At 42.1% G+C, this 255,712-nt stretch overlaps 4 protein-coding genes across 7 annotated transcripts in view; 2 read left to right on the forward strand and 2 right to left on the reverse strand.

Annotated features, from left to right (window-relative positions):
• The first annotated feature begins 50,688 nt into the window (after positions 1-50,688).
• On the forward strand, positions 50,689-51,441 carry RNF186 (ring finger protein 186). Its single transcript, XM_007491273.2, has one exon. The coding sequence runs from the start codon at positions 50,689-50,691 to the stop codon at positions 51,439-51,441; it is 753 nt and encodes a 250-aa protein (XP_007491335.2).
• Positions 51,442-87,750: 36,309 nt separating this feature from the next.
• TMCO4 (transmembrane and coiled-coil domains 4) lies at positions 87,751-230,184 on the forward strand. Of its 3 annotated transcripts, XM_056795681.1 has the most exons (15): positions 87,772-87,927; positions 94,692-94,779; positions 110,028-110,205; positions 112,373-112,547; positions 113,194-113,221; positions 128,020-128,152; positions 132,448-132,545; positions 136,847-136,990; positions 141,303-141,422; positions 145,064-145,228; positions 146,858-146,994; positions 156,967-157,051; positions 205,114-205,231; positions 210,797-210,914; positions 229,103-230,184. In XM_056795681.1, the coding sequence occupies exons 3-15, from the start codon at positions 110,036-110,038 to the stop codon at positions 229,526-229,528; spliced, it is 1,917 nt and encodes a 638-aa protein (XP_056651659.1). In that variant the 5' UTR covers positions 87,772-87,927; positions 94,692-94,779; positions 110,028-110,035; the 3' UTR covers positions 229,529-230,184. The 3 variants fall into 3 exon arrangements, with proteins under 3 accessions (XP_056651660.1, XP_056651659.1, XP_056651661.1); XM_056795682.1 differs by lacking the exon at positions 94,692-94,779 and having other exon boundaries at positions 87,751-87,927; XM_056795683.1 differs by lacking the exon at positions 210,797-210,914.
• A 3,347-nt stretch (positions 230,185-233,531) lies between these two features.
• On the reverse strand, positions 233,532-243,551 carry HTR6 (5-hydroxytryptamine receptor 6). The gene is made up of 3 exons (XM_056795684.1): positions 242,700-243,551; positions 238,197-238,358; positions 233,532-233,957 (listed from the first exon to the last, which is right to left on the reverse strand). The coding sequence occupies exons 1-3, from the start codon at positions 243,417-243,419 to the stop codon at positions 233,532-233,534; spliced, it is 1,308 nt and encodes a 435-aa protein (XP_056651662.1). The 5' UTR covers positions 243,420-243,551.
• Positions 243,552-249,244: 5,693 nt separating this feature from the next.
• Positions 249,245-255,712, reverse strand: part of NBL1 (NBL1, DAN family BMP antagonist) — a 22,303-nt gene continuing 15,835 nt past the window's right edge. For both annotated transcript variants that reach the window (XM_056795685.1, XM_056795686.1), the window contains exons 2-4: positions 253,318-253,506; positions 252,950-253,061; positions 249,245-250,886 (exon numbers count right to left, since the gene is read on the reverse strand). In XM_056795685.1, the coding sequence (XP_056651663.1) occupies positions 250,656-250,886; positions 252,950-253,061; positions 253,318-253,487 (513 nt within the window). In that variant the 5' untranslated portion in view covers positions 253,488-253,506 and the 3' untranslated portion in view covers positions 249,245-250,655. The remainder of the gene's footprint in view (positions 250,887-252,949; positions 253,062-253,317; positions 253,507-255,712) is intronic.

Here is a 255,712-nt window from a genome sequence, read left to right on the forward strand (position 1 = left end):
GGTGAAAATAATCCCTTCCCTCTCATACTTCTCATTGGATTTTTCCTGGACTCCTACTTGGTTTTAGCTCACACTCCCTTTGTATCATAGTAATCTGTGTACACATTTTTATCCTGCCTCTAGATTAAATTGAGAAATCCTTAAGAATATGGACTGTATTGTACCTATCTTTGAAAACCCCCAAATTAGCACAGGTCTTTGCACATAGTAATAATAATTGATATTTATTGCATCTTAAGGCTAACAAAAAAAAAACTTTCTCTCCTTTGATTTTCACAAATTACAATGTTATTTTCATTACCAATTTACAAATAGACAACTGAGTCTCAGAGGTTATGACTTAACCAAATCAATCATTATCAGTTTCTTTAACATAATTATTCAATGTAACTATGATTTGTTCTTTGACCCATTTATTACTTAGGATTCATTTTTAAGTCTTCCTTTAGGTCTGTGGCTTCTATTTGTGGTCCCTGAAGTTATTACTATTTTTATTTTGCAAAGAATGTATTTACTATTTCTACCTTTTTGCATTTATTTGCATATTTCTGTGCCTTGATCTATTGTGAATGTTTGCTTTTATTCTATCTGATATAAACTCCTTGCTTTTTGGGCCTCCCTGATGTAAATTGTATTCCAGTTCCTCAATTTTATTCTATGTACATCTTTGGTGTTTTTAGTATATTTCTTGTAAGCTACAAATTGTGGGATTTTGTTTTCTTACCTAAGAGAACCAAGCTTGCCCTTTATAAATATAAGTAATATTTTGTCACTTCAGGTTAGTATTTCTTCAAGAGGTCATTAGAAAAGTGGTAAGCAAGGTAAAGCAATAGGAACTAGGTGGGATTTAGTCCTAGGGTTAGGGATTTCCTCCAGAGAAGGAATAGTTAAAGGAATAGTTAAAACAGGAAGCTACCAAATGACCAGGTGGACCCTCTGTAAGGAGGGGCAGACTCAAGGTACCCCCTAGGTATCCATCCTCAGGAACTAGTGTCCTAGTAACTCCTTCTCTTCCCCCTAGGTAGTGCCCACTCCCTAACTCCACATTCCTTGCTACTTGTCCCACGTATGGTTTGTGGTGCTTGTTGATTCAGGTCAAAAAATTCAGTTGAGGCTTCAAGATAGAAATTCATTCTTTGAGTTGATGTCCCTACATTGTTAACAATGAAATCTGTTCAGCAAGATCTGATTTGATACAACTAACCTGTATTAATGCTATAGCTATATTAGGTGGCAAGGAAATGTTTTTCTAATAACATAACTCTTAAGCCCCCCAGAGTGAAGATTGGATTTGTCTCTCCCCTGATTGTAACAATGAAGGTACTTAGCTCTTCCTTTATTGTGAAGATTAAATTGTAATCCAGTCTATTTTTAGATCTTAATCCCCAAAGTGTTAACTCAGTATTTAAAGTAGATCTACCCATTTTAACTACAAAAAGGTGGTAACTAACCAAAAAAAGTGTTAACTAACTACAAAAAGGTGTTAACTAACTACAAAAGGTGTGAACACCCATTTCATACATTAAGTGGGCAGATCTGGAGAGGAGTGTCTGCTGTGATTGGTAGACGTAAAACTTTATGATAGGTGACACAAGAGAAAAAGGTCTTTAAATAGAGGAAACAGAGGCACTCGGATATAGATCTTCAGTCACTAGGAGTTGGACTGGAAATAAGACACTCGGACTTGGAGTGAAGAAGAGTCACTTGTAGGAGAGCCTGGAATCAGTCACTCAGAGCTGGAGGAAAGACAGACACTTGAGAAGAGACGGGAAGACAGACACTCAGACGTGGAGTAAAGACACTTGGCTGTAGAACTGGACCCTGGAAGAGCTCATGCAGGAGACCTCAGACTGTTTTCCTTTTAGATGGTCACCATAGTGAGTATAAAGGCTGACTTAGTTTCCTTGCCCTTTCTGGAGGTGTGAACCTCCAAGAAAGGCCCATCATCTTGACACTCTTTTCCCCTGGCTGGGGCTTAGATTTTCTACCTGGCTCTGAGGCAGCCAGAGCTCTCTCTCCCTCTCTCTCTCCCCTTTTATCTCTTCCTTAATATCTTTCCTCTATTGTAAATAAACTACCAATAATTCCATTTTACTTTAGTAATTCATTTTGGGATTTAGAAATTAAATCTCTAGTGACCACCAATTTTAATATTCAGTCCAACCACAATTAAATTTAAATTAAATTAAACTTCTATAATGTTCAGTGATATCAATTACTCAAGCAGAAGAATTTTTTTCTTTTCTAAAAGAAATTTTTAAAGAATTTAAAGAAAAAATAAAGATTTTTAAAGGAAGTTGTTATAAATTGAGCTTGCAGTCTATCAGCACAACATTGAGGAGTGACCACAGCCTAGCCCATCAGTGTTTTGACCCCAAAGCCAAGATTCTGAGTCTGATAAGGGGATCATCTGTTACATCATATTCAAAAGTGAATTAGTGGAGTGAAAGTGGCATGGGCATTGTACCCCCAAAACCCAGGCAAACTCTAAGCAGGGAAATTGCCCTGTTCCCTTCTGTCCTTGTGACTCCTAACCTAAGAATGTCTGATGACTTCTATAAGACCCTGGGATTATTATCATCTTTAGCTCATCCTTTAGATTTAAGATGGATATAGAGATGCATCTCTAGGCTATTCTGTGATACCATAAGGCTGTATCTCAGGCATCCATCTGTCCCCTAGACTATGAGGGTCTTCAGGCAGACCCTGATCAGATGACCAAACCCCCCTACCCACCAAATAGAGTATTTACCACTCTAGAATCATGTCCTCACCATGACACAGCATCATGTCTCCATTGTTGTAAAAAAGTATATAATCCCCAGAATTGATGGATTCTGGGAGCAGCCTTTTATCTGGCTGTTCCACCTATACTATCCTCCTGGCCAGATTCAACATTACCTTCCAAATTAATAAATTTCCCTTTTTAATTTTAAGCTAAGTCTTGGAGTCTTGCATTCTTGCAAAAGGTATCACCTCTAACAACCCACAACAAAAGTTTTGTAGAAACTGGTTTAAGTTTGGACCTATTCTCTTCAGAATATTCTCCCTGGTGTTGGGGGGTAGGAAACTTTGTTGTATCTTCTCTTCTTACTATATCTTCTCTGTAAATATCCCTTTGCAAAGGATAACGATGATGAAATTAGTTAGTTGATGAAATGAGACTTGGGTACAAAAGCCTGGTACTACCTGATATTGGAAAAAGCATATTGGAATAGGGGCTCCAATAAATAACATCAGAGAAATACCCCTACAACTGGGAGGGAGAGATGTTGTCTTGTTCCGGTATCTGACTCATCATTAGTGAGAGAGGGAATTGGGCTAGTCACCTTAGGGAATATGCTACACAGACATTATATAAACTTGTGTTACTTTGAACAAATGTCTTCATTTCTCAGGGACTTGATTTGTTCATTTATAAAATGAAATATTAGACAAAATAAGCTCAAAAGTCCCTTCCAGATCTAATAGTCAATGTCATTGAATCCTAGATTTAGAGATTGAAGAAATGCTACAGATCATCCCGTCTAAATATCATTTCACAGATAATTAGACTAGGGCCCAGAAAGGTTAAGTAATTTCCCCAAGGTCACACATATAGGAAGTAACAGAGCCTATACTCAGATCCAGGATCTTTGCCTACAAATTCTAAGATTTCTCCCAACTCTAAAGTTCATTATCTTAAGGTCAGTTAGTCAATCTGTCAGTAAACATTTATGAAGCACCTATTATGTGCCAATCACTGTGCTAAGAGTTGGGGGCACAGAAAAGGCAAAAAAGTCCCTTCTTTCAAGGAGCTCATAGTCTAATGAGGGAGAATGCAAATATGTGAACAGCTGTGCTTGACTATATAGGTGCCATGCAGCAGTAAATTTCTAGCTCTATGCCCCCTTACAGCTCTGACATTTTTTGCTCCAAAGGCCCTCCCAGTTCTAGCATTCTATGCTCTAAGACTATGCCCAGCTCCGACATTATATGTTCTAAGGGCCTTCCCAGTTCTGACATTTTGTGTCCTAGGAGTCCTCCCCAGCTCTGATATTCTCTGTTGTTCTAAAGGTCCTTCCAGCTCTCACATCCTATGTTTTAAGGCTCTCACATATGGCATTCTGGTACTGGAGGGAACTATGGGTGGGAAGAGGGAAGAAAAGAGCTATGAAAAAAGTTCCCACGCTACACTGGGGCTGGCACATGACCTTTCTAATCCTCTCCTTCCCAAGTTTACTTTTATAACTCCATGGTGATTTCCTTTGTTTATTTTACTAGTGCTAAAGATCTTAACCACTCCACAATTTACGTGCTTATTGTCATTCAGTATAAACTAATGGCCCCCTAATTGCACCATCTGCACTTATTTCCAGAGCTACACCCAACAGTTAATTCAAATGATTTGCTGATTTTGCACTGGACACCAGATGGCAGCAAAATGGCACGTTGGATGACTGGGTCGACAATCAACAAGACGCCATTGAAGCTGGCTGCTTTCTTTAAAGTGTAGGAGAACTGAAGGACAAAGAATGTCAAAAATGGGAGGGCCCATAGAGATTACATTGTCTCATAACAGCTCATATTATCTAGTGTTTCTTAAGGTTAGTGAGGAGGCATGGGTAATGCAGTGATTTCCCACACTCTCCCCCAAACCCTGCCTTGTCCCTTGGGGAGCAATGACCTTCACCTGGGTAGCAGTGGACTGATACCAAGGATCAACCAATTAGGAAGGGAGAAAGCGAGGTCACATCTCACCTTTGTATGATAGCCAAGCATAAGGCTTGTCTCCAAAAACAACCTCACTACTTTCATTGCCCAATATTCTCCCACTCTACTCTTTCCCTCTGATGTAAAAGCTCCAATCTTCCCCCTTCTAAGCTAGACTTGGACATCCAAGATTTCCTGAGATCCACAGTAACATCTAGGCAAGTGCTATGGGGAAAATTCTGCCTGTATGTTGTCCCTATTCCAGATCACCTTGTAGTTGCAGCAAGCAACCTGAGTTTTTATACTTCAAGGCAGTAATTATTGAATATGAGCACCCCTTTCTCTCCTTTTCATTTTTGGTGGGATGGAGGAAGTTAGACAGTATGAACAAGCAAGAATTGGTTAAGATTTGCCACATGGAAGATCTCATTAAATTAATTTTCTTCCCATCTTCCCACTTGTTTTCTAACTGTTGAAGGTACCACTATTCTTCCAGGCACTCCATTTCTCATGATCTTGGTGTGACACCTCACTTTCCTCAACATCTAATCAGTTGCCAAAGCATGCCACTTTCTAAGTCCACCACACATCTCTCATCCTTCCCCTTCTCTCCACTCATGAACCCATCACCCAAGTTCAGATCCTCCTCATTTCTCATCTAAACTATCACAATAGCATCTTAATTGATCTCCCTGTCTCAGCTCTCTCTTTACTCCATTCAATCTTCTATAGAACTGTCAATGTGATTTTGTTAAGGTACCACCACTACCACCACTACACAATAAACTTCCATTGTTCTAGGATTAAATTTATTTCATCTTTATCTCATCCTTTTTATTTCTATTTTTATGCATCTTTTATAATGTATCTATTAACAGTATACTTGTAGGGTAGGCAGCAAATTAATAGAACACTATGTAATGGACTTCTCTATTAGCAGCAGTGCAATGATCCAGGACAATTCTGAGGGACTTAGGAGAAAGAACACTATCCACATCCAGAGGAAGAACTGTGGGAGCAGAAACACAGAAGAAAAACAACTGCTTGATTACATGGTTCGATGGGGATATGACTGGGGATGTAGACTCTAAACGATCACTCTAGGGCAAATATCAATAATATGGAAATAGATCTTGATCAATTAATGACACATGTAAGACCCAGTAGAATTGCTCTTTGGCTAAGGGGGGGTGGGAAGAGGGGAGGGAAAGAATATGAATTATGTAACCATGGGAAATTTTTCTAAATTAATTAATTAATTAATTTTTTTAATTAAAAAAAAAACACTGGATTTGGACTCAGGAAGACCTGAGTTCAAATCCCGCCTAAGATATTTATTAGTTACATGACTACAGAAAAGTGATTTAACTACTCTCACCCTAAGTTTTCATATCTATAAAATGGGAGTGATAATAGTTCTTACTTTACATGGCTGTTATAAAGATCAAATGGCTCAGGGGACTTAAAGCCAGGCCTAGGGATGGGAGGTCTTAGTTCAAATCTGGCCTCAGACATTTCCTAGCTCTGTGACCCTGGGAAAATCACTTAGCCCCCATTGCCTAGCCTTATTGCTCTTCTGCCTTGCAACCAATACATATTGATTTTAAGATAGAAGGTAAGGTGTTTTTTTTAATATCAAATGAGATGATATATGAAAAGCAGTTCACAAACTTTAAAATGCTAGCAATTATCTTATGTGATATATAACTAAATAAATATATACATATTGAGGGTAAAAATTCAAAATTTTTTTCCTGATAGGGTATGTAGTCAAAAAGGTTTGGAAATAACTGTTGTAATATACAGGGTGCTAAGCTAGGAGCCAGTAAGATCTGGGTTCAAATCCAGTCACTGACAGTAGTTAGGTGGTTCTCAGGACATAGAGTATGTAGTTCAGGTACATATGATAGAAAAGTAGACCAATTACGCTTAGATGTTTCATGATCAGTCTGGTGAAGGAATACATCAAATTAAAAAGGTTTTGTACAAACAAAACCAATGTAACTAAAATCAGAAGGAAAGCAACAAATTGGGAAGCAATCTTCATAAAAACCTCTGACAAAGGTTTAATTACTCAAATTTACAAAGAGCTAAATCAATTGTACAAAAAATCAAGCCATTCTCCAATTGATAAATGGGCAAGGGACATGAATAGCCAGTTTTCAGTTAAAGAAATCAAAACTATTAATAAGAACATGAAAAGTGCTCTACATCTCTTATAATCAGAGAGATGCAAATCAAAACAACTCTGAGGTATCACCTCACACCTAGCAGATTAGCTAACATGACAGTTATGGGAAGTAATGAATGCTGGAGGGGATGCGGCAAAGTAGGGACATTAATGCATTGCTGGTGGAGTTGTGAATTGATCCAACCATTCTGGAGGGCAATTTGGAACTATGCTCAAAGGGCGATAAAAGACTGTCTGCCCTTTGATCCAGCCATAGCACTGCTGGGTTTGTACCCCAAAGAGATAATAAGAAAAAAGACTTGTACAAGAATATTCATAGCTGCGCTCTTTGTGGTGGCAAAAAAATTGGAAAATGAGGGGATGCCCTTCAATTGGGGAATGGCTGAACAAATTGTGGTTTATGTTGGTGATGGAATACTATTGTGCTCAAAGGAATAATAAAGTGGAGGAATTCCATGGAGACTGGAATGACCTCCAGGAAGTGATGCAGAGCGAAAGGAGCAGAACCAGGAAAACATTGTACACAGAGACTGATACATTGTGGTACAATCGAAGGTAATGGACTTCTCCATTAGTGTCAATGCAATGTCCCTGAACAATCTGCAGGGATCTAAAAAACACTATCCACAAGTAGAGGATAAACTGTGGGAGTAAAAACACCAATGAAAAGCAACTGCTTGACTACAGGGGTGGAGGGGATATTAACACTCTAATGCAAATACCAACAACACAGAAATGGGTTCGAATCAAGAACACATGTGATACCCAGTGGAATCATATGTCGGCTATGGGAGAGGTGGTGGGAGTGGGGAGGGGGGAGGAAAAGATAATGATCTTTGTTTCCAATGAATAATGTTTGGAAATGACCAAATAAAATAATGTTTAGAAAAAGAAAAAGAAAAGAATAGGTGAAGGAAGTTCCATCTCTACTATGATAAAATCTCAAATCCTTTGCATATGGTTAAGGTTTTTTAAATTGCTTTCTTACAGCAACCTTGAGGGGGCTCAATTAAAAAAAATATCATTACTTACCTTTTACAGGTGAAGGAACTAATTTTTAATTGATTTTTTTAATCAGAAAAATCTTTCATCTCTTCTTTCTGCCTTCCCCCATTGAAAAAGAAAAAGAATCATACTAAGATGTATAATCAAAACAAATTCCCACATTAACCATATCCCAAAAAATCATGTTTCATTTTGCACTCTGACTTCTCTATTAGGTAGCATGTTTCATCACTGCTCCTCTAGAATCATGGTTGGCCATTACACTGATCAAAATTCCTTAGTTTTTCAAAGTTATTTGATTATAAAATATTATTGTCTTTGTATAAATTGTTCTTCTAGTTTTGCTCACTTCACTCTGCATCAGCTTATACAAATCTTCTAAGGTTTCTCTGAAACCCTTCCTTTCATCTTTTCTTACAATATGATAGTATTCCATTATATTTAGATTCCATAACTTCTTCAATTGATGAGCAACCCTTTAGTTTCTAATTTATTGTCATTGCAAAAAGAATTACAGATATTTTTTATATCCTTAGTTATTCTTTTTTTTTTTGCTTAGGACTAATCCCTCCATTAATTTTTTTAAAACCCTTACCTTCTGTCTTAAAATAAATACTAAGTATCAGTTCCAAGGCAGAAGAATGGTAAGCACTAGACAGTTAGGGTTAAATGACTTATTCAGGGTCACACAGCTAGGAAGTGTCTGAGACCAATGAACATCAGTATTCCCAAATCCAGGCCTGGCTCTCTATCTACTGTGCTACCTAGCTGCTCCTCCTCCCTTAACCTCTAACTCTCCCATCTCTATTATCCCCCTTTCTTTCCTACTAGTTCACTGTGTGAAATGTGTTTCTGTATTGTATATGTGTATTCTCCCCTCCTTTGACCAATGCAGATAAGAGTGAGTCACAAGTGTCAGTTGATCACCTCACCCCTCCCTCCTTGTTTCTACAGATGTCTTGAATTCCCTGTGGAATAATTTTCCCCAATGTTCCCAATAATCCTTTTCCCCTTTCTTTCTATTCTTCATTCAAGATCATCACCACATAATAGAAACATTCCCAAGCCTTCTGATTGATCCTTAATGCATTATGACCCCCAGAGGAACACATGTATCATTTATATATCATCTCCCTATATTAGAATATCCTTTTATTTTTATTTGTTTTCCAAATTTTACAAAATAAAATAAAACAAGCATTTCCACAAAGAAATAAAAAGAAGACAGTACACAAATGAAACCACAAATCTCCTATATGTTTAATTTATTTTTCTTAATATCTAAATAAAATTCCATCCACAACTGCCTCATTTACTCCCAACCCTCTCCAAATCACAGAAGATATCCTTGGAGAGATTTTTAATGTTTTATTTTTCCATTTGCTTTCTGGAAGTAACATTCACAGTTCATTCATCAGCATTAATCCTGTGGCTATATAGACTATTCTCCTGGTTCTACTCATTTCACTGTTCATTATCTCACAGAGTTCTTTCCATATTTGTTTTTTTATCAGTCTGCTCATCATTTCTTATGGCACAGTATTCCATCACCATCATATACCACAATTTGTTCATCCATTCCCCAATTAGTGGACATCCCCTCAATTTCCAATTCTTTGCCACCACAAAAAGAATAGCTATAAATATTTTGGAGCATACAGGTTCTTTTCCTCTCTAACTGATCTCTGTAAGAAACAGATCTAGCTGAGACTAGGGGTATATATAGTTATATAACTCTCTGGGTGTAATCCCAAATTGCTCTCCAAAATGATTGGATCAGTTCACAGCTCTACCAACAGTGTATGGGTGTCCTCATTTTTCCACATCCCTTCCAATTATTTGTCACACTGCCTTTTTGTCATTTTAGTCAGTCTGATGGGTGTGAAGTGCTATCTTAGAGTTGTTCTGGTTTGCATATTTCTCTAATCAGTAGTGATTTAGATTACTTTTCATATACCTATACAGGTCTTTGATTTCTTCATCTGAAAGTTGTTCATCTCTTTTGCCCATTTATCAATTAGGGGATGGTTCTCATTCTAGAATATCATTGTTTATTCTTATTCAGTTCATTATAATTCATTCATGTTCACCTTATATTTTCTTGACTTGTGTTTGTAATTCAAATTTTCAACACAGCTCTGGTCTTTACATTAAAAGCCTTTTTTTTTTTAATAGGACAGCTAGGTAGCACAGTGGATAGAGAGTCCGGCCTGGAATCAGGATAACCTGGGTTCAAATGTGACCTCAGACACTTCCTAGTTGTATAATCCTGGGCAAGTCATTTAAACACAACTGCCTAATCCTTATCCCTCTTCTCCTTTAGAACTGATACTTAGCATCAATGCTAAGACAGAAGGAAAGGGTTTTTTTTTCCCCTTTAAGTCTATTTTTACCCAGTTTTTCTGGGTTAAGTTATTCTTGGCTGTAAGCCTATATCCTTTGCCTTCTGGAAAATTGTATTCCAAGTCCTCCACTCCTTTATAGAATAGCTGTTAAATTATGTGTGATTATGACTGTGGCTCCTTAGTATTTGAATTCCTTCTGTCTGGCTGCTTATATTTTTTTAGTTGACTTGAAAACTCTGGGTATTGACTCTACTATTCCTGGAAGACATCATTTAGGGACTCCTTTGAGGAAATGACCAATTGATTTTTTCTTTTTTTTTTTTAGTTTGTCTTATGATTGTAAGTGGTTAGGGAAATTTTCTTTTAAGATTTCTTGGAATATGTCTAGAATTTTTTTTGGAGAGTGGAATTTTTGACTTCCAAGTAATTTAATGATCTTTAAATTTCCTCTTCTACTTGTTTTCCAAGTCAGTTGTTTTTGCTATGAGGTTACTTAAATTTTCTAACATATTTTTGAGTCCTTCAATTTTGTTTTAATATTTCTTTTTGTCTCATGAATTCATTAGCTTCTACTTGGAACATCCTGATTTTCAAGGCGTTTGTGGTATGGGCAAGGTTTGGTATCTCTTGTACCAAGCTATTTCTCTTTCCAATTATTTCTTCCATAGTTTTCATTTGTTTTTCAATTTTTTCTCTAGTACTTCTATTTCATTTATAAAAACATTTTTAGACCTTTTAAAAAACAATTTCTTTAGCTATTGGGTTTCTACCTCTCACTGCCCTCCAGTATCAAATCCTGCTCTTTATCCATATTAAAATCCCTGATCCCTTGATTCCCTCATTTCTAATATTCCTTTGTTCCCAAGAGATCACCTCTGTGCCAACCACACTCCTCCTTTCCTCATCTTGGCCCCTTGATGAACCCATTCAAATCTTTGCTGTTATTACTATCCACTTAAGTTCCTTTGTCTTCTTATCATATCACAATTGTGCCCTGCCAAGCTTCAAGTCTTGCATCACTCCCACCATCCTGAGTTCATTCCTACTCATGTGCTATTTGAAGGGGGATGGAGAAAGTCACACAACCTTCTAGATGCTCTACAAATTTATGTTTCATAACCTCAACTGGGCCCTCACCACTGCTAGGCAATCCTTTTACATCTCCCTAATAATTTATTGGCTCTTCCAAACCTTTTTTATTGTCATGCAAAACATATTTCCATATTGGTCATTGTTGTAAAAGCAAACCCATATATAACCAGATCCTCAGAACAAAACCATAAATATACTGATGTAAAAGATGACTCCAACAGTTCTTTCTATGAAGGTGGATAACATCCCCCATCATAGTAGTAGTGGTAGTCTCTCGGTGATCGAGAATGACTATTGTCTTTGTGCAGTTTCATCTACTGATGTACCCTCATGTGGCTTTGGAGTCCAAAGACTGAGGCGCACAGTTTGTGGCACATGGGGTATGGGATGCCAGTTGTTACAGGAGATGCAGTTGTGACCTGGTGTCGGCGTTCACGCGCAGCGGCAAGACGTCGACGTCGCTCATCTTCAAAGGTGGTGGCGGCATGGTGAATGTGGGTTCAACAGCTGCTTCTGTCAGAGGCAGCAAGTTCTAGTTGCTTTGGTGTAATGCCAGCCCACTTCAAGTTGGACTTTAGCTGATCCTTGAATCTTTTCTTTGGTCGACCTTGTTTCCTGAGTCCAGCGGACAGTTCACCGTAGAATACCTGTCTTGGTATTCGCTGTGGGTCCATGCGGATGACGTTCCAGACCATCGTAGCTGGGTTTTGAGGATCATGACTTCGATGCTGGTGGAGTTGGCTCTGTCGAGGACTTCCTGATTGGTGATTCGGTCCTGCCATCGGATCCTCATGATTGACTGGAGGGAGCATTGGTGGAATTGCTCCAGCTGTTTCATGTGCTTCCGGTACAGTGTCCATGTCTCACAACCGTACAGGAGCGAGCTGAGGACCACTGAGTTGTACACTTGAGCTTCATCACAGTGCTTACACCTCTGTGTTGGAGGACTTTGCAGCGCAGCCGCCTGAGTGCCTGGCTGGCCTTTTGGATCCTGGCATTAATCTCGTGGTCTAGGGACCTGTCATTGGCGATGGTGCTGCCCAGGTACTTGAAAGTGTTGACGTTAGAAAGCTGCGTGCCGTCTATTGTAATGCACGGCTGGTTCGTTGGCCTCCCTGGTGCAGGTTGGAACAGCACCTCTGTTTTGCTGAGGCTGATAGTCAGGCCAAACAGTTTTGTTGCAGTGGAGAACCTGTCCACAATGGTTTGGAGATGATTTTCATGGTGGGCCATGAGAGCACAATCATCTGCAAAGAGAGCTTCCAGGATGAGTCTCTCTGTTGTCTTTGTTTTTGCAGTCAAGCGGCGAAGGTCAAATAGTGAGCCATCCAGTTGGTATTTGATGTAGATGCCCAGGTCTAGATCCATCACAGCATGTTATAATACTTGAGTGAAAAATAGGTTGAATAGTACTGGAGCAAGGACACAGCCTTGTTTCACGCCATTGGAGATGTTGAAGCGATCGGAATTCTCTCCACCAGATAGGACTTCCCCTGTCATGTTGACATGAAAGAGCTGGATCAGTTTGACTTTTGCTGGGCAACTGAGCTTGCTGAGGATCACCCACAATGCGTCCCTGTTCACTGTGTCGAACGCCTTTGTCAGGTCTATGAAGACAATGTAGAGACTCAGGTTCTGCTCAAGGCATTTTTCCTGCATTTGCCTCACCGTGAAGACCATGTCGATGGTGCTGCAATCTGGTTGGAAGCCACATTGTGATTCAGGCAGGTTCTGCTCTGAAACAGATGACAGGAGTCTGTTGAGTATAACACGGGCGAGGATCTTTCTGGCAATGGAGAGTAGTGAGATGCCTCTATAGTTGTCACAGGCTACTCGTGAGCCTTTGTTCTTGTATAGGGCTACGATGGAGGCATCTCTGAGTTCTGGGGGCATGTCTTCCTCTTCCCATATGCTGGTCAGCACTATGTGGAATGCCTGGAGCACCTTTCCATTTAAGGCCTTGTACACCTCGGTTGGGATCCCGTCTTTACCGGGTGCCTTGCCTGCACTCATTTGTTTAATGGCTTTTTGGACTTCCTCTATTGAAGGAGGGACGTCAAGTTGTTCAATGGAGCGGTTTTGGGGGATCTGGTCAAGGGAGCTTTGGTCGACTGAAGAGGGTCGGTTGAGAAGCTGACTGAAGTGTTCTTTCCACCTGTTGCTGATGCCTTTTTTATCTTTTATGAAAGTGTCACCTTCAGAGGATAGCAAGGGAGTGGTGGTGGGTTTTAATGGCCCATAGACAGTCTTGAGGGCACTGAAAAATTGTTTGTAGTTTTTCATATCAGCAAACCGCTGGATTTCTTCTGCTTTTTTTTCCCACAATCGGTCTTGCATCTTCCTGATCTCACGCTGTGCCGTGGCTTGGAGAGACTTGAATCTGTCCTTTTTAGGAGCAGAGTTTGGGTTATTTTGCCACTCCATAAAGGCTTTGTTCTTCTTGCTCAATAGGTCTTCAATAGCAGTGTTGTTCTCGTCAAACCAGTCCTGGTGGTGGTTGCGTTGTTTTGGGCCTAGGACTGCCTTTGATGTTTCCTTCACAGCGTCTCTGAACTGGTTCCATTTCTCGGTTGAGCTTCCAGTGAGTGGTCCCTTGGCAGACAGCTTGTTGTCCAGGCAGGACTGGAATGTTTGCAAATAAAATGGATCTCTAAGACAACTCATGTTGTAAAATGCGTGAACTGTCTGGGCGCATTTTTGATGGTGAGGCGCAATGCGCATTTGAAGAGTTGCTCTAACCAATCAGTGGTCTGTCCAGCATTCAGCTCCTCTCATGGCTCTGGTGATCTTTACATCCTGGATGTCTCACCGGCATACAATGATGTAGTCAATGAGATGCCACTGTTTTGATCTTGGGTACATCCACGTTGTTTTATATTTGTTCGCCATTCTGAACACAGTGTTCATGATGGTGAGTTCAAACTCTGAGCATTTGCTGAGTAGCAGTAGGCTGTTGTTGTTCATTTTGCCCACACCGTGTTTGCCGAGCACTCCTTTCCATCTTTCATGGTCCTGGCCAACGCGGGCGTTGAAGTCTCCCAGTAGTATCAACTTGTCATTTGTGGGCACTGAGTGCAGGATGGCACTCAGGTCAGAGTAGAACTGCTCAATGGTCTCCTCTGTGCTGGTCAGTGTAGGGGCATATGCGCTGATGATTGTGGCATACCGGTCTTTGCTGAGAAGCAAACGGATCTTCATGAGCCTCTCGCTGATGCCCACAGGCAAGTCTGGCAGCTGTTTGAGCAAACTGGTCTTGATGGCCAGGCCAACACCGTGGATTCTGTCTTCATTTGAGGCTCTACCTTTCCAGAAGAAGGTGTATCCAGTGGTGGGTTCACTGAGTGATCCCTCTTCTGGTAAGCGTGTTTCGCTTAAGGCTGCGATGTCGATGTTATATCGCGCCAGTTCTTTACCGATTAGAGCTGTTCTTCTCTCAGGTCTTGGGGTATTCTCTCTATCAAGTAATGTCTTGATGTTCCATGCTCCTAGTAGGAGTTTCTTTGTATTTTTTCTTTGATTTCGACCGCTTAAAGGGGATGACCCGCCAGCCACGGTGTGCTGACCAGGTGTTTGTAGGGCAGGCAATGTTTGGGACACCTTTTCTAGTCCCCTCCCTTGATTAGGGTGAGCAGTGCTGTCCTAGAGAGGGCTGCTCAGTCCCCCAGGATGCTGCCAAACGTCCCTGCTGCCCACAGGGCCGAGCGGCCACTGGTCCGTGGGCCGCCTACATGCAGGATCGTGACTACAACTGCCAGTGGTCACCTCCACCTGTTGCATCATCACTCCCCCATCGCCGCAGGTCTTGAAGAGGGTGGACGGGGTTAGGATAGATGAGTGTGCACAAAGACACTTGTGCGTGAAAGAGATTTAAGTGGAAAAGTCGATGCACAGAGACAGTCCCACTCTCTTGGTGTTGGAAGCCTGGGTCCAATGGCACAAAAAATTGTTACGTCTGGAGACTTCCTCAGCTGCATTGGATGGCTGTGTTGTCCTTTGTGCTCCAACACGCCCTAAGCACTCTCAGCCGTTGAACCTTCTTATTGGTTTCTTCCGTCTGTTCAGCCGAAGCAGTCTTCACATGCTGGGTGAGCAATGCCCTGGTTCACCAGGGGTTGACGGCCCGATGGTTACCCTCACAAGGTTTAGCCGGCCTGTGGAAGCCGTTGCCCAGGGTGTGGCCGCTGCCACATGCTAGCAGCTACTGGGAGCCACAAGTGAGAGCTGGGTGTCAGGTGGGGGTCAGAGGCTGGAGAGCTGCCCTAGGAGGGCACAACAAGCCCTCCATACCAGAGATTCTACCCCTCCCTGAGCACCCCATATACCCCATCCCCCCATAAGTCCTTCAATATTGTCCCATATCATTTCATTACTGAGGGAAGCCAAGTTTTCACCAATAATCATAATATAATATTCTGTTATTGTGTACAACTTTTTCCCATTTCTGTTTATTTCATTCTATATCAGTTCCTACAGATTTTCCTAGGTTTTTCTAAAATCACCTTGCTTATCATTTCTTATAGCATAATAGTATTCCATCATCAACAAGTACCACAGTTTTTCAGCCATTCCCCAACTGATATCCTCTCAATTTCCAAATCTTTGCCACTACAAAAAGAGTTGCTATAAATATTCTTATAAAGGTAGGACCTTTCCCCTTTTTTATTATCTCTTTGGGATACAGACACAGTAGTAGTATTACTGGATCAAAAGGAATGCACAGTTTCATAACTCTTTTGGTATAGTTCAAAATTGCCTTTCAGAATGGCTGGAATCTGTTCACAACTCCACCAACAATGCATTAGTGTCCCAATTTTGCCACATCCCCATAACATTGACCACTTTCCTTTACTGCCATATTGGCCAATCTGAGAGGCATGAGGTAGTACCTCAGCATTGTTTTAGTTTGCATTTCTCTAATCAAGAATGATTTAGAACTCACATGATTATTGATGGCTTTGTTTCTTCATTGGAAAATTACATGTTCATATCCTTTGACCATTTGTCAACTGGGGAATGGCTTGTAGTCTTATAAATTTGACATAGTTCTTTATAAATTTGAGAAATTAGACCTTTATTAGAGATATTCATTATAAAATCCTTTTCCCACTTTGCTGTTTCCCTTCTAATATTGGTTACATTCATTTTATTTATATAAATGCTTTTTAATTTAAAATAATCAAAAATTATTCATTTTATATCTTATAATACTCTCTGTCTCTTGCTTGGTCATAAATTCTTCCCTTCTCCAAATATCTACCAGGTAAGCTATTCTGTGTTACCCTACTTCAGTTATAGTATCACTTTATATATAAATAGACTGATCTGGGAGCATATAGGTAGCTCAGTGGATTGAGTGCCAGGCCAGCAGAAAGGAGGTCCTGGGTTCAAATTTGACCTCAAACACTTCATAGCTGTGTCACTCTGTGAAAGTCACTTAACCCCTTTGTCTAGCCTTTACTGCTCTTCTGCCTTGGAACCAACACATGTTAAGAAGGTAAAGGTTTTATTTTTTTAAAGGTTAAAGAAATAGTGTGCAAACTTGGAAGAAAAATATCACAATCACTGTCATCCAGTGGTAGAAGCCCTTGCCTAATGTTTCAGTGACTATTATTTATTCTTTCAGATATGTAGTTGTATTGGCTTTATATGAAATAATTCTTTTAAAAATAAAAGTTATGAAGCAGATTTGCTTTCTCAAAAATAAAAACAATTCTGTCTTAATGCATCTTTATGTCTCTGTAGCCTTCAACACTGTCCATCATCTTCTCTTTTATGCTCTCTTCTAGCTTTTTAGAACACCATTCTTTCCTGGTTCTCCTTATCAGACTGATCCTTCTCAGTTTCCCTTGCTAACTCTTTATCCAGGTTAACCAGGAGACCGTGACTGTCCCACAGAGCTCCCATAACTTCAATTATCTTTTCACTTCTAATGATTCCCAAATTGACTCATCCAGCATTTTACCTCTTCCCTGGCCTCTAGTTTCACACCTATTAGACATATGGAACTGGATACCCTGTAGACATCTAAAATTCAATAAGTCCAAAATCAAATTCATTGTCTTTCCCCCAAAATCCCTCCTTTCCAAATTTCCTTATTTGTTGTCATCTCCACCATCACCATTGGCGTTGTCATCAACATCGTTCAGGCAGTTCCTGATACTAGAGTAGTTTGCCATTTCCTCCTCCAGCTCATTTCACAAACTGAGGCCAACAGGGTTAAGTGACTTATCTAGAGTCACATAGCAAATAAGTTTCTGAGGCCAGATTTGAATTCAGGAAGAAGAGTCTCCCTCACTCCAGGCCCGGCATTCTATTCACTGCACCACCTAGCAGACCTAGAACTGGGTAGTAAACAACAAAACTGCCCATTGGCATCTGTTCCCACAACCTGCCCTAGTTTGAGGAATTTCTGGGACCCCTCACAGCCCAGGTGTCCCGTACCCCAGTACATAGACTCATTCCTTTTTCAAGTCCCTGAATTCACATGACCCTGGCTTCTTGACCAGATTCCATGCCCAGTGTCCATGAGTCTATCTGTCCATCTCCCTCTGCCAACAACGTGGGCAACTTGCTCTGCCTCTTCCTTGGATTTTTCTGTCAGGGTTCTGTCTGATGTGTTTTCTAGGTCCCTTTGGAGGGGTTTTGTAAGACAGGAGCTCTCTGTACTTTTTCCTGATACTTCCCATCTTGAGTGCACTAGAGAAAACTAATTTACAGAAGAAAAAAACATATTGCTCATGGCCTCCATCGGTCTAGCAGCTGGAACTGAACCCCAGATTCTCTGACTCCAGCTTAATTATACTTTCCATTATATCTCTGCTTTCTTCCCCTGTTCTTTAGATAAGAACACTGAAATTGAGGAAGTGCAGATAACTTGTCCAAGGTCATAACAAGGAAATAACAAAGCCCAAACTAGAATCCAGACTAAATGGGCTGTTTCAGTTAATTAAATTCACTTTCATTCATGTGGCACATATGTGTGCTGAGGAGGCAGGAAATGCTAATGAGGCACAATCTTGGCCCTCGTGGAGCTTACTGTCTAAATATACTAATATAAAAATGCTTACTTCCTCATATTTTGGCTTCTGTCATCACCATTCTATTAAATTTCCCTTTAAAATTTTTTTATCAAAACAAATTGAGAGACTTTTCGACTCCTCTGCAGCAAATTTCAGTTGACAACTCCTCTTTTTGAACCTTTCTCCTCCCTTGATTTCTATGGTATACACTGCACTGACTTGATTTCTCCCTCTCTTGGCCTTCCTTTTCTGGTTCCATCCCTGGCTGCTTTTCCACCTCCACCTTCCACTGCACTCAGTCCTCTGCTGTTCTTCTCTGCTTTCACTCCTTCCAATAAACAATTTCTTCTAACTTCTGTGTAAAGGGACCCCCGCCCCCCTTCCCCATCATCCGACCTGCATCCCTATGTCACATGACTGGATGTCATGTGAGAGAGTGCCCCAACCATAGGTCACAGGAGACATGTCTGGGCCAAAAGAAAGGATAAAAGAGGGGACAGAAGGGGGTGCGTTCTCTCTTCTATTTCCTTGGACGGCAGTATTGGAGGATGTGGGCTGGGAGCATGAGGCAGAGTACTAGGTGGCAGGATTCGAAATAAGATTAGAAATAGGCTTTAATCTCTATCTGTCTGCCTCTCTATTTCAAGGAAATCTTAAGAAACTCTATGGAAACTAAGAACCAGGAGTTTTTCATTTAACTGTAACACTTCATCCTACTGAGAGGCAACATGGTACAGTGAAGAGAGAACTAGGCAAGGTGTCAGAAAGACGTGTTCAAATTCTCCATCTTTGTGGCCAGGAGTAAAATACGTGATCTCTCCGTGCTAAAGACAGTTCTCGAAATTGATAAATTACGAACTGGCTTGCTGATTTGTGTGAATCAAGAATTCCCACCCTGACAAAGTTACAGAACTGGACACTGCCACAGCCCCCTTCCAAAACAAGGATAACCCCTAAATCCTACCCTAACCATGTTCCAAAGCTCATTCCATATTCACCCCTCTGTTAGAGGATGAAAGAAGTGGATGGAATAGTCTGTGGTATTTTTCCAGCTCTAATATTCTGTAGAAGTCTAGCATCTAGAATCAGGAAGGTGATATTTTTGCTGTCTTTAGCACTGGTCACATCATTTTTAAAGTGTTATGTTCTGGTCTGGATACAACATAGAAAGGACATCGATAAAGAGCAGCTAGGTGGCTCAATGGATAGAGAACCAGACTTGGAAACAAGAGGTTCTGGGTTCAAATATGACCTCAGATACTTCTTAGCTGTGTGACCCTGGGCAAGTCATTTAACTCCAATTGCCTAGCCTGTCCTGCTCTCTTCTGCCTTTAACCTAATACTTAGTATCCATTCTAAGGGAGAAGGTAAGGGATTTAGGAAGAAGTTTGAGGATACGAAGGAAGGAAGGCGTCCAAAAGATAATGATTAGGATAGGGATCACAAATTACTTGCCCTCTCTGAGTATCATAATTGCAAAGTCTCAGAAGAGACCTCAGAGACTATATAAGACATCTTATACTTGAAAAAGATCTCCTCTACAATATCCCCAATACATAGCCAGTCATTCTTTGTTTGAAGATGCCTAGTGAAGTGAGAATCTATAACCTACTTCTGAGCTCTAAATCTAAGTCCCTCTGATTTCCCGATCTACCTATACTATTATCTATCCCATATTTCTCCATATTTTTATGAGAATAAAATAAAACTTTTGAATGATTTCATAAAATCTAGGCAAGCTACACATATGATATTCCATTTAGTAATCCTATATAAAACAAGGAAATGGAGTTAAATAAATATGACTTGTTTTTGATGAAGCTATGCTGCCCCTTGTGATCACTGCTTCCTTTTCTAGTTGTTCCCTAACTTTCTCTTTAATAATGTTCCAGAAATTACTAGAATAATGTCACTAGAAATAGTCACACTCTCTGACCTATAGTTTACAGACACCATTCTCTCCTCCTTCTTCTCTTCCCGTCCTTCTCCCCCCCCCCCAACTCCTTCTTCTCATCCAAATGTCTGCCCTTCGGTCCAACAGCAGCTTTCACATTTTCCATAATTTTTTGAAGATCACTGGCAATGACTCAGCATTCACATCTGCCAATTCTTCCCATACCTGAGGATGTAGTTCATTTTGAGTCAGGGGACTTGAATTCATCAAAGGCAGTTGAGTGCTCTCTTTCTATCTCCTTATCTATCTTGGATAGCATTTCCCCATTAGAGCTATTTTTGCTCCATTCTTTCCGGTGGAAAGATCATTCCTCTTGGCAGAAAACAACAAAATAAGAGTCTTGAACAGCTCTGACTTCTCTCCATCATCAGTCATCATCAGCATCTATTTACTGAAGCAACAGTCTTTCTCTCTTCTTTGATCCTTTTCTGCTCCCCCAATATAGCTCAAAGATAAACTCAAACCAACCATTTTGTTACTGTAGTTTTTCTTGGATCATTTGGAACTTTAAAACTCCTGATGCCATTCTTTTTGTATTTGTCACCCACCCTTTCTTTCTTGCATACACATTCTTCCCATCCAAGTTGGATGATGAGGTCTCATTTTATAACTCCCCTTTTCCTTCTCATCAGAGCTGTTTCTTTTTGTCTTCAGAAGTCATTCTTCAAAGCACTGCATGCCTCCTGAGCTGACTTTCACTACAGAGTTTTGTCCATGGGATCCTATTCATTCTTTTTCTCAGTCCTCTAAAATCTCCCCAAATATAGACCCAGCTTTCCTTGCCTTCTCTATAACACATTCTAAGACAGAGTAGGTCATCTTTTCTGCCAAGATTCCCATTGCTTTGACACAATAACCAATCCTTCCCAGTTGGTCAGAATCAGATCCAGAATACAATTTCCCTTCTTCATTTGCTCTCCTTTTTGAACAATGAAATGATAATTAAGGTGAACTAATAAAGTATTAGTTATTCTGAGATTATCAACATTAAAATCCTCTACCATGTCTCCATACCAGGCTTTTCATTGATTGATTTTTCAATTTTCTCACTGACTCTTTCTTCCTTCCTTCCTTCCTTCCTTCCTTCCTTCCTTCCTTCCTTCCTTCCTTCCTTCCTTCCTTCCTTCCTTCCTTCCTTCCTTCCTTCCTTCCTTTCTTTCTTTCTTTCTTTCTTTCTTTCTTTCTTTCTTTCTTTCTTTCTTTCTTTCTTTCTTTCTTTCTTTCTTTTTCTTTCTTCCTTTCTTCCTTCCTTCCTTCCTTCCTTCCTTCCTTCCTTCCTTCCTTCCTTCCTTCCTTTCTTTCTTCCTTCCTTCCTTTCTTTCTTTCTTTCCAGGGAATCTGTATTATATTGTTATGACAATATCTGGTACTAAAGAGCATGCCATAGCCAATTCATCAGAAAGAGTTGGAAATGGTTTTCCTGAAGAAGGACATGATACAGCATATAAAGTTCTACTCCTTAGCCTGGCATTCAGTATCTTCTGAGCTCTTATTTTCTTTTTCCAGTTACACTTCACTGTTCCATGTTTACCATATGCTCCAGGCAACTTGAACTACTAATCATGTGCTTTCCTGTTGTCTAGAAGGTAGAAGAAGGATCATATTTAAGGTGTGTTTTTTGATGGCAAAGCCCAAAGATCATGACGTAGTGAGAAGGGGGCTGTATGGGAATTAAAGAAAAACCAAAGTTCAAATTTCACCTGACACTTGTTTGTCCTTCATTTTCGAAGAGGACCAATGGCATTATGGGGCAATGTCTTGACTTGTACATGAATTGAATTTAGTGAGTCAGAGTTGCACAAAGTCGTCAGACATACTCTGTCTTCCAGAATCATCCAAGTGCAAGACAAAAGTCAATATGATGGTTTGGGATGCAGTAGATGACCCTAGCTTCTTCAATGTCTAATCAAGTTTATGCTGTGACCTTAAGATAAAGGACACTGGAACTGAACAACAGAAACTAGAGATAACCTAATAGCTGGGTTTTTTGTTTTTGTTTTTTTTGCGGAGGGAGAGGAGGGTTTGTTGTTTTTTAGCTTAAAAAGAGAATGATTTCTTCTCTGGTCCTATTCCTCATGTAGAAAATCAAAAAAGTAGTTTGGGAAATGTAAACCTTAAAAATTCTTAGACTTATGAATGTTGGAAATTTCCCCATTGGGAAATTTCATACTGGAAAAAATTTTCTTCTGATAGTAAGAACTCTATTGGAATGTGAACCCCCTTGGCATGGGAGGATCCTTCTCCTCCCTACCTAAGACTACTTTAGGACAGAAACCTTTTGCTAAACAATGGAAAGGGCTTTGATCTATGCTTAAGCATAGAACAGGAAGTTCTTTGAGTCATGATTGATTTTAGAATTGATACAATAGAGATACTTGGAATGACAGAACCAGGTCTTGAAACTACAATCTCCACCCTACTCAGAGTAAAAGGATTTAGGAAGAGCTGCAGCAAGGATCAAGATTTAATTATTTGAGAATATGACCTTCAACAGACATGTGCAAAGGGGCAGACCTCTGGGCGGTCCTGCTTAAGCATAGATCAAAGCCCTTTCCATTGTTTAGCAAAAGGTTTCTGTCCTAAAGTAGTCTTAGGTAGGGAGGAGAAGGATCCTCCCATGCCAAGGGGGTTCACATTCCAATAGAGTTCTTACTATCAGTAGGAAATTTTTTCCAGTATGAAATTTCCCAATGGGGAAATTTCCAACATTCATAAGTCTAAGAATTTTTAAGGTTTACAGAAATTCAATTTAAGGATCATCCCACTTTGGGCATTCTCTGTTCTAAGGCCTCTTTCAAACACTGATGTTCTATGTTCTAAGGCCCTCATAGCTCTGACACTGGTTGTTCTAAGGGTCCTCCCAGATCAGATATGGCATGTTCTAAAGGCTTTCCTAACTCTGATATTTCATATTCTTAAAGTCTCTTCCAATTCTGACATCCTTTATTGTAAGGTCCCTCCCAGCTGTGATATTTTGGGTTCTAAGGTCCCTTCTAAGCTCCAGCATTGCATGAACTCTCTCAGGGTATAGGTAAGTAGTTTCAGAATACTTTCAGCTAAGAGAACTTTTTTTTTAATTAGCCACCAATTTAATATGCAAAGATGGAGCTGGGGAAACATAGATGCAAGTACTGGAGTGAAGACAGACTCTTCCTTTTCAGATGAAGAAAGAGACTTCCAAGACTTGACTCCAGGCCTACTCCAACCATCATATGAGTTGGCAGCCAATTTGTCAAGTCGGACTTCTGTGATTGACCTTGGTTGTGACCTGTGTGAGTCTACATCACTTTTGATATCTATCCAAGAGATATAACAGGTTATGGGCATTGTATGGCACCTGTCCAATCAGCATGAACTAAGACCATGAAGGAAATTTGGCTTGTGAGAAATAATCATTTTAAAGGCTTTTTAAGTGTGGTATTTCTTCAGACCAATCAAGCTCAGTTATCAGATTGGGTATCACTATGGCATTGTGAATGTGGGTAGGTCCTAACTGATGTAACAGGCTAGATTGTTTCAAATACAAACTAAAAAAGATTAGAGAAAAGCAATTGGTACCATATGTTCTGGACCCAAATCCTGTCCTTGAAATAGCTTATAATCAAAGGGAGATAGGATGGGCAAACACAGATTGTTCAATTTTGTTCCTGGTGCCATGGAAAGGACATTGATCTGAGTGTCAGCAGACTGGGGGTCTGTTGTTAATCAGCCAGGTGACCTTGAGATAGACATTTTCTATCTCTCTGTCTTCATTTCTTCATCTATAAAATAAGGGAGTTGAACTACCTTATCTCAAAGTCCCCTTCCAGCTCAGACATTCTGTGTTCGAATGGACCTCCAAGCCCTGGCATTTTGTGTTCTAAGGTCTCTCCTAGGTCTCCCATTCTGTGTTCTGTGTATACCCTTTCACCTAACAATAACACTATTAGGTCTATACCCCAAAGAGATCAAAGGAAAAGGAAATAATTTATAAATACAACAAATGTTTATAACAGCTCTTTTTGTGATGGCAAAGGATTGGAAGTTGAGGGGATGTCCAGCAAGTGGGGAATGGCTGAACGAATCATGGTAGATGATTGTGATATAATTCTATTGTTCTATGAGAAGTGCCTAGCAGGATGCTTTCAGAAAAACCTGGAAAGACTTATATAAACTGATGCAAAGTGAAGTGAGCAGAACCAGGAGGACATTGCACACAAACACAGCAATATTGTAACAATGATCAACTGTGAAAGTCTTACCTACTCTGATCAATACAACAATCTAAGACAATTCTAAAGGGATGCAGGATGAAAAATGTCATTCACCTCCAGATTGTTGTATTGATCAGAGTAGGTTTTTCTGAAAGCATCCTTTGCAATGTGGCTAATATTTGCATGATTTCACATGTATAATTGATCTATTTTGCTTGCCTTCTCAATGAGTGAGAGAGGGACCAAAGAAAGGGAGAGATTTAGAAACTCAATTTTTCAAAATGAATGATAAAAATAAATATATTTTTAGAAAGAAAGAAAGAGAGAAAGAAAGAAAAAGAGAGAGAAAGAGAGAGAGAGAGAAAGAGAGAGAGAGAGAGAGAGAGAGAAAGAGAGAAAAAGAGAAAAAGAGAAAAAGAAAGAAAGAAAGAAAGAAAGAAAGAAAGAAAGAAAGAAAGAAAGAAAGAAAGAAAGAAAGAAAGAAAGAAAGAAAGAAAGAAAGAAAGAAAGAAAGAAAGAAAGAAAGAAAGAAAGAAAGAAAGAAAGAAAGAAAGAAAGAAAGAAAGAAAGAAAGAAAGAAAGAAAGGAAGGAAGGAAGGAAGGAAGGAAGGAAGGAAGGAAGGAAGGAAGGAAGGAAGGAAGGAAGGAAGGAAGGAAGGAAGGAAGGAAGGAAGGAAGGAAGGAAGGAAGGGAGAAAGAAAGAGAGAAAGAAAGAGAGAAAGAAAGAAAGGTCTCATATAGGGAGTGGCATTTGGAGTTAGATTTAGAAGAAACTAGAAGATTTATGAGGGGCAGCTAGATGGCACAGTGGATAGAACACTGAACCTAGAGTCATGAAGAACTGAGTTCAAACCTGCCCCCAAACACTTATTAACTTGGTGACTCTGGGTTTGTCTCATTTTGTCTCATCTATATTTTTTTTTTGTTTGTCTCATTTTCCTCATCTATATTTTTCCTGGAGCTAGAGAAGGAAATGGCAAATCATTCCAGTATCTTTACCAAGAAAAGTCCAAAAAGGTCACAAAGAATCACATACAATTGAAAAATGACTAAACAATAGCAACAAAAGACCGTGTATGACATGGAAAGGAGAAAGCAGTGAATTCCCAGCTAAAGCAGGAAGTGCAAACGATGCAGTGATGGAAATAGAATGTTGTATGTGGGGAACAACAAGAAGGTCATTTTTACTCTACCATAAGGTCAATGAATGAAGGGGCTGCCATGTGTAATGGGCCTAGAAAGGTAGAACAGAGCCATGTTGTGAAGGATTTAAAATATATTTCACAGAATTATAGAATCTGAAAATAGGAAAAGACTTTTATGGCTGTCTAGTCCAATCCACATGTGAAAGGAATCACTGCTATCATCTATTCGACAAGTGGCTGTCCAAACTGTGTTCAAAGACTTCCAAGACTGGGGACCTCATTACCTCTCGAGGACATGAATCTCTTCTCCTTCAGGACAATTCTCCTTGTTAAGAAGTTTTTCCTTTTTTCCTGTCAGCAAGTCTAAATTAGCTTCTCTGCAAGTTCTCCTCTTTGCTTCTGATTCGGCCCTTTGAGGCCAAATAGAACAAGTCTAATCCCTCCTCCATGTGATGGAGATACTTGCAGACTTTCTGAGCCTTCTCTTCTCCATTTCTAAATTTTTTTACTAATTCAGATGTGACATGTGACATTCTCTAGACATTCTTCAACTTATCCTTCTTAAACTGGGTGTCCCAAAATTAATACAATCCTCCAAACGATGCCTGGTGAGGGCAGAGGACATTGGGTCTATGACCCACACCCATCCCTAGATGCTATACCCTGTTAATGCAACCCCAGACCTCATTTCCTTTTTAAGCTGCTTTATTCTCACCACTGGCTCATACTGAGTTTGTGGCCCACTAAAACCCTGAAGATCTTTTTCCAAACGATGGCTTTCTCTCCATGCCTCCCTGCTCTTATGTCTGTCCAGGGGATTCTTTTGTACCCAGGATGCAACATGCATACCGCTATGTACAAACAATGTGCAGAAAAAAAGATAATCAACAAAGGAAAGCACTAGAATTGAAGGACTAGAAAACGCTTCCATAGAAGGCTGGGGGGGAAACCAAGAAAGCCAGGAGGGAGAGATGAGGAGGGAAAGCATTCCAAGCATGGGCAATAGCCAGGGGAAAAAATGTCTAGAACTTGGGGGGGGGGGGGGGTTCCTGTGGGAAAAATAGCAAAGAGACTAGCTGGAAGAATATGTGGTGGAGGAAAAAGAGAAGAAAATATAAGGTTTAAGAAAACTAGAAATGTAATAGGGTAAGGGGACAAAGTTATAAAAAGCTGAAAAAAAAAAAAAGCAAAGGGGAGAAGCTCAGTAGACTGAGAGCCAGGCCTAGAGACAGGATCAAATGTGGCCTCAGACACTTTCTAGTTATGTGACCCTGGGCAAGTCAATAACTCCCATTGCCCTGCCCATACCACTCTTCTACATTAGAATTGAAACTAATGCCTATAGAAGGGAGGTCTTGGGTTCAAATCTGGCCTTGGACATTTCCTAGCTGTGTGACCCTGGGCAACTCACTTTACTCCCATTGCCTAGCCCTATTAATCTTCAACCTTGGAACCAATACATAGTCTTGATTCTAAGATGGAAGGTAAATGGATTTTTTTTAAACCAGAGGATTTTATATTTGATCCTATAAATGAGAAAAAAATCACTAAGGTTTATTGAGTAGCGTGGAGTGACATAGTAAGACCTGTGCTTTACAAAGATCATTTTGACAGTTGAGGGGAGGACAAACTAGAATGAGCAGAGATTTAAAGCAGGAATAGCCACCAGCAAGCTACTGCAATAGACCAAGCGTAAGAGGAAGGTCCTGCATTAGGTTGGTGTCACTGAAGGAGGAGAGAAAGGAACATATTCAAGATATGTTACACCTGGGTAGCTCAGTGGATAGAGAGTCAGGCAGTCTTGTGTTCAAACCTGACCTCAGATTATGCCTAGCTGTATGACCTTGGCCAAGTCACTTAACCCCAATTGCTTAGCCCTTGTTGCTCTTCTGCCTTGGAACTGAAAGTAAAAGTTGACAGAGACAGAGACAGAGAAAAAGAGAGACAGACAGAGATAGAGACAGAGAAACAGAAAGGCAGACAGACAGACAGAGACAGGGAGAGATAGAGAGATAGAAAGAGAGATGTTACAAAGGTAAAACAGTGGCTACATTTTGAATATGAGGTAGGGGTGAGAGACAGTGGGTAGTCAAGAATGACACCTAGGTTTTGAGCCTGAGTGACAGGAAGAATAATAAGGAAATTAAGAAAGGAGGAAGTTCCAGGCAGGGGAAGATAATGAGTTCAGTTTTGGACACATTGAGTTATAGTGGCTGAGGGACATCTAATTCAAGATGTCCAATAGACAGTGGAAATGTGAGACTGGAGGTCAGATTGTTAAAAAAAAAAATTCTCTTTTTCTTCCTTATTGAAACTGTGTCCCTTTGCGACTTCAGAATTTTCTCTGAAACATCTTCTCCATAGGATCCTGCTTATCTTTCCTCTTAACTTTTTCAAATCTGCTATCCCTAAATCTAAGGCACATCTCAGACGATGTCAATGTCTCCTTTCTTTCTCTATCACTAATAATACTAGTTGACGGACAGCCTGACAAATTCCAGAATGAAATGGTCACTTGTTTTTCGGTAAAATTAAGTTTTATTCTAAAATATATTCAAAATTCTAGGACATGGATACTATTAAACTAAGAATGAATACATTTACACAGAGCTTTGAAACATAAGGCAATTGTTCATAGAATTTTATGAGGTTCCATCAATAAATTTTATAATAGACATTCTGTTCTAAAGCAGAAATGGTCACTTCTCTCTGAGATTTTCATCATTATTAACCACAGAAATCATTTCCTTGTTAATGAGAATCAGATCCGGAATAGATCCTTCCCTTTGGTGGTTCCTTTACCACCAGAATCATGAAATTTTATCAATCCAGGAAGCCAAGTTGTTAGATCTTATGTCGCTTAATACATCCTGCTTCTGGACTAGACTTGTGATCTGTTCCCCAAACTCCTTATCTAATTGCTCTTTTTTTCTAGTTGTTTTGTAGTATATTAATAAGATAAAATCACTTCCCTGTCCCTCCTTTGACTTTTGACCTATCTCACAGGCCTGAGGATCAAATGAAATAATATTTGTAAAGTGCTAGCACAGTGCCTGGTTTGCCATTTCTTTCTCCAGCCTATTTTCCAGATGTAGAAACTGAGGCAAATAGGATTAAGTGACTTGCCCAGAGTCACATAGCTAATAAGTGTCTGAGACCAGATTTGAACTCAGGAAGATTAGTCTTCCTAATTCCAGTTCTGACACTATCCACTACTCCACCTAGCTGTCCTGCCTGACCCATAGTAGGCACTTAATAAATGTTTTATTTCTTTTCCTTGACTAGCTTCCCCTACAGAAGCTACTCAAACTCCCTCTCCCTCTCTCTCTCTCTCTCTCTCTCTCTCTCTCTCTCTCTCTCTCTCTCTGATTCACTATATAAATCCTGAATTTAATGTAGATCTCTGGTCAGGTTAGTCCATTGCAGATCAGAACTCCTGAGCCAAGGCAATCCTCTAGCCTCAGTCTACCCAGTACCTAGGATTACAGATGGGTGTGTTCTCCCACATCTGGTTTTTGTTGGTATTTTATAAAGTTGCTTAAGCTCTAATGTTCTTTATGATATTTGATTTCATAATTTAAGACCCAGATCTGACATTCTGTTTTTAGCAGAGTTCAGGCTGTTTAAGTAAGAAAATAGCAGCCAAATGAATATGAATGGATTCCATAACAGCCGGAGTAATGACCTGACAATGTCCCAGGACTCTCCGGGGTCCTTGGGGACACAAAGCTGAATTAATTCCACCAAGCTACCTCTATCTCCCTCTTCTCATATTCCCTGGGATTGTGTTGTATGAATTCAACAGTAGCATCATGTAAAAACTGGGTTGATAAGAAAGTTATTTTTGAAACATACTGAAAACTTTTATCATCTGTCCTCCGGGGACCTCTGGCTAAGGTGGTATAAGATTTCATAGTAATAATAAAGTGATTTCTTCTGAACCAGGACAAACCACCTCCTACTTCCTCCCAAGACTTTCAGACTAGCCAAAGGGCAAGCCCTGACTGGGCCAGGTGCCTCAGTTTCTTCATCTACAAAACAAGCTGGAGAAGGAAATAGCCAACCATTCCAGTATCTCTACCAAGAAAACCCCCAAAGGGGCCACAGAATATCAGACACAACTGAAAACAACTGAATAACAACAAATCTTCTAGGCTCTAAGCCCAGTACTCTATCCTCTGCATCAGATGAATTCTTCATACCTAACATTCTCCGAGACACTCTCTCCTCACACTTTACTATGGTTGACACATTGTTAAAGCTGAAAGTGATTTTAGAGATTGACTTCACTGGTCAAGTGAACAAGCATTTATTAAGCACTTGCTATGTACCAAGCACTATGCTAAGTGCTGGGGATACAAAGAGAAGCAAAAGCACAGACCCTGCCCTCAAGAAACTTGCAGTTTTAAGAGGGAGACAATGTGCAAAGAAACTATGCATGGACAAGATATTGACAGGTAAGAAGTGACTTAGTCATGATGAACCAGTGAGTTAGGGGCAGAATTAATTGAACTGATGTCTAGACCAGTCCTCCTTAAAACAAAACAACAACAACAAAAAGAACCCAGCCCTTACCTTCCATCTTATAATCACTTTATTTTTCCCATGGATGTGTAATATATGTATTCTTTCATAACCTGACATAAGAATATATGTATAGCATGATAGCACATGTATAATCTATATCAGATTCCTTGCCATCTCAGAGAGGGAGGGAGAGAATTTGGATCTTGAAATTTCAGAAAACAAATGTTAAAAATTGCCTCCATGTGTAATGGGACAGAGGGGAGTGTTCAATAAAATATAAGGTCTTTAATTTTAAAAAAGAAGAGGAAGCTAGGTGGATACTTCCTAGCTATATGACCCTGGATAAGTCACTTAACCCCAGTTGTTTAGTCCTTACCACTCTTCTGCCTTGGGACCAGTACTTAGTATTGATTCTAAGAGAGAATAAGGGCTTTTTATAAAGAAGGAAGAAGAGGAGCAGGAGGTAGAGGAGAAGAAGGAAAAGGAAGAGGAGGAGGAGGAGAATGAGGAGGAGAAAGAGGAGGAGAAGAAAGAAGGAGGAAGAAGGAAGAAGAAGAAGAAGAAGAAGAAGAAAGAAAGAAAGAAAGAAAGAAAGAAAAAAGAAAGAAAGAAAGAAAGAAAGAAAGAAAGAAAGAAAGAAAGAAAGAAAGAAAGAAAGAAAGAAAGAAAGAAAGAAAGAAAGAAAGAAAGAAGAAAGAAGAAAGAAGAAGAAGAACAACAACAAGAAGAAGAAGAAGAAGAAAGAAGGAAGAGGAGGAGGAGGAGGAAGAGCCAGAGAAGGTAAAACTAATATATACATATATATATATGTATATATATATATATATTTGCATCAAGTTTCTTTAATGGTATTGCTCTAGAGTTCTCTTTCCCTTATTTCCTGGTTTAATTCTTTTCTTATTTATCTATTGACCTATACTTGTCTCATAAAAAAAGATTTTGATAGTGTTTTATTCCTCCACTTTTAAAATTAAGTTGTGTAGCACAAGTATTCTTTACACTTTAAATGCTTTTTACCTTTCACTGACTCGCTCTCAAACTAGGTCACAGCATTTAGCCATCAGGAAGGAACCATAGAATCATAGATTTTGAGCCATAGAAGGAACTTCGGAAATAATCTAGTCCAACTCCCCCATTTTACAGGTGAAGAAACTGAGATCCAGAAAGGGAAAAGGACTTTCTCAAGGTCACATAAGTAGTCAGTAATGAAGTTGGATATCAGTCCCTGGCCCTGTGAGTATAAATCCAAGGCATATTTTCACTCTGTAATGAGATACTTCCTAAGCTTAGAAATGAAACTGTAGAAATCTAGATTTCATGAAAGACTTTTCCAAAGCAAATCTTCAGTCCTATAAATCATATCAACCACCTTTATATGGTTGATACCTTGTATGTAAACACAAAGGAGTTTACAGCACTAATTAATCTTCTCAACAGCCTCATCCATCGGGGAGTTGTCAGGGAGACTGCTCTGAGGAAAGGATTTTATTGACCCCATTTCACAGGTGGGGAAACCAGACCCAGAATCAGAGTGAGTCAGAGTCAGACCCCCACCCCTACCCCAGCCCTTCAGGGGGGACTTTACCCAACTGATCTGCTTCCTTCTTGTGTCAAGGGGAGGCTCCATAGAGACCTGATGTGTCCCCAGTAAGAGAAACGTGAAGTTTTGCAGACCTGCAGTGGGGCATAGGGAGTCACCCTCCATGGTAACTGGACCCAAGATCGAAGAACACTTGGAAAGCTGAAGATTTCCTTAGAAACAGTGAAGTGACACGAATTTCAACACAACAATCTGGACACACCTGGAAACATGTCTAGTTAATAGTATGTCCACAGAGTAAATAGAATTTATGCTGTGTGATCACATTTTTCTGAATATTCTTCTCCCCCTTCTGACTCAGAATCAAGGGATCTGGCCTTGTCCTGTGACCTTGTTAGCTTATACTGTCTAGCTCTGCGGCGGGAGGCAAATCTCTGAGCCTCGGTTTCCTCATTTGAATTCTTAGCAGGATTGTTGTGAGAAATACCCTGTGTAAACCTTGAAACACTATGAAAGTGTCAGTTATTAATAATAACATTATTATTACACCCTTCCTATCTGAGTTCGAAGGCCTGGGCTTTTATAGAGGCCGACACTAGACATGTATGTTCCCAATTATTTCTTACATCAGGGTTAGCATACATATGAGATGCTATTTAAATACCATCAATTTTAACTCTGGGGATAGGTCAGTGCTTATAAGGATCAGTGGCACATCTGGCAACATAGAGGAGGGGGAAGGAAAGGGGAGACACATTTATTTATTGCTTTCTATGTTGGCACTATGCTAGGCACTTTATAAGTATGATCTCATCTAACTTTGACAACAACCCTAGGAAGTAGGTGCTGTCATCCCATTTTATAAATGAGGAAACTGAGACAGCAGAAGTTAAGTGACTTGTCTAAGACCATACATCTCAGTATATGTCTGTGGCTGGATTTGAACTTGGAAAGAGGAATCTTCTTGTCTCCAGTTCTGGCACTCTTATCTACACCACCTAACTTCTCTATCTGGCACATAGTAAATGCTTAATAAATTATTATTGAGGGCCAGCTGAGTGGCTTAGTGAATTGAGAATCAGGCCCAGAGATGGGAGGTCTTGGGTTCAAATCAGGCTTCAGATACTTCCTAGCTGGGTGACCCTGGACAAGTCACTTCACCCCCATTGCCTAGCCCTTACCACTCTTCTGCCTTGGAATCAATACACAGTATTGATTCTAAGACAGAAGGTAAGGCTTTTAAAAAAAATTATTAATTAATGATCATTGATTGACTAATGAGTAGAATGTAAAAGACAGAAAGGGACTTGAAAAGAGAAAATGCCAAAGGCAAAAGAAATCTTGGACTAAATTGTTAGAAATGGAAGGGATCTTGAAATATTGAATATCAGAAGAAGAGACATTAGAGATTCTCTAAGCCAACTTCTAAATTTTATAGATAAGAAGAAAAAAGTCCAGAAATAAGTGACTCATCTGAGATCATGTAGTTAATTAGTGGTAGAAATGTAACTCATAGGCAGGTCTCCTGTCTCCTCATCCAGTGCTCTTCGCATCACGCCATCCTACCCTGATGACTTAGGCAACATAAAAGCCCTATCCTGCCCACCATCCCCTCCAAAAAGTTCTCCAAAGACCTGCTGCCATGCCTAAAAGTCCACTATTCAAGATTTGTCCCATGAAATGGATAATCAATCCTTAATGCAAATATATTAAAAAAAAAAAAGTTGGCTGACTCCTTCAAAATCTTGGCTGATAGCCTCTTTTTTTGAAAATGAGATTTGCAGACAATTTCTAGATAAAGAAATCAAAGTCATGTATAGGTATCAAAAAATGCTCTAAATCACTGCTGACTGCAAACCAAAACAATGCTAAGATACCATCTCACGTTCATTATACTAACTAAAATGACAAAAAGGCAGAGTGACAAATGCTAGAGGATGTGGAAAAATGGGGACACTGGGGGAATCTGGGTAACTCAATGGATTGAGAACTAGGTCTGGAGATGGGAGGTCCTGGGTTCAAATCTGGCCTCAGATACTTCCTAACTGTATGATCCTGGGCAAGTCACTTAACCCCCATTGCCTAGCTCTTACTGCGTTGGAACCAATACATAGTATTGATTCTAAGATGGAAGGTAAGGGTTTATCGAATAGTGGATTTTTGTCCCAAAAGCTGGGATCTTTGGGTTTATCGTATACTGTCTTGCTGAGGTCGCTTTCCCCCAGTCTATTCCACTGATCTTCCTTTCTGTCTCTTAGCCAGTACCAAATTGTTTTGATGACCGCTGCTTTGTAATATAGTTTAAGGTCTGGGACTGCAAGGCCCCCATCATATGTGTTTTTTTTTTCATTATTTCCCTGGATATCCTTGATCTTTTGTTATTCCAAATGAATTTTGTTATGGTTTTTTTCTAAATCAGTAAAGAAATATTTTGGGAGTTCAATGGGTATGGCACTAAATAGATAAATAAGTTTGGGTAGGATGGTCATTTTTATTATATTGGCTTGTCCTATCCATGAGCAGTTAATGCTTTTCCAATTGCTCAAGTCTAGTTTTAGTTGTGTGGCGAGTGTTTTGTAGTTGTGTTCATATAGATCCTGTGTTTGTCTTGGGAGGTAGATTCCTAGGTATTTTATTTTGTCTAAGGTGGTTTTGAATGGAATTTCTCTTTCTAGGTTTTGCTGCTGAGCTGTGTTGGAGATATATAGAAAAGCTGATGACTTATGTGGGTTTATTTTGTATCCTGCAACTTTGCTAAAGTTGTTGATTATTTCAATTAGCTTTTTGGTTGAATCTCTAGGATTCTTTAAGTAGACCATCATGTCATCTGCAAAGAGTGATAACTTGGTCTCCTCCTTGCCTATTTTGATGCCTTCAATTTCTTTTTCTTCTCTAATTGCTACTGCTAGTGTTTCTAGTACAATGTCAAATAATAGAGGTGATAATGGGCATCCTTGTTTCACTCCTGATCTTATTGGGAATGCATCTAGTTTATCCCCATTGCAGATGATATTAGCTGATGGTTTTAGATATATACTGTGTATTATTTTTAGGAACGACCCTTCTATTCCTATGCTTTCTAGTGTTTTTAATAGGAATGGGTGTTGTATTTTGTCAAAGGCTTTTTCTGCGTCTATTGAGATAATCATGTGATTCTTGTTGGTTTGTTTGTTGATGTGGTCAATTATGTGGATGGTTTTCCTAATATTGAACCAGCCCTGCATCCCTGGTATAAATCCTACTTGATCATGGTGGATGACCCTTCTGATCACTTGCTGGAGTCTTTTTGCTAGTATCCTATTTAAGATTTTTGCATCTATATTCATTAGGGAGATTGGTCTATAGTTTTCTTTCTCTGTTTTTGACCTGCCTGGTTTTGGAATCAGTACCATGTTTGTGTCATAAAAGGAGTTTGGTAGAACTCCCTCTTTGCTTATTATGTCAAATAGTTTGTATAGTATTGGGATTAACTGTTCTCTGAATGTTTGATAGAATTCACTGGTGAATCCATCAGGCCCTGGGGATTTTTTCTTAGGAAGTTCTTTGATAGCTTGTTGGATTTCATTTTCTGATATGGGATTATTTAAGAATTCTATTTCCTCTTCTGTTAGTCTAGGCAGTTTGTATTTTTGTATATATTCGTCCATATCACCTAAATTGGTGTATTTATTGCCATATAATTGGGCAAAGTAATTTCTAATGATTGCCTTAATTTCCTCTTCATCGGAGGTGCTGTCCCCCTTTTCATCTTTGATGCTATTAACTTGCTTTTCTTCCTTCCTTTTTTAAATTAGATTGACCAGTACTTTGTCTATTTTGTTTGTTTTTTCAAAGTACCAGCTTCTTGTCTTATTTATTAAATCAATAGTTCTATCACTTTCGATTTTATTAATTTCTCCCTTAATTTTTAGGATTTCTAGTTTGGTTTTCTGCTGGGGGGTTTTAATTTGATCGCTTTCGAGTTTCTTTATTTGCATTTCCAATTGATTGATCTCTCCTCTCCCTAGTTTGTTGATATATGCACTCAGGGATATGAATTTACCTCTGATTACTGCTTTGGCTGCATCCCAAAAGGTTTGAAAGGATGTCTCACCATTGTCATTTTCCTCGATAAAATTATTAATTGTTTCTATGATTTCTTCTCTAACTAAATGATTTTGGAGTATCATATTGTTTAATTTCCAATTAGTTTTTGATTTGGTTTTCCATGTACCTTTACTGATCATTATTTTTATTGCCTTGTGATCTGAGAAGGCTGCATTTATTATTTCTGCTTTTCTGTATTTGTGTGCTATGTTTCTGTGACCTAATGTATGGTCAATTTTTGTGAATGTGCCATGTGGTGCTGAGAAGAAGGTGTATTCCTTTTTATCCCTATTTATTTTTCTCTATGTCTATTAATTCTAATTTTTCTAAGATTTCATTCACTTCTTTTATCTTTTTCTTATTTATTTTTTTATTTGATTTATCTAAATTTGATAATGGTTGGTTTAAGTCTCCCACTAATATGGTTTTACTGTTTATTTCTTCCTTCAATTCTCCTAGTTTCTCCATTAGAAATTTGGGTGCTATATTATTTGGTGCATACATGTTGATTAGTGATATTTCCTCATTATCTAAAGTCCCTTTTAACCTTTTGATCAGGTCTATTTTTGCTTTGGCTTTATCAGATATCATGATTACCACTCCTGCCTTCTTTCTGTCAGTTGAGGCCCAGAAGGTCTTACTCCATCCTTTAATTCTGACCTTGTGGGTGTCAACCCACCTCATGTGTGTTTCTTGAAGACAACATATGGTAGGGTTTTGGATTCTAATCCATTCTGCTATTCGTCTACATTTTATGGGTGAGTTCATCCCATTCACATTCAAAGTTATGACTGTCATTTGTGGACTCCCTGGCATTTTGATATCCTTCCCTGGTTCTAACCTTTTCTTCTTTGGCTCTATGGAAGGTAAGGGTTTAACAAGAAAAAAAAAGTAAAGAAAAATGGGACCACTGATACACTGTTGGTAGAGCTTTGAATTTATCCAGCCTTTTGGGAGAGCAATTTGGAATTATAACCACAGAGTTATAAAAGTGTATACTATTGCTAGGTCTGTTTCCCAAGGAGATGAGGAAACGAGGAAAAGAACCCATATGTTCCAAAGTATCCATAGCAGCTCTCTTTGTATCACACCATCCTACCTTGATACTTTGTCAGGCAACATAAAAGCCCTATTCGGCCCACCATCTCCTCCAAAAGCTGGTGGCAAAGAATTGGAAATTGAGAGGGTGCCCATTGTTTGGGGAATGGCTGAATAAATTATGGCATATGATTGTGATGGATATATTAGGCCATGAGAAATGAACAGACTGATTTAAAAAGAAACAGAAAAAAACTATACAAAACAATTTCTCTTGAGAAGAGACACAAGAAGGATGCTTCTCTAGCCCCAAAGAGGGGAGCAGATGCTTTTAACTGGATCCCAGAGGGCCATGGCTGGCACCTAGAGAGATCAGAAGTTCCCTCAAACTGTTAGATTCTTGGCTTTAAAAGGGCAGAGGCTGAGTCCCACTTCCCACCTCATCCCGGCATGAAACTGTCCACCTACTGCAACACTTCCAATCACTAATGCATCAGTACAAGTTCTCCCTGGCCAGAGAAAGATCTCGATTCCCCTACAACTTAGTACATGATCATCCAGCATTGTTATATGAGAAGCATTCAAATCCTTGGAGCCAAACTGATGATGATACTCCTCTCAGGGCTTAGCTAGAGGCTAGGCTTACAACCAGAGACATACATTCCCTCATTGGTCCATATGGAATTGGGAATGGTAAATAAATGATTGGCAATTAAGCACCTAGCACAGGGTCTGGTATATGTTGCTGTTCAGTTATTTCGGTTGTGTCTGACTCTTTATGACCCCATTTGGGATTTTCTTGGCAAAGATATTGGAGTGGTTGGCCATTTCTTTCTCCAGCTCATTTTACAGATGAGGAAACTGAGGCAAATAGGGTTAAGTGACTTGCTCAGGATCACATAGCTAGTAAGTGTCTGAGTCAGGTCTTCCTTACTCCAGGCTCCACGCTCTCTCTGCTGTACCTCCTAGCTGCCCCTGGCACATAGTAGAAGCTTAATAAAAACGTGTCAATCGATTGATTCATATTCTTATCCTGTGAAACAAGGAGGCATAGGATTTAGAGCCAGAAAGGATACATCCATCCTCCACATGGCTACTGAAAGAGTCTTCTTGAAGTTTGGGTCTAGCCAGATTACTTCCCTGCTCCAGAGTCATCAATGGCTCCCTTTGCCACTGGGATAAAGTACAAACTCAGCAGCTTGTTATTTAAAGTCCAATCTAGTTTTCCAGACTCCAGAAGATTTTCCAGACTTCCACTATACCCCAATCACACAAGGCCACTTGCTATTCTCTAGACCTGGCATTCTATACCTGCTTCCTTGCCTTTTGCATAGGCAGTATCCCATGGAATACATTCCCTCCTCACATCATCATCATCATCATAACTAGCATTTCCATAGAATTTACTTTGTGCCAGGCATATGTGTGGTTTACAAAATTATTTCACTTGATTTTCACAACCTGCAAGGTAGGTGCTGCTATCCCTGTATTACAGTTGAGGAAACTGAGGTAAAGTGACTTGCCCAGGGTCACACAAGAAGTAAGTCTCTGAGGCTGAATTTGAACTCTCCTTCCTGACTCCAGGCTCAGCACTCTATCCACTGCCACCCAGCTGCCTCTTAGGATCCTCAGCATCCATCAAGGTTCAACAGTACCACCTCCCACTTCCTATTACCTCCAGTTGCTACCATGTTCTACCTCCTCGTGTGATTCTGCATGCATCTGTTTGCATGCTGTAATGCCCAGTAGAACTCAAATTCTTTGAGAGCTGGGATTCCTTTGGTTCTTGTTTGGGTAATCCCAGGGATGAGTGCCTTCCACAACATGGGGACTTCATAAATATTGTTAAGTTGTTCACTTATCTAGTCCAGTCCCCTCAGTTGTTGTCCAGTCATGTCTTCAGAGCCCCATTTGGGGTTTTCTTGGCAAAGATACTGGAGTGGTTTGCCATTTCCTACTCAGATGGAAACTGAGGCAAACAGGGTGAAGTGACTTGCTGAGGGTTACCTGGTTAGGGAATATCTGAGACCAGATTTGAACTTATAAAAATGAGTCTTCCTGACTCCAGGCCTGACACTCTGCCCATTTCACCACCTAAATGCTCCAAATTCTCAATTACCAGATGAGAAAACTTCATCTTGGACAGATGAATTAATTTGCTCAAGGTAACACAGGTAGGAAGTAACAGGGTCAGGACTCAAACTCGGGTCCCTTGACTACAAATTCAGTGCTCCTTTACCTCATCACACTGATGGAAGATGGGCAGATGGAGAATCAGACAGATAGACAAAGAATAAGTTTAATTCTCTCAAAGGTTATTACATAGTTTCAAAGGAGCTTGATATCCTTATAAAAGGGTTATACTCATGAGAAGAATCATTATTTTTTAAACCCTCACCTTCCATATTAGAATCAATACTGTGTATTGGTTCCAAGGCAGAAGAACAATATGGGCTAGGCAATGGAGGTGAAGTGACTTGCCCGGGGTCACACAGCTAGGAAGTGTCTGAGGTCAAATTCAAACTCAGGACCTCCTGTCTCTAGGCCTGTCTCCCAAAACCCTGATCCACCTAGCTACCCCTGAATTGTTATTTTTAAAACATTTCTTAGTGACTGCCTCCCACTGAGAGTACTTAAGGGAATGGAAAAGCTGTTTCTGATAGGTGTGGGAGGTGACAGAGTTCACTTGGGGCTCCTGGCAGCTGAAGGAAGCTTGGGTTGAATTCATAATCTAACCTAGAGTATTCCACTCATGGTCATCCAGTTGTCAAGACTGTGGGTTTGATCCCCATGGGCTTCTGTGAGATTTATACCACAACAAATTGTTTCCTAGTCCCCATTCACCAAAAAGAGCTGTGCAGGGGTGACAGTGTGTTGGGGAGAGAGGGAAGGAAGGATGGCAGGAAGAGAGAGAAGAAAGATGGAGGAAGGATGGAGAAAAAGTGAGACAAATAAAAATTAGCTTGGGAGAGAAACTGAAAAGGAGGGACAGAGACAGAGAAAATGGAGAGACCGAAGGAAGTAGAAGAGACAGAATCAGAGAAAGACCCAGAGTTAGATTAGACTTAGAGAGAAAGGAGATCTACAGAAGGAGAAAGGAAGAGAATGGGGAGACAGGGAGAAAGAGAGGAGGGAGAAAAAAAGAGAAGGCTAGAGAAAGAAGCAGAGAAAGAAAAACAGGAGAGGGAATGATGGAGAAACAAAGAAAGGCAAGAAGGGAAACAAAAAAAAGGCAGAAAGAAATGGAAAGATGGGAAGATCCAGAGAGAATGGCTCAACACATCACTGGGTATCTATCATCTTCTTAGTGAAATTCTATCAAATAATGGAAAAGACTCTAGACTTGAAATCTATAGCCCTGGAGATGAGTCCCACCCCCGCATGGCAGCTTCCTTGAGCTTTGGTTTATCCATCTGAAAATACCATCAATATTCCTCATCTTACCCCTTCCCAGAGGTACTATCCAAGGAAGCTAATTCTCAGCCTTGGGTTTTTTTTCCCTTTTTTCTCTCTTCCAACATTTCCTTTTACCTCTTGCCAGCATCAATTTAATAACATCCTATCAGCTTCGCCACCATTATTGAGCTCTGATTCATTCTCTTCTATCTAGTCCATTGGTTGCCCAGACTTTGCCCATGTATTACTTGCTTTCATCTTGAATCTATGGCTCACAGCAAAGGTTTAGTCATCTCCTTTTCTGGTAAATTCCTGTTGAATGTCTACTGGCTTCACTCTGGCTTCCTCTTGGCTAGGAGGCACAAAGGCAGAAGTCATCACGATTACCAGCATCATCACTCACATGTCTACAGCATTTTAAGATTTACAAAGAGCCTTCTTCACGGGCTGTGGGGTGATATTATTCCCGTTGTCTAAATGAGGAAACAGACTCAGAGACATGGGTTGGGATGATCGAAAGCCAATTGAATTTAGAATTAATAGATCAGAATTTGCATGATTCCCCTATATGTCTGCAGCTTCTAAAGTCTTAAATAATAACTAATAATAGCAAACACTTACATAACAGAGGACTTTAAAATTTGCAGTGTCTTAGAAATGTCTCTTTTTATCCTTGCAACAACCTGGGAGGAAGGTGCTCATCTATTCCCATTTTTATAGAAGGGGAAACTAAGGGAAACAAAGGTTAACTAACTTGCTCAGCTCTTATAGCTAATATTTGAGGCAAGATTTGAACTCAGGTCTTCCCAACTTAGTCATTCTAACACTTTATTTATTTATTTACTTATTTACTTATTTACTTATTTATTTATTTTTTTTTAAACCCTTACCTTCCATCTTAGAATCAATACTGGGTATTGATTCTAAGGCAAAGAGAGGTAAGAGCTAGGCCATGGGGGTTAAGTGACTTGCCCAGGGTCACCCAGCTAGGAAGTGTCTGAAGCCAAATCTGAACCCAGGACCTCCCATCTCTGGGCCTGGCTCTACATTGAGCCACCCAGCTGCCCCCTAATTCTAACACTTTAGCGACTGCACCAGTAGAAGACATTATCTTTCTCTCTCATACCCAGAGCCAGTCGGGAACACTGTAATTATTTGTCTTTCTGAATATCAGCCTTGAAGAACATCTGGAAGAAATTCCTACCCACATGGAGGCCAAAAACGTAGCCTCAGCATTTCCTCTACCAATTAGGAGTCTCCTTTTGCATAAACAATGGCAGGTAAAAATACCTCAGGATTGGCTGGGAATTTATATTACACTCTCTATTCTCAATTCTCTCATTCTTTCATATTATCATGAGCAGCTAGATGGCACAGTGGATAGAGCACTGGCCTGGAGTCAGGAAAACCCATCTTCCTGAGTTCAAATCTGGCCCTAGGCACTTAATAGCTGTGTGACTTTGGGCAATGTTTGCCTCAGTTTCCTTTTCTGTAAAATGAGCCAGAGAAGGAAATGGCCAATGATTCTAGTATCTTTGCCAAGAAAACTCCAAAATGGGGTCACCAAGAGTCAGATCGCACCAAAACAATCCAAGGGCAACAACAAAAATAGTTCTATCTTCTCTGACCACTTCCTGTTCTTCCTCTGCCATCACCGTAGGTCCTCCTCCCATTCTCCCTCTCTCTCCTTTTCCCTTCTCTAGGTCCCCCTCTCTAATCATCCATGGCTGTTCTAGACCAGCAGTTGGGAGAATAGGATGGGAAGAGAAGCACAGAACTGAAGGGTGCGTGTGTCCTGTCGAAATCATTCCCTACTGTACGTGGAAGAGAGTGCTTTCCTTCCTTGCCTCCTGCCCCCGTTTTCTGCAGATCAGAGAATCAGGGCTCCTTAATGTTCATCAAAGAAGACACTCTAGCTCCAGACATGGGCTGTCCCCATGCTCTTCCCTCCTCTTCTCTGCATTCCTGCTTACTCGGCTTCCAACAAGTGTCAGCCAAACTCCCACCGTCTACAAGAAAGCTTTCCCAATCCATCTTAGCCCTAACCCTAACCCTTCAGTTTCTCCTCTGTGTACCTTGTTTGAACAAAGCGGTTTGCATGTTGCCTCCCTCATTAGACTGGGAGGTCCTTGAGAGCAGGGACTGTCTTTTACTTTTGCTTCATATCCTTGGCCCATAGCATAATGTCTGTCTGGCCCGCAGTCATCAGAGCTGAATAAATGCTTGAGGATTTGACTGGTTTAAAACTATTCGTTTTAAAGGGAGCCTCTAATACTTTCTTCTCTCCCTACCCCCCCACCCATTTTCCAGATGAGAAAACTGAGACCAGAGAAAGGAAGTGACAATAGTAATTGCCAGAACCTAAGTCCTCTGTCTTTCCAACACAGTTTGTGTTGCATAAGGTATAAGAAGACTGAGAGGTTTGGAGAGAGTCAGGTTATGAGGCTTTTTCATTCCAAACAGAGAATTTTTCATTTGATCCTGGAGGTGATAGGGAGCCACCAGTTTCTTGCAGAGAAGGGTGATATAGCCAAACTTGTAGTTTATAGGAAGATTCCCTTTTTTTAAATCCTTACTTTCTACAAAAATGAATAATGGGGGGGTGGGGGGCAGCTGGGTAACTCAGTAGATTGAGAGCCAGACCCAGAGACAGGAGGTCCTGGGTTCAAATCTGACTTTAGACATCTCCCAGCTGTGTAACCCTGGGCAAGTCACTTGACCCCCATTGCCTAGCCCTTACCACTATGCTGCCTTGGGACCAATACACAGTATTGATTCCAAGACAGAAGGTAAGGGTTTTTTAAAAAGGCAGCTGGGTAGCTCAGTGGATTAAGAGTCAGAGCCAGGCCTAGAGATGGGAGGTCCTGGGTTCAAATCTGACCTCAGACACTTCCTAGTTGGGTGATCCTGGGTAAGTCACTTAACCCCCATTGCCTAGCCCTTACTACTTACTGTTCTGCTTTGTAACCAGTACATAGTATTGATTCTAAGATGGAAGGTGAGGGCTTAAAAAAATTTTTAATGAATAATATGGGAATAGGTATTGAGTGATAATACATGTATAACCCAGTGGAATTGCTTATCAGTTCTGGGAGAAGAAAGGAGAAAAGGGGAGGAAAAGAACATGAATCATGTTACCATGTAAAAATACTTAAATTTTTAAAATTGTTAAAATAAACCCTTACCTTCCATCTTGGAATCAATACTGTGCATTTTTAATCTACTGCTCCAAAGCAGAAGAGTGGTAAAGGCTAGACAACGGGGATGAGTGACTTGCCTAGGGTCACCCAACTAAGAAGTATATGAAGTTAGATTTGAACCCAGGACCTCCCATCTCTAGGCCTGACTCTCAATCCACTAAGCCTGGAAGATCCCTTTGATAATCTCCCCCCATACTCCTTAATCAATATTTTTGACTACTGATAACTAATATTTTATAGCACTTTCTACCTGGGGTATTCAGGGAGGACTGGCATCTCTGGTGTGTGGGTGTGCTGAATCCTTTTCAGGGATGCTGTGCTTCCTTTGGGGTCTTTCTGGCACTCAGTTCTCACCTGTGGTTCCCGGAGGCTAGAGCATGCCCAACGGCCACACCGCAGTAAACCATGTTGGCAAATGATCCTGGAACCCATCAGGGAGTCAGGGGAATGTCTGCCCGAAGCAGGTGGGACCTCCCCTAGTGGAATGGGGAGGCGAGAATAATTCGTTCCAATGGCCATGAAAGGGACAGAAGCAGGAGCCATGAAGCATGTAGAGCTTCATCCTCAGCCCTCATCAATCATCCTGACTTTCTGCCTCCAGACTCTGATGACCCAAGAAGAGTGAAGCCAATTTATTGTTTTGTGCAATTCTGCCTCATTTCTTTTGTTTGAGAGTTTTGGAATTTGGCAATTACATTCCTGGGAGTTGTCTTTTGGGGGTTTATGTAGAGGGTGTTCTGTGAGCTCTGTCAGTGGCTGTATTGCCCCCTTGTTCTAGAATCTCTGGGCAATTTTCTTTGATTATCTCTTGTATTACGATGTCGAGTTTGCTGTTTATTTCTGGCTTTTCTGGAAGTCCAATTATTCTTAAATTATCTCTTCTCCCTCTATTTTCCAAATCTGTCATTTTGTCAGTGAGATATTTTATGTTCTCTTCTAATTTCTTGGTCTTTTGGCTTTGCTTTATTAGTTCTTGCTTTAAAGCCTGGTTTTCCTTTTCACTTTGGTCAAACTGGTTTTGTAGATGCGTAAATTTCTTTTGCATTATTTCCCACTTTTCCTCCCAGAAGGCTTCCATCTTTTTGATCATTTCAGATTCAAATTCTTCATGGGTTTGTGGAGAGTTTCCATTTCCTTTGGAAGGTTTCGGAGCATTTGCTTGTGTTTCCTCTTCTATCTCCTCTGTATCTTGTATTTTTGCTCCATAAAATGTGTCTAAAGTCGCCCCCTTCTTCTTGTTTTTTTTTTAATTTTGGGACTTTTGTGCTTCTGTGGAGTTTGCCATCTCTATCTGAGTGGGGGGGGGGATTGGCTTTTCTTATCTCTGTCTGGTGTTCAGAGGTTTTAGCCCTAGGCAGATTGTCCATTCTATGCAGTTGTTGTTCTGTGTTCCCGGGAAGCCAGAAGTTGCTGGTGTGTCCCTGTTACTGCCCTCCTCTCCTCGGCACCCTCCTCATGCTTCTCCGTTGCCTTACTTCCACACTCTAAGCCTAGCTTGGCCCTTGTTCCTGTGCCTTAGCTGGCCAGCGCTTGCAATCTGTGGGGGGAGGGGCTGTGGCTTCCTGGAGCTCCGAGGGCTCCTAATGAGATTAGCTTTCCCTGGGTTGAATTTAGTATGCCTTGAGGCAGGGACTTTTTTTGTGAGACTCCAATGGAGGGATCCAGCCAGGGGGTTACAAGCTCCCCCTTCTCTCTCTCTGTTTCCCTGCTGTCTGGGTGCCCCCTCGACTGGGTTAGGTTGTTTTCAGGATGTGAAATATCCTGAATATTCAGAATAGCAGGCCGTGGGGCTCTGAGGTTGCCTCTGCTGCCTCGGACTCAGACTCAGCGCTCTAGGTTGGGGGGGATGGGTCCTAGGACCTTCCTTCTGCCTACCCCTTAGGTCCAAGTGGTCTCGGGTTCTGGCTTTTGGGGGGGGCCGTACCTTTTGATCCAGGTCCAGGAGGAGGACTCCCGGGGTCTATGCTGTTGATCGCTTTGAATTTCGGTGCCCTAGGAGCATTCGGTTTGAGATCGGTAAGGAAGGATTTCAGGAGATCTGAACTTTGGCTTTCTCTAAGCCGCCATCTTGACCAGAATTCTGCCTCATTTCAATCCAACTTGTTCCCAAGCCCTGTGATATCACCGGTCCTCTTCTAGGATGATGAACAAACAACAACAACTATGTTTCAGGCGCTGTGCTAAGTGCTCTACAATGATTATGCCATTTGAGACTCACAGCAACCCTGAGAAACAAGTGTGTTTTCTTTATCATCCCCATTTAACATTTGAGGGAAATGAGGCAAACAGAAGTGACTTCCCCAGGGTGACACAGATAAGAAATGTTGGGGGGGCACCCAGGTGGCTTAGTGGACAGGCCTGAAGATGGAAGGTCCTGGGTTCAATTTTGTTCTCAGATATTTCCTGCCTGTGTAACTCTGGGCAAGACACTTAACCCCCAATACTTAGCCCTTATTGCTTTTCTTCCCTTAGAAGCAATACATAATATTGATTCTAAGACAAAAGGTAAGGGTTTACCAGGGGAATTGCTTGTTGGCTCCAGAAGGGGGAAGGGAAAGAAAATAAATGATGGAAACATGGAAAAATATTTTTAGAAAAAGAAAAAGGTTTTTTAAAAAGGCATGGAGACTGGAACAACCTTCAGGAAGTGATGAGGAGTAAGAGGAGCAGAACCAGGAAAACATTGTACACAGAGACTGATACACTGTGGTACAATCAAATGTAATGGACTTCTCCATTAGGGTCAATGCAATGTCCCTGAACAATCTGCAGGGATCTAAAAAAACACTATCCACAAGCAGAGGACAAACTGTGGGAGTATGTAAAACACCGAGGAAAAGCAACTGCTAGACTACAGGGGTTGAGGGGATACGACTGAGGAGAGACTCTAAATGAACACTCTGGTGCAAACACCAACAACATGGAAATGGGTTCGAATCAAGAACACTTGTGATACCCAGTGGAATCGTGCATCGGCTATGGGATGGGCGGGGGGGGATGATCTTTGTCTCCAATGAATAATGTTTGGAAATGACCAAATAAAATAATGTTTAAAAAAAAAGGCTAGATTTGAACTCAGGTCTTTCTGACTCTGGGTTCTACCCACTGAGTCACCTAGCTGCCTATTGAATGAATCTCTCTTGTCCCATCTGTCTCATCAACAGTTTTGGGAAGAGTATTAGACTAAGTAAGAGTCAGAAGATCTGAGTTGTAGTCCTAATTCTGTCATTTGAGCACTCGAGTGGTCCTAGGCACACCATCCCTTTCCATCTTTACCAGACTGCCATTTTCTAATGGGTAAAATGCAGAGGCTGGACCGGACATCCTCTGAGATCTCTTCTAGCCCTAAACTCTGATTCCGTAACAGAGAGAAAGGAGAAGAGTGCAGACAGAACTGGGCTTTTGGGAAAGGGAACAAACAGTAAGTACTTTACTGCTTTCTGACTTCGCCTAGCCTTGAGCAAAGTGTCCCAGGCCAGGAGCCCAGAGACCTCCACTCAGGGCTCAGGAGCCGAGGTTATCCATTTACCAAGCAGGCAGCTTAGAGAGACCAACTTTTCCCAAGTGACTGCCAGCCAGCTTGCTCCTGAAGATTTGCTTCCAAGGTGCTGCTTAGAAATTGAGGGCTTATTTGTCCAAAGGCGATTTCCAGGTCAGCCCCAAAGCCCAGGACCACTGTAGGGACATAGCAGAGCACCACCCGCCCTCATTTCAGGATGGGAAAAGGAGATTAGAATTCAACCAAGGTTCCAGCAAGAGTGAAACTCCCATTTTATGGCACTTTAAGGTTCACAAAGAATTCTCTTTGTGGAACCTCTCTGAAGCAGCATTGAGGTATGATGGTACAGGATGGGACCTGGAGGCAGGAGAATCTGAATTCAAATCTAGCCTCAGACACTTACTAGTTGTGTGACCCTAGACAAGTCACTTTTAATCCTGTTTGCCGTGGTTTCCTCATCTGTAAAATGAACTGGGGAAGGAAATAGCAAACCGCTCCAATGTCTTTGTCAAGAAAACCCCAAATGGAGTCACAAAGAGTCAGATTAATTGACTAAACAACAACAAATGAGGGAATATAAATCTTACTTTGGTCTCTCCCTTCCATCTCACTACAAATCATGCCCTTACAGTCCAAACAAGCCTTGGCTATTTGGCTTCATTTAGGTACTTGTCCTCATGTTGCAGATGGGAAAACTGAGGTTCAGAGAGGTAAAGAGAGCTAGCCTCATATCGCACAGCCAGTGGCAGAGCTGGGAACTCATGCCCTCTGACTGCACAGCCAAGTTCCCTTTTCCCAACACCCTGCTGTTTATTGGCTCCTATCTCTGAGATTACTCGACTGATGGTTTATTAAGAAATCTGGTTGCTCCCTAGTAATACATTGTATTGTGGTCAGTTTTTTTATTTGTTTATTTTGGGAGGCCTACCCATTTCCTATATTGGAGTGGCTCTGAAGATACCTATCTGCCTGTGGGTGCTGAGGGAAGTGAGTGGTAATTGTTGTTATTCAGTTGTGTCCCATTCTTTGTGATTCCATTTGGGGTTTTCTTGGCAAAAAAAAAATACTGGAGTGGTTTGCCATTTCCTTTTACAGTTCATTTTATGGATGGGGAAACTGAGGCAAATAGGGGTAAGTGACTTGTCCGGGGTTACCCATCTAGTAAGTATCTGAGGTCAGATTTTAACTCAAAAAATTAAGTCTTCCTCACTCCAGGGTGGAAACTATATCCAATATGGCGCCACCTAACTTCTCTTAAGTGTTGATTGGCAAATGTCTTTGCCCTGTGGATACAAACGTCCATCAAAGAGCATCTTCTCACTGTTTCTCTATTCCTTATGATGACAGCTGTTTCCTCTCAGAGACACAGCATGGCATAACTAGTGGGGTACTGGACCTCCAAGTAGTTGGATGATTAGTAAGCCCTTAAAAAAAAAGCAAAACCTTACTTTCTGCCTTAGAATTGACATCAAGTGTCAGTTCCAAGTCAGAAAAGCAGTAAAGGCTAGGTAATTGGGGTTAAGTGACTTGCCCAGGGTCACTAGCTAAAAAGTGTCTAATACCAGATTTGAACCCAGGTCCTCCCAACTCCAGGTCTGGCGCTCTATCCACTGTGCTATCTAGCTGCCCCTTATTTAGTGTTTTAAATATTGTACAACATTTCATAAATAGTATCCCATTTTGTCCTTACAACAACCTAGGGAAATAGGTACTATTATTATTGGAAAGCCCTGGGTTCAAATCCTTCCTTCCAATACACACAAGTTTTGATAAAATCATTTCTAAGATCCTTAGTTTCCTCATTTGGAAAATGGTCATAATAATATCTGTAGTACCTACCTCAAAGAATTGTTGTGAAGATCAAATGAAATAATATATGTAAAGAATTTTGCAAGTATTAAAATTCTATATAAATGAAAAGTGGTTTACATGATGGCACATGTAAAATCTGTATGAGATTGCTTACCATCTCAGCAAGGGGCAAGGGGGAAGGGAAGGAGAGAGGAGGAGAATTTGGTACTCAACAAAAATATGTTTAATGTTAAAAATTGTTTTTACATGTAATTGGATAAAAAAACAACTTTTAAATATTATTTGAAAACAGTTATTATGAATCTTCTCTCCAAAATGTTATTAGAGAAAGGGATGATAGATTTAGACTTGAAAGGAACCTTAGAGGTCTTTTAGCCTAACCCTCTTATTTTACACATGAGGAAATTAAACCTGAGAAAGGGAACCAGGGAAGAAGAAAGGAGGAAGAAGAAGAAGAAGAAGAAGAAGAAGAAGAAGAAGAAGAAGAAGAAGAAGAAGAAGAAGAAGAAGAAGAAGAAGAAGAAGAAGAAGAAGAAGAAGAAGAAGAAGAAGAAGAAGAAGAAGAAGAAGAAGAAGAAGAAGAAGAAGAAGAAGAAGAAGAAGAAGAAGAAGAAGAAGAAGAAGGAGAAGGAGAAGGAGAAGAAGAAGAAGAAGAAGAAGAAGAAGAAGAAGAAGAAGAAGAAGAAGAAGAAGAAGAAGAAGAAGAAGAAGAAGAAAGAAAGAAAGAAAGAAAGAAAGAAAGAAAGAAAGAAAGAAAGAAAGAAAGAAAGAAAGAAAGAAAGAAAGAAAGAAAGAAAGAAAGAAAGAAAGAAAGAAAGAAAGAAAGAAAGAAAGAAAGAAAGAAAGAAAGAAAGAAAGAAAGAAAGAAAGAAAGAAAGAAAGGAAGGAAGGAAGGAAGGAAGGAAGAAAGAAAGAAAGAAAGAAAGAAAGAAAGAAAGAAAGAAAGAAAGAAAGAAAGAAAGAAAGAAAGAAAGAAAGAAAGAAAGAAAGAAAGAAAGAAAGAAAGAAAGAAAGAAAGAAAGAAAGAAAGAAAGAAAAGGAGGAGGAGGAAGAGGAGGAGGAAGAAGGAAGAGGAGGAGGAGGAAGGAGAAGGAGAAGAAGAAAGAGTGGTAGGTAGATGACTCAATGGATAGTAGGAAGCCAGTCCAGAGACGGGAGCTCCTGGATTCACATCTGACCTCAGACACTTCCTTGTTGTGTAACCCTGGGCAAGTCACTTAACCCCCATTGCCTAGCTCTTACCTCTCTTCTGCCTTGGAACCAGTTCAGTATGGAATCTGAGATGGAAGGTAAGGATTTTTAAGAAAACAAAACAAAAGAAGAGAAAAGAAAAGAAAACAAGGAATGGGGGCAGCTAGGTGGTTCAATGGATAGGGAGCAGTTATGGAAAGTCCTGGGTTCAAATTTGATCTTAGATACTTCCTAGCTAAGTAGCCCTGGGCAAGTCACTTAACCCCCATTGCCCAGCCCTTTCTGTTCTTCTACCTAGGTAAGGGTTGTTGTTGTTGTTGTTTTAAGAAGAAAAAGAACCAATAACTAACCCTGCTGGTCAAAACTAGAGCAAGATGAATTCCAAGAGCACCCTATCCCCTCTCACAGATGCCACGCCTGATGCCCGCAGGACCCAGAATACCAGAACCTAAATTCTTCAAATGGGGCCTGATGCTCCCCAGAAGAGAATTGACCCCCCTGCATGTAAGATCTGATTCTCTTTCAGCTGGGGGCCTCAGCCCTTTGAGCATGACAAAGTCTCCTGGCCTCTGAGTTACTGATTAATGATGAATTAAAGGGGAAAAAAAAAAGCATACACACGTACCAGGGACAGCACACCAGGGGTTGGAGCCAAAAGGCAGCTGCCACTAATGACTCAGGCACGTGATGAGGGAAAAGCAGCAGATAAAAAGCCTTGCCTAACTTTATCCAAGCCCCATCAGACCAAGTTGCAGCCAGGAGTATGTCCCGAATGGAGGGGACCCAGGGCAGACTTTCAGAGGGACCAGGGACAGATTTACCAGACTCGGAAACTTTCCCAGTAGTCTGTGTCCATGCTCCAGAGCAGGCAGAAATGGCCCAGCCTAAATCCCTGGACGCATCCATTGCTGAAATGGAGTTTCTGGGACCCCCCAAATCTGCTGAGGGAGACTTGGAGTGCCTGGTGTGCTGCAACCGCTACACCTATAACCGGCTGCCTAAAATGCTAACCTGCCAGCACACCTTCTGTGCTGTATGCCTGAAGCTCCTGCTGACCATCCAGGGGGACTCATGGACCATTATTTGCCCCCTGTGCCGAAAGGCTACATCTGTGCCCGGGGGCCTAATCTGCAGCCTTCGGGACCAGGCTGAAGTGGTGGGGAAGCTGGGGAGAAATGGCCCGGAGGTTCAGCTCTCTCCCCAGCAGTTGGCTCAGCCCATAGGAGGAGAGATGCCCATCATAGTGGAGGAGGAGAGCGAGGCTTCCACAAATGCCAATCGAGTGGCTGCCCGGAGACTGACTATCCACTTGCTGCTGCTGGTGCTTCTTATCTTCCTCATCCTCCCCTTCATCTACCCTGGCGTGATCCGGTGGGTCTTGGTCTTCATCGTGTGCCTGGCTCTGCTGCTCTCTTCCATATTCTGTTGCCCACCAGGCAGCAGAGGCTGCTGTAGTCCTGCCCAAAGCCCCCTGCCCAGACAACAGAAACACAGTCACGTGGCCTCTATTGCCTGACAGGTCTCTCCTAGGACATCCTCAGCCACCTAGAGAAAGGGCCAGTTAAGACTCCCAAGAAGGGAAGGCTCCTTCCAGCCAGAGACTTCTGGATTTCACAAGGAACATGAAGCTATGAGGGCCCTCTCTGCTACAATGGACCAGCTGTTTGTCTTCTTCCTGAATGGAATATTCTCTGCCTCATTGGAGTCAAATATTGAAAGGGTGGCTGGTTACAGAGTTTTGAAGGTGAGGATCCTAAAAGGACCCCATTAGGCACAGCTCCTGCAAAGCCTTATTTTTGCTTACCACTACAGGGTAGCCTCCAGTCTAATATCTAGGCTTTAGATAAGACCTATTTGGAGTGGAGATAGAAGCAAATAGATGAAGAAGGAGAGGACCTTCGGGGTATTGCTGTATTTACTTTTTACTTTGAACTGGAACAATGATTACTAGGTGGGTCTCACCTTCTACCTCTTGAAAATGAAGAGACTGGACTAAATAGTCTGCCAGTTCTGGTGGTCTTTGCTCATATTTTTTTATTCTAAGGCCTCTTTCAACTCTAACATTTTATGTTTCAAGCCTCCTAGCTCTAGTGCTCCCTGTTCTAAGACTCTTCCCAGTTCTGACGCTCTCTGGTCTAAGGTTCCCTCTAGCTTTACAATGTATATTCTAAGAGATAAAAGATCCCTAATAGTTCTGACATCCTTTCAATCTGTGGTTCCTATCCAAGGAAGAATTGATTCATGTGCTTCCTGGCATTTGAATCCCCATTTGAGCTTTGTCATAAAGATAAGAAGAGCCATAAATACAACGGTCCTTTCTACCAACCTCCACCCCTTTCCAATGACTGTTTATCTGAAATTTTCATTTAATGTGTCACATCTTGGGTGAAGACCAGGGTCAGATGAAAGTCCTTCTAGGCCTTAGACCCCTCTGTTCTACAAACCCTTTAATGAATGCCTTTTTTAAAATGTATTGATTGGGGCAGATGGGGAGCTTGATGGACAGAGAGCCAGGTCTGAAGTCCTGAGGCCCAGAGTTTTAAATCTGGCCTCAGATAGTTCCTAGCTGTGTGACCCTGGGCAGGTCACTTGACCCCATTTGCCTAGTCCTTACCACTCTTCAGTCTTACAAGTGATACTAAGACAGAGGGTAAGGGTTTTATTTTTTTAAATATATTGATTTCCGTGGGTAGATGGTCAAAACTACCTTATGTGTCTATATTCAAGAAGAGATTTTTATTACAATTTTGATATTGTCAAGGTCCCTGGGTGCCTAGCCAAGGGAAGATGGAGAATGGAGAAAATAAGATTTTTGACATTTAACCAATAATTCCTCTTGGGAAGAAATGAAAAAAATGCCCCTGGGGCCAGATAAGTCTCCTGTCTGTTCCTAGGATGACTGTATAAAAATGAAAGGCTTGGATCAGATGAATTATAAGGACCTTCCCAGCTCTGACATTCTCTGTTCTAAGGTCTCTCCCAGCTCTGCCATTATCTGTTATAAGCTCTCTCCCAACTCTGACATCCTCTGTTCTAAGGTCTCTCCCAGCTCTGACATTCTGTGTTCTAAGGTCTCTCCCAGCTCTCACAGTCTGTGTTCTAAGGTCTCTCCCAGCTCTCACAGTCTGTGTTCTAAGGTCTCTCCCAGCTCTGACATTCTCTGTTCTAAGGTCTCTCCCAGCTCTGACATTCTCTGTTCTAAGCTCTCTCCCAGCTCTGCCATTATCTGTTCTAAGGTCTCTCCCAGCTCTCACAGTCTGTGTTCTAAGGTCTCTCCCAGCTCTCACAGTCTGTGTTCTAAGGTCTCTCCCAGCTCTGCCATTCTCTGTTCTAAGGTCTCTCCCAGCTCTGACATTCTGTGTTCTAAGGTCTCTCCCAGCTCTGACATTCTCTGTTCTAAGGTCTCTCCCAGCTCTGACATTCTCTGTTCTAAGGTCTCTCCCAGCTCTGACATTCTCTGTTCTAAGGTCTCTCCCAGCTCTGACATTCTCTGTTCTAAGCTCTCTCCCAGCTCTGCCATTATCTGTTCTAAGGTCTCTCCCAGCTCTGACATTCCCTGTTCTAAGGTCTCTCCCAGCTCTGACATTTGGGTTCTAAGCTCTCTCCCAGCTCTGACATTCTCTGTTCTAAGGTCTCTCCCAGCTCTGACATTCCCTGTTCTAAGGTCTCTCCCAGCCCTGACATTCTCTGTTCTAAGGTCTCTCCCAGCTCTGACATTCCCTGTTCTAAGGTCTCTCCCAGCTCTGACATTCCCTGTTCTAAGGTCTCTCCCAGCTCTGACATTCTCTGTTCTAAGCTCTCTCCCAGCTCTGCCATTATCTGTTCTGAGGTCTCTCCCAGCTCTGACATTCCCTGTTCTAAGGTCTCTCCCAGCTCTGACATTTGGGTTCTAAGCTCTCTCCCAGCTCTAACATTCTGTGTTCTAAGGTCCCTCCAGCTCTGATGTTCTATGTTCTAAGGGCCCTCCCGATATCCTGTGCTCTGTTTCTAGTTGGAACACAACTGTGTCTTTTAGAGAAATTCAGGACTTAGAGAAATAGAATGGTGCCCTTGGGTCTGCAAACAGTTGATTGTATCATAACTGGAAAAGGTCCATGAATCTGGGGTTCCCTGTGCCTCAATAATCACCATCCTTTCCACTATCAGTGAACATTTGTTGGTTAATGGCCTATGGGGGCTTAACACGGCTTAACACTGGGCTAGGCAAACACTCCAGTCTCTGGGTGCTTTCCCATCTTTGATGGGAAAAACCATGTCTCACTCAGGAAACAAACGAACAAAGCAATTTCCTCTGAATGCATAGAATTTGGTATTTTCTTTTTTTAAATGTGCTTCACCTTCCTAAAAATTATGTGTAATGTATATAATTTTATATATGAAATATATATATTTATAAATAAATTCTATCTGTATGTATGTGCATGAGTTTCCAGTTATTTTTTTCTCTGCTCCCCAGCACTGAAGTTTGGGGGTTAGAGGGCTCTGGGACAACTTACACATTGGACTTTCCAATCACTTGGGATAATCATCATCATTATTAATGCCTTTGGAATAAAGACATATGGAAGAAGAAGGGAGGAAAGGGGTGATATAGAAGAAAGAGTACTAGAGTATCAGTCCCAAGACCTGGGTTTGAGTTCCATCTCTGCCACAAACTTATCATTTGAGCTTGGGCTGGTCACATCCTTCTCTTAGTTATTTCATCTGTAAAGTTGTTGGGAGGAAAAGAAAGGAAATGAGACTAGACTCAATAGATAAATGGTCTCTGAGGCTTCATTTAGGCAGCTCAGTAGTGTAGTACATAGAACACTGAGCCTAGAGTCAGCATAACCTGAGTTCAAATCTGCCTACTAGATATCTGACCATGGATTGGTCACAATCTCCATTTGCCTCAGTTTCCTCACCCATAAAATGGGAATTATAGCAACACCTATCTCACAGGTTATTGTGAGGATCAAATAAAATAATAATTGTAAAAACACTTAAGACAGTGCTTGGTATATAGCAGGTGTTTAATAAATGTTCATTCCTTCCCCTTATTAATAGTATGCTGAATAAATGCTTGTTCCCTTTCCCTTCATTCGACATTGAGTCACGTATATTTAACTGCCATATGAATCCTAGGATGCTGCTTCTTTAAAATGGATATTTCATGTTTGTTTCTGTGAGCCTATGTTATACACCATTGCCAGCTTATTAGCATCTTGTACTTTTCATACGTGATCAGGAGAAGACTAGCCCTCATGCAGTATCACTCATAAAATTCAGACAATCATTTTGGACTTTTTTTAGCATTACTTTCCTTCTTAGAATCAATACTATGTATTGGTTATCCAAGGCAGAAGGACTAGGCAATAGGGGTAAAATGACTTGCCCAGAGTCACATAGCCAGGAAGTATTTGAGGCCAAATTTGAACCTAGGACCTCTGGTCTTTGGTCCTGGCTCTCAATCCACTGAGCTACTCAGCTGCCCCCTATTTTGGACTTTAAGATTTAAATTAGTTGAATAATGTTTCTGATTGTGTGACTCCCTTGTTCTTATCCTCCCAGCTAGGCCCTTCCATCACCCCTACCCTGACCCAACTTTTAGTCTTTAGTTCTTCTTACCAAGTGGAAAGACGCAGATTTTAGGTATGGGAAATTCACCCCACTAGTTTTGAGTCTATTCTGCCATTAATTCACTTTGTGATCTCAGGTTAATTCTAACCCTCTTCGGGCCTCAGTTTTGCAGTCTGTGAAAGGAAGAGAGTCAACTAAGTGGTCTCTAAGGTGCATTTATAATGATATAAAGCCTCCCTAGCAAGCCCAAACACCCTCAAGTACCCTAGAGTACCTCAGCACACCATTGGAGAATCACTGGAAGAGAGACCAAGGGACACAGAATGGTACATATGAAAAATAGAGCCCCAGAGGGAGGCCTGTGTGTTCACATCCAACATGATTTGAAGTTATAATTATGTACAATATGATTAGGCCAATGCAAATATGGAGTGCAAATATGGCTCTAATATAAAGTATACACGGCCTGGAGTCTCAGGACCTGGGTTTTAATCCTAGCTCCCTCTGACTGATGACTAAGCAATCATTGCTCCTCTCCACATTTTATATTCCTCTACTATACAGTGTTGGGGCTGGACTAGATGGTCTTTTAAGCTCTGACATTCTGTTCTAAAGGTACCCCCCAGTTCTGACATCCTCTGTTCTAAGATCCCTCCCAGCTCTGACATTCTCTGTTCTAAGGTCTCTCCCAGCTCTGACATTCTCTGTTCTAAGGTCTCTCCCAGCTCTGACATTCTCTGTTCTAAGCTCTCTCCCAGCTCTGACATTCTCTGTTCTAAGCTCTCTCCCAGCTCTGACAGTCTCTGTTCTAAGGTCTCTCCCAGCTCTGACATTCTCTGTTCTAAGCTCTCTCCCAGCTCTGACATTCTCTGTTCTAAGCTCTCTCCCAGCCCTGGCATTCTCTGTTCTAAGGTCTCTCCCAGCCCTGACATTCTCTGTTCTAAGCTCTCTCCCAGCCCTGGCATTCTCTGTTCTAAGGTCTCTCCCAGCTCTGACAGTCTCTGTTCTAAGGTCTCTCCCAGCTCTGACATATTCTCTGTTCTAAGGTCTCTCCCAGCTCTGACATATTCTCTGTTCTAAGGTCTCTCCCAGCTCTGACATTCTCTGTTCTAAGCTCTCTCCCAGCTCTGACAGTCTCTGTTCTAAGCTCTCTCCCAGCTCTGACATTCTGTGTTCTAAGCTCTCTCCCAGCTCTGACATTCTCTGTTCTAAGCTCTCTCCCAGCTCTGACAGTCTCTGTTCTAAGGTCCCTCCCAGCTCTGACATTCTGTGTTCTAAGCTCTCTCCCAGCTCTGACATATTCTCTGTTCTAAGGTCTCTCCCAGCTCTGACATTCTCTGTTCTAAGGTCTCTCCCAGCTCTGACATTCTCTGTTCTAAGCTCTCTCCCAGCTTTGACATTCTCTGTTCTAAGCTCTCTCCCAGCTCTGACAGTCTCTGTTCTAAGGTCTCTCCCAGCTCTGACATTCTGTGTTCTAAGCTCTCTCCCAGCTCTGACATATTCTCTGTTCTAAGGTCTCTCCCAGCTCTGACATTCTCTGTTCTAAGGTCTCTCCCAGCTCTGACATTCTCTGATCTGATGGTCCTCCTAGTTCTGAGAACATTCATTGTTCCAAGATCCTCCCAGCTCTAAATCCCATGGTCTGTAAAGTCCAACATATTTTGAACCCAGAGACCTGGAGTAAAAGAAGGAAGGAGCATAACACTTGGGATCGATGTATGCTTGCTTGTACCTCTAATTCCTTCTCCCTTTGATTCTAAGAGCAGTATGTCATGGTAGCAAACAGTGGTATAAGTCATGGGATCTAGTCCCAAGGCTGTGTGACCTCAGATAAATCATTAAACTTCTCAGTTCCCACCTGTAAAATGGATATAATTCTCCCTGCCCTGCCATCCTCACCAAGCGATAGCATAGATCAAATGAGATCCTTTAGTGAAATTGCTTTGAAGTCAAGAGCACTATATGTATATATATTTTTTAAAGTCTTTGCTCCCTCCCTAACTAGCACCACCCACCCATATTCCCTCACTCCATCTCCTGTTGACTTGCTTGGGTGGGGGCTCAGATACTTCCTATGGCCACCCCCACTGTGGCCCTGCCAGCCCTGAGCAGTCTCCAGTCACTGGTGCCACAGAGGCCACCTGTCCCTTAGATTGCTCCTCCCCAGGACAGAGGGCATCAACAGCAGCTGTTTCCCTTGGAGGTAAATAAGGAGACAGACAGCATAAGGAAAAGTAAATGTGGGCAAATAAAGCATTTAGCCAGAGAACTGAGCTCTTGTTTGGGGAGGAGCCCCTGGTGGGTGGAAACACTGTTCAGCACTGACCCATGATTCCTCAGTGTACCCTTTGACTGGACTGGCTGGGCATCTGGGGATCATGGCCTTGGGGAGAAAAGGCGGCTGTCACCAGATATTATTTAAAAGGTTCTAGAAAGTTCTCCACTCAGAAAATAGCTTCTCCCATGTCCTGCCTCTGCTGCCTGAAACCCCACCATTAGAGTTTTGTTCCTTGCTTCTTGGGGACTTGGGGCACTATTTTGAGTTGAATTCAAGAGCAAACACCAGCTGAAAAGAGATTTAATGAGAGGATGGCGGGTACATTCATTAATCAAACCGATTAAAGAATTATGAACAGAACTCTGGGCTAGAGAACTCCTCTGAGACAGGTTCCCTCCCCTCCTAGAGCATAGCATATTGGAGAATTGAGACACCGACACAGAGGACTAGAATACAGACTATTCAATGACAAGCTATTAGAGAGGGGCATTACCAATTGATGGGACCTCTGTTTAACCGCCTGGATATGAGGGGGGGGGCTGGACTAGGTGGTCTCTAAGGTCCCATCAGCTCTTTCAAGAGGCACAGATGAGGGCAAAGGTAGAGGCAGAGCATTCCACCAGGCAAAATGAGCACAGGGGAGGGGTGAGAGATGCTCAAGGGACAGTGAGTGGCCAATCCAGGAGCAGGGCAGGGTACACACCATTGTGAGGCCAAGAAAGCAGTAGGTCATTAGGTACTTTGAGAAGTGAACGATAGGGAGATTAATAATAACAGATATAAATTGGACATATAAGTGGAGATGGATATAAAAGGAAACGGAAACTGCAAAAGGAAATTAATGGAATACTAATTAATAGGGGATTCCCTAGGCTATAAATTGGGAATCACTGGATTCTGGGCATATCTCTACCATTAACTAGTTAGTGGTCTTGGTCAAGTTATATTAACTCTAGGTTCCATGTTTTAGGTCTCTCTCTCTAGCTATAATATGATGTAGTCTAATGTCTATATGTAGTGCTAACATTCCAGTTTAGAACATTCTAGCTTCTAAGTACCTTCCAGTTCAGATCATCTAAGTTCTAAGGTCCTTTCAAGAACTAAAGTTTTGTGTTCTAAGGACCTTCCCAGCTCTAACATCCTGTATTCAAAGAACCTTCCCAGCTCTGATATTCTATGTTTTAAGTTCCATCGTGGCTCTAACATTATCTGTTCTAAGGGCCCTCCCAGTTCTGACATTCTGTATTCCAAAGGCCCTTTCAACTCTGATATTTTCTGTTCTATGCTTTCAGGGTTAACATTCTCTATTCTAAAGTCATTCCTAGCTCTGACACAGCCTATGTTCTAAGCTCCCTTCCAGATCTGCCATTCTGTCCTGAGGTGTTTTCCAGCTCCGATACTCTGATTCTGTATGAATTTGATGGTCTAAGAATTCCTTCCAGCTTTAGACAGATAAGATTCTGTACTTGATCATGTTGAAGTCTCAGCCTTCCTAGGGTTATTCTAACAAGGATCAGCTTAGGAAGGTTCCCTCCTTTCTCCCACAATAGGAGCCTATCATATGCTATGTGCATCAGACCCCAGACTCCAATCTCCAAATCAGAATGAAATGACCTTGCCCCAGGTAAACACAAGGTACAATATCAAACGTATATGAATAATATCTTTTCAAATGCTTTGAAACAGTTTTGTTCCTCAAAGCAAATTAACTTCCTCCATGCCCATCATCTACCTTGTTAACTTTATGAATTGGTTGAGTAAATTCTTCATTGTACACAGAAAAACTTCAGCTCTAGAGCCTTCAATCTGAGTCCTAGTCAGAGAGCTAAAATAGCTTCAGAGGCTAGTTATCAAGTCCAATTCCCTCATATTGCAGATTAGACAATGGAGTCCTAGGGAAGTCAAGTGACTGGTCTGAGATTCCACAAGTCTTAAGTGGCAGAGCTTGAATCAACATACTCTGACTCCAGAATCCATGTTCCTTTTACTGGACCACAAAGAATTAAGATTGAATACTGGTTATGCTTTTAGTTTGTTGTTTTTTCAGTTGTGTCTGACTTTTTTGCGATCCCATTTGGAATTTTCTTGGCAAAGATACTAGACTGGTTTATCATTTCCTTCTCCAGCTCATTTTACAGATGAGGAAATTGAGGCAAACAAGGTTAAGTGACTTGCATAGGATTACATAGCTAGTAAGAGCCTGAGGCCAGATTTGAACTTCTTTGAATCTTCCTGACTCCAGGTCTGGTGCTTTGTGCTATATCCACTGAACCACCTAGCAGCCCCCTGCCTCTGCCAACTCTGAATCCCTCCATCCCTCAGAGGCTCATTTTCCATATGAGCAAAATGAAGAGGGTTGATGAGACCTTTAAGATCTCTTCCAGACCTCAATCCTTTGATCACCAATTCTGAATAAATGGCAGTGGTCCAGTGTAACCCCTCTGTATATCAGCAGGCATTAGGGCCAAGGGACTGATGGGTTCCAGCTATTGCCCCATGATATAGCCTGTGCCTACAGGTCAGGTAGGCTCCTTCTATAAAAGCCAGGGGGACTTTTTCAGACTGTGCCAGAAACATTTAATTCTCCCTTGGAGGTAAATCAGCAGCCTGGGGCAGTTCAGTGAACATCAAGAAACCAGAAAAATAGGTCAGGGCATCTTTATTTCATCTTCCTCATCACCTTGTTCCTGAAGTTAATTGAGTACCTTCTAAAGAAGAGTTCAAAGCACCATGACGTCAGAGATGCTCCTAACAGACCTGGAAGTAGAACAGGAATCATTCTCCCCATTTGGGAGGCAAGATAGGAAAGTCCAGAGAGATCCCTGGTTTCATTCAAGGTTAATCAATGGCTGAGCAGGAACCAGAAATCCCATCCTTGAATTCAGTAGCTGCTAGGAATGGGGGCTCTCTCTGAGGCAAACATGAAGGTTCTCCCATTACCCTTCTTCTCATACTCTCCATGTTGATAAAGCCAACCTGCTACCCCTTGTCTGAAAAGGACATTCTCTCTCCCAATTGCATGCTTTTAGCTAGTCCGTTCATCCCAGGTCTGGAATGCACTCCCTCCTCTGCCAAACCAGCTCAACAACTACTCTGCCTTGTGTAATCTTAGTGGCCTGGAAAACTGAGAGGTTCAGTGATTTACCCATAGACAAGAGTAAGGACGACTGGCAAAGGCCTGGGATACAGTGGATGATGTTGGCCTTTTCATTGTCTGACCAAGCCTTAAGAGATGTGCAGACCCTGCTTCCATCACCTTCATGGCCATTGTTCTCATCCATCCTTTCCACCAAGGAAACTCTTCACATGCCTGGGGTACACACCCTCCTAATTCACCAGTGGGATTGTGACCCATTGGTTTCCCCAACCTGGTTTAGCCTCAAGTTTATACCTGAGATGGTATTTCCCAGATATGGCCACACTATACATGCTACAGCTTCTTGCTACAAGTGAGAGTTGGGTGAAAGGTAGACATCAAAGGTGTCTTGTCCTGAAAAGGGCTCAGCAAGCCCTCACACCTGAGGTGCTGGTCCTCCCTGTACACCCATAAACCCCATCTTTATAATAACCCTGAGAGGTAGTAGTATTCTCTCGGTAACCAAGGATGACAATTGACTTTGTGTGTTTTTGTGCACAAAGACACCTGTACATGAAGATTTAAGTGGAAAAGTCGATGCACAGAGACAGTCCCACTCTCTCGGCGTTGGAAGCCTGGGTCCAGTGGCACGAAAAGTCGTTACACCTGGAGACTTCCTCAGCTGCATTGGATGGCCGTGTTGTCTTTTGTGCTCCAACATGCCCTAAGCACTCCACAGTGCTTTGCTGCGTCGCCATCTCAGCTGTTGAACCTTCTTATTGGTTTCTTCCATCTGTTCCGCCGAAGCAGTCTTCACATGCTGGGTGAGCAAAGCCCTCGTTCACCAGGGGTCGATGACCCAATGGCTACCCTCACAAGGTTTAGCCAGCCTGTCGAAGCCGTGGCCCGGGATGTGGCCGCTGCCACGTGCTAGCAGCTACTGGGAGCCACAAGTGAGAGCTGGGTGTCAGGTGGGGGTCAGAGGCTGGAGAGCTGCCCTAGAAGGGCACAACAAGCCCTCCATACCAGAGATACTACCCCTCCTTGAGCACCCCATACACCCCACCCTGAGAGGTAGGTGCTTTTATTATCCCCATTATAATTGAAGGAACTGAGGCAGACAGAGGTTAAGTAACTTGCTCAAGCTACTAAATATCTATGGCTGGATTGAACTCAGGACTTTCTTATACAATACTTGGCATTTACTTATCACTTTCCCCAGATAAAAAGGGGCATTTTGCTCTTGGGTATTGTGATTTTGATTTGAGATCATGTCATGGAACAACAATGGACATTCTTCATACTAGAAATATAAATAAAATATGATGATTATCTTTGACCTCACATTTTAAAAGTTATATTTTAAAGGAATATTGGACTTTAAACACTTTATCTACAATGATCATTTGTGTAATTTAAAAATATAGCAGTAAATCTAATTTATATTTCTAAAATAAGAGAGAGAAAAAGAGAGCAGGGATTTTTTCATTGTGGTTGTCTTTGTTTCATTTCCCCAACATTTCCAAACCAGATTGCCAAACACTGGAGATTTCTTCCTTCTTTTTTCTCTTTCTCTTCATCTTCCTTCTCCTCCTCCTTCTCCCTATCCTGCCATAACTCGGAGTCGGAGAAGTTGGGTTCTGATGGGCAAGCTTTCAACTTATTGTTCCTCTGACCCAGAGCTCTTAATAACTTCCCTGTTTGCTCATTCATTTGGTTAATCCCAATTCCCAGTTCTTATTTACATGTTTGCTGAACTAAAATTAATGACATAGTGGAATGAGCCAGGAAGCCTGAGTTTCTAGATGTGATTTTACCTTCAACTATGTGGTCTTGGACAAGTCATTTACCTTCTCTGAATTTGTATCATCAATTATAAAATGAAAAAGTTGGACTAGATTTCTAAAATCACTTTCAGCTCTAACATACCCTGTTCTAAGCTTCCTCCCTATTTTAATACGCTATGATTTCTGAACATGCTTGGTTTTAAATAAAACTGTAAAGTAGGTGATACTTTTCTCCCTTCTTAGAATCCCAACCCAGCAGGTACCCAGCCTGGGTGCTCGCTGGTCAAGCAAGAAGGTCATGTCTCTGCCATGTTCACTCCACTAAACCTTTCCTTGTACATACAGCTCATGGCTCAGCATATCCCAGGGATACCATGGGATTCAGTGGGCTAGAGCTTCAGCTCACCTCACCTCCTCCAGAGAGCCAGTACAACCTTGGAACAGATTGTTCAGGTCAGCTCTGCTCCTATCAGGTCAGGTAGGAAACTTCACCCCTCCTTTGGGTTCTTCCCAAAATACAAACTCCTAATTAATCGAGATCTTCACTATTAGGAATCATTCATATTGAGTCTGGGATATATATTTGTTATTAAGAAACTACTTGTGGGGGCATCTGGGTAGCTCAATGGATAGAGAACCAGGCCTAGAGACACGAGGTCCTGGGTTCAAATTTGACCTCAGACACTTCCAAGCTATGTGACCCTAGGCAAGTCACTTAACCTCCATTGCCCATCCCTTACCACTCTTCTGCCTTGGAACCAATACACGCTATTGATTCCAAGACAGAAGGGAAGGGTTTAAAAAAAAAAAGAAACTACTTGTTTCTACCTCCCTCATTACTGTCAAGGGCACCTCTATCCTTCTAGTCCTCCAAACTTGAAACCCAAGTATCATCCTCAACTCCGTATTCTTTCTTACCTCATCCCCATCCCCATAAGAGTTTATTTTTCCTATGTTGTATTAATTCTCATATATCAAGGAGAAATGCTGTGTATTCCTGTGTCTGGATCTGGGTCAGAGATACCATCTAATCTGCTGCTTTTTGCAGTTTTCTTTGTCCTTGGGAATTCCAATGAATGTCTTCCTTTTTAGCAGAATTTCATTAATAAATGAAGGGGACAAGGATTCTTTTCCTGCATGCGTGGAAACCTTCGCCTCTTAGTTTGAGAGCTGATGGTCTGATGGACTACTTCTTAGTTAGCTTTAACCATTTAAAGAGGTCTTGGGATGTTCAAAGGAGGGGCTGAATAATGAGCTCATAAAAATCTATTTATTGAAAGCAGCCAGGTGACTCAGTGGATTGAGAGCCAGGCCTAGGGATGGGAGGTCTTAGTTCAAATCTGTCCTCAGACACTTCCTAACTGTGTGACCCTGGACAAGTCACTTCACCCCCATTGCCTAGACCTTTCTGCTCTTCTGCCTTAAAACCAATACACAGTATGAGTCTGAGATGAAAGGTAAAGGTTTAAAAAAATCTATTTATTAAGTTGCCTGATCCGGCTCCAATCATCCTTGGTCATGATAGAACCATGGAGACCTATATCACTTTATTGGGTATGATGTTAGCCTAACCAATAAACCTGATATAATCAATAAGCTTGTATTCTTTCTCCAAAATCAGTCATTTGGAATCATTTTAATTGTAAAAACCCTCTATATCAATTTGTCACCAAGTCCTGCCAATTTCACTTGTATAACATACACGTCTTTTTCTCCTCTGCACTCTGATGCAGAAACTTATCATCTCAGGTCTGGACCACTACAATAATCTGCTGATGGGTCAGCCTGCCTCAAGTCTCTTCCAACTTAATCTGTCCTCCTTTCAGCCACTAGAGTGAGTCTTCCCAAAGCACAAGTCCAACCATGTCACCTCCTATTTAAGAGACTCCAAGGGCTCTCCATCACCTCCAGGATCAAATGGAAAAATTCTGTTACAGTTCAAAGCCCTTTATCCTCCCAGACATTTCTTTTAAAAAAAAAAAAAAAACCTCCTTACCTTCAGTCTTAGTATCAATTCTCAAGTATCAGATCAGAGACAGAAGAGCAGCAAGGGCTAGGAAATCAGGGTTAAGTGACTTTTCCAAGGTCACATAGCTAGAAAGTATCTGAGGTGAGGTCAGATTTGAAACCAGGTACTCCTGACTCCAGGCCTGGTGCTCTATCCATTGTGCTACCTAGCTATACCCTTCCCCCACCTTTCTAGTCTTCTTAGACCTTACACAACTGCATGCTGTATAAATTCAGTGACACTGGCATCCTTGCAGTTCCACCAAGAAGAAACTCCATTTCTCAGTTTCTAGAATTTTTTTTTGGCTGTCCTCCATGCCTGGGATGCTTTCTCTCCTCATCTGTCTCCTGGCTTCTCGGGCTTCCTTCAGGTTCCCCCTAAAATACCATCTTCTACGAGAAGCCTTTCCCACTCCATATCAGTTTTAGAGTCTTCCCTCTTCATTATTTCCTATTATCCTGTACATAACATAATATTCTCATTGTCTCCTCTGTTAGATTATGAACTCCTTTTTTATTAGTCAGTTGCTTTATTGATATCCTTCAAAAATTAAAGGAAGGGACAAGGAGAACTGTAATAACCTAAATTTTATCAATCAGTTGATGGAGAAGAAATTATAAGAATCTTGAAAGCAAGTGAACAATCCATCATATAATTTGGTATAAAGGAGAAGAAAATCATGCATTGTCTGATGTGAATACTAGATTTTCTGTGGTCAGATTTCAAAAATATTTGAAAAAAGATTGTGAACTTTTTAAAAAACCTTTACCTTCCGTCTTGGAATCAATATTGTGTATTGGTTCTAAGGCAGAAGAGTGGTAAGGGCTAGGCAATGGGGGTGAAGTGACTTGCCCAGGGTCACACAGCTAGGAAGTGTCTGAGGTCACATTTGAACCCAGGACTCGACCTGGCTCTCCATCCACTGAGCCACCAGCTGCCCCCAAAGATTGTGAGCTTCTTGAGAGCATGTACTCTTTTACCTCTTTTTTGTACCTCCTGTAGCACAGTGCCTGGAACATGTTAGGCACTTCATAAATTTTTATTGGCTGACTGACTGATTCTTCTCCTCTCCCTATTCCCTCCATCAACTATAGCATCTAGCAGAAGAGCTACTGGACCAGTAGGAGACACCCTATCTAACAGTTTAAGAGAATTCATAGTGGAGTTGCAAGAACAGACCCTCTCCAAATAGACATGGAATATACTAGTCTGTATTCTAAGTCAGAAACAAGTTCTGGCTGAGAATGCAACATGGCAGCAAAGAAGAGGGTCAACCATGTTTTAAGTGAAAGTTGGCAACTCAAAACTGAGCTGCAAAAAGGATTTCACTAGAAGCAGCAGAAAATCAACACCTTGTAGTATTAGAGTCTTCAGTTAATAGCTCGCTCTCATTGTACTCCAAGTTTGTGCCCACTGCTCCTACTGACACTGTATTGTAAAGATTAAAATTTAGGGGAGACTGAGGCAGGTAGAAATTAGTTTCTCTCTGCAAGGAGTATTACATTTTTATGAGGTTTATTAGAGATTAAGGATTAAAGAAAATACAGGATAAGAAAACATGTGTCTAGGCCTCTAGCCTAGACACCTCACCTACATTATGAAAAGAGCCACTTCTGCTCCAAAACGGAAGTCCAAAAGCCCACAAAAGCCTTTGCAATCAGGTTAAATCCCTTCTCAATCTCAGCCCACCTGAGAATTCAGTGAGATTACAAAGCATTTTGGGGAAGTGGAGCAAGGGCTTGTGGGGATTGAAGTCCAGAGTTCAAATCCATTTTTTACAGCATATATTTGTAAGAATGTGCCCCAGGTTTGGGGGGAGGGAGAATATTTTATAGATTCAGTTCTTACTATGCAATATGTCCAAATGCTGTTGCTATGAGCTACTTGTGTCTATAGTACATTGTTCAAGGAAAGCTCACTTGTATAGTGATCATGAGCAGACATATACTATACTAGAGCCAAGGAGAAGTAGCCCAGAGTTAGGGAAAAGAACTTTATAATAACTGGCACTGTCCAAAAACCCAAGGGATGGGGGTGGGGGACAAGTAATTATTTTCCAATTTGAAGATGAATTAGACAATGTAAGTGTTGATCCCACATTAACATCCTTTCCACTATGTTGACTCTTCCTCACGTAGAAGTTAGATGATCACTTGCTGAGTTTATTAGGAAACAGATTGGAGAGAGGATTGGACTAGTTGACCTCTTGGGGTCTCTTTGATAAGAGACCAACTTCCAAGACTCTATAATGGTTTTTCCATTCGAACTTTTCATGAATTCTATAACAGTCTTCACACAGGGCTTTTTAACACTCCATATTTCAACTGCAATAAGTAAGGGGCCTACTTGATTTCAAGGACTCTTACAGGGAAATAGAGATATTCATAGGTTATTGGAAAATGTAGGGAACGCTGCTTCCATGCTATTGTAGGAATTATAGCTGGAAAGGACTGCAGAGATGCTCAGTATAATCTTCGCATTTTACAGAGAGAAAATAGAGGTCTAAACCAGTGAAATCACTTGGTCATAATTCAAACAGATGCCCTTCAAAATAAAATTTTGATTGACTTTCCACTACATAGCTCTAGTGAAAAGTAAGCTCCTAATGCTTATTCATTCGTATGCTTCTCTTTCCCTTTAATTGGAGGGTGTAGGTAGGGGAAAGCCTCAACCATAGCTATAAAGTCACCCAGTGTGGCCTCTTTCTAATTTATAGTAGGTCTTTGAGGACCTTCTACTTGGCAATACTTTGGTTGTCTATTTCAAAATTATACAAGCCAGGACCAGGGAGTACAATTTATAACAAGCAAATGAATAAAAACAAATTAGAAATTTGAAGTTGTAGAGTTCATTCATTAAAACAAAGTCCCCATATACGCCAAATCTTTTTAGAAGCACTTTTGGTTGTAGCCAATAACTGGAAATGAAGTAGATGCTCACTGACTGGGAAATGACTAAACAAATTGCGGAATAGAAAAGTAATGGAATATTATTACTTTGCTATAAGAAATGGTGTGTGTGATGAATATCAAGAAGTATGAGAAGACTTCCTATATCAACTGATTCAGAGTGAAGAAAGAAGAGCCAAGAAAACAATATACACAATGATTTGTTCAGTCATCTCTGACTCTTCGTGATCCCATTTGGAATATTCTTGACAAAGATATTGGAGTGGTCTGCCATTTCCTTCTCCAGATTATTTTGCAGATGAGGAAAATGAGGCAAGCAGGATTAAGAGACTTGCTCAGAGTCACATAGCTAGTAAGTATCTAAAGGCACATTTGAACTCAGGTCTTCCTGACTTTAAGCCAGGTGTTCTATCTTTCATTCCACCTAGTTGACTACAAAATGACAACAGCAATATAAATGGATGGAGCCACTACAAAACAATAAAAAATGAAGTGGGGCTCAAATGAAGATATATGAAAAAATATTGGGAACCTACCCCTATTGTGGAGGTGGGAGGTTCCCAGGTATCACATATTGCATATGTTTTCAGACTTTTTCCATTTATTTTTTTCAACAGATTTATTTATTTAGAATATTTTTCCATGGTTACATGATTCATGTTGTCTTCCTCCCCTCCCCTCTTCCCTCCCCCAGAGCTGACAAGCAATTTCACTGAGTTATATATGTATCGTTGCTCAAAACCTATTTCCATACTCATATTTGTAATAGAGTGATCTTTTAAAACCAAAACCCCAATCATATGCCCATAGAACCATGTGATAAATCATCAGACTTTTTCAATTCAGTAATCAATTGTGCTGACTTTTTTCCTCTCCAAAAAAGTCTATTTGTCACATGCTCTTGGGTAGGAGGAGGGGGAGAAACGCATGGAAATATTACAGTGATATAAGAAACAGAAAAGATCAATAAACACTTCTTTAAAAAAAAAAGAAAATGAAGGATACAAAATGACAAAGAACAAAAATGTAAGAAGATATCTCCACCCCATCCACTACACCTTTGTAGAGGTAGGAGATGTATGGATGTGGAACAGTGCCTAGATTTTCAGATTTTTTTTCAATGTTTGTTGATTTTTCAGGGTTTTTTCCTCTTTTTCTTTTCTTTTTAAGTTTTGTTATATAGGATGACTCTCTGGGAGGGAAAAAGGAAAGGATACGATGGAAATGTAGATGATAAAAAACAAAATATCGCAATAAAATTTTTAAAAGAGAGAGAAATATATGATCACATGTTCTCTGCAGATAGGGCCCTTCAATGAGCGAGTAGGGGAACTGAGACCTACTTCTGCTCTGTCACTGCTCCTACACCCTCCCAGTGACTAAAGAAAAAAAACTATTTCACTGTTCTGTTTTGTTTGATGGGACTGCTATTTCTCTTTCTAATTACCATTCCATTCAATTTAGTGGTTTGTGTATGGCACTGAACAAATAAATTAATTTGAGTAGCATTGTCATTTTATTATATTAACTCATATTACTCTTTCTTCAATTATTTGTCTTTTTATTTGTATAAACAGAGGTTTGTAGTTGTATTTACACAGTTCTTGTGAGCATCTTGGTAGGTAAACTCCCAAAAGGGTCAGACAAGGAAGACAGGAAGACAAGGCTGAGGACATCCTAATGATGTGAGGCTCTTGACTACTGCAGAGACCTAGCACTATGCCTTTGCTCTGTGGGGAAGCCCTAGTTCCAGCATGGTCCGATGCTAGCTGTTATTAACTACCCAATAAATCTTTCCTCCCACATATACTGCTATGTGTCCTTGGGCAAGTTCCTGAACCTCTCTGATCTTCGTGTCATGAGAAGAAGTTAATGCTTTTAAATCGCCCACAGCTTCTCGGTGGAAAGTGGAAAACCAGTACCCCAAAATTCTTATCCCAGCAGGAAAGTCTATCTAGGGCATGGTGGCATCAGTTCCTGAAATCCTAATGGAGAATCAAACAAAGAAGGCAAGCAAGAGCTAGGAAAAGGAGAAAAAAAATATGTTCATCCTTCAAGGCAGAGGATTTTCTAATGGGCCTCCTGCCAATGCAATGCCAGAGGACAAAAGCTAAGTGTTCCATGAGCCCAGGGAAAGCTGAGCTGGGAGCCCAGGCAAAAGCTCTGCCTTCTGAGTAGGAGGTAAACATTCCCAGATAGAGAGCAAGAAGTTCTTTCTTCAGATGCAGGCACTGGACTGTTTGCTCCTTCCAAAGGAATAATTCTCTGGAAAAAAAAAAGATGCCTGCTCTTTCCTTTTAAAGCAAACACCCTGGGGAGCATCTAGGTGGCTCAGTGGATTGAGAACTAGGCCTAGAGATGAGAAGTCCTGGGTTCAAATGTGATCTCAGACACGTCCTAGCTGTGTGATCCTGGGAAAGTCACTTAACCCCCATTGCCTAGCCCTTACTGCTCTTCTGCCTTAGAATCAATATGCAGTAAGATAGAAGTAAAGATTTTTAAAATAATAAAATAAAATAAGGCAAACACCATAGGAGGAAATGGAGAAAGAGCATTAGCCTGAGAGCCAGGAAACCTAGGTTCTGAAATTCCTAACTCTGTCACTAGCTGGCATTGTGATTTCCTTAAATAATTTTGTTTTCTCAGCACCTAGCATAGTTCCTGGCTCAGAGAAGGCACTAAATAAGGACCATGTTCCAAAGCACTCATAATAATAATCAAAATAAACCTGAGGTTTTACCTTCTACCCAACAAATGGATAAAAATGACAAAAGCTAGTAACAGTCCATGGTGGAGGGGTTGCAGAAAGACAGACCCTAGTGCATTGTTGGTAGAGCTAAGTATAATTTTGGAAAGCAGTTTAGAATTATGCAAATAAAGGGGCAAAAATGTTCATTCCCTTTTGCCCCAGAGATTTTACTGCTAGACTCCAAGGAGGTCATTGACAAAAAAAAAAATGCTGCATGTAGACCAAAATATTGGTAGCAATACTTTTTATGGTAGCAAAGGACTGGAAAGTGGGTGCCATCAACCAAGGAATGGATAAAGAAATGGTGGTACATGAATACAATGAAATATTAGTACATTGTAAGAAATACACATAATAAATATAGAAAATTAAGGAAATATTTACAGCAACTGATGCAGAGTGAAGTTAGTAGATCCAAGAAAATAATACACAAAATTACTACAACAACCTAAATAGAAAGCACAACCAGCTTGAAACAGCAGAAAATGAATGTTGCGAAATTATAAAGAACAATCATGACCTAGCCATAGAAGGCATATGAGAAGTCTCCTCACCAGCTCCTTTGAAGAGATATTTACATGTATGGAACACTGAATATAATGTCATATTTTTTTCCAAGGTATTGATCAATTTTGCTGTTTCTTTTTTCTTCTTTGTCTTTTTTCTTTAAAAAAAAATTCCTTATTTGGAAGAACAAAAGCTCAAGAATATCAAGAGAACTAATGAAAAAAATGTGATGGATGGGAGCCTAGCATTACTGGATCTTAAACCGTACTATAAAGCAGTGCTTATCAAAACAATATGGTACTGGTTAAGAGGCAGAAGGGAGGATCAATGGAATAGACCTGGGGTAAATGACTTCAGCAAGATAGTGTACAATAAACCCAAAGATCCCAGCTTTGGGGATAAAACCCCACCATTTGACAAAAACTTCTGGAAAAATTGGAAAACAGTATGAAAGAGATTAGGTTTAGGTCAACATCTCACACCCTACACCAAGATAAATTCAGAATGGGTGAATGATTTGAATATAAAGAAGGAAACTAAGTAAATTAGGTGAACACAGAATAATATACATGTCAGATCTATGGGAAAGAAAAGATTTTAAGACTAAGCAAGAGAAAGAGAATATTACAAAATGTAAAATGAATAATTTTGATTACATAAAATTAAAAAGGTTTTGTACAAACAAAATCAATGCAACCAAAATTAGAAGGGAAGTAACAACTTGGGAAAATGTATTTATAACAAAAACCTCCGACAAAGGTCTAATTACTCAAATTTATAAGGAGCTAAATCAGTTGTACAAAAAAATCAAGCTATTCCCCAATTGAAAAATGGGCAAGGGACATGAATAGACAATTTTCAGATAAAGAAATCAAAACTATCAATAATCACATGAAAAGGGGGTTCTAAATCTCTTATAATTAGAGAAATGCAAATCAAAACAACTCTGAAGTACCAACTCACACCTAGCAGACTGGCTAACAAAGAAAGTAATACATGGTGGAGGGGTTGTGGCAAAATTGGGACACTAATGCATTTCTGGTGGAGTTGTGAATTGATCCAACCATTCTAAAAGGCAATTTGGAACTATGCCCAAAGGGCTTTAAATGAATGCCTGCCCTTTGATCAAGACATACCACTGCTGGTTTTGTACCCCAAAAAGATAACAAGGAAAAATATGTGTACAAAATATTAATAGTTGTGCTCTTTGTGGTAGCAAAAAAAAAATGGAAAATATGGGGCTGCCCTTCAATTGGGGAATGGCTGAACAAATTGTGGTATCTGTTGATGATAGAATACTACTGTGCTCAAAGGAATAATAAAGTGGAGGAATTCCATGGGAACTGGAACAACCTCCAGGAAGTGATGCAGAGTGAGAGGAGCAAAACCAGGAGAACATTGTACACAGAGACAGATACACTGTGGCACAACTGAATGTAATGGACTTCTCTACTAGCACCAGTGCAATGATCCAGGACAATTTTGAGGGACTTATGAGAAAGAACGCTATCCACATCCAGAGAAAGAACTGTGGGAGTAGAAACACAGAAGAAAAACAACTGCTTGATTACCTGGATTAATGGGGATATGATTGGGGATGTAAACTCTAAATGATTACTCTAATACAAATATTAATATATGGAACTAGGTCTTGATCAATGATACATGTAAAATCCAGTGGAATTACTTGTTGGCTACAGGAGGGGAGTGAGAGGAGGGGAGGGAAAGAACATGAATCATGTAACCATCGAAAAATAGTCTAAATTAATTAGATAAATAAACTTAAATTTAAAAAAATCTTTTAATTACTCAAGTCATAACTTAGCTAAAAATAATGAAACCTTAATTATTTGTCCAATCATGATAGTCACTCCCATGTACTTCAGACTATTCATTTCATAGGCACATTAGACAAAGCTCCAATACACTAAAGTGGCCTGGGTGATGCCCATCCCTCTCTCCTGAAATGTATTATTAAGTCCTCATTTTCTGTAGATATCTGGAAATTCCCAGTATTACATTTTACTTTTTTGATGTCTTTTCTGAGACTATAGTCTTATCAAGGCAGTGACTTTGTATAGTGATTTTTAAAAAATTAATTCCAGAGGAAACACAGTGGGAATAAAAACGCCAAAGAAAAACAACTGCTTGAATACATGGGTTGAAGGGATATGGTTGGGGATGTAGACTCTAAATGAACATCCTAGTGCAAACAACAACATGGAAATGGGTTCTGATCAAGGACACAAGTAATACCCAAAGAAATTGCAGGTTGGCTGCAGGAAGAGTGGATGTAGGGGAGGGAGAGAAATAATGTGATTATTGTAACCAAGAAATAATGTTCTAAATTGACTAAATAAACTTATTCAAATGGGAAAAAAATACATTAGTTAAAATTTTAAAAAAAATTATAGTCTTTTCACTCTCATTAAAAGTCCTATTCTTATAACTAACTAAATAAAATTTTTAAAATTCCTTATTTGTGATATATTTTCATTAAATATTTCCCAATTACATGTAAAACATTTTTAACAATTATTTTTAATTTTGAGTTCCAAATTCTCTCCCTTCCTAATACTTCCTCCCATACTCCTTAAGAAAGTAAGAAATACAGCCATAGCACTGCTGGGTCTGTACCCCAAAGAGATAATGGACACAAAGACTTGTACAAAAATATTCATAGCTGCGCTCTTTGTGGTGGCCCAAAACTGGAAAACGAGGGGATGCCCATCAATTGGGGAATGGCTGAACAAACTGTGGTATATGTTGGTGATGGAGTACTATTGTGCTAAAAGGAATAATAAAGTGGAGAAGTTCCATGGAGACTGGAACAACCTCCAGGAAGTGATGCAGAGCGAGAGGAGCAGAACCAGGAGAACATTGTACACAGAGACTAATACACTGTGGTATAATCGAACGTAATGGACTTCTCCATTAGTGGCGGTGTAATGTCCCTGAACTTGCAGGGATCCAGGAGAAAAAAACACCATTCATAAGCAAAGGATAAACTATGGGAGTAGAAACACTGAGGAAAAGCAACTGCCTGAATACAGAGGTTGAGGGGACATGACAGAGGATAGACTCTAAATGAACACTCTAATGCAAATACTATCAACAAAGCAATGGGTTCAAATCAAGAAAACATCTAATGCCCAGTGGACTTACGCGTCGGCTATGGGGGGTGGGGGGGAGGAAAAGAAAATGATCTATGTCTTTAACGAATAATGCTTGGAAATGATCAAATAAAATATATTAAAAAAATAAAAAAAATTAAAAAAAATAAAAAAAGAAAGTAAGAAATATATTCATTATACATGTGAAATCACATAAAACATAATTCCATTTTAACTATGTTGAAAAAGAAAGTACACATATTAAAAAATAAAGAAAACAGTATGCTTTAATCTACACTCAGAGGTCATCTATTCTCTCTGTGGAGGTGGAGAACACTTTTTGTCATGGAATTGCCTTGGGGTATCATCTTGATTAGAGTTGCTAAATCACAATTGATCATCCTTACAATATTGAGATTATGATGTACAATGTTCTTCTGGTTCTGCTCACTTTGCTTTGCATCAGTTCATATAAAACTTCTCAGGTTTTTCTGAGATCATCTTGCTCATTATTTCTTGTACCACAATAATATTCCATCACAATCATATACCACAATTTGTTCATCCATTCCCCAACTGATGGACATTCCTTCAATTTATAATTCATTGCCACCACACACACAAAAAAAGAGCTTCTATGGATATTATTGTACAAATGGGCCTTTTTTTCCAGTTTCTTTGATCTCTTTGGGATATAGACAATAGCAATGGTATTGCTAGGTCAAAAGTTATGCCTACTTTTTATAGCCTCTTGGATATAGTTCCAAATTGTTCTCCAGAATGGTTCTAGTCCACAAGTCCACCAACAATGCATTAATGTACTTATTTTGCTGATTATACCAATTCCTTAGAGTCAGGAAGACCTGGTTTCAAGTTCTGCCTCTAACAGTGCCGTGACAAGAAGGGGAGTAATAGAGTACTCCCATTACAAGAGAATAAAAGATTATGGGAGGAGGATAACTATAATGATGCTTGAAAGATATGATGGGGCCAAGTTTGAAGGGCTTTAAAAACCAAATGAACCAGTTTATAGCAGATCCTAGAAGAAATAAGAAGTTATTGTAGTTAATTGAATCAGATCTCCATTTGAGGAAAATCACCTTGGTAACTGCATGGAGCAAGGACTAGAGAGGGGAGAGACATTTCAGCTCTAAAGACAAAATTACTGGGGCTGCTAGGTGTCTGTCTCAGTGCATAGAAAGACAGTCCTGGATTCAAGTCTGGCCTCAGACACTTCCCAGCTATGTGTCCCTGGGTAAGTCACTTAACCCCAATTGTCTAGTCCTGACCACTCTTCTGCTTTGGAACCTACATACAGTATTGATTCTAAGATAGAAGGTAAAGGTTTTGGTTTTTTTGGATGGTTTCTTTTTTTTAAGATGAAATTGCTTTAAAAACAAAAGAAAACACCTGCAGGAAGTCCCTAGGAGAACCAGGAAAAAAGTAGAAGTTTCCTGCTTCCTGGTTCATCAAACAAGTGCTAAAATCTAAGCCCTTATCTTCTTACTGAGAAGGTATAAGATATTCCTTTCCTCTTGCCCTCACTTCTGCCCTGGATCCCTCCTTCCAACATAGATGATACTTTAATGAGATCCTACTTTAATGAGAAGCCTGAAGCCATTCAGTGAGTTTCCTCAGCCCCCTCCTCTATTCTCAAATGGTCATCATCCTTTTCTTCCCTCTGATTACCAAAGAGAAACAATCCCTACTGCTCAGGAAGGCTAATCTCTCTACCTGCACCTTTGACTTTTTCCTCCCTCCTCCTTCAGGGTCTTAGAGCAGTCATCACTCCTCATCCCCAGAAATCTCTTCCTCACCAAAGACTCATCTCCCCAATACTTAGTAAAAAAATCTTCCCTCCACCCTTCTACTGTCCTCTTCCTAATATCCACTCCTCCAGGCCATACCTGGAATGTTCTCCTTCCTCATCTCCCCCTTCTACCCTCCCTGGCTTCCTTCAAAGTCCAGTGAATGCCACCTTCTACAAGAAGACTTTCTTGATTTCCCTTAATTTGAATTTCTGTTGATTATTTATTATTTCAGAGTAGAGACTTGACATTGGTCTTTCTTTGTACCCCTAGTGCCTGGCTTACACTAGTTGCTTAATAAATGTTTATTGACTGACTCTCTTATCTCTCCCCTCATCTTCACTACTAAACTTCTTGTAAAAAGTTCTGAACTTCTCAGCTCACTCAGTCTCTTTGTCCTCTTGCTATCTGATTCCTGCTCCCACTAAACTATTCCTCAAAAGTCACCCAGGACCTCCTAAATGCTCAATCTGGGGCCTTTTTTCAGTCCTTGTTCTTCTGGACCTCTCTGGAACATGAGATGTTAACTACCATCCATCTCACTGGACATTCTATCCTCTCAGCTTCAGAGAAAACATACACTTCTGGCCCTCCTGCTGTAACAACTCTTTCTCTGACTTATATTCTTCCCAACTGTTCTAGGCTAGGTGGTCCAATGTCAGGCCCGGAATGCAATCAAACATTCCTGGGTCATAAAACATTTGACAGAGAAGTTTATCCAGTCATAAAGAGGATCAAGAAGACCCCAAACACTGATTCAGGAGGATACAGCTCCCTTCTGCCTCCCCATCTGCTGCCAAAGCTGTGGTACCCAATCAAAGAGGTAAGCCAACTCCCATGGCACCAAGAATTCTGTCAAGTCTGAGGAGGCCCAACCCCTCAGGCTGGACTATATTGGCTTTATACCTCAGGCAGCCAAGTACTCCCACCGATGATTTAAGCCCTAGTCCCCAGTGCCAACCAAATCCCAAGGATGAACTCACTGCCCTTTAATTGAGAAATCAATTCAGCCTACATAAGACAGATGCCACTCCTACCACACCCTCAAATGTGGTTATCTAATACTGGTAAAACCGTTAGCACAACACCTAGCATATAACAGGAGCTTAATAAATGCTTGTTGCCTCCTTTCCTTCCCCCTTCTTGGCTCTCTCCTCTCTTCTCTTTACATTTTCTATTGGGAATCTTCTCCATCCCAAGAGGTGACAACCACCATTATACAGGTGGCTCACAGTCACTGCGGCTATAGCTGGTGGCAAATGCTATTGGTTTGTTTTTGACCTTTCAGAGCTGAAAAAGATTCTTTCTCCAAACCTCCTCCACCTACAAACAGTAAAGAAGGAATGGGGAAGCCAAGCTAATGGCGCTCTCTTCTCTCTCTCTCTCTCTCTCTCTCTCTCTCCCCCCCCCCCTTCTCTCTCTCTCTGTCTGTCTCTCTCTGTCTCTCTCTTTCTCTCTCTCTCCCTCCTTCCTTGTCTCTCCCCCATCTCTCTCTCTCCCTTTTTCTCTCCTCTCCCCCTCCTCCTTCCTTTCTCTCTTTCCTCTCTCTCCTCCTTCCCCACTTCTCCCCTTCTCTCCTCTCCTTCTTCCCCTTCTCCTCTCCCCTGCCTCCCTCCTTCTCTCTCTCTCTCTCTTCTCTTTGTCTCTTCTCTCTGTGTCTCTGTCTCTCTTTCTGTCTCTGTCTCTGTATTGAATGCTTACAGCATTCCTTACCAAGAAAGAAAGAAAGAAAGAAAGAAAGAAAGAAAGAAAGAAAGAAAGAAAGAAAGAAAGAAAGAAAGAAAGAAAGAAAGAAAGAAAGAAAGAAAGAAAGAAAGAAAGAAAGAAAGAAAGAAAGAAAGAAAGAAAGAAAGAAAGAAAGAAAGAAAGAAAGAAAGAAAGAAAGAAAGAAAGAAAGAAAGAAAGAAGAAAGAATTGTTTGGCTGGTTAGAGACTTCTGTGTGTACACTCAGGGTCAGCCCAACACCCAGTCAAAAGGCTTTTCCTGACCACTCAGTAAGAAAAGAGAAAATGCCTATAAATGCTCCAAAGTGGAGACCCAGGCCCCTCCACTCCAAATCATCATGAGCCTTTGCATGTGGGTTCTCCAAATAGCATGTGGGCTGGCACTAGGCAGAGCCCCTTGCTCATGCTTCTAGGATTGGGCCTTCATTGGCCAATCCCCTTGTCTTCCTTGCTCCTAAGACATAAAGAAGAGGAAACAACCTTCAAAACCTTGGGATTTCCACAGAATCACACTAGTAATAAGAAAGTTCTCAACCTGCTTCTTCTCTTTCTCCCCATTTTTCTGCATAGTAATACTTTTGACTATGTCTTCCATGTCATTAATTATCTTTCACTCTACCTCCCTCCTCCCCTCTTATATTCAATCAATTAACAAGTCCTACTATTTCCATCTAGGCCACACTTTTGCCCCTCCTCTCTATTCTTAATGACCATACCCTAATGCCATCCCTCATGACCATGCCCTAGTAGTGGAAATGTCTCCAAACAGATACATTCTGGTACCAAGCCCCACTTGTGGCCTTTCCCTCTTGAGAGGATATATCTAGGCTCATGATCCATTCATGGAGCCTCTAAGAACTCAAGAGTCACCTTTTACACAGTGATGAGAAAAAAAATATGGAAATGGGCATTTATTATTTTTTAATAACCATTCCCTTCCATCTTGCAATCAATATTGTTCTAAGGCAGAAGAACAGTAAGGGTTAGGCAATGAGGGCTAAGTGACTTGCCCAAAGTCACACAGCTAGGAAGTGTCTGAGGCCAGATTTGAACCCAGGCCCATCTGTGGGCCTGGCTCTTAATCCACTGAACCTCTCAGCTGCCCCCCCCATGGGCATTTATTAAACATCTACTATGTGCAAGACACTTTACAGATATCTCATTTGTTCCTCACAACAATCCAGAAGATAAGGTCTATTATCCTCATTTTTCTTTTTTTTTTTTAATATATTTTATTTGATCATTTCCAAGCATTATTCGTTAAAGACATAGATCATTTTCTTTTCCTCCCCCCCACCCCCCATAGCCGACGCGTAAGTCCACTGGGCATTAGATGTTTTCTTGATTTGAACCCATTGCTTTGTTGATAGTATTTGCATTAGAGTGTTCATTTAAAGTCTATCCTCTGTCATGTCCCCTCAACCTCTGTATTCAGGCAGTTGCTTTTTCTCGGTGTTTCCACTCCCATAGTTTATCCTTTGCTTATGAATGGTGTTTTTTTTTCTCCTGGATCCCTGAAAGTTGTTCAGGGACATTACACCGCCACTAATGGAGAAGTCCATTACGTTCGATGATACCACAGTGTATTAGTCTCTGTGTACAATGTTCTCCTGGTTCTGCTCCTCTCGCTCTGCATCACTTCCTGGAGGTTGTTCCAGTCTCCATGGAACTTCTCCACTTCATTATTCCTTTGAGCACAATAGTATTCCATCACCAACATATACCACAGTTTGTTCAGCCATTCCCCAATTGATGGGCATCCCTTCGTTTTCCAGTTTTGGGCCACCACAAAGAGCGCAGCTATGAATATTTTTGTACAAGTCTTTGTGTCCATTATCTCTTTGGGGTACAGACCCAGCAGTGCTATGGCTGGGTCAAAGGGTAGATATTCTTTTGTCGCCCTTTGGGCATAGTTCCAAATTGCCCTCCAGAATGGTTGGATCAGTTCACAGCTCCACCAGCAATGAATTAATGTCCCTACTTTGCCACATCCCCTCCAGCATTCATTACTTTCCTTTGCTGTTATGTTAGCCAATCTGCTAGGTGTGAGGTGATACCTCAGAGTTGTTTTGATTTGCATCTCTCTGATTATAAGAGATGTAGAGCACTTCTTCATGTGCTTGTTAATAGTTTTGATTTCTTTATCTGAGAACTGCCTATCCATGTCCCTTGCCCATTTATCAATTGGAGAATGGCTTGATTTTTTGTACAATTGATTTAGCTCATTATAAATATGAGTAATTAAACCTTTGTCAGAGGTTTCTATGAAGATTTTTTCCCAATTTGTTGTTTCCCTTCTGATTTTAGTTATATTGGTTTTGTTTGTACAAAAGCTTTTTAGTTTGATGTAGTCAAAACTATCTATTTTACATTTTGTGATTCTTTCTATATCTTGCTTGGTTTTAAAGCCTTTCCCCTCCCAAAGGTCTGACATGTATACTATTCTGTGTTCACCCAATCTACTCACGGTTTCCTTCTTTATGTTTAAGTCACTCACCCATTTTGAATTTATCTTGGTGTAGGGTGTGAGGTGTTGATCTATTCCTAGTCTCTCCCACACTGTCTTCCAATTTTCCCAGCAGTTTTTATCGAATAGTGGATTTTTGTCCCAAAAGCTGGGATCCTTGGGTTTATCGTATACTGTCTTGCTGAGGTCGTTTTCCCCCAGTCTATTCCACTGATCCTCCCCTCTGCCTCTTAGCCAGTACCAAATTGTTTTGATGACTGCTGCTTTGTAATATAGTTTGAGGTCTGGGACTGCAAGGCCCCCATCATATGTGTTTTTTTTCATTATTTCCCTGGATATCCTCGATCTTTTGTTCTTCCAAATAAACTTTGCCATGGTTTTTTCTAAATCAGTGAAGAAGTATTTTGGTAGTTCAATGGGTATGGCACCAAATAGACAAATAAGTTTGGGTAGGATGGTCATCTCCATTATATTGGCTCGTCCTATCCATGAGCAGTTAATGTTTCTCCAATTGTTCAAGTCTAGTTTTAGTTGTGTGGCGAGTGCCCTGTAGCTGTGTTCATATAGTTCCCGTGTTTGTCTTGGGAGATAGATTCCTAGGTATTTTATTTTGTCTAAGGTGATTTTGAATGGGATTTCTCCTTCTAGTTCCTGCTGCTGAGCTGTGTTGGAGATACATAGAAAAGCTGATGATTTATGTGGGTTTATTTTGTATCCTGCAACTCTGCCAAAGTTGTTGATTATTTCAATTAGCTTTTTGGTTGAATCTCTAGGATTCTTTAAGTAACCCGCCTCATGTGTGTTTCTTGAAGACAACATATGGTAGGGTTTTGGATTCTAATCCATTCAGCTATTCGTCTACGTTTTATGGGTGAGTTCATCCCATTCACGTTCAAAGTTATGATTGTCATTTGTGGACTCCCTGGCATTTTGATTGCCTTCCCTAATTCTAACCTTTTCTTCTTCGGCTCTACCTTTTAGTCCAGTGATTTACTTTGAATCAGTCCCCCTTGTCCCCTCCCTTGATGTTTCCCTTTTTAGTCCCTCCCTTTTTGTTCCCTCCCCCTCCCCCCTCTCTTTCCCTCCCTTTTTGTTCTCCCTCTCCCCTTCCCCCCCTTGGTTTTCCCTTCTCCTTACCCTTGTTGGATAAGATAGAATTCAAGATCCCAATGGATCTGGATGTTTTTCCCTCTCAGAGTTGATTTCCCTGAGATTGAGGTTTAAGTAACCCCCCCCCCTCTCTTCCTCTCCTTCTTATAGGAGTTTTCTTCCCCTCCCCTTCCCCTGTGAATCTTTGTGTGAGAACCATTATTCTATTTGGTCTTTCTTTACCCCCTATTTATACATTACATTTTCCCCACATATTAGTATACATAGGTTGATATAAATGTAGTCCTTATAGAAGAGAGTTTGAGTAAAAGAAGATAACATTTTTCCCCTTTCCTTAATATTTACCTTTTCAGGTATTCCTTGCTCTTTGATTTTCGGTATCAAACTTTCCACAGAGCTCTGGTCTTTTCTTTGCAAAAAGTTGGAAGTCTTCTATTTTGTTGAATGCCCATACTTTCCCTTGGAAGTATATAGTCAGTTTTGCTGGGTAGCTGATTCTTGGTTGGAGACCCAGCTCTCTTGCCTTTCTGAAGATCATGTTCCATGCCTTACAATCATTCAGCGTAGAACTTGCAAGGTCTTGTGTGACCCTGATTGGCATTACTTTATATCTAAATTGTCTTTTTCTGGCTTCCTGTAGGATTTTTTCTTTTGTTTGATAGCTTTGGAATTTGGCAATTACATTCCTGGGAGTTGTCTTTTGGGGGTTTAGTGTAGAAGGTATATGTATATGTATATTCTGTGAGCTCTGTCAGTGGATGTATTGCCCCCTTGTTCTAGAATCTCTGGGCAATTTTCTTTGATTATATCTTGTATCACCATGTCCAGTTTGGTGTTTATTTCTGGCTTTTCTGGGAGTCCAATTATTCTTAAATTTTCTCTTCTCCCCCTGTTTTCCAGATCTATCACCTTGTCGGTGAGATATTTTATGTTCTCTTCTAATTTCTTGGTGTTTTGGCTTTGCTTTATTGGTTCTTGCTTTAAAGCCTGGTTTTCTTTTACAGTTTGGTCAAACTGGTTTTGTAGATGCGTGAATTTCTTTTGCATCATTTCCCACTTTTCCTCCCAGAGGGCTTCCATCTTTTTGGTCCTTTCTGATTCAAATTCTTCATGTGTTTGTGGAGAGTTTCTATTTCCTTTGGAAGATTTTGGAGAATTTTCTTGTATATCTTCTTCTATCTGCTCTGTATTTTGTATTTTGGCTCCATAGAATGTGTCCAGAGTCGCCCCTTTCTTCTTATTTTTCTTGGTATTTTGGGGCTTCTGTGCTTCTGTGGAGTTTGTCATCTCTGAACGTGGAGGATTGGCTTTTCTTGTCTTTGTCTGGTGATCAGAGGCTTTAGTCCTGGGCAGATGTTGGTTCTATGAGCGTTCCCTGGGTTAAACTGAATATGCCTCACTGGAACTGGAATGGAAGGGTCGGACCACGAGGCCACACTCTCCCCCTGGCTCGATTTCCGGAAGTTGCCTTCAGAATCCCTGGCCGTGAGGCTGTTTCGTGGGCCTGCAGGGGGATGGGCTGCCGCTTCCCCAAGCTCCGAGAGCACAGACTTTCACTGAGACTTGGATAGCAGGATCCAGCCCGTGAGGCTGTCTTGCCTGCCCTGAGGGTTGCTGTTGTTTTGACCAGCTCTCTGCAGCGGAGGCCCCAGGCAGTAACTTTCACCGGGACCAACCGGCTCTCTGCAGCGGAAGCCCCAGGCAGTAACTTTCACCCACTGGGACTTGGATAGAAGGCCCTGAGGGTTGTTGTTCCTCAGACCCTGCTCTCTGAGCCCAGCGCGGCTGCCGCTTCCGGGAGCCTTGGACTCTGCGCTCCTACCCCTGAGGTCCGAGGGATCTCGGGTTCTGGCTTTTAAGGGGAGCCGTACCTTTTGAACCAGGTCCAGGTCCAGGAGGAGGGTTCCCAGGGTCTGTGCTGTTGATCGTTTTGAATTTCGGCGCCTTAGGAGCTTCTAGTTTGAGATCGGTCGGGAAGGGTTTTCCGGAGATCTGAACTTCAGCTTTCTCTAAGCCGCCATCTTAACCGGAAGTATCCTCATTTTTCTGATGAGGAAACTGAGACTGACAGAGGCAAAGTGACTTGCCCAAGGTCACACAGTAAGTGTCTGAGATTTAATTTGAACTCTGATCTTCCTGACTCTAGAACCAGCACTCTCTACTGAGCTACCTAGTTGGTTATTTTGGAATTAATTATTTTGGAGAAGGATGCCAGTGAAATTTTCCAAAAATTTAAAGTTTTAGTATGTATCATCTACCTGGTTGATGAGTCTCTTAAGTCCATTGTTGGTAGAATCCATCAGACTGTGACCTCCTTGAGGGCAAATATTGCCTTTTGCCTCTTTTTCTTTTCTCAGAACTTACCATAGTTCCTGACACATAGTAGCCACTTAATAAATTCTTACTGAATGATTCTTGAGGAAGAAAGACATTTATTTGTTCAAAGTTTGATTGTTTCAGGACATTTGAAAAGGCTAACTCTAGTGTTACTGCAAGTAGGGAACAATGTTGTATTGATTTTCTTCATAAAACTGGAAATTGCAGACTTTAATTATATTTCTTCTATGCCTTTATATACTCAAAGAATTTTAGAGCTGAAGGGGTCCTTAGAACAGAGAATGTCAGAGCTGGGAGAGAGCTTAGAACAGAGAATGTCAGAGCTGGGAGAGACCTTAGAACAGAGAATGTCAGAGCTGGGAGGGTCCTTAGAACAGAGAATGTCAGAGCTGGGAGAGATCTTAGAACACAGAATGTCGGAGCTGGGAGAGATCTTAGAACAGAGAATGTCAGAGCTGGGAGGGCTCTTAGAATATAGGATATCAGGGGGGTAGCTGGGTAGCTCAGTGGATTAAGAGCCAGTCCTAGAGACGGGAGGTCCTAGGTTCAAATCTGGCCTCAGCCACTTCCTAGCTGTGTGACCCTGGGCAAGTCACTTGACCCCCATTGCCTAGCCCTTACCACTCTTCTGCCTTGGAGCCAATACACAGTATTGACTCCAAGACGGAAGGTAAGGGTTTAAAAAAAAAAAAAGAATATAGGATATCAGAACTGGGAGGGACCTTACCACATAGAGTGTCAGAGTTGGAAGGGACCTTAGAATATAGAATGTCAGACCTCAGAAAGGCATTAGAATATAGAATGTCACTGCTGGAAAGGGCTTTAAAATATAGAATGTCAGAGCTGGGAGAAGCCTTAAAATAGAGTATCAAAGCAGGAAAGAACCTTAAAATATAGAATGTCAGAACTGTGAGGGGCCTTGGAATTTAACAGTTTCTTAACCTCGGGCCTAGGAAGTTTTGATAAAATTTTCATTATAATTGGTTTCCTTTGTAATCCATCCTATATACTTATTTTATGCATTTTAAAACATTATACTGAGAAAAGTTCCTTGAGCTTCATCAGATTGCTTAAAGGATTTATTACTCAAAAAAAGTTAAGACACTCTGACCTATAATGTCCTGCCTGAAAGAAATCCTAGAACACAGACATAGAGCTAGAAGGGGATTTAGAACATAGAAGGTCAAAACTGGGAAGAATCTTAGGATGGATGAATAAAATGAATGAAAAAAACATTTGTTAAGCATTTACTTTGTAGTAAACTATGATAAAAATACAAAAATTATTCTGCCCTCAAAGAACTTATTCTAACAAAGACAGAATCTATAAAAGGGCACAGCTGTAAGCCAGATAGCAAGGCCTAGAGGTCCTTAGGAATGCAGTGGGAGGGCAGAGTATCTAGGAGGAAAGGTTGGTTAATAGTATTAAATGATGCAAAGAGGCCAAGAGAGAAGATTAGGAAAATGCCATGAGATGGATCAATCAAGAGGTCAACTAATGGGGGCAGCTGGGTGGCTCAGTGGATTGAGAGTCAGGCCAAGAAATGGGAGGTCCTAGGTTCAAATCTGGCCTCAGACACTTCCCAGCTGTGTGACCCTGGACAAGTCACTTGACCCTCATTGCCTAGCCCTTACCACTCTTCTGCCTTAGAACCAATACACAGTATTGATTCCAAGATGTAAGGTAAGGGTTTAAAAAAAGAGAGAGAAAGAGATCATTAATAACTTTGGAAAGGGCAGTTCTCAGTTTAGGGATGAAATCAGAAGCCAGATTACAGATTTAGAAGACAGTAAGAAGAAAGGTACAAGTGTAGTCAGTTGTTGTTTTTTTGTTTTTTTTTAGGAGTTTGGTTGAGGAGAAGAGACAGATGACTCCAAGAGGGATGGTGAGATCTAATCTTCAAGATGAGAAAGACTTAGGTGAATTTGTAGACAGCAGAGAAGAAATCATTAGGTAGCAAACGATTGAGAGTTAGAGAGTGAGGATGATGGTGAGTTATCTGCTCGAAAAAAAATGGAGGCAATTCTATTCAGCCTGGCCTTTCCAGGTTAGCTTTGGAGAGAAGGCACTTGCTTCTTTGTAAGAGACTAAAACAAAGAAGATACTGATGGATGATGGCAAGAGCTTGGGAGAATGGCAGTGGGAGAGATGAGAGAGCTCAGAGGGGAAGGTACTAGCAGCTAAAGAGGGGGATCAGGAAAAGCCTCCTGTAGAAGGTAGGATTTGAGCTGAGTCTTGAAGGAAGTCAGGGATGATAGTATAGGAAGAAGTGAAAAGAGAGGGCAATTCAGGCCTTGAGAAGAGCCAGTGAAAATGCCCCCAATCAGGAGATAGAATCTTTGAAGAACAGAGAGGTCCAGGAATTTAGCTTATGAAGTGTTTGGAGGAGAGTAAAGTATATTTTAGAAAGGAAGGAAGGAAGGAAGGAAGGAAGGAAGGAAGGAAGGAAGGAAGGAAGGAAGGAAGGAAGGAAGGAAGGAAGGAAGGAAGGAAGGAAGGAAGGAAGGAAGGAAGGAAGGAAGGAAGGAAGGAAGGAAGGAAGGAAGGAAGGAAGGAAGGAAGGAAGACTAGGGAGGTAGGAAGGGGCCAGAGTTTTAATTGCTTTAAATACCAAACTGGGAATTCTTATGTTTGAGCCTGGAAGTAATACTGGATAGAGAGTCTCCAGGCTGAGAGACCAAGCAGAAGAGACCTAGAAGTGAACTAGGAGGTGGAAATGTTTTGTGACTACAATTTTAAATTTGAATCTACACTCCCCAGGGACCAAGGTAAAACTGCAGAGGGGAGAAAGCTAGAAGGGTATAAGAGGTGGTTATGCTTTGGTGCTAGCTATATCTTTCCACTAAAAAGTCCCTTTGTATGATCCAGGACAATTCTGAAGGAGAGATGACAACGAATATTGCCCTCCAAAGAATTGTTGGAGTAAGAATGTAGATCAAAGCATACAATTTTTATTTTAGTTTATTTGGGTTTTTGTTTTGAGAGTTTAGTTTTATATGAATATTCTTACAAGACTGACCAGTAAGGAAATAATTTTTGCATGACAATACATGTATAACCCAGGAAAAATTTTAATGGTAAATAAATAAATGTTTGTTGAATGAATAAAAAATCCCTTTATAAAAGTGAATGGGGCAGGGAAGTTAGATGGTTCCTATGGATTGAGTTCTGGGTTCAAATATGCCTATTGACACTTCCTAGCTGGGTGACCCTGGGCAAGTCATTCAACCCCCATTGCCTAGCCCTTGCTGCTCTTCTGCCTTGAAACCAATACACAGTATTAACTGTAAGACAGAAGGTGTTTTGTTTTCTTTTTAATCAAACTGATGTCCATTGTTTATCAGTGATATTGAGGAAATACAAACAGGTAATTTATATTGGAGAATGACTAGGTGATATTGGGAGTTATTAAGTGGCCATTGATATTAGGTGGAATACCTAATGGGGTTTCCAGCTCAAAGCATTAGAAATACACCCATTGCAAATCAGGGGTAACCTAGGGACCAGATCTGCTTGTGGAAGTGGGTTTGGGAGAGTAAACTTCAATTTATAAGGACTAAGGCCCTTTGTAAGAGCTAATTGATGTTAATCGATAACCAATTCATATTGAAAAAAAGTCAGTAGATAATTGATATTTGAAGACTAATCAGATGGCTGCAGTGCATAGAACAACAGACCTAGATTTCAAAAAGATTGGAGTTCAGATTTGACCCCAGACTCTTTCTGGCTGTGAACCTTGCACAAGTCCCTTTACTTCTCCCCAGCTCAATTTCCTCATCTGTAAAATGGAGCTGATGATAACACCTAGCACTCAGGACTGTTTGTGAGAATAAAATGAGATATACTCGCAGAGTGCTTTGCAAAAAAGTTCTATAAACGGCTAGCTCTTCTTATTAGTCACTGGTTGGATATTAGCAGCATGCTAACCAGTGGATTGATCTTAGCGGACTCCAGTCCATCGCATTAGGCAGAGCCAATCAGAAGCAACCTGGGCCCAGAGCTTCCAAAGAAATTGATGGTTGGGAGCGCAATTCCCCTGAGCATTTATAATGGCTACGGTTAATAGTCTTTCTGTTCCTCTTAGGCTTTAAATCCCTTCTTTGCTTTCACAGACCTCCCAGCTGCTGGGGTGTCTCCCCATCCCTTCATATTTACTTATACCGTAAATGTCTCATCCCCATGTAGACGTTCAGCTCAAGGCAGGGGCTGTTTCCTTTTTGCTGCCGAGCAGCACACAGTAGGTGCTTAATAAATGCCCGGTGATGAATGGATGACAAAGCGATACTCGAACCCGGGTCCCCTATCCCAGGGGTGATAGAGGGTGGCCCCCCTTCCTCCCTCGGAGCATCTTTTGGGCATCCCTCTGCCTCCATGGCCAGGCGGGGCACCTCGAGACAAGCGGGTGCCAGCGGGGGCCGCGTCATCCGCCCGCCCCTGGGCGGGCTGGCTCTCGGCAACGGTTCTCGGGCTCTAAGGGGAGGAGGAAAAAGAGAAGGAGGGACCAGATTTGGCTGCCTGGGCGGAGTGGGGCGGGAAGGAGCCCAGGACGCGGCCCCGGCCAACGCACTGGTAAGGCTGAGCCCGGGGCGGGAGGGGGCTTTGGGGCTGCCCCCGTGGGGAGCCCAGCTTTAGAGTCAGACCCCAGGACCGCATGTCCACCCTCCCACCCCCTCCTGGGTCCCCTGGAGCTCAGGTTACCTTGTCCTTGAACTCTCCTCCCCTCTCCATAACTGAGTGCTTTCCTCCCTTCCCCCGGGCCCGGGATTGTGCCCCGCTCCCCGACCCCTTTATCTCTCCCCTCTCCGTCCTCAACCGGCATGCCCAAACACCCCGGCCCCCAGCCCTCCTGCCCCCTTACCTCGGGGACTCTTGTGGCGTTACCAAACTCCACCCCCATTCGCCGGCACAAACTTCCGCGGTCCGGATCCGCCTCCCACCACGCGAGCTTCCTTCTGCACTTGGGCTGGTCCTGGGAGGCTGCTCAAATCCTTGACCAGACCCCCCTTCGCAGGAGGACTCCTCCGTGGGGTGGAGGGCCCTCCCCCCCCTCCCCGCCCCCACCCCCACCCCGTCTTTGGCCCTCAGTCACCTCTCAATTTAATGAAGGCAACAAAGTTAGGCAGCCCTAGATCAGGAAGTGATGGCACCCAACCCTATTCCCCAGACCACTTGTTGGTAAAATTGCCCCAAAGTTAAAGCATGTTAGAGCTGACCTGAATGTCAGAGCGGGAGGGGGTGACCTTAGAACTCGGAATGTCAAAGCAGGAAAGCCTTTAGAACCTAGAATGTCAGAGCTGAAGGGGGGAGGGGGGGGCTTAGAACCCCGACTATCAGAACCAGAAGAGACCTTAGAACCCAGAATGTCAGAACCAGGAGAGACCTTAGAACAGAGAATGTCAGAGCTGGGAGAGACCTCAGAACCCAGAATGTCAGAACCAGGAGAGACCTTAGAACAGAGAATGTCAGAGCTGGGAGAGACCTTAGAACCCAGACTATCAGAACCAGAAGAGACCTTAGAACCCAGAATGTCAGAACCAGAAGAGACCTTAGAACAGAGAATGTCAGAGCTGGGAGAGACCTTAGAACCCAGACTATCAGAACCAGAAGAGACCTTAGAACCCAGAATGTCAGAACCAGGAGAGACCTTAGAACAGAGAATGTCAGAGCTGGGAGAGACCTTAGAAAAGAGACTGTCAGGGCTGGGAGAGACCTTAGAACAGAGAATGTCAGAGCTGGGAGAGACCTTAGAACAGAGAATGTCAGAGCTGAGAGAGACCTTAGAACCCAGACTATCAGAACCAGAAGAGACCTTAGAACCCAGAATGTCAGAACCAGGAGAGACCTTAGAACCCAGAATGTCAGAACCAGGAGAGACCTTAGAACCCAGAATGTCAGAACCAGGAGAGCCTTTAAAATCCAAAATGTCAGAAGTGGGAAGGAAGAATCTTAGAATCCAGAATGTCAGTTGAACAGGGGACTTAGCCCAGACTATCAGAACCAAAAGAGACCTTAGGACCCAGAATGTCAATGCTAAGAGGGACCTTAGAACCTAGAATGTCAGACCTAGAGAAAACCATAAAACTTAAAACAGAGAAAGAAGGGGCCTTCATAAGTAGTATATTAGAGCGCAAAGCAACCTTAGAACATTAGCATATCAGAGATGAAAGGAACATTATATATTCTAGATCAGCTTCTTACTTTGTAGATTAGGAAATGAGACCCACAGAGGAAGAATGACTTATCCAAGGTCGCCTACCAAGTTAGTAGCAGAACTAGTCAAACTGTCTTTTTTCACAGCAGCCAAGAAATCTGAGAAATACCCTTTAAAATATCAGATCCCAGATCTAGAGCTGAAAAGGACTTCAGAGGCCCTATGATCCATTCTTATTTTACAGAGGAAACTGAAATCCAGAGAAAGTAAGTGACTTGCCCAAAGTCACAGCAGAGGCAGGATTCAAACCCAGGTTCTCTGATTCTTAAGTGCTCATCCCACTGTACCACAGTACTGAGAGTATTTTTCTTTCTTTTTTAAAATTAGAATTCCTCATTCTTAAAAAAAAAAATAGAGAGGAGAAATAGAATTGACACAGACTATTCCTCAAATGTGGAAATATTATATTAAGAAACCAAGGCAGACAGGGGTTCAATGGCCTGCCCAGAGTCATGCAACTAATAAGGTCTGAGGCAGGATTTGAATTCAGGCCTTCCTGACTTTTAAGAGAGTACTCTGTCGCCTCTGACACCTATCTGCCTCTTCATATTAAAAGAAAAAAATTCAAGCCCAAACTGGCAAGTGTGACCATCCAGTAAAAGCCATTGGCTAAACCTGGTAGAGAAGGAGGCTTTATAAACAAAAATGTTGATAAAGAATTATTTAAAGGCTTCAATCATCCAATATTTCTAAACATTCCCAACTTAGGAGACTAAGTTGGAGAAGGAATGAAAAGGCAGTTCAGTCTGGCTGTGTGGGCTCAGGAACATAAAAGAGTGGGTAACATCCATTTTTCATAACCCACTCTATGGTGTCTCCTCATCTACTCCAGGTCATCTCAGTTTCCCTCTCTTCCTGTCTCTTCACTACTGTCAAATTTGTTCTCTGGAAAAAGATCTGATCAATTCATTTCCCTTTTCCTCAATACTTCAAGGATCTTTGTCAGCAAGGAGAGGAAAAAGATCTGATCAATTCATTTCCCTTTTCCTCAATATTTCAAGGATCTTTGTCAGCAAGGAGAGGAAAAAGATCTGATCAATTCATTTCCCTTTTCCTCAATATTTCAAGGATCTTTGTCAGCAAGGAGAGGAAAAAGATCTGATCAATTCATTTCCCTTTTCCTCAATATTTCAAGGATCTTTGTCAGCAAGGAGAGGAAAAAGATCTGATCAATTCATTTCCCTTTTCCTCAATATTTCAAGGATCTTTGTCAGCAAGGAGAGGAAAAAGATCTGATCAATTCATTTCCCTTTTCCTCAATACTTCAAGGATCTTTGTCAACAAGGGGAGAACCCTTCACCCACTCAGATGGTAGTGGCCTTCAAGAATTTCATCACCAGAAAATGTGTCCCACCCCTGTGGCCAGCCTAGGTGATGAGCCTCTTCAACTTGGCTAGACCGGTCCTTGGACAGCAAACAGTGTGCCATTTAGACCAATATTTAAAGGCTTTCCAGTGTCAGAACCTACCATGGTGAGGCATCAGAAAAAGAAGTAATTATGGGAATTTTTTTAAAAACCTAATATATTTCCCCTCCTATTGAGAGTTACATTTTTAGCAGAGATCAAGGGTTAAGGCACAGGAATGGAGCTCTGGCATTAACAAACAGATAGGGGAGATATTTGGGTGATAACTATCTATACCTACTTCTTACCCAAGAATCTTGTCTCAAACGTATTAAGAAAGGAGACACTGTCTGTCCGGGGCTGCCTCTTCTCTCTCAGTTCTATTACCTAGATAAACCTCAAAGGCATTGCAGGTTCTGTTCTCATTTGCTCCTGGCTCCGAAGAAGAGAGAACGCTTTTCCTCACCAAGAAGAAGCCTTCTTAGGGTCTTGATCCTTTCCTCTCTTGTCTCTTTCTGGAGCTTGTCCCTTTCATCGTCTCTACCACTCCTTCCCTCACCACTACCACTGTTCTCCAATTCAGTTTACTGGCTCCTTCCCTGCTTCCTCTAATCATACCCAAATCTTCTCTATCCTTTAAAAAACAAGAAGGAAAACAAAAAGCCACCTTCCCTTCGCTTTGGCAGTCATTCACACCTGATCCCTATACCTTTCTTCCCTTTCACAGCCAGGATCCTAGAAAAAAGCCATTTAGCTAACTGCTTTTTTCCTCTCCTCTAATTCAGTTCTCATCCCTTTGTAGTCTGGTTTCTGACCCCAAAACCTGACTGAAACTAGGCTCTAGGAATACTTACAGTCTCTTTAATTAAAGAATCCAGTGGCCTTCATCCTTCTTAATTGGTTCTCTAGCATTGCTGTGTTGAGGATAGAAGGAGGCTTTCTAAAAAGGAAGCAGCTGTCTTGGGAAGAGGATTGGATTTAATAAGGAGTCAGAAAATATAGTCCTCTTATTGCCTTGAAGAAATTACCATTCAATCTCTATTTGCCTCAGTTTCCTTATCAATAAAATGGGGGAAACAATAACTTACATTACCAACTACCACAGGAGAATGCTTAATAAACCTTGAAATGAGGGGAGCAGCTGGGTAGCTCAGTGGAATGAGAGCCAGCCTAGAGACAGGGTTCAAATGTGGCCTCAGATACTTCCTAGCTATGTGACCCTGGGCAAGTCACTTAACCCCCATTGCCTAGCCCTTACCACTTTTCTGCCTTGGTACTGATACTTAGTACTGATTCTAAGGCAGAAGGTAAGGGTTTTAAAAAATAAAATAACCTTGAAATATGGTGGAAATATAAATTGTAGTTACTTTTTAATTGAATGGAATCTTTTTTGTATTAGCCAAATTGGATACATGATTCAGAAATGAGAGGTGATACCATAAACAAATTAGGGGAGCATAAAGTTCTTTACTTGTGAGGGAAGATATGGATAAGGGAAGAATTTATGATCAAACCAGAAATAGAGAACATTGTGAAAAATGATTAATTTTATTACATTAAATTTAAAGGGTTTTATACAAATAAAATAAATTCTGATTAAAAGGGAAACAAGAAATATGAGAGAAAAAAAATTAGCCCCAGTGGTTTTTGTCAGAGGTGGAAGGGAAGCTCTCCTAGTAGAAGCAACATGTTATAGTACTTTCTAAAGTCAGAGGATCTGGGTTCAAATTCTGTCTCTTATGATTATTGCGCATCATCTTTGGTAGGGCAAGCCCCTCTGCCTCAGTTTCCTTTATAAATGAAGGGGTTGGATTCAATGGTCTCTTGAGGCCTTTTCCAACTCTAGATCTCTGATCCTTCCAATTTCTGTTAATTCCACAGTCTAACTAACTCTTCTCTAAGAATAAGATGGAGAGCATTTCCCCCCTCTGTACTGTGCCTAGTAAAAGAGAAACGAATGATTAAATGGAATGCTTGGGAAAGTGTGAAATAATAGGGGCAAGAAATGGGAGAGAATTGTGAGGGAGAAAAATGAAGCTACAATCACTGAATAATGGGTCTGGGTGGGAGCTTAGTGGTTACCCAATCCAAGCAGAATTTTTATGCACGTTGCTGCCCAGCCATTTGCCTTTTAGTCTCCAGGCCTGTGGGCCAGTTCAAATTTGCAGGTTTGTTTTAATCTGCTAGCACACTTTCAAGTGTGTTGGATAATTGAGTTTCTTAGTGTTCGGTCTGTCAACCAGCATTTATTAAGCACCTACTCTTTGCCAGGCACTGTGCTAAACACTGGGGATACAAAGGAAGACAAAAGACAAGCTCTGCCCTCAAGGAGCTCACAATCTAATGAGAGATAACATATGAACAAACAAATAAGATTTATATGAGATAAATTGGGTGTAACCTCAGAAGAAGGAGGGCTGGGAAAGTGAGTTATCTACTAGCCAAGAATCCCAGTTCTCAAAGTGGAGGAAAGGATCTCAGGGATGATCTAATTTCACCCATGCCTGAATCAGTCAATTGATCAATCAAGCATTTATTGAGGGCCTGTGATATTCTAGACAACACTGGGGATTTGTTGTTCAGTCGTGTCTGACTCTTTGTGATCCCGATTAGGGTTCTCTTGGCAAAGATACCAGAGTGGTTTGCCATTTTCTTCTCCAGATCATTTTACAGGTGAGGAAATTGAGGCAAACAGAAAATAAAGTTGTCTTGTCTAAGTTCACACAGCTAGTAAGTGTCTGAGGCCAGATTCGAACTCAGGAAGATGAGTCTTCCTGACTCCAGGCCTAGCACTGTATCCACTATACCACTTAGCTGCTCACATTCTGGGAATACAAAGGCAAAAACAAAGCTTTTTCCTGTCACCAAGGAGCTTACATCCTATCAAGAACCCAACAACTGTACAAATAAGTAGACCCAAAATACAAATAAGTAGATTCAAGGTCAGTTCTTCAGGGGAGGGAAGGAGAATAAGAGGCACCAATAGCTGGAGGGAGTTAGAAAAGGCCTCATGGAAGTGATGCTTCACCTAACCATGGAAAGAGACAGCATATTATTAAGAGGTAAAGAGGAAGAGGGAATGGATTCTAAGCTTGATGGACAACCTATACAAGGGCCTGGAGAAATGCTCCATGGAGAAAAGCTGGAATGTAGAGTGATAACTCTGACCCCATGGGAACTGATGAAATCACTATCCAAAAGAAGGTAGAGAGAAGAAGGGTCCAAGAGAATCTTGGAGAGGGACCAAGGAGGAGCAGTCCTATAGGAGGAGAGTATTCTCCACCCCTGCAAACCCCCCAAAAGGGCAGTGTTACAGAAACTCAGAAAGGAGAGCATATCTAGCAGGGAAGAGTGGTCAACAGGGCCATAGGCTCTAGAGAGGTCAGGAAGAATGAGGACCTAGTAAAGGTCATTAGATTTGGCAATAAAGAAGTCCCTGGTAACTTTGGAAAGGGTAGTTTTAAGTTTAGTAATTAAATCATACACTGGATTAACAGGGGTTGAAAAATGAGAGGAGAGGAAGGGGAAGTGACAGTACAGACAGGTAATTTTTAAAAATGGATTTATCTGAGGAATGGAAGGGAAACAGCTTGAAGGAAGGAATCTCTGAACTGGCATCCTCATCAGTTTCCAAGAAATGTCCATGTAGCCTTTGCTGAAAAGATCTCCATGGAGGGAGAACCCCAAAACCTCCCAAGGATGCCCATAGCTTTTGGGATAACTCCTGTAGTTCAGAAACTTCCTTTCACTGAACTGGGATATGCTTCTCTGCTTCAGATCCTGCCCTGGCTGAACAAGCCCAGCCATTCGTACACATCTTTTCAAATCCTTGAAGTCAGTCTTCATGTTCTCCAATAAGTCTGGGGTAAGATGAGCAGTTTTTTTCCCCTCTTTCCTTCAGATCCTACCCTCTCCTGTAACTGTACCAGTTTGGGGCAGACCCAAGATAAACTCATTCCAACATTTATACTTGTCTTTTTAAGGGACACGGGGAGGAATGAAGAGGAATACAAAGTTTAGATAGTCCATCTCAGCTCTTCCAAAGTAGACTGGCTGTCTCCTCAAGTCTTCAGAGAGCCACCATGTTTAAAATAAGGATGGAAGCACTTTCAGGGAATCTATACGGTTTTTCCCTCTAGTTCAGCAACTTAATTATCTAAAGACCTTTGAGTTTATCAATTGAACTATCACCATGGAAACACAGTAGCATGCCAGAAATAATTGACTGCATTTGAATTTTTGGCTTAATTTGTTAAGCTGGAGACCCAGTGATGAGATTCTGAAGTGGGATTCAGGGCTCTTTGAAGATACTAATGAAAAGAATGCAGATCCTTTGGGACTTAATTTATTTTATTTTATGTTTTTTGCTGGAAGTCGCAATCCTTAGAATCTCAGTCTTTAGTGAAAAATACATGGCTCATTGAATAAATGCCAAATTATAGGAGGAGGAGGAAATTAGGCTGCTTTTTGGTCTCATCCTCTGAACCCAGGTTGGAAAGGACTTCTAGAGTCTTATGAATGCTATTCCTGCAGAACCATAGGATATTAGAGTATTGTTAGAGTTGGAAGGGCTAGAAGAGTTTTAAGAACACAAAATATAGAATATATTAGAATATTAGAATATAAAATGTCAGAGCTGAAAGGGTCCTTAGAACATAGAATGTGAGATCTGGGAGAGACCTTAGAATAGAGAATGTCAGAGCTGGGAGAGACCTTAGAACAGAGAATGTCAGAGCTGGGAGAGAGCTTAGAACAGAGAATGTCAGAGCTGGGAGAGAGCTTAGAACAGAGAATGTCAGAGCTGGGAGAGAGCTTAGAACCCAGAATGTCAGAGCTGGGAGAGACCTTAGAACAGAGAATGTCAGAGCTGGGAGAGACCTTAGAACAGAGAATGTCAGAGCTGGGAGAGACCTTAGAACAGAGAATGTCAGAGCTGGGAGAGACCTCAGAACAGAGAATGTCAGAGCTGGGAGAGACCTTAGAACAGAGAATGTCAGAGCTGGGAGAGACCTCAGAACAGAGAATGTCAGAGCTGGGAGAGACCTTAGAACAGAGAATGTCAGAGCTGGGAGAGACCTTAGAACAGAGAATGTCAGAGCTGGGAGGGATCTTAGAACAGAGAATGTCAGAGCTGGGAGAGACCTTAGAACAGAGAATGGCAGAGCTGAGAGAGACCTTAGAACACAGAATGTCAGAGCTGGGGGAGACCTCAGAACAGAGAATGTCAGAGCTGGGAGAGACCTTAGAACAGAGAATGTCAGAGCTGGGAGAGACCTCAGAACAGAGAATGTCAGAGCTGGGAGAGACCTTAGAACAGAGAATGTCAGAGCTGGGAGAGACCTTAGAACAGAGAATGTCAGAGCTGGGAGAGATCTTAGAACAGAGAATGGCAGAGCTGGGAGAGACCTTAGAACAGAGAATGGCAGAGCTGAGAGAGACCTTAGAACACAGAATGTCAGAGCTGGGGGAGACCTTAGAACAGAGACTGTCAGAGCTGGGAGAGACCTTAGAACAGAGAATGTCAGAGCTGGGAGAGACCTTAGAACAGAGACTGTCAGAGCTGGGAGAGGCCTTAGAACAGAGACTGTCAGAGCTGGGAGAGACCTTAGAACAGAGAATGTCAGAGCTGGGAGAGACCTTAGAACAGAGAATGGCAGAGCTGGGAGGGATCTTAGAACAGGGAATGTCAGAGCTGGGAGAGACCTTAGAACAGAGACTGTCAGAGCTGGGAGAGACCTTAGAACAGAGAATGTCAGAGCTGGGAGGAACTCTAGAACCCAGAATGTCAGAGTTGGGAGGAACTTTAGAACCCAGAATGTCAGAGCTGGGAGAGACCTTAGAACAGAGACTGTCAGAGCTGGGAGAGACCTTAGAACAGAGAATGTCAGAGCTGGGAGAGACCTTAGAACAGAGAATGGCAGAGCTGGGAGGGATCTTAGAACAGGGAATGTCAGAGCTAGGAGGGATCTTAGAACAGGGAATGTCAGAGCTGGGAGAGACCTTTAGAACACAGGATATTAGAGTCATATAGAGCCTTAGAATATCAAATATTAGAACTGGAAAGGGTCTTAAAATCATAGGAAGTAGGATCTATAAAGTATCTTAAGGAAAAAGGCCTGGAGAAAAGAAGTAAGTGATAGAGAGGGGATTAGAACTCCGGAGAATCCCAATTGAGTGCTCTTTCAAGTCTGCAAAGTTCTTCCCCAAAAGGTTTTGGAAAAAACTAAAACAAAAATCCCAAACCCAGAAACAACATTACCATCCCATCACTATATCTCTGGGATGTGGTTTTCTCTGAAATCCCATCACAGTGAAACAGCCTAGCCTTGTGTGTGTGTGTGGTTTCATCCTTTTTTTTAAATTGGTCTTCATTATTTATGTTTTTTCTTAGTTCCTCTGAGACAAGAACTCTGCCTTCTATGTCTTTATCTCCCACACAGTGCCTAGCAGAGACTTCTCATTCCCATATTATGTGGCCTGATGAATTTATTCATTTATTCACCCAGTTCAAAAGTTGAAACACCCTTTCAACCAGAGCTTCTGCTATATCTGTGAAGATCATTGCTTTGTATGGAGTATAGACCCCAACCTTAGGGAGCTTACCTTGCCTATGGTGAAGTTAATGAATCTAATAAGCATTTATTGTTTATTTTTATTTATCATATCTATTCATTTATAGTTATAATTTATATTATATTAATTATATTATATTGATATTATATAATATTTATTATAATATATTTATTTATCTAGATTGTTAATTAAGCACCTACTATGTGCTAAGCAGGTTTTTAGGTGGCACTTTAGATAGAGTGCCAGCCTGGAGTCAGGAAGACCTCAGTTCAAATCAGCCTGAAGTACTTACTAGGTGTGTGAACCTGAGCAAATCACTTAACCCTGTTTACCTCTGGTGTCCTCATCTGGAAAATGAGCTGGAAAAGGAAATGGGAAACCACTCCAAGATCATTGCCAAGAAAACCCCCCAAAGGAGTCCCAACCGAAACAAGTCAACAACAAAAAAATGTGCTGAGCTCTGTGCTACCTGCTGTTATTTTATGTTTTTTACTGGAAAAGATAAAAAGATACTAAGATAAAAAGAAACTAGCCCCTGCCCTCAAGGAGCTTACATTCTAAGGACAGTTAGACAAAGAAGCATAATACAAATTAGAGCTCTGTTAAGTTCACGAGCTCAAAATAGACCTTAGACTTTTTTAAACCCTTACCTTCTGTCTTGATTTTTATTTATTTATTCATTTATTTTAAGCTATTTCTCCATGTTTACGTGATTTATTTTCTACCTTCTGCCTTGAAGAATGGTAAGGGCTAGGCAATGAGGATCAAGTGACTTGTCCAGAGTCACTTAGCTAAGAAGGTTCTGAGGCCAAATTTGAACCCAGGATCTCCCATCTCCAGGCCTGGCTCTCAATCCATTGAGCCACCTAGCTGACTCCTGTGATCTTGTTTTTATCAGGCAGTTGAAAGGGACCTTAGAAACCAATGAGTTTAATCTTTTAATTTTATAAGGAGAGAGGAAGCTCAGGCTCAGGAAGGAAGGTGACTTACTTAACGTTACATAGGTTTAGTAAATAGCCCAGCTGCGACTTGGTCTCTTTGACTCTAAACCCAGCATTCTTTTTTTTTTTAAACATTATTTTATTTGGTCATTTCCAAACATTATTCATTGGAGACAAAGATAATTTTCTTTTTCTCCCCCCCTCCCACCTCTCTCCTAGCCGGCGCACAATTCCACTGGGTTTCACATGTGTTCTTGGTTTGAACCCATTTCCATGTTGTTGGTGTTTGCACCAGAGTGTTCATTTAGAGTCTCTCTTCAGTCGTATCCCCTCCACCCCTGTAGTCAAGCAGTTCCTTTTCCTCGGTGTTTTTACTCCCACAGTTTGTCCTCTGCTTGTGGATAGTGTTTTTCTCCTAGATCCCTGCATATTGTTCAGGATCACTGCATTGCCACTAATGGAGAAGTCCATTACGTTCGATTGTACCACAGTGTATCAGTCTCTGTGTACAATGTTCTCCTGGTTCTGCTCCTCTCGCTCTGCATCACTTCCTGAAGGTTGTTCCAGTCTCCATGGAATTCCTCCACTTTATTATTCCTTTGAGCACAATAGTATTCCATCACCAACATATACCACAATTTGTTCAGTCATTCCCCAATTGAAGGACATCCCCTCATTTTCCAATTTTTGGCTACCACAAAGAGCACAGCTATGAATATTCTTGTACAAGTCTTTTTCCTTATTATCTTTTTGGAGTACAAACCCAGCAGTGCTATGGCTGGATCAAAGGGCAGACAGTCTTTTAGCACCCTTTGGGCATAGTTCCAAATTGCTCTCCAGAATGGTTGGATCAATTCACAACTCCACCAGCAATGAATTAATGTCCCTACTTTGCCACATCCCCTCCAGCGTTCATTACTTTCCATAGCTGTCATGTTAGCCAATCTGCTAGGTGTGAGGTGATACCTCAAAGTTGTTTTGATTTGCATCTCTCTGATTATAAGAGATGTAGAGCACTTTTTCATGTGCTTATTAATAGTTTTGATTTCTTTGACTGAAAACTGCCTAGTCATGTCCCTTGCCCATTTATCAATTGGAGAATGGCTTGATTTTTTGTACAATTGATGTAGCTCTTTCTAAATTTGAGTAATTAAACCTTTGTCAGAGGTTTTTATGAAGATTGTTTTCCAATTTGTTGCTTCCCTTCTGATTTTAGTTATATTGGTTTTGTTTGTACAAAACTTTTTTAATTTGATGTATTCCAGATTATTTATTTTGCATTTTGTGACTAAGTCTTGCTTGGTTTTAAAGCCTCTCCTTCCCAAAAGTCTGACATGTATACTATTCTGTGTTCACCTAATTTTCTTATAGTTTCCTTCTTTATGTTCAAGTCATTCACCCATTTTGAATTTATCTTGGTGTAGAGTGTGAGGTGTTGATCTAAACCTAATCTTTCCCACACTGTCCTCCAATTTTCCCAGCAGTTTTTATGAAATAGTGGATTTTTGACCCAAAAGCTGGGATCTTTGGGTTTGTCATATACTGTCTTACTGAGGTCACATACCCCAAGTCTATTCCACTGATCCTCCTTTCTGTCTCTTAGCCAATACCAAATTGTTTTGATGATCACTGCTTTATAATATAGTCTGAGATCTGGGACTGCAAGGCCCCCTTCCTTTGTATTTTTTTTTCATTATTTCCCTGAATATCCTTGATCCTTTGTTCTTCCAAATGAACTTTGTTATGGTTTTTTCTAAATCAGTAAAAAAATTTTTTGGAAGTTCAATGGGTATGGCACTAAATAGATAAATAAGTTTGGGTAGGATGGTCATTTTTATTATATTGGCTCGTCCTACCCATGAGCAGGTAATGTTTTTCCAATTGCTCAAGTCTAGTTTTAGTTGTGTGGAGAGTGTTTTGTAGTTGTGTTCATATAGTTCCTGTGTTTGTCTCGGGAGATAGATTCCTAAGTATTTTATTTTGTCTAAGGCGATTTTGAATGGGATTTCTCTTTCTAGTTCTTGCTGCTGAGCTGTGTTGAAAATATATAGAAATGCTGATGACTTATGCGGGTTTATTTTGTATCCTGCAACTTTGCTAAAGTTGTTGATTATTTCGATTAGCTTTTTGGTTGAATCTCTAGGACTCTTTAAGTAGACCATCATGTCATCTGCAAAGAGCGATAACCTGGTCTCCTCCTTACCTATTTTAATGCCTTCAATTTCTTTTTCTTCTCTAATTGTTACTGCTAGTGTTTCTAGTATAATGTCAAATAGTAGAGGTGATAATGGGCATCCTTGTTTCACTCCTGATCTTATTGGGAATGCATCTAGTATATCCCCATTGCAGATGATATTAGCTGATGGTTTTAGATATATACTGTTTATTATTTTTAGGAACGACCCCTCTATTCCTATGCTTTCTAGTGTTTTTAATAGGAATGGGTGTTGTATTTTGTCAAAGGCTTTTTCTGCGTCTGTTGAAATAATCATGTGATTTTTGTTGGTTTTCTTGTTGATATGGTCAATTATGTGGATGGTTTTCCTAATATTGAACCAGCCCTGCATCCCTGGTATAAATCCTATTTGATCATGGTGAATGACCCTTCTGATCACTTGCTGGAGTCTTTTTGCTAGTATCCTATTTAAAAATATCCTATTTTTGCATCTATATTCATTAGGGAGATTGGTCTATAATTTTCTTTCTCTGTTTTTGACCTGCCTGGCTTTGGAATCAGTACCATGTTTGTGTCATAAAAGGAATTGGTAGAACTCCCTCTTTGCTTATTATGTCAAATAGTTTGTATAGTATTGGGATTAGCTGTTCTTTGAATGTTTGATAGAATTCACTTGTGAATCCATCAGGCCCTGGGGATTTTTTCTTAGGGAGTTCTTTGATGGCCTGTTGGATTTCATTTTCTGTTATGGGATTATTTAAGTATTCTATTTCTTCTTCTGTTAGTCTAGGCAGTTTATATTTTTGTAAATATTCATCCATATCTCCTAGATTGGTATGTTTATTGCCATATAATTGGGCAAAGTAGTTTTTAATGATTGCCTTAATTTCCTCTTCATTGGAGGTGATGTCTCCCTTTTCATCTTTGATGCTATTAATTTGCTTTTCTTCTTTCCTTTTTTTAATTAGATTGACCAGTACTTTGTCTATTTTGTTTGTTTTTTCAAAGTGCCAGCTTCTAGTCTTATTTATTAATTCAATAGTTCTGTCACTTTCGATTTTATTAATTTCTCCATTAATTTTTAGGATCCCTAGTTGGTTTTCTATTGGGTGTTTTTAATTTGTTCTCTTTCAAATTTTTTATTTGCATTTCCAATTCATTGATCTCTGACCTCCCTAGTTTGTTAATATATGCACTCAGGGATATGAATTTTCCTCTGATTACTGCTTTGGCTGCATCTCATAAGGTTTGAAAGGATGTCTCACCATTGTCATTTTCCTCAATGAAATTATTAATTGTTTCTATGATTTGTTCTCTAACTAACCGATTTTGGAGTATCATATTATTTAATTTCCAATTAATTTTTTATTTGATTCTCCATGTACCCTTACTGCTCATTATTTTTATTGCCTTATGATCTGAAAAGGCTGCATTTATTATTTTTGCTTTTCTGCATTTGTATGCCATGTTTCTGTGACCTAGTGTATGGTCAATCTTTGTGAATGTGCCATGTGGTGCTGAGAAGAAGGTGTATTCCTTTTTGTCTCTATTTGTTTTTCTCCATATGTCTATTAACTCTATTTTTTCTAAGATTTCATTCACTTCTTTTACCTCTTCCTTATTTATTTTTTGATTTGATTTATCTAAATTTGATAATGGTTGGTTTAAGTCTCCCACTAATATGGTTTTACTTTCTATTTCCTCCTTCAATTCTCCTAGTTTCTCCATTAGAAATTTGGGTGCTATACTATTTGGTGCATACATGTTGATTAGTTATATTTCCTCATTATCTATAGTCCCTTTTAACAAAATATATTTACCTTCCCTATCCCTTTTAATCAGGTCTATTTTTGCTTTGGCTTTGTCAGATATCATGATTGCAACTCCTGCCTTCTTTCTATAAGTTAAGGCCCAGAAGGTCTTACTCCATCCTTTAGTTCTGACCTTGTGAGTGTCTACCCGCCTCATGTGTGTTTCTTGAAGACAACATATGGTAGGGTTTTGGATTCTAATCCATTCTGCTATTCGTCTACGTTTTATGGGTGAGTTCATCCCATTCACGTTCAAAGTTATGATTGTCACTTGTGGACTCCCTGGCATTTTGATATCCTCCCCTAATTCTGGCCTTTCTTCTTTAGCTATAACCTTTTAAGCCAGTGATTTACTTTAAATCAGTCCCCCTAGTCCCCTCCCTTGATATGTTTCCCTTTCTAGCCCCTCCCTTTTTGTTCCCTTCCCCTCCCCCCTCTCTTTCCCTCCCTTTTTGTGTTCCCTCCCGCCCCACCCCCCTTGGTTTTCTCTTCTCCCTTACCCTGTTGGATAAGACAAAATTCAAGATCCCAATGGATCTGGATGCTCTTCCCTCTCAGAGTTGATTTCACTGAGAGTAAGGTTTAAGTAAAAACTCTCTTCCTCTCCTTCTTATAGGAGAATTCTTCCCCTCCCCTTCCCATGTGTATCTTTGTGTGAGAAAGATTATTCTATTTAGTTTATTTTCTATTTCTTAGAGTATATCTTAGTACCATCAATGATTCCCCCCTTTCTTCTTTCTATCCCCCCATTTCTCCATATCATCTTGATGCCCCATACTTTCCCTGTGCGTGATTCTTCTTACTACTCTAATGATGCATACAATTTTTGAGAGTTACACATTACATTTTCCCCACATATTAATATATGTAATTTGATATAAATGTAGTCCTTATAGAAGAGAGTTTGAATAAAAGAAAAAGATAACATTTTTCTCCTTTTCCCTTTCCTTCATATTTACCTTTTCATGTTTCTCTTGCTCTTTGTGTCTGGATGTCAAACTTCCCACAGAGCTCTGGTCCAAAGTCACCCCCTTCTTCTTGCTTTTCTTGGTGTTTGCCCTTCTGTACTATACTGCTATCTCTATAGTTTTTCTTCCCCTTTCCAGTCAGAAATCTGAGTGAGGAGGAATAGCTCTTAGTGTATCTGTCTGATGGTACAAGGCTTTAGCCCCAGGCAAATTGTCCGTTCTTTGAAGCTGCTCTGTTTTCCTGGGGAAGCCCAGGGTCTGCCCTCCCCTGCCTGCCGGCGTTTTGGGTTTTCCTGCTCTCCGTTCCCTCCAGTTCCTTCTCTGCTGCCTTACTTCCATGCTCTGAGCCTGGCATAGCACTGTCCACAAGGTACCTCAGTGCCTTTCCCAGCCCTGAGGTTCCTGTCCTTTCAGAGGGTCCTGCACTCTAAGGGGGAGGGGTCCTGGCCTCCCTGGGCTCTGAGGACTCCTGATGGGATTAGGTTCAGCTGGGTTGGTCTGGATGTGCCCCAAGGCAAAAACCTCCAGTGAGACTCCAATGGAAGGACCCAGCCAGGGGGCTACAGGCTCCCCCTGCCTCTCTCAGGCTGCTTCCCTTTCGTCTGTCTCTCTCAGGCTGCTTCCCTGCCGTCTGTATTGGACGCCCTGAGATTGGCCCAGGTTGCTTTCAAGGTACGCCCTTCAGAACACCTTTGCTGGCCCTGAGGTTCCTGCTGCTTCTGCAGGCTCAGCGCTGTGGGTTGGGGAGGAGGGGTCCTGCGACCTTCCTTCTGCCTTCCCCTTAGACCCAAGTGATCTAGGATTCTGGATTGGGGGGGGGGGGCGTATCTTTTGATTTGAGTCCAGAAGAAGGGTTCCCCGGCTCTGTCCTGTTGTTAAGTTTGAATTTCAGTCCCCTAGGAGCATTCAGTTTGTGGGGTCTGAACTTTTGCTGCTTCTAAGCCACCATCTTGACCGGAAGTCCTTTAAACCCAGCATTCTTTCTCCTACAACGTGCAGTTTCCCGATGTTTGAGGTTTTTGGAGTTGATTTTGCCTTTCATCAGGATAAGGGCTGACTCACCTCCATAAAATACAGACATACATTTTCATGATGACCAATATGGAATTTGTTTTGCTGAATTATGTGTGTTTAGGATGAGTTTCCCCTTTCCTTTCCTTTTTGTTGTTCAGTAGTGAGGCAAGCAGTGGAAGGAACAGATGACAAATGTATATGAAACAAACACATTTTTTTAAAAAAATAAGCTATTGGGCTGCAAAAGTGACCTCCTCATCTAGTCCAATCTTCAAGTTTCACATGAGTGACCTGGGTCAGGGATCTGGTTTTTCTGGTTTCTCGTTTTTAAAACCTCCATTCATATTAACATACATTAGACAGGGGAGGGAGGGGCTCAGGAAGTTGGAAATTTTTAACTCCAAATTTAAACCCCAATTATATTTACATGCAATCTGGAAAAATATATAATAAAAACAAACTTATAAATAAACAAAAAACAACAAATCCAAAGAGATGGGTATGCAAGGATGTTGCTTAAAGTTTCTAATAAGGATAAGGCAGTGAGGTGCCTCAGACACTTCCTAACTGGGTGACCCTGGGCAAATCATTTAACTCCAGTTGCCTAGCCTTTACCCTTCTGTCTTAGAGTTGGTACTATGACAGAAACTAAGGGTTTACTTTTTTTTTCATAAGAATATTGGGAATGGAGGCAAATAATTTTGCTCACAGAAAGCCAAGGAAGCTTAACTTTTTTTTTAAATGTAGACAGCTTGATTCTGTGATAAGAACATCTGTTCTCATATCTTTGTGTAGCAAAAAAGACCTGCAGTCAGGAAGCCTGGGTTTGGATCCTGATTGATGACAAAGACTACCAGTTGTGTGATCCTGAGCAAATCATTTTATTTCACTGAGCCCCAACTTCCTCATCTCTGAAATAAAGCTGATGGTCTTTGTGCTACCTACCTACTAGGAGAGTTGAATGAATGGATTTTTAAGGACAAACCATGAAAAAGCATTTATTAAACACTTGTTGTATGCCAAGAATATAAACAGAAAGATCTAGACAGTCAGTCCAGTTGCTCTCAAGATGCTCACAGATTAGGAAAGACAGAAAATGCTGCAGGGACAATGAACCAACCCAAAAGGCCTAAAAGTGTTACAATAAGGCAGTTGGCAAGATCCCAGGAGTGGTTAGGTTACATATAGTAGACCAGATGACAGTATATGGAGTCTATAGGTTGTAGAATAGGAGAACATGGTAGTCCTCCATCTCATCAGAAGAAAGAAAATTGGTGATTCTGATCTCTCCAAACCTTGGGAACAGTGAAACAAACTGGATGTGTTTGGGTACGAAGGGAACTGGAAGAGAAAGGAAGGGAGAGTTGGACTTGGAAGCAGTACTTTGTAAACCTTACAATTATATAAAAATTGGTGGAATTACTGTTGTTATTATTATTACACTCGTGTCTCATAAAAGGATGCTTTGGGTTCTACTAGGAAAATGGGGCTATCATTCCCAAGCACTCAATAGCACCTGGAGTTGATTGATTGGGCTAGCCCAAGTATTTCTTTGGACTTGATTTTGCCTTTGGTTAGGCCGTCAAAGGGACCAGGAGGGCTAGGTCTCTAGTTCCCTTTATTTTAAGCTAAATGGTATGGGGGGCAGCTAGGTAGCACAGTGGAGAGAGCTCCAGGCCTGGAGTTGGGAGGATCTAGATTCAGATATGGCCATAGACATTTCCTAGCTATGTGACCCTAGGCAAGTCACTTAAGCCCAATTAGTTAGCTCTTGCGATTCTTCTGTCTTAGAATTGATGGATGGAAGGAAGGAAGGAAGGAAGGAAGGAAGGAAGGAAGGAAGGAAGGAAGGAAGGAAGGAAGGAAGGAAGGAAGGAAGGAAGGAAGGAAGGAAGGAAGGAAGGAAGAGAGGGAGGAAGAGAGGGAGGGAGGAAGAAAAGAAGGAAGGAAGGAAGGAAGGAAGGAAGGAAGGAAGGAAGGAAGGAAGGAAGGAAGGAAGGAAGGAAGGAAGGAAGGAAGGAAGGAAGGAAGGAAGGAAGGAAGGAAGGAAGGAAGGGAGGGAGGGAGGGAGGGAGGGAGGGAGGAAGGAAAAAGAGAATGGAATGTCAGCCCCTGACATAAATAGGGGATTCTTTAGTGCCCTGCTGTGCCCTGCTGACTATAAACAACTGTGTGGTAACTATGCCAGAAGCTCATCAATGAAAGGGAAGTCAAGGTGAAATCCCTCTGTCCCCACCCATGCATTCAACCTCATTTCTATGCTCAGTCGCAAAGCCCCAGTGACCAACTGTGATCCAGGCCTGGGATCTCTGTTAGATCCTGAGAGGTAGCCATGAATTAGTGGGAAGGAAACTTTTAGTCCTGACCCCAATACATTGGATAAGTGCCTTAAACCACCTCAATCAATTCACAAGCATTTATTGAGTACCTACAGTGTGCCATGCACTGGACTAGACATTCTAGAAGTGAATCACTCCAGCCTTAAAGAAACTGGCCTTAAGATTCTGTATATAAAATGAGAGGGTATTAGAGCTGGGAGGGCCCTTGGAACATAGTACTGGAGACAAGAAGGTCCTAGGAATATAGACTAGAAATGGAAAAGATCTTAGAACACAGACTTTCAGAACTGAGAGAGATTTTGGAGACCCTCCATTCTAAACTCATTTTTCAAATGAAAAAACTGAAGTCCAGAGAAATTTAGTAATAAAGGTTATTACATAGTAGGAGGCCACCACAGGGCACCTCCAGCACCTGCTGGGTGCACTCTGCACTAAGTGTGTGCTCACTCCATGTGTCAGATCCATTTGAGCTCTATCACTGAAGTCCATCACATTATTCATCTTATGAAATGACAATGGCTGGTGTGTCCTGTTGGTCAAGATTTTTAGATTTCTATTAAATCTTTCCTCCCTCCCCTCTCTCCCCATTCCAATCGTCTCTGTCTCCACCCAAATAATCGTTCTTACTTGGGGATTTGGTCATGTCTTTCTTCAAAAATTTGCAGTACCTAGATGACCCCCACTGTCCCTTACTTTGGCCCCATACAGTCTGGCATCCTTCCTTCCCAAATTCTGGTTCACACATCTCCCTTCCACATTTCTCTGCTCCAGCCAAACTGGAGAATCATTGCCCTTCCCCTCTCACCCAGTTTAGTCTCTCACCTTAACACCATGCTCACATGCTTGCCCTGTTTCTTCTCCTTGGGATTTCCTATCCATCCTTTTAAAAATAGCTCAAAGGTTACTTTCTACCTCCAGGAAATTCTGCCTAATCCTATTAGTATTAATAATTTTCCCTTGAGACATCACATAGCCTTGGTACCACTTTAATGCACTTGGCACATCTTCGATGATCTTATAATTCATATATTATAATACCCAGCTTGTCTTATGTATTATAGTTCATGTCACATATAAGGCCCAACCCTGATTTGCTCTTCTCTCTCCCATGTTTCTTCCTGACTCCAGGCCTGTCATTCTATCTACTGAGCCATAAAGGGTATATATTGAGCAACCAGATGACTTTGGTCAAGTCACTTCTCTCTGAAAAATGACAACAACACTTAGTCTACTCAGCTTACAGAGCTGTTGTCAGGAGAGTATTCTGTCAACCTAAAAGTGTGAATTGAACAAATAAAACACCTCCTCCACTCAGTTCCAGTGTGCACTTTATACACAGGATCATTGTAGATGTCTTGTATATACAGTTATTTGCATGTTGTCTCCCTTAGAATATGAGCCCCTAGAGGGCAGGTTTTGGGGCTTTGTATCCCCCATGTTTAGTAGTTTCAGGCACTTAGTAGTAACTGATTGTTCACTGATGGTGAAGAAAGTGCTTTTGCTCATGCTGCTCCCTTAACCTGAATCTTGTTACCTTGGAAAAGTCTTCTTAACAACCTTTCCCTGTGTCTCCTGATAACTTGGACAACTCATTTAACAATTCTGAGTCCATTTATTCTCGTGAAAAAGGGGACTCAGTTCTAGGATGACCTTCAAGGTCATCCAGTCCAACCTCTTCATTTTATAGGTGATATCAGAGGGGGCAGCTTGGTGGCTCAGTCAATTGAGAGCAAAGCCTAGAGACAGGTGGTCCTAGGTTCAGATCTGGCCTCAGACACTTCCTAGCTGTGTGGCCCTAGGCAAGTCACTTAACCCCCATTGCCTAGTCCTTACTTCTCTTCTGCCTTGGAACCAATATGCAGTATTGATTCTAAGACAGAAAGTAAGGAGTTAAAAATATATATCAAACAGCTAGTAATTCCTTTGATAGAGTGCTGGCCTTGAAGTCAGGAAGATATGAGTTCAAATCTAGATATAGACATTTACTTAGATATGTGTCCCTGAGCAGATTACTTAACCATTTTTTACCTTGGTTTTTTTATCTTCAAAATGGAGATAATAATAACACCTACCTCCCAGAGTTGTTGTAAAAATAAAATGAGATAATATTTGTAAAGCACTTTTCAACCCTTGAAATATCATATAAATGCTTATCATTATTACCAAATGACTTGCCCAAAGTCACATGGGTGACAGAGTTGAAATTTGAACTTAACAAATCTGACTCCAAATCCTGCCTCCTTAATATTAGTATGTCTCACCTCATAGAATTACTGTAACAAGAGTGTTTCATTTAATGGGCTATAGAAATGGGAACTCTACTATTAGGAGATAACAAGTAAATGTAAATTCTTTAAGGTAATGGACTATTTTTTTGTCACTTTCTCATTTTTATAAGTCCAATACCATATATTTCTAAAATATCTGTATTTGTGACTTCATCATTTTGAAGGAACTCTTAAGGTAGAAGTTCCCCTCAGGAATGAGAATTAGCTATCATCTTTTTTACTTCTAGTTTTAGAGAATTGCCTAGGAAGCAAAGAAGTTAAATGCCTTCTTAGGAGAGGCATCTTGACATAGTTGAAAAACTGTATTTGAAGTCAAAGGACCTGTCTTCAAATTCTAGTTTTATTACTTCTTATCTGTGTGACTTTAAGTTGCCTCATATATCTGGGTCTTCAATTTCTTTACTGACAAAATGAGCAAAAATGGACTAGGTAATCTCTAAGGTCTTTTACAATTCTAAAGATGTAATCCCGTGCTTATAGTCCCCAGGTAGTATGTATCAACTACTACCCCATGCTGCCTCCCATATACTAGGTATTTGATACATTTTTTTAAATTGAATATGTGTAAAAGACTATGACAGAGGCAGTTGGGTGGCACAACAAATAGAGAACAGATCGAGAACCTGCCTAGAGGCAGGAGGACCTGGTTCAAATCTGACCTCAGATACTTCCTAGCGTGGCCCTGGGCAAGACAGATACTTAATCCCAATTGCCTAGCCTTTTCCCTTCTGTCTTAGAGTTGTTACTAAAACAGAAAGTAAGGGTTAAAAAAAAGAGACTAGAAAGTACATATATATCTCTCCAAGGTCTCAGATCCCTTTTTTGTTTCTTTTTCATGAACATATCTATGAGCAAGGTAAACAGTTAAAGAGAAATGATGATAAAAATGTTCAAATCCATGTAGTAAGAACAGGAATCCAGGCCCTATGCTTTGGGCACTCAATGCAAAGGGGTTTCTTTGCCCTTTGGTAACATGTACTCTACTGATTTTCTTTTACTACAGATGTGGTGATGGCAACCCCAGAGAGGGACAGCCAAGAGGCCAGGGAGATCCCTGAGCCAGCCAGAGAAGCAAAGCCAACTCCACCCACAGGAAAGGAGCTAGAAGAAGCAAGCCGCTTTGCCTATACTGCTCTTTGTGGGATGTCCCTAGCTTGGTTATTTCCAGAGCCAGAACAAAGGTAACTGTTTTGACTTGGACTGATAGAATCCTAGAATCTGAATGCTAGGCAGGACCTCAGAATATAGAATGTCAGAGGTGAAAGAGGCCTTATAACAGATAATGTCAAAGCTTGGAGGACCCTTAAAACATAGAAGGTCAAAGATGGAAGAGACCTAGAAGTGAGAATGTCAGAACTGGGAAGGATCTTAGGACAGAATGTCAGAATTGAGAGGAGCCTTAAAACATAGACTGTCAGAACTGGGAGGGGCCTTAGAGCAAAGAATGTCAGAGATCATCCAGTCCAATTTCATTATTCAATGCATAAACCATCTCTATGATGGGCCCAGGTCAGGAATTAGAAAGAAAATTTCCTAATACAGAGAATATGGTATTTCATTAGGTTCTCCCTTTTCCACATGAAGACCCTCTCCCAACTGATCTGTCATCATACCTAACTATCCTAACTACCTAGTTACCTAACTAACAATATGCCAAGGTGCATATTGACTGATTTTTTTTTTTAGAATAGTTTTTGTGCTTTATTGACAGAATATTTTAGAGGACATAGTTGCTTGGATGCTAGTAAGGACATTTTATCTCGTTAATAAAGAATGAACTGTATAGCAAAGGATCAGATATCCTTTTAAATTCACCTTTTTTTTCCCAACACCCTTCTTTACCTGCCTTACCATTCTAAGGAGCCTCTCCAGATTTGTTGCTAATCCTCTTTGCTTTTAGGATATAAACCATCAGAGCTGGAAGAAACCTTAAAAGTTCACTTTCCTGGGAGTATTTGAGTTTTTCACTAGTGAAAAATATATGATTTGAAGTCTCTATTATGGGCTGCATGAATTTCACTCTATAATTAATGACACTGAGCTTTGAGTATGACCACAAGTCAAACTGAGCCTTCTAATCTACTATCTCGGGCAGAAATGGACTCATGCCTAGGTTCTTATGACCTATTGATTGGTGTATGCTAGCAACATTTTTTCTTTAATTGGGGGGGGGGGCAAAAAAATTGTAGATAATTCATATGTTGGATGTTCAGGACAGAGTCCAACATATAATCAGAAACCTGAGTTCAAATAGTAGTCATTATTAGTTTAATATCATCTTGGATGGAGTTTGTGGAAGGCCTAATGAAATAGCTGGAGTTGCCAGAAGCAGTTGTGGATGCCATTTTTTGGGGAAGGACATAGGTGGGTTGGAGGAAGGTGACCAAGACAATGAGATGCCTAAAGACCCCAGCATTGAAGAATCAAGTCCTGGGAGCATCAAGTATGAGAGGAAAAGACTTGAATTGAACAAGAAGTTGTCTTAAAATGGTTGAAAGGCTGCCATGTACAGAAGAAATTTCGACTTTTTCTCCTTGGCTCTTGAAGGGAAAATTATGAGCAATGGATGGCAGATTTGGGATTAATGTTATACAAGGTCTTTCCTGCCATCTGATGCTATCCATGAGTGAAGGGGATTGCCTCAGGGGGTGGTGGATTCTCCTTCCTGGAAATATCTGGCTGGATACTGGATCTCCACATGTTGGGGTTGCTAAAAAGAAGAATCTTGGTTGAATGTAAATTGGATTTGGTAGCTTCTGAGGTTTTATTATAGCTCTTAGATTCTTTGATTCCATATAACTATGGGCAAGTTATATGACCTCTGCCTCAGTTTCCTCATTTGTGAAATAGGAATAAAATCTTTTCACACCCATCTCATAGGGATCTTGTAAGCTTCTGAGGTAGCTAGGTAGTTCAGTGGTTTGAAAGGCAGGCTCAGAGACAGGAGATCTTGGGTTCAAATGTGACCTCATATTCTTCCTAGCTTTATGACCCTTGACAAATCATTTAACCACAATCCGTCTCTGTTTCCTCATATGTAAAATGGAGATAATTATAGCACCTACCCATTAGAAATATTATGAGCATCAAATGAGGTCATATTTGTAAAGCATTCTGCAATCCTTGAAAAGCTATATAAATGTTAGCTATTATTATTGCTGTTGGTAGGTTTTCATTATTAAGTTTGTGATTTGTTAGTCCTTTAGTAAAGTTTTTACTAAAATGATGTTTTCAAATTATCTGTGAATTTTATTTAACTCGGATCTTTCCAAGGTTAGATAATCAGGAGTTGGAATTAAGAGAGGAGAAAGCAGAAATCTTTGTGTCTGAAACAATTGTTTCTTTCAGCTCCTTCCGAATAGAATATGTGGAAGGCCTAGTGAAATGGCTGCAGTTACCAGAAAGTGTCCTCCCATCCATCGTAGCCTTTGCCAGTGGCCTGGGAGGAGAACAAGAAGAGGCATTTGCAGAAATCTTATTGAAGGATCCAGTCTTGAGAAATGATCCACTGGTGATTACTCAGGTATCCAGACCTCCTTGGGCAGGGGGCAGTCAAATGGAAAAAGAGAATTTTCTCAAAGCGAGACTGGAAATGGGTACTAGGACTAGGACTGGTACAGACTTTTCTATATAAAGCGTACCTCTAGTACCTCCCACCTCTGACATTCTCTTTTCTAAGCTCCCTCCCAGCTCTGGCATTCTGTGTTTTAAGGGCTCTCCCAGCTGTCACATTCTGTGTTTAAAGGACTCTTCCCAGCTCTGGCATTCTGTGCTCTATCATTTTTTCCTCATATTTATCCCTCCTTGTAAAGGGAAATTAATGGGCTAGACCTAAGGAACATAGATCTTTTTCAATGTGTTGATTACCCCTGAGCAAATTATCTAAACTTTTTGAGCTTTCTCCTAATCTGTAAAATGGGCAGGTACTCAAAGACAGGTAGGGCAATGCGAATGTGGATAAGAGAGTGATGGCTCAAGTTGATGTTTGCCCAAACAAATGGCAGCCAAGTTGGGTAACCCCTTGACTTCTCTGGGCCTCAGTTTCACCATCTGTTAAATGAAAGGGTTGGATTAGGGGATCTCTAAAATCCCTTCCAAGCAGGGTTAAATCATAATAGGATTTTAATCATTGATTTTGTATAAATCGCTAGTTTCCTTTTGTTTCCTAGGATCTTCTGGCCTTCTCTCTCAGGAATGGTAAGTCTGATTTTCTAAGTCTTATTTAGAAAATTAGGGCACCCTCTCAATTTTAGTCAATACTCATAAGATTTAGAAAATTAGAGGGTTGGGTTTTTTTCTTAATTTTATATCTTTAATAGTGAGACAGATTTCCTTATGAGGAAATGAGCCCCTAGTCACTGGAGATATTTCTGTATGGGCTGGATTGTTAATAGCCCAGAGATTCTGAAGAGGAATTAGAGCTTAAAGTCTAGGACCCTAAGCTTCCATCCAAATCTGTTTTTCTCCCCTCTTCTCCAACCCTTTTTAGTGTAATCAATAAGCATTTCCTGAGTGTCTACTGTGTGCCAGGTACTGTCTTAGGTGCTGGGGATGTAAATAAGAATTAAGTCCCTGCCCTCAATGAGCTTACATTCTAAAAGAAAACGTGATCCAGAATGACTGTTATCTACCTCTCTGGGTATTCTTCTTTCTTATTCTGAGATCTAGATCAGGCTCTTTATTCCATTTGGTAATTGACTTTACCTAGAGGTAGTATGGTGTCAGCTTGGGCAATATACTCCTTGTTTAGAACCTTGGGTGTTATTTCATCTTTCAAATGAAGGGATTAAAAGCATGTTCTTTTATTTAAGATCTTTTTCCTTGATCTGATTAGTAGAACATAAGCTTCCTGAAAGTAGGAAATGTTTGATTTTTATTTTGTTTTCTCACTGCTTGGAGAGGTGATGTGAAGTGATAAGAGCAACTCGGTGGTACAGTAGATAGAGCACCAACCAAGTCTGGAGTCATGAAGATCTGAGTTCAAATATGGCCTCAGATACTTCCTGACTCTGTGACTCAGGGAAAATCACCTATTTGCCTCAGTTTCCTCCTCTTTAAAATGAGATAGAGAAGGAAATGGCAAACCATTCTAATATCTTTGCCAAGAAAATCCCAAATGGGGTCATGAAGAATCAGATACAACTGAAAATGTCCAAACAATAACAACAGCTTCAATTGGGTATAAATTAGGTACAAAAATGGGAATAAAAGACCCAAAATATCACTTCCCCCAACAAAATCCATTTTATTTCCCTTCCTGGGAAGTTTAAGATGAGAAGTCATGATCATTTCAATAACATCTTGTTATTTCTCCAATCATTTAAATAAGATAAGCAACAATGTCAATAACAAGGAAGGGGATCCAGTAAGAAAATGTTCTTACTGTACCCATTTGCCTCGTGGTCTAATATCTTATACCTCTGGTGAAATTATAATCTAGTTATCCTTTAGTCTCACTGATTTCCCAGCGTGGGAAGTGAAGGACAATGCCACTACCCACAACCTGAAGTAGGGACAGAAACCGGGAGCCTGGTGGACTGGTACAATTCAGATAATCAGTGATCAGTAAGCTCTGATTTACACCTTTGTTATCACTTGGATTGGTTCCACTGGGGCTTGATCCTAGGACCGTCTACATGTAAAGGAGGCATGGCCATCACCAGTAGCCTTGACTTTTGTTCTGCCACTGAACTTCAATGACTCTGGAAGAGAGAGTGAGACTGAAGGCTTTGTGTGATTCTGCCTCACTTAAATTCAATTCATGCACAAGTCAAGTCATCCCTCCGTGATGTCATTGGTCCTCTTAGAAAACGAAGGATGAACAACAATCACTTGAGTACAATGTAAAGAAGGAACAATTTTGGGCAAGTTGCCTAAACCTCCCTGGGCCTCAGTTTCCTCATTCCTGTAAAATTAAGGGAATGATCTAGCTCTGAATATATATAAAATATATAAAAAAATACAAAACAATTTTTTTAAAAACCCTGAAATAATCGTTGCCCTCAGAGAACTGATGAGTAGTCTGAGGTCAGAGAAGTGACTTGTCTAAAATAGAACTGGTGTCAAGGCCATCATTTGAATCCAGATCTTCTGACTCCAAGGGGAGTGCTTTCTTCACTACACTACAACAGTGGCCTTCCCCTCTTTGTGTTTCCATGTGTTCTCCCAGTAGTCTTAGTGTGGCCATCACAATTGAAGAGAAGGACACATTAAATATATTGCAGGCCCAGAGGCTTCCTCTTCAAGTGTCCTATATATGTCTCCAAGTGCAAGTCATCATATTCTTGCATATCTAAAGAGTATTCAGTTCTGGTAACATCTGTGAAGTGTTACAGGCTAATTCGGTGGCCCTCAATCACTGCCCTATAATAATGAGGAGTTAAAGATTCAGAGCTTGAAATTATTAACTGCCACAAAGGAAACACGTTTTAGCCAGGCAGTCATTGACAGGAAGAAACATAGAACATCACAGCTGAGAGGGGTCCTAGAATAGAAAAAGTCAGAGCTAGAAGAAGCCTTAGAACAGAAGATATGAGAGGTGAGAGGGACCTTGTTAAGAGATAGAGTGTTGGAGCTGTTGTAAAAACTGAGTAGAATAGGTAAAATGGAATATCAGAGCTGGAATGGTCTTTAGAACAGAGAGTATCAGACCTAGAAGGGCCTCTCAAACAGATATTAGGTCTGGAAGGGCCCTTGGAACACAGAATGTCAGAGCTAGAAGAAACTTTAGCCCACAGAATGTCAGAGCTGGAAGGGCCCTTAGTACAGAAAACGTCAGACTTGGGAGAGCCCTTAGAACACAGGCTGAGAGGGCCCTTAAAACACAGAATTCCAGAACTTGGACAGCCCTTAGAATCCAGAATACCAATGCTAGAAGGTCCTAGAACCCAGAATGTCAGAGCTGGAAAGAGCCTTAGAACACAATGTCAGAGCTGGAAAAGGGCCTTAGAACCCAGAATATCAAAGCTAGAAGGACTCTTAGAACCTAGAATGTCAGAGCTGGGAAAGGGCCTTAGAACCCAGAATGTCAGAGCTGGGAGAGAGCCTAGAACCTCAAATCTAGGAAGAACCTTAGAACCCAGAATGTCAGAGCTAGAAAAGAGACTTAGAACACAGAATGTCGGAGTTGTAAAGACCCTTAGAACCCAGAATATCAAAGCTAGAAGAAACCTTAGAACACAGTGTCAGAGCTGGGAAAGGGCCTTGGAACATAGAATGTCAAATCTAGAAGGACAGCGCTGAAAAGATCCTTACAACCCCGAATACCAAAGCTAGAAAAGCCCTTAGAACACAATGCCAGAGCTGGAAAAGGGCCTTAGAACTCAGAATGTCAGAGCTAGAAGCATCTTTTGATCATAGTATGCCAGAACTAGAAGTGACTTTGCTCCTTGAGGAAGCTGAAGGCCAGGAAGGTAGTGTCAGCCGTGCAAGCAGAATCCTGGGCTCCCCTAACGCCATATAGTGTTCCCTTTCTGGGGGGGCCAGCATCCTGCTTTCATAGCTGTGCTTTTTAAGTGCTCTGACAGTGAATGTGGGCAGCCCTTCCTCCTTTTTTGATGCCGGGGCCTGGCTCATTGGAAATGACACCCTGTAGAACCTGTTCCCTGAAACTTACCAGGGCACTTTTAGGACTATAATCAGCAAGAAGGATAGAGTTCAACTGGTCAGGAGAAACTTCCTACTTTCTTGAGAGGATGAAATCCGTGACAAGGGAGCTTTGCTGAATTTTTAGGAGGAGGTTTTTAGGGTTAGCTCAAAACCACAGAAACTTGCCTTGTAAGAAACTCCTTCTCTATGTTTGGGGGCTTCCCATTGTATAATCTGGCCTTCTGTAGGTCCCGATTCTGCTCCTGGGGGCTGTCATTTGGGCAGCATTAACCAGCTAGGATGACCCAGCTTTGTGTTCCACAGTGTTTGACACCTGGGTTCCACAACAAGTCCCTGTGGAAACAGTGGACAGGCAATCTGTGTAAAAGAAGAGAAGAGGTAGCAGATGAGATTTGGTTTATTCCTCCTCTGACAGATGCAGCTGTACAGCTATGGGCATCTGCTTTTCTAAAAGATGTGTTTAACAAAAGCCTTTGGAATTTTACTTTATTTTATTTTTAAATTCTTACTTTCTGTCCTAGTAACAACTCCAAGGCAGAAGAGTAAAGACTAGGCATTCAGAGTTAAGTGACTTGCCTAGGGTCATCCCTCTAGAAAATGTTTGAAGCCAAATTTGAACCCAGGACCTCCTGTTTCTGGACATGTTTCTCTCTCCCATGTACCACCTATCTGTTTTTCCTCTGGAATTTTAACTGAAAATGTTTCAGAACCCCCTCTTCCCCTTAGATAAGAGATAGATAGCACTATAGTCAAAGGAGAGGGAAGAGAAGGAACAAACATTTAAGTGCCTACTATATATATGCCAGGCACCGAGCTAAGCACTTTACAGATAAGTTATCTCTTTTGATCCCAACAATAAGTCTTGGAGAGTAGGTGCTTTTATTATTCTCTTTATTCAGTGGGAGAAACTGAGGCAGGCCTCTAGGAGTAAAATTACTTGCCCAGGGTCACATAGATAGTAAGTGTCTGAGGCTGGATCTGAATTCAGGTCTTTCTGGATTCCAAGACTGGCACTCCATGCACAATTGGCACCACCTAGCTGCCTATTTGTTCTCTAGGTGTTTGCCCCTCCACACATTTCTTTTATTCCTCTAAATGTGCACTGATGGCATGTGTCTTCATGAATATTTCCCCCCAGATTGGAAGTGTTAGAGAGGTAAATGGAGAGGAGAATAGTTTATTACTAGTTTTGTTATTATGTCATTTATTAAATGCCTTTACTTTGAAAAGAACATTAAATTCAAGGGAAAGGATGCATTAGGAAGGCATCAAGATGGCACCACAGTGCATAGAGCTTTGGACCTGGAGTCAGGAAGACTCATCTTCATGAGTTCAAATCTGGCCTCAGACACTAGCTGTATGACTCTGGGCAAGTCTCTTTGCCCTGTTTGCCTCTGTTTCCTCATCTATAAAATGAGCTGGAGAAGCAAATGGCCAACCACTCTAGGATCTTTGCCAAGAAAACCCCAAATGGATTCATGAAGAGTCAGACACAACTGAAAACAACTGAATGACAACAACCTCCACTATTAGACTAAAGGCTCCTGGAGGAAAGGGACCATTTTTGCCTCTTTTTCTACCTCTAGCACTTGGCATAGTGCCTTACACATAGCAGATGCTTAATAAATGTTGTGTGAATTGAATTATTGAATGGCCTCTTGCCTGAACTGTTTCAATAGCCTCCTCCTAGGTCTCCTCGCCTCATGTCTCCCCTCTCCAGGTGATTTTTCCGAATTCCAGCTCTGAATTCCAGCAAGTCACCACTCCAGGGGCTCCCAGTTGCCAAATATAAACTGTTTGTCATTTAAATTTCTTTATAACCTGGCCCTTTCCTGGGTTTTTTCCAAATTTTTTAATTTGATTTGAAGGATGTGAACAGGTACTTTTCAGAGGAAGAAATCCAACCTATCAATATATATATAAAGAGATGCTGCTAATAACTAATAATTAGAGATATGTACACTTTACTTCCCCTTTACAAACTCTGTGATCCAGCTGCTCTGGTCAGCTTCATCTCCCATCTCCATGCATTTTCCTGGCACTAGAATGTTCAACCTCCTCACCTCCTCCTCTTAGTTTACTTCAAGAGTCAGCTCAAATCCTACCTTCTGGGGGAAGCCTTTCCTAGTCCCCTCATCTGCTAGAGCGAACTTCCTCTCATCATCCATCCTGCATTTATCTTACATGTACCTAATTATTTACATGTTTACTTCCCATTTTAGAATGTAAACTTCCCCTTAAAGGCAGGAATATTTCTTTGTAAACTCAATGTCTGGCACAAATAGGCACTTAATAAATATTTGTTAACTGGCTGCATCATTTAATGTAACTGAGTCTCAAATTTCTTCCCCATCTGTAAAATGGGGAGAATAATTGTATCTGGGGTGCCACAACTGTACTAGTGGGGGATCAGGAACCAAAGTTTGACAGGTAACTGAGAGGGAGGGAACAGATAAAGAGGAACAACACCTCCCTTCCAAGCAGAGCTGTCCCAGAGAAAATGGAATTGAATCTCTGACCAGAGCTGAAGGATAAGAGAAAATCCCCTTCAATCTCTCTTACTACTCTCTCTTAGCTGATTGTATCTATGATCCCCTTTAGTACATTGAAGAAGATAGCTGGTTCCTCAGTAAATTAAAAGATCTATTGATTAGAGGATGGGTTTGGTATAATGCATTAGGGAGGAGGGAACAGGAAGTCCCTGATCTATTTTCCACCTAGAGTTTCTTCAGGGGTTTGAAGCTCAGGTCTAGGGTTCAAGTCCCCAAAGACCTTAAGATCTTTGTGTATTCAAGATGATGTATTTTCTTGAGACAGATATATCTTTTGAAGGAAATCTTCTGATGGATAGGTTATTGCCTTCCCCAAAGGGAAAAAGTCTCTATCCAACAACTATACAGACAGATGGTTAGTTTTTATCTCTTCGGTTCAACGAGGGATTGGTAGCCAGATAAGCTCAGTGAGATGCTCCTTTCCTCCTCAGTTCAGAAGGGAAAAAGCCTGTATCCCCAACTACTCACCTCCTTTTCATAGCTGGAAATTCCATTCTTGTCCCCTGTTGACAGCCAGAGTTCTATCTCCTTTTTGCATGAGGAAACATTGCAAAATCCAGTCCTTGTATTTCCTTAAGTATCCCTCTCTCTTCCACATTCTCAGGGTTGTTGAGAAGCTCAAATGAAATATTATATGCAAAGTATTTTGCATTCTACAAAGTTTTGTGACTTTGATCTATTATTAGAAGGAATTATTTAGGTATTGGTTGAATTCAGGTAGTGACTTCTGAGGTCCTGTCTGGCTCTGGCCCTATGTAATTTTGTGATCTTCAAGGGGCATCTTAGGATCTAGAATGATCTAGATCTAGGATCTAGAATGGCCTAAAAAGCAGGAGAACTAAATTCTGCTCCTGGCTTTGTCATGAATCCTGTATGCGCTTGGGTATGGGCCTTATAGTCTCAGAGACACTTCCAACTATCAAATGAAGGAATAGGACTAGAGATCCTTAAAGGTCCCTCTGTGTTCCAAGGTCATAGCTGGAAATAAGAAGTAAGCTCCTCGAAGGGGGGAATTCTTTGGTCTTTGTAACCCTAGCATCTAGTATGGGATCATGTATGTCGTGGGCCCTTAATAAATACTTATCAAATCAGAAATGCCTCAGATTATCTACACCAGAGGTCTAAAGGTCTAAAGTCTTTTCTGTAGCTTCTATTTTTATAGTTGAAGAAATTGAAAGCCAAAGAGGTTAAGTGATTCTTCAAGGTCCCCCAGATAGTAAGGAGTTGTGAACCCGTGTCCTCTGATTGCAAATCTAGTGTTCAAAACCTCTGTACCATAATATCCTGTCTAGCTCTAACTTTCTATGTCTCTTATAGCTCTGACACGCTAACCTCAAAGATTTCTTCCAACTCCAACATTCTATATTCTATATTTCTTACTTTCTGTCCTAGTAACAACTCCAAGACAGAAGAGTAAGAACTAGGCAATTTAGGGTTAAGTGACTAGAAAATGTCTGGAGCCAAATTTGAACCCAGGACCTCCTGTTTCTGGACATCTCTCCCCTGTACCACCTAGCTGTTTTTCCACTCCCAGCCCTGACATTTTCTGTTCTAAGAATCCCCCCAACCCTGATATTCTATGTTACAAAATCCCTCCCAGTTCTGACATTCTGGGTTCCAAGGTTCTTCCTAGCTCTGACATTCTCTGTTCTAAGCTCTCTCCTAACTGACATTCTCTGTTCTAAACTCTCTCAGCTCTCACATTCTGAGTTCTAAGTCTTCTCCCAGCTTTGACAGTCTTTGTTCTAAGGTCTCTCCCAGCTCTGACATTCTCTGTTCTAAGGTCTCTCCCAGCTCTGACATTCTCTGTTCTAAGGTCTCTCCCAGCTCTGACATTCTCTGTTCTAGGGTCTCTCCCAGCTCTGACATTCTTTGTTCTAAGCTCTCTCCCAGCTCTGACATTCTCTGTTCTAAGGTTCCTCCCAGCTCTGACATTCCCTGTTCTAAGGTCTCTCCCAGCTCTGACAGTCTCTGTTCTAAGGTTCCTCCCAGCTCTGACATTCCCTGTTCTAAGGTCCCTCCCAGCTCTGATATTCTGGGTTCTAAGGGTCCTCCCAGCTCTGATATTCTGGGTTCTAGGATTCTTTCCATCTCTGACATCCCAAGATGACTTTGTTTAGAAATACTAATACAGCAGATCATCAGAAGTATATCATTTTTTAAAAATAAGGGACATTAAGAATTAACATTAATTTGCCTAAGTTCTTGCTTCCCCCTAGTGGCAGAGCAAAGTTCTCTCTGGTTCTGGGCATTTTTATAGCCTTTTCTGCCCTCGTGATATGGGTACTCAATTTTCATCTTGTCAGCCAAGGGTATAATGTCAGGGGATGGGACCAGATAACATTTTCTAGAAGGGTGATCTTAGAACTCTTCAACTTCTTATTTTACAAATGGGAAACAGACCTGGGGTGGGGGAGGTGATGTGATTGTGTAAGGAAATTCAGAATTTTAGCTATAAGGAGATTTTCTTATACATTTCATTTGATCCTGATAACACCCTATGAGGCGAGTGGCACAAATATCACTGTCCCTATTTTATAACTGAAGAAACTGAGTTTCAAGAGTGACTTGCCAATGGTTGCATGTGTGGGTTAATTAGTTATGGGGTCAGTTACAAAAAAGTTACATGGATGTGAAGTTCTCTACTCATTCTTAACCCTCCTGAGTGAACCACTTGAAAGGGTCCTGGAATTGAGGTCCAAAGACCTGGGACTATCGCATCTCCACCCCTTACAACATGTGAGGTCTTTTGTAAATCACTATACCTCTTAGGACACAGTTTTCCTGATCTGTAAAATCATCAATAAGTTCCCTTTTAATGCTGACATTCTCTGTTCCAAGATCCCTTCCAGCTCTGACATTCTGGGTTCTAAGGGTCCTTCCAGCTTTGACATTCTCTGTTCTAAGATCCCTTCCAGCTCTGATATTCTGGGTTCTAAGGGTTCTTCCAGCTCTGACATTCTGGGTTCTAAGATCCCTTTCAGCTCTGATATTCTGGGTTCTAAGGACCCTGTAAGCTCTTTAACATCACTCAGGTGGTAAACATACTTTCTTTCTAGTTCTTTTATAAACTCTCCCCAGGTCAAGGACTGGACTATCTTTCAAGATCCCTTTCAGCTCTAAGACTTGGAGGGAATCTTTTAGGAATTTACTTTCACTCTTTAAGCAAATGAAAGTCCCTGGAACTTGAACTGGTTTCCCAACAAGACTGTCCTTGCTGTTGGTGGACTTTCTTTGAGCTCTCTGGATGGTGGGACATCTTTCTCATTTAAGCCCTACTGAGTTAAAATGGGTTCTTGAAAAGGAGTGGGTTCTCTTTGGGCAATCATGGGAATGTGGCTAGGGGAGAGCATGACCTCTCTTTCATAGGGCACAATGCCCTTCCCTATTTGATAAATGGTCAAAGGATGTGAATGGGCAGTTTTCATTGGAAGAAATCTTAGCTATCAATAGATATAAAAAGATGCTCTAAATCCTAATAATTAGAGAAATGCAGATTAAGACAATTCAAGCACTTTTCAAATTGGTAAAGTTGGCAAAAAAGAAAAACAACCAATACTAGTGGGGACTATGAAAAAATCAGTACATGAATGCACTGTAAGTAGAACTGGGAACCAGTCCAGCCATTCTAGAAAAAACACTTTGGAGCTGGACCCCAAAAGTCATTAAATTATGCGTATCCTTTGACCCAGAAATACACAACTAGGTCCAAAGAGACAGAAAGAAAGAAAGAAAGAAAGAAAGAAAGAAAGAAAGAAAGAAAGAAAGAAAGAAAGAAAGAAAGAAAGAAAGAAAGAAAGAAAGAAAGAAAGAAAGAAAGAAAGAAAGAAAGAAAGAAAGAAAGAAAGAAAGAAAGAAAGAGAAGAAGAGAGAGAGAGAGAGAGAGAGAGAGAGAGAGAGAGAGAGAGAGAGAGAGAGAAAGAAAGAAAGAAAGAAAGAAAGAAAGAAAGAAAGAAAGAAAGAAAGAAAGAAAGAAAGAAAGAAAGAAAGAAAGAAAGAAAGAAAGAAAGAGAAATAAGAGGCAGGTAGATAGCACAGTGAATAGAGAGCCTGACCTGGAATTGGGACAACCTGGGTTCAACTATGGCCTCAGACAGTTCTTAGCTTTGTGACCCCATTTGCCTAGCCTTTGCTGTTCTTCTGTCTTAAAATTGATACTAAAGAAAGAAGTTAAGGGTTGAAAAAAAGAGAGAGAAAAAGGAAGGAAGGAAGGAAGGAAGGAAGGAAGGAAGGAAGGAAGGAAGGAAGGAAGGAAGGAAGGAAGGAAGGAAGGAAGGAAGGAAGGAAGGAAGGAAGGAAGGAAGGAAGGAAGGAAGGAAGGAATTGGAAACTGAGAGGGTACCCATCAGTGTGGGAATGGCTAAACCAGTGATATTATATGAATGTCATATAATACTAATATGCTAAAAGAAATTATCAAGGGGATCATTTAAGAAAAATCTGAAAAAAACTGTGTAAATTATTGCAAAGTAAAGTGAGTGGAACAATTTATACAATAACAATGATATTTTAAAGATAAATAACTTTGAAACAGACAGTAATTCTGATCCACACAATGGTCAATTATAATTCTAGAAAACTCATGACATTGCCCACCTACTGACAGAGAAGGGATAGATTCAGAGGGCAGATTTAGCCTTTTTTTTTTTAAGTCTATGCAGAAATTTATTTTGTAAAACTATACATTTTTTACTTTCTATCTTAGAAACAACCAACTCTAAGGCAGAGGAAAAAAATTAGGCAAATGGGATTCTGTAATGTGCCCAGGGTCACACAGCTAAAAAGTGTCTGAGGCCACATTTGAACCCAGGACTTCCTGACTCCAGGCCTGGCACTCTATCCACTGTGCCACCTAGATGCCCCAACTATACACATTTATAACAGGGGTTTTGGTTTTCTAGTTTTCTTAATGGGGTTAGAGGAGAGAAGGAAATAGGTAGAGAAGGCTGACTTTTCATTGATTGAAAAATAAATCAATTAATACATAAAACATAAAACCAAAGGAACACAAAAGAGAGGACCCTTTGGCTTGGAGTACGTGCTTAGCAGCCACAAGGGAGGTCACAGTTCTGATAGCAGAATGGGGTACCCATGTGTCATCCCATTCCTGGAAGGAAGTTTGCTCTTTTCAGAGAGATTCGTTAACCTAACACTTAACTTAATAACTGCTCCTATTTCTGTAGCCAGTTTATGAAGCTCTGAATGTTATTAGCCCCATTTAACTGATAAGGGAGCTGAAGTTCATAAAGCTAAGATGGTCTATCTGGGTTCATGCTCTTTCCATTCCATAACAAAGCCTCTCTAAGCTTTTAATTGCACAGGCTCAATTTCACCTGGATTTCCAAGTGGACTCTGGCTTGTCTGGAATTCCTAGGAACTCTTTTTCTGCACTCCATTAACCCTTTTGGTGTCCCAGATCCTTTTGGCAGTCTAGTGAAGCCTATGGACCTTCTTGGAATAATGTTAAATGCAGAATATAAAATCCAAAGGATGATAACAAAAACAAATTCCATTGAGATGCAGTTCTCAAAATATTTTTAAAACAAGTCCACAGAGGATCAGCAAGGTGGCAGGTGGCAGACCTGGAGTCCAGAGGACCTGGGTTCAAATATGACTTAAGATACTAGCTATGTGACTCTGAGCAAGTCACTCAACCTTGTTTCCCTGGCCCTTTGACCTTCTTTCTTAAAGTTATTAAGACAGAAAATAAGGGTGTTTTTTTTTAAACAAATTCATAAACTCCAGATTAAGAAATTAATCTTGATGGTATTGGGGCAGCTAGGTGGGTAGTGAGCCAGGCATGGAGACAGGTCTTGAGTTCAAATCTGACCTGAGATACCTCCTTGCTGTGTGACCCTGGATAAGTCACTTAACCCCGGTTACCTAATCCTTACTACTCTTCTGCCTTTGAAAGAGAGAGGGTAAAGGTTTGTTTGGTTTTTTAAATCTCTATGGTCTCTAAAATCTTTAGAATTAGCGCTTCAGGGTTGGAAGAGATGACAGAGGCCAGCTGGTCTCACCTCTACCCAGTCCCCAACATGCCATCCCAACAGACATATTTCATCTTCCACATCTGACAATCTTTCAAATACTTGAAGACACAACAGTATATCCATCCACCTGTCCAGGAAGCCTTCAGAAAGCACCTACTGGGTGCCAGGTGTTGCTCTCAGGGAAGGGAACACAAAGAGGATCATGAAGCCTCCAGGTGTGGCTCTTCTTCTCTCTGCTAAACATCCTCCATTCTTCAGGTGACTATAGGACCATTGACCCAGAGCATGGCCCAGCTAGTCCACCATTCCCATTTTACAGATGAACAATAGAGGTCCCCACAGATCAGATAACTAACTGGCCTAAGATCATACGGTGGAGTAGAATCCAGGCCCTCCCAATCTGGGTCCTCCCATGGCCTGATCTTGAGACCAGCAGTTTGGTCACATCACTGGCTCTTTCAGAGCCTCAGTTTCCTCATCTACAGCAGAAGGATCGGACCAGATGGCCTCTGACCTCCTTCCAGCACTAAATCTGAGATCTGTGGCCGATGGAAGAAATTAGGGTTGTTTAGACTCTTCTTGGGAACTTACATCCTGTCCACATTCTCCCTAAATTGTCATCGATACCCAGGACTGAGCACGACCCTCCAGCTGCTCTCAGTGCCTGGCACACAGTAGGCACTCCATAAATGATTATTGATTGTTTGATAGATTGGTCAGACCAAGGCAGGAGCATACACTGTTCCTCCAGACTTGTCTCCACTTGCCAGATCATTTACAGACCTCAGAGGCATTTGTTGTGACGTGAAACTTCCATGACTCCTTAAAATGTCCACTGCCTGCCTCAATTCCCTATTTTCTGTGCTTTCAGTAAGTCCCTGGTATTCTTAGTTCTCTCCCTCCTCGGATTGTCAATAAGAGAGCTATCCTATCAGACAGCTAGATGGTGCATTGGCTCGAGGGGGAGACCTGGAGTCAGGAAGAGCTGAGTTCCAACTTGATCTCAGGTACTCTTAAATTTGGATAAGTCACAACCTCTGAGTTCAAATCTAGTCTCAGACACTTGTGTAAGTTTGGATAAGTCACTCAACCGCTGTCTGCCTCAGTTTCCTCATCAGTAAAATTGGGAATAATAATGGTCCCTTTATCCAAGGGTTGTAGCAAGGATCAAATGAGATAATATTTAATTATCTAATTTATTTATATCTATTATATAGTATATAAATATCTATTATACATTATGTATGTAAATATGTTACATAATATATAAATATGTATTGTATGATACATAAATATATTATATAATGTATTATATGTATATAATGTATTATATAGTATATATGATATTTTGCTGTATATTATATGTGTCATCAATATATAATGTATTATATGATATCTAAATATACAGGGCATTATATATAAATGTATAAATATATTATATAATGTATTATATGCATTACATATAAAATGTTATTACATATTGTATATTGTATATTGTTATACTATATTATATATGATGTATAAATAAATGTATTATATATAACATATTATATGTAAATATAGTGTATTGTATAACAAAATATTGTATAATATATAAATATATTATATAATGTATTATATAACATATCACTATATAATATAATTATATAATAATTATATATCACTATAGGAAATATATTATTTATATTTATTCATTATATTTAAGTATAGTAAACATTTCATTACAAATATAATAATATTTACAAATTTCTTTGCAAAACTTAAAGTGCAACAACAATGCCAACGATTCTTTTCATATTAAGGACCCAACAGTGAGCCCTACTCACTTCCTCTTGGTCATAAGATATGAAAACGGGCTTCAAGTTGCCGTGACATTTTCCTTGAAAAGCAGATCTGAGGGGCAGCTAGTTAAGAGTGGATAGAGCGCCGGCCTGGAGCTGCCCCTTAGATAGTATTGCTGTCATCGTCGCCATGGCTTCCCAAGGCATTTCACAATTGGCTTTGCGGCTGATATCCCAAAGCTACACACCTCAAAGGCCCTCGGAAAATCTTCCTTAATGGTGTGCATCTTGGCCCGTATTCCAGAGGGCTTAGTCACCACAACCTTGATCAATGGCACCTACGTTAATGGCTTTTTATAATTCCCATCGACCAACAACAAGCCGCCGAAGGCTGTTTTAGTCCCATTAGCAGCTGCTTATCTGCCACTCCTGATACTGGCTGTTTCCTCCAAAGGAGCCGTCGAGGCTCACCTAGTAGGCAGCAGGCACGTGTGGTCTGACCCTCAGCACGTAGCCGCTGGGGATCGTGCCTGGGTGAGGGCATGGCCGGGCAGGGAGGGTGCCCAACTCTTCCAGCCTCTCTGTCTCACTAGGTTTTCCACCTGGCCCTCTTTATTTTTAATTAAAATTTTTAACCCTTTCCATCTGTTTTAATATTAATTCTAAGACAGAGGAGCTATGTATTGGGGTTAAGGGACTTGCCCAGGGTCATAGAGCTAGGAAAAATCTGAGTCTAGCTGTCCTTGGGTAATTATTAACATTCATGGTCTGGAAGTGTGTGGCCTGGAAACGGACCAAAGCAAAGGGCCTGGATTTGGCTCCTGGTTCTGATCTTTTCTAGTGCAATCTAGGTGAGTCTTCTCACCTCCTTGGACCTCAGTGTTCCTATCTGTAAAAAAGGGGTGACAAATTCATCACACTTCCTACCCCCCATGGTTGTAGTAAGGAACAAGCTTTACATAGTATCCCTTGAAGTGCTCTAGAATTGGGAGCTATTTGGATCCGTGATCATCTAATTAAAGCACTTTCTTCATCTCCTCATGTTTTTGTTCCCTCTAAAGGCTCTTATGATGCTCGAGCCAGGGTACTTGTCTGCCGTGTCACCCACCTGCTAAAAATACCTCCAACGGAGCTGGAGAACCTGGAAGAAATGTTGCTGGAAAGGCTGAAGGAAATACAAGAAGAAGAGACTGAGTAAGATGGCATTTGTCACTTTTCAGGAAAATCCAATCTCTGGGAATGAGCCCCAATTTTCTCATCTGTAAAATGGGCATAAAGGTCCCCATAGTACCTTCCTTCCAGGAATGTTATGCAATATTGAAGGGCTCTTCCAATTAAATATTACTAACCCTTTTAATCACCAAAACTTTTTTTTTTGCTTAATTTAACCATTTTAGCTAGAAACCATTTTTACAATTTTAAATTATTTAATTTTAATTTTAAAATAGATTGCATGGGACAGCAGTTACATGGGGCTCAGTGGTTAGAGCACCATGACTGGAGATGGGAGGTTCTGGGTTCAAAACTGGCCTTATATTTTAATTTATAATTGAATACTGGATAATCAAATGAGAGAGAACCCTCAGAGGCTTCCTAGCTATGTGACACTTAACCTTCCTTGTCCAGCCCTCACTGACCTTCTGCCTGTATTGGTTCTAAGACAGAAGGTAAGGGTTAAAAAAAAAATAGATCGCTCCTGTCCCTGACAGCTAATTAAGTGTCGGAGCTGGAATTTGAATCCAGGTCTAATTGCCTCCAAGTCTACCATTTTATTCCTCATATCACCTTGCCTTACCGATCCAGAACGCAGCTGCAAAAGAATTCAGAATTGCCATCATCTTCTTCAGTATTGCTGTTACTATGGCTGTTATACAGTCTATACACTCCATCATAGCTGTTGCTGGGTCGTTTTTGTTTATTTGTTTGTTTTCCCAAGTTTAACTAATTTTTGCCTTTTCTCTCATATAGAGGACAAACTTCCACCATTGGCTGTAATGCAGTCACACAACGAGGTGTACTTCACAGCCTTCTCTTCTCTAAGATAAACACCCTTTGAGGGTTTACTAGCTGATTGGAAAGCCTTTTCCCCATGGCTTGTCTCTTAAATTACATGGGAGAGGAGCTGGGACTGGAACCAAGTTTTCCTGCCTCCCTTCTGCGCAGCATAAGGCATAGATGCTAAGAAATCTGAGCTCATTTAGTACAATCTAATCCTTTTCCTGAGGCCCAAGCAGGGGATGGAGCCTGCCAGTGAGTCCTCCTACAATTCATTCATTCATGAATGAGATCTCTGCCAGGCCCAGTGCTGGGCGTTGTTTTCGTCAATGACACTTGATAAAGGCGTGGATGGACCACTTCTTGGGTTGGTGGATGGCACAAAGCTGGGAAGGATGGATGGCTAAACTTAGCATTGGACCACAGGGCCCATATCCAGTGAAATCTCAGCAGGCTAGGTCATTGGATTGACTATAATAAAACGTAATCTAATAGGAATCAACCTTAAGATCTTTCCCTTGAGTTCAAGAAATCATCTTTGCAAGTTGATATGTGGAGAGAGGGAATCTAGCCCAGTCTTGGGCAGCTAAGTATCTCAGAGAAGAGTGTGCCAAGCCTGAGGTCAGAAGACCTGAGTTCAAATGTGGCCTCAGATACTTACTAGCTGCAGAACCTTGAGCAAGTCACTAAACCCTGTTGGCCTCATTTTCCTCATCTCTCAAATGAGCTGGAAAAGGAATTGGCAAACCACTCCAGGGTCTTTACTAAGAAAACCCCAAATGGGATCATAAAGAGTCGGATGTGACTGAAATGACCAAACAGGAAATACTATGTTTCAGACTACAGATCTAATAAAAGCAATTAAAAAAAAAAACTAGTCCCTGCTCTGAAGGAGCTCTCACAGTCTAATAGAGATTCCAACACTTTCCATTATACCAAACTGCCCTTTCATAATGATATTAACTATATTGATAAGAATGATAATTCACATTTCTGAAACACATTAAGGTTTTACAAAATAATTTCCACCCATCAAACACCCAAGACAAGTACAAGTATTAAACTCATTTTGTAGATAAGGAAACTGAGGCTCAGAGAATTTAATGTCTTGCCCAAGGTCCCATGGCTAAGTAAATGTCAGAGCTGGGAATCAAATGCAGGTCACCCGACTGACTCCCAGCTCTGCTGATTAGAAGCTGAGCCACCCTGGGCCTCAGTGGGGACCTGGGAGTAAGTACTTTCTTATAGGATTCAGTATTGACTCCGTGGACCCATAAGCATTTTTATTAAGCACTAAGTGTGTGGCAGGCACTTGTGGATTGGTTGATTGATTGACTTTGGGCAAGTCACTTCCTCTCCATAGGCCTCAGTTTACCCATCTCTTACACAAAGGGGCTAATCTAAATGGCTGCTGAAGCCTGCCCAGCTCTGGATCTTTGATTCTGTGTTTCTCTGTAAAGATCTTTCTAAGGTATCTGAGGTTACTTCTACCATAGCTACTGCTATTACTATTGATGCCACTACTACTGCTACCACCATTACTACTACTACCATAACTATTACTACTACCACCATCACCATCATCACCACCACCACCATCACCACCACCACCACTACTCCTCTTCCCACTACTATAGCTACAGCTACTCCAGATTCAGTGACATCTATTTTGCCTGCTTCAAAGTTCCCTTGTAGAGCAGGTCAAACATTGACCCTACTTCCTGGGCAGTGAGGATCATGGGAAGTGAATGTAGGTCAATGACTTGATCAGAGCCCCACCTGTATCAGGAGTCAGACCTTCAATGCAGCTAATGAGTCGAACATAAAACTTTAGTCACCCTAGAAGACTAGGCCACAGGGCAGACTACTCGGTCTCTTCCCTCTGGCCTCACGTCTCTTCTTGTCATAAGTTTCTCTAGGTCAGCCTGCCCTCATTTGTCATCTGGAGAGCTGTGGCAAGGAAAGGTTTGGGGGTTGTCTCTGTGTCTGGGCTCAGAGCCATGGGCTTTGGATTTGACCTACCACACAGATGTGGCAAAGGGGAAGGAATTGTGTAGCCAAGGAAGGAGGTGACTTATAGTTTGATGAATGGTCAACAAACAGTGAGCTATAGCAGAAAAAACAGAGGACCTGGACAGGGGACATTAGTCTGAGTCTCAAGTCCTGAGCCTCATAACTTATTTTTAAGCCTCTTTTTCCCTATGTGTACGTGATAACACTTGTACTACCTACTTCCCAGGAAGGTCTTGAAGAAAGTGCTTTGTAAACTGTAAAATGCTATACAGATAATGTCAAAATAATAATCATAGTGTCACTTTAAGCACTTCATGTATGCTACTACCTAATCCTCAAAACAGCCCTAAGAGGGCTCATCCCTATTTTATAGATGGGCCAAGTAAGGATAAGTGTCCCTGGAAAGTCAATGTGAAGTAGATCGGGAATATTATCATGCCTATGTTATAGATGGGGAAACTGAGACTCAGGAAGGATCAAACTCAGCTCTGACATTAAGGCCCCTCCCAGCTCTGACATTCTGTGTTCTAAGGCTCCTCTCAGTTCTGACATTCTTTATTCTAAGGGCCCTCCTAATCCTGCTATTCAGGGATTCCTGAAACAACTTCTAAGAGCTGAGCATTGTGGTTGGAAAATCCAGATGGATGGTCTCTCTAACCCTATCAAACTTAAATATAATATAAATCTACACATTTCTATGTTATATGTTGAGAGAGACAGAGAGAGAGACAGAGACAGAGAGACAGAGAGAGGGAGAGAGAGAGACAGAGACAGACAGAGAGACAGACACAGAGAGAGACAGAGAGAGAGACAGAGAGAGAGAGACAGAGAGAGAGAGAGAGAGAGAGAGAAGAAGAAGAAAGAGAGAGACAGAGAGAGAGAGAGAGAGAGAGAGAGAGAGAGAGAGAGAGAGAGAGAGAGAGAGAGAGAGAGAGAGAGAGAGAGAGGAGAGAGAGAGAGAGAAAACATGTGTGCAACTCACTACCTTCTATGGCTTTGCCAGACTTCTCCAATTGGTATAGACTTTGCCTTCGTGTCAAAGATTGGGGCCCAGAGGCAAGAGTTTTGAGCACCTCTTTCACCCGTCTTCTGAACATTTCTGAAAGACTTTGGTTGGCATTAGCCTAGGGTGTGGGAAGAAGTGGGAGTGAGAGAACCCAGGGAAGAGAGCAGATTCTGTTTCACCGATGTTCCCAGTACATCTATTTTTAAAACCCTTTTGTGCTTTTTCTCATTATTAAAATGCAGTCCAGTTAGGATGGATCAAGAGGGTAAGTATAAGCACGTACTGAACTTTGTGTCCTGTTCAGCTTCTTGGCCCTTTAAAATCAGTGATGAATCCGTGTTGTTTCTTGTCATTAAGCCCTGCATGACGGAACACCTGTGATTGGCCCAGCACTGTGGGTGAATTGTGGCCCACGAGAGCTGCCCTTACTGATCTTTCTTCTTCCCCTTCTTCCTTCTTCCCCCAAATCCCCCAGAGCTGCTGAAGCTTTAAGAAAAAAGAAAGAAAATTGGAACAAATGGAAACGTTATCTCCTAATTGGCCTAGCCACAGTTGGAGGTGGGACAGCAATAGGTAAGAACTACTCAAAACTTTGGGGTATGGTTCAGAAATTCCCTAATTTAATCAGAGCTGCCAGGAAGAAGATTGCGTAGAGTCTAAAGTGAAAGTGCGTGTTAGAATTGGGAATTCCTTCTTTCCTCCTTTCCTTCCTTTTCTCCTCCCTTCCTTCTTCCTTTTTCTCTCTCCCTCTCCTTCTCCCCCTTCTTTTCTCTCCCCCTCCCCCCTCTCCTTTCTCTTTCCTCTCTCCCCTCCCTCCCTCCCTCTTCCCTCTCTCTCTATCTCTCTTTGTCTTTCTAAAACCCTTACCTTCTTTCTTATAATGGATTCTGAGTATCAATTCCAAAGCAGAAGAGAGGTAATGACTAGACAATTGGAGTTAAGTGACTTGCTGAGGGTCATAGAGCCAAGAAGTATCTGAGGCCCAATTTGAACCCAGAACTTTCTGTCTCTAGGCCTAGTACTCTATCCATTGAACCACCTCACTTTCCCTAGGCCTATTTTTCTTCTTCACATTCTTCCTTTCTTTTTTTTTAACTTTTATTTTCATTTTCAGTTTTAGATTTTATTTTATCTTCCAATTAATAACCATTTATATTCTGCCCCCAACCCTCCATTGAAAATAAAAAGAAAATAAAACCTTTGTAACAAATATGCATAGTCAAAACAAATTCCCAGATTGTCTGCATCCAAACACACATACACATATATATACATATATATAATTACCCCCCACCCCAATTCTAAACTCCTCATCCATCCCCTCTCTGTCAGAAAGTGGATGGTGTTTTTCATACTGGCTCTTCTGGGAATTGTGATTGATCATTGAATTGATCTGAGCAAGTCACTTAACCTTGATTTGCCTCACCTTCTTCATCTATAAAATGGGGATAATAATAGCCCCTACCACTGGGCTTGTGAAGATTAAAGATCATATTTGTAAAGCATCTAGCACAGTGCCTGGTACATAGTAGGGACTATATAAATACTAGCTATCATTATTATTATTATTATTAAATGCAAAATCATATAGTCTCTGGGATGATATTCTGATTTGGAAAGTGACTGAGAAAGTGGAAAAGCCATGATCAAAAAAATAACCTGGACACAGTATTTTAAGAAATTATCAGAGAGAACTACCCTGATGTTTTTGAATAAGAGGGGAAAATAGACATTGAAGGAATCTACCGATCGACTCCTGAAAAAGATTTCAAAGACTGTCATAGCCAAATTCCAGAACTTCCAAGCCCAGGAGAAAATACTGCAAACAGACAGGAAAAAAATAATTCAGATATTCTGGTGCCACAGTCAGAATCACATAGGCCCTAGCAGCTTCTACATCAAGGACCAAAGAATGTGGAATATAATATTCTACAAGGCAAAGGATCTAGGACTACAATCAAGAATCATCTATCCAGCAAAATTGAGCATCCAGGGGAAGAAATATATATTTGAATACATACATACATACATACATGAATTACATACATAAAGGACTTCCAGGCATTACTGTTGAAACAACCAAGCTGAAAAGAAAATTCAGTGATCAAATTCAATACTCAAGAGAAGCATAAAAATGTGAAAAGAAAAGATAAAACTCGAGGGACTCAATGGGTTTAAACTGATCATATTCCAATATAGGATTGTGTTAACTAGGATACTTTAAATTGCTGTGATATAAGATATACTTAATGTACTTAAGATAATCAAGGGAAACAATGGGGTTAAACTGATCGCATTATTACATATCCTTATAATTAAGATATTTAAGATATCTATGATTTTTGAAGTACCTAAAGTTCCTAAATCACTTAAAGCTACTTAAGGTATGGGAGGAATTTACTTTATCACTATTAGGGCAATAAATAGGAACATTTATAGACAGACAGTAAGGAGTAAGTTGAATGTGATGGAATGATACTATGAGAAGGGGATTTGTTTTTGATCAGTCAGGGACTTAGACTTGCCTTTCATTTGTTTTGAATTTGAGTCAATCAGCAACCCAGGAATTTATCCCATAGGCACTGCTCCTTGTAAAGGATAATTTTAGTGTTGTGACTTGAAAATTCTAAATTAATTTGGTCGCCAGGGAAAATTTCCAAATAATAAAATACCCAAGTCAGCTGGAAATTGTGGTGATTTAATTAATATAGAGAGAAGGAATTAAGGAAAAGAGAGAGAGAAAAAGAGTTAATTAATTTAAACTGCTCCGGCTCAGGCTGAGCCAGGCAGTAGTTAAAGGCCTTGGCCAAAGTGGCCTCCCTGAGCCCAAGGGAAAGGGAGTCAGTCTTATCACTCATCACGAGACCATTTCCAGGAAACTGTCTGAGGGAGATCTGTCCTGAACTGAACTCACTCTGAACTGAATTTAATTGCCTGAACTGACTTTTCTAGCCTCCTTTTAAAGAAATTTTCTCTTATGTCACCTCCCCTAAATTTTCATGTCTACCAATCGCAGTAGACACTTTTCTCCAGGACTGCCCATTCTTTAGTTCTCACCTTCTTTGATTAGATTTTCTCCAGGATTATCCACTCTTTAGTTCTCATCTTCTCTGGTTAGATTATATCTTCTGAGGTACTTCACACTTCTTTGTTAAGCTTACCTTTTGTTAGTTACTTGACCTTTTTGTGATTAATTTAACCTTTATAGGTACTTAACACATTTTTGTATTAAATCTAAAAATAGACAGCTTAAAGTTCTAGCTTCACTATAAGGTATGAGTTAAGTACCTTTATTGTTCAATCAGGAGTTTACAACTTTATCTTCCCCTAAAGTATGTCTAATTAGGGTGGGGTAATTTTAAAATTCACACCCTCTGGATGTTGCCAGGCTAATTGAGGAATTGTGATTGGTTCCTGGGGAGTGACATAAGAGAACTAGTGGGTGTTGTAAGGATTTATAAGATGAGACCCAGCAGGAAGCTGGGGGGGGGGGGGGTGTTACTTTCTGAGACTGAGATTCAGAGATAGACACTGAGTTGTTAGACTCTGGATTATTAGGCTAGGAAATTCTTCACCTCCTTTCTATATTTCTCTCTTATTTTCTTTTTCTTATTAATAAATCTAGCTATTAACAGTCTTATGATTTAAGGGTTAATTCCAATTTTTGGCAACCACCCATTCAAACCATTACAATACCCAAAGGGGGGAAAATCTGCAAAGCAAAATAAAATCAAGGGATAAGAAAGAGGAATATCCTGGGGAAAAAGAAAAGGAGAGAAAATTGAGGGTAAATTATTTCACATGAAAAGGCAGGTAAGAATCAATACAGTGGAGGGGAAGATGGAGGAGGGGTGGGCAATGTTTGAGACTTACTCTTATCTAAATTGGTGTTAAGTGTGAATAACATCCACATGGTTAGCTGTAGAAACCTATCTGACTCTATAAAGAAATAAGAAGAGGAAAGAGAATAAGAAAAGGGGAGATGGGAGAAAGGGAGGGTAAATTCAGGGAGGTGGCAGTCAGAAACAAAAATATTTGTGAATAGGAAAAAACTGAAAGGAGGGGAAGAAAAGGTTAAGTAGGAGAAAAACTAAGATGGAGGAAAACACATAGTAATCATAACTGTGAATGTGAACTGGATGAATTTGCCCATAAAATGGAAGAGAATAATAGAATGGATTAAAAGCCAGAATACTATAATATACTGTCTACAAGAAACATATTTAAAGCAGGGAGACACACACACAAAGCAAAGAGCTAAAAAAAAATCTACTGTGTTTTATCCAAAGTTAAAAAAGCAAAGCTAAACAGTTATGATTTCAGACTGCTTATAATGGAATACTATTGTACCATAAGAATAACAAACAAGATGAACACAGAAAAACCTGGAAAGACTATATGAAATGATACAAAGTGAAGTGAGCAGAACCAGGAGAATGTTGTACACAGTAAACAGCAAAAATGTATGAGGATTTGCTATGAATAACTTAACTATTATCAGCAAAACAAGGATCCTGAACAACTCCAAGGGACTATAGAAAGAAGGAACTGATAAAGTCTAAATGCAGACTGAAACATGCCATTCTTCACTATATTTCTTCTATGAATTTTTCTCTAGTGTAAGCAACATGTTTTTTTTCTTTTTTTTCACATGATGAACACGGAAATATGGATTGTATAATAACACATATACAATTTGTATCATATTACCTGCCATGTTGGGGAGGGGGAGGGAGAGAACATGGATCACAATTTTTAAAAAGCTATTATTGAAAATTATATCAGCATGTCATTTGGAGGAAAAAATTAATTTTTAAAAAGAAAGAAAGTAGATGGAGGCTCCATCTTGAATCCTTTTGGCATTTTCATTGTAGGTGTGACGGGTGGTCTGGCTGCCCCATTAGTGGCTGCAGGAGCAGCCACTATCATTGGTACCACAGGTGCAGCTGCTTTGGGCTCCATGGCAGGCATTGCAGTCATAACCTCTCTTTTTGGAGCTGCAGGAGCAGGTCTGACAGGTAAGACTGGAATACTGATTTCTCATCATAACTACAACTGGCATTTCTAAGAGTATATTTTATGATTACAAAGTATATCCCCACCCAAGAAACCCATTAAGTATATTAAGGAATGAGTCTAAAAGATCAGTGTCCCCATTTTGTAGATGAGGAAACTAAGCTTCCAAGAGAGGAAGGGACTTGCTCCAAGGTTTTAGAGATGTTAATGAGAAAAATAACTAGTTATCTGTGACCAGATTTGAACCTGACTCCATGCCTGGCACTCTATGCATTATGGTGCCACCTATATGTCGGTATAACCCTGAGCAAATTGCTTACCTCTGTGAACTTCAGTTTCATCATTTTTAACCATTAAACCCTTACTTTCCATCTTAGAATTAATATTGGGTATTGGTTCCAAGGCAGAAGAATGGTAAGGTCTAGGCAGTGGGGTAAAGTGACTTGTCCAGAGTCACCCAGCTTGGAAGTGTCTGAGGTCAAATTTGAACCCAGGACCTCCAGTTTCTAGTCCTAGCTATCAATCCACTGAGCCACCTAACTACCCCCCAGTTTCCTCATTTTTAAATTTGATGACCTTCAAGCTTTTAAACTATGAGAATATGACAGTGTAATTTTACAAGACTAAATACGACTCATGGCCAGTTGTTCTGGTTCCCTAAATGGAATCACTGTTAGAAAGCAGAAGACAGGGAAAAACCCTAGGAATCAGAATCTTCTACTGGATGTCTCTGCATGACTACCTCTGTGTCCTGCCATGATCCTCAAAAGCCCTGACTCAGATCCAGGCTCTAATATCCAACTTTAGGGGGTCCGAAGTAGGGGTATACTGGCAAATATTTAACAATATTTAATATTTAAATATTTTTCTGGGAGAGGAAAGTATACAGGACACACTTATAAATTTAATCTGCATTTATTTGAATTTTCTCCATCACTTTAAGTTAGACAATTTCAAAAATGATCAAGTCCTGCTTTTTTTCTGAGGCATAAACCCTCACAGTGACTATTTAATAATGATTGACTTTCCATTCTGGGAACTGGTTCCAACACACCCCTAGATGCCATATCAAGGCATAACCTCACTCTCCATCCCCATTCCTGAGTCTTAGCCGGGGACCCACACCCAAACACAGCCACACTGTTTTTTCCTGTTCCTGTTGTCCTGAGTCACATCTGTAAACACTCTGGACTCAGGTCCATCTGCACTCAGGACCATCCTAAATTAGTGGCTAAGTCACCCACATCTAAGCCAAAGATGCCCAGTCACCAGCATAAAAAAAAAAAATCTTGATACTGACTCAATAACCTAGAGGGTTATGGGACCACATGGCCCCACCATAGCACACGGAGTGCCTGGCATGGATTCAGGAAGATGTAAGTTCAGTTCTAGCCTCAGATACTTCTTGGCTGTGAGATCCAGGGCAAGTCACTTTACCCCATTAAGTGGTTCCAGGCACAGCTGTCTGTTTTCATCTTTTTATCATTAAGTCATTTTCAGTCGTGTCTGACTTTTCCTGATCCCATTTGGGGTTTTCTTGGCAGAGATATTGGAGTGGTTTGCCATTTCCTTCTCCAGCTCATTTGACAGATGAGAAAACTGAGGCAAACAGGATGAAGTGACTTTCCCAAAGTCACCCAGATAGTGTCTGAGGTTCTATATGAAATGAGATCTTCTTGACTCAGTGGCCAATACTCTATCCTCCGTGCCGCCTTTCTGGAGTACCGTGAGCCTCATTAATGTTCTTCAACAGTATTTAGACAGCTGAGTGGTACATTGGATGGAATATTGGATCTGGAGTCTGAAAGACTGAGTTCAAATCCCACTTCAGATACAAATCTTGTGTAAACCTGGGCAAGTCACTTAATTTCTGTCTGCCTCAGTTTCCCCAATATAAATGAGGATAATAAGAACAGCTCCCTCCCAAGTGTGGATCTAATGAAACAATACTCATAAAGTGCTTAGCACCCTGTGCCTAGTATAGAGCAGGTGCTACATAAAGATTTATTCCCTTTTATTCTTCCTATCCCCTCTACCCCAAGTAGATGCCCAGTTAGGAAATCTCTGAGCAGAGAGTGCAGATCAGGGTAGGAGAGATGAGATTTTAATTAGCCATAGAATGCTTTGTTGACCCAAAAATAACTTCATTCTTAAAATTAAAAAAAAAAAACCAACAACCTTACCTTCTATCTTAAAATCAATACTGTGTATTGGTTCTAAGGCAGAAGAGTGGTCAGGGCTAAGCCATGGGGGTAAGTGACTTGCCCAGGGTCACACAGCTGGGAAGTATCTTGGGCCAGATATGAACTCAAGACTTCTCATCTCCAGATCTGGTTCTCAATCCACTGAGCCACCATGCTGCCCCAAGAGCTTCATTCTTATTGACCAAAGGGAGTTCTAAAACCTTGTCCCCCATCCTCTGGACCTCCTTCAAAGCAAAGCTCTGGCATCATATCATACATGAGACCCTTCTTTCCGGACCCCCTCCCTTCACAGTTATTAGCACTCTCTTCTTCCCAGCCAGAGTGACTTTGTATCATGGACTATGTATGTTCCTCATCCCCAAGAAGAATGGAATCCTTTGGAGGGCAGGGATTTTTTCTGAAATCTTATCAGGGTGTGAAACCTTCCCCTGCTGCCCAAGAAATCAACTCCAAAGTGTCCCCCCTGCCTCCTCCATCCCATCAGAGCTGGGTCTATCTTCATTATCATTAGATAGATAGAAAAAACATTCATGAAGCATGTGTTGTGTACCTGCCACCATGCTGAGTGCTGGGAACACAGACTCAAGCTACCCAAACAGTCCCTGCCCTCACGAAGCTGACGTTCTCTTAAGAGGAGATGCCATATTGAAGGAAGCTGGGAAGGGAGGGAGGGATGTGGCTTAGATGTCCTGGAAGGTTAGAGTTGATTTGACATGGCAACAGGTTCATTAGCAAGAACAATATTTAATTAATGACCTCCTAGCCTCCAGGGAGATATGTTCACTTGACAACAGTCATTGCCTGGGTCAGCTAGAAAGCATAATGGATGGAGAGTCAGGAGATTCTGGGTTCAAATCTGGCCTCCAATACTTCCTAGCTGAGTGACCCTGGGCAAGTCACTTAACCCCCATTGCCTAGCCCTTACCACTCTTCAGTCTTCGAATTGATACTAAGACAGAAAGTAAGGGTTTACATTTTTTATCTTAAAAAGTCATTGACCTAAGTTCAAAAATGGCTTGTGACAATCACTCATAATAGCGAACTAAAGAAGGAAAGAGAGGAAAAATAAATTAATAAATAAAATAAAAAAACATTATATAGTATTTACAGCAAATGGAACTTGCCAACCAGGCATTTCTGTTCTATCAATAAACATTTGTTGAACTGAATTGAGTTGATCTGCTTTTATAGCAGTGGTGCAGTGAACAAGGCATTGGTTTGGGGGTTAGGAAGACCCGAGTTCAAATCCTGATGCTGACCCTTACCAGATGTATGATCCTAAAAAAATCAGTTCATTCTGCTCAGCCTCGGTTTCATCATCTGTAAAAGGAGAGGGTTGGTATAATTTCAGAGGACTGGTGGTGAAACATGCTACCTACCTTCTGATGAGAGATAAAAGAGGAAGAATACAGAATAAGATATGTATGTATATAGGTGTACATGTATGTTTATATATACACATATTTATAGGGTATATAATGAATAATATTGTATATAATGTATAATATTTGAATATATTGATCTGACACATTGTATGTAATGTATCATTATATATAATACATAACGTGTAATAAAACATGTAACATGTGTATACACATGCATATATAAGTATTGTATGCATGTACATATAAATTCACATATATATCTCTTTTGGTTGTGATCTCACACATACACACACACACACACACACACACACACACACACACACACACACACGTTTAAACCCTCACCTCCCATCTTAGAATCAGTACTGTGTATTGGTTCCAAGGCAGAAGAGTGGTAAGGGCTAGGCAATGGGGGTCACGTGACTTGTCCAGGGTCACACAGCTGGGAAGGGTCTGAGGCCAAATTTGAACCCAGGACCTCCCATCTCTAGGCCCGGCTCTCCATCCACCGAGCCACCCAGCTGCCCCCTTGACTGTATATTTCTAACATAAATCTTATTTGCCTTTCATGCTCAACTTGAAGAGGAGGGAGTGGGAGAGGGAAAAGGCAAATTTTTGTTGATCAAAAATATATGTATAATTTTTAAAAATTAAAATGAACCATTTGGAGTCAGTGGTTGCCGGGGCCCCTTCCGGCTCTAAATCGATGCTGCTCTGCCCTTTAGGCTACAAGATGAAGAAGCGAGTGGGCGCCATAGAAGAATTTGAGTTCTTACCGCTCACGGATGGCAAACAGCTCCATATAACCATCGCCGTCACTGGCTGGCTCTGCTCCGGTAAATACGGTAAGCACTGCGGCAGGCAAGAGAGGCGGCACCGAGTCGTCGCTCCTCCCCCCCCCCCCACCCCCGTCTGGACACCCCACGTGCCCGGCTCCTCCCTCCGGTCTGGGATTTAGTCTGTGCGACCCTTCCAGGCTCTCATCTCGTTCCGTCCTCCCCCATCACGTGCGTAGGATTCCCCGCTACAGGAGCGGATGGTAACAGTCTTTGCAAACTTGTTTTTAAAATGTTTTGCTAAGTCTATTTCAGTAGAATTCGCTTTCTGTATAACCCCATGTGCTTTATTGTGTGCATTTAAAAGCGTTATTCTGAGAAGGGGTCCGTGGGCTTCCGCAGACCAGCAGTGTGCCCAACACACGCACGCGCACACACATGCGCACGCACACGCACGCACACGCACACGCACGCAGAGGCAGCTCAGTAGAGACAGCACTGGCCCTGCTGGTTTGGGGCTCTCTCAGAGGCCGTGCTTGACCTGAACACGGACGGGGTCCCGGACGCCTCGGAAGCGGCAGGGACTTTAGACATCGTCTCCACCTCCTCCCTTGTGTAGACACGCTCTGGCATGGGGAATCCCCTCGACCAAAGCAGAGCGTCTCTTTTGGGGGCAACTTGTGCTCTGGGAAGGTCGCCTCCGGCGCTGAGAACTTAAGGGACCTGCTCAGGTCGTGGGACAGCCAGGAGGAGCCAAATGCCGGGCTGCTCTGGCTCCAGGGACAGCCTCGATCCGCTCCCTCACACTGTAGACACTCAATCCCAGAGAAGGGCTTCACGGAGGAGGGGTTTGACCCCGTGTCTTTTGGCCGCCCGTCCAGTGGGCTTCCCAGGCGGGACACCACCTTCAGAGAGGGATTTTGCAAAGGATTCTTTTTTTATTATTATTTTTTAAAACCCTCACCTTCCATCTTGGACTGTGTAGTGGCTCCAAGGCAGAAGAGTGGTAAGGGCTAGGCCATGAGGGTCAAGTGACTTGCCCAGGGTCACCCAGCTGGGAAGTGTCTGAGGCCAGACTTGAACCTGGGACCTCCCCTCTCTGGGCTTACCTCAATCCATGAAGCCACCCAGCTGCCCCCCCCCAAAGGATTCTTTCTGATCCATGCCAGCAGGCTCGTGTGATTCATGAAAAAGCCACTTTCTCCTTAGCAAGAGGAATTCCTGCGCCCACCATTCAAATCATCTCTGATGGAAGAAAACTGGGTGCGAGTCAGGCCAACGCAGCCTCCGCACACCCACAGGAATATTCCTGTGAAAAATCACATTATGAAATGGCATCTCCGTGTAAGACTGAGTGCCAAGAGGGGGCGGCGGCACCGGGGTGAGCCTGGGGCTGAGCACGTGGATGCGGAGCTGACGTCAGGGAAAGAAAAGGTTTGGGCGGAGCACGTTGATGCGCGTCATCTCATGTGGTCCCCATGGTCTACTCCTGTGGAGGAGGTAAGAAAGGACCGGTAGCCCTGGCCAGCCCCATGATTAGTCACGTGACCCTCAGTTTCGCTGAATCTATTCCCTTCTCCCATCCTCCCTCTCAGCGTCCTCCTCTGTAAATGGGAATAATCATTCCTAGAAGGGCTTGAAAAGACTTCAGAGATCATCTAGTCCAAGTCCCTTATTTCAGAGATGAAGAAACTGAGGCCCGGAGAAGTCGCCTAGGCAGCAAGTAGTCAGATCAGGATTAGAATTCCTATCCTCCGATTCCAAATCTCTTTAAAGGGTATTGACTTGGGGCAGCTGGGTGGTTCAGTGGACGGAGAGCCAGGCCTAGAGATGGGAGGTCCTGGGTTCACATCTGGCCTCAGACACTTCCCAGCTGTGTGACCCTGGGCAAGTCACTTGACCCCCATGGCCTAGCCCTTACCACTCTTCTGCCTTGGAGCCAATACCCAGTATTGATTATAAGATGGAAGGTAAGGGTTAAAAAAAAAAAGGTATTTACTGAGAAGGAATAGCAAAGACCAAGAGCATCCCCCATGAGGAGTACCTTCTCCTCCGCCACAGGCGGCTCCGGCTCTGCTGTGCTCTCCCTCCTCCTCCCTCTTGTCGAGGCTCTAATGTCACTTCCTACACATGGTCAGTCTGTTTAATAACAAATTACAATGCTAATAAACAAGCATTTCTTATAAACACACACCATGTGCTGAGCATTGTCCTAAGTGCTGGCGATAACAAAGAAAGAGAAACCATGGCCTCTGTCTTTGGGGAGCTTCCATTCTGCAGGGGAGACAGCGTGCAAACCACTATCGACGTATGTATGCAGAGAGACATGCCTATTTGTATGTAGACACACATACATGTTTGTCTAGACTCACATGTGTAGACACATGCATACTGGCTTAGGATGTCAGTCAGTTGTTTTTAGTCGTGTTTGACTCTTCACGACAATATTTGGGTTTTCCTTGCAAAGGTCCTGAGGCAGTGTGCCATTCCCTTTTCCAGTTCATTTTACAGGTGAGGAAACTGAGGCCAGCAGGGTGAAGTGACTTGCCCAAGGGCACACAGCTAGTGCTTGTCTGAAGCTAGATTAGAACTCAGGAAGATCAGTCTTTCTCACTTCCAGAACAGTGCTCTGTGTACTAGTCTGTGTTTGTATATAGACACACATTGATCCACGTGTATCTGTATAGAGACACACATCTAAACACAGGTACCTATATAGAGATACACATCTATACACGTGTGTTTGTATGTCGACATGTACATGTGTATTTGTATGTAGGTGTGCATTTATTCATGTATGTTTGTATGTAGGCACACCATTATACACATGTATTTGTATATTGATACATATTCATTCACTTGTATTTGTATGTAGACACACATTCATGTGTGTGTTTGTATGCAGACACACGTTATACATGTGTATTTGTATGTAGGCACCTGCTTTATATGTAGACACACATGTATGCCGATGTGTTTGTATGTAGGCACACATTTATACACATGTGTTTGTATGTACATGCACATAGAAACAAAGAAGCAAAAGTGACGAAGGAGAACCTTCCAGGCATTGAGGGAATCAGCTGGGGCAAAGGCACGGAGATGGTGGCCGGAACGGCAAGCAGAGTGCACAGAAAAGAGTAAAGGCCTAAGAAGGCTGAAAAGATAGGCTGGGACCAGATTATGAAGAGCTTTAAATGCCACGTGGAGGGTTTCTTAGTGGAGCCAGCATGGCCCGTTAGGCGAGACAGGTGGCACAGCCACACCTTTTCCGTTCTCCCAGGAGGCGCGTCCCCGCCTACATTTTTTAAAATTTTATACACATTTTGTATTTACTTAGCAGTGTGTTGTTCTCCCTGTCCCACCTCTACTCCCACAATAGAGCATGAGCTCCTTGAGGGCAGGAACTACCTGTTCTTAGTCCCCAGGGCCTTGCATGCTGCCTGGAAGAGAGCAGCTGCTTAATAAATGCACGTTGGAGTGGCAGGATCAGGACTAGAATGTAGGTTTCCAAGCTCTTCACTGCATCCTTTGCATCCCAACAGAAGCTGAGAGCTCAGGCATCTGGGAGCCACCCTGCCTAGGAGGGGGCTCCTCTCCAGGTGATGTCACTCCGTGGCTCCTCTGCTGCCCCCTTGCTTGTGTTTCTAGAGCCGCTGTGGCTCTCTCCACTCCCCATGTGAACCATTGTCCTTGTGGTTTTCCCCTAGGAATGTTCTCGACACCCTGGGCCAGCCTAGCCCGGAGCAGCGAGCAGTACTGCCTGGCCTGGGAATCTAAGTACCTGATGGAGCTGGGCAATGCCCTGGAGACCCTGCTCAATGGCCTTGTGAATATGATGACTCAAGAAGCCCTGAAATATACGATCCTGTCTGGTAAGACCCTCTGCAATTTGGCTCTTGCTCACCTCTCCAGCCAAATTCCAACTAGAAAAGACAGGGTGGCATGAAGAACTAGGAACTAAGAGATTAGAATTCATGACCTAAATGCTGGCTACAATGTTTGGGTCCTGGGATGAGCTACTGAACCCCTTGCGGGCTTCTTTTCATATTCTGGGTACTAAGGTTCCTCCCAACTCTGACACTCTGAGTTCTAAGATCTCTCCCAGTTCTGACATTCCCTGTTCTAAGCTCTCTCCCAGCTCTGACATTCTCTGTTCTAAGGTCTCCCCCAGCTCTGACATTCTGGGTTCTAAGGTCTCTCCCAGCTCTGACATTCTCTGTCTAAGGTCTCTCCCAGCTTTGACATTCTCTGTTCTAAGCTCTCTCCCAGCACTGACATTCTCAGTTCTAAGGTCTCTCCCAGCTCTGACATTCTGTGTTCTAAGGTCTCTCCCAGCTCTGACATTCTCTGTTCTAAGGTCTCTCCCAGCTCTGACATCCTCTGTTCTAAGGTCTCCCCCAGCTCTGACATTCTCTGCTCTAAGGTCTCTCCCAGCTCTTACATTCTCTGTTCTAAGGTCTCTCCCAGCTCTGACATTCCCTGTTCTAAGCTCTCTCCCAGCTCTGACATTCTCTGTTCTAAGGTCTCTCCCAGCTTTGACATTCTCTGTTCTAAGCTCTCTCCCAGCACTGACATTCTCAGTTCTAAGGTCTCTCCCAGCTCTGACATTCTGTGTTCTAAGGTCTCTCCCAGCTCTGACATTCCCTGTTCTAAGGTCTCTCCCAGCTCTGACATTCCCTGTTCTAAGGTCTCTCCCAGCTCTGACATTCTCTGTTCTAAGGTCTCTCCCAGCTCTGACAGTCTCTGTTCTAAGGTCTATCCCAGCTCTGACATTCTCTGTTCTAAGGTCTCTCCCAGCTCTGACATTCTCTGTTCTAAGGTCTCTCCCAGCTCTGACATTCTGTTCTAAGGACTCTCCCAGCTCTGACATTCTCTGTTCTAAGGTCTCTCCCAGCTCTGACATTCTCTGTTCTAGGTCTCTCCCAGCTCTGACATTCTGGATTCTAAACATGATGATTTTATGATCTGTCTAATCCTTTCCCATGATTTCTTTCCTGACCCCCTTTTTCCTATTCATGTTTGTTCCATCCTTAGAATGTAAGACTTTTAATGTCAGAGTAGCCTTTTTTTGTGAGACTGACTCCCCATCTCACCCAGGCTGCTGGCACAGTAGTGACTCACAGGTCCAATCCCATCACTGATGTCACAGAAGCTTTAACTTGCCCCATTTCTGACCTGAGTCATTTCTCCCTTCCTTTAGTAACCGGAGGGCACCCCACTTCTTGGCAGTCACCATATGAATCCCAAAATTAATGCAGACACCCATCTTGCCTATCTCCATGCAGCTCAGAGCTCCGGAGCTCAAGAGAAGTGGCAGTCTTAGACCCCAGGATCTGGGATGACGGATTCACCGGCCTGCCCTGGGCACACCAGACTTTAAACCATCCTTCTTCAGCAGGGCAAATCTCAGTGCAAATGCAGGGTGGAGCCTTCGACTTCCCAAGCTGACCCTTTCCCCCGGGACTGTTCCCTGGCCCTGATGCTTTCCCTGTTTCTTTCAGGTATCTTGACAGCGTTGACTTGGCCAGCTTCCCTCCTCACTGTAGCCAACATCATCGACAACCCTTGGGGGGTCTGCCTTCACAGGTCTGCCGAGGTCGGCAAACACCTGGCCCACGTGCTGCTCAGCCGACAGCAGGTAACTAGAAACCGATCACGAAGCGAGGGTGGCTCTTGTCTCTTTGTAGATAGAGATGTTAGACGGGGAGGCGGAAGGCCGTGCCAGTGGACACAGTTCTTTTAGGTGAGGCAAACAGAGTGGGAAGCAAGAGGGGACTCAAAGCCACACTGTGTCTTAGACTCAGAGCAGGAAACAACTAGCCTCCACCAATCTAGGGAGAAAGGAAGGAAATTAGCACTTATTAAGTAAATGCCCATTTTATGCCAGGCACTGTCTCATTTGATCCTCAAAACAACCGGGGTGGGTGGTGGCAGCTGGGTGGCTCAGTGGATGAGAACCAGGCCTAGAGACAGGAGGTCCTAGGTTCAAATCTGTCCTCAGACACTTCCTAGCTGTGTGACCCTGGGCAAGTCACTTCACCCCCATTGCCTAGCCCTTAGTGCTCTTCTGCCTTGGAACCCATACACAGCACTGATTCTAAGATGGAAGGTGAGGGTTAAAAAAAAAAAGCCAACCCTGGGAGGTAGGTACTATCATGATCTCCATTTTACAGGAAACTAAGGCAGAGGTTAAATGAATTGCCCAGAGTCACACACCTGGTAAATGTGTGAGGTTGCATTTGAACTCTGGTTCAAAACAACAAGCAGTTATTAAATGCCTACTGCACAGAAAACTCCATGTGCTGGCTATGAAAATGCGGAGACAAAAGCAGGAGCTCTTTTCTGCATGATAGTAAGGAAACAGTAGAAAGAGGACTGGATTTGGAATCAGAGGGGCAAGTTTTAATCCCCTACTGTGCTCCTTTCAGCTATGTGACTTTGGTCTAGTAAGAACTTCTCTGGGCTCTCACTTTTCTCATCCATAAAATAAGGATATGAGACTCCCTCCTAGCTAGCATTTAAATAGCAATTTAAGTCTTGCAAAGAGCTTTTATTCTGTTATTTCATTATCTACATATAGATAATTGTCTATAGAGAGGTGTGTGTGTATATAGATATATGAGGGGAAGAGGAGAGACAGAAACAGAGACAGAGACAGGGAAGGAGAGAGAGAGAGACAGAGAGAGGAAGAAAGAGGGAGGGAGAAAGAGAGAGAGAAGGAAAAAGAGGAGAAGAGAGGTAGGGAGAGAGAGAGAGGAAGGAGGGAGAGAATATGCATGTCTAGAGATCTTTTATACTGATAAAGAATTTGAGACAGAGAGGTTAAGAGAGTCACACAGCAAGTGAGTATACAAGGTTGGATTTGAACTCAGATCCTCCTGACTCCAAGCTCAGTATTCTATCTACTATGCTACCTAAAGAGGAGCCAATTGGATAGGATGAAAACAAAGAGAAAGCAAAATCAAGAAAACCCAGAAAAGGAAGGGGGGCCAACCGGGACAAATGTTTCAGAATGGCCAAGAAGGATGAAAACTGAGAAAGGGCCATCTGATTTGGAAATTGAGGGACAACTGGCCACTCTAGATTAAGCAACCTCAGTTGAATGATGAGGTCCAAAGCTTAGTTGTGAGGAATTGAGATGTGACAGGTCAGGCAAGAGATATAGACTTCTTTTTCTAGGAGGTTATTGATGATAGAGGGGGGGGGGGAGGGAGGAAGGGAGGGAGGCAGGGAGAAAGAGAGAGGAGGAGGAGGAGGGAGGCAGGGAGAGAGAGAGAGAGAGGAAGGAGGGAGAGAATATGCATGTCTGGAGATCTATCTAGGGCAGCTAGGTGGCACCAAAGTGCATAGAGTGCCAGCTGGAGTCAGGAAGACTCATCTTCCATGAGTTCAAATTTTTGACCAAGAGACCAAGTCTCTTGACCTTGTTTGCCTCAGTTTCCTCATCTGGAAAGTCATCTGGAAAAGAGAAATAGCAAACTACTGCAGAATCTTTGCCAAGAAAACCCCAAATGAAATGAAAACATAACATAGCAACAACAACAATATAGAGAGAGATGATATATATAATATATGATAATATTTTCTCATATATTTAATTATATTGTAATATCTCCTCTTATGCTCACAAGATCACTGGGAGGCAGTGCTCAATGACTTCCAATGCTAGCTCTAAATCTATGATCGTATGTCCCTCAAAGAAGTTACATTCTCTTGGGAGAGACAATGTATACAAATATAATTATGAATACCAAAAGACTAATAAAGAAACAGAAAACCAAAAGTAAAAAACTAGGAGGTATATCTGTGATGGAGGAAGGACTGACCTAATGAGAAATGAATTGGTAAATATAATGTTTCTTAAAATGGAAAAGATTGGCAGATGCCAACAAGATGTGAGAATCTGGAGAAAATGAAGATGAACAATGTCTTGATTCTAAAAAAAACTTGTTGAGGAAAAGATGTAAGGAATAGAAAATCTTTATCCAACAGTGAATTGAATTATAACCAGTCAAAGAAGAAACAGGAAGCCACTGATTAACCAAGAGAGTTGGCCCATAGTCTAGATGCAGAGAGAAGAATTGATGCTACAGACAAAAGCAGGAAAAATTGACTTTTCTCATGAAGCAGAAAAATTCCAGAGAAGCCAAATTAGTGCTGACAAAAGGATCAAACATGAAGAGTCCTCAGACATAGCTTTTTATAGAGTTGACCTGGCACTCTTGGCCATCCAGAAGCTGAAGCAAAATAGTGTCCATTGCTTTTACATACATAATATACACATATATGTGTGTGTTCACATACACATTCATATAGGTATGTGTATATAATTATATATACCTGTGTATAAACATGTACCTATATATGCATTTATGTATGTATGTATACAAATACATAAAAATGAAATCTGAATCTCACTTCCATTCTTTGATTTAATAATTGCGTGAGGAACCATCTATATTCTAAGGAGAGATGGGTTAAATGAGTTCATTAAGTTTTTGTTTTTGTTTGAGTTGGTTTGAAGTTTGGGGTTTGAGTTTGGGTTTTTTGCATCTGCAGCATTCATAGCTTTGAACACTCAACTACAAGCTTTCTTCTGACCGTGAACAAATCTAATACATTTTTTTGTTTTGTTTTTTCTCTTAACCATGAAACCATTCCTCTGTAACTAGAGAGAGCACCCCTGAATTCCACCTGCTCTTATACCCTGTAATCCTTGTGCTCTCCCTTATTGCAATTCTCTTTGGATTTCATTTCCCTTTTCTCCCCACCCCCCCAAAAATATATATGACAACAGAGTTAAGTTTATGATTATGAAATAAAAACTAAATTATAAAAAAAAACCTATTTATTACAGACTTTATTTATCACAAAAAAGAGCATTTGATACTAAGGAACTATTCACTTCCTCAACATTCAAGAAAAACTATTATAGCATATATTAACAAACAAGGGAGAGCAGAAATCAATCAATTGGAAATGGAAATAAAAAAACTCAAAAGCGATCAAATTAAAAATTTTTTTAAAAAAATAGACAAAGTACTGGTCAATCTAATTTAAAAAAGGAAAGAAGAAAAGCAAATTAACAGCATCAAAGATGAAAAGGGGGACATCACCTCCAATGAAGAGGAAATCGAGGCAATCATTAAAAATTACTTTGCCCAATTATATGGCAATAAATACAGCAATCTAGGTGATATGGATGAATACATACAAAAATACAAACTGCCTAGACTAACAGAAGAAGAAATCGAATTCTTAAATAATCCCATATCAGAAAATGAAATCCAACAGGCCATCAAAGAACTCCCTAAGAAACAATCCCCAGGGCCCGACAGATTCACAAGTGAATTCTATCAAACATTCAAAGAACAGCTAATCCCAATACTATACAAACTATTTGACATAATAAGCAAAGAGGGAATTCTACCAATTCCTTTTATGACACAAACATGGTACTGATTCCAAAACCAGGCAGATCAAAAACAGAGAAAGAAAATTATAGACCAATCTCCCTAATGAATATAGATGCAAAAATCTTAAATAGGATACTAGCAAAAAGACTCCAGCAAGTGATCAGAAGGGTCATCCACCATGATCAAGTAGGATTTATACCAGGGATGCAGGGCTGGTTCAATATTAGGAAAACTATCCACATAATCGACCATATCAACAAGCAAACCAACAAAAATCACATGATTATTTCAATAGACGCAGAAAAAGCCTTTGATAAAATACAACATCCATTCCTATTGAAAACACTAGAAAGCATAGGAATAGGAGGGTCGTTCCTAAAAATAATAAACAGTATATATCTAAAACCATCAGCCAATATCATCTGCAATGGGGATAAACTAAATGCATTCCCAATAAGATCAGGAGTGAAACAAGGATGCCCATTATCACCTTTACTATTTGACATTGTACTAGAAACACTAGCAGTAGCAATTAGAGAAGAAAAAGAAATTGAAGGCATCAAAATAGGCAAGGAGGAGACTAAGCTATCGCTCTTTGCAGATGACATGATGGTCTACTTAAAGAATCCTAGAGATTCAACCAAAAAGCTAATTGAAATAATCAACAACTTTAGCAAAGTTTCAGGATACAAAATAAACCCTCATAAGTCATCAGCATTTCTATATATCTCCAACATAGTTCTGCAGCAAAAACTAGAAAGAGAAATCCCATTCAAAATCACCTTAGACAAAATAAAATACCTAGGAATCTATCTCCCAAGACAAACACAGGAACTATATGAACACAACTACAAAACACTCTCCACACAACTAAAACTAGACTTGAGCAATTGGAAAAATATTAACTGCTCATGGGTAGGATGAGCCAATATAATAAAAATGACCATCCTACCCAAACTTATCTATTTAGTGCCATACCCATAGAACTTCCAAAAAATTTCTTTACTGATTTAGAAAAAACCATAACAAAGTTCATTTGGAATAACAAAGGATCAAGGATATCCAGGGAAATAATGGGGAAAAAAATACAAAGGAAGGAGGCCTTGCAGTCCCAGATCTCAAACTATATTACAAAGCAGCAGTCATCAAAACAATTTGGTACTGGCTAAGAGACAGAAAGGAAGATCAGTGGAATAGACTTGGGGCGAGTGACCTCAGCAAGACTATATATGATAAACCCAAAGATCCCAGCTTTTGGGTCAAAAATACACTATTCGATAAAAACTGCTGGGAAAACTGGAAGACAGTGTGGGAAAGATTAGTATTAGATCAACACCTCACACCCTACACCAAGATAAATTCAAAATGGGTGACTGACATGAACATAAAGAAGGAAACTATAAGTAAATTAGGTGAACACAGAATAGTATCCATGTCAGACCTTTGGGAAGGGAAAGACTTTAAAACTAAGCAAGACATAGAAAGAGTCACAAAATGTAAAATAAATAATTTTGACTACATCAAATTAAAAAGTTTTTGTACAAACAAAACCAATATAACTAAAATCAGAAGGAAAGCAACAAATTAGGAAGCAATCTTCATAAAAACCCCCGACAAAGGTTTAATTACTCAAATTTACAAAGAGCTAAATCAATTGTACAAAAAATCAAGCTATTCTCCAATTGATAAATGGGCAAGGGACATGAACAGGCAGTTCTCAGCCAAAGAAATCAAAACTATCAATAAGCACATGAAAAAGTGCTCTACATCGATTATAATCAGAGAGATGCAAATCAAAACAACTCTGAGGTATCACCTCACACCTAGCAGATTGGCTAACATGACAGCTATGGAAAGTAATGAATGCTGGAGGGGCTGCGGCAAAGTAGGGACATTAATTCATTGCTGGTGGAGTTGTGAACTGATCCAACCATTCTGGAGGGCAATTTGGAACTATGCCCAAAGGATGATAAAAGAATGTCTACCCTTTGATCCAGCCATAGCACTTCTGGGTCTGTACCCCAAAGAGATAATGGACAAAAAGACTTGTACAAAAATATTCATAGCTGCGCTCTTTGTGTGGCCAAAAATTGGAAAATGAGGGGATGCCCTTCAATTGGGGAATGGCTGAACAAATTGTGGTATATGTTGGTGATGGAATACTATTGTGCTAAAAAGGAATAATAAAGTGGAGGAATTCCATGGAGACTGGAACAACCTCCAGGAAGTGATGCAGAGCGAGAGGAGCAGAACCAGGAAAACACTGTACACAGAGACTGATACACTGTGGTACAATCAAAGGTAATGGACTCCTCCACTAGGGGCAATGCAATGTCCCTGAACAATCTGCAGGGATCTAAAAAACACTATCCACAAGCAGAGGATTAACTGTGGGAGTAAAAACACCGATGAAAAGCAACTGCTTGACTACAGGGGCTGAGAGGAAATGACTGAGGAGAGACTCTAATGAACACTCTAGTGCAAATACCAACAACATGGAAATGGATTCGAACCAAGAACACATGTGAAACCCAGTGGAATTGTGCGCCGGCTATGGGAGAAGTGGGGGGAGGGGGGTGGGGGGAGGAAAAGATAATGATCATTGTTTCCAATGAATAATGTTTGTAAATAACCAAATAATGTTATTTACCAAATAAACAAAAAATGTTTAAAGAAAAAGAAAAACAAGAAAAACTATTATAAATATTGATTGATAATATTCATGGTCAATATTTGAATTTTAATAAATGTTTAGCCTACATAGGTCCAGAGTTACCTGTCTGAGAGAACTGTGAATTTAAATAGAATTTTGACATTCTCTTGAAACTCAACTTGTTAATAAAAACTATATCTTATGATTAGTGATAAATCTACCTAAAGTTGCTTCTGGCAACTTGGACAACTAGGTAGCACACAAGATAGAACGCTGGAATCAGAAACACCGAAGTTAAAATTTAGCCTTAACTACTTCCTAGTTTTGTGACCCTGGACAAATCACACTGTCTGCCTCAGTTTCCTCATCTGTGAAATGGGGTAATAATAACACCTACTTCCCAGGGTTGTTGTGAGGATCAAATGATATGATATTTGTAAAATGCTTCACAAACCTCAAAGAGCCATATAAATTCTGGCTGTTATCATTGTCATTATTATTATGGTAGCCAAGTCTCATTATTACTTGGTTTACCAAAATCAAGGAATCAGGAAATCTAGGAATCAGTTCCTCCTAAGCCACAGTAAATTTTCTTCCTTCAAGTGTCTAAACACTAACCACCCAGGAACAGAACAGAAAGATTTTTAAGGCAATGTTAACTCTTGCTGGGCTATTGATGAAGAGCTATTCTGAGAATGTCCTCTATCTGTTCCCATGATTACCATGGGAGCATCTTCCCTGTGGACCCAGAGGGGGTCCTGCATTGACAAAGGGTGTGAAAATAACTTCAAATTTCTCTTAGAAGAATCTAAGGAAAATAGAAGACTTTCTCCCCAAATCCTCATTGATGGTAATTCAGATGGGCAGAGTTAGGGTAGAAAGCAAACCTTTTCTCTCAGTCATAGTAAAAATGTTTTTGCATAATCCCAGAATCCAAATTCTCATTTGCTGATGGTAACATTCTGAAAACTTTCATTCCTAATTTAGTAAAAGGGGTAATTGCTGCCAGATCTTGTTTGAATGTTTACCTAAAGCTTAAAAATAGAAAAAATTTTGCCTTGATTTTCAAAGAGAAAACTTAGACATTCTACTTTGAAAAGAAGAAATGTCCCATCTTAACCAAAAAGTCTTCTTTTAATCATGGAGTAACATCCCCATCTGCTGGAATCTTAATATTCTGACACTAAGGGTAGATATTTAGCAGTTACATTTTTATCACTGTGGTCATAAGTGAGCAAACAAACTTGCCAGTGTACTTTTGTAGTCTTCTGTACTAATGACATGAATGTATTTCCTTCCTTATTCCAACCCACTCATCCCTTAAATGCGTAGGGACAGCCTTTTTAGTATTTGAGTCCCTGGTCCCATAGGATTTTGGCAAAAACAACTTTTAGTTGTTGGAATGTTATACAACTATATTGCTTATGATATTGTAAATTATGGTGAACCAGTGGTCAATAGTTTTGTATTCTTCCTTTAAAAAATAGAAAGAAGCCAGAGAAAATGTCCCCATTTTCAGAAAGAAAGAAAGAAAGAAAGAAAGAAAGAAAGAAAGAAAGAAAGAAAGAAAGAAAGAAAGAAAGAAAGAAAGAAAGAAAGAAAGAAAGAAAGAGAGAAAGAGAGAAAGAGAGAAAGAGAGAAAGAGAGAAAGAGAGAAAGAGAGAAAGAGAGAAAGAGAGAGAGAAAGGAAGGAAGAAAGGAAGGAAGAAAAGGAGGGAGGAAGGAAGGAAGGAAGAACTGTGAACTAAAAGCTAGTGAGTTGGCTTTTATTGCTGGAAAAATTCTAGATTGGATCATTAAAAATATGGTTTAATAAACATCCAGAAAAGGAAGTAGTGATTACAATACAGCTTCAACAAGAATAAGATAAGCTACATTAACCTCATTTCCTTTTTTAACAGGGCTACTAAGATCAGGGGAAATAGTGTAGATATGAATTACATACATTTTAACAAAGCATTTGATAAAAGATCAATTCAGAACTGGTTAAATAGCCAAGCTCAAAAATAGTTAGGCATTATTGGTTCATTGCCAACTTCACATAGGAGGCCACCCCTGGAGAGCCTCAGGGATCTGTGCTTTACACTATGTTACTTAATATTTTTTATCAATAACTTGAATAAAGGCATAGATGTTGTTCAGTCATTTCAGTCGTGTCTAACTCTTCACGACATGATAATATTTAAGGTTATATTGGCAAAGATACTGAAGTGATTTGCCATTTTCTTCTCCAGCTCATTTTACAGATGAGAAAACTGACGGGAACATAGTTAAGTAACTTGCCCAAGGTCACACAGCTAGTAAGAATCTGAGGCCAGATTTGAACTCAGGAAGATGAATCTTCCTGATTCCAGGCCTGGCACTGTATCCACTGAGCCACCTAGCTGCCCCAAAAGACATAGTAACTTCATCAAATTTTCAGTTGATACAGAAGCAAGAGGGATAACTAACACAGAATGTGATAGAATGAGTATTGAAAAGTTCTTAGCATAGGGAAGCACTGGGCCAAATCTAGTAAGATGAAATTTAGTAGGGATAAATGTAAAATTTTATATTTGGATCCAAAAAATCAATAATAAAAGATCAAGTAGTTTGCCTGAAAATTTCAGTGGTGTGTAAGTTCAATATGAGTCAATAGCATGTTGTTGTAACCAGAAACATTCAGGCCACATTAAGTGCAGTAGAATTTCTAGAATAGGAAAGTAATCTAACAAAGACATTCTAAAATTGGAGAACATTCAGAAGAAGGCAATCAGTTGAAGAAATTTAGTCTGGAGACTAAATGTAGTCTGGAAAATTTAGTCTGGAGCAGAGGAGTCTCACTAGGGGAGGGAATAACTTCAAAACTGCAAAGGATTGTGAAGAAGAATTAGATTTGTTTGTTTTGATCCCAGAGAGCAACGCCGAGTAGCAGTGGGTGAAAGTGATCAAAAAGTGGGCACATTAGGAAAACTTCATACCAATGAGAACAATCCAAAGATGAAATGCATTTCCTGGAGAAGTGATGAGCTACTCCTCTTTGGAGGTCTTTAGGCAAAGGTTGGGTGACCGTTCATTAGATATGTTTATAGTATGATTCCTTTGGACAAGGTGAGTTAAGTTTCTCTTCCAGCTCTAAAATTCTGTAATTCATTTCATTCATTCATCAAACTTAAAAAAAAAAAAAAAAACCCTTAGCTTCCATTTTCAGGAGGGGGTGGCATTCACTTGTAGCACAAGTGATAAACAGAAGAATGCAGAGCATATTTAGGAGGTGAGGTAATTTGGTTGGAACATACCATAGTAGAGAATGGTGTGAGAATATGGTTTAAGACAGAATGGAGGCAATATTCTGTGATCTAAAGGCTCTTCCAGCTCAGACATTTTATCTTCTAAAGGTTCTTCCAGATCTAAAATTCTTCATTCTGATTGGTTCCTTCTAACTCTGATCTTCAGTATTCTAAAGTCTCTTCCATATTCAAAACCCTATGTTCTAAACTCCCTGTTAGATCTAACCCTTTGCTTCTGTTCTAATCCATGATCTTTGCCTGTTGTTTCCTAGGGTAGACGACCTGTCACTTTGATTGGCTTCAGCCTGGGAGCAAGAGTCATTTACTTCTGTTTGCAAGAGATGGCTCAGGAGGAAGGTGAGTCTCATCCAGCTGAATGCAAATGGATGATAACCAAAGCAGCCCCCAAAACAATACAGAAAGGGGCTCTCTTCTTTCCTGGCACAGCAGGACCCAAATAGCAAGAAAAAGGATACTGAAACTCATTTATTTGTATTACAGCAAGGCTGGCAGCCTTTCAGCATGCATTGCCACATCAATTTGAAATGGAATTTTGTTTATTTTCCTTCTTTTACATTTTTAAATTTTTTTCCATGGTTATATGATTCCTGTTTTCTGCCTCCCCTCATCCCTCCCCTTTCCTGGAGTTGACAAGCAATTCCACTGGGTTTTTAATATATATAATCACTTGAACCCATTTCCATAGTATCCATTTTCATAAAAGAGGAATCCTTTAAAACCAAAACCCCAAATCACATACCCATATAAATAAATGATAAATCACATGCTTTCTTCTGGATTTCTACTCCCACAGTTCTTTCAGTGTGGGTAGTGTTCTTTCTCATAAGTCCCACAGCATTATCCTCGATCATTGCTGTTAGTAGCAAAGTCAATTACCTTCGATTGTCCCACAATATTACAGTTTCTGGGTACATTGTCCTCCTGGTTCTGCTTAATTGTAGGTCCTTCCAGTTCTTATAAAAATCCATCAATTCATCATTTCTTATAGCACAATAGTATTCCATCACCATCATAGACCACAGTTTGTTTAGCCATTCCCCAGTCGAGAAGCATCCACGTATTTTCTGATGTTTTGCTATCGAGGTGGAACTTTGGAGTGGCATCTGAAGTTCTTGGAAGCTGGGGATTCAGAAGGAGAGGAATAAGAATATGATTCTCCTCAATAGTGTTGGAATTACCAATTCTCATTGACTAGAACTGAGACTGTATATATATAGAGAGAGAGGCTGCAAATTGTAACTTATGATATTAGAAACTGGAGTGAAGGAATACAATTGGAGCTGTAGATCAAAGATGAGCTTCAAAAATTGCATGTGTACCAGAGTCCCAGAAGAATAGGTCTTTAGATTATATTCGTCATGCAAGAAGTGCTAGTGTACAGTTGCCCAACGAGTCTTTTGTAAGATTAATAGTAAAATACAGGCTTCCCTTCCATGGTGGGGGTTAGGGACATGGCACCTCTGAGATCTGGAAAATCCATGCAAAAATTTTTAGCCCACCCTCATACTAGAGAAGAAGTCTGAATTTTTTCCTTTTTCTTTTATGGAATATATATTGTAAAATTTGGGTTAAGTACTTGGTCATAAGCTATATGTAGGTCAATGTTAAGATATCTCTACATTTCTAGCCTTGTGTGTTATCTGCTGGTTTTTGTGGAGATTTTTCTTTCATTAACTTTTTACTTAACTTTAAAAAAGAAATTGTATATATTTATGGTATTGAAAGATAGAATATGTTAATATTTTACAATATCATACATACATTTTATGCATTTCCAAGTTTCTAAACTTTCTCTATGTCATCTGTGGCTTACACAAAACTCCCAAAAAATTCCCATTTAATTTCTTACATCAACCCATGATATATCAAAACCACAATGGGGAAAGTCACGAATGGAAGGCATACCTGTATATGGAACAGTCTTGAAATAAATTATTGGCACAGCTTCAAGAACTTGCAGCATCCATTATGGTAGTTCAGTGTGATCTTTCCAATCTTTTTTGTTTGTTCAAGATGGCCCTGGCTACTTACCACCTCTTGGCTTGCCTCTGTTTCCCTCTGGTGTCTCCCCATAGTCTACTTTCAGTTACTTTGTTACTCTAGAACTGGGAGGAAGAGTATACCGAAGAAAGAATCTGAACCATAATGCCTTAGAGATTTAGACTGAGATTCATGTGGCTAAGCTCTGATGATTGAGCTCAAGCCCCTACCACCTGAAAAGATTGCCCAGTGATGAGCATCTAATACGGCACATGAATGGTGGAACAAATAAATAGTAGCACTCTCAGGTCTATATGGAGTGCAGATAGATCCAACTTTGGAATTTATGCTCTGATTCTTGGGGTGCCAAGCACCAGGGGAATGTAAGCATATGATGTCTTATGGCATGAAACTGATATTGAAAGACATGGATAACTTAGCTACCACCTGGGCTCAAATCTGACCTCAGATACTTCCTAGCTGTGTGACCCTGGGCAAGTCCCGTAACCCCCATTGCCTAGCTCTTGCCATTCTTTTACCTTGAAACCAATACATAGTATTGATTCTGAAGATGGAAGGTAAGGGTTAAAAAATAAAAACAGCCACCAGCAACTAATGCTACCATTTCATACCCTACCTAAAGCAATATTTTTTAATAATTATGAACTTAGCCATCACTCATCAACAGAAGCATTTCAATATATGAAGAAAAGCCAAAAAAGGGATTACATATAAAATATATAAAATTATAAGCATTGGTTACATGAGGGTTTTAAGGATATCTTACATTTAACATAATAACTTTCCTTATGCCCCCTTCAAAAATCTTATTTTCTTCTATGAGTGCCCCCTTTTGGGAGGCAGATCTGGGACCAGAGTTCCCAGGAAAGGTTGAGGAAAAATAATAAGAGGAAATTCAAAGGTTGAAGTTAGAGGGGCCTCACCTGTAGGTAAGGATGAGGGGAAAAGATAAGAATCAAAGACACAGATGCAGTGTTGGGTCAGAAGGACCTCATTGCTGGTGACAATGAGAGCAATTTAATGTAAAGTGGTTACATCTTTTAAAGGTACAAACCACAGAAAGCAAAAACAATCATCTGTGAGAAAAATCAATGGGAAAATGTAACAAGAATGTAGATACGGCACCTGAGGTAGGAGATATGACACTGAGCATCATCTGGGTTCATGGCATGGTCAAATCAACATGTATTGCCAGAAATAACATGTATTGTTATGATAAACCTAAAGAAGATGAAGGAGAGGGTACTTGGACCCATTCTCAGACATACTCTGAGTTATCAACCCCTTGAGGAGGGCACTCAGATCTTTGTCTTAGATGGATTCCAAGTTATCAACCTCTGACATTCTCCTGTGTATTTTTTTTTAATAAATCATTACCTTCCATCTTAGAATTGATACTGGGTATTGTTTTCAAGGCCAAAGAGTTGTAAGGACAAGGCAATGGGATTTACATGACTTGCCCAGGGTCACACAGCTAGAAAGTATTAGAGGCCACATTTGAACCTAGAACCTCCTGAATCTAGGCCTGGCTCTCTCCTTTCTCTGAGCCACCTAAATGCCCCTTCTGTGTGTTTAAAAATAGCTTATTGATGCCCTTTTCATCTTTTTTTTATTTCTTTTTTTTTTTCAAAATCCTTACCTTCCATCTTAGAATCAATACAATATATTGGTTCCAAGGCAGAAGAACTTTGTTTCTTTTTCACATCCCTCTAACTTATATTTCCACCCAAATAAAATAATAATAATAATTTTGTTGTTATTTATTTTTGTCAATTATAATAATAATTATTTGTCAAATGGTGTAATTATTAAATTAATATCAATAATCAAATAATAATTATTTGTTAAATAGCCCTTTACACATGTTGTTTCTTTATCTTTATAATAATCTTGGAAGGTAGGTGCTATTATTATCCTCATTTTACAAATGAGGAAACTAAGGCAAGCAAGATTAAGTGACTGACTTGCCCAGGTCACACACTAGTAAGTGTCGGAAGCAGAATTCAAACTCATTTCTTCCTGGTTCCAAGTCCAGTGTTGTATGTATTGTGCTACCTAGCTACCCTCTCTCATGACAAATAAGTACAATCACGCAAAGCAAACCTGCCCTTTTGGCCATGTATATCTAAAAATACATGTCTCATTCTTCATCTTTTAATCCATCACTTTCCTGTCAGTTTGTGGGCAGAATGTTTCATCATCAATCTTCTGAAGTCATGATGAATCACTGCCTTCCTCAAAGTTTTATTCTTGGTAATTTGGTGGTATTTGCATTATGGTACTCTTATAAATTGTTCTCCTAATTCTACTCATTTCACTCTTCATTCATTCATACTTCCTGGGTTTCTCCAAATCTACCATTTTTCCAGTTTTTGACAGCACAGTAACATTCCTTTCCATCTATATACCACTATGTTTTGGGCCGTTTCCCAACTTATGGGAACCTGCTTTGTTTCCAGTTCTTTTCTGGAAAAATGCTGCTATAAGGATTCAATAAATTTGGTCCTTTCCTCCTGTCTTGGGGAAAAGCAGCTATATACACACATTTGAGTGACTTTCTGGCTATCTAGTAGTCCAAATTGTTTCCCAAAATAGCCAGACCAATTCACAGCTCCACTAATAGTGTATGTGTATCTGTCCATCTCTTATTGTCCCTTCTAACAATTTTCATTTTTATCTTTGTCATCTTTGGCAGGCCCATGGGTGTTTGAGGTGAAGCTTCAGAGTTGTTTTAATTAATAATAAGAGTAGTGCCCTAATTCTTAGTGACTTAAAGCATTTTTCCCATATGGTTATTGATAGTTTTGATTTCTTCCTCTAAAAACTGCCTATTCCCCAACCTCTAACCATTATCAGGAAAAGGTTCTAATCATAAATATTTGTATCAATTTTCCCAATTATTATAAATGTCAGCTATTGATAGATCACATTTATTTATTTTTATTTTTTTTTAAACCCTTACCTTCCATCTTGGAATCAATACTGTGTATTGGTTCTAAGGCAAAAGAATGGTAAGGGTTAGGCAATGGGGGTTAAGTGACTTGCCCAGGGTCACACAGCTAGGAAGTGTCTGAGGTCAGATTTTAACCTAGGACCTCCCATTTCTAGGCCTGGCTCTCAATCCACTGAGCCATCCAGCTGCCCCCAATAATTCACATTTAAATAGCACTTTGAGCTTTATATATGAGCTTTATAAAATGCTTTACACACATTATATCATTTGATGTTTGATTTGTGTATGTTCAATTTGAGATTTGATGTGCCCTCAATGAGGGTTCCACATGTGCTAATACTGCTATTTTACAAATGAGTAAACTGAGGCTTGAGAACTAATAGCTAGCATTCATATAGTGCCTTAAGGTCTGCAAAATGCCTTACAAATGTCTAATTTGATCCTCACAATAACCTTGGGAGGCAGATGCTACTATTATCCCTATTTGTCAGCTGAGAAACTTATGCAGACAGAGATAAAGCTCAGAGTCACATAGCAAGTGTCCTGGATGGGATTTTAATCCAGATTTCCCTGACTCTGGAGCCAATAATCTTGTCATCACATGTGCCAATGATTAAACAAAAGGCAGGCAAGCATTACCTGTGGGGAAAGAGTATATGCCTCTAGTAGTATAGGTATTATCATTCCCATTTTACTGACTAAATAACCAACAAATTCAAAATGGAGCTCCTTATCTTTTTCCCCTGTTCCTAACTTCTGTCATAATCTCTCAAGGACACTATCGCTTCAGGAATTCAGGTTCACAATCTTAGAGTTACCAGCCTCTTCCCCCTTCTCTCATGACCCATACACCATCCAATCAATTGCCAAATCTGCTGATTCTGCTTTTAAAGCACCCCTACTCTTTTTTTTTCTCTTTACTGAGGTGGCAACAAAACACCTCACCTTGACTCCTACAATAGTTACCTAAATTAAGCTTCCTATTTCCAATATCTCCCCTCTTCAATAGCTCCTCCAAAAAGCTGCCAGGCAGATTTTTTTTTTAAACCCTTACCTTCTCAACAAAACCAAGGGGAAAGAGCCAATATGGAAGCTTAATAGAAGCAAAAGCTGAAACTGCTGTGACTATCCATCCAAAACAATCTTTAAAAAGAGCTTCAAAATGGCAGGAATCAGCAAGACAGCGTGAAGGGGCTCTCCCACTAAACATAACTTGAAAGGTGGGCAGAGAGAGTTGATTTTCACAGGATAAAGGGGAACCAGAAGCAAGATTGCACATAGATTCTGAACCCAGGCATAGGCCAACTTCAGGATCCTCTCACCCAGGTTACACCAACAAAAGGGCACCTCAGAGCCACCCACTTGAAGTCCCAGGCCCTGGAACCAGTTTAAAGTGAGGTCCAAAAGTCCATCACACCCATCAGACCAGGCCCTTTTAAGCTCCCACTGCTGGAGTGAAGACTTAGCCCCAGGACAAAATAGCTCACAGTGCCTAATCCTACAAACTAGCAGAGGAGACAGAATCAGCAAGCAGCTTTTAGAATTCCCAGGCCACAGGCAAAAAAAGACTAGGACAATGAGCAAACAGCAGGGAAAAAAACAACACTTAAAACTGTAAGGGGAAATGGGGTTAAATTTTTAAAGGGTTGGATTTTATATTTAAGAGTGTGGTCACCAGGAATTTAATTAATTCCAAAGAGATTTTATTTACAATTTATTTACAAAATGTAGAAAAAGTGAAGCAAGAAATCAGAGAGAGGATAAGGTAAGATATCTAGCCTGAGCACTAAGTAATTTACTACAGGCCCCTCTGGGTGGGGAGAATTAGTTTCTGCCAGCCTTGGCAAAGCTGAGGACCTGAGGAAGTGTTTCTCAAGAGCAGGTCTCTCCAGAGGATAGTTTTTTCAGAAAAATCCAGCAGTTAAGAGTCAGCCTTTCACTCACCATGTGTCAGTCTAGTCAGCAGATTCTTTATCATCCTCACCAGGAAAAAACAGTGTCTCAGGTCCAGTCAGCCAATCCTACTCCTCTTTACCAGCCTCAACTCGAAAGCATGAAGAATTCCTCCAGTCTCCACTTCCAAAAAATGAAGAACTGTCTCTCACAGGAAGTAATAGCTCCTTTTCAAGATGCTTCTTTTGCATCACTTCCTGTGTCTTCCCCTAATTTTATGTCTACCAATCACAATTGACGCTTTGTTTTAGGACTGCCCAGAAGGTAGTCACTCAGTTCTGATTCGTCATCCACTATCACACGCGTGGGTCACAGACCTTCCCCACTCAATATGTGAAATGGGGTGTTTGTACCTTTGGTGATTAAATCTAAAAATAGGTAGATCTCCATACTTAACTTTTAAGTACCATGTTCTAAAAATAGACAGGGGTTACAATTTAATCTTCACAATCAGGGGAGAGTTAAGTATTTTCATTATTATAATCAGGGGAATATTAAATTTAATCTTCACAAAGCTCAAAAATTTCTACAGGGCCAAAGAGCAAACAACAGAACCAAAAGGATATGATGAGATCCAAGCAACTACACATAAAACTTCCCAAAAAATAGGAATTGGTCTCAAACACTGGAAGAATTCAAAAAGGAATTCAAAAATAAAATAAGACAGGTGGAAGAAAAATGGGGAAAAGAAATTAAAATAATGCAAAAAGAGGATAACAGCTTAAAAGCATCACAAATTCACAATAGAACTCATCATCTTCACCCCCCCAACCTATTACTCTTCCAATCCTTCCTATCACTGTCAACAGCATCACCATTTTTCTCATCACCCAGTTTCATAACATCAATGCCACACTCAACTCCTCACTCTCACTCAGCCTAAATCAGGTCACTTACCCCTATTTACCTCAGTTTCCTCATCTGGAAAATGATCTGGAGAAGGAAATGGCAAACCACTCCAGTATCTTTGCCAAGAAAATCCCAAATGGGGTCACAAAGAGTTAGATGTGACTGAAATGACTGAACAGCAACAGCCAATACTCCATGGCATTCATGTACCACAATTTTTTTAGCCATTCCCCCATCAATGAACATCTTCTTTGTTTCCAGTTCTTGACTATTACCAAAATTACTGCTATAAATATTTTGCTATTTATAGGGACTTTCTTTTTATCAGTGGCCTCCTTGGGGCTAGAACCATTTTTTATCAGCTTACTAGCTGATTATTGAATTTTCAGTGTGAGCTTTTACATATTGGAAATCAGTAAATGCTATAGATCAGGACTTAATTTATTGTTTTGTTGGTTATCTAAACAAGAATATGACAGGAAAAATATTAACAATGCAAATTAAACTTTCATAAAGGTTATCATGACTTTTCAGAGAGCCAATTATAAGATGCTTCCCAGTACACCTTGGGAATCAACCTAAGTAATGTAATCTCCAGTTCATTTGGATATGGACATTTTAGTCACTTTATTTGCAGAATTCTAAATTGCTTTCCCAAATGGCTATAGTTATTCACAGTTCCACAAACAATGCACCAGTGTGTCTCTCTTCCAACAACTCCTTGAACATTGACTTTTTCCATCTTTTTTGTCATCTTTGTCAATTTTCTGGATGCTAGATAAAACCCCAGGGATATTTTAATTTGCATTTCTTTTATCATTAGTGATGTATAGCATTTTCCCATATCTTTGTTAATAGTTTGCCTTCCTTTTAAAAACACTCTGAAGTCACTCTACACAGTCCCAGAGGCCATCCTTTTAGAGGAGCTAGTAAGATAACTCCATGAAATACTATCTGTTGTTTTCATGGTCATTCAGTTCCTTCCCTCCCAGCCAATTTCTTTATGACCTTCTATGCTGTTGTTTTACTAAAAGAACCAATTTTTAATTTAGGTCATTACAAGTGATTAATATAAATTGCATGTTACTCATTGGACCATTATATTTCTGAAACCTTTGTTCCTCTTGAAGAAGTAATTCCAGGCAATCCATGCTTGCATTTACAGAATGTTAGTTGTGAATGACAAACTTTCCACAGACCAAAGCTGATGAGGTCACTGAGGGAGAGAGAAGAGGGTCCAGAATGGAGTTAGAGTGGCTATGTGTGAGGAGCAGAGAGAGAAGGCCAGCCTAACTTGACCTCTGAACAGGAAATGATATACAGAATGTTCCAGAAGTCTTAATGCCATTTTTTATTTTGTTTTTTAACCCTTACCTTCTGTCTTCAAATCAATACTGTGCATTAGTTCCAAGGCAGAAGAGCAATATAGGCTAGGCAATGGGGGGTTAAGTGACCTGCCGGGGGCCACACAATTAGGAAGTATCTGAAGCCAAATTTGAACCCTGGACCTCCCCATCTCTGGGCCTGGCTCTCTGTTCCTTAATGCAGTTTAAAGCTTAAGAGGGGCAGCTAGGAAGCACAATGGATAGAGCACCAGACCTAGAGATGGGAGGTCCTGGATTCAAATGTGACCACAGACACTTCCTAGCTGTGTGACCCTGGGCAAGTCACTTAACCTCCATTGCGTAGCCCTTCTTCTATCTTAGAAAGGATACTGAGACAGAACATAAGAGGTGTTTTGTTTTGTTTTTTAAGTCTTAATGAGTCTGGAAAGATAAGGGGTGGGGCAAGTAATGAAGGACTTTAGAACCTAAACAAAGAAGTTGATAATTTATCAGAGGCAACAGGGAGCCACCAGCATTTACTGAATAAAGGAATAACTTGGCTAAATATGTCCTTTAAGAAAACCACTTTGGCAGGTTTGTGGAAGATGGATTGTTTCCAAGGTTGGACTGCTTTTGTTGTTTATAAAGAAATATACTCTTTCATAGTTCACATTTCTGAAGTATTTAAGGTTTACTAAACTTTTTCCACATTGTCCTTGGGAAATTGGTGGTACAGGTTTTACTTATTCCCATTTTAGAGATTCAGAAACTGAGGTTCAAGCTTGCCCACAAACACACACACACCTAACCAGTGGGATAGCCAGAATTCAAAGCCAGATCTTCATCTACTCCATCAGACTCTACTGAACTGTGTCTCCGAAACAAGAGGCTTGTAATATATGTTAAGGGTTGAGGGTGAGTCATTTGACAACGTGGGGTCTGGAGCCATGGGCCGTGTCAGTCTTCTGCTGTGCTCTCCAGAATGGGGAAAACCCCAGGGCTACAATGATGTCTGAGCATCTCATCTAATGTCAGTCATCCAACCATCTTCCAGACTATAAATTCCAGGTGAAATGAACTGAGCCAGAGACTCCAGATTTCTTCCCTTTGACTCAGTTGCCTTTCCTCCCTCCTGACATAATGGCTTCCCCTTTCTAAAGGTGGGTGGTGAGCTATGTCTTCATTCTGCCTCCCCCGTCTTTGCCTTGATCTCAGAATCCTTTGAGGAAAGTTCCCTTCTGCTGAGATAGGGGTGCCTGGGGATTTCTATGCTTCCTCATTGATCAGAGCCAGCTGTAATCACATCTGGCCATGACTGTATCAGCGGGGATGTGAGCCCACCGCTTCCTCTCAGCATGGGTAAATAACATCCCTGATCCATTTGAAAGTGCATAATTTTAATTCAATCCTCCTGGTGGACTTCCTAAATGGCTCCAGGTGGGATCATAGATCTCTCTTCAAATAGTCACCCAAACCACTTTGCATTTCCGTTGTTCCATTTTTTTTTCTTGGGGAGTAATTGAGTGAAGCCCTGATGGCTGATGAAAATAGAAAAAAAAGCTGTCCTGCAGATGAGAGATTGGAAGATATTTGCTTTTTTGTAAAATGGGCCTCATTGACCTTCAGAATTGTGGCCACCTTCTGATAGGCTCCTATATAATTTTTTTAAGCCCTTACCTTCTGTCTTAGAATCAATATTATATATTGGTTCCAAGGCAGAAGAGTAATAAGAGCTAGACAATGGGGGTTGAGTGACTTGCCCAGGGTCACACAGCTGGGAAGTATCTGAAGCCAGATTTGAACCAAGGACCTTCTGTCTCTAGGCCTGGCTCACAATCCACTGAGCTACCCAGCTGCCCCTAGGCTCCTATATAATTTAGCAGAATCCTTCTCATCAAAGTGCATTTTTAGATAAGCATTGACAAATCAGAGATCAAACAAGATGCAGCAGATACTGGAAGCCTCCCATTCTGGGCTACACCTAACTAGGAAGTTTCTATTTGATATTGGAACAAAATGAGACCCTCACAGGTCTTTGAACAGATAGCAGGAGATTTACATAGCCATTACAGGAGAAGGATATGCATTGAGGATGCCCGAAGTTTCCCATTGTGGTCCATCAGCCAAACATCAGAGACTAGCTGTAGGAAGCATCTTTTTCCTGTTTTATACTCAGTCTACCAGGAAGTGATTTCAACAGCCTGAGCCTTTCAACCTCTGAACCAATTAAGACTCAAGAATGGTTTTCATACCTTTTATGGAAAATGGCAGAAATGATTACTTTAAAAGTTTTTACTTATCTGAAAGGCTGTCACGTGGAAAAGGGCTATTAGAATACTCCATAAGGGCACTGGATTAATGGCAATCAATAAATACACATTTATTAAGTACCTTCTATGTGCCAGGCATTGTGTTAAGAACTAAGAGATATAAAAAGAGGCAAAAGATAGACATTGCCCTCAAGGCGGCAAAGGAGGGGAAAGCTCAAAGAGTTTACAGTCTAATGGGGAGACAACATGCAGACAAATATAAATGATTAAAATTATCTCAAGAAATTGATTTTGGGGTAAGAATCTAGGTTTCTTGATTATATCGGGTATATTGGTTAAGCCAGCATCATAACCAATAAAGTGGCCTAGGTTTCCGTGGTTGTTTCTCAAAAACCAGGGACACCCCCCTCCCCCCAAGCTGGGTCAGGTAGTCTAATAAAGAACTGAGTGGATAGTGTTACTCTCTACAATAATAGGAAAAGGGATGAGGGAGATAATAAGTTCTGTTTGGGACATATTGAGTTTAAGATTTCCCATGGACATCTAGTTTGAGATATCTAAAAGGCAGTTGGAGATGTAAAATTAGAGGTCAGCAGAGAGTTTGGGGCAGGATAGTTTGGGACTGGATTTGAGAATCATCAACATAGAGATGGTGATTAAATTCATAAGAAGGGATAAGATCACCAGGTAAAGTAGAGTGAGACAAGAGGACCAAGGACAGAACCCTGAGGGCATGATTCAGAGAAGGAGCCAGCAAAAGAGACAGAGAAGGCACAGGTAGGTATGTAGGAGGAGAACCCATAGAAAATGGTGTCCTGAAAAGCTAGGGAGAAGAGAGTATCAAGGAGGAGAAAGTGATCAATGTTATCAAAGTTTGGGGAAAGGTCCAGGAGAATGAAGATTAAGACAAAGCCATTGATGGTAATCAAGAGTTCATTATATAAGGAGAATGTTAGAAATCAGGTCTTGTTATATTAGTTTAGAGATAAGAAATAGAGAAGTTGGCTTGAGAAAGAATTGGAGTTTCAAGCAGAGCTGAGACAGTGTCAATTTCAAATGTTGACAGTTGTAATGGTTTTTCTCTGGCAACTGGTCTCTGGCAGTTGGCAGAATCACACATAGAGACTCTGGCTCTGAGGGCTTTGAGAAGGTAACATCTTTGCCTCTTTTTCTCTCTCACTGACTGGGATAAAGACCTGAAGGAGTTAAGTGTTTTCTTTTTCCAACTTTGGAAACACTATTGACTATCTATTACTGACTTTATAGATTTTTTAACTCTGAGAAGACCAAAGAAAGATCTGGTTTTTGGTTTGTACTCTGAGTCTGCTAAGGCTCAGAGTCCTAACTTGATTCTTATTGAGACTCAACCAGCTAGCTGTAGTTATTTTTATAACTTGGAAGTGAATTAAAAATTATAAGGATAATTTATTGTAGAATAGGGAAAATTTGGGTTACTCAGATCAGGAAGGATTAGTGTAGCCCATGAAAAACAGGAGAAGCAGTTCCTTGCAGAACCAGGAAGTTTTGTTTGGGTAGAGTTAAAACCCCTTAGGGTTAGAAATCCTTTTAGGCTTATATATTTCAATAAATATCTTATTTTTTATAATCAGAGTCTCTTTAGCATCCTTGCACCTGGTCCTGAAGAGAAATTCTTTCATGAACTTTACTTCACTGATATAAACTGAGGATACTTTGTGAGTGCAGCAAGCAGAGCATATGAAATCAGTTTAAAATAAGTAATACAATCCATTGCCTATATTAGTTTTACAAACCCTCCTTTTATTTTTACAATTAATAACTTTGGAAAGAGTAATTTTGGTGAAATGACAGATCAGAAATGAGAATAAAAAGGGTTAAGAAGAGAGTGAGAGAAGAAAAAGTGGAGACACCAATTGTAAAAGGTCTTTTCTCGGAGTTTTAGCTAAAAAGGGCCATTGAGATAGGATGATAGTGAGGATGGAAGGATCAAATTAAGATTTTTCAGAAAGAGAGAGAAGGATCATATTTGTAAACAGTGGGTAATGAGCTAACTTCTTCTGCTTAGCCACAATGGTAGAATGAAGAGTCAAAGGATCAGTGAGAGAGATAACAGCTATGTAGAACAAGAACTTTCAACAGTCACCACATCATTCAATTCAATTCAAGAAATATTTATTAATTATCTACCATGTTCACTGTACAATGCTAGTCTCTGAGGATACAAAGATAGAAAATGAAACTGGCCAACCTACCCTCAAAGGGTTTACATTCTAACAAGGGGCACAACACATGTGCTCTCAAATACTTAGGGTCTCCAAGGGGTATGTGATCTCCTTGATCTGGATGTTCTCGCCAGTGCTACATATCTCAACTTATGCATGCCTGCTTTAAGAGTTAAAATTAAATCTCAATAATAAAATTATTATATTTTAGGAGATTTATTAATGATCATTAGAAATCAAGGTATAAAGAAGATACAAAATAAAAACCACATGCCCATGGCTGATTAGCCATTTCAAAATCCCCACTCACCACTGCCATGCTCACCAACAGGGCCAAAAAGAGAGCGGGACCCTCCACATCCCTGCCTAATGTCCCCTGTCTACAGGAAGTACATAAGGACAGGAAGTCAATGGGCTCCCAGGAAATGTAGTTCTTCTTTAGGGTAACAGATTTTCAATTATACTCTACCCATCCTATGCAAGACTCATTCATATCCTTTCAACATCCCTTCCTTGCTTTCTCCTGATATCTCAAAGGTACTAGTAAAGCATTCTGGTCACCACCTGGCATCCCTTACCACAAGAGTAGCCCATGTGTCATAAATTTCCCTAATGATATCCTTTATTCTTGCTCATCTTCCAAGTTTCTCATTGGTTCTGTGTTGGAGTCTACCATCTGTTGCCCAGATTAGGACATGTATTTGGATGGGACAACTGTACCACTTGTCCATTTGTGTGTATGTGTTGTAAGGGGTAAAAATTAGGGGTTGTTGACTGAATATATTATTTTAGTGGTTGCCAGGGATTCAAATTCAATCCCAATGAAATACTCATGTCAGTTTGGGATTTTTATGGTGGTTTAATTACAATAGAAGGAAGAAATTAAGAAGAGAGAGAGGAAAGGGAATTGGACTGCTCTGGCAAGCCAGATAGGAGTTGGAGGTCAAGGAAAGGAGGAAAGGAGGAATCAGTCACCTCACTGCCAAGCTGCAAATGCCAAGATGCCAAGAACGCCACCATGAACTCCCAACATGGAAAAAGCCCAATGTCTCTGAGAGAGAGACAGAGAGAGACAGAGAGAGAGAGAGAGAGAGAGAGAGAGAGAGAGAGAGAGAGAGAGAGAGAGAGAGAGAGAGAGAGAGGAAGTGATGCAAAATATATATACTGTTTTTACATCACTTCCTGTGTCTCACATGTACCAATGGTAGCTTAAGCTTGACTTAAAACAGCCCAGGTGGTCTTTCAGTTGTTTTCTGATTTGTCACTTGCTAGCACATGTCAGTCATAGGCCATCCTCCTCAACACTTAATCCTTAAGTAGGGGTGTATACATTCCTGGTTGCTAGAATTCTAAAGACTAAGCAGGGTCGAGTAAAACAAAAATTCACAGTGTGTGCCTGACTAGGAGAGCAGAAAGATAAGCTGGTCCCAGAGTTGAAAAGGCAAAAGTGAGCTAGCTGGGTTGACCTCAAGAAATTTCAAGAATCTCTTTAATTATCCCCACCCCACCCCATGATTCACCTGGAAATGAAGACCTATATTTTTAAAAATCAACATTCCACTGATATTAATACATAGCATTGCTATATTCCAAATACTATGGGTCTCTGTAGATTTGGAAATTAACATCACACAGAGGGCAATGGTGAGATACAGGATAGCCAAAAACATGCACACAAGTAATTAAATATCTAATCCATGCAAAGTATATATTACCAAGAGGGAGAGAATGATAATAATTGGGGGAAGAGAAGAGCAGGAAAGGTCTTGTGCAGGAGGCGGCATCTGAGATGTGTTTCAGGAAGAGTTAGGAATCCTCCAATATGGAAGACAGAAAGGAGCATATTCCAAGCATGGAAAGCATAAAGGGAAGAGATGGAATTTCTTTTTCAAATAACAGCAGGCCACTTTGCCTAGAATAGAGTGTATGCCATGAAGTAAGACTAGAAATGTAGGTGGGAGGTAGATTATGGAGGACTTCATTTATTTATTTATTTAATGTAGATGGGAGGCAGTAGGGAGCTGTGGGAGATTTTTGAGTAGGGAGGTGACATGGGGAATATCCATTTGGTAGCTTTCTGAAGAATGGATTGGAAGGGAAAGAGACTAGAGGCAGGGTCAATGACAAGGCTTTGCAGTAATCCAGGTGGGAGATGATGAGTAACCAGGCTAGTGTCTATATGAGTGGAGGGAAGAGGATGAATGTATGAGATATTGTGGAGATAGGGCTGATAATTCTGGGCTACTGTTGGCTATGGGGTATGAGAGAAAAGGAAGAATCAAATATGACTCCAAGATCTCAAATCTGGATATCTAGTCTCAATGATTGACTCTAATTAAATACTTCAGCTCAAAACCCTTAGGATGAAAGTTCATAGATATCTCTCAGTCCCCCATCATCTGCACATATTATGTGAGTATGGTACAGTCTATTTCCCTGTTATTATGCAAAGAGCCCTGGAATATTTTGGCCGAAAAGGACCTTGCAAGTTATCTGGTCACACTTCTCATGCAGACATCCCCTCTTTGTCATCCCCAACTGGTGGGCATCAGTCATCTCCATGAACATTTCAAGTGGTAAGGAGCTAATTACCTAACAAGTTACTCTTCCATCACTTGGGCCACTGCAATTATTAGTAAACTCTGACTTACATTGAGCCAAAAACTGCTTCTCTGTAACTTCCATTCATGAGCCCTCAGCAGCTACTCAGAATATCCATCCAATATCAAAAGACAGCAGTCATGTCTTCCTATCATCTTGTCTCCTTTGGGCCTTTCACCTGATCCTCACATAGCATGGCTTCCTTCTTAATCTCCCTCCTTTCAGCTTGATGTTGCTCATTCCTCTGCCTCTTAAACTATGGTGCCCAAAATGGACCACAGACCAGATGTGGTCTGGCCAAGGCAGAGGGCAGCATGCCTAGCCACTCTCTTGTTGAAAACATGTATCAGTTAATATACACCTATTATATATGTTCTATTAATATGTTATATGTGTTAATATACATGTTAATAAAGCCTAAGCTTATATTAACTTTTTCAGTTGCCAAATCTTACTGTAAATTCATAGGGAGCTAACCCTGAAGTCTTTTACACGTGAACTGATGCCTAGCCACACATTGCCTCTGTTGTACTTTTTGCTATTGACTTTTAAACCCAAGTTCAGGACTTCATATTTATGTCTATAAAGTTTCATCTTGTTAACAGTCAATTCATTGCTGCAGTCTATGAAGATCTTTTTGGAGTCTGATTCTGTTGCCCAAAATCTAGTAATAATCATATTTAGTTACTTTTAAATATTACTATTCCTTTTTTTATTTTGCCTAATAACCAACAACAACAAATTTAAATAAATGTATAAATAATTATGTACTATACAACAAATGCCACATTGTTTATAATTTGTTTTTAAATTATATAAATTATATGTGTGTGATAATATAAACATCCTCTGTTTTTGAGTTCCTTTTGGATTTGTTTTACTTTGATACTTTTTTCTCTTGATTTTGTGGCTATTTTAAAAATTTTAATCATAGTATGTATTATTCTTATTCTCTTCTTTCTTTTTTTAATATCTTCACATATTTCCTTTATTTTCTTTATACTTCCAATAATTGTCATTTCTAATACCATAATACAGACTATTACATTCAGATATCACAGCCTTTTCAGCCATTTCTCCCAATCATTGCATTTGTGTTATTTTTCTCATTACAAACAAAGCTTCCATAATATTTTCATACATTTCACAGCTTTTTATGTTATCAATAAAGCCCTTAGGGCATAATCCTAGTAATGGGATATCTAGGTCAATGATGAGCATGAAGAGTTTAATAGTTCTTAATATATATATTTCCATCTTGTTTGCTAAAAAAAAAAAGAAAACAATTCACAACTGCTCTGGCAAAGTAATATTAGACCTATTATTTTAGCCATCTTGCTCTCAGTTAACATGCTTTACAGTGGCTATATTAGGTAGATTGATACTTAGACAATAGATACAATCTGTTGCCAGGGCCATCATTTTTCCAAAATCAAGTCTTTTAAGCTTGGTCTTGCCTAATGTTCCAGGACCACAACCTCTCAGGAATGCAGAATTACCTCCATAGTATGATAAATGTTAAAATAAGACTTTTGCAGAATATATATGTTCTCCAAACTATAACTGTCCCTCCAGAAACTATGTTTGGATTGTGTGTATGCTCAGGCTTTTACTACTACCCTCATGCAGGTGTGTGGGGGGTTCTTCAGATATCCATCATATTTAACTTATATAAGATTCTATTGATTTCCTTAACTTCTTTCTTGTTTATTTTTTGGTTAGATTTTTCTAGTTCTGAGAGAGGATAATTAAAGTCCTCCACTATTATGATCTTGTTATCTATTTCCATCTGTGTCGTTTAGTTTTTCCTTTAAATATCTGGGCTGTAACTCTTAGGGCATATAGGTTCAATACTAGTAATACTTCATTATCTATAGTAACCCCCAACATAGTATAGTTACCCTATTCATCCCTTCCAATTTTATCCATTTTAGCATTAATTCTGTCAGAGATCATTACTGCTACCCTGTCTTCCCTGAGTCAGCAGAGGCATAGAATATTCTGTTCCAGTCCTTGATATCTTTATTCTATGTGTGTCTCTCATTTTCAATGTGTTTCTTATAAGCCACATATTGTCAGGTATTTTATCTTTTCTGTTATCCATTTTCTTCCCATAGGTGAATTTATCCCATTTACATTCAATGTCATAATTACTAGCTGTGCATCTCCATCTATTCTGCTCCTCCTCACTGTTTGCATCCCTCTACCTTTCTTTTCACCATATCCCTCGGAAAGCCAATTTTCCAAAATCCCTTCCTTATCTCTCCACCATACTCTCCTACTTCTTGAGTCCCTTATCACCTCTCTTTACCCTCTATCTCTTGATGTGCACTCATCTCTAGATATCCTTCCCTTTTCTTATCCCCTTGTCCTCCTTCCTCTTATCCCAAACCAGTCCCTTCCTTATCCCACCCCCCTTCCCTCCTGTTTCTCTGTACATTAAGAACATTTTTACTCTTCTAATTGTATTTTTTGTTCTCTCTTTATCTCAAGTCTGATGAGAGTAAGTTTCTGGTACTACCTGCTCTCCATCCTCTTTTCCCCTTCTCTGTGACAGTTCTTCCCCTCACTCTCCCTCCACATAAGATAGGCATTCCACCCTACCTCCTCCTGGTGTATTCTATTACCATTTCAGCTTATTCCACTTCATTCCTCTCAACCTTGAGTCTTCCTTCCATACATCCACTTTCAAAAAACCCAGGCAATTCCCTGGGGCCATAAATGACATTTTCCATACCGGAATAAAATAATTTGACCTTTTGAGTACCTCATGATCAATCTTTCATTACTTTTGTATGTTTCTTATAGATCAAATTTTCCACTGAGTTCTAGGTTTTCCCCAAAAAGTAATTGAAACTTTTTGAGTTCATTAAATATTCATTTTTTACCTTTTATAATTATGTTCATCTTTTCTGAACATGTTATTCTTGGGTTTAAGCTCAGTTCTTTTACTCTACAAAATGCTGTGTTCCATATCCTACATTCTTTTAATATGGTGGCTTCTAAGTGTTGTGTTATTCTAACTGTAGCTCCACAGCATTTAAATTGTATTTTTTTCTTGTTGTTTATAGTATTTTCTTACTTGGGATCTACAAAACTTAGCAACGATGTTCCTATGCATTTTCATCTTTGGGTCTCTTTGAGGTAGAGATGAGTGGATTCTTTCAATTTCTATTTTTATCCTCTAATACTAGAATTTCTGGGTAGTTTTCTTCAAAAAAAAATTTAGAGTATGGTGTCTAAACTCTTTTTTTTTTTGGTTGTAACTTTCCTGGAGCCCAACTATTTTTATATTGCCTCTCCTTGATCTGTTTTCCACATGACAACCTTAAGGTCCATGGAGATATCTTTTCATGAGTAGCATGGTACAATGGAAAGAGCACTGACTCTAAAGTCAGAAGACCTGGGTTTAAATCCCATCTCTGAGGCCTACTACCTGTGTTTGGGCAAATAACAATTTCCCTGTGCCTCAGTTTCCTCACCTATAAACCAGTAAGCAGCAGACATTTTTAAAGCACTTAGTATGTTTCACTCACTGTATTGGGCATTGATGGTACTGTAAAGATTAAAATTTAGGGGAGACTGGAGATATATGGAGACAGGGAGACTGAGGCATCTGAGGCAGGTAGAAATTAGTTTCTCTCTGCAAGGAGTATTTTATTTTTTTAGAGGTTTATTGAAGATTAAGGATTAAAGAAAATACAGGATAAAAAACACGTGTCTAGGCCATAGAGTGGCCTAGACACAACCTTACCTACATTATGAAAAAAGCCAGGCCTGCCCCAAAACGGAAGTCCAAGAGTCCGAGAGACCCCTCAAAAGCATTTGAATCAGTCTAAATACCTTCTCGATCTCGGCCCAGGTGAGATTACAAGGCATTCTGGGGAAGTGGAGCAAAGGCTCGTGGGGATTGTAGACCTGTATTCGAGTCTATTTTTTACAGTACAAAGAATAAGCAAAAACAGTCCTGCCCTCAAGGAGCTTACATTCTAACAAGGGCAATCAGAAATCTATAAAAAATAAAAATTTTAAAGAAGGGGTTGAACAATATGACCTCTGAGGACTCTGCTAACCACAGATTCATGCTTTCCTCCTCCTCCCACTTCCACCCCCAGCCCAGGATGACACTAACTTATGAAAACTAGCGATCAGTAGTGGCTCTGCCCAACTAAACATCCAGATGAAGGAACTATAATAACTGGAGACACAAAGGCACCCAAATTCTGAGCAATACAGTCTGTATTGATCCCTCCTGCTAAAAGCCAAGTTTGAGACAACCTAAATTCCTGCCAAATATTTGGACCCTTAAACAAACAAACAAACAAAAAAATGTCAGAGTAAGAATTTGAGGAAAGTGGAGTTCTAATGAGGAAGTCTTGGAGTCCTACCTGGAACCAAGGAAATGACAGAGCTTTCTCAAGACCTCTTACAAAAGTTTAATAGACAAAACACTGAAAATCTGGCCCTAGGCACTTCCTAGCTATGTAACCCTGGACAAGTCACTTAACCCCAATTACTTTATAATTGTAATATTTATATATATAGTAGTAGTCTCTTGGTAACCGAGGATGACGATTGTCTTTGTGCATTTTCATCTATGGTGTATAGATTAGTGTGCACAAAGACACTTGTGCGTGAAGGAGATTTAAGTGGAAAAGTCGATGCACAGAGACAGTCCCACTCTCTAGGCATTGGAAGCCTGGGTCCATTGGCATGAAAAGTCGTTACAGCTGGAGACTTTCTCAGCTGCATTGGATGGCTGTGTTGTCCTTTGTGCTCCAACACACCCTGAGCACTCCACAGTGCTTTGCTGCGTTGCCATCTCAGCCCGTTGAACCTTCTTATTGGTTTCTTCCATCTGTTCAGCCGAAGCAGGCTTCACATGCTGGGTGAGCAAAGCCCTGGTTCACCAGGGATCTACGACCCGATGGCTACCCTCACAAGGTTTAGCCGGCCTGTCGAAGCCGTTGCCCGGGGTGTGGCCGCTGCCACATGCTAGCAGCTACTGGGAGCCACAAGTGAGAGCTGGGTGTCAGGTGAGGGTCAGAGGCTGGAGAGCTGCCCTAGAAGGGCACGACAAGCCCTCCATACCAGAGATACTACCCCTCCCCGAGCACCCCATACATTATATTTATTATATAAATATTTATGTATATTTCTATATAATTATAAATATAATTATAATAACTAACCCTTACTGCTTTTTTGTTTTGAAATTAATACTTGGTATTGATTCAGAGTCAGGAAATAAGGATTTCTTTTCTTTTTTTTTTTAAACCCTTACCTTCCGTCTTGGAGTCAATACTGTGTATTGGCTCCAAGGCAGAAGAGTGGTAAGGGCTAGGCAATGGGGGTCAAATGACTTGCCCAGGGTCACACAGCTGGGAAGTGTCTGAGGCCAGATTTGAACCTAGGACTTCCCATCTCTAGGCCTGGCTCTCAATCCGCTGTGCTACCCAGCTGCCCCCGTCTTTTCTTTTTTTTTAAGAGAAAGTGAGCATCTAGGTGGCTCAGTGGATTGAGAATCAGATCTATAGATGAGTAGTCCTGGGTTCAGATTTGTTTCCTAGCTGTGTGACTCTAGGCAAGTCACTTAATCCCCATTGCCTAGCCCTTACTGCTCCTCTGCTTAAGAACAAATATACAATATTGATTTTAAGACAGAAGGTAAGGATTTTACAAAATAAGTATTATGGAGGAAAGGGAAGAGAGAGGAGAGGAGAGGAGAGGAGAGGAGAGGAGAGGAGAGGAGAGGAGAGGAGAGGAGAGGAAAGGAAAGGAAAGGACATTGAACTTGGAGTCAAGAGACTTGGTCTTGAATCTTGGCCCTCTCACTTACTAGCTATGTGAGTTAGGGCAAATTCTCTCTCCTCTCTGGGCTTCCATCTCATCAGTAAAAAGAGCAGGTTGGAGGAAATGATCTCCAGTTTCCCACTTTGGAATCCATAATCCAAAGTGTTTGCAGCCCATACCTGAGTCCCCTTCCCCAAGTCAGCTGCTGCACTGTGCTGGGTCTTGAGTGTTTACAGATGGCACAGGGGTTCTGAAACCGAAATTGCCTTTCCTCCCTCTATTCCAATCATTTGCATAGAAATGGCTTCATCATTTAGGAAGTCATCGGGCAGGGAGCTCATTTCAAGCTGTCATAAAAATAGACCTGGGCTGCATGCCTAATTCCAAAGAAGGTAGAGCAGGTGGCTTGATAAACTTCCTTGCTAACAGAGCAAAGAAATCCTCAGATCTCTGCTTAGAGCAGGCAAGCAGAGCTTGGATGTCATCTGGCTCAGCCTCCTGCTGCTCTGGGAGTCCACAGCATCCCTGGAAGGGATGACAGGACGGCACCCCCAGTTTTAGGGCTCATGGGATTATAGTTCTAGAAACAGAAAAATCCTCAGAGGTCATCTGTTCCAGGTTTAGAAGACCAAAGTCTGAAGGGCCCAAGTATGCAAAGCATTTGTAGATAGCACTTCATATAAAGCACAGCTGTTAGTATTACTAGTATTATTGTTATTATGAGCAAAGATACAGTGTCCGGATGTCCATTTACATGTAGCTCCTCCCTCCCCTATATTTGCTAATATTGGCTTACTTGGTCAGAAAGGTTTATTAACTCACATGGTGAAGGGAATTCAGTCAAGCCTGAGAAATATCAACTTATGAGCACCATTTTGTGATTTGGGGAACTGGAAAACTCAGTCAATGGCTCAAGCTTTAGCTCTCTGGACCAATAAGTCGTTTTCTTTTTTAAGCCCCTACCTTCCATCTTGGAATCAATACTGGGTATTGGTTCCAAGGAAGAAGAGTTGGTAAGGGCTAGGCAATAGGGTCACCTAGATAGGAAGTGTCTGAGGTAGAATTTGAACCCAAGACCTCCCATCTCTAGGCCTGACTCTCTATCCACTGAGCTACCTAACTGCTGCCAGGACCAATAAGTCTTGAAGATTATTTTCTGTCCCCTTTTGGAGAGAAACTAATCTATGTGTCAAAGCCTTTGTAATAAATGTTGCCCTTCCCCATCTAATAATCTACTAAAATCTACTAAATCTATACCCAAATCTACTAAACAATTAATAGACCACATAAAGCGAAGGCCTAACCTTTCAGAGCAGTACACAGCAGATGCTCAATAAATGTTGGTTGGAGCAATTTTGAAAGGCTTGGATGTTGTGCTCCACACAATACGCAAGCAGTTCCAGAAGACTCATGATGGACCAGGCTGCCCATCTCTAGACAGAGTGGGAAGGACTCAAAGGATAGCTGCCATTTTTTTTTTTAGCCAATATAGGAATTTGTTTTGTTTGACTGACTCTGGAAGAGATAATGAGGCTGATGACTTTGTATAACTCTACCTCACTTAAATCCCTTCACTCACAAGTCAAACCCCAAGACATCACTGGTCCTCTTCAAAAACAAAAGATGAACGACAAAAAATGTTTCTGGGCAGTGAGGTGGCTCAATGGAAAAGAGTTCTGGTCCTGGAGTCAGGAAGACTCATCTTCCTGAGTTGCAACCTCAGACTTTAAGTCTGAGGAAAGTGACTTAATTCCATTTGCCTCAGTTTCCTCATCTGGAAAATGAGCTGGAGAAAGAAATGGCAAACTAATCCACTATCTTTGCCAAGAAAACTCCAAATGGGACCGAGAAGAGTTGGACATGACTGGAAAATGATTAAACAACAACAAAAATACATGTTTCTAACAGGTTTTGCTTTTCTTCTCAGTAGAGGAGGAAGAGGAGGTGGGTGGGAGAGAATATAGACCTGAAAATAAAATAAAGTTGAATTTTTTAAATAAAAATAAATGTTTTCATGGTTTGATTCTGTTTATAGATGAGGTAGTTTAGGTTCAGGAAATGAGTCACTAGATTCCAATCTACTTAAAGCTATTATTTTCCCAACTCTTTTATCAATCAAGAATTCTGGTCACCAGAGGTCCATCAAACCTACCAAAGGCCCTGAAACCTTTCCAGTGGATTTATTCGAGAGACTCTCTCTCAACCTCAACCTCAAATAGCAATAACAGTACTTCAGTGCAGCAAGAAAGCCCTAAGGGGGGAGGACAATTGATTCATCTGCATATTTATGAATGAGCTGTTATTGTTCATTCTTTTCAGTTGCACCAACTCTTCCAGACCCCAGTTGGGGTTTTCTTGGCAAAGATGCTGGAGTGGTTGACCATGTCCTTCTCCAGCTCATTTTACAGATGAGGAAACTGAGGCAAACAGGGTTACGTGACTTGTCCAGGATCATACAACTAGTGAGTGTCTGAGGCCAGATTTTAACTCAGAAAGATGAGCTTCCTTATTCTAGGCCACAATTGTACTAGCCCTGGGCAACTTTGTACCCATCTCAAAGTTTTGATTAGGGCCAGTTTGTGAAGAGCTTTATAAGCTAAAAAAAGATTAAAAAAATATTTCATCCTACATGCAATAGGAAGCAACTAGAGTTGTTTGAGTAAAGGAGTAACATCGTCAGAACGGAATTTTGGGGAAATCATTTTAGCAGAATAAAATAATAGAGGTGCAGGGGACAGCTGGGTAGCTCAGTGGATGGAGAGCCAGGCTGGGTTCAAATCTGGCTTCCGATACTTCCTAGCTATGTGACTCTGGGCAAGTCACTTAACCTCTACAGTCTAGCCCTGACCACTCTTCTGTCTTAGAACCAATACACAATATTGATTCTAAGATGGAAGGTGAGGTTTAGAAATAAATAAATAAATAAATAAAATGTCAGAGGTGGGAGAAATCTTAGAGCACAGAGTGTCAGAGTTGGGAAGGAGCCTCGGAAGCCACCTAAGTCAAGCCATTCCTGAAGAGGATTTTCAGCTACGGTAGTTGCATAAAGACCTCGGCTTGTAGGAAACCCACAACCTCCGGAGGTAGCCTATTTTGGACAAATCTCATTCATCTCTCTACATGTCAGCCATCCTATTCTAGTATCTTACTTCCCTTCAATCTTCTCTTCTCCTGGTTAAACATTTCCAGTTCCTTTCATTGATTCTTATGGTACAATTTCCAATTCTTTCAGTTTTGTATCTACAAAACACTCACTTTTAATAAAGCAAACAAACCAAAAAACTAGGTAAGAGTTCTGAGAAGTGCTCATTGATAGGCCTTATTTGACCTCATTATCATCTAAATCCACCCCGTACAAAAAACACTGGACTGAAGAACCAGCCCCTGGTTTACCTTTTTAATTAATAATATTTTTAATTAATATACTCCCCCCCTTAATTTTATTCCTTCTGTTGATGATTCTCAATTTGCCCTGTCTTGTTTGGATATAATTGTTTGTGAGTTGTCCCCCCTATTAGATTGTGGGCTTCTTGAAGTCAGGGTCTATCTTTTGTCTAGTTTTGTATCCTCAGTACTTAGCACAGTGCCTGGCACATAGCAGGTTTGGTTTGGTTTTTTTTAAAACCCTCACCTTCCGCCTTAGAATCAGCACTGTGTATTGGTTCCAGAGCAGAAGAGGGGAAAGGGTTTAGGCAATGGGGGTCAAGTGACTCACCCAATGTCACACAGCTCAGAAGTGTCTGAGGACAGATTTGAACCCAGGACCTCCCATCTGTAGGCCTGGCTCTCAACCCATTGAGCCACCCAGCTGCCCCCACCAATACATGTTTATTGACTAACTGATTCCCAGGCTTGTGACTAACTCATTGGCTTTTTGGCCAAGTGACCTCCTTTCTGTGGGCCTCATTTTGTCCCATCTCAGAAGCAAGTTGGAATCTGCTAAATGATGCCTGTGGCCCCTTGGTCCATTGGTCTGTGGTTCATCCCCATGGGATGATGTCTGAAGAATAGTGAGTTCCTCAACTAGAGCGGAATTTCCTTTTAAACTTTTGCATTGCTACATTAGTAACAGGACTGTCCAGTGGAACCTTCTTCTCATCCTGAAGCGAGGGGGGCTCCAATGTGAATTTACATATAGAATGTCAGAGCTGGGGAGTGGGAAGCCTGAGAGCACACAGTGTTAGAGCTAGAAATGACTGTCTAGAACAATTCATGGATAGAACAACTTCATTTTAGTGGAGTTAGCATACCACCGTGACTCATTTGTCTATACAACAAAGGGGAAGTGAGCTACTCACAGGAAAAATGTGTATCAAAGCCAGGAACCGCAAAGTTAAGAAGGACTGGAATACCAATACATAATCACTCAGTCTATGACTAAGGCAACCGTTCCCAATTCTGAAAGAGCCCATAAAGAAGAAATTCTCCAAGGAACTATCCTTCAGCAATTGAATTCAGCATATTAAACAACCAACCAATATTTGTTGAGAATCCAACAGCTGCTATCATTAAACAGTCCACTATTCTATGTGCTTAGAGCTCTCCCAACTTTTATATTCTGTGATCTAAAGCCCTCCCAGCTCTGACATTCCCTGTTCTAAGCCCCCTCCCAGCTCTGACATTCCCTGTTCTAAGCTCACTCCCAGCTCTGACATTCTCTGTTCTAAGGTCTCTCCCAGCTCTGACATTCTCTGTTCTAAGCTCTCTCCCAGCTCTGACATTCCCTGTTCTAAGCCCCCTCCCAGCTCTGACATTCCCTGTTCTAAGCTCACTCCCAGCTCTGACATTCTCTGTTCTAAGGTCTCTCCCAGCTCTGACATTCCCTGTTCTAAGCTCTCTCCCAGCTCTGACATTCTCTGTTCTAAGGTCTCTCCCAGCTCTGACATTCTCTGTTCTAAGGTCTCTCTCCCAGCTCTGACATCCTCCGTTCTAAGGTCTCTCCCAGCTCTGACATTCCCTGTTCTAAGCCCCCTCCCAGCTCTGACATTCCCTGTTCTAAGCTCTCTCCCAGCTCTGACATCCTCCGTTCTAAGGTCTCTCCCAGCTCTGACATTCCCTGTTCTAAGCTCTCTCCCAGCTCTGACATTCTGGGTTCTAAGAACCCTCCCAGCTCTGACATTCCCTGTTCTAAGGTCTCTCTCCCAGCTCTGACATCCTCCGTTCTAAGGTCTCTCCCAGCTCTGACATTCCCTGTTCTAAGCCCCCTCCCAGCTCTGACATTCCCTGTTCTAAGCTCTCTCCCAGCTCTGACATCCTCCGTTCTAAGGTCTCTCCCAGCTCTGACAGTCTCTGTTCTAAGGTCTCTCCCAGCTCTGACAGTCTCTTTTCTAAGGTCTCTCTCAGCTCTGACATTCTCTGTTCTAAGGTCTCTCCCAGCCCTGACATTCCCTGTTCTAAGGTCTCTCCCAGCTCTGACATTCTCTGTTCTAAGGTCTCTCCCAGCTCTGACAGTCTCTGTTCTAAGGCCTCTCCCAGCTCTGACATTCTCTGTTCTAAGGTCTCTCCCAGCCCTGACATTCCCTGTTCTAAGGTCTCTCCCAGCTCTGACATTCTCTGTTCTAAGGTCTCTCCCAGCTCTGACAGTCTCTGTTCTAAGGCCTCTCCCAGCTCTGACATTCTCTGTTCTAAGGTCTCTCCCAGCTCTGCCATTCTCTGCTCTAAGGTCTCTCCCAGCTCTGACATTTTATATTCTAAGGGCTCCCCCTGCTCTCACATTCTGGGTTCTAAGGGCCCTCTCAGCCTTGACATTCTAGGGTGTTCAGCCCCTCTCAGAGACTCTAACATTCAATGATCCTATGATCATCAGTCTGCTTTTGTCCCTTTGTTACTGTAATTGTTATGGAAATGAAATGAGCCATCAGTTGAAAAGAAAGAGAGCAGCAACAGTGAAATTATATTCTGTACCTGGCCTCTTTTTCCATTAAATTAAATAAATTACAGAAAAAAGAATATGTACCTTCTTTGCAGGACTGGTATCCTCATGAGTTGATGAGCCCTGACATCCTATTCAGTGACAACAAGAGGAGGGAAGTGAGTTCAGACCTGAGGCTGGCCTCAGGCACCTCCCAGAGACCAGTTTCCTCCACCAAAGGGATGCCACAGAGAGGGGCACCTGCTTCCATCAGGATATCTGTTTAGTGTCCACCCCAAAGCCTGCAATTGCTGACAAAGACCCAGTTTTTCCAGGGAGGGCTGCCTGGCACTGGGATCAGCAGCTGGGCCTGAGCTCTGGTTCACTACCCATAAGCCAAGAAAGGGTTATCACATTCATTGAGGAACTGACCTTTCAAAATGGTACTTTTGAATCCGCAAGCATTAGGAGCTATGCAGTGCTGTCCTGGGAAGATTTTTTTCTCCACTGTCCTAAAGGCATGGGGGAGGGGGAGGAGAAGGATGTAACATATATGTAGAGAAGAATACAAGATAGAAGGTCCTGAAAGCAAAAAGGAAACACAGGGAGGGAGCTGGAACAGTGTTTGATCTGTGGCAGGGAAGAATCACAGGCTTGAAATCAGAGGATCTGAGTTCCCATTCCACTTTCCTTACATACTAGTTGTGTGGCCTTGGACAAGTCACTTACCCTTTCTCGGCCTCACTTTCCCCATATTTAAAATGTAGACATTGTCCTGGATGATCTCCAAGATCCAGCCCAGCCCTGATATCCCATGTTCCAAGATCTGTACCAGTTCTGACAGTCTGTGTCTTGTGGGCTTTCCAAGTCTGACATTTCTGTTTTAAGGCCCTTCCCAGTCCCAACATTGTATATACTAAGGGATTTTCTAGATCAGATATTCTATATTCTAAAACTGATTATTTTAAGGTCCCTTCCAGATCTGAAATTCTATGTTCTAAATTATTTCTAATATGAACCTTATTCCTGAAGAGGGAAAAATAGCAAAAGATCTCTCTCTCTCTCTCTCTCTCTGTCTGTCTGTCTGTCTCTCTCTCTCTCTCTCTCTCTCTGTCTGTCTGTCTCTCTCTCTCTCTCCACCCTGTCTCTCTGTGTGTCTCTCTCCCCCTCCCTCCCTCCCTCTCTCTCTCTCTCTCTCTGTCTCCCTCCCTCCCTTTCTCTCTCCTTTTCTCTCATTTCTCTCCCTCCCTCCCTTTCTCTCTCCTTTTCTCTCATTTCTCTCCCTCTCTCCCTTTCTTCTTCCCTCTCTTCCTCTCCCCCTCTCCTCTCTCTGTCTCTATTTCTCTCTTTCTGTCTCTATGTCTCTGTTTCTTGTCTCTGCCTGTCTCTCCCTCCTTCCCTTCCTCCCCCCCACCCTCTATCTCTATCTCTGTATCTCTTCCTCCCTCCCTTTCTCTCTCTCCTTTCCTCTCATTTCCCTCCCTCTCTCCCATTCTTCTCCCTTTCTCCCTCCCTTTCTCTCTCTCCTTTTCTCGCATTTCCCTCCCTCTCTCCCATTCTTCTCCCTTTCTCCCTCCCTTTCTCTCTCCTTTTCTCGCATTTCCCTCCCTCTCTCCCATTCTTCTCCCTTTCTCCCTCCCTTTCTCTCTCTCCTTTCCTCTCATTTCCCTCCCTCTCTCCCATTCTTCTCCCTTTCTTCCTCTCCCCCTCTCCTCTCTCTCTCTGTTTCTACCTCTATTTCTCTCTGTCACTGCCTGTCTCTCTCTGTCTCTTTCTCTCTTGTCTCTCTTCCCTCCCTCCCTCCCTCTCTCTCTATCCCTCTCTCCTCTCCATATCTGTCTCTCTGTCTCTATTTCTCTCTTTCTGTCTCTGTGTCTCTGTCTGTCTCTCCCTCCTTCCCTTCCTCCCCCCCCCCCCATCTCTGTCTGTCTCTGTCTCTCCCTCTCCCCCACCCCTTCTCTCATGACTTTGTACCTCTCAGTGGGTACTTTATGTTCCTTCCTTCAAGGTGTACCTCCTGGGCCTGCTGACAGGAGGCAATTACCTCGTTAGTTTCCCAGTCTTATCTCTCAGTGCAGACACCACCTCCTGCCAGCCAGAGAAAAATCCTTCTTTTCAGCTTATCCAAGTAGCTGCTTTGGTCTCTACAAACCAATAGACTGTCTGTTGGCAAATCAAGGAGCTTAAGGACGGGGGCCAGTTTAGAAGCCGCCGGAAACCTATTTCCAGGTTTGCCTCACTAGAAGGTGTTTAATAGGAAATATTTCATTATTAAGCCTATATCCTAGCAATCGTGTTAGAATGATTTATAATAATTCTGTTAAAATTGTGAACTCTTAATTATTGAGAATTAATTTTAAAAAGGTGTTCCGTATGAAAATGCAGACAGCCAAACGGATCGGTTTGGGCCTGAGAAGTTTACTTCTTATTCTTAGTCCTCTCCTTGGCATTTCAAGTCCCTGACAGCCTGGCCCCAACCTCCCTTTCTGTGCCGGCTCCCTACTGCCTCAAGGATCAAATATAAACTCTGTCATTTGCTTTTCAATAACCAGCCCCCTCTCCTTTACTCCCTTTCACATAGGGCAAAACTGACCTTCTTGTTCCACACCTAAAAATCCCATCTTTCATCTGTGCCTTTGGATCATCTGCTCCCCTGCCTAGCATGCAAACCCCCCCCAGAAACCCTTGTACCCTCCGAAGCTCGACTCATATGCAGCCTTCTGTGTGGCCCCATTCCTGCTTCTAATGGCTTCCTGAAATAGCCTTGTATTTACCTGATAGAAGGGTTGTTGTTATTCACTTGTTTCAGTCATATCTGACCCTTGGCTACCCCATTGGGAGTTTTCTTGGCAGAGATACTGGAGTGGTTTGCCATGACCTTCTGCAGCTCATTTGACAACTGGGGAAACTGAGGCAGATGGGGTTAAATGACTTGCCCAGGGCCACACAGCTGGGAAGTATCTGGAGTCATATTTGAACCCAGGACCTCCCATCTCTGGGCCTGGCTCTCCATCCACTGAGCTACCCAGCTGCCCCCTAGGAGGGGATTTTAGATGACAGTAAACTCATCGCCGGGGCACCTAAATAGTGCCCTGGACAAAGCTTGGAGTCAGGAGGATATGAGTTCAAATATGACCATAGACACTTACTAGTTGTGTGACCCAGGCCAAGTCACTTCACCCCTCTTTGCCTCGGTTCCTCATCTGTAAATGGGGGGGGGGGAGACAGCAGAGAAGGAAGTGCAAGCCACTCCTCAAACCCAGGATCACAAGTCGGCGGGGTCCCGTAGAGCTGGACCCAGCCGAAGGACAACAGTCAGTGCTTCGTGACGGAGGACCCATTCATTCTCTGGAAGAGAGAGGCAGGGGGCAGCGTCCTCACAGCATTCCTCAGTCACGCTCACTCTTTCCCAGAGGCAGCCTGCCAAGCACCATCCAGAAACAAGGCTGGAAACCTCACTGGTTGTTTCCCTGTAACGAAGGGGAGAGGAAATCCGGCTCCTCAGATTTCTTCCCTGGATGGCTCCACCAATGCCCCAAATCCTAAAACGTGGCCAGGAAGCCAAGCACTCCGGCCGGGGTCCTGGAAAGGATTCAGAGCCAGAAGGCCAAGGGAAGGGGAACTCAGCGTTGCTGTGATTGGGAATATTTTATAAGGTATTCTAAGAGGCAATATCAAGTCTGGGATAGAGCACCTAGTGGTAAGAAGACCTGGGTTCCAGTCCTCCCTCAGATACTTCCTGGCTGTGTGACCCTGGGCAAGCCACTTAAACTCTTTGGACCTCAGTTTCCCCATCTGTAAAATGGCAGGCGAAGGAGGTGGCTCAGTGGACTCTAAAACTTTTTCCAGCTCCAAAACTTTTTGACCTTAAAATGATCTTATAAACTTATTCTATAAAAAACAACTGCTTGATCACATGGGTCGATGGGGATGTGACTGGGGATGGAGACTCTAAAAGGTCACCCTCCTACAAATATCAATAATATGGAAATAGGTCTTGATCAATGACACGTGTAAAACCCAGTAGAATTGTGCGTCAGTTACAGGAGGGGGGTGGGAGGAGGGGAGGGAAAGAACCTGAATCTTGTAACCATGGGAAAATAGTCTAAAAAATTAATTAAATAAAATGTTTTAATTCAAAATAAATAACCTTATTCTATGATCTTATAAACTTATTCTCCATCTTAGAGCCTCAGTTTCCTTGTTTGTAAAATGAGGGAAAAGAAAAGTAAAAGCCAAGTAAAATGTAGTCTGAAGTGAGCCTAAGAATAATGGCTCACATCCTTACAGCACATTGCTGTTTAGAGAGCACTTGGGGTGCTCCTTTGGGGTGGGGAGAGATCTAGACCTGCGACTTCATTAGTGTGAGAAAGTCCAAGTGTGGAAATTGCCTTTAGTAATGCAACAATTTTATGGACTTAGAAAATGGCAGGCAGGGTATGTTATTGGGTCAAACCTCGCACCCAGGTCTTCCTTCCACTCGGACCTCGTATCCAGGCCAGTCTAGTCTCTCTTCCTATCTCAGTTATATACGGAATCTTATTCCTTTATAATGTGATTTTTTAATACATGTAATAAATGTAATAGTGTATATCATATATTTCTTGCTATATAATATTATTGTATATAACATTATGATTATATGTTAATAGTGAAAATATACTGGGGGGAAAAAACCCAAGAATGTCTCTTGTCTAGACCGTGGTGTGTCACACAGTTGAGAGGACAGCCTGGATCATTTATCCATCAGAACTGATTGCATAAGGGCAGCTAGGTGGCCCATGGAAAGAGCTTGGAGTTGGGAGGACCAGGGTACAAAGCTGGCCTCAGACATTTTCTAGCTGTGTGACCCTGGGCAAGTCACTTAACTCCCATTGACTAGCCCTTGCCCTCCTGTCTTAGAGTTCTGAGTAAGACAGAAAATAAGCGTTTAAGGGGGGGAAAGCTGATTGCATAGAAAATGAGTTGTGCCCAGAATGGAACAAATGAAAGCCAGATTGCCTTTAGGAAATTGCTGAGTGCTTTGAGTGACCCCAATTTTCTCCCACAAACAAAGGCCCATCTTTTCAAGACATTCAAGGTATGATTGTGTGACTGTGAGTCATAGAATGCTTCATTCTCCAAAGGACTGAAGCTGGGGGGGTGGGGGGGTGGAGTCACCCAAAGGACAATGGAGATGCTGGCAGTGTGTGTAGGCAGGCTGAAAAGTGATAAATTACCCAAGAAAAATGGTGGAAAAGATGGCATTCAAGAAGAGGACTGATGTATGTGGCAAGAAGCTGCTGGAAGGAGATACACATCCTGACATGCAGTCAGGGAGGCCCGAGTTCAATCCCACCTCCAACACTGATTCTGTGACTCTGAGAATGGCTCTTTGAATGTTTCTGCCTCAGTTTCCTCAGCTGTAAAATGAGAGGGTTATGCTTGATGTTTTTTAAGGTCCATTCCTTAGGAACCTCCAGGAACTGGAGTCAGGAAGACCTTGGTTCAAATCTAGGTTCAGACACTTACTTGGGCAAATCACTTATTATGGCTATCTGCCTCAGTTTCCCCAACCATAAAATGGAGATACTAACAGCACTTACCTCCCAGGGTAATTATCAGGATCAGATGAAATTTGTTTATAAAGCATTTAGCACAGGACCTGGCACATAGTAGGTTTTTAATAAATGCTTCAGGTTTTTTCCTTCTTTCTTTCCTTCTTCCTTCCTTCCATTCTTTCTTCTTTCCTTCCTTTCTTCTTTCTTTTCCTTCCTTCTTTTCCTTCCTTCTTTTCTTCCTTCCTTCCTTCCTTCCTTTCCTCCTTCCTTTCCTCCTTCCTTCCCTCCCTCCCTTCCTTCCTTCCTCCCTCCCTCCCTCCCTCCCTACCTCCCTCCCTCCCTCCCTCCCTCCCTCCCTTCCTTCCTTCCTTCCTTCCTTCCTTCCTTCCTTCCTTCCTTCCTTCCTTCCTTCCTTCCTTCCTTCCTTCCTTCCTTCCTTCCTTCCTTCCTTCCTTCCTTCCTTCCTTCCTTCCTTCCTTCCTTCCTTCCTTCCTTCCTTCCTTCCTTCCTTCCTTCCTTCCTTCCTTTCTTCCTTTCTTTCTTTCTTTCTTTCTTTCTTTCTTTCTTTCTTTCTTTCTTTCTTTCTTTCTTTCTTTCTTTCTTTCTTTCTTTCTTTCTTTCTTTCTTTCCTCTTACCTTCTATCTTAGAATTGATACCAAGTATTGATTCTAAGACAGAAGAGCCATAAGGGCTAGGCAATAGGGGTTAGGTGAATTGCCCAGGGTCATACAGCTAGCATTTGTCTGAGGCTGGATTTGAACTCATGAAAACAAATCTTCCTGGCATCTCCTGCACCATATATAGGCTTATACAAAATACATATAATGCAGATAGAAAGTACCTTTGGAAGGGAAGATACTAGCAGCTAGGGAAGCATTAAAGGCTTCTAGAAGATAGTGCTCAGAGTCATAAAGGAAACTGGGGATTCCATGTTTTAAAGAACCTTTTAGTTGTGACATTATTTATTCTCAGTAACCATGAACTCTGACATTCTATGTTCTAAGGTCCTATGAAAACTTTTCAAAGTCTTATAAAGGGGAAATGCTAGTTATTTATTTACTTTAAACCCTTACCTTCTTCCTTAGAATTGATACTAAGTATTCATTCCAGGGAAAAGAGCAGTAAGGGCTAAGCAATTGGGATTAAGTGACTTGCCCAGGGTCACACAGCTAGGAAATTCAAATTACAGATTTGAATCCAGGACCTCTCGTCTCTAGGCCTGGCTCTCCATCCATTGAGCCCTGTGCTAATTACCTAGCTACTCCAATGCTAACTATTTATTACTACAAATGTAAGTATGTGGACCTTAATGAGTCAGAAATCTCTGTATTTGTTGTGTCTTCCTTGTCATCTTTGGAGGGACAGTGTGCTTCAATGGCCAGAGTCTGTTGGTCAACCAGGAAGCATTTATTAAGCTTCTACTAACTAGTAAGTTCTATAAATAAGCAACAGCTCTAGAATTCCACCTAGGCAGCTAGATGACTCAGAGGATAGAATGCTAGACCTAAAGTCAAGAAGATTCATCTTCATTAGTTCAAATCCAGCCTCAGACACTTACTAGCTGTGTGACCCTGGGCAAGTCACATCATCCCATTTGCCTCAGTTTCTTCATCTTTAAAATGAGCTGAAGACAGAAATGGCAAACCACTCCAGCTATCTTTGCCAAGAAAGCCTCAAAGACAGAACAAGGACTAGAATCCCACTACACCCTGAATTGTGGAGCTTTGAACTTTCCTGACTGGGGATAGGAAAGCTTCTGTGCCTTTTGTTCCATAGCTGCTTCCCTATTAAACACTACATTCTGCTAAGAAATTCTGCATTATGTTTTCTTCCTCTGCCCAAAGCCCCAGCTTGGGGGGGGGGGGGGGGTCCTCTGGAAGCAGAGATGGGCAAGAGACATCGAGGGAGCGATGATTGCTTCCTGCCAGCAGCCCCGGTCTCTTGCCTCCTTTCCCCTTATTTTGGTACAGAGTCCTTTACAAAGCATCATTTCTGCTCTGAACCATCTCTTTGATCTCTTTGGACTCAGTTCCTGGGGCTTTCATAAAGGATCTGGTGCAAAATTAAATGGCTCTGGGGCCCAGAATGTCGGTGGAGGTTTGATGAGCAGCCAGGTGATGATTAGCCATTCTAATCCTATTTTCTAATGCCTCTGCCTCAAAATCCCCATGGCTGGTTCATCTGATCCTCTCAAGAGGGCAGGGTCCCAAGGAGCATCCACCTGCAACCCTCCCTCTTCCCCTGTGGAAATCCTAACCTGCCTGGCACACAGTAGATGTTTAATAAATGCTTGTTGATTGACATCTTTAATTTCATATCCTCCTTGACTCTGATCCCCCTGAGGCCAGGGATCCTTTCTTCTTTACCCATATAGTCGCCTCCATGTGGACAGTATTCTGTATCCTCTGTATACAGTAAGTGTTTAATGGTTGCTGGATTAACTAAATGGGCTCTAATGATAGCCTCTAGTTTTTCAGCTTCCCCCTCTATAACTTTTATCCTCCTAGGCTGTAAGCTCCAGGAGAGCAGGACATGCTTTTGATTTTGCATTTGTATTTCCAGTGTGTGGCACGGAACCTTCCATGGTTCCAGGCATTCTTTAATCAAGGCTCATTCCATTGGATTGGATTGGATTGGTTTTATAGATGGAAAACTGGATTAACCTGAGCTCTGAGATGCAAAAGCATGATGGGAAGAAGAAGGGTTGCCTCGGACTGGCCAAAGAGATTAGAATTTCTGAATGATGAGATCACAAGTCTTGGGATTTGGAGCTGGAAGGGATCTTCAAGTCCAACCCCGTGTTTTACAAATGAAGAAACTAAAACCTAGAGAGGGAACATGCCTTGTCTGTAGACTTGCATGGGTGGGATTTGAATCCAGATCTTTCTTGGAAGCATGGATGGCTAGATAGATAGTACACTCACTGTGTCCAGGCTAAGAGCTGAGTGCTAACTAGATGGATGACCTTGGACAAGTTACTTCCCTTTGGACCTCAGTTTCCCCATCTGGGACATGAGGATAATAATGAGAGTCCTATCTCCTTGACAGTATGGTTGTGACAAACACAATCCATAAGTCTCAAAGCAATATTGAAATGTGGATTACTATGATCTCCTCCAAGAGAAATGTTCAGACTACAGCGGCTTCCCTTGGTCCTACTGAAAAAGAAGCAGGATGAAGGATGGAGGGGGCGGATGCTGGGGATGATTCATGTTGCCCCCAGTTACCAGCAAACCACCCGGACCTCTTGTTCATTTCCAGAGTGCCATCCATAAGCTGGGGATGCCCAAAGGAGGACGGTGGCCTGGAGGTCATGCCATAGGGGAAGCGATTGAAGTGTAAGAGTTAGAATTTAGGAAACTGAGGCAGGTACAAATTAGTTTCTCTCTGCAATGAGTATTATATTTTTTAGAGGTTTATTGAAGATTAAAATATAAAGAAAAATACAAGTAAGAGAGGCACGTGCTAGGTGGGCCGTGAGGCCCACCCAAATTTCACTCACATCATGAGACACGTCTGTTTGCCAGCGGAGATAGGAAGAGAAGAGCCCCTGCCGTGGGCGGAGACCCTTTAAATAATTATTTACTCTCGGCCCAGGTCAGAGGCTAAAAAGGCTTGAAGAAACGCGGCTTAGAAAGCATTATCTAGGCTATCCTTCTTTTATCTCTTCGTGGTCGCCAACTGTAAGAGTTAAAATTTAAGAAACTGAGACAGGTAGAAATTAATTTCGCTCTGCAAGGAGTATTATATTTTTAGAGGTTTATTGAAGATTAAAATATAAAGAAAAATACAAGTAAGAGAGGCACGTGCTAGGTGGGCCATGAGGCCCACCCAAATTTCACTCACATCATGAGATGCATCTGTTTGCCAGCAGAGACAGGAAGAGAAGAGCCCCTGCCGTGGGCGGAGACCCTTTAAATAATTATTTGCTCTCAGCCCAGGTGAGAATTCAGTGAGATTACAAAGCATTTTGGGGAAGTGGAGCAAGGACTTCTGGAGATTGAAATCCTGGATTCAAGTCCATTTTTACAGAAGGAACTCTGGATGTTAAGGCTAGAGAAGAGAAGACTTCGGGGTGTCAGAGCGACATTCTTCAAGTCTTTTGAAGGGAGGACATGTAGAAGATGTTTGAGGCTTGCTGGCTGGCAAGGGCAGAATGAGGAACAGTGAGTGGGAGTTGCCAAAAGATTCATTTAGAGGAAGAACCACACCAAGAGGGAACTGGCTGCCTTGATAGGAATAGGGTCCTTCTCACTAGATTTTTTTTTAAACATTATTTTATTTGGTCGTTTTCATACATTATTCACTGGAAACAAAGATCATTTTCTTTTCCTCCCCACCCCCCCTCCCCAATCTTCCCCCCCCCCCCCGCCTTTCCCTCTCCCATAGCCGACACATGATTCCACTGGTTATCACATGTGTTCTTGACTCAAACCCATTTCCCTGTTGTTGGAATTTGCATTAGAATGTTCATTTAGAGTCTCTCCTCAGTCTTATCCCCTCCAACCCTGTAGTCAAGCAGTTTCTTTTCATTGGTGTTTTTACTCCCACAGTTAATCCTCTGCTTGTGGGTAGTATATATATTTTTTTTAGATCCCTGCAGATTGTTCAGTGAAATTGCATTGATACTAATGGAGAAGTCCATCACCTTCGATTGTACCACAATGTATCAGTCTCTGTGTATAATGTTTTCCTGGTTCTGCTCCTTTCACTCTGCATCACTTCCTGGAGGTTGTTCCAGTCTCCATGGAATTCCTCCACTTTATTATTCCTTTTAGCACAATAGTATTCCATCACCAACATATACCACAATTTGTTCAGCCATTCTCCAATTGAAGGGCATCCCCTCATTTTCCAATTTTTGGCCACCACAAAGAGCGCAGCTATGAATATTTTTGTACAAGTCTTTTTGTCCATTATCTCTTTGGGGTACAAGCCCAGCAGTGCTATGGCTGGATCAAAGGGTAGACATTCTTTTATCATCCTTTGGGCATAGTTCCAAATTGCCCTCCAGAATGGTTGGATCAATTCACAACTCCACCAGCAATGAATTAATGTCCCCACTTTGCCGCATCCCCTCCAGCATTCACTACTTTCCATAGCTGTCATGTTAGCCAATCTGCTAGGTGTGAGGTGATACCTCAGAGTTGTTTTGATTTGCATCTCTCTGATTATAAGAGATGTAGAGCACTTTTTCATGTGCTTATTAATAGTTTTGATTTCTTTGGATGAGAACTGTCTGTTCATGTCCCTTGCCCATTTGTCAATTGGAGAATGGCTTGATTTTTTGTACAATTGATTTAGTTCTTTATAAATTTGAGTAATTAAACCTTTGTCAGAGGTTTTTATGAAGATTGTTTCCCAATTTGTTGCTACCCTTCTGATTTTGGTTACATTGGTTTTGTTTGTACAAAAACTTTTTAATTTGATGTAATCCAGATTATTTATTTTGCATTTTGTAACTCTTTCTAATTCTTGCTTGGTTTTGAAGTATTTCCCTCCCAAAGGTCTGACATGTATACTATTCTGTGTTCGCCGAATTTTCTTATAGTTTCCTTCTTTATGTTCAAGTCATTCACCCATTTTGAATTTATCTTGGTGTAGGGTGTGAGGTGTTGATCTAAGCCTAATCTTTCCCACACTGTCCTCCAATTTTCCCAGCAGTTTTTATGAAATAGTGGATTTTTGTCCCAAAAGCTGGGATCTTTGGGTTTGTCATATACTGTCTTGCTGAGGTTGCTTGCCCCCAGTCTATTCCACTGATCCTCCTTTCTGTCTCTTAGCCAGTACCAAATTGTTTTGATGACCGCTGCTTTGTAATATAGTCTGAGATCTGGGACTGCAAGGCCCCCTTCCTTTGTATTTTTTTTTCATTATTTCCCTGGATATCCTTGATCTTTTGTTCTTCCAAATGAACTTTGTTATGGTTTTTTCTAAATCAGTAAAAAACATTTTTGGAAGTTCCATGGGTATGGCACTAAATAGATAGATGAGTTTGGGTAGGATGGTCATTTTTATTATATTGGCTCGTCCTACCCATGAGCAGTTAATGTTCTTCCAATTGTTCAAGTCTAGTTTTAGTTGTGTGGAAAGTGTTTTGTAGTTGTGTTCATATAGATCCTGTGTTTGCTTTGGGAGATAGATTCCTAAGTATTTTATTTTGTCTAGGGTAATTTTGAATGGGATTTCTCTTTCTAGTTCTTGCTGCTGAGCTGTGTTGGAATTATATAGAAATGCTGATGACTTATGTGGGTTTATTTTGTATCCTGCAACTTTGCTAAAGTTGTTGATTATTTCAATTAGCTTTTTGGTTGAATCTCTAGGATTCTTTAAGTAGACCATCATGTCATCTGCAAAGAGCGATAATTTGGTCTCCTCCTTGCCTATTTTAATGCCTTCAATTTCTTTTTCTTCTCTAATTGCTACTGCTAGTGTTTCTAATACAATGTCAAATAATAGAGGTGATAATGGGCATCCTTGTTTCACTCCTGATCTTAATGGGAATGGATTTAGTTTATCCCCATTGCAGATGATATTAGCTGATGGTATTAGATGTATACTGTTTATTATTTTTAGGAATGACCCTTCTATTCCTATGCTTTCCAGTGTTTTTAGTAGGAAGGGGTGTTGTATTTTATCAAAGGCTTTTTCTGCATCTATTGAGATAATCATGTGGTTCTTGTTGGTTTGCTTGTTGATGTGGTCAATTATGTGGATAGTTTTCCTAATGTTGAACCAGCCCTGCATCCCTGGTATAAATCCTACTTGATCATGATGGATGACCCTTCTGATCACTTGCTGGAGTCTTTTTGCTAGTATCCTATTTAAGATTTTTACATCTATATTCATTAGGGAGATTGGTCTATAATTTTCTTTCTCTGTTTTTGGCCTGCCTGGTTTTGGAATCAGTACCGTGCTTGTGTCATAAAAGGAGTTTGGTAGAACTCCCTCTTTGCTTATTATGTCAAATAGTTTGTATAGTATTGGGATTAACTGTTCTCTGAATGTTTGATAGAATTCACTGGTGAATCCATCAGGCCCTGGAGATTTTTTCTTAGGAAGTTCTTTGATGGCCTGTTGGATTTCTTTTTCTGATATGGGATTATTTAAGAAAACTATTTCTTCTTCTGTTAGTCTAGGCAATTTATATTTTTGTAAGTATTCATCCATATCACCTAGGTTGGTATATTTATTGCCATATAGTTGGGCAAAGTAGTTTTTAATGATTACCTTAATTTCCTCTTCATTGGAGGTGAGATCCCCCTTTTCATCCTTGATGCTGTTAATTTGCCTTTCTTCTTTCCTTTTTTTAATTAGATTAACCAGTACTTTGTCTATTTTGTCTGTTTTTTCAAAGTACCAGCTTCTAGTCTTGTTTATTAGCTTAATAGTTCTGTCACTTTCTATTTTATTAATTTCTCCCTTAATTTTTAGGATCTCTAGTATGGTTTTCTTCTGAGGGTTTTTAATTTGTTCATTCTCAAGTTTTTTGATTTGCATTTCCAATTCCTTGGTCTCTGTCCTCCATAATTTGTTAATATATGCACTCAGGGATATGAATTTTCCTCTAAGTACTGCCTTGGCTGCATCCCATAAGGTTTGAAAGGATGTTTCGCCGTTGTCATTTTCTTCAACGAAATTGTTAATTGTTTCTATGATTTCTTCTCTAACTATCCGATTTGGGAGTATCATGTTATTTAATTTCCAATTAATTTTTGATTTGGGTCTCCATGTACCCTTGCCGATCAATATTTTAATTGCCTTGTGATCTGAAAAGGCTGCAGTTATTATTTCTGCTTTTCTGCATTTGAGTGCCATGTTTCTATGACCTAGTGTATGATCTATTTTTGTGAATGTGCCATGTGGTGCTGAAAAGAAGGTGTATTCTTTTTTGTCCCTATTTATTTTTCTCCATATGTCTATTAACTCTAATTTTTCTAAGATTTCATTCAGCTCTTTTACCTCTTTCTTGTTTATTTTTTGGTTTGATTTATCTAAATTTGATAGTGGTTGGTTCAAGTCTCCCACTAATATGGTTTTACTGTCTATTTCCTCCTTCAATTCTCCTAGTTTCTCTATTAAAAATTTGGATGCTATACCATTTGGTGCATACATGTTGATTAGTGATATTTCCTCATTGTCTGTACTCCCTTTTAGCAGAATATATTTACCTTCCCTATCCCTTTTGATCAGGTCTATTTGTGCTTTGGCTTTGTCAGATATCATGATTGCAACTCCTGCCTTCTTTCTATCGGTTGAGGCCCAAAAGGTCTTACTCCAACCTTTAATTCTAACCTTGTGAGTGTCAACCCGTCTCATATGTGTTTCTTGAAGACAACATATGGTAGGATTTGGGGTTCTAATCCAATCTGCTATTTGTCTACGTTTTATGGGTGAGTTCATCCCATTCACGTTCAAAGTTATGATTGTCATTTGTGGATTCACTGGCATTTTGATATCTTCCCCTAGTTCTGAAATTCTTCTTTAGCTTTCTCCTTTTGAACCAGTGATTTACTTTAGGTCAGTCCCCCTAGTCCCCTCCCTTGAGATGCTTCCCTTTCTAGCCCCTCCCTTTTTATGCTCCCTTCCCCTCCCCCCTCTCCTTCCCTCCCTTTTTGTACTCCCTCCCCCCCACCCCCTCCTTAATTTTCCTTTCTTTCTTGCCCTAATGGATAAGATAGAATTCAGGATCCCACTGGATCTAGATGTTCTTTCCTCTCAGATTTGATTTCACTGAGAGTAAGGTTTTAGTAATTCCATTTCACGCTCTCTTCCTCTCCTTCTCATATGAGAGTTCTTCCCCTCCCCTTCCCATGTGTATCTTTATATGGGAAAGATTATTCTATTGATTCCCCCCCCTATTTCTTGAAGTTATTCTTAGTATTATCGACGGTTCCCCCTTCCCTTTTCCTTTTTTTGCCCCCACTTTCCCCAAATCTTCTTAATGCCCCAATCTTTCCCTATGCATGTTTCATCTAACTACTCTTATGATGATACAATTTATGAGAGTTACACAAAACATTTTCCCCACATATTAATATATATATAATTTGATGTAGATGTAGTCCTTATAAAAGAGAGTTTGACTTAAAGAAAAAGATAAGATTTATCTCCTTTTCCCTTTCTTTCATATTTACCTTTTCATGTTTCTCTTGCTTTCTGTGCTTGGATATCGAACTTTCCACAGAGCTCTGGTCTTTTCTTAGCAAATGCTTGGAAATCTTCTATTTTGTTGAATGCCCATGGAAGAATTTCCCCTGGAAGTATATAGTCAGTTTTGCTGGGTAGTTGATTCTTGGTTAGAGAACCAGCTCTCTTGCCTTTCTAAATATCGTGTTCCATGCTTTGCGGTCTCTTAGTGTGTTAGCCGCTAAGTCGTGTGTGATCCTTATGGGAGCCCCCTTATATCTGAAGCTCTTCTTCTTGGCTTCTTGTAGGATTTTCTCCTTAACTTGGAAGCTCTTGAATTTGGCTATTACATTCCTAGGGGTTGTCTTTTGGGGATTTAGTATAGAAGGTGTTCTATGAATCCTTTCTATTTCTATTTTGCCCCCTTGCTCCAGAACGTGAGGGCAATTTTCTTTTATAATCTCCTGTAGAATAATATCGAGTTTGTTGTTTATCTCTGGTTTTTCTGGGAGACCAATAATTCGGAGATTTTCTCGTCTCCCTCTGTTTTCCAGATCTGTGACCTTCTCAGTGAGATATTTTATGTTTTCTTCTAATTCATTAATTTTTGGGGTTTGCTTTATTGATTCTTGCTGTTTTATCATCTCACTTTCTTCGAGGTGCTTAATTCTGGTCGTTAGGGACTGGTTTTGCTTTTCAGCCTTGTCTGCCCTTCTATTGGATGCTTCAAGTTCTTTTTCCAATTGAACATTCTTATCTGTCAGACAGCTGATCTCTTTCTCCCATTTTTCTTTCCAGGTTTCCATCTTTTGGATAAGTTCCAGTTTGAGATCTTCCAGAGCTTGTTGATAGTTTCCATTTTGGGAGGCGTGTTCTAATTTTTTTTGGATTTCCTCCTCATTCTCCTCTTTTCCTTGGGTATTTCCACCATAAAAGTTTTCAATAGTCACTTTTTTCCCTTTCTTCCTGGAGGCTTGATTTTGGGCCATGTGAGCCATCCCTTTGGTGGTTTTATTCCCCTTTCCTTTTTGGTCTGGGATCTGGGTGATATGGGCGGTTTTTCTGTGAATTTAGGTTGCTTCAGACTAGTTCTTCCCAGCCTCCGAGGTTTCTTAGAGCTCTGGGTCCCTGATCACAGCCACACTGCCCTGGTGTTCAGCTCCGCCCAGATAATCAGCGTGTGGTCCGCCCCTGGTGTTTAGCTCCACGGAGATGTTCAGCGCAGCCCGCCCCAAATACAGCTCCGCTGAAGCGCTGGATTCTCCAGTGAAACCGCCCTGAGACGTTTTTTCCTGGCAGTTCCCAGATCCCAAGGACCCTGTAGTGCCCCCCCCAGACAGAGACATTCCCCACTCACTGGTTGTCCCGGTGAGCGCTCAGGTAGCTCACGCTGGTTTAGTGGGGGAGGTGGGGTGGGGGAAGGGCGGCTCAGTTCACTTTTCTGTGCAAGCTTTTCCTCCTTATAGTGTGGAAATGTTCAAATCCCACGTACCTTCGCCTCGGTGGGGTACTGGGGAGTCCTTCTGTTCCTCCAAAGGTGATTTTTATGCTCCTTTGATGTAGTCTATTTCGTTCGGTGCCGGGGAGAGGAAGCGTGTGGCGTCTAGATTGCAGCCATGATTACCCGGAAGACCTTTCTTCTCACTAGATTTTAAACAAAGGCAGGATGGTAACCGTGGGTAAGAGGCCTGCACTTGGACTCAAGAAGATTTGGACTTGAAGCCCCTGTCTCAGACACTACCTAGAAGCTGTGTGACTGTGGGCAAGACACTTAGTCTCTGGCTGCCTCAGTTTCCTCGTCTATAAAATGGGATAATAACGGCTCCCACCTTTCAGAGTGGTTGTGAAGCTCAAATGATATGCGGATGAAGTGCTCTACAAACCTTCATAAAGCTCTCTCAATATAACTTTGGCTAGGGGGCAGCTGGGTAGCTCAGTGGATTGAGAACCAGGTCTAGAGACGGGAGGTCCTAGGTTCAAATTTGGCCTCAGACACTTCCTAGCTGTGTGACCCTGGGCAAGTCACTTGACCCCCATGGCCTAGCCCTTACCACTCTTCTGCCTTGGAGCCAATACACAGTATTGACTCCAAGACGGAAGGTAAGGGTTTTTATAAATATATATATATATATATATATATATATATATTTATAAAATATATATATATATATATATATATATATATACATATATATATATCTTTGGCTATTTGGGAAATATGGAGAGGACTCTTCTTCAGAGCTGAGATGGATGTGGGGACCCCTGAGGCAGCTTCTAGCTCTGAGAATCTATAGTTTCTATCTCCTTTCTTGGTCACCATCTAATTTCTTTTTTTATTTTTTAAACTTTTACCTTCTTAGAATCAATATAGTGTATTGGTTCTAAGACAGAAGAGCAGTAAGGGCTAGATAATGGCGGTTAAGTGACTTGTCCAGGGTCACACAGCTCCACTATATCATTTCTTTTTTTTATTCTTTTTTTATTCAAAGATATTTTCTTTTCCCAATTACATACGTAATAAGAATTTGCAACAACTGTTTTCCAAAAATATGAGATCCAAATTGTTTTCCTTTCTCCCTTCCCTTCCTGCTTTTGGAGATGGTAAGCAATTTGATTTGGATTATATATGTATTATCATGCAAACCATACTTCCATATTATACCATATCATTTCTGAGGCAGCTGGATGGCACAGTGAATAGAGCACTGAGCCTGGAATCAGGAAGTCCTGAACTGAAATTAGACTTTGGATATTTATTAGGTGTGTGGGCCTGGGCAATTCACTGAACCTCTGCTTGCCTCAGTTTCCTTAACTGTAAAATGAGAATAATAACAGCACCTTACACACAAGGTTGTTGTAAGGATCAAGTGAGATAATACTTCTAAAGTACTTAGCACAATGTGTGACACACAGTAGGTGCTTAATAAATGCTGGTTCCCTTCTTCTCTTCCCTTGTCTTTATGCAGGAACTCAACTCCTGGGTGTTATGATTCTCTTTGGCAAACTATGGAGCCCTTTCTCAGAATGTTTTTAAGTGCATAAAATAAAACACACAGAATTGTAAAGGAAATCAATTAGAATGAAATGTCATTATTCAAAAATATTTGAGTATGTGGGCCCTAATGAGTTAAAAATCTCTGTATTTAGTGTGTCCTCTTCGAAGGGACAGTATGGTTCAGTGGCCAGAGTCAGTCAGTCAACCGGTAAGCATTTATTAAGTTTCTACTGTGTGCCAGACACTGAAGACTCAAGGAAGCCCAGGAGAGACCCTGCTCTCAAAGCACTCACAGCCTAATGGGGATAGAGGGCCAACCCTAGAACAGAAAGTATTGGGGCAGCCAGGTATCACAATGGATAGAGCACCAGACCTGGAGCTGGGAGAACCTGGGTTCAAATCTGGCCTCAGACATTTACTTTCTAGCTGGTGTGACCCTGGACAAGTCACTTAGCCCCAGTTGCTTAGCCCTACCTCCCTTCTATCTTGGAATTGTTGCTGACAAGATAAGGGTCTAAAAACAATAACAGCAGAAAATATCGCTTATTAAAAAAAATCTTAGAATATAGAAACCTTAGGACATTGCACCTAAAAGGTATACCTTAAGAGTCTAACAGCATAGTCTATATTGCTTCCTTCCTGAGTGGTGTGGGAGTGAAGGAGAGAATTTGGGACTTAAAAAAAAAGAGAATGTTAAAAATAGATAATAAATGGAAATTTTCTAAGATAAAAAAATATCCTTGTGTCATAGAATTTAGAGGGTTGGGATCTTGGAAGGGATCTTAGGCTGCTCAGCCAGACATTAAACATGTATTGAGTGCCTACAGTGTGCCAGGCACTGTGCTAAGCCCTGGGGATACAAAGAGAGACAAAAGAAAGTGCCTACCCTTTAAAGAGCTCACAGTCTAATCTAATAAGGGAAACATCATACAAACAGAAGTTCTATACAAGACAAATTGGAGAGGATCCATCCAGGGGAGGCACTAGAATGAAGATGAGTCAGGAAAGGCCTCCTGCAGAGGATGGGATTCTAACTGGGAAGTCAAGAAGCAGAGAAATGAGGAGGGAGAGCATCCCAGTAATGGGGAACAGCCAGAGAAAATGCTATGAGCCAAGAGATGGAATGTGTTGTTCAAGAAAGGACCTAAGGGAGGCAGCTGGGTGGTTCAGTTGATAGAAAGCCAAGCCTAGAGATGGGAGGTCCTGGGTTCTAATCTAGCCCTAGACATTTCCCAGCTGTGTGACCCTGGACAAGTCACTTATCCCCCATTGCCTAGTCCTTACTGCTCTTCTGCCTCAGAATCAACATGCAGTATTAATTCTATGTTGGAAGATGAAGGTGTTGTTTTTCTTTTTAAAAAGAAAGGACCTAAAATTCATCCCTAGGTTTGCATCTTTGCTCTACTTCTCATAAACTGTGTCTCCTTGGCCAAGAGCAATTTTTCCTGTCTAAGATTCTGTTTAAAAATAAATAAATAAAGGGAAACACAACTACAAAACACTCTCCACACAACTAAAACTAGAAAACAGTAACTGCTCATGGGTAGGATGAGCTAATATAATAAAAATGACCATCCTGCCCAAACTTATCTATTTAGTGCCATACCCATTGAACTTCCAAAAAACTTTTTTACTGAATTAGAAAAAACCATAACAAAGTTCATTTGGAAGAACAAAGGATCAAGGATATCCAGGGAAATCATGAAAAAAAAAATGCAAAGGAAGGTGGCCTTGCAGTACCAGATCTCAAACTATACTATAAAGCAGGGGTCATCAAAACAATATGGTACTACTGACTAAGAGACAGAAAGGAGGATCAGTGGAATAGACTTGGGAAAAGTGACCTCAGCAAGACAGTCTATGACAAACCCAAAGACCCCGGTTTTGGGGACAAAAATCCACTATTTGACAAAAACTGCTGGGAAAATTGGAAGACAGTGTGGGAGAGATTAGGTTTGGATCAACACCTCACACCCTACACCAAGATAAACTCAGAATGGGTGAATGACTTGAACATAGAGAAGGAAACTATAAGTAAATTAGGTGAACACAGACTAGTATACATGTCAGACCTTTGGGATGGGATAGATTTTAAAACCAAGCAAGACTTAGAAAGAGTCTCAAAATGTAAAATAAATAATTTTGACTACATCAAATTAAAAAGTTTTTGTACAAACAAAATCAATGTAACCAAAATCAGAAGGGAAGCAACAAATTGGAAAACAATCTTCATAACAAAAACCTCTGACAAAGTTCTAATTACTCAAATTTATAAAGAGTTAAACCAGTTGTACAAAAAATCAAGCCATTCTCCAATTGATAAATGGGCAAGGGACATGAATAGGCAGTTTTCAGTCAAAGAAATCAAGACTATTAATAAGCACATGAAAAAAGTGTTCTACATCTCTTATAATCAGAGAGATGCAAATCAAAACAACTCTGAGGTATCACCTCACACCTCAGGTGATACCCAGTGGAATCACGCTCAGCTATGGGAGGGGTGGCAGGGGGGTGGGGGAGGAAAAGAAAATGATCTTTGTTTCCAATTAATAATGTTTGGAAATGACCAAATAAAATAATGTTTAAAAGGAAAAATAAATAAATAAAGGGAGTCTAGGGAGACAACATGAATCATATAAACTTTAGAAAACTTATGTGTAAATTTGTTATTGGAATAAACTAAAGATAAAATAGAAAGAAAGGAAGGAAGGAAGGAAGGAAGGAAGGAAGGAAGGAAGGAAGGAAGGAAGGAAGGAAGGAAGGAAGGAAGGAAGGAAGGAAGGAAGGAAGGAAGGAAGGAAGGAAGGGAGAGGAAGAAAGAGGGAGGGAGGGAGATAGGAGGGGGGGGTAGACTAGATGGTCCATCTGTGACATAAATATTTCCTGCCCTTGAAGTCTGCCTGCTAATTGACCCTAATTGGCTCTCCCTCCCTCAGATTGCAAAGGGATCATCGAGGACATCATCCTGCTTGGAGCACCAGTGGAAGGAGAAGCCAAGTACTGGAAGCCTCTCCAGAAGGTGGTGTCTGGGAGAATCATCAATGGTTACTCCAGGTGAGTCTGTGGAATGAGCACCACCTGGCCTGGCTCAGTTCAGTGAGGTCTCCTGGGTCATCTTGGTGGGACAAAGTGGGAGTACTGTGACTAGATAGCAGGTCACCTGAAAAAGATCTGGGAGTCTGAATGGACTGCAAGCTCATTGGAGTCAGCAGAGTCATACAGCAGCCAGAAATGCTCTGGGACCACATTTAGAGACTTGGGTTCTAGACATCAGGAGGCAATAGTTCCTCTGTCCTCTGCCCCCAGCAGGCCACACAGGGAGCCTCATGGTTTGTTCTGGGTGCCATATTTGAAAGCGGACAGTGATACTCTAGAGCAACAGTTCTCAGACTGGGGGAGCTCAATGGGCTCATTTGCCCATACCCAGGAGATTGTCATTATTGTTCAGTTGTTTCAATTGTGTCAGACTCTTCATGACCCCACCACAGCCACAATGTGCCAGCACAGAGATTCAGGAAGGGACCTCATTAAGCCCCAGGTATGGGGAATGAATGAACTAGGGTGTCTCTCCCTTCCAGTAGCATTTCCACCTTGAAGCCGTGCTCCCTCGAAGGATTATTACACATATAACTTGGGTTTGGCTTGCCTTTTGTTTGTTTTTCACATTTTACAAACTCTAAAATAAAATAAATATAAGTAATTAAAATCACACATTCTGAAGGAAGGCATGCCTGGCTTTATTAAAAACATCTATTTTGTCAAGAGCAGGACTCGAGAAAGGTTGGTTTTCTTCTCGTTTATGACTCCAGGGTCTCTCATCACCCTGTTTATAAAACTGTTATTTAGCCTAAGCAAGAAATGGAAATAGAGCCTGAGGTCACACATACAAGTAGATATCGCTGAGAGGACCCCAAGAACCCAGAATGTCAGAGCTTTTCTGTAATGCTGTAAGACTGGGCTTTGGACATGCTCTCATGAGATTCTGACCTCACAGCAACTTGTGTGGTAAGTTCTATTATTATCCCCATTTTACAGATGGGGAAATTGAAGCTGAAAAAGTTTGTCCAGAGTCACACAGCTACTAAGTGTCTGATGAAGGGTTGGAATTCAAGGAGGTTTGATTCTAAGTCCAACATTCTTTCTCCTTTGTTATCTAACTGCTCCTCCCACCTCTGAAGTTCTGGGTTCTCAAGACTCTCTCAGATCTGACATTCTGGATTCTAAGGGCCCCCCCTAAGCTCTGACATTCTGGGTTCTAAAGTACCGCCAGCCCTGACATTCTGGGTTCTAAGAGCCCCCCTAAGCTCTGACATTCTGGGTCCTAAAGGACCCCCCAGCTCTGACATTCTGGGTTCTAAAGTCTCCTCCAGCCCTGATATTCTGGATTCTAAGGTCCCCCCAAGCCCTGACATTCTGGATTCTAAGGTCCTCCCCAGCCCTGACATTCTGGGTTCTAAGGGCCCCCCCAGCCTTGACATTCTTGGTTCTAAGGGGTCCCCCCCAGCCCTGACATTCTGGGTTCTAAAGTCTCCTCCAGCCCTGATATTCTGTGTTCTAAGGGCCCCCCAGTCCTGACATTCTGGGTTCTAAGGGGCACCCCCCAGCCCTGACATTCTGGGTTCTAAGGGCCCCCCAGTCCTGACATTCTGGGTTCTAAGAGCCCCCCTAAGCTCTGACATTCTGGGTTCTAAGGGGTGCCCCCAGCCCTAACATTCTGGGTTCTAAGGGCCCCCCAGCCTTGACATTCTGGGTTCTAAGGGGTGCCCCCAGCCCTGACATCCTGGGTTCTAAGGGCTCCCCAGTCCTGACATTCTGGGTTCTAAGAGCCCCTCAAGCTCTGACATTCTGGGTTCTAAGGGCCCCCCTAGCCTTGACATTCTGGGTTCTAAGGGGTGCCCCCAGCCCTGACATCCTGGGTTCTAAGAGTCCTCCTAAGCTCTGATATTCTGGGTCCTAGGGGGCCCCCCAGCTCTGACATTCCCTGTTCTAAGGCCTTTTTCATCTCTGCTGTTCTGCACTCTGAGGGTCCCTCCCTCTTTGACATTCTAAGTCCTATGTCCCAACGTTACCTCTTACACTATATTCCATGTTAAAAGTTCCCTTACAGACAAAGGACTCTGAGTCTCAGTACCACGTGGCCAGGCTCTCACCAGAACTAAAAAGAGGATGGAAATAATGTCAGTACTTTATCCTGCTGTGTAGACTGGGATCGAAGCATCCTTGGATACCCAATAGAGAGAAACAGCCGCTGGGATGGAAATTCAATTTTACTTTCAAGTCATTTGAATGAGCACCAGCAGGCTTTGCTGCAAGTGTAAGCCCAGCCTTTGTGGACTGTAATAGATGACAGAAAATGGAACAATTGCATACTTTTCTTTTGGATCCATTTACCAGGGAGCCAAAGCTGGCTTGCTATCTCCCCCCACTGCATCCCCCCCCAAAAAACACAAACAAACCCTGATTAGTCATTTCTGTGCATGACTGAATTGGTTTGAGAGATTGAGATTTATTGACGTGCAGAAAAGTAATTGTGCTTCCATTTAGCACCCTGAAGATATTGAATTTGGTGTCAAAGTCTTCTAAAAGTTTCCCAGCTTGACTATGCTGAAAACTACACAGCAAAGGCAGAGTCCAGGACCTCCCTGGCTTCTGGAAGAGAGAGACGAGACAGCCTGAGACACAGAGATACCAAAGAAATAGAGAGGTGCAGAGAGGGGAGAGACACAGCAAGGAGACAGAGTGGGGAAGGGGGAGAAAGGGAGAGGAAGAGAAAGAGACAGACAGACAGAGAGGGGAGAGACAGACAGACAGACAGACAGACAGACAGACAGACAGAGACAGAGAGACCGAGAGGGAGAGACAGAGAGAGGGAGAGAGGGAGGGGGAGGGAGGAAGAAGAAAGGAGGGAGAGAGAGAGAAGAGAGAGAGAGGGAGGGAGGGAGAGAGAGAGGGAAGGAGGGAGTGGGAAAGGGGGAGAAAGGGAGAGGAAGAGAGACAGACAGGAAGAGAAGAAAAGGAAAGATGAGAGAGAGAGAGAGAGAGAGAGAGAGAGAGAGAGAGAGAGAGAGAGAGAGAGAGAGAGAACAGAACAGAGGAGAGGAGAGGAGAGGGAGAGGGAAAGGGCAGAGGAAAGAAAAGAGGAGAGAGAAAGATCAGCGTACCCCCAATCATTTTCTTTCCCCAAAGATTAGAGATCTTTTTTCTTAAAACCTTTACCTTCTGTCTTAATATCAATTCTAAGACAGAAGAGCAGCAAGGATGAGGCAGTTGGGGTTAAGTGACTTACCCAGGGTCACACAGCTAGGAATTATCTAAGTGTGCAGGAACCAACTCAACAGGGCTTGATTTATTTTTCATTAATTATCTAGACTTCAGAAAATGATAGAGAAAATGTTAACACTTCAAATTAAACTTTTAAAGCTGCCCCTTTTCATTTTTTGGAGAGCAGGTTGTTAAACATTTAACAGCATGTTCCTGCTTTCTATAGCCAGGTTATTTGTGTGCATGCTATATTTCCCTCCAGCTACTTCTGCAACCATTAAGTACTTTCAGCATGGAAAACTTATACCAGTGTTTCCTCTTTGTGTCCCCTACACTAAGAACTAGACTTCAAACATAGCAGGCACTTAATTTTTAGGAAAAGACAATAATTTTTTTTGTTTGAAAATTTTTATTTATTTAATTAACTTAGAATATTTTTCCATAGTTACAAGAATCATGTTCTTTCCCTTCCCTACTTCCATCCTCCTCCCATAGCTAAGGAGCTATTCCACTGGGTTTTACATCTGTCATTGATCCAGACCTATTTCCATATTATTGATATTTGCAGTAGGGTGATCGTTTAGAGTCTACATCCCCAATCATAGCCCCATTGAATCATGTCATCGAGCAGTTGTTTTTCTTCTGTGTTTCTGCTCCCACAGTTCTTCCTCTGGATGTGGATAGCATTCTAGGAAAAGACAATGATGACAAAATTAAAAGGATATGCCCCACAATTGATAAGTGCTAAACAGTAATGAAGTTTAAATTTTCCTCCTCCTTCTTAGATTCAGATATCAAATATCAAAATACTTATTACCTCCATACCCAGGAGTATGTTGGAGCCAACTCATTAGAGCTGATGGTTAAATTTTCAATGGGAGCATTTATCACTAGGAAGTAGGTGAATGCATAAATCAGGGCTTGGTTTGTTATTTTGTTGATTGTCTAGACTTAAGAAAGTGATAGAGAAAATAAATATTCCATAATACCAAATAGACTTAAAAGTATGAGATGGGTACTTTTCCCCACCCTGGAGATGATTGTTAAATATTTACCAGCACAAATCTGTCCACACCCTTACGGAAAATATGAGCCAAGCTGAAGAAAACTTAAGAAGAAAATGAACAAACAAACAAACAAACAAAAAGGAGATAAGCTTAGGTTGGAATGATGTAGACATAAGAAAGGTGATGCTATTGATTCTATGAACTGAGGAGAGAAACAGAAGGTATAATGCTAGAAAGAGGAAAGGAAAAATCTCCTGCATTCATTTTGTATGATGGGAAATAAATTTCCAGTATGGTGACTATAGCTATATACAATTTTAATTTTTGAAAAAATATTCAAAAGGGAAAGAAGTTCTTTGGGACTCATTATTCTTTATTATCCACAGAATGTTAGAGTTTAGAATGTCAGAGCTAGGAAGAACCCTTAGAACCCAGAATGTCAGAGCTGGGAGAGACCTTAGAACAGAGAATGTCAGAGCTGGGAGAGACCTTAGAACAGAGAATGTCAGAGCTGGGAGAGACCTTAGAACAGAGAATGTCAGAGCTGGGAGAGACCTTAGAACAGAGAATGTCAGAGCTGGGAGAGACCTTAGAACAGAGAATGTCAGAGCTAGGAAGAACCCTTAGAACAGAGGATGTCAGAGCTGGGAGAGACCTTAGGACAGAGAATGTCAGAGCTGGGAGAGACCTTAGAACAGAGAATGTCAGAGCTGGGAGGAACCTTAGAACAGAGAATGTCAGAGCTGGGAGAGACCTCAGAACAGAGAATGTCAGAGCTGGGAGAGACCTTAGAACTGAGAATGTCAGAGCTGGGAGAGACCTTAGAACAGAGAATGTCAGAGCTGGGAGAGACCTTAGAACCCAGAATGTCAGAGCTGGGAGAGACCTTAGAACAGGGAATGTCAGAGCTGGGAGGGAGCTTAGAACAGAGAATGTCAGAGCTGGGAGAGACCTTAGAACAGAGAATGTCAGAATGGGGAGAAATCTTAGAACATAAAATGTCAGAGCTGGAAGGGATATTAGAATAAGGAAAGTCAGAGCTAGAAGGACCCTAGAATATGGTATATAATTAGACCTTTTTGATATATTGGTTACTTTTGCCAAACTTATTTTTTTCTTTCCCTTTTTAATTCTTTATTATAAAGAATGGATTTCTGGAAAGGGAGAGAAACATTTGGAAATACAAAGAATACAAAAACAGGAGATAGCAATAAAAATTTCAAAAATAAAATAAATGAATTTCCATAAAAAGCCCAAAAAACCCAAAACATTGTTGAATTAGATTGACAAGTTGAGTTGAGTTGGCTGGGGCCCCCGTTGGAGTGTGACCTGGTCTTTGTTCCCCTCCCAGGGGAGACTGGCTGCTGGGTTTTGTGTACCGGACGTCCTCCGTGCAGCTGAAAGTGGCCGGCCTCCAGCCCGTCACCCTGGATGACAGGAGAATGGTCAATGTGGACTTGTCATCCGTGGTAAGTGTGAGCTTGCCCTTTCTTGCTTAAGTAGGAAGGTATGGGAGCTCTCCTTGCCTTGAGCTGGTGTTCTCTTAGAGGCTTTGGCTGAAACAGGAGGTGCCATGATGGCGCCATGTCTCACATTGCCACCAAAGGCCAAGGGAGACCTGGAACGAGACAGAAGAGATTGCCAAACTCAGACTGGCAGCAGGGCCCCTACAAGGGGCGTCTAGCAGGACAGCCCTGTCCTTTCTCCAAATTCCCATTTGCCCCTTTGTAAGAGACTTTCTTTTCTATCCTTTATTAAGTGAGAAATGAGACCCCAGGATACCAAAAAAAAAAGGAAGCTGTCCCTGCCTTCAAGGAACTTCCTTCTCTTGGACAACATAAGCAAATGGCAGTCTAGAGAGAGTGGGGGCAGTTAGGTGGAGCAATGGATAAAGCACTGGGCTTGGAATCAGGAAGACTCATCTTCAGGAGTTCAAATCCGGCCTCAGACACTAGGTGACCCTGGGCAAGTCATTCTACCCTATTTGCCTCAGTTTCCTCATGTGTAAAATGAGCTGGAGAAGGAAATGGCAAACTGCTCCAGCATCCTTGCCAAGAAAACCCCAAACGGAGTCCTGAAGAGTCAGGCTGACTGAAAATAACAGAACAAGAGAAAGACTGGGCAAAGGAAAGAACACCTTCATCTGGGGGGATTAGGGAAGACTTTCTTTAGAAGTATCGGCTGAGCTAAAGAAGGAGAAAGGCTAAATGGAGGAGGGAACACAGTCTGACAGAAGCCTACATGAACAATTAGAGGCAGGGATACAATGTCAAATATGTGGGAAAATCTGCTAATAGAAGACATTTTTGTTTTTAAATATGGGGGGGGGGATTTTTAAGTAAAATAAAATGTTCTTGGGGCAGCTAGATGGCAAAATAGAGAGCCAGGCCTGGAGACAAGAGGTCCTGGGTTCAAATTTGACACTTCCTAGCTATGTGACCCTGGGCAAATTACTTAACCCCCATTGCCTAGCCCTTGCCTCTCTTCTACCTTATAACCAATACATAGTATCTAAGACAAAATAAGGTCTTAAAAAATAAAAATATCCTTATGAATTTAACAAACATGAACATTTCAACATACAAAGAATAGAAAAAAGGACTGTATATCACATGTTAAGCTTCTTTGATCTTTTTTTAAACCTTTAACTTCCATGTTTGAATCCATACTCCATATTGGTTAGAAGGTAGAAGAGTGGTAAGGGCTGGGCAGTGGGGGTTAAGTGACTTGCCCAGGATCACACAGCTAGGAAGTGTCTGGTTCTTGATTTGAACCCAGGACCTTCTGTCTCTAGGCCTGGCTCTCAATCCACTGAACTACCCAACTGCCCCCCAGCTTCTTCCATTTGTAATTGTATATTAAAGCTAATAAAATAGCAACAAAATTGCCCTGCTTTTAGGTGAATCCTTCTGAACTTCCATCTGCCCTCTTCTCCATCCAATCCTTAATTCCTCATTATTCTCTTTTCTTTTATTCTTTCCTTCTTTCTCTTTTCCCTTTCCTTTAAAAAAATGGCATTTTTAGTTTGACATCAGTACTCAACCAAGAAGGCCTTTTCCAAAGCTAGGTCCACAGTGATTGTTGGTTAGAGGGCATGAACCAATAGGCAGCAGAGTAATTAGACTGACTAAAAGATGTCCTGAATTACCTCAAGGAGCTTTATGTTTTAAATCAAAGGCCATACAGAGCCTCCTGCGCAAGAGAAAAGAGAAATGACTTAGTCTTATTTTACACATGAGGAAATTAAAGCTGAGAAAGGGAACCAGGGAAGAAGAAGAAGAAGAAGAAGAAGAAGAAGAAGAAGAAGAAGAAGAAGAAGAAGAAGAAGAAGAAGAAGAAGAAGGAGGAGGAGGAGGAGGAGGAGGAGGAGGAGGAGGAGGAGGAGGAGGAGGAGGAGGAGGAGGAGGAGGAGGAGGAGGAGGAGGAGGAGGAGGAGGAGGAGGAGAAGGAGAAGGAGAAGGAGAAGGAGAAGGAGAAGGAGAAGGAGAAGGAGAAGGAGAAGGAGAAGGAGGAAGAAAGAAGAAAGAAGGAAGAGGAGGAGGAAGAAGAAAGAAGGAAGAGGAGGAGGAGGAAGGAGAAGGAGGAGAAAAAGAACAACAACATCTTTGAAAAATTGTAGTACTAATTACTTCCTAAGATTTTCCATGTTCCTCCTTCCTAGAACTAGTTATGAAGTTCTCAGTAATAGCATCTTTGTTTTTCTTAGTATCATGCCTGAGGAGAAACCCTGTGGGGGTCACTTCATGCAATGATAGAGGTCCCTTCACAATGTCTGTGTTGGCACTCCTTTGGGTGAGAAGAAGTTGAGAACTCATCAGGGCCCGAGAGGAGAGTCCCTTCCATTCTGCCCCTGTGTGGTGTCTATAAATATACATGCATGTGTGCACTCACTTATGCACAGACATCTTTGTGTACCTATATACATGTATGTAGCATGTGTGGATAATTAAAACCAGACCCATCATTTCACCTGTGCTCTCAGTGAGCAATGGTATTTACCAACACATATTGATATGTGCTCTACAACGTATAGGCAGTTCCATGGCACAGTAGATAGAACACAGGACTTGGAATCAGGCAGACTCATGTTCAAATCCTGACTCAGCCACTAGCTCTGTGACCCTGGGCCAGTCACTTAAAGTCTCTGAGCCTCAGTTCCCTCCTCTGTAAAATGGAGATAACACTCTGCCTTGTGAGGATCCATGAGATAATCTGGAAAATGGTTTGCAAGCCTGGAGGAGCTATATTAATGCTGGATAGTATTATCATTATTTTAGAGAGTTATCTGGGACTCCTAAGAGGTTTAAAGACTTGACCAGGGTCACAGAGCTAGTTTGTGTCTGAGGCAGGACTTGAACTCTTTTCTTGGGTCTGTGACTGCCTCACTAGCCACCAGAATGCCACACATTCTTGTCCTCAGCTCTTATTCTTCTTCGTGTTTGTGTTATATCTTCCTTCTGTTCTGTCCTAGAAGTGCCTTGAGGGAGGCCAGTCTCTTGTCTTAACTTGGCCTCTCCCCACATTCAGAGCGCACAGCTCTGTGTTCTCTCTGTACATTGTAGGAACTTAATAAGTAACAGTTTAATTGATTGCGTTTGTTTTCTCTCTAGCCATACAGGAGAATGGAGCAGTCACGTATTTAGTGAATGCCCCATAAGAGAAAGATGCTAAGGGAGGAGGGGGGGTAGCATAGCCAGCTCCCAAAAGAATAGACTAGAATTGAAAATTTAGGCCCAGAAAAGGCTTTAGAACAAAGAACGCCTGAGTGTTTGGTTGTAGGTGTGATGGGTGTCTTCCGTCAGGGCAGGAGGAATATGGAAATGTGCTGCGGGAAAGCACCAGAATAACTGCTTCCCATTATTTCTCATCTGGGGGGATGGGGAGGGAGAGACTCTGAATAGCAAAATGTCAGGAAACAATTCTCAAAAATTATTTCTACGTGTAACTGGAGAAAATTAAAAAGAGAGAAGAACAGAATGCCAGGGCTCTTCGAACAGAGGATGTCCGAGCTGGGAGGGCCCGATGGACACAGAATGTCAGACCTGGGGTGGAGATTAAGGGGCATAAATGTTAGAACTTGCATTTCTAGAACTAAAAAGAACCTTAGAACAAAGTGGAAAAAATTCTTAGAACAAAGGCCTTCAAACTTTTTTATCTCATAATCCCTCGACTCTCTTGAAAATTATTGAGGACACTAAAGTCGTTTTGTTTATGTGTGTTTCTATCAATATTTGCTGCATCAAAATTCAATTGAAAAATTCAAACAGCATTTTAAAAGAGTTATTCATTCTAAAATAACAAGAATAAACTCATCACATGTTCGTATAAGCAAGGTTTTTTTTATGAAAATAAGCATATTTTCCAAACCGAATAAAATGAAGTGAAAAGAACGGCAATGTTTTCCCTATTTTTTCAGAACCCTTTAATGTCAGGCTCAGTAGAAGAGAGCTGGGTTCTCCCATCTGCTTCTGCATTCAGGCTACTGTGATCTATTGTCTTGGTGGAAGAGTACAGAGACAATTCGGCCTCACAACGATGTGTAGTAGAAGCAGATTTTAAAGGGCAAATAATTTCTTAGTTTTATTATGAAAATTATTCTGACCTCATGAATACCCTGAAAGGATCTTCAAGACCTCCGGGGGTCCCCAAACCACCCTTTGACAGTCTCTACTAATTGTCTAAAATAATCATAGTCTTTAACTGGAAGGGACCTTAGAGGTCATATTGTCCACCCTGCCCCCATTTGATGTATGAGGAAACTGAGGCCCAGAATGGGGCAATGACTTGCTTTAGGTCACCAGAAACTAAATGGTTTAATGGAAGAGAGGCTAGAATTTCTGACTCTAAGCCAAGGGAGCCTTCCATTACACTGGAATCTAATTAGGGAAAGAAGACATACAAATAAGATAATTAGAGAATAAGGCAGTATATAATCAGGGGCTAATTGTACAGTGGGGCCAATTAGAGAGTAAGACTGTGTAAAGGACTGGTTGTTGGATACAGACAATTAGGGCAAAAGTAGGTGACTAATGGAAGAACACTGCAGGTCCAAAGTATTGGAGAAACTCAAGGACTCCCTGATCCTAAGTCTCTTCTTGTTCAGTCATTTTAGGCACATCCAACTCTTCATGAGCCCTTGTGGGGTTTTCTTGGCAAAGATCCTAGAGTGGTTCACATTTCCATCTCCAGCTCATTTTACAGATGAGGGAACTGAGGCAAAGAGGGTTAAGTGCCTTACCCAGGGCCACACAGCTAGGAAGTGTCTGAGGCTAAATTTAAACTCAGGAAAGTGAATCTTCCTGGTTCTGGACCTGGCACTCTATCCACTACACCATCTACCTTCCCCTCCCTCCTCTTCATACTGATTCATAAAGATGTTCCTCTACTTGCTTCCTTTGTGACCTTGATGTCTTCTTTGGGGGACACCTTCTATCTATCACAGCTCTGAGGATTAGGTCCTTCTACATGCTTTCTAAAAATTTTACGAAGCATTTTCACCACATTCTTACTTTAAGAGGATGGTACTCTGAGTATATATTTCCCATTTTACAGATAAGGAAACTGAGGTACAGAGAGTAGTCAATTGCCCATGGCCAACAAAGAAGGAAATTCTAAAGCCAGAATTCAAACACAGGTCTTTTGACCTTCAATCATCCATCCAAGATGCCTCTTTCATTTTCTTTTGATTTGGTGGCTCTTATTTATCCAAATCTCAATGGAGAGCCCAAATCCTCCCACTCACCCACTGAAGTCTGTACGAAACCCTCTGTCCCTTTAAAGGCAGCGGAAGAACGCAGAGGCTGTGTAGAACAAAACTAGTAATCCAGCCTGAGTGAGTAATTCCCCTTCGAAATAGATGAGACTGAAATTAAGATCCTGAGCTTAAAGGATTCATTTCTGTATTAATGGCTCATCTGCCTTTGGAGACAGTATAGGTGGGAGCTATAAGAGGAGAGAGTTAAAGTCATTAGAGCTGATGGAGTTATTAAGTGGAATCAATAGGCCAAAGGTTGGCTCAGTGCAGAGTTAGGAAGAGGAAGTGGTGGAAACCATAGAAACACACTTGAGTTGTACCACTTGGAAATATGCTTTCATCTTGAGTCATGGCTTACACACTAGTCCACAAACCCTAGAACTGTAGAAAGTTCTATAGAGCCAGAAAGGCCCTTAGAACATAGTCTGTCAGGGCTGAAGATCTTAGAATAGAGAATGTAGAACCTCAGGACAGAAAGTGTTAGAACATAGAATGTCAGAGCTGAGAAGGATCTTAGAATATAGAATGTACGACCCAAAGACAGAAAATGTTAGAATATAGAATGTCAGAGCTGAGGACTTTAGAACACAGAACATTAGAGCTGAGAACAACCTTAGAATGCATAATGTTAGAATATAGAATGTTGGACCTGAGAATAGAGAATGTTAGAGCTGAGAAGAACTTTAGAACACAGAACGTTAGAGCTGAGAACAACCTTAGAACATGGAATGTTAGAATACAGAATGTTGGACCTGAGAATAGAGAATGTTAGAGCAGAGAATATCTGAGCTGAGAAGGACTTCAAAACACTGTTAGAATATAGAATGTCAGACTTTAGGACATAGAATGTTAGAATATAGAATATCAGAACTGAGAGTCCTTAAAACACAGAAATGTTCTAACTAGACAAGTCCTTAGAGCCCAGAATATCAGAGCTGGAAAAGACTTTAAGACACAGAATTTTGTTAGATTTAAAATAGTTTTGAGCGTTAAATAGTTGTAGATAAGAGAGTGGTCACCATAAACTGTGATAATTAAAATGTTTTGGGAGCAAGGGAAATATACAACAATTATGACCACTGAAATATGTTTTCTACTGTGTCTTGGGTTTATATAAATATAAGATGGTCGCCAGGGAATATATTCCCAATTTATGAATATGCCCAAGCCAACTGGGTTTTATAGAGAAATTTAATTTATAATACACTGGTTAATCAATAGAAAAAGAGAGAAAGTAAGAAAGGAATAAGAATGAATAAATCAGTCAGTTGGTTTTATCACTCACCCAAGATCTCTCTAGGTAAGGCTTCTCATGCCAACCTCAGGCTCCACCTTCAAGAGAGCCTCCTTTCAAGAAATGTTTCCAGAGCCTTCTCCTCCTGACTCCTCCTGAGTTCTCCTTCCACAGCCTCCTTCAAGACCTCTCCAGGAGCTCTCCCTCCAGGACCTCTCTCCTCTCAGCCTCCTTCAGAGCAAAACCTCCTCCTCTCAGAGAAAAAAAACTCTCCTCCTCTGTCCTCAGACCCCACTATCTTTAAGGAAACCATCTAAGTTCCCTCCCCTCAGTTCTCACATCTACCAATCACTGTCGATGTCTCCCCTGTGCCAATGGTGGCTCTAGTTTAACCCAGGACCACCCAGAGGTCTGTGGCTTTGCACATGTCTGTTGAAGGTCATATTCTCAAATAATTAAATCTTGATCTTTGCTGCAGCCCTTCCTAAATCCTGTTACTCTAAGTAGGGTGGAGATTGTATTTTCCAAGACCTGGTTCTGTCATTCCAAGTATCTCTATGGTATCAATTCTAAAATCAATCATGACTCAAAGAACTTCCTGTTCTATGCTTAAGCATAGGTCAAAACCCTTTCCATTGTTTAGCAAAAGGTTTCTGTCCTAAAGTAGTCTTAAGTAGGGAGGAGAAGGATCCTCCCATGCCAAGGGGTTTCACATTCCAATAGAGTTCTTACTATCAGTAGGAAATTTTTTCCAGTATGAGATTTCCCAATGGGGAAATTTCCAACATTCATAAGTCTAAGAAATTTTAAGGTTTACAATTTCACAGCAGGACAGATGCTTAGGAAAGAGAACATCAGAGCTAAAAGAGGCCTTAGAACATAAGAATGTCAGAATTAGGAAGGAGAGCTGGATGAAATCTTGGGAATCCTTCACTCCACCCTCCATTTTGCAGATGTATTTAACCAAACCTCCAAGCTTGAAATGACTTGCCAAAAACCCCAGTGATTGTCAGAACTAGAATTATGACCCCACCACAAATGGCTCAGCCTTCATCAATCACAAAAGTGTGCCAGGCACTGGGAGGACAGAGATCAGAGTGACATAGGCCATGCCCTCCTGAAGCTTCTAAGAAATGTGGGGAGAAGGACAGCACTCCCAACCAGGAAGGGGGGATGAAAAGACCTCAAGTAAGAAGTACCCCCTGAACCAAGCCTTGAAGAAAACTAGAGATTCCATGAAGCAAGTATGGGAAGGGAGATCATTGCAGATAGGGGAACAGCCTATGCAAAGGCAGTTTTGGAAGATTAAATACCATATACAAGGGCTGCTAGGCAACACCATAGTGCACAGAGTGCTGGGTCTGGAGCCTGGAAGACCTGAGTTCAAATTTAGTCTTGGACATTTACTAGCTGTGTGACGAGGGCAAATGATCATTATCAGCCACAATTTCTTCATCCACAAGATGAAAATAATAACAATACCAACCTCACAGGGTTGTTGTGAGAGCCAAATGACCTCATATTTGTAGAGCACTTAGCACAGAGGGCCAGGCACATTTTAGTTTGATAAATATGAATTATTTTTTTCTTTCATTCCTTTTTTCTCCCCCTCTTTCTTCTTCCCTTCCTCCCTCCAACCCTTCTTTTTTTCTCTCCCTCCCTTCCCTCCTTTCTTCTTTCCCTCCATCCCCTCCCCTCCTATTCCCTTCCTTCCTTTCTCCTTCACTTCCTTCTTCCCTTTCCCCTTTCTCCTTCCTTCCCTTCCTCTCTCTCCCACCCTTCCTTCCTTCCTCCTTCCCTACCTCTCCCCTTCCTTCCTTTTTCCTTCCTTCCTTCCTTCCTCCCTCCCTCCCTCCTTTCTTACCTTCCTCCATTCTTCCCTTCCTTCCCCCCTCCCTCTCTTCCTTCCTTCCTCCCTTTTTCCCTACTTCTCTCCTTTCCTTCCCTTTGTTCCTTCCTTCCTCCCTCCCTCCCTCCCTCCATTCCCTTCCTTCCCTCCTTCCTTCCTTTCTTCCTTCCTTCTTGTATGGCATCACAAATAGCCAGCTTGAGAGCTGGGTTCATGTCCCAGCTCTGGCATCTGCCACCTATGACCCTGGACAAATCCCTTAACCTCTCATTGCCTCAGGCAGTTCTTGAAGACTGTAAGCCACAAAGCAGGTACTGATTGATCTGCTGGTGGAAGGAGTCTCCTCCTTCCCTAAACCTATGAAATCACAAGTCTGGTCTCCTGCTCCACCCCTCCCCCAAAAAAGATTCTTGGGAAATGTCACGTACAGGGAATAGCAAGTGGGCCTCTTTGGCTGGAACATGGAGTACATCAATGGGAGGAATGTGCCAGTTGTCGTGTTTTGGCTGCATTCAGATCCCAGCCCCGATCCTTGCCATTTGTATGATTTTGTGGCATTGATCCTATTGCCCAGATGTCCTGTCATGGCCTGGCAGGACTCCCTGATCTCCTGGTTCAAATCCAGGCTCAGACACTTAGCAGCTGTGCAATCCTGGATTAGTCACTTCACCTCTGCCTGCCTCAGTTTCCTCAGCTATAAATTAAGGATCAGAAGAGCGGCTACCTCCCCCTTGCCTTCTCCTCATCCCTGACTTTCCCATTGTGAATGGAGTCCTAGTTCCAGCTTGCCTGTTTCAGTTCTCTTCCCCACTCCAATCCATCCTCCATTAAGCTACCAAAAGGAATTTCCTGAATGCAGCTCTAATTGTGTCACTTCCCTGCTCAAGAAGTGCCAGTGGCTCCCTTTCACATCCAGGATCCAATATAAAATGCTCTGTTTGGCCTTCGGAGCCCTTCAGAGCCTGATTCCCCCCCACCACCACCCTCCACCCTCCTAGACTTCTGGCACCTTATTCCCTGATGCCTCCCTGCATGCTCTGAGGTCTTCCTGGCTCCTCCAGGAACAAGATTCTCCATCTCTGAGCTCAGGGCATTTTTCTGGCTATGCCCAAGCCTCAGTTGTTCTTCCCACTGTCTCCCCATTTTTCCCTCAACTTCCCACTAAAATCTCATCTTCTACAGGAAGCTTTTTCCAAACCCTCAATTCTAATGTCTTTTCTTTCTTAATTATTTCCTATCTATCCTGTCTATTTGTTTGTACATTTTTTTTGCGTATTGTCTCCTCCATGAGATTGTAAATTCCTTGAGTGTTGCATGTCTTTTGCCTCTTTTTTGTACCCCAGAGGTTAGAACACTGCAAGGCACTCAATGGGTGCTTAAAAAATATTTATTGACTAGGGAGCAGACAGGTGACTCAGTGGATTGAGGGCCAGGCCCAGAGACGGGAGGTCCTAGGTTCAAATCTCACCTCAGACACTGTCTAGCTGTGTGATCCTGGGCAAGTCACTTAACCCCCATTGCCCAGCTCTTACCGATCTTCTGCTTTAGAACCCATTCATAATATTGATTCCAAGCCCTTACAGCTCTTCCAACTTAGAACCAATACACACTATTGATTCCAAGATGGAAGGTAAAGAGGTTTTGTTTTGTTTTGTTTTGTTTTAAACCCTTACTTTCCATCTTGGAATCAATACTGTGTATTGGTTCCAAGGCAGAAAAGCAGTAAAGGCTAGGTAATAAGGGTTAAGTGACTTACCCAGGGTCACACAGCTGGGAAGTGTCTGAGGCCACATTTGAACTCAGGACCTTCTGTCTCTGGGCCTGACCCTCAATCCACTGAGCTACCCAGCTGCCCCCAAAAGTTTGAGGGTTTTTAAAATGTTTATTAACTGACTGACAATTCTGACACAGCCCCCTCCTGACTATCTACTTCACTCTAGGCCCCCCCAAAGCTCAGGGGAACTCTGCAGTTTTTAGATAAGTCCCACCCCATGGGATTTAAGAGCTGGAAGGGACCTTAGAGACTAGTCCATACAAACCCATCTTTCTATGGATCAGGAAACTAGGGCCTGGAAAAGTGAAGAAGCATGCCCGAGGTCACCCAGGTAGGAAGTGAACAAGGCAGGACTTAAAGCCCAACTTGCTCAAACCCAAGGCCAGTGCTCCTTCCTTTCTTCCACACTGTCCTCTACCTTCACGCCATGTTTAACAGTTATTCATCTGAATATCGAACAACATTAAACACAACTAGTTATTCATATATTAAAGTGTAAAAAATAGGTGTTTTCTACCCTAAAAGTCCCTGCGGTTCTTTATCTGAGTAGGGACCAAATACCCTCAGTTCTCCCCTTCCTTGAAGACTCACAGTGGGGCAGGTTCCTTCTTGGATCAAGGACACAATGATGAGTCTCAGTTATTCCCCCTTACTAAGACATCTGGCCAGAGAAGCCTGGCTAAGTTCCTGATATTCTCCTTGAACCCTAGTACAAGTGTTTCAGTGATGGACTTTCAGAACTGGCGGACATCCAGTCCAGCTTCAATCTGAAGCGAGAGTCCCCCTTCCCATAGGGTCGGTATCCCTGACAAGAGGTCTTCCCTCACACCTAAAGACCATTAGTAATGGAGTATCTGCTACCTCCCGAGGCAGCCTGTCCCACTTACAGAATCCCCAGGAAGTCTTTCTAGATATTGAAGCAAGCAAACTCTGCTCCCCTGGAGCTTCCACGGAATTCGATGCTATCAGACATCTTTTGATTCTTTTCTGGGATAGATGAGACACTGGGGGGGGGGGGGAGGGAAGAGGCAGATAGGCAGTTGGTATTCTTCCCTGCAACACCTGCCAAACACGTACTCTGCCTTCCCAGCCAACAACAATTTCCAAAGGTTTCACAGACGCAGACATCAGCCACCCTTACCTGAAGTGGCCCTGGGAGCTGGCAGTGTGATGGAGAAGGAACAGATTGGGGGGCTCACCCAGCTGGAGGGAGAAAAGTCTCTGTTTGGCAAGCGGCAAACAAAGACTGAGTCTCCCCGCTTTTCAAAAAGGGGTGACTCAGACTCCCCTGCAGCAGCAAGCTTCCTCCTGCTCCTATGGGAATGAAAGAGATGAATCAAACCTACGGAGGTTTCAAGATATACCAGAGATATGTGACATTGAGCAAGGGCCTTTGTCTTCTTTGGGACACCTTCCTCATAATAGATGCCATTTCTATAAGGGATCTGAAGTCCCAGGTAGGGAGGGAATTATTCCTATTTTACAGATGAGATAAGAGGCTCAGAGAGCCCAGGATCACATACAGAGGGAGGAATCTAGTTGTTCTTGCTAGGATTCAAGCTCTGATCTCTTCTTTCTCCTCATCCATGATGTCAGAATAATCATACTGATGGTGGTGGTAATAATTACAAAAAACAGTCATTGTATCCAGCTGCATAATGGTCTGTTGGACATTAAAGATAAAATAATTAGAGTAGATAATGACTTGTCCCAGGACCATTTCTATCTAATCCATACAAAATGAAGATGAAGAAAGATGAGGAAAAGGATGAGGAAGAAAAAGAAGAGGAGGAGGAGGAGGAGGAAGAGGAAGAAGAAGAAGAAGAAGAAGAAGAAGAAGAAGAAGAAGAAGAAGAAGAAGAAGAAGAAGAAGAAGAAGAAGAAGAAGAAGAAGAAGAAGAAGAAGAAGAAGAAGAAGAAGAAGAAGAAGAAGAAGAAGAAGAAGAAGAAGAAGAAGGAAAGAAGAAGAAGAGGAGGAGGAGAAGAAAGATGATAATGATAATAATTGGATATGTCATAATATATTGTTCATATGGCCCTCACATGATACCCCATAGATATTGCCAGATGTCCAATCTTATATCCTATGTGACATTTCTTCTGTCTTACAACAAAGCGAAGGCTTAGGAATGGGGGGAAGGAACTATGGTTTCCAAGATGTCTGGCTGTTATTTTGTCCCTGTCTGGTTACCTCTGGGAATATGGCGTGGGGGAGAGGAATATGGTTTATATTCACAACAGCCCTTTGAAGTAAATAGTGCAAGGATTATTAGTTCCCTGTTACATATGAGGAAGCTGAGGCTCAGAGAGATGAAATGACTTGTCCAAATAAGCCACTAAGGGTCAGGATAGACCTCAAACTCAAGTCTTTTGACCCCTGGTTTTGTCTTTTTCCCTCATTCAAAGGAAGCATCAAAGCTTCCCCACAAAGGAAAGACCTAACTTTGGATGACAAGCATTGGATTTGCTTAGTTCACTGAGTAGAGACTTCTGTGTAGCATGGGATCATAGAATTCAGATCCGAGTTCTGCCATATCCTTCTTGCATGACCCTAGGCATGTTATTTCAGTTCAGTTTCCTCATCTTTAAAGTGGGACTAATAATCATTGGGCTACTCAACCTTCACAGGTTTAACGTGAGTGTCAAGTGAGCCTCCACTTAATTTTTTCCCTTGACTGAAGGGCATCACAAAATCCTCTCAAGTTCCACCTGGGATAATGAGGTGCAGGAACAGAATAGGACCTCAGATGGAGCTCTCATAACCCCATTCCTTCACCTGCCTTCTCTCCATGCTCCTGGATCTTCCCATCCCCCTTCCCCTCATGAAATGATGAAGCCTTGGCTATTATTCATTTCTGCCCAAACATTGACTAGGCTACCCAGCATTAGTGATTAGCACCCATATGGCTCTCAGATATGGAGTCATAGAATGGGAACAGAAAAAATGCATTTAGACCTGGTTTTTGGTGAATTCCATATAAAACTATCTTGAAAAGGATGTGTAGCTCTTTAGACCTGGCAGATATTTTATTACTTTGTGGCCTATAATTGTAATTGACCTAGGTGCATTTGTATTTGGTAAAGGAGGTTTTGTAAAATTATTATGTGCCTCATTGTTCATTCCCTCCAGATCTTAATCCTATCTTTGAGACTGGCACTTGCCCTAAAAGAGATGCCACAGGAACTGCTAGGCAGCTCAATGGATAGATAAAGCACTGAACTTGGAATTAAGAACATATAAATTCAAATCCTACCTTAGATACTTAACTTCTCACAGCCTCAGTTTCCTCATCTGTAAAACTGTCAGGGGTGGGAAGGTAGGAACTGGACCTGATGACCTTAAGGATCCCTTCTACCTCTAAATCTGTTATCCCGTGGAAAAACTGTATACATGTTATCCTTTTGTCTTTTGGGAATATTATCACTTCTTCCTTACAGGCACAACTGTCAAATGTATTTAATTCTAACTGTAACTTTTGGGCACTTGAATTCTTTGTTTTAGACTGCTTGCAGTATTTTTTTTTCTTTTACCTAAAAGCTCTGGATTTTGCTTATGATGTTTATAGGTTTTATTTTGTTTGGGGGCTGGGTTTGGGAGGAGATGGGGGAATTGACTGTTGCATTTCTATCTTCTGGTTCCAAAAAATCTGGACAGTTTTTTACTTAAGGTTTCTTGAAATATGGTAGCTTTGCTTTTGTGAGGGGGTCATGATATTCAGATCATCTGATCATTTTATTTGCATTTCTCTAATTAGGAGGGATTTAGAACATTTTTTCATATGATTATTGATAGCTTTGATTTCTTCCTCTGAGATCTACCTATTCATATCCCTTGACCATTTGTCAATTGGAGAATGGTTTTGTTTCTTATAAATTTGACTTAGTTCTTTATATATTTGAGAAACGAGACCTTTATCCATCTGATAATTTTTAAATAATTTCTAATTCCATTGTTTTTATAGTATATATTTTAAATTTCTTTCTGGGTTTCTTTTTTTCAGTCTTTTGATTTCATTTTAGTTTTCCTTTTGTCTCATGGGATTGTTGTTTTCTTTTTGACCCATTCTAATTTTCAGAAAGTTCAGTTTGGATACATGGTTTACCACAGTCTGCAATAAGCTATTGCTTCTTCTCGCCATTATTTCTTCTCTAGCTATCCTTTCCATTAGTATTGTTTTGTAGCTCTTGTTTCATTTCTTCCAAGTAGTCCTTGTGACCAAGACTTTTTTTCTCTTCTTTTGTTTTAGAATTACTTCCTTTTGCAGAGTTCACTCATAGGTGCCTCTCGGTTCCTATATTTCTTTATTGTATTTGGAAATTTTCTTCTGTTTCTAGATTGGAGCTTTGTGCTAGGGTTGTGATCTGCTGCCTATCGTGCTCATGAGTGGTACAAAAAGGTAGAAAGGCCTTGCCTGATCCTAGATTCAGGGACTGCGACCAGGCCCTACTCACACCAGACATTGCTGGGTTTTAGTCTCTTGAATGAAGGCTCAATTTGGCTTCTGGCTGTTGCTCTTTCTCTGTCTCCTTCTCTTGAATAGTTTGGAACCTGGAGTTCACTCCATCCTAATAGGCCCCATCTAGCTATTGTTGATTTTTCTGAAAGTAATTCTCCTTCAAGGCCCCCAAAGCTTTACATACCAGCTTCTGTTCTGGCCCTTTTTCTTTTCTTTTTCTTTTTCTAATTTATAAACCCTCACCTTCCACCTTAGAGTCAATACTATGTATTGATTCCAAGGCAGAAGAGCAGTAAAGGCTAGGCAATGGTGATTAAATGACTTGCCCAGGGTCACACAGCTAGGAAGGGTCTGAGGCCAGATTTGAACCCATGACCTCCCATTTCCAGGCCTGGCTCTCTATCCACTGAGCCACCCAGCTGTCTCTCTTTTCCTGACCAGGGATTCCTACTGGAATATTTTTTAGAGCATTATCAGGGCCCTTGTTCTAGGTCTTGGCTCTTCTGGGTCCTAACATACAGTCTTACCACAGTCCTCTGGAAGATCAGTCAGAAAGGAAGTCATGTAATATATGTAAAACCCAGTGAAGTTGCTTGTCAACTCTGGGAGCTGGGAGGGAAGAAGGGAGGGAGACCAGAATCCTGTAACCAGGGGGGAGGGGGATTAAAAAAGAAAAGAAAGGAAGCCACCTATAGTAGAATAGCAAGATTACTAGATTTAAGGGCAGAGAGTCTGGGTCAGTCAGTCAGTCAACAAGCATTTAGTAAGCCCCTGCTATGTGCCAGACACCGTGCTAAGATCTGGAGTTACAAAAAAGGCCAAAGTGAGTCCCCGATCACAGTCTGATAGGGAAGACAACAAGCAAACAATGATGCACCACTACAGACTGGACAGCCTGGAGATCGTGGGAGGAGGGAAGGCGCTAGCATTAAAGGGAATTGTCTCTGCTGCTTCCTATTTAATCACATGATCTTAGCCAGGTCATTTCCTTTCTCTGGACCTCAACTTCCTCCTTTAAAAACACAGGGAATGGGCCAAATGAAGACCCCATGATCCAGTCACCTGTCAAAGGGTTTTACATATATTACATGACTTCCTTTCTGACTGATCTTCCAGAGGACTGTGGTAAGACTGTATGTTAGGACCCAGAAGAGCCAAGACCTAGAACAAGGGCCCTGATAATGCTCTAAAAAATATTCCAGTAGGAACCCTTGGTCAGGAAAAGAGAGTCGGCTGGGTGGCTCCGTGGATAGAGAGCCAGGCCTGGAAATGGGAGGTCCTGGGTTCAAATCTGACCTCAGATACTTCCTAGCTATGTGACCCTGGGCAAGTCATTTAATCACCACCAAAGGGGCGGGGGGGGGGGGGGTTCCCCACCCTCACTCTCCCCCTGGCTGACTCCTTACATCTGAAGGGACAGGAGGCCTCACTCTCTCCCCCTTTCTTCCTTTCCATGTTTTAAAGCCCTTACTTTCTGATTTACAACTGATATGAAGTACTAGTTCCAAGACAGAAGAGCAGTAAGGTCAAGGCAATGGAGATTAAGTGACTTGCCCAGGGTCACCCAGCTAGGAAGTGTCTGAGGCCAGATTTGAACCCAGGTCTTCCCAACTCCTGGCCTGACACTCTATTCACTGCTATTTATCAGTACCAACCCAATTAACTCTTTAGATCCAAAGCAACAGAAGACCTCACACTCTCCCCACTGCTTTCATGCAGGTCAAAGCACTGTACACCAAATCCATAATAATAACAACAACAACATAACAGCTCACACATTTATTTAACACTTGAAGGTTTGCAAGGTGCTCTACAGATATTGTTTCATTTAATCCTCACAACAACCCTGTGAGGTAGGTGCTCTTATCGTCCCCATTTCAGAGGTGAACAAACCGATACCCAGAGAGGTTAGTAGCCTGGCCCAGGATCACACAGGAGTGTCAGAGGCAGGCTTCAAACCCAAATCTTGCTGACTCCACAACACCAGGATAGAAGAGGGGAAAGATTTGGCGGTTGGGAGGAAGGATGAGAAGGTTATTGAGTCTTGCTGGGGGGCTGGATCGGTTCATCTAATAGCATCATCCGAATAGTTAACATTTACCTCGAGTGTTAGACAGTGCCTTACATACATTTGAATAATAATCATGAGGCTTTTTTGGACTGGACCTGGGATCTTAATGGGGTGGGATGGGAATTCCCAGTGAGAAAGCTCTTCCTGCCACCTAAGAGGGGTACTTCCTTGGGAACTAATGTAGAGTCTAAGGATCAGTGATGACTGATGAATGCTCCCCACCACCCACAGCACAGAGGACCAGGCTCAGGAGGCAAAATGAAACACATTTTCAGACATGGGCGTTGTGGGGAATTTCTTTTGCTTGACTGTATGTATTGATGCCAAAGGTTTTTCTTTTTTCTTTTTCCAGTGGGAGGTGGTGAGGAGGGAAAATAAATGTTTGTTCATCAGAAAAAAAAAAAGATTTTTTAAAGTTATAGTTTTGGAATAGTTAGATGGCACATTTCCTAGCTGTGTGACCCTGGGCCAGTCACTTACCCTGATTGCCTAACCTCATCCTTCTGTCTTAGAGTTGTTACTAAGATAGAAAGTAAAGAGTTTTTTGTTTTGTTTTAAAAGAGAAAGAACTTTGCTTGGGGCACAGAGAGATTAAAGAACTTTCCCAGGTCACACACATGGTCATACAGCTAGTATGTCAGAGGTCAGAACTCAGTGTGTCTCTCTCTCTCTCTTTCCCTCTCTCCCTCCCTCTTTCTCTCTCTACTCTTTCTGTCTCTGTCTCTCTCTTCTCTCTCTTTTTCCCTCTCCCTCCCTCTCCCCCCTTCTTTCTATTTTTCTCTCTCCTCTTTCTCTCTCTCTTCTCTCTCTCCCTCTCTCTCTATTTCTCTCTCCTCTTTCTCCCTCTCTACTCTCTCCTCTTTCTCTCTCTCCCTTCCTCTCTCCCTCCCTCCCCCCTCTCTCTCCCTCCTCTCTCTCTCTCTCTCTCTCTCTCTCTCTCTCTCTCTCTCTCTCTCTCTCTCTCTCTCTCTCTCCTTTCTCTCTCTCTCTCTCTCTCCCTCTCCCTCTCTCTCTCTCTCTCTCTGTCTCTGTCTCTTTACCTCTCCCTCTCTCTGTCCCTGTCTGTCTCTCTCTTTCTCCCTTCCTCTGTCCATTACACCATGTAGTCTCTTCAAGGCTAGCAAAGTCCATAATGTACATTTTCTCACAACAGCCCTATGAGGTAGGTGTTATCCCCACTTCACAAAGAAGTCTAAGGCTCAGAGAAATTAATGGGGGGCACATAGCTAGTGCATATGAGGATCAGAGTTCAAATTCAGATCTTCCTGACTTCTCATCCATCTGTCTGTCCACTATAATATTTCTCATATTCGGCCCTCGTCATAATTGCATGAGGTAAGAAGAGATAGTATTATTATCTGTGTTTTACAGATGGGGAAACTGAGATTCAGGCAAGAAATGAAGTGAGCTGCCTGTGGTAACCTAGCTATTAAGGACTGGAGGCAGGCCAAAGCTTTCCTGACCCCAAGCCCAGAGCTATCGTTGTTTATCCCATTCTGCTCACTGTGTTCCTCGCAGGTCAGTGGCCATCTGGACTACATGAATAAAATGGACACCATCCTGAAGACTGTGGGGATTCGCACCAGAGAAGACAGCCTAGGAGACAAGATTTTCGCCATCGCTCCCAGTCTCCAGGGTAGAGAGGAGCTGCCATCAAAAACCTCAGAGCCTCCAAAAGAGGATGCAGCCATACACCCAAAGGACACCATCCACCCCAGCTACCAGAGCCAGGACCCTACCACGAGCTATTGGCCTATCCAGGACAGGAGAGTCACAGACCATTCCACGGTCTCTCCCGAGCCTGAGCCTGGTCAGTCCCAGAGCCCAGATGAGGCCTACCATTTAGACCACCCTCCCATCTGCAGTCACATCATGGGCCCAAACCCACTGGGATGCCCAGACTGTGCCAACAACACCAAGGTAGACAGCCCTGAGCTCAACTGAGTTGGGGGAAGTGGAAGATTTCCCCCTCCCTGGAATTCTCCTTCAAGGGTCTTTCTCCTACCGTCTGTCCCCTGGCAGAGCCAGGTAAGGGGGTGGCGCTTGCTCCTGGATATTGGGTATTCTGGAGCTAGAGAGAGTTTTGAAGGTCTTTGACTCTGGGAAAACAAGAGTAAGGAGTCAAGGAACTGGAGGTTGAGGGGCTCAAAGAAATGAGCGCCTTTTACAGGTCAATTCTTCAGTAAGTTTTAAAACTGTTAAGCCAATAAGACATTTTCTCATACTTCTTGCCAATATCATATGGAAAGGTCAGCTGAGGACAATGAAGATGGGCCTGGGGTCAGGGTGGGTATGGTGAGATGCTAGTATTGTACCTCTGTTGAGTTGTACTGGCTTTTCTTGTTTCATATCCATTGTTACAGGCTGATATTTGTACGTGGAAGCTCTTAGAAACCAGAGAGGTGATGTTTTGGGCCAGGGAACATCTAGAGAGGGAAAGGGCAATCACAGACATACCCTTCCTATTGCAGAGAGGACTAATGGCTATAGAGATTACCAACACTGTCTGACGACCAATCTGGTGATGAGATGAGTGACACCAGGCAAGGATTTCTTGGAGCTGGGAGAGGGGAAATAAAGTCTCTCATATTCAGAGGTCACTTTTCACTCTGCCAGTGCATTCGTGTCTCCTTTGTACCTCTTGACATCCTTGGGAGGGAAAGCGGGAGAGGACAGTCAGGGATGCCCTTCCAAACCATACCAGATGAGAAACTGAGGCCCAGAGAGTCAAGTGGTAATGAATTTATAAAGATGAAGTGAGAAGGATGAGAGGAGATGGGACCAAGATTAGTCTTTCTTTCTTTCTTGGGCACAACCTTGGATAGAAGACAAATGAGAAAAATGTTAGATTAACTGGCTAAAAAATTGAAGATATTCTATCGATACTAATTATTTACCTCCATGGGTCATCGAGACTTATAACAGATTGTATATTAGAGCTAAAGGAATACCTTAGAGCAGAGGATGTCAGAAATGGGAGGGAGGCTTAGAACACAGAATATCAGAGTTGGGAGAGACCTTAGAATAGAGAATGTCAGAGCTGGGAGAGACCTTAGAACAGGGAATGTCAGAGCTGGGAGAGACCTTAGAACAGAATGTCAGAGCTGGGAGAGAGCTTAGAACAGGGAATGTCAGAGCTGGGAGAGACCTTAGAACAGAATGTCAGAGCTGGGAGAGACCTTAGAACAGGGAATGTCAGAGCTGGGAGAGACCTTAGAACAGAGAATGTCAGAGCTGGGAGAGACCTTAGAACAGAGAATGTCAGAGCTGGGAGAGACCTTAGAACAGAGAATGTCAGAGCTGGGAGAGACCTTAGAACAGGGAATGTCAGAGCTGGGAGGGAGCTTAGAACAGAGAATGTCAGAGCTGGGAGAGACCTTAGAAAAGGGAATGTCAGAGCTGGGAGAGAGCTTAGAACAGAGAATGTCAGAGCTGGGAGAGATCTTAGAACCCAGAATGCCAGAGCTGAGAGAGACCTTAGAACAGGGAATGTCAGAGCTGGGAGGGAGCTTAGAACAGAGAATGTCAGAGCTGGGAGAGACCTTAGAAAAGGGAATGTCAGAGCTGGGAGAGAGCTTAGAACAGAGAATGTCAGAGCTGGGAGAGATCTTAGAACCCAGAATGCCAGAGCTGAGAGAGACCTTAGAACAGGGAATGTCAGAGCTGGGAGGGAGCTTAGAACAGAGAATGTCAGAGCTGGGAGAGACCTTAGAACAGGGAATGTCAGAGCTGGGAGGGAGCTTAGAACAGAGAATGTCAGAGCTGGGAGAGACCTTAGAAAAGGGAATGTCAGAGCTGGGAGAGACCTTAGAACAGAGAATGTCAGAGCTGGGAGAGACCTTAGAACAGAGAATGTCAGAGCTGGGAGAGACCTTAGAACAGAGAATGTCAGAGCTGGGAGAGATCTTAGAACCCAGAATGTCAGAGCTGAGAGAGACCTTAGAATAGAGAATGTCAGAGCTAGGAGAGATCTTAGAACAGAGAATGTCAGAGCTGGGAGAGACCTTAGAACCCAGAATGTCAGAGCTGAGAGAGAGCTTAGAACAGAGAATGTCAGAGCTGGGAGAGATCTTAGAACAGAGAATGTCAGAGCTGGGAGAGACCTTAGAACCCAGAATGTCAGAGCTGAGAGAGAGCTTAGAACAGAGAATGTCAGAGCTGGGAGAGATCTTAGAACAGAGAATGTCAGAGCTGGGAGAGACCTTAGAACCCAGAATGTGAGAGCTTAGAACAGAGAATGTCAGAGCCAGGAGAGACCTTAGAATAGAGAATGTCAGAGCTAGGAGAGATCTTAGAACAGAGAATGTCAGAGCTGGGAGAGACCTTAGAACCCAGAATGTCAGAGCTGAGAGAGAGCTTAGAACAGAGAATGTCAGAGCCAGGAGAGACCTTAGAATAGAGAATGTCAGAGCTAGGAGAGATCTTAGAACAGAGAATGTCAGAGCTGGGAGAGACCTTAGAACCCAGAATGTCAGAGCTGAGAGAGAGCTTAGAACAGAGAATGTCAGAGCTGGGAGAGACCTTAGAACAGAGAATGTCAGAGCTGGGAGAGACCTTAGAACAGAGAATGTCAGAGCTGGGAGAGACCTTAGAACAGAGAATGTCAGAGCCAGGAGAGACCTTAGAATAGAGAATGTCAGAGCTGGGAGAGACCTTAGAACAGAGAATGTCAGAGCTGGGAGAGACCTTAGAACAGAGAATGTCAGAGCTGGGAGAGAGCTTAGAACAGAGAATGTCAGAGCTGGGAGAGACCTTAGAACAGAGAATGTCAGAGCTGGGAGAGAATTTAAAACACGAGATGTCAGAGCTGGAAGGCCTTTTAAGATACAGAATGTGAAAGCTTAAAGGAGCCTTAGGACACAGAGTGGCTTCAAATCACAGAATATGAGAACTGGGAGAGACCTTAGAACATAGAATGTTGGAGCTGGAAGGAAATTCACACCACATCTTAGTAGTTCTACTTTTCATGGATCAAAAGGTATGAGATTCAAGGTGGTGGCACAGGGCAGGACCTGCTACCTAGAGGGCCTTGGCCAAGGTTGCCACACACACACATTTTCCTCCTTGTTCCTCATCCTCATTCAAGCCCACACCTGATCCAACCTCTTGGCTGAGCTCACACCTCTGAGAAACCAAGCTGACTCACCTTTATCTGATACGTTATAGTTTTTGTGAAGCCCAGGCCACACAATAGTCCTGTGAGGTAAGTAGAGCCAATAATGATTACTCCCATTTTACAGATGAAATAACTGAGGCTCAGAGAAAAGTGTCTTGGCCAGGGTCATGCAGCTCAGAGGTAGCAGTCCCTATATGGTACAGGATGCCTTGCTGCCCTCTCCTTGCCAAAGGTACTGAAGACCCACTTCCTCCAAAAACTCATTCCTGATTCACACCATTCCAGAAGAACTCCACTGACCTCAAGCACAGACGTGTGTGTGTGTGTGTGTGTGTGTGTGTGTGTGTGTGTGTGTGTGTGTGATTGTGTACAAACACCCAGAACTCTCCTGGAGCTTCAGAATGCCGTCTCCTCCTTAGGGAACTTCATGGCAGCCTCTGCCCCTTGGCTGGTTTCCAGAGGGTCCTCCCTTCTCCTGAATTCTGTATTGAGATGGGGAATGCTGAGGCGCCCCCCTTGCTCTGATTTGGGATTCTGCTTATGTTCTGTCTCCTCGCTTAGAGGGGGCTCTTCCCTGTCCAACTGTGGCAGGAACTGCCTGCCTCGAGGACTTTGGTTCCTCCTCCCACCCCCCCAAGCCATCCTCAATAGAAGTTCATGCAGAGAAAAGCCGTTCTCTGGCGAGACACTCCCAGATACATCTGGGTGAGAGGAGGCACACAGAGGACACGGAAGGGTAAGCTGCCTCCCTGCAGTGGGAAAGCGCCGATGCCGGAGATCTTAATTTCCCTGGACGGGCCCCACTCAGAGAAAGGGCTCTGACCTCAGGGCTCAGTCTGTGGGGGTATGGAGGGCACAGAGCTTGAGCTCGGGCTCCCCGGGGTCCATGTCAAAGAGGCTGACGGCATCGGTGCCGGCAGGTGGGGAATGGCCAGGCTGGGCCTCCCGGGGCTGCTCAATGACCTGCAGAGTGGAGGTGGCTGAGTCCACCTCTCCAGGGAGGGTCATCCTGGGCTGCAAAGGGAAGCCCACCTGGGGGATGAACTGGGGGGCCCCGCTGTGGGAATTGCGCATGGAGAGCGAGATGAGACTAGTCCTGCGATCCCAGGCCCACCGGGCACACGGCACGAACTTGGCCATGGCCCTCTTGAAATCCCTCATAAAGAGCGGGTAGATGATGGGGTTCATGGTGCTGTTGCAGTAACCCAGCCAGGTGAGGACGTCAAAGAAGACTTCCGGGATGCAGTCACACACGCTCTGCAGGGGACAAAAGAGAGGAGCAAGAGGACAAGGCAGCACACAGAGAGCCTTCAGGTGAGAGATCACAGGTGACTCTGAACGACAGCATTTGGGGGTTTGCAAAGTACTTGATGTACATTGTCTCAATTGATCCTTGTGAGAGCCCTGTAGGGTATGTGATGTACGACAGTTAGAATTTTGCTCATTTTACAGATAAGGAAACTGATGCTCTGAGACGAAGTAACTTCAAGCAATCAATATGCATTGAATTTCCTCATCTACAAAATGAGGGGCTTGGACTAGATGCTCAGGGACCTTTTAATTATGGTATTGTTCTAAAATTCTCTGTTCTAAGGTTCCTCCTAGCTCTGACATTCCCTGTTCTAAGGTCTCTCCCAGCTCTGACATTCTCTGTTCTAAGGTCTCTCCCAGCTCTGACATTCTCTGTTCTAAGGTCTCTCCCAGCTCTGACATTCCCTGTTCTAAGCTCTCTCCCAGCTCTGATATTCCCTGTTCTAAGCTCTCTCCCAGCTCTGACATTCCCTGTTCTAAGGTCTCTCCCAGCTCTGACCTTCTCTGTTCTAAGCTGTCTCCCAGCTCTGACATTCTCTGTTCTAAGGTCTCTCCCAGCTCTGACATTCTCTGTTCTAAGGTCTCTCCCAGCTCTGACATTCTCTGTTCTAAGCTCTCTCCCAGCTCTGACATTCTCTGCTCTAAGGTCTCTCCCAGCTCTGACATTCTCTGTTCTAAGGTCTCTCCCAGCTCTGACATTCCCTGTTCTAAGCTCTCTCCCAGCTCTGATATTCCCTGTTCTAAGGTCTCTCCCAGCTCTGCCATTCCCTGTTCTAAGGTCTCTCCCAGCTCTGCCATTCTCTGTTCTAAGCTCTCTCCCAGCTCTGCCATTCTCTGTTCTAAGGTCTCTCCCAGCTCTGACATTCTGGGTTCTAAGCTCTCTCCCAGCTCTGACATTCCCTGTTCTAAGGTCTCTCCCAGCTCTGACATTCTCTGTTCTAAGGTCTCTCCCAGCTCTGATATTCCCTGTTCTAAGCTCTCTCCCAGCTCTGACATTCTCTGCTCTAAGGTCTCTCCCAGCTCTGACATTCTCTGTTCTAAGGTCTCTCCCAGCTCTGACATTCTCTGTTCTAAGCTCTCTCCCAGCTCTGACCTTCTCTGTTCTAAGCTGTCTCCCAGCTCTGACATTCTCTGTTCTAAGGTCTCTCCCTGCTCTGACATTCTCTGTTCTAAGGTCTCTCCCAGCTCTGACATTCTCTGTTCTAAGGTCTCTCCCAGCTCTGACATTCTCTGTTCTAAGCTCTCTCCCAGCTCTGACATTCTCTGTTCTAAGGTCTCCCCCAGCTCTGACATTCTGGGTTCTAAGGTCTCTCCCAGCTCTGACAGTCTCTGTTCTAAGATCTCTCCCAGCTCTGACATTGTCTGTTCTAAGGTCTCTCCCAGCTCTGACATTCTCTGTTCTAAGGTCTCTCCCAGCTCTGACATTCTCTGTTCTAAGGTCTCTCCCAGCTCTGACAGTCTCTGTTCTAAGGTCTCTCCCAGCTCTGACATTCTCTGTTCTAAGGTCTCTCCCAGCTCTGACATTCTCTGTTCTAAGGTCTCTCCCAGCTCTGACATTCTCTGTTCTAAGGTCTCTCCCAGCTCTGACATTCTCTGTTCTAAGGTCTCTCCCAGCTCTGACATTCCCTGTTCTAAGGTCTCTCCCAGCTCTGACATTCTGGGTTCTAAGCTCTCTCCCAGCTCTGACATTCCCTGTTCTAAGGTCTCTCCCAGCTCTGACATTCTCTGTTCTAAGGTCTCCCCCAGCTCTGACATTCTGGGTTCTAAGGTCTCTCCCAGCTCTGACAGTCTCTGTTCTAAGATCTCTCCCAGCTCTGACATTGTCTGTTCTAAGGTCTCTCCCAGGTCTGACATTCTCTGTTCTAAGCTCCCTCCCAGCTCTGACAGTCTCTGTTCTAAGGTCTCTCCCAGCTCTGACATTCTCTGTTCTAAGGTCTCTCCCAGCTCTGACATTCTCTGTTCTAAGGCCTCCCCCAGCTCTGACATTCTGGGTTCTAAGGCCTCCCCCAGCTCTGACATTCTCTGTTCTAAGGTCTCTCCCAGCTCTGACATTCTCTGTTCTAAGGCCTCCCCCAGCTCTGACATTCTGTTCTAAGGTCTCCCCCAGCTCTGACATTCTGTTCTAAGGTCCCTCCCAGCTCTGACAGTCTCTGTTCTAAGGTCTCTCCCAGCTCTGACATTCTGGGTTCTAAGTTCTCTCCCAGCTCTGACATTCTCTGTTCTAAAGTCTCTCCCAGCTCTGACATTCCCTGTTCTAAGGTCTCTCCCAGCTCTGACATTCTCTGTTCTGAAGTCCTCCCTAGCGCTGACATTCTCTGTTCTAAGGTCTCTCCCAGCTCTGACATTCCCTGTTCTAAGGTCTCTCCCAGCTCTGACATTCTCTGTTCTAAGGTCTCTCCCAGCTCTGACATTCTCTGTTCTAAGGTTCTCCCAGCTATAGCCTTCCATATTCTAAAGTCCTCCCTAGATCTAATATTATATGCTTCTTATAAATGGCAGACTACAAATCTTAACTACAAATCTGGCATTCTTTGCACCTTAGATCTGGGCATCTTCCTCTCCCAGGATGCCATTTCTTTTCCTCATTCCCTGTTGCCTGAGGGTATCTCGGGCCTCCCCAGAAAAGGCTGTGTGAAGGATCAAACAGTTTTGAGTTTGACAAGGGAAGAGCAGCAGGAATGGAGAAACTGAATACCAATGTAAATGGCAATTAGATAGGAGAGTTCAGGAATATCCCTGGGCACGGTTCACCCCCAGAGTGATACTGTGTGACAGGCAACAAATTGGCATTTTGGGACCACCCCGTGGGCTCAATCTCTGTTGAAATCCCATCTAGAACAGTTCAGTATCTCCGCTATTACCAAGCCCTGACCCTCTAGACCGATTACCCCAGTGAGCGTGAAGGCTCCCCCTACTAACAGAGAGCCCCCGCCTGCCCCTAAGCCATGAAAGATGCCTGTTTGCCATAAGCTTGGTAGAAAGAGATTCCCTAATTTCCTCTCCTGGTTCTTTAAAGTTAGAGGAATTCACAGAGAATCAAAGACTCTCAGAGCTAGAAGCTGTCTCGGAGGCCATCTGGTCCAGGGATCCCCTCTCTTAGCACGCCTACTAGGTGGGCGTCCATCTTTCCACTCTCAAGCACCCCATTGATGAGAAAAGCCCACTCCTTCCTCCCAAGCATCCCGTCCATGTTTCGGACAGCACCAGCTGCTAGGAATCGCCTTCATCCTACCTTCCTCCTGTAGCCACCGGTTCTGCCTTCTCGGGGCAAAAAAACCAAACCGGATCCCACTTTCATGGAGTGGTTCTTATATTTAAAAAATAGTGATGCTGACCCTCCCCTCCAGTCCCTTGTGTCACCAACCCCTGTTCCCTCTCCCTGTCCTCAGCTAGCATATTCCTCAGCGCCCTCACCAGCCTGGACAGCCTCCTCCAGACACACTAGTGTTGGCGAGGTCCTCCCTAAAAGAGAATGCCATCCGCTGGGTTGATTTTGCTTTATTGCCTCTCGATCTATAAATAAACACTCTTGGTATTAAACTGCAATACAGATAGAAACGTAATGTCCTTTCTGTATACTATGTACTTGTTCATTTGATCAAAGGCCTTTCAGCCTTCATAAAAATGTGAAATTTATCTCGAACATTTCACCTACATTTTGATGTGAGCCACCTTTTGGTGATAAGATATAGCAGTCTTGAAATGTTCCTGATTATTTTTTTTCCATTTGTTCCACTCACCTACATTGTCATCTGGATCTCTCAAAAAATTTGTTTTATTTTTGTAATGATAAACAAATCAAATTGATGTGTTACAGTTTATAAAACTTACCAAAGAATACAACTAGGATCCTCTGTTTTAATTGTAAACATTATAGAGGATTTTCTTAAATTGTTACAAATTAATTTCTTAAAATTAAATTTAAAAAACTATGTCCTCTTGGGAAGTTAGTTGTAGCCGATATCTGACTTGAACTTGCCCTGCTACCATGGCTTTGATGGGCAGTTGCTCGGGTCCTCTCTATTAGTACTTCATCGTTCTGCCTACTCACTTTCTCCACTCCAGAATAGGGTTCCGGATTTCTGTTCTTGAAAGGAGCCCATGGGGTTGGTTCATGTCTGAGACTCTAAGCATTCCTGCTGTTTTCCTCCTCCAATCCAGCCCTGAGGAGTGTTCAAGCCTTACCTGGACCACGTTGGCTACAAAGAAGGGTAGCCAAGCCACAAAGAACATGCCCAAAAGGATGCCCAGTGTCAAGCTGGCCTTCAGAGCCTTCTTGCTGTGCTTGGCAGCAAACCGTCTGTTCTCACTTGAGGTTGACGCTGCGAAATTTGGGGTCCTTGGCACCTGTAGAGGACACATGCCTTTGAGGATCCTTAGGGGGGAGCCACAAGTTGACCCTTCACTTTGACCCCAGAGATGCTCCACTAGCACCATCCCAAAGCTGATTCCAGACTAACCCCTCATCTCATGCAGATTAACCCTTGGTCCCAGCCAGTCTTCTCCCCAATGGCCCTGGTCATGAATGGGGTCTGGGAACTGTGGGATGGCTCAGTGTGGCCCAGACCTACCACTGGGGGTAGAAACACTAGACAGAAATTGTTGGCTCTGCAGACAAGGCAAAGCCTCATTTCCATGTCTGAAGCACCTTCCAGTCTTTTCATTTGGGTCAAACTGAGTTTCGCTGAAGATGGCTTGAAATAAGAGGCTACTCTCATTGTGTTTGCTGTCATGGGATTTAGCTGTGTGCTTTGAGATATGTTCCTGGGGGCAAAAGGTGGTATAATTCCAATGTTTCTAATCTATTCATTCATACTGCTAGGTGGGTAGCACTGAGCCTGGAGCCAGGAAGACCCGAGTTCAAATATAGCCTCAGGAACTTATTAACTGGGTGACCCTGGGCAAGTCACTTAACTTCTGACTAGGTTTCCTTTTGTAAAATCAGTATCATAATATCACCTACCTCCAGAGTTGTTTTGAGGATCAATAATATATTGAACTATGCTTAGCACTGTGTCTGACACATGGTAGACATTTAATTTAAAATGATTCCTTTTCCTTTCCTTCCCATCTAGTCCAGCTATATACCTTTGCTCAACAATTAGACCCTGATGTTCCATTTGAAGACCTCTGATGAGGGGGAACCCACTTCTTCCCAAGACTTCTCATTCTGCTTTTAGAGACTGCAAATTATTTTGAAGTAGATCATGCCATGGTGCATAGAGTGCTGAGCCTAGATTTAAATTCATGAGTTCAAATCTGGCCACAGACACTTAATAAATGTGTGTCCCTGGGCAAGTCACTTCACCCTGTTTGCCTCAGTTTCCTCATCTGTAAAATGAGCTGGAGAAGGAAATGGCAAGCTACTCCAGTATCTCTGCCAAGAAAAACACCAAAAGGGGCCATGAAGAATTGGGCATGACTAAAGAACAACAAGATTTCCTTATATCAAGCTCATTCTGCTTCTCTAAAACTCTTTCCCATTCTTCCTTATTCTAAGATTAGGAACAAATTCAATCCCTTTTCCACACAGCTTTTTAAATACTCAAAGTTATAGATCATGCCCCATGCCCCAGAGTCTTTTCTAAGCTAAACATCCACAGTTCCTCCAAATATTAATCTTTACATTACTCAGACACTTCCCAGCTTATCAATATCTTTCTTCAGTTGTGTAGCCCCAAAGTGAACCCAATACCCTCACCCCTACACTGTACAGAAGAGAAAACCAAAGTGGACTTCATAGCTGAGGCTGGATCTTAAAAACCATCCACTTTCCTTTCTTCATATGTATGAGAAAGTTGAAGTCATCTAAGAAAGAGATTTTGCCAGAGTCACAGAATCACTCTTTCTCAAAGTCAGGATTCAAACCCAGGTCTTGTTTCCAAATCAAAACAGTAGAGGAAGCACTTTGTCAATTGTCTGTGCCCTATAAGTTGGAGCTATTGCTGGGTAAATGATTACAGCCTTATCGGTTGCTCTTTGTATGTTTACGGGCAATGTGTAAACTAGAAAAGAATTCCAGGCCAGTTGAGTGCCAGGGTGCCTAGGTTTGGGTGTCACTTATCAAGCTCATGGCCCTTTGAGCCACAGAGAGGAAGGGAGTCTTCTCTGCATTATTCTTAACAAACAGTCCTTTCATAAAACCAATCCAATCCTATGACTTCCAGCCCAATCCAAAACTTAACCTATACTACCCAGCCCAAACCAGTGTAGTCCAATCCAACCCAGTCAAGTCTAGTCTAATCCAAGCCAGTCCAATCCAATCCAATGCTATCCTGTCCTGTCTAGGCCAGTCCAATCCAAAGCTTAACCTATACTACCCAGCCCAAACCAGTGTAATCCAATCCAGCCCAGTCAGGTCTAGTCTAATCCAAGCCAGTCCAATCCAATCCAATGCTATCCTGTCCTGTCTAGGCCAGTCCAATCCAAAGCTTAACCTATACTACCCAGCCCAATCCAGTGTAGTCCTATCCAACCCAGTCAGGTCTAGTCTAATCCAAGCCAGTCCAATCCAATCCAATGCTATCCTGTCCTGTCTAGGCCAGTCCAATCCAAAGCTTAACCTATACTACCCAGCCCAAACCAGTGTAATCCAATCCAGCCCAGTCAGGTCTAGTCTAATCCAAGCCAGTCCAATCCAATCCAATGCTATCCTGTCCTTTCTAAACCAGTTCAATCCAAATCAATCCAATCAGAGATGAGAGGATCAGGAAGAGGCGACAGCCACCTGGGAGAACATGGGAAAGGGAGCCTCTAGAGACTGGAAGAAGGGGGTTATAGGCTGTGGACAGTAGAGAAGAAGCCATAGAACCCTTCTCATCCCAGACCGAGAAGTCATCCCCTCAAAGAACCACAATCTCAAAACTGGGAAGGAGTGTCATAAAAAATCTAGTCCGAACATATACTCGACCAAAAGTCTCCTCTGCATCATTCCCAACATCCAGCTCTTCCACAAATCCAGTCTAATCTTGTCCAACCTAGTCCAGTCCAATCCAGCCCAACCCATTCAGGGCATCTTCTTCTATCCTCCTCAGTCTGATTTAATCCAATACAGTTCATTCCAATCCATTTCAGTCCAGTCTAATCTAATTCAGTGCTATCCTGTTCAATCTAATCTAGTTCAGTATTAGCCAGTCCAGTTTAACCCAAGCACCCTGTTGTGTGGGGTCTACTTCTGCTTAATAATCCAGGATATTCTTCCTTCAGGCAGGGTGGAATGTGGCAGAGACAAATCCTTCCAATACAAGTTATCTCTAGTTAAAATGAGCCACCAGAACAGCCTGAAACATTCCTGACAGGTAAAGAAACTGAGACACAGATTGTAACTCAGCCAGGGCCACAGTACTATTGCATGTCATAGTATTCAAACTCAAATCAATCTTCCCCAAGTCCATCTCAGAGAGCACATCATCCATTTTGCTGCAGGATCCCAGGTGGGTCCTTTCTGCAGCTCATAATCTCATTACAAATCAATTCAGTTCAACAAGCATTTAAGTGAGTATGGTGTAGTGAAATTGGAACTCTTTTAAAAGAGTTTAAAAGACTAGTAGTGGCTTAGGGGATAGAGAGCCAGATCTAGAGATGGGAAGTTCTGGGTTCAAATTTGACCTCAGATACTTTTCCTAGCTGGGTGACCTTTGGCAAGTCACTTAACCCCCTTTGCCTAGCCTCTTCTGCCTTGGAACCAGTACACAGTATTGATTCTAAGACAGAAGGTGAGGGTTAAAAAAAGGAAGAAAATCAATTAGCCACTAAACTATATAAAAAGATTCTTGTGGGCTACATGTTGACCTCGAAAACTACACATTAACATTATCTGTATTTAATTGTATTTTTATTTATTTTGTTAAATGGTGCCTAATCCCAAACGGTTCTGGGATGGCTCAAAGGTATTGTGTTCCCCACGTGGCCTTCCCACTGAGTGCTTCACTTCTCTGGTGTAGTGGATAGAGCTAGGCTTGGCCTGCCTCAAACACCCACGAGCTGCACGACCCTAGATGCGATTTCACATTTCTATCCTGTGTTTTGGTTTACAAAATATTGTTCCCTAAAGCCCTGCGGGATAAGCTGCGCAGATACAGAATCTCTTTTATAGATGAGAAAACAAGATAATAAAAGCCCAGGATTTTGCTCATTTACTCAGCACCTCTTTAAACCCCTCCTTCTCTGGAACTGAGGAATCGCCCTGGTTAGACTGATCCTCCCACCTCTAAAAAGACAATTTCGGGAGACCCCATTTGAGGACAGCTAAGCCAGACACTGATTCTCCTCCCGCCACCAATACCAGCGGCAGCAGAAATAAATAGGAGGGCAGAAGCTTGTGACCTGAGGAAAAGGGATTAGAACTTCCTCAAAATTGAACAAAAGAAGGGACTGATCCCGCCCTTCTGGCTTGGAAGGCAAGGCTGGGTGCTCTGCTCTCGAATGGAAATCCCCATGAGTCTGCCCTGAGTTACCCAGGGGCCTCCTGGGTAACATGGAGCCTTTCTTTCTCTGTAAGAGCACCTCTGCCAGCTTAACGCACAGATTAATGTGAGCTGCCATCTCTGTTCTCAGATAGCTTCCCATTGCAACCCTGAGTCCGTAAATGCCCATCAGGGAGCCCCGAGGGTCCTGTGCCTCCTAGGGATGGAGAGGAAGGGATGAAAGGGGGAGGGGAGCCTGGCCTGTCCCTGGTCCTCTCCTTACCTGCAGGGCCTCCATGTTGGAGGCCAGGGAGGCCACCTGCACCGCCTGCTTTCGGGCTGTCACCAGGATCCGACAGTAAGTGAAGGAGATGGCCACAGAAGGGAGAAAGAAGGTGAGCCCCGAAGCCACCAGGACGAAGGGCAGGCTGGCCAGCAGGCGGCACTGCCCCCCAGGGGCCACCTCGGCCCAGGAGGCTTCGGCAGTGGCATTGGGGGGCGCTGGGCGGCCCTGCTGGTGCCAGCCCATGTGCGTGGGCAGGAAGGAGGCTAGGGCGGCCAGGCTCCAGGCGGCCAGGATGAGGGCCAGCGCCCGGCCCGGGGTCATGCGTCCCTTGTACCGCAGCGGGGACAGGATGAGCAGGTACCGGTCCAGGCTGATGAGGCACAGATTGAGGATGGAGGCACTACAGCACATGATGTCGAAGGCGGCCCAGAGTAGACAGAGGCCGCGGGCCAGCACCCAGCGCCCGTACAGCTCGTTGAGCATGGCGGGCGGCATCACCACCAGCCCCACCAGCAGGTCGGACGTGAAGAGCGACACGAGGAAGTAGTTCGAAGTGCTCCGCAGAGCCGGCTGCGTGCAAATGAGCAGGATGAGCAGCGAGTTGCCCCCCGCGGTCAGGGCGATGATGACGCACAGGACGGCGGCCACCCATCCGCTGCCCTCGGGAGTCCCCAGGCTCGGGCTGCTGCTGTTGGCCAGACCCAACTCCGGGGCCATGAGTGGGGTCGGCAGCGTGCCTGGCCCTGTCGGAGGGGACAAGGGGCCAAACCGGGTAGAAGAGGGCGGTATTGGGAGCCCCCCAGGGCCGCGGGAGGTGGCCGTCACGTGGGCTGGAGACAGGGTACACACCCGGGGTAATGAGGGGCCCGGGGAGACGGAGGCCCAGAAAGGGGAGAGCCAAAGGGAGCGCTAATGCGGTGCGACGTGGCTGGGAGGGAGATGTCCGAGCGAGCCAGGGGCCTGCTCCTGGCGAGCTCAGCTTTCTACGGCAAGCAGCGGCCCATTTTCTAGACGAGGGAATACCAGGGACTAGAGACGGCAGTGGCGGGGGATGCAACGAGGTCGAGAAAGAAGGTGAAGGTGAGGAGGTACACCGTAGGCTGCGGGATGGGCGCGGGGTGCGCGCGGCGCGCCGAGAGGCGACACCAGACAAACCGAATTTCGGAGCGGGACTGGGAGCTTGCCGGGGGAGGGAGGAGTGTGTGGGGGCATGCGGAACCTGGGACCGCACCGAGGGGAGCGCGCGGAGGTGGGGAGGGGTGCCGGGGGAGGACTTGGGAATGGAAACGGGTCGGGAAGGTGCGAACCAGGTAGAACAGGAAAGGGCGAGCAGGTCCAGAAGGGCTGGGCTGGCTCAGGCACTCAGGGATGCCCCCAGGGAGTGAAGGGGCGTGGCCTGCGGAGTGCGGGGGCGCGGGAGTCCTCTCCTGGGACCCGCCGAGAAGCCGCAGGCTGCTGGGCTGGCTGACGGGTTGGGGGACCGGGCAGTCTGCAGTGGGGCTGCAGGAAGGAGGAGTCGGGCGTTGGGACACCGCCGGGTGGAGCCGCTCGAGGACTGAATGCCCCAACCCTGATGCCTGGGGAGGGTTTTCTGAGCCTCGTCCCCGCACCCTACCCAGTCCCCTCCCGCTCGCGCGCGCCTCTCGGCTGCCGGCCCCTACCTGGGCTGAGCTCCAAGCCACTGCAACAGGCGCTGCCGCCACCCGGGGCGGGGGTGGGGGGAGGGGCGTGGATGGGGGGGGGGAGAGGGCGGCCCTGGAGCTGCCTCCCAGCTCCCCGCTCCCTGCCCTGGGGGATAAGGAGCTGGGATCCGGGGAGCCAAGGACCGCAAGGGCAAGGCCATGCACAGGTGCCTTCTCCCGCCCGGAGTGCGGGAGGGAGCTAGAGCTGGAGCCCTTGCGCTGTCCAGAGCGGAGACAGCCGGCAAAGCTGATGCCCTATGGGGGCTGTCAAAGCTCCCTCCCCTCGTGGGGGCGGCGCCACGGGGGACCCCAGGGGTGGGGGGAGAGAACGGAGGAGGGGAGCGGGAGCTCGGAGAGGGATGCCAGGAACGTACTCCAGGGCGGGACGAAGAGCCTATAATCATATTTCTCACCGCAGTCGCTGGTTGAAGCAGGAAGGGATCTTCAGGGAATCTAGTCCCTGAAGGACACTCGTGGGTCCTGTCCCGCTGCAGGGGGAAGAACCAGGACCAACAGACTGTTGAAAGATGATTAAGGTTCCTGGTGAAGAAAAACTTCCGAACAATGAGAGCCACTCAAAAGTGGGATGGGCCACCTGGGGATCTTACTGCCTGGGAAGGGGCTACAGATGCATAAACTGAGGCCCAACAAAATGACCTGACTTGCTGAAGGTCACCTCAAAAAAAATGAGTCAAGCTCCATAATAGAGATTCAGGAGTTCATTGTATAATTGTCTCATAGTCTTTCTACAAAGAAATGTTCACATTTATGCTATTTATAAAGTTTCTAATAAAAAATTAAATGGGTAGTTTAAAATAGCATGTAGGAAGTTCCACGTGTTTTCTCATTTTATCTTCTCACAACCCTGATAGGTAGCTCCTATCATTATCCCCATTTTACAGATGAAGAAATTGAAGATCGATTAAATTCCTTGGCAAGGAGTCACACAGTTACACAGTCACACAGTGGCTGAGACCAGATTTAACTAAAGTCTTCCTGACTCCAGATCCAGTGTTCTATCCATTTCACCACTGAGGTAGTGACTTGAAGGTCTTCAGATTGGTGACAGGCTGGGAATGCTGGGAGTGGTATGGGAACCATGCTCAAGTAGAGGTGTACCAAGGTAGGAAGGAACATGGATTCAAAGCTGAAAGGTATCCCTTGGGCCATATATGTCTCCTTTTGCAGACTGGGAAACTTATACTTCAGAAATGCCTTTCTAAAGAGCTGGCTCTTGCCTAGAGGGTCACAATGCCATAGGAATGGGAGAAAAGTCCTTTCCAATTCTGAGACTCAATAACACACCAAAAAGGAGACTCCATAGCTCTGCAATGTCCCCCACCCCATCCTGCTTGTATCTTTTTAATTGAAATTTTTTATTTAATTAATTTAGAATATTTTTACATGGTTACATGATTCATGTTCTTTCCCTCCCCTCCTCTCCACTCCCCAACCATAGCCAAAGAACAGTTCCACTGGGTTTTACATGTGTCCTTGATCAAGACCCATTTCCATATTATTGATATATGCACCAGGGTGATCATTTAGAGTCTACATCCCCAATTATATCCCCATCAACCCATGTGATCAAGCAGTTGTATTTCTGATGAGGTTTCTAAGACCTTTTCAATTTATTCTTTTTTTTAAACCCTTAGCTTCCATCTTAGAATCAGTATCGCGTATTGGTTCCAAGGCAGAAGAACAATAAAGGCTAGGCAATGGGGGTTAAATGATTTGCCCAGGGTCACACAGCTAGGAAGAGTCTGAGGTCAGATTTGAACCTGGGTCCTCTTGTCTCCAGGGTTGGTTTTCAATCCACTGAGCCACCCAGCTGCCCCCCTTTTCAATTTATTCTTGCTCAAAACTCTTGGGTGGCATTCTCATGTGTTTTGGGGGTCATAGAGGTTATATAGAACTTGACAGGACAGAATAGGTACCAGCCACAACAGTGCCAAAGGATACACTTGTACCCAACCTCTTCATCTCTCCTTATAGGCTTGTTCCTTTGTTAATTCTCTCTCTGGGTTCAAAAAAGATAGTCTGGAGTATTCTGGAGACTGTAAGTAAAATTGCAGATTCTTTCTTTGGCTTAACCCCCCCACCAAAGTAAAAATCTCTTCTCCCTTTGGGTTATCTTCCCCTGTCTCAATCCTAAACTTCACCCTTAAATCATACTGAAAGGTCATGTGTTTTAATAGCACTATTAACAGCATAAAAGCAGAAAGGCATTAAAGTACAGGGTGCAATAGGAACGGCAGCCAAGTGGTTAGATCCTTTCTTTGCTGCCCACTTTCTAGCAGTTGGAGGGGATGATGGGAAGAAAAGCCGCACAACTGGGGCGTTCTAAGACAATGCGCTGGGGTGTGGGGAGCAGAGGATGGAGAAATAAGTAGGATCACGTCTGAATTTCTGCTTCCAGGGGGCCGAAGGCACAGCACGCTTGTACCAAGATGCCCGCTAAGTTTGGCTAGAGAGGAGTGGATCTCACTATGGCTTTCCCCTGTATGAAATTTCTCCCAACTCAAAAAGGCGTGGAAACCTGCGGGACTCGAGCCTGCGTGCTTGCTTTGCGCCCCCTACCCCATGTCTACCTGGCCATGCCTCTGGGGAAGCAGCAGAATACTGAATGAACATTAACTCAGTAGACAGCCAATCCGTTCCGCCGCTGTCCCAGCCTCCTTATTCCTTCCTGTTCCTGTAAAAGAGCCCCATCTTATAGGTGAGGTAACTGAGAAGCATCAAGGTTGCCCCCTCTCCAGAAGATGCAGCATCCGCACTGGCTTGCTGTCTCCCAAGAACCAAGGACATCCCTAGAAAAATGCAGCCTCCCACTTCCCTGGGCATCCCTGGGGAAAAGCCCTGCGTGGCTCCCACAGCCTGGTGTAATAGCCGCACCATCCCTTCCTTCCCGACTCCCAGAGCGGTGACGCCACCTTCTGGGAACAAGGAGAAGGACAACTCCTTGGATCCTCGGCCCTTTGCTCCTCTCCAAGTCTAGTCCCAAGAAAAGAAGTAAGCCTTGGTTTTTAAGGGCAGAGACGGGGGACCTGTCAGCTCCACCAGCATCCTCAGGGCGGAGAGATGCAGACGCCCCGCCCAATCTCCCGGGTGGGCTTTCTGCAGCAAATTTGGGAGAGGGCTTGGACAAGGGGCACAGACGGGGCGGAGGGGTGGCGATTTGCCTCGGTGGAGGGGCTTTCCACGTTGTTGAGATCAGAGGGCCATTGGACTATTTGAACATGACATTCGTTTCCCAGTGTGCACACATACACTGAACTCTTCCTTGTAACCAAGGAAAATTTGAGTAAAACCCAACTAAGAAAGTGACTAGTTCTTGAAGTGTATGTGCCATTTCATCCCCACCAGGAGGGACATATGTTTCTTTCTCTGTTGTCTGGGGCCAAAAGTCTAGACTCTCTACCTTTTTTTTTTTAACCCTCACCTTCCAGCTTAGACGCAATACTGTGCATTGGCTCCAAGGCAGAAGAGTGGTAAGAGCAAGGCAATGAGGGTGAAGTGACTTGCCCAGGGTCACAAAGCTAGAAAGTGACTGAGGCCAAATTTGAACCCAGGACTCTTGACCTGGCTCTCCATCCACTGAGCCACCAGCTGCCCTTTCTCCACACTCTTTCCTTGTAAGAACACAACAAATGACTATTGGTGATATTTTTCGGATACAACAAGATTTTTCAAGATGGCATTAACATAGCACATGCCTGTTAGGGAGGGAGAGGATCCTTTTTTGTAGATGGAGGCTTTTAGTTTAAGTGGCTTTCCCAAATCTTTCCTCCTTGAGATCCTTCTAGAGTAGGGAGTAGCAAAAATGAAAATTAATGGAAGGCTAATGGGCTGCTTTGTTGTTCTTTCTGTCAAGAGTCCAACTCTTTGTGACCCTTTGTGTGTGGGAGGGTTATGGCAAAGATACTGGAATGGTCTGCCATTTCCTGTTCCAGCTCATTTTACAGAAGAAACAACTGAGGCAAACAGGGGCAAGCCCAGAGTCCTACAGCTAGTACACCTGACTGAACAATAATATCTTTGAAATCTGCTTCCTGGGATCATAAGCTACAGGAAAGAATCCTAGAGATCATCTAATCCAATCTACATTTTATAGACCCAGAGAGGCAAAGTATTTGTCTTTTGAGGTAGGATGTGATAACAATGAGATTTGAACCCAAGTCTTCTGATTCTAAATCTAAAATTCTAAATCTAATTTCTAAGCCTGTCCTATGTAGGAAAAATGGGGATGGTCACCACCGCCCATGACCCAGTGAGAAGAAAAATTTCTAGAGGATTCCTCCAGCTCTGAAATCCTGTTTCTCTGCTCTGCATCTAGGATCAATTCTTAAACCTCGGAGCAGCCTAAGGAAGTGTGGTAGAGTGGAAGAAGCCTTAGAACCTTGTTGACGAACCTGAGGCAGGTGTGCCAAAGGGATCTGCTCCCTTCCTCCTCTCCACTGTGCCTGAGGACATTTTTCCCATCACCCACTCCTCTGCTCAGCAGCCCAATGGAAGTGCTTCCTCCTTCTCCTGTAAGGGGGAGGCTCACATGTGGCAGGCATGAGGGTGCAGATTGGGCACTCAGTCTCTAAAAGGTTCATCATCACTGCTCTAGAGTTTGGATTATAGGACATAGAAGGGAAAAGTACTGGTTCTAAGATCAGAAGACCTGGGTTCAGATCCAGTCCATATTACCTTGGGCAAGTCACAGTCTCCTGGACTTTAGTCCCTGATCTACTGTGACACCTAGCAGGGGATTAATAAATGCTTATTGACTTGACCACTCCCATCCACCCTTAAAACACACTTTTGCCCAGCCACATTCAAATGCATACAGTTGCAGCAAAACCAGCCAATGGCTCACAAAAGGTCACTGAATTTATTTATTCAGGAAAAACTTTGAAGGAGAAAAGACAGGCTACTGGTTATAAGTTCCAGCCATGAGTCATGAGGGTTGGGGAGGAGACTGAAGAGGATGCTTCTATGGATGAAGCAAACACTTCTCTGGAAAAAGGAAGTCTTGGGGGAACTAGGGACATTTCTAGGGAGCAGACCATTTCTACTCCCACCCCCTTTCTTAGGAAATAGCATTAGCCCTTCTGGAGATTTCCACGCCCTCCACCCCTTCCCTCAGGATTAAAGTGCAGCTGGTAAAGAAGCAGGAGCAGGGATTGGGGGGTACCCTGCCTCCCCCATTGGGCCCCAACAATGTCTATGCAGACACACTTCCAACTCAACCCAGTATGAACTTCAGAGACTTCTAGATCACCCAGCTGGAGCTTGGCAAGGTTTTCTACCCATCCTCTTCCTCCTCCCACTGGGGTGGGATAGTCCTTCTTCTGATCTAGCTAGGGCTTTCCTTCTGGGAGATTTGGAGGATGGGGGCCCCACTTCTACAGGGGCAGCTCTGGCCAATCACACACACACAGAGACGACAGCTGAGGAAGCCTCTCTTAACTTGGAGCCCTGGGCTAGGCTGAGTGAAGAGATCTAATGAATGGCCTGAACATCACGAAGGATGGGTCACAGACGCTTCTGAGGTGTCTCAAGAGAAGACAGAACTGTTTCTGAAAGGCTATCCCAAAGCCTCCCTGGCAGAGAAAGGACCTCCCTCCTCCCTCCACGGTACATCTGAGGCAAAGCCAAGGGTAAGACCTGGAAATTATGCCCCTCAGATGCCCAGATGTTCCCCCAGCAAATAATGGAGCTGCTGGGAGAGAGGAAGAAGAGAAAAACTCTGCCCTTCCAGCTTCCCAGAATCAGTGCCACATGGCTGCACCCATTCCTCTGTGCCACACGTCAACACATCACTGCAAGCTAGTCCATTACTGCCATCTGCCCACATTAAAAAAAATCCATCCATCCTTCCCAAGTCTTCTGCGGCCCTGGTACCAGGGGTCCAGTGCCTCCAGGCCAGCTCCCGGCCAGGGACCCTCACTCCCTACTTCTCCAGCCCTGCGTCTAGGGGAATGAAGGGCTGAGCCAATGCCCCGTTCTAAAACAAAAACGTGGACCCCTGAGGACCCCAAGTAGCCCCAGCGTTCCCCTCTCCCACCCCCATCCCAGTCTCCTCAGAATATATTAACATGTGCAGCATGGATTCCCGCTTCCCCCTACTCTCAATGATTGCTGCGACAACTGGACAGCAGTTCAAGTCCATCCAATGACCATGGGGAGGGGGGTGGGGGCCCAGCCTCTCCTCTCCCCCACAGGAAGGTGGGAAGCAGAGTTCCAGGGGGTTGGGGGGAGGGGAGGGAAAAGAAAGAGGAAGTCACTCCTCAGCACCCTCCTCCACTGGGTGGGTGGGACCAGGGGGCTCCTCGACCTCGAGGGAATGGCGGCCGGGGTGGGAGCCGGGATGTTCCTCTCTGCCATGTGTGAAAAAGCTCATTTCCTCGTGGCTTGCTTCTTTGCCACAAGCCTGGCAGCTGCAGTGGACGATCTTCTCTACTAGCTTGTCCACTCGGGGCATCTCATCATGGCTGGGACAGTCAAGTGTCACCTGGGAGAAAGAGAGAGACGAGGGAAGACATTTCCCACAGTCCACAAGGTCTCTTTGAAACCTCCAGATCCTCAAGGAAAAGGTGGCCCAACTCACCCCCAGAATCCCCCTTATCAAGCGTACTGGGGGATCCCTCCTTTTTTTCTGAGCTTCCAAGCCCTTGAAGGAAGACTGGGAAGGCAGAAGAGGAATGGAAGTGAGAGGAAACAGATCATGGCAAAAGGAAGGACGGGAGACGCGGAAGTAAGGAGGATGGACACTGGAGGATGGGGGAAAAGGAGGGGAGGTAGAGGAGATGTGGAAGATACAAGAAACAGAGCACTTTACAGATGCCAGCTCAAGTGATCCTCTCCAATTGATGCCATTATTAACATCCCCATTTTACAAATGAGGGAACTGGCTGAAAGAGTTTGAGTGACTTATCCAGGATTATTCAGATAGTAAGTGTCTAAGCCAGGATTCGAACTTGGATCTTCCTGACTCCGAGTTCAACATTATCCATCATATCACTTAGCTACAAGAAAACAGGAAAAATAGATGAGTCAGTGGCTTGAGGACCAAGCTTGGAGACAGGACATCTTGGGTTCAAATCTGGCCTCAGACACTTCGTAGCTATATGACACCGGACAAGCCACTGAACCCCCATTGCCTAGCCCTTACTGTTCTTCTATCTTGGAACCAATACACAGTATTGAATCTAAGCTGGAAGGTAAATGTTAAAAAAAAAAACAACGGGGAAAATGGATGATAAATGTAGTTAATAAAGGGCAGATGGGGGTCACGAGTTGGAGAGAAAGGAGGAAAAATGAAATGAAGGTGATGGAGGAGACAGACAGTAGTGGATAGAAGAAACACGAAATAGAAGTGCAATGGAAAAGACAAGAAATAAAAGAGAGATGGAGACTATGGAAGAGAGAGGGAGTCAAAGGACACAGAAGAGACAAGAAACATAAGAAATGGGAGCAATGAATGGCAGATGACAAAGGAGAGATGGAGGGGAACTGGAAGGATCAGAAGAGAGATGGAGACTGTGGAAGAGAGAGGGAGTCAAAGGACACAGAAGGGACAAGAAACATAAGAAATGGGGGCAATGAATGGCAGATGACAAAGGAGAGATGGAGGGGAACTGGAAGGATCAGAAGAGAGATGGAGACTGTGGAAGAGAGAGGGAGTCAAAGGACACAGAAGGGACAAGAAACATAAGAAATGGGGGCAATGAATGGCAGATGACAAAGGAGAGATGGAGGGGAACTGGAAGGATCAGAAGAGAGATGGAGACTGTGGAAGAGAGAGGGAGTCAAAGGACACAGAAGAGACAAGAAATGTAAGAAATGGGAGCAATGAATGGCAGATGACAAAGGAGAGATGGAGGGGAACTGGAAGGGACAGAAGAGAGATGGAGACTGTGGAAGAGAGAGGGAGTCAAAGGACACAGAAGAGACAAGAAATGTAAGAAATGGGGGCAATGAATGGCAGATGACAAAGGAGAGATGGAGGGGAACTAGAAGGATCAGAAGAGAGATGGAGACTATGGAAGAGAGAGGGAGTCAAAGGACACAGAAGAGACAAGAAATGTAAGAAATGGGGGCAATGAATGGCAGATGACAAAGGAGAGATGGAGGGGAACTGGAAGGATCAGAAGAGAGATGGAGTCTGTGGAAGAGAGAGGGAGTCAAAGGACACAGAAGAGACAAGAAACATAAGAAATGGGGGCAATGAATGGCAGATGACAAAGGAGAGATGGAGGGGAACTGGAAGGGACAGAAGAGAGATGGAAATAACGATGGTGGAGATAAAGGGGAGATGAAGGAGAAAAAAGGAAAATAAAGACAATGGATGGTAGAAACAAATGGAAGACAAAGGTGAAAGCTGAAAGTGACAGAAGGGAGGAAGAGGCAACAGAAGATAAAGGAAATGAAAGATGGAGGAGCTAACAAGGGCAGAGAAAAGGGGGTAATAGAGAGATAGCCTTAGTTCCTGAAGAGGAGGAGGCTCCCCTACACCCTCTCTGAGAAAGCAGAGTGGTTAGGGAAGAGGGATGAGGCCCCAGAGACCATACTCACAATCTCCCACATGGACTGTGAGGGCATACAGGAGTCACAGTGTACCAGGGACTCTGTAGACTGGGGAAAGGTGTTGGGAACACTGTAGCTGAAACACTGTCCCAGGCAGGCCCTACAGGGAAACAGATGGTCGGGTGAGGAGGAGGGAAGGGAAAACTCAATCACTACCCATCCCCGGCTTCTCTCAGATCCACAGCCCATTTTTTAATGAGGGTCATGGGAGGCAACAAGGCCAGGAAGGAACCTGGTTTCACTTGATGTAAAGAGACAGAGACCAGGCTCTGCCTAAGTCAAGGAGCATCCTATCCCTCCCTCCTTCCCACTAGTCCCTCCACCTCCCATCGCTTTCCCCTCACTCCAGCTCCTACCTGTTCTGGATGGATTTGGATTTACAGCCACTGTGCCCCACAATCTGGGTGATGTTCTTGGCCTCGCACCAGGCACTCTTGTCTGGGAACAGTGCCAGCTTGTTGATGGGAGGGGGGGCAGCCAACAGCACCACAGGGAGGAGGGCACCCACCAGGATCCACAGCATCATGCCCGACACCACCAGAGCCCTGCAATGGAATCCAGAACCCACAGGTGATGCCCTGCTGTCAGGAAGAAGAAACCCAAAAGAGACCGGCTTCTCCAGTTAGGAACAGGGGTGTCTTTCCCTGGGCAGAAGCATCACTGAAGTCAGGCCTGGTGGACTACAGATGAACAATAAGGTCTCTGTGCCTCATGGATGTCCTTGATCTCCCATCTGCATCAATGCGCCATCACTGAGTATTTCTGAAGCACCTACTCTGTGCCAGAAACTGTGCTGGGTACCAAAGAGTCAAAGAAAAAACAGTCTTTGTCCTCCATCTCAAGAGACAATACATAAAATGTATACACATCAAATACCAGGCAATCTGAGGAGAAAAAGCAGAGTTAGGGGAAGAATTAGGAAAGGTCTGGTGTAAAAGGTAACAGGAGAAGAAGCATGGAAGGAAACTAAATATTCTGGCGATTGGACATAGTTTCCTGTGTGAGGAATAGCAAGAAGGTTGGTTTGGCTGGACTGTAGAATACAGGAAAAAGAACAACATACAAGAAAGCTGGAAAGGGAGATCAGTACCACGTCTGAAGGGCTTTCGATGACAACAAAAGAAGGCTGTATTTGATCCTAGAGCTGCTAAGAGGAAAGGATTGAAGTTACTGAGGAGAAGAAGGACGTAGGCTTTCATAAAATTCCTCTGGCAGCCAGGAAGAGGATGGATTGGAAAATGGGACGAATCGAGGCATGGAGGACCATTTAGGCGGCTACTGAAATCATCCAGGTGTGAGGTCGGGAGAGCGGTCATGTGAATGGAGAGAAGGGGAAAGAGGAGAGAGATGGTAGAGAAGGAGAATTAGCAAGAACTGCCATTTGACTGCATATGGCACGTGAAAAAGAAATACAACCACACAAACTAAATTTTAAAGATTAATGTTGCAAAATGATAAACAAAGATGGCCCAAAAGACGAAAGATGAAAAGAAACTTCCTCAAAAAACTCTAGAAAGATTTAGATGAAGTGATGTAAAGTGAAGTGAGCAGAACCAGGAGAATGTTGCACATGGTAACAGCAATATGTCAACTCCAGGGACTCGTGACAAAAAAAAAAAGGCAATTCACTGCTAGTGTCATCTATATGAGACTGAAAATGCAGATGTAAGCACTTTATTTCCTTCATACAATTTTCTCTAGTGTAAGCAATATGTGTCTTCTTTTATAATATGATGAACAGGAGAAAATGTATCATTGAATAACACATGTACAACCTATATCATATTACTTGCCATCTTGGGGAGGCAGAAGGGGCGAAAGGGAGGGAGAGAACATGGATTGCAAAATGTCAGAAAATGGCTATTAAAAATTGTATCAATACGTAATCTGGAAAAATCATTTTTTTTAATTTTAAAGACACTCCCATGGGATAGTTAGATGGCTCAGTGGATGGAGAGTCAGGCCCAGAGATAGGAGGTCTTGGGTTCAAATGTGGCCTCAGACACTTCTAGCTGGGTGACCCTGACACTTACCTAGCTAACCCTTACCACTCTTCTGCCTTGGAACCAATACACAGTATTGACTCTAAGTCAGAAAGTAAGGGTTTTTTAAAAATAAAAAGCATTCCCACACCCCCTCCTTACAGAGGTAGGTGGTCCACAATTGTGAGAGCTTGGTATTTGTGGTATTGTGAGAGCTTGGTATTTAGTGAGATGGCCTCCTTTGGTCAAGGTCTTTAACTACTGCCTGGCTCAGCCTGAGCCAGAGCAGTTTAAATTCTCTCCCTCTCTCCCTCTCTCCCCCCCCCTCCTTCTTTCTCTCTCCCCACCTCTCTCAGTCTCTCTCTGTCTCTCTCCCTCTCTGTCTCTCTCTTTTTCTCTCTCACCACCTCTCTCTCTCTCTTTGTCTCTCCCTTTCTATCTCTCCTTGCCTCTCTCTTTCTCTCTGTCTCTCTCCTCTCTCTCTCCTCTCCCTCTCTCTGTCTCTCTCTGTCTCTCTTTCTCTCTCTCTCTGTCTCTCTCTCCCTCTCTGTCTCTTCCTCTCTGTCTCTGTCTCTGTCTGTCTGTCTGTCTGTCTCTCTCTCTCTCTCTCTCTCTCTCTGTCTTCCTTAAAAAATATTTTTTATACAGGATGGCTGGGATGGGGAGGGAAAGGGATACTGGGGGAAACAATAGTATGTAAAAATAGACGACATCAACTAAAACCTATCTTTTAAAAAAGGATCCCCTCTCTATCACATTAAACCAGTGG

The sequence above is a fragment of the Monodelphis domestica genome, chromosome 4, assembly GCF_027887165.1.
Source record: "Monodelphis domestica isolate mMonDom1 chromosome 4, mMonDom1.pri, whole genome shotgun sequence".
Lineage (NCBI taxonomy): Eukaryota > Metazoa > Chordata > Mammalia > Didelphimorphia > Didelphidae > Monodelphis > Monodelphis domestica.

Bases quoted from the DNA above. Each gene is read 5' to 3' on its own strand.
- RNF186 (XM_007491273.2), top strand. From the start codon at position 50,689: ATGTCCCGAATGGAGGGGACCCAGGGCAGACTTTCAGAGGGACCAGGG.
- TMCO4 (XM_056795682.1), top strand. From the start codon at position 110,036: ATGGCAACCCCAGAGAGGGACAGCCAAGAGGCCAGGGAGATCCCTGAG. The intron at 141,423-145,063 runs GTAAGCACTGCG...GTTTTCCCCTAG, and splicing joins GCTCTGCTCCGGTAAATACG to GAATGTTCTCGACACCCTGG. The intron at 210,915-229,102 runs GTAAGTGTGAGC...TGTTCCTCGCAG, and splicing joins ATGTGGACTTGTCATCCGTG to GTCAGTGGCCATCTGGACTA.
- HTR6 (XM_056795684.1), bottom strand. From the start codon at position 243,419: ATGGCCCCGGAGTTGGGTCTGGCCAACAGCAGCAGCCCGAGCCTGGGG. The intron at 238,359-242,699 runs GTAAGGAGAGGA...TGTCCTCTACAG, and splicing joins CCAACATGGAGGCCCTGCAG to GTGCCAAGGACCCCAAATTT. The intron at 233,958-238,196 runs GTAAGGCTTGAA...TGTCCCCTGCAG, and splicing joins TTGTAGCCAACGTGGTCCAG to AGCGTGTGTGACTGCATCCC.